Consider the following 243,793-nt stretch of genomic DNA (forward strand, 5'->3'; position numbering starts at 1 on the left):
TAGGTGGAATGATTTTCAGTCCGAAATGGGTGAGGTAGTCTGCCAGTTGGATGAGTAAGCGGTTAATTTTATCACTACCATGCCGAATATTGTTCTAGCTGCAGATCGGTATCATCATTTTAATGTAAACTGTATAGCAAAGAAAATCTCTTCTGCCAAATACGAAGGGGATCAGCCCAGCGGTGAAGAGGATTTCAGAAATTACTCCTCTCTGAGGAACTCCCACATTAACTTTACGGGTAGAAGTTTTGCCACGAGATTTGAGAAGAAGGGTCCTTCCATGAAGGAGAAATATCAAGAACCGGAGAACATCTTTAAAGTGAAAATATTCTTCGCAGAGACGGAGCATAATGGTGACGTCAATCGCATCAAAGGCTACACGGATATCCATATATATATATCACCACTAGTTTGGCATTTTCATCGAAGATAGCCAGAATGTTATTGGCAACTGCCAGTACATTTGTCGTTATCGGTTTATTTTTACTCCCATAGTAGGTTTGTTCTGGTTTGTTAGGCATGAGCTGACTGATGATTGCTGCTAACCTTATGTTTTGAAGGATTTTCAGCATGCAATATGCTTTTCAAATTGGTCTGAATTAGTTGACCTCAGTTTGGGACTGGTTGAAAATTGTATCATTTCGATAATAAATTATTTAATCTACCACATGAAATAATAGTGTCGCGTCTATCAATTCATTAACATATAATAATGAACAATCACGTAGATCTCCTCTTCCAAGTAATTAGAAAGTTCCATCTGTTGTTGTGGAAGTGGGAAATTTGAATTAATTTCTAGACAGATTATTGGAGGTGATGGACAGGTGATACCGGATTTTTTTTTTTTTTTTTTAGTGATACTTCATAAGCTTGATTTCTGGAATCATATGCCACTCCTACTACTGATAGTAATAATAATTATACTTTTGACCACAACGCTGCTTCGAATGTCCGGTTGATTTCGACTCATATCATTGCTTATAAACTCTTATTACCATGCTTTCTGAAACACGAGCTACTTCAGCTACTTCTTTAACAGATGTCCTTTTTCACTCACAAATATTGTTTCTTTGTCCCATTCCCTACAGCGGGTGGAAAACACCTGATTACGAATCGCGTCAATAAGGAATTTTTATGGGTATTTTTCTTCCAGCAAACAGCAAATCGACCACAGAATACATGCAATTTATCGATATATTATATATACGGCACAATATGGCCTAAGTTGCTGATGCGCCTATAACCCTACAACGATAACTAGGTCTGATGTTTATCCTCAAGCTTTCAAAAGTCCCTGCCAATTTGCTATTTTCAAAAATCATGGATATAACATTTTATCCAGGATCTTCTACCCTGCAGTCTTCAAGAATTTGAGTGCATACAGTCATCCTTTTATCCACTAATTTCAATTCGGGTCTATTTTCCTCATATCAACCTTCTCCAATTTGGTCTTGTTTTCGGATTTCACGCGTGTCAATCTGGATCAGTGTCATCAGATCGATTGTCTATTATTAGATATTGCCAAAGACTTTGACTTTGTTCACCCTGAAGTGCTTCGCTATAAGTTAGCGTCTTATGAGATATTACCACCTTTACCTGATTGTATAATTCAATTGTTAAACAACAATTGAATCAAATTCTCAAATGTTGTTCTCGAAGGGTCATCAAATGTTGTTATCCAAGAGGCTTCATTCTTCACTGTTTTATCCACTTACAGAGTGCCACAGAGCTCTGCTCTGGACCCTCTACTCTCCATCTTATATTTCAAGACCTCGCAACAGCGTTCCAAACTTTCGATATCAAATGGCAAATGTTTGATAACGATTTTAATCTACAAGGTCATCATTATTCATAATCCGATTCTCATATTTTACAATCTTGTCTCGAATTCATCTCATAATTGCTCAGAGAAAGCAATATATCTTTAAATAAGTGGAAATTACGTCTGCTTAGGAGTTTAGTACTTTTGAATTGTATTGCTCAGGAAGAGGCCGAAGTTGTTGACCACTTCAGAAATCTTCGTGTTTATGACATGAGCTTCGTCCATCGGCTCATATAAATAACATTGTTCCCAAAGCGTTTCCGCTTCTTTTTCTTATTAAATGCACTACCTCGGCTTTCAATAGAGAGGTTGCTTTTATGATCCTTTTCAAGCAACTAATTGTACCTGTCCGTGACTGTTAGGCCACTATTTGGTCGCCTTCCAGAAATATCTTTCGGACTACTCGAAAGTATTCAAATCAGATTTATTCGTTTCCTTTCTTTCAAGAAACACACCAATTCTATCGCAGAAATTACAACGTTCAGTTCAACAGGACTGAGAGGAATGAAACGTAATCTTCAGTCTTGATGGGTTTTTTTTAGATTTAGTATAAAATTTATTGATTATCTTCCTCTTCTAATTCTTATTCCACAGCATGTACCTAGTGCGAATTCTCGTCTCTCTCTCTCTCTCTCTCTCTCTTTGCCTCTTCTTAGAACGAACTATTCTTCTGCGAGTCTAGTATTTCATGGCATGAAACTAATTAATCTTCTCGTTTACTTATTACATTCTGTTATTGATATATTTTGTTCCATTAAGTTAAACAAGGATATTTTGGCCTGCCATTTTTACGTTATTAACCATATTTCATTTTATTTAGTTCAAAATTGTAAATAGTCTCATATTGTTAATTATTGCGCATTCATGTTAAATTCTTCGTGCTGATTTTTGCTTACAGGTGAACTAGTGTTTATCACTGTAATGCATTATTCCAAACAAATAACCGAAAACCGCATGCTATTAAAAATTAAAAAAAAAAAAAAAAAAAAAAACCCGATCAGAAAGAAACAGCAGCACCCAATAAGGTCGTTTAAGTGAGCAGTTTTTATCGCAGAAAGTTTAAGCAGCTTAAGCGAGCGGGCCTTCATACGAGAGCCTGCTGGCTTAAACGATCTGAAAACCAATACTACATACCCCAAAGTTCGAAGAGCAATTCGAACCTTTAGATATTCCGAAAATGAATGTCGATAAGCCTCAGCTGCCTACTATAAAAGAAGAAACAGGAAATATGGCCACCGATTAAGTACGACTCCTGGAAACGTATGATATAGGAAACAGATATATATTTTTTATTTATTAAACTTGGTGGTCCTAGCCAACTTTCCTGGCAACCTTGCCACCTATATAAAATACCGTACAAAAAATTTATGTAATACTTATAATACATACTGCCACTAGTTAGGTAAAATCTCCCGCACGTGGAGTCGGACCAGGGATCTGCTGTCTGCGTACTGATAATACCCAAAAAGAAATAGAGAAGAAATGTTCATGTTCTGATATATATATTCCTGATTAGTCCGCTAGTAAATTCCCCTAACGCGCATCCCTTTGCACCGATTACATTAACTATTTGCTCCTCCCCTGAAGAGAAGCGACCAGGATTTTCCGCTCTTAACAATAATCTCCTGAGCGGTGAAACCTATGAAAAAAAAAACGAATGAAACTTCTGTCATAACTATCGACTCAAAATTCAAAATGATGGAATTAGAAGGAGTTGTTACTGCTCAGAAGAAAAATCAAGGCGCTGACATTCCTGGTCACAGACTTAGTCAACCTAGCAGAGCTCTAAACTTGATGACCCTCAGTCTTCACTAACGTCCTATCTTCACAGGTACTGATCAAACTGTATAAAATCAAAGCGGCTGCCCAGACAACCGCACAGTTGTAACCATAGACCACACGGTCCAACAACGACAGGGACCAAGAAATCCAAGTTTAGAGTGCTCCGGTAGAAGCACTCTAAACTTGTTTATGTCTCATTCATCATTAACACTTACCCTCAAAGGAAATATAAAATTATACAGAGGGAACCACAGAGCACGTCCAACAAGCCTTACTATCTAACTTAGAGAAACTCAACAAAATTATGGTGTCCACCAAGCACACAGGACCTACGAACATTCCTTCCACCTATTTGTATATTCAATGGAATAAACCAGAGCCAAACAGCTCCCCTTCAATAATGAAAACTGCCCATCATCAACGAAATATAGACCATCCTGTAATTACAACGGTAGAGAAACAAAATAATCCCTCGTCTCTCCCTCTGAGGAAACTGGATGAGATTCCTAGGCTGATCGACTAGGATCTATGCACAAGCCCATCAGGCAATGCTCCCAGTATAAATGAAGACTAATTTCCGGCATAAGGATTACCAAAAGAACTAAGTATAACTGCTAATCATAACCCAAATGGAAATCCCACGGTTCAAGCATTTTTTTTTAAAAGTTATAACATTATGGCAGTGACTACTTATGATAGGATATTCAGTACTAAGCTGGGGACTGCTACCCAAGCGTCTGCTATCAAGCGCTTCCTCAGAAAAGAATTAGATATAAAGGTAGTTGCAAAGAGCGTCAAAACAAGGCATATGTCATATTCTTCTTTTGCTCTAACCTTCTCAAGAACTCATCTAAGCGAGGTTCTCAACCAAGCAATTTGTTTCCCACGCCTTGTGTCAATAAGAAAAGGCGAGACTAATATCAAGACCTCCGCAGTTCCCCGACAGCAATTAATTCGCATTAAACAAATGAATGCAACCGAAACATCATTAATATCCTTTCTTCAGAACGCAAGGAGCCTTACTAACAAGCTTCATACTTCGCAATCTCTACTTTCCAAGAAGACATTGATTTCATCTACATTACAGAAAGGTGGGTCCATGAAGGCAAAACAACGTGAGTTATTCTTCTCAATACCACCCATTACCTCTGTTTAAAAAAACCACAGAATGTACAATAATGGCATTTAAAGGAATGAAATTTTACAGTAGTAAAACATTATAAAGCAATAGTTGCACTTTTAACAAGAATGGCAAACAAACTGAAATCTATCTCGTGTACCTGCCGCCAGGATACATTCTTTCGGTAAGCGAGGACCTTATCTCATGTATAATTTCACACCTTTACCCGAAACCCAAACAAACATTTTAAGAGATTTTAACAGGCCTTGATTTTAAGATTTTAACACGCCTTGATTTTAAAATATTTTAACAATAACAAAAGATTTTAACAGATTTTAAGTTTTGAAGAAAGCAAAGGAAGACATGAATAAAAGCATGCCAATCTTTGGATTTATCCCCTCTGGATTAGTCCCAAGACTCTGGATGCCTCTGTACTTGTCTACCGACCAGAGGAATCCAGACTTATAAAGGCGTGTACCACAACTTCAAACGAATTAAAGTCATTTCCTATAACCCGCAAATTCAAGTCGAACCACCTAGCAACGGCATGAAACAAAATCTAACAAACAGCCTCAGATGCAACGAGTTAACCCGCAGACCCAGTGCTAATGATAACTGTTTTCACAACCGGATTTCCTGTGAAGCCAGACGTTATCCTCACATACGATTGGAATAACCTCTGCTCCAATCTAGAAGAATAGCTGATCAATGCCCTCTCGAACGAATTAGAGAACACGACCCAATCGGTTCGTCTAAGAATAATCAATCGAAATCAATTGGTGCTTAACTCGGAGGTAAACACGCCTTCAATCTTAAACAAAACTTACAGAAACAAGTCTTACATAATTTGGAAAAATAACCAATTTCCCTTCAGTGGCACATCCTTTACCAGAGAAACAAATAACATATTTCCTGTACACAAGGAAGGAGGCTTCTCTTGAATTCATCAAAGAAGACTCGGGCAGATCAATGATATCGTCACTTCGGATGATCCGGCAAATGTATGATCTGTCACCTGTGATACTCAAAACGTTCTGATAAAAGTGCAAAATTCACTATGATATCCGGGGTTAAAGCTGAACCCGCAGAAAGCAGCCCAAATGACCTTCAAAAAAGGAGGTCAAAATGAAATTACACTCACTATCTATTGAATTACCATCGAAAAGGTGGCCATATTACAGATAGGGTCAGGTCCTCGCTTGAGAATATTGAGATTTCACGAGAAGTGACAAGTAAAGCGATTAACAGCCTGAACAACAAACCTATAACTGGGCCTGATGGAGTCGCTATTTTGAAAATATGAGGTCGATGTGATTGATCCACTAAAAGCATTTTAAGCGGATTCTCTAGACCAGGATCATATCGACAATTTGGAATGTATATACAGTATTTCCATAAACCAAGTGGAAGGCCGCACCTACAAGCCTTTATTCCTCGAAGGTATACACAGTTAAATCACTTGATAACCAGCTGGGCAATCCAAAATGCGCTCAACTCTTGAAAAATAATTAGATATCTTATCAAATATCTTAAACCTAAAGTTGCTTGTCACTTGGGTTGATCCGTCAAATGTATGGTGTCCGTCGCCTATGATACTCAAAGCATCGTGGAAGAACTGAAAGTTGATCTTTGATGTCAGGAGCTAAAGCTGAATACCCTGTCCCACTGAGAAAGCAGCTCAGATCATCACAAAAAAAGGAAAAAAATTGAAATTACATTCAATCACCATCGGAAAAGTCTCCCCTCAACAGATTTGAGGCTGAGATAGAATGAAGAGCTGACCTTCAAGGACCACTTCAATATGGCCAAACAAAAGAAATGCTCGCAGTTGTCTGGGTAATCGGGCGACAACTGATCAGACTAAGGATTCGGAAATTCCTTTTATAATAATTGCGAAGAAATCTGACATATATGTATATATTTGAGCAAATTTATTATAACGCTACCGTGTGCTTAATTTTTATATACCTTAGTATCATCAACCAATGACTAATGCCGTACTGTGTAAAAGCGAGCTGTAAATTATTTTTATTAGGCCTGAAGGCATTCAATAAATAAGAGCACGAAATGAGACAAAATGAAATGCCAAATAAAAGCATGAAATTAACACTTATTTATGTATGCTACATACATTGTGCTGCCACTTTATTAGGTACACCTACCTAGTAGCGTGTTGAGCCTCCTTTAGCCTTCAAAACAGCCTGAATTCGTCTAGGCATGGATTGAACAAGATGCTGAAATCGTTGCGCAGGAATGGAGTACCATGCAGACATGAATGTGTCACGCGGTTCCTTGAGATTCGACGGAGGTGTAGGACTGCAGCGAACAGTCCTTTCCAGCTCATCCCAAAGATGTTCAGTCGGATTGAGATCCGCAGACTGAGCGGGCCACTGCAGCAAAGAAAAGTCATTGTCGTGTTCCTGGAACCATTTCATAGTGGTACGGGCTTTGTGCACCGGCGCATTATCCTGCTGGAAGTAACCATCTGACTGAGGATAAACTGTCAACATGAACGGATGTACTTAGTCAGCAACGATGTTTAGGTACAATGTGGCATTCAGACGTGAATCTATGGGTATCAATGGACCCAACGTGTGCCAAGAAAACATTCCCCACACCATAACACTGCCCCCAGCACCTTGCACAGTAGTCGTCAGACATGACGGATCTATGTATTCGTGTTGTTTTCGCCAAATTCTGAGCCTTCCATCAACATGATGCACCAGGAACTTCGACTCGTCAGACCAAGCAATTGTTTTCCAATCCTCGATAGTGCTGGTGTTGCTGTGCCCACAGGAAGCGTGCTCCCTTGACCTTTACTGATAACAAAAGGTACACGCTGTGGCCTTCGGCTGTTGTAGCCCATTTGCGACAAAGTGCGACTAGTGGTCCGTTGTGATATTTTGTTCTGCGCACCAAGGTTGTATTCTGACGTGTTGTGCGACATTGTGGCCCGTCTGTTTGCTTGCACAATTCTAGCCATCCTCCTATGACCTCTCCCATCAACAAATGATTTTTTTCCACAGGAGTACCGTTGAGAGGATGTTTTCTGTTCGTTGCACCATTCTCGATACACCCTTGAAACTGTGGTGCGTGAAAAGTTCAGGAGAACTACCGTTTCAGAGATGCTTTGTCCAGCACGTCTTGCAACTACTACCATGCAACGTTCGAAGTCCGTTAGATCACTCCTTTTCCCCATTCTTGCTCCGGTTTGTACGCTTAACTGATACTAGAAAGGTTGTTCTGCTACATTTATATCCACAACTGTAGTCATGTGACTTGCAACGTTGTGGGACAAACCATTTGTGTGCACAGTAGGGGTGTATATAATAAAATGGCAGCACAGCGTATCTTTGCTTAATAAAAACAATTCACAGCTTTTACATAGTACTGCATTAATTACCGGTTGAAGATACTTGGATATATAAAATAAAATACATAACAGCATTCTAATAAAATTGCGCAAATGTATATTGCGATCATGTAAATAATAAAAATTATTATACTAATATGTCTGCAAGTATACATAAAATTACAATAGTATGTAAGATACGGATTTAAGATAAAGGATTTGAACAGTATTTAAAGTAAAATTATGTACAATAAAAGCTATAAAATATACAATGCTATAATTTAGCCATAATGCCAAATTAATAGAATAAACGTGTATTATGCATACAGAGTTACATTGGCCTTGCATACATTGGCCTTTAGGCCAATAAGGAAGATAAGATACTCCAGCCTAAAAGTTTGGAATCATAGCGTATGACAACAGTTTTAGTTATTTATTTCTTTTAAATTAGTTATGAAAATGTAAGGTTTGATATAAATAAATAACACACTACAAATTATTTTAAGATTTTTTTATTAAATATTAAAAAATTTACAGCAAAAAATATTGAAATGATTAAATGAACAACTATTGAGTTTTCTTAAAATATCCTTTACGAAATATTATTACAGTGTTGCAGACATTGTATTCTGGCAGTAAGTTTTACAATGTTGTCTTGACTAACATTATTCGAAGCAATCTGCAAGGTTTCCCATAAATTTTATGAAGATGGGTAGACTTTACGGAATTGACGGTCTAGATGATCCCATAAAGGTTTTATTGGGTTTAAGTCAGGCGATTCGGGTGGCCACGCCATAATTTGCAATAACCTTCAGTTGTTTAATTTCTAGAAACTCCTTGCACAGCTTAGACAGCTTAGAGCTGTGCTTCGGCCATTGTCTTCTGGTTTAATAAAATTTATTCCACAAAGTCGAAGTCCCGAGGATATTGCATTATATTACATTCAGGAATGCTTTTATAACCTTCTTTTCTTAAAATTTATTCAATTTTGATGACGATGCCCACTCCAGAAAAAACGGAAGCAACTCCAGATCATGATAGAACAACCACCATGCTTGATTTCAGGAACTAAAAAGTGTGGCACCATTTTCAATTCGTTTGATCGTCTCACATAAACTCTGAGCTTAGATCCAAAAATTTCGAATAAAAATCAAAAATTTTGAATTTTATACGTAATAGGAAATATTTCATTAAAAATTGGTAAACAAGTTGGTCCTATTTTAATAAAAAAAACTTTGAAAATTAAGAAAACTGAAACGTGACTTCAAACTTTTAGGCGGGAGTATATATATATATAAAATAAATAACTGAAATATTTTATTTCTATTAACAAAACAACAAAAATATATTTCAATTACCGTACTGTAGTAGTCAGTTCGGTCTACCCACGCTGCATTAACTAATAGCTAAAACTGACCTTCCACCCTCTCCCCCTTGAGAAGTGAACTGACAAATTTGTAAATGTTTCTACCCTGTATTATTACTGGTGTTTCTCTTTATTTTTAATTTTTGTTTAGAACTGACTCAAATTTAGACCTGCCCATGTGGATTCACCACATTCTTTGTATAGCCAATCCACCCTTCCCTTCCCATAAGCTTTATCTCGGTAATTTAGGGTGACCAACCGTCCCAAATTTCAAGGGAGTTACACAATTTTTGCACTCGTTCGGGGCGACTGAGTATCCCATCTGTCCCGCTTTTCCCAAATTTATTTAAGCTACATCTTCATTTAATAATTTTATTATTATTAGTTCCGTGATATAAATGAAAAATAGTGGTGGCACTGTAGTCAGTCTGTTGTTAGAATGACATTGAGAAAAGTTTGTGAATTTATTAACATTAAAAGCGATGTTACGTGTAAATTGTAAACTTCAGTTACAGTTTTAAATTGTTGGAAATTTTTGGACATGGTAAAAATATTTAACGAAAATGGAGCAGTTAACAATTTTGCAAGCAGGGTAAAGGGGGAAGGGAAGGGATAGTTGTCGCACAATTATAAAAATTAAATAAAATCAGAAATAGAAATATTACATAAAATTTTAATATTATATATAATTTATAAACTTTTATTGGTGTTTACGTTATTTAAAATTAAATTTAAATTTAAAAACGTGTTTAACTTTTGGCCATCTTTCTGCCTTGATGCGTGGGTGTGATGTCACAGTATTGGTGGAAGAGATGGCTCATCATTTTCACATTTTTCAGATTTTTGTATATATTAACCTTACAAATTGTTCTTTCTGCAATATTGAACTTTCTTCCTGCATCCCTAGTTTTTATTTTGTCTTCAGTTAGCTTGCATTGAACTTTTACAGGAGTGTCTCTTACGCGTCCTGTTATATACGGTTCACAGGAGTTCGTCTTGCTCGTATTTTTCTAAAGCCGAGGATCATATAATAAAAACTACGCGAAAAAAAAAAAAAAACACACACACACACAGAATAATTGGATATTCAGATGGCAAAGCTCCAAGGAAACAATTCCATGATTTAGTCGATTTAAAAATCTATTCTTCTATTAAACTATAACGTTACTCCAGTAATTATAGTCCGAAATTTAATAACCCTTACTCATTTTATTGCTGGAATATTGAATGCACCTCTAATTGAAAACATAAGTTGGAATAACAAAATAGGTTGAGCAGGAAACGAATTAGAAGCAGTGATACGGGGAAGACAAAACGAATCATTACTCAGAAATCATCCGTTTCGAGTGAGGAACTTCTCAGACGGGCTACCCTACCTTTGAGGGCCTTCCCTCAAAACGTTTTGGGGCACAATATATAACGTGGTACATATACTAAGTATAGATGCTTTATTAGGTATACCTATCTAATAGAGTAGGGGTCCTATTGAGCCCTTAGAACAGCATGTATTCGTCGTGGTATCATGCTGGTTCACGTTGACTGAATTTCCTCCCACAACTGTTGCAATTTTGTAACGAGAGAGAGAGAGAGAGAGACTTAACAGCATTCATTCTCACGTTCCCGGAACTAGTTCCGTGCAATTCTGGTCTTATGACATGGCGCATTATCCTGTTGGAAGAACCCATTGGCAGATGGATATACAACAGCCATGAAGAGACAAGCTTGGTTGGCACCAGTTTCCTGATAACCTGTTGTCATCACTGGTATCATGGACCCAATGCGCACTTCGAAAGCACTCTTCATACCACTACATTGCCAACGCCAGCCTGCATTTGACACTTGTCAGGATGGATTCACGCATGCTGTTTTCGCCATATTCTGATCTCAAAATCATGAAACCTACCAACAGCAGGAACCGGGATTCGTCAGACCAGACAACGTTTTTTCCAATCCTCCACTGTCGGTGTTCTTGAGGCCACTGTAAAGCTATCTTCTCTTTTTTTATTTATTTATTTATTTTTTTTTCTGACGGGTGTTGAACCCGGTTTGGTTGTCGGCTACGATATGCATCCATGACAAGATATGACGAATTGTAGGTTGTTAAATGCCTTTTTGGCTACCACTGTTGTACTGGGTTGTTATTTGACTGATTGTAGCCTTTATGTTATCCTGTAGAAACCTTGTTAGCTTCCTCCCCCCACCCCTCGCATCACCGAGGTACTCATTGGTTCGTTTGACACCGACTATCATGTCACGTTTAAAGTCAATTAAATCTTTCGTCTTGCTCAGCCACCCGCTGAACTTCGCACATATACCGGTACATCCCTAAGTGTCTGCCCAACTGCTTTATGTCACATGGTACGAAAATGTGATGCTGTTACTGAAAGAGTGCTCTATTTAACGTAGATTTACTAATAAGGTTGCCACTCTGTATAGATCCAATGAAATTCTGTTTGGATGCAAGTTATAGAGCTGAACGTGAAGCAGATACTTAAACTGAAAGATTGCAATCTTTAAATGTGTACTACATAAAGGTGGCATCTTGATGAACGTCGTCCGATTCTGCGTGAGAGTTAAAAGTGAGAAAATGCCAAAGACCGAAGTAAGATGGCGCCTAAATAGAACTATGAATTAATCTATATCTGAGCATTCATAAATTAGAACGTTGATGTTTTAAAATAATTATGTGAGTTAAGATGTCTATCAGATATGCTAAATATATATATATATAGACAGTGCTTTTTTTGGGACGGTACAGCGTACCAGCACCTATATTAACAGTGACGTGTGACATTTGGATGCAGTGCACTTCGAAATTTATAATATTCCGTACATTTTTTTCACGTTTACCTACTATTCAAATAAGCTTAAAATTATTTAACTAAATTTGCATTTTTTACTGTCTATTGTTAAAATATTTTCTATATAAAAAATATTATAACCATTTTATATATAAAATATAAAAATATATAACCATTTTTATAATTCTAAATTACTCAATCGGACCTCTGTTTAACGAAGTCCTTTTATAGTGAATTATTTGAATTCCCCTTGGAAGTTACATTTAAAATAGTTTCCCTTGAGTGAAGAAAATTTTCATACAGCGAACGGATTAGGAGAGAATTAACTCGGTATGCACTGTTCGCATTTCTGGCCTTCAGGCAATTTAGGCAAATAGCGCTGCTGAGCAAATTAAGAGAGCTAAAGGGATTACCATTCTCCAACTTAGTGGTACCTGGTAAAACCTATCCGACCACCTGTCCCATAAATGGAGAAGTCGCGCTAGTCAAGAGTGAGCAGATCAAGGTGTATTCCTAATGGGCTCTGGCCAACCTTCTACTGCAGTGGTGTCCAACATTTTCGAGTACAGGGGCCATATTCAAAAAAATTCAGTGCGTTAATGTTCTTTAGTGCGTTACATTATCCATATCTTGATGCACGTAAAAGAAAATTGAAAATATTCGAAAACTTTATTAAGTACAATACACAATTACATTTACTGAACAAAACATTTAATGAGAAAAGTTTTTGATAATTAACAAATTTTAACGCTGTTTTGGTTCACTTTTCTAGCGGGCAGTAAATAATAAATAAATTTTCTGTTTATACTCCGGGACGACCAAACGGTCAGAGGAGTTCGCAAGATAGATTGAATACAAGAAACAGCACCGTATTCAGCAGTCACGGGCTTGAACCCCGGTCACTCAAGGCACGTGCTTATGTACCCGCGCGCCTGACCACTAGGCTACGGTAGCCTAATTTAGGTTGGACACCTCTGTGAATCAACTGTAAGCGCCCCATTCGAGAATTAGAAAAGTGATTTTCTTTTAACCCGACAAATAATCATCTGTTTCGCAGAAGTGCTTTATCCACATTTTCCGTAAATTTTCCCTATCTCTGTTTACATGGTCACAGTACCTGAATATCCGAATGACACTGACACTTTGAATAGTTTCAAAAAAAAAAAAAAAAAGAAAAGAAAAGAAAAAAAAAATTCAAATTTGAGAACTAGTGACAATACCGATGACGAGAGAAGGAAAACGAGGACAACGAAGGTATTAATCCTTCTAAACACGAATTGTTGGCATTTGGTGAAAATGAAGTTAGAAAATTGTTAATTAGGTTACAGTTAAATGAAAGAGATGAAATTCTTGGATACCTAATTGATAAGAAGGTTTCGGAAGAATTGAAGTATTTGATGAACGCTCTGAATACGATACCAAGGCGCCTCCGTAGCCAGGTGGGCAGGAGCAGCAGCGCGTAGCACACGCTTCTTGATTAGACCGGGGTTCGAGCCCATGACCACTAAATACAGAGTACGCGGAAAGGTCAGGGAATGACAACCGCATATCCCCGGAGCAATATGGCCTTAGTTGCTAATGCTCCTAAAAACCAAATAACAAACAAACAAACAAACGATACCAATGTCAAGTGAAAGAGGATTTTCACAAATGAATCTGATCGCCAGCCCAACCAGCGCTTCGTTGATGACAAAAACAGTTTCTTCACTACTGTTTCTTAAAACTGTAGGCCCACCGCTGACCCGCTTCGATCCAGCAAAATATTGTTAATATTAATATCAATTTATTTCCGAAGAAATGTCCCTTTACAGCTTAAAGGACACGAGTTACATACAGAGATTAAATATAAATGACAGACAGATGCATTGTATACAGAGCCTAGATACAATACACGGCCTGTACATACAGATACAACAGAGCGTGGAGTGCGGCATCTCAAACAGTCCACCTAGAGCATGAAGAGGGCATACATGTCTGCAAGAATGGAAGCTCTATAGGTTCTGTCCTTGCAGAGCTTCTCAACGTCTATGGCTAATCTATTCAATATATTTTTTTTTTTTTTTTTTTGGTAGTTGTTGGCGCATCGGCTTCTGTGGCCATAGTGCACCTCCCAAGGTTTTTCCAGTACTTTGATCCAAGCCCGAGGCGGGATTCGAACCCGCTACTTTTGGGTTGCCAGGCAGGCGCTTTACCCACCTGGCTAGTCCGGTCGGCATTCAATATTTGGAAGGAGTTATGTGGAAACATGTTGTCCAGGGAGGACATGCTACGCAGCTTCGATCTGTATGGGGATGTGTTGGTCTGGCATCTTCTCCTGTCTGACGATGATATCCCATATATCAGGTGAGCTCAGTTTTCTGGATAGAAGCTGAGAGAGGGTAAGAAGGTTCCTAGAGATGATGTGATACCTCCAAGGAAGCGTATTAAGATTGGTGACCAGAACAGATTTTGAGATTGTAAGTGTTAGCCTGGCAACCCTATTTAGCCATTTCAAAATCCAGCGTTCCAGGGAAAGGAACCTGGATTAGTATGATGAGGGTACTGAGGACCATATAGTTGAGGCATATAAAGGAATTGGGATTATGCATCGAAGAATGTATTTGATGATAAGGTGCGGGTTATGGAAGTTGGATATCTGCTGTTTAACTGCCCATAAAGCCGAATATGCTTTCATTCGAGTGGCATTAAAGTGGGGCAAAAAGTGAGGTCTTTGTCCCAGGTGACACCCAAATCCTTATGTTGGGTGACTTTTTTAACTGGGGAGTTCACTATAATGATATTCACATTGTTGGTATTTTTCTTCTTGGTGATATAGGATTGTGAAGTTTTCTCTTTGTTAATGGAGAGCCCAATCGCATGAAGGTAATTTTCCGGTTCATGTAGCTGTCGGTTGGAGCTCACAGCAATAGACTGGAGAGACTGGGGTCATTTTGTGATGATGAAGAACTGAATATCATCTGTGTAAGTGGTAAAATTAGCATGATTTGCTAGGAAGGGTTCTAAAGATGTGGTGAAGAGGGCGGCAGAGAGAACTCCCCCTTGGGGGTGCCCTCTGGAGCAGAGAATGCGGTGATTATGGTTCTGATTTCTGATGCATTGGGTCCGGGACTGAAAGAGTTTCCTAAGGAGAACTAGAATGTGGCCAATGTTGGATTTTGAAGTAGTTGCACGGTATGGCACATAATGCATGGGTGGACAGATTGTCAAAGGCCGTCTTAATGTCGAGGAACACAATATCCAGTTGCTCTTCGTTGCTTAAGGTACCTTCAGTTCTGAACAGTGTGTCCATGAGGTTGGTGATCGTGGATCGTCCAGGTAGTACACTATGGAGGTATGGAGGTTTGTGGGCGAACATGTGACGGGTGAGAGCAGGGAGTATGGCTTTTTCCAAGATTTTGAGGTAGGTACATCCTACGGAAATTGGTCTGTAGTCGTTAGGCGATTTTGGGTTAGACATTTTTGCAACGGGAGAAACATAATATGTGTTCCAGATGGTAGGGTAAACTCCTGTTTCCAGGATGGAGTTGAATACATCAAGCACTAGGTCTATGATATATAAACTGCATAGTTTAATCATGAAAACAGGGAATCCATCCGGACCAGTGGTAGCCTTGTTGGGAGGACTGTTGATGACCTCAGTAAGGCGTTCCTTCGTGACCTTTGATATGTCAATTCGTCACTGCTTCGGAAACGTCATTCAGCAAGCAACTGACACACAAAGAGGAAGAAAAGAAGTCGGCATAGAGTGTCGGATGAGAACTTAATAAAAATTTGGAATTTTCTACAAAAACTTTTATTATGAAATTATTTTTACTTATATTATTATTTTTTACTTATTTTACTCACATTTTACTTATTTTTTTATATACTTAAATTTATGCTTAATAAACTGTGTTCATATACTTAATTTGTTGTCCTTATCCCAAAAACATTACTACTAAAGTAACCATATCAGGAAAAAAAACATTCTAGAGTTCTTTTTCATATCCTATTAATTTTCAATTTTTCCTGATAGCAAAGAATGAGCACCGGCACCTATTTTTTTTTACAAAAAAAAAAGCACTGTATATAGATATATAGATATATATACACCGATGAGCCAAAACATTATGACCACCTACCCAACATGGTGTTGGTCCTCCATGCAGTAAAAACAGCTCGTACCCGGCGAGGCATGGACGCTACGAGGTTTCTAAATGTGTCTTGTGGTATCTGGTACCAACATGTAACCAGCAGATCCTTTACCTGCTCTAATGTTCGTGGTTGAGAGACCGCAGATCGGAGTTGCTGTTCCAACAAAAACCACACATGCTCGATTGGATTGATGTCTGGGGAATTTGGAGGCCAGGGCAATACCTGGAAGTCTTCCTCATGTTCCGCGAATCAGCCTCGAACAATCCGGGAGGTGTGGCATGGCGCAATATCCTGCTGAAAGACGGCACGGCCAGAGGGAAAGACCGTTGCCATGAAAGGGTGTACCTGGTCAGCAATGATGTTTAAGTAGGTGGTAGACGTCAGAGTGCCCAACACATTGATGACTGGACCCAGGGTATACCAGCAGAACATCGCCCAAAGCATGACACCGCCGTCACCAGCTTGTTTTCATCCCACTGTGCATCCAGGCGCCATCACTTCCCTATGTAAACGATACACACCTCACCCGGCCGTCCACATTGTGCAACAGGAAACGTGATTCATCGGACCAGACGACCTTCTTCCAATTACTCAAGTCCAGTTTCGATGCTAGCGTGCACATTGTAGGCGTTGTCGCTGGTGAAGGTTAGCATGGGCACTCGGAGCGGCCTGCAGCTACACAGCCCCATTTTCAGCAGAGTTTGATGTACTGTGTGTTGTGACACATTACTCCCGTCAACAGCATTCCAATTACCAGCGAGTTGTGCCACAGTCACCCTTCTGTTGCCATGTGCCATCCGGGAGAGCCTTTGCTCACCTCGGGCATCGATAAGCCGTGGTTTTCCAACACCTCGCCGGCGGTTCGTGGGTTACCCCCTCTTCGGACCACTTTCGGTAGGTACTACCACGGCTGACCGTGAGCATCCCACCAGCCGTGCCGTTTCGGATATGCTCTGACCTAGTCGTCTGGCCATTACAATTGGCCTTTGCCAAACTCGCTTAAGTCCGCTGCCTTTCCCATCTGAAGAACAAGAGTAACACTGATTATCGGAGCTCAGTATCAGGTGTTTTTTATACCGTGTCTCGACCCGAGTACGCGCTGTAGTTTACCTACAGTTGCTTCGATTTGCATAACGACCAGCTGGTCATAATATTTTGGCTCATCGGTGTATACTGCTTATGTAAAATTTAAATGTTAATTATATGAATTGCACAAATTGAGAGTTCTCTCGGTATAGTAATAATGTGGTAGCATACAGTTGGTTGGTTATTGTAGGATTTTAGACGTACCAGAAACTTAGGCCATATTACTCTGTATTGTGCCTGCAAATTGTGTGTATTCTGTGGTCGATTCCTGTTTGTTGAACGACAAGCCAAATTTCCGGAAGAAAAACCATGCTATCCTCGCCTGAGACCAACTAACTCAGCCACGTTGCGAAAAAGACCATAACAATTCTGCCTGTCATCGACGGAATTCGAACTCGTGTCTTTTCCATCCGGCGTGGGGAGGACGGCGATTCTACCAATTGTGCTACCCACAAGGGCGCTGTACATTAATACTAGGTGTATGGATATTGTAGGGGCCACTCACATACGGTATACGAATATTGAGTACAATGTGTACAGATAGGACAATAATCATGCTCTTGGCTAAGAAGTAAAGTACATATAATTTATTTATTTAAGAAGCGCATCTGGTTGGATGAATGGCTAATGGAACGTTGAATCAGTTTGGTGTGACATTAGCACTGGGAAAACAAAAATAACAAATAGGAGTGTGTTATAGTTCTAATGTGATTAGTAGAATAGAACTAACAATTGTACAGACAAATAGAGTGTGTGTCAGTAAATCAAAATGTCTTATAATGGGGATTTTAACTTTTCAGATATTGACTGGAACTTATAGGGTGGGTTAGCAACAGTAGCAAGACTTTTCTGGATTTATTGGGTGACCGTTTCCTGTACCAGCATGTTAGAAGGCAACAAGAGAAAACGATATTCTTGATATGATTGTCAGCAGTGACCCTTCAAGCATTAAGAATCTCCATATGAGGGAATTACTAGGCGACTATGATGTATTGATGTGGGATTAGCTTAAAGCCACAAGTCTGTCTTAAACAGCTAAAGCTTCTAGTTGAAGAAAATCATTTTGTTTGGTGCATAAAGTGCGAGAAGGAAAATAAACTGTTAGCAAAAATCTTACTCCTCCCATGAAGGGGTACATTTTTGGGGTTGATGGTTATTTCAACCATCAACCCCGAAAGGCTTTCGAGAAACCAACTTTTTGCTGATCGCCCAAGTAGCACAGTTAGCAGAATTTCCGTCTTCTCCATTCCTGGTGGAAAAGACCACAGTTCGCATCCCGTGGACGACACGATAAATTTTTATGTGCCTTTTTCACAACGTAGCTGAGTTAGTTGTCCTCAGGAAAGGGTAGCATGGTTTTTCTCCCGGAAACTTGGGCTTTTCGTCCAGCAAACAAATAAATCGACTACAGAACGCAAACAATGTACAGATATAATATATACTGCGCAATACAGCCTAATTCACCTTAAACCCTATGACAAATAATGTTTATGATGACTGCATCAAAATGTTAGAAGCTTTGGCTATTTAAGACAGATTAATAATTTCACAAAAACTTAGACATTTACTCAGACTCTGCTTAAATATACACTGCCCTACCATTAATATTCGGACACCTGCTTTTAGACAAAAAAAAAGAGCTTTTATTGTCGTGTCATTTAATATTTTGTGCTGAAACCTTTTGCTTTTATGACGGCCTTCAATCTTCGCGGCATACTAACCAGCTTTTTATAAATGTCAGGTGATATGTTCCTCCACTCGGCCTTTAACGCAGCCACCAGTTCGGCCTTGTTCTTTGGGCGATTTTGACGTGCACGTACCCGACGATCCAATACATCCCAAAGATGCTCGATAGGGTTCAGATCAGTACTCTCGGCTGGTCAATCCAACTTTTTCACACCCATGTCCTCAAAGCACTCCGTTACGATCCGAGCAGTATGGCATGGCGCGTTGTCTTGCTGATACAGGTATGGACCTTCTCCGAAGTATTGCCATAATGTTGGAAGTGCATAAATGTCCAGGATGTCCTGGTACTTCACAGCATTCATGGTTTTGTCGATAACGACTAAGGGGTCCAAGCCAAACCACGAAAGGAGCCCCATACCATGACACTGCCACCACCAAAATTCATTGTTGGGAGGATACAATCAGGAAGGAACTGTTCCCCTGGCATTCGCCACACCTAGCAATGGCCATCAGACTGGTAGAGTGCAGAATCAGGGAAGTGCTCATATAATTTACTATGCTTTTTATACCAACTAAGATATATTTTTTAGATCGAAATGGACGTCAGAATGAACTGATGAGACTAGTTGTAGAGAGAGCTAAAATACATGGGACGATCATAAGTTATTAGGGGATACAGAAACCTACAGTAATTATAAACTAGTCTCCAATTCAAACACTAAGGCAAGCTGAGGTAGAATACGAAAAGACTTTGGTTTACAATGAGAAAAAAAAGTAGAAAGTAGGAAAAATTCTTCGTTTATGTTAACGCTAAAAAGATAGGGATGATCCATATTAGTGTACTGGGTTTGAATGGTATAACTATTGACGAATCTATTCAGATTGCTGGTAAACTGAATAAATACAGAATGGGAATACCAGAAGTATACCGAGTTATAACTGGAAGCTAAATTATTTAGTGATAGCTGAGAAGAAAGTGGAAGAAACTGTTGAAGTTAAAAGTAAATAAAGCACTTGGAGTTGACGGAATCTATCCAGTTATATTAAAAGAAGCAGAAAAAGAGGTAAGCAAGCCTTTAGTAATAATTACGAGAGCATCTTTGGGTTTAAAGAAGGTCCCTATATGCTGCAAATGTGCAACTGTCTCCACTATTCATAAAAGGGATCAAAATGCGAAGTTGGTAATTACGGACCTGTAATTACGACGCCTGTTCCAAGGAAAACCATGGAGTCAATGGTTAAAGGAGTGTAATAGAATCATGTTGATAGGAAAACAGATTGTTACTTCATCATAGTAGCTATGATATAGTAAAAAAAAGGAACTCAATGCAAAAAAGTAATTTTTACATCATATAGAAGGGTCGGACAGATGTGGATATATATATATAAAATAAATTTTTATATATGTATAATTTTTTTTTTTTTTTGGTGATACTGTATAAACTTGATTCCTTGCATCATTTGCCGTTTCTCCCTTCTCTCTTCCCTACTACATACAAACCATTTAAAAACACAGTCTTCTATTCCAAAACCATTCAACCGACTGCTTTTACGCAACTTTATTACAATCTTCAAGCTCAAATAACGTGCTACGTCATCTCTCTCTCTCGTCCTTCCCCACCAACCATCGTTATTGCTATTCTCTCGATGTTATTAATACAGTCTAGCATTAGTTTGAAATGCAACTAACTCGTACCGTAAAAATATCATGTTCAGAAATTAATTCCCCTTATGGTAATTTAATGACGCCACTTATTTATTTGTTATATGTTTAAAGCTTTAAATAGTTGTTATTAGTATTAATATTAGCTATAAGGTGCAAGGAAGTCCCAGGCTCTTGTCCATTTTCCTTTTTTTCAATATGATTTTTAGAATGTTCCTGTTGTATTAACTTGCGAATAAGTGAATGCCGGACAGCATTGCTTTAAAAAAAATTTATATTTGCTGCAGCTATCTACCCAGTAGCAAAGAGGCTGTGAATTAAATAATTAAACATCATTGAACTGCATTACATAAAAATAATAACGTTTACAAGGCTCCTAATAATGTTTTATAATGTTCAACATTTATATAAAAAACTTATTTTGAAGATTTTTTGTAGAAAGTTGGAAAATATTGTATTTTCTATTTTATTACGTCAAATTTGACCACCAGCGACACTCGTGTGCTTATGAATTTGTCTTTCGCCAAGCCGAAATAACGTATTTATATCGTAATAATCTAAAATTGTAATGTACTTAAAGAGCATGATTGTGGCTCTTCGACAATTCATGATATAGGAGATCAGTTGTTGATAGGTTTCAATTATTATTATTATTATTATTATCCATGTGGTTCAAGGAAGACTGAGGCTTATGCTGCACCAGCCAAAAAAATTCCCGAGTTACCCTGAGAGAGAGAGAGAGAGAGAGAGAGAGAGAGAGAGAGAGAGAGAGAGAGAGGAATCACCTTTCTACTTCCTTCATTCTTCTCCAGGAAAGAGAAGAATGATGGTATCCAGCTCAGGATCCTGGGTGTGCCAAGCTCATATTCATCAGATGTGGGCCCCCCTGGGGTGAATAAAAAGTGTTTTCAAATTAAGCCAAAGGAAATAAAGTGTATGTACTGGTGGGACTAAGAAGTTTAATTTCACATTACGAAATTTCACTGCAGTGTAGAAGCCTTTAACATTAGTTCTGGTTGGATGAGTGTTACTCTTATAGTTAGGCATCTATACAAATAACGTTCATTCGATCTGCACTCTCCAATCCCCATGTCGGATAATCGGAATGTTTGTAGAAAGCACAACCGGTGGCAAGTCTCAGTGATAAGAAGTAAGAAAAGTATTATTTTCAAATCAAGCCAAAGTAAATAAAGTATACATTGACGTGGCTAAGAAGTTTAACTTCATATTAAGAATTTCATTGCGGACTCGTATAAGAGGAACGTTCACGCAACCTATACTTCACAATCCCCCATAAATTCCAGATCTCTGGGCTTATCATATTACATTATATTATATTATTTATGAGGGCAATTTTTTTATTATCATTTCGTCCCTTTCATGCGTTTTCAGAATAAACTAATTTCTAGATTTATAACAGTTGTAACGCGCAGAGTCCACTATCAAACACATGACCCCTTTTACCCCCTCTGGGCCGCCTCTACAAAAGTCATGCTTTCTGCAGTTTTATAAACATCCAAATTCTCAACGTAAAATAATCTTTGTATTAATTACCAAACATAATTACTAAATTCATTGAATCCATGACTGCTACAAAGGAAACCAAATTATTATTCATAATATTAACGTTGTTCCACATAAGAACTGACTCCTCAAAATTATCAATGAAAACTCGGTAAGCTCAAATTTACAATACAACTTTTATCATTTTTTATTAACTGAAAACTTTTAAAATACGACATGCGTAGTTTATTTGGAAGTACTTCAAGCAGTAAACGTAAACCAGTGTAATGTAATGTCTGTCTTAATTCCATGAATGCTGAACATTTGTTTAAAATATTTCGAGGCATAATCAAATGGCTCATCCACACGCTGTATATAATGTTTCATAACACGTGGACCATACTCTCAGGGTCGATTCAGGACCTGAAAAAATTGAAAAGTTCATATAAACATAAAGGGTTACAAAGCTATGGCTATTTGAGTTTTTTAAAAAAACATGGCTATGGAGTTTTCAGTGATAAAAAAATTAATATATCAGAATAAACACAAGGTTTGTAAAAAATTTAATTTTCGTGATATGAAAAGATTGCAGTATTACCATCATAATAATTGATTAATAAGTTTTCTTTCTTATTATAGGTAAGCTGTTCAATTTAAAATCACATCACAGACTTGTGAAAATATTATTTTTGATATTAGGCTAAGGCGGATCGGTGTAAAATCGTACCCTGTACATTTTCATTTTTCCATATGTCCTTTGCGATACTTTTTTTTTTCTGTAGCCTTAGTTGATAGTTGTTCTTTTAAGTCCCTGATGAAATCTGTGATGGTTTTTCACATATAAATCTTCGCTTTTACTTTTCAGGCTATTGATAACCTGTCTTTCAATGTTTCGCTCGCTGCGTGATTATGATTAGCTTCCTCTTGTAAAAAGCGAAGATAATCTAAAAGAACGATGGTTGATTACCATTAATTTCATCGTTGATTTTTGATACGGTGTTCTTGAGAATGGCATGTATGAGTGCCAATTAAAGTCCAAAGAATACAACTATCTAATATTGTAGTAGAAGGATTAGGATAAAAATTTCGGCCCGGCGCAGTTGTGCCTACATATATTTGATCCCCATGTTTGTTTTTTTTTTTGTTTTTTTTTTTAAATGCAAGAATTATAGCAGGTGAAATTGGCGACCTATGCCACTCCATTTCCTTCATATACAAAACTGATAAGCACAGCACAGCACAGATGCGCCGACATTGGACAATAGAAAATACCGGTACTATAATGCGCTCCACCCACAGAACTATGCTATTGTCCGCTACCCGCGCCTGCAGCACGGTGAGCACACACGCACTACAGATTATCTCAGGAGCTCTCCCCCTCGATCTTGAGGTGGTAAAAAGAGGAATGCTCCATGAGCTCACCAGAGGTACAGCTTGCACACACCAGGATTTCAATGTAAACCACGCTGCAGAAAAAAGAAGGCTCCAGACTCACCTGCTGCAGGTGTGGCAGGCGCGCTGGGATGCTTCCACAAAGGAACAAATCACCAAAAAATTCCTCCCCAAAGTTGACAGATTTCGGCCGAAGACGCCGATCTGGTATTCACCATACTTATTCGCGACTTACCTATTAACAGGACATGGTGCCATCAAGGCCAAGTTGACCTCAGTCGGAATTACAGACGATCCCAATTGTACTTGCGGCGAGCAAGAAACCTGGCAGCACCTTATGTATGACTGCCACCAATATGATGACCTCCGCTGCCAAATGGTCACAAGAATACAATACTGTCCCAAAGACCAAGAACAACGTCTCTTAGAAGGCAAGGAGACATACATCGCCTTTTCTGAATATTCATAGAAACTATTCGCGAGACGCCGAACCCTGCAACCCCAACAAGCGAACCAAACAACCTAACCAAGAGGAAGAGGAGAAACCCGACACGGGGATCTGGACAACAACAAATCTGAGGCAAGGAACAACCACAAACAAAAGGCTCAACTGATCTAACTACGATCAGAATCCCAGCCACAACAAGAGACTGACTAACTGGACACTCTACAACGACGCACAACTCTATACTTAACTGAAGGCAACGTGGACGTGGAACCATGCCACATGAATGACCATAATCCTAGGATCGGACTGCTACACACTAAGCCCGGACTACGCAGCTTGATGCTAATAGCCTTATTGGCGACCTGAATCGAGCACTCTAGCCCGTTTCACTTTAAACCACACTCTCCGGCGGGGAGGGGGAAGACAGCCTCCTGGCTCCCCTTCCCCTGCCGACCTCTCTTCTCCTGGTGGGGCATGGGCATTCCCACTGATCATCTGGGTACATCTTCTCTATCGTCCCCATTCTTCTGGCTTTACCCCCCAGTCTTCCACCTCCCCTCCCCCATTCTATCTGCACGCAAACGAATGCCCCATACATCAAATTTACAGTTTCGCTCAATCTCGGCCTATTCATTTCAAGCGACATCCCAACACAATCGATAATTTTTATTTATTTATTTTTAAAAAAATTTAATTTAATTTTTTAAATTTTTATTTTTATTTTATTTTTTTATTATTAATTTTTTAGGTCCTAGCCGCCGAAATCTCAGGAAAGTCGGCGGCAGGACCTGCCAGAGTACCTACTGAAAATACTGGTGTACATGGTCTGCCTCCACGGGGCTAAGTGCGGGCAACTGGGCCTCAGTCCAGCGGCTAAATGGCGAGAGGAACAACGGTACATGACATTACACATTTACAATATCCATACACTTTTAAATCTCTGGCCTTTCTAGTGAACTGATTCACCTACAATGAAAGCAACGCGGAGATGAGGGAAATCCCTGGTGCCGTTTGACATCAACATACTTTACACTTTACCCTATAAACTTTACATACTTTACACTTTACGCGTATAAAAACTAAAAACAAGTGAACATAAAAACTCTTATCAGCTCTAATTTCTTATTATTTGCAAGAGTAATTAAAAATAAAATATACACGTACATAAAATCTTCAACTTATATTTTGAAATACAATTTGTTCTGTGCATGGCATTAAGTGGAAATTAATAATTAAATTTCTAAAGGTAAAAAAACATATATTCCACTTATACATGTATTCGAAAATTAAATGGCTTATTGATTGTTACCCAGAGGGATTTCCTATAAAAAGATACCTTCATTTTGCTAAAATGAAATTTTAGCAAAATTTATTAAATTAATTAAATTTAATAATTTAATCAGTGCTGAGTTGCAGAACCCGTTGATAAAAAAATCTTGGGTTTGGCGAACCTTTATTTAATGTTGGATTCAGACATTTTTACTGGGGAGGAGAGAAATAAAAACAGAAATTGTGTTTGTTTTTTCGATCGCCAAGATTTTTTTTTTTCTCCTCCTAAAATCAGCGAACGCTTTGATCAAAAAACAGCAGCTAATCATTGAATTTTATCCTTTTGATGTCAACAAAGTCTTTGCTTCAATTTACTCTTGGAGGGAGGAAACGTCCCCTGCTGGATAAACACCACTGAATTGTAGGCAGATAAACATTTTCTTTCAACATTGCAAATAAAATCTTCTTTTCCAATGTTATTCACGTTTTGTTAAAAGCCTTGTATAGTATCGCCATCTAGTGGCAGATATTTTGACAATGAACGCAAAACAGACAGCTTTCAATTTAATAACTTAAAAATAAAAACAAAATTATATATATTTATATACAAACACACAGTTATAATGAATAAATAACGATTTCCTTAAGCGCATGTGTAAGCGAAAATGAGAATATTTCAACTGCATTTATATGATAGCTTCCTGTATTAAAGTATAAGAGATTGTACAAGGACGCCTCTACCCACGTGGTTGCTAGGGAACAAAAACATCGAGAGCCTGGAATGTCGTAAATATTCAATTGCAAATAGTTCCAGAGAGAAAAAAACTTTTGTTATCTTTAGAAAGGATAAAAATAGTATATAAATATTTTAGGTAACTGAAATAAATTATTTCCTGCATTTCTTGGCATTTGTATGACTCAGTGACTGATGTCGTCAAGCTACGTCACTGCAACCATTGCCTTTGAACACGCCGCTGGTATTTCATTCATTGCAGTACACGGTGGTGGCAGTCAACGTTCAGTGGCCTTTGTTACTAGCTGTTTTTTAGTTGTTCCGAGGTGATTATCTGTCGATTTGTTCCTTAAATTTTGTGATAAGAAAGATACAAAGCAGCACTGCCGTTACATTGAGGTAAATAACTTCCATCAATAACTTTAACTGTCACGATTGTTTTATAAAGCCATAAGAAGGGAGACAGTGGCAAGAGAATGAATGGGCCAGCACTTGCTGGATTAGAATTGCATCCTGTGTGTATGTGTGTGTATGTGCAGTTGACCGGAAGTTATTGTGAAGACATCGGTAAAGTTACTACGTCTTATATTTTATTATTTCGTATTCTGAAGTTGTTGGAACCTATAGAATAAAAAAAAATTGAATTTCTTAACATTTTCTTTTTGATATAATTTTAATGGCAATTGTAGGTAACGTCAACTGCAACTCAAAATGACACTAATATAAGAATTAATGGTTATAATCATTTATCACAGGTGAACATATTAAAAAATGGAAACTTTTAATTGATATGCATAAATTTATGCGTATTAATTTAATGTTTTTACCAAATTGATAAAATTTCGCTTTTTGTCTATAAATATGCCGCCATTTAATAATAATTACTGTGATGAGTTGTAATTATTATAATGGTTTAATTACTTGTTAAGCCTATTGATTGACACATTTTGACGTAACAAACATAGTAATGGTATAGGGTAAACAAGATTCCGGTTCAAAAAAATATAATCTTTACGTATTGTCCATACATATAAAGAAGACCCAGATAACTGTGAAACACTGTTTAAAAGTAATTGAAATTAATGTGTACAGATTAAATGAGTTTTTTCAATATTGGTGAACTTTTAATATTTTTTTTATCATTTTGTTGATTTTCATATAATTTTTCTTTCTTTGTATTGTGATCTATTAATTTCTTTGAAACTTGATAGTTAATACTGATGTTCTACTTCTCTTTCTTGTAATAATTTGTTCTTAAATAATTCAACATAGAAACAAGCTCCCTTTATTTCTCAATCCCTGATTTTTCCATATAATTTGTATGCATATTAATTGGAGTACATTAGTAGGGATCAGATACACCTATTTTAGTCAACTGTTTTTTCCCCCCACTATCTATGCACACCTTGTAATTATAAGGTACATGTATATATATATATATAGTGGTTTTGTGTTACGATCGTCATAAAATGAATCAATAGCAAAAATAAAAAAATAAATAAATAAAATAAAACTGGATCTGTAAGAAAATACTCGCTGGTTTCAGTAACAGGAGTCATAAAAAGTGTGTGCATCGGTCTTTTTTTATAGGTTTATATTCGAATAAAATTTATTAGGGTAATTTTCTCTCACAAAGTTTCAGTCTATTTTAATTGCTACATATCGGGATGTATATTTGAATAATGAAACGCAGTTTAGTGTTAATGGGAGAAAATGATTTGTATCTGGCTATTATGGTAACACTTTTATTATTCAGACTTTTAATGTCATTACAACTTTTTGTTAATGTCCTGTATGGAGCTCACAGGTTTTATATTATAGTAACTAGTCCTTATTAATAAAGTTATGCTTGTATATATCTGCTTTAAGTAGACATAATAAGTATTATTTGCGCTTCCTGCTGCAAGCCATTCCCGTTTATGCTCCTTTCTCTGAGTAAAACCCTCGAGGTGTTACTGGTCCGTGCTTCGCGTCTGTCCCGACCTTCTGGTTTTTAAGCCCTACGTGGTCCACATTCCTCAGTGATGGCGGTAGGTGTAAGAGACAAGACTTACCCGGAGGACGTGAACTCTTACTTTTCCCTAATCTGATAGGGAAAACGACCCATTCTTGGAAAATGTGCAAACCCACCCCTCGTTGCTATATAGAAACGATTCCTTGTAGAGAAAGGGCTTGCGATGGTGGAGGGGCCCATCAAGGGTACACCAGCGCGGACGAAACAAGGGGGAGAAGGCGTTGAAAAGGGTTTGTGACCAACTTTTCTTTAATGTCAGAAGGGAGAGAGAGATAGGGCAGCGACTTTTAAACATTTCCTTCAGCTGCACCAATTACTGAAAACATAAACGCTCTTGTGAATTTAGTGGTGGATATTTTATCTTACTCTGTGTGCTTTCTTCAGAAAATTCAAACTAAGACCCTAAATATCTTTTGAGTGTTTTCAGAAATGTTCATATATGCATTTATTTATAATTCTACATATATGCGCCTCTGTCTCAAGATGCTTTTAAAAGGAATTTTGTGTGCGAATCTTATATAAGTAAGGAAAGACGCGACATATATCCTCTTGGGAAAAAAATATTAAAATAAAAAATGTAAGGGCAATTTAAGGTTATCTGGCCCATCAACTTTCAAGATTATTTAAACGATTATTAAGTTTATTTATAATATATTCTTCAAAGTCTTCTCAATGGTAATTTCAAGTTGTCCATGAACCGATTTTAGGTTCACAGACAACTGCTGATGATATTTTCATAGTTTTACACCAAAGTTCATTGATTCAAAAGTATCAATTAGAGCATTATCTTTTCTGCCACTATTATATGTTATGGCTAGATTCCTCAAACTATCTCCCCAAATGTCCAAGTTATGCCGCCAATCCACCGATTTGTTCTATTATGAAAAGAATAATATATTTCTGTTCGTTTAAAATAAATGTTATTTTGTATTTTCGATTCCCTATTACGCCCTCTCTTTCAGATATTCTTACAATCAATTATTATTATTAAATTATTAAAATAATAAAAATATTACATAAAATTATTCTTTGCGACTTATATATGAAGGTTGGCAATTTCATTATGTCAAAGAAATAAGAACTGCCTTTCTTAAATGATAAAATATCTTTTATGATAACATGATTTGTTAAAGATGATCTGTAGTGATTTTAATTAGTTATAATCACTATTACAATATTCACACCTTAATAATACTCAGTCGAAAAATGCACAAATAATATTTTTTTATTTGCGTGTTTTTTTCCCTTATTCTCTTCGATACCAGTGGCTTAACCACATAACAAGTCTGATGACATTTGACATAATCGAAAACGACGTTAACAAGTAGTATTGAGGTTGTACAATTTTATCTCTCATTTAATTATGTATTAATTTGCGTAATCAGCTCTTAAAATTTGATTTCTTTATAGCACTTCAACTTACCTTGCATTTTTGTTTGCTAAGTATTACTTTCCCGTTTCATATTTCATAATTTTATGTGGAACTTCTTTTGTGTTGACTGCCTGAAATAGATTAACGTTATTTTTCTCTGCAAAATGTTCAAAACCGTTCACTTCCTGGTGATTTCAATATCATATTTAAATTCATTTTTTTAAAGAACATATATACTTATAGAGGAAAGAGCTTATTATGAACTAATAATTTATATAAAATCTCGGAGAAGATATTAAAATAGCTGCTGAGGAAAGTGATGTTCCAATGGTGGTTGGTAATACATACTGTTATACCAAAAAAAAAAAAAAAAAACTAATGTGAGTGCAGCAACCCGTTGGGAATATTAATGAGTTCATTAGAACTCTCTTGGACTGGGAAAGCACTGACGTCTCCTCAATCTGTAAAGGAGGTACGAAAGAAGTGATGGGTACTAGGTACCCATCACTATCAGTGTGTTCGACTTTTGTGATGGGGTAAGATCGTGGAGTCTGTGGCTAAGGATCGATATAGGAACCATCTCGATAAGACTGATATCCAGATCGCAGGTGAAGGGGTCTGATCTGACTCTAGGTAAATTACCATAACGAAATCATAGGTTAAATACATGAGTCAGCTTCAACATATTTACGATGGCTTTAAAGCTTTTTATTCTGCTCCGCATGAAAATTGGGATTTCTGGTGCCTTCGTTGGGTCAGTGGCTAGCTAGGAGACAGAGGGCAGTCAGAACATTTTTAAGGGCACACGAGTGTAGCAAATGTAGTCCTACAGCGATCAATGCTGGAGGTCCCTTCCAGTTTCAAAATACAGTGTGGAGATATTTTCAGATTCACATTTATGAGGATATATTCTTTATTTTTGATCCTATCCTCTAATAGGCTATTCAAGTTTAGCTGAAAAGATATAACGCTGTATAGTTTGTTACTAAGTACTGTACTGTATTTCCTGGTGACACGGACAACATTGTACAGGAGATGCTGTCAAAGTTTGGTGGCGATTGAAGGTTGGTTAATGAAAAGAACTAAGCCGTTACTCCTAAAAGTCTTGATCATTTCAGATGGGGGTCTGCTGAAAAACAGCAACTGAAGTTAATTCTTCGATATGTAAGGTTTTGCATCTGGGGACAGAAATCCAGGATTTACTTATAAGCTAGGAGAACAGGAGTTAAAAGTGATTCAGGAACAAAAAGATTTAGGGATAACGATACAAGGAGATATGAAAGTTACCATCCGTTGCAAACGGGCAGCTAGAAAGGCTATGATTTGCAGGACCTTTTCAAGTGGTGAGAAGAATGTCAGTGTCCCTTTGTGTAAGACGATGGCTAGACCGCATTTGGAATATGGATTCAGGCCTGAAGGCAGCACTTAAAATAGAAAGAAAACTTCTACAGAGGGTTCGAATAATGGCGCCCACTTCTGCGAGGAATGCAATGGGTATCCATATGAACAGCGGTTAAGATGAACAGAAGAAATGGTCCACCGCGTTACCAAACTTTATCTCTTTGTTATATATGTACCTCTTTGTGTAACGAGGCCATCTGGAGTACTGTAATAGTAACAGTAGTAACAATCCTTATAAATAGGAGACACCTGTCTCTTGTTTATAAGGGTTGGTATACCAATCATAGATGCGATATGCCGATATCTCGTGGCTTTATTAGTACAAAATTTTATTTTATTTTATTCAAAAATATACATTACAGAGTAAACTCCAATAAAAATGTATATGTACAGTATTATAAAAGACAAATTAAATAATGGTACATTTAAAAGAATGATATAGATATATATGTCTGTATATAAGTATACAAACAACCAATTATTGATAGTGTTTAGATGATGATTAAAGAAGGCAAAAAGGGCGGTCCATTATTTTATTTATACAAGAATTAAAGATAAACCCGAATTGCCACGTTGAAGTTTTACAGTGTGAATAAAATTTGGGTAATTTATGGAAGGATCTAGTTGCAAGTTGTTCAGCAAAATTAAAGCACTGAGTAATGGACTGTTTTTACCATAGTAAGTGCTGTATTTGATTGAGAAGAGAGTGTGATTGAAATGAAGTGAAACAGAATAAGTTATTTTTATACGCAACCCGTATCTAAGAATTTATGTTGAAAAGCTTATAAACAAATTTAAGTTTGATCAGAGTTCGCCTGTTTAATAAATAAGATAAGGAAAATTCTTGGAGGAACATACAATATTTCTTGTAGAAAAATTTAGCACCATCTAATTTTAGTAGTTTTTTTTTTTTTTAATATTTTCCAACCCTTGAGCAAATATTTTGCTGTTTTGGGCCCATATAGGGATAGCACATTCAAAAATCGGCAAGACTTTTGCGACAAATAAATGTCTAGCAAACACTGCATTACTGAACTTATAAGTGAATCTCTTATAAGAGATTTATAAGGTACTTTTTACCTTATACACCTTAAAAGTTTCCAAAATGTAAGGAACAAAAGAGATGTTGGAGGAAAAAAACACCCCTAAATCCTTGTGATAGGATTCGCGTGTAATGAACTGATTATTTATTTCCTAAAGATGAAAAATCTCTTTCTTTATTGAGTCCGCATATGTTACCTTATTATATTTTGATACATTGATCAAAATATAATACGCTGACATTGAAAGTCAGGTTATTGTCGGATATCCATTGTGAAAATTTGTTGAGTGCCTGGTGAGTAGGACGCACTGCAGACCGAAGATGAAATGGAATAATGCTAGCCAGAATAAACATTCTTTTTATGCATTTTTTCTCAAATTATTCATCAAATAGAAGCATAACACAAACCCGACACTCGAAAATAGACTAATTGATAGTGATATAAAAAGGAAGTTCAAATCTTACATCGAGAAAATCTCTAGAAATCATTGGGATCGTTTTTTTTTTTTGTGCTACTTAAAATACCACGCGTATATTAAACAGCTAAAGCAACATGCTCGAAACAGCTAAAGCAACATGTTGCTTTAGCTGTTTCGAGTTCTAAATACTGTATATTTTTCAGATTATTTTGCCTCACCTCTCCCAACCGCTAAAATCAAAATTCGGCGCTATGGCTACCTTGCGGGTGTCCGAAATTTGTCAAAAAATAACGTTCACTAACCAAACGTACAGTCGGAATTGAGATATTCGGCAAGCAGGAAACTGGCAACAGACTGTATATTGTCTGAGGATGGGTTCCTGCAAAGTTCCCAAAACGTTATCTTAGTGTATAGTGATTTAGTTACTAGCTAACTGTCTTAATATTCACGTGGTATGAGAGTAGTCATTACAGAAATCTAGACTCCATGGAAAACAACCACGTAACTTCCTTCTCCAAATATATTAAAATAACATTTTTCCCCCCTTCTCAGTTTAATTTAAAGCTTAAAACAGGATAAGAATGCCTTAATCCGGTAGTTCAATAACGGGTGGATTTCGGCGAATCCAAGAGAGTTATCAAGCATTGGTTTCAATTGCCGGTGCTTGATCTGTCAGAAATTAATCTAAAAGCTCCACATACAATAAGTTTTTGCTTTTCTTTTCGTCTCTCTCTCTCTCTCTCTTTTAATAGTTTAGTATCTCCGTCAATATCCCTGTTCAAGCGACTGTGCCCATTCATAAGAGGTAACTAAAGGTCATTAACGTTACTTTTAGATGAAGGAAGGACAATTAGTGCTGTTACTGCCAAAACTGATAATGGTTGAGGGAAAATATGAAACGGTCGCTTTTGTCATCTTGCTAAATGAACTAGTTGAGAAAAAGTAAATTAGGAGGAACAAAGAATAATTACCGGTCGCGGGTTGGTTGTGTTGGCGATATTAGATATTCCCGGTGGCATTATAGCCAGAGAATGACATCATTCATTAGTTATTCGCCACGGGTGAAACGGTTCCTTTGTCTGGAGGCAGGGAAGCTATTACATCCATATCTAATAAAGGATGCTAACAATCGGCTCGAGGCATTCTGTATTGTTTTCTTATATTTGATGATTTAGCCAAGTTAAGAAGAGGAAACGAAATCGGGATTTGCTAATATGAAATCAGTGGATAGATCTCTCTTCATTCAAAGTTTGTTATTCAAGTGGTGGACTTAGTTAAATAAATCATATTTTATGAATCTCTCGAACATGGAGCCTAATGTAATTCGTCTTAAAATTGTATGGGAAGAACTGCGTTTCATTATATCATTTTGTATAAGATTATATATTAACTGTAATCCCCAAAACGAAAGGTCATTGAAACTTAAACAGTTGTAGTATTTGATTGGAAAAACTAGACTTGCATTTTTGTGGGTGCGTTTTTCAGGAAATTCATACGGAATGTTGATCCAGTAAACTTAAATAGAGAAAATGAATGAATGAGGATGAAAAGTGGAAAAAAATTCTTTGGAAGTTTGGAATTGAACGAAACCAATTCAAGTAACTAATGATGAATGTGACCGGATTTTTTGGCTGGTTTGCTACGTGTGCCCAGCTTAGGGGTGGGCCACTGGTAAATGTGGGACGCCAAACAGCAAGATTCTGTTTATAACCATATATTTCGCAACTTCTCGTAAAAAAATAAGTAATGTTGTAGAAGGAAACGGTCATAATTAGTACTGTTAGTTGATGTACTTTTGATGTTTCATATATGAAACATCGAAGCGACCAGCTTCATAGTTGCACAAGGGCACCATCTTAGAAGTTGGTTAAAAGGCCCGATTAAAAATAATATTAGAATATTGTAGTGGGGGTCATATTGCTTGGAGAGCCTTGCATAACCCACAGAACGACTTTTGAAACACGGTGAAAGCATCAGTTCGGATGTTCATGAAAACCGAGCATCGATGGGACAGGAAACGATGCAGAGGGAAAGAGAGATTTATTAGTGTACGAGTATTCAAAATTACGCTTGTAAAGTTTGTATTTAACATATAATACCACTTCGCTATCATTTTGTTGAATGAGAACCAACTGTTTGACAAATACCCTCCACTCTCCAGTACACTTCTTCCAACCAAACCATCGCCAATGCTGTCCCCCCCCCTCATTTTTATTACTGAATCACTTATGCACGGTAAATTGCACCTCGTGTACATTATAAAGAAAAAGAGTTCTATTAGGATTTGGTCCTGATTCATGATTTTTCATTTCTCAATCTGAATTCAGAATTAGAACACCGCTGAAAAAGAATACAAATGAAAAACCGACAGCGTACAATATTACACACGTTTGAGTTGATCGTAAGTTCGCGCTCACATGACACTTAATTACGGTAATGTCCTTGTTGATTGGTTAGTTGTTGTAGGATTTTAGATGCATCGGCAACTTACACCGTATATAAAGTAATACGTCTGTAAATTGCGTATGTTCTGTGGTCGATTTGCTGTTCGCTGGACGAAAAACATTAGTTTCCGCGAGAAGAAACCACGCTATCCTCTTCTGAGACTGACTAACTCAGCCACGTTATGGCTGAGTTAGTCAAGCCACAAAGACCCGAAAAATTCTTCGCATCATTAACGGGATTCGAACTCAAGTCTTTTCCATCTGGTGTGTGGAGGACAGTGATTATAGCAACTGTGATACCTACGAGGGCAATAAGGGTCTTGTATTCTCTGTCTTGTAAACTGCTCTTACCCAGGTGGCCATACCGAAGTATAAACAGAAATTTTGATTGTACTGGGGTAGTGTAACCTGAAGTGTTTTTGAAATCTGGTTTTGATCAGCGTAATGCAGTTTATCGTATTTAATTTATTATTCAGCATTCGTTCATTCATTCATTCATTCATTGACAAATCAAGAATCCTTTCTTTTTCTAATGAAAAGTTATAGCTAAGCCGGAAGTTCTTTCGTTTGCTTATTCAAACAAAAGCTTTTCTTCTTTCTTTCTTTCTTTATCTTATTGACCAATATAAACTTCCTGCTGTTATTCTCTATAATACTTGTAAATATCCATACTGTGTTTGATGGAAAACGCAGACAATGCACTCTATCATATTTCAGAGAATTGTTTTTCGATTATAAAACAACATACGCTATCGACGCACGAAATTACGAAGTTATTTTCTCGAGATCTCAACTGAAACTTCTCGGTTCGTCTAATATAAATGAATGTTCGTGCAACCCTTCGAACATTACAAGTTTACCGCATTTAATGCGAACTAACTTGTAAATAATACACACACACACACACACACACACAGTTCGCGTGTTCGAATATTATTTCAGATACTGTATTCAAATATTACTTCAATAATAAATATTGTTATAATATTTTATTTTGTTAAAAAATGTCCTACTCTTTTTTCTTTCTTTTTTTTTTAAACAGTAATCTCGGAAAAGGATTAATGTCCGTACCTACTTCCCTTATTTTATTTACGCTCTAATTAAGTAGAAATTTCATGTCAAAAGGAAGGGGCAGATATAGACTAGTTGCGAACTACTGGCGTCCTGGGCGAATGGTGCAACGGTCCCCCTCCACATCAATAGGGATGTGTAGGGTAAGGTTTTTGTAAACTAGGAAACATTTTGCTGAGTGGCTGAGTAAATTGTGGTTTTTGTTGCTAATCAAAACTGCATAGTTGGGTCATCTTGACCCTATGTCCCAGCGCTGATCGAAGAAATTCATATTTTTCATATTAAGTTTGTAAATTTAATTTTTTTTTTTTTTGGCCTAGATGACTTCCTAATAAGCTTAAATGGACGGCACCTCCCCCCCATCCCGAACTTGGCGCCCTAGGAAACCGCCTGGGTGCCATCGACGGGTCGCTCGTTGTCAAAAGGTAAATTTGAGTCCCCATATAACTGTACTCAGGCCTCGAGGTTTCCCATCGCTACGCCTTGCTGCTAACAGCAAGATAGGTACACCACACGCCAGTAACGTGGTATTCACTGAATGTCCTGCAGTTTCTGAATACGAGTATGTGGTCGATAGAGAGGATGAATTATTTGCTCTCACCCTTTATCCGATCTCAGCCACTACACTGTGTTATACGAGGGTGTCGTCTCAGCTCATTAGATTTTTGGTGGTGTTGGCTGAGAGCAAATACTATAATAAATAAATAAATAATTTTTTCTGTTTATACTCAAAACGACCACATGGTCAGAGGAGTTCACAAGATGGAGACGAAGGCAATTGTATTTCTTTAAAGCGGCATAACAATTAAAAAATGAAAAATATCAGCCCCAGTGGCAAACTACCATACCATTACCGCGGCCGACAGTTGGTACAGTAATAATGTTAAAGAGCACGGGATGGACCTGTCAAAATATTTCGTGGGAGAAAATAATTTATAATTTTGCTTCTGATCGAAACATCTGCAGTTACCCAAGGTGTAGTAGTAGTACTCGTTGGTATTCATTTAGCACGTGTCAACAACTGAATCTTATGGAGGTAATCACTACCATCCTGTATCATATGAGGAGTTGAACTCGTACAGCTTTTTTTTTTTTTTTGCAAATGAATATAAACTATGCAACTTAAGCCATTTTATGTGCAAATAACCACCTAATTTTAATAAAAAAAAACAAACAAACAAACCAGTAACTGTAAAATCGGCCGCTAGTATCTGGATGATAATGTATATGACTTATCTAAGTTGACAGTACATAAATTTGGAGTATACACATTATTACTGTACCCTTTCAAAATCGACCATGTGGTAGGCAATGGCATACCATATTATCTGATGCCACAAAAACCATAACAAAACCAACTCCAAAAACTGCTGTGAAAGGAAGACCTGCAACTAGGTGGAAGGATGGGATCAGTGAACTTTTGGGCGTGACATTTTTCGATGCTGCTCATATATCACATGATCAATGCAGTTGGAGGAATTTGTTGGTGGCCACAACAGATCCTCAGGGAACTATGTGACTGGAAGAAGAAGAAGCTGACAGTAGTGAATTCAGGTGTTTCTTTGGAGAAGGCAGAGAATGAGGGGCGCTGCCTTGACGTAGAGAAAACGAACTTTTTTTTCTCTCTCATTTTAATCAAATGTCTTTAGGAGGAGTTTAAGCCCGGCTGCTCCCCCTCTCTAAACAGGACGCACTTGGCTCGTTCCACCTTTTGAGAGCTTCAAAATGATTTTGGTAATTATGGATTTACCAAAGTTGACAATACTTAATTCCCCCCTCCAATTCGGCTTCTTCCTTTATATCTTAAACCTTTTATTACAGCTGCATTTACCTCCTAGTGTTTTACAAGAAGAAACACCCATAAAATGTAACACAGATTTGAAAAAGAAAAGAAAGAGATCGGTACTTGAACGAATCATCTTCATACTTCTCAAACTATGTAAATTTTAAATTAAATTGAAAATATGAGAATGCAAAACATCCGTACTGGAGTTATAAGCATCACTGTAAACAAGGTTATTTCTCTCTAAAATTTGAAGGTAAAGACATTTTATTACATTTATAGTGCAAAGAAATGCAAAAATAACATAATAGAAGGTATCTGATAAACTTAAAGTACTGCTTATTTGTTTAATTATAAATTCAGTTTCAAACGGATTATTAGAAGCAAGATTGAATTTCAGAAAGGGAATACCCAGGGAGAAAGAAATTTCCCTTTGGTACACAAAAATTTTTGTTATTAAAAGAAATGCTGCTATCCTTTCCTCCTCCTCCCTCCTGTAAATGTCAATACGAGTATGATTTCTGCAACATCTAATGCTTCATTTCAAAAAGTTCAATGAAAATGAAAAATCTTACTTCCGATTGTATCTCCATGTAGCGATCAGTTCAAACACTCCAGGTCTCTTGTTCATTGTTGTACCATACCACACATCCGTCTACTTTCGCAAATATGAACATAATTTCGGAATTCTCAGCTTACATAGAGTTGAGTAGTCACATCTTTTATTATAAGAATATCTTTGCGAGTCTTTTAAGAATTACCCAAAGTACTATATTATATTAATTTTGGGTCCATTTTATTTGAAGTGAAATTTTTTTGGCTTGTAATCAGCAGTAGCGCGGACCACCTATGGTTACCAACCAGTATTGAAACGGACGACTACTCCACATTATTTTGAAGTGTTAATAGTAATTACTATTTTACCATACTGCATGAAAATATATGATAAATTAATAATCTAGTATTTCGTGGTGACCGTAACAGCACATATGAGTGATTTTTAAAATAATGCATGTGATTTAGAATTTGACAGCACCTGCTGCAGGCCCTGATATAATTTCTTGGGGACTTGATCAAGCCCACCCGTTTACCATCACTGGTTTAACTCATTCAAAACAATGAGTACTCAATCTTGGCGTTATAAAACTCATTCATTTAATTAGTAAACAGTGTACTATAGTAACAAGATTCTCAGATTAACATTAGTGGTGTTCTTTCTAATTGTTTTTGATATTCATTAAATCAGCAGCACGAGTATAATTATGAGATTCTTTAAAAATTAGATTTTTTTTTCTCTAGCTGTATTTAATATATATACGGCAACAAAACTAAGCCGAAAGGTCTTCGAAGTTAAAAAAAAAAAAAAAAAAAAGAAAAGAAAAGAAAAAAAGTTATACTTCGGGACGGTATTACATGCTCAGAAGAGTTTCCGGTATTACTTAAGAATTTTCACACCAATTTCAGTACTAGAATTGGGCCATACCGGCATTCCGGAAGCTCTTATTATTAATTCGTTCGCATCGTTTCATCCAAAGCGCAATCTAGTGTGTAGCACAATATTAACACAAGGTTGGCGAGACACTATTAATTTCTCTCTTTTTTTTTTAACATCTCCATTATTTTTGTCACTAATATTACAATAATTGGTTTCTAATTAAATAAACACTCAATTTGTTATATATGTATGTATATATATATATATATTTATTTTATTTTTTTTTTATTTCCGTAAGTCAGTAATCTTGCGAGATTAACAGTTCCGCTGCGAACATTTCCGATCAGTAGTTGTTCTTTTACGATGTCATGTGCGATAGCAGCGCCACCGACGGAAAATTGCTATCATTAATAATATCGTCTGCAAACTTTCATCTGCGTTGTTACTACTAATATGTTCTTCTTACTGCGCTGATTGCATTTATAGATTTCTATTTAAAAGTAGTTATGAAGTGAATTATAATTATGCTCAAGAAGTTATTTTGTAATAACACATAGTGAAAAAAAGTAACTTAAAAGTACGAAATACGTGGCGTCTTAGAATTTTTTTTTTTTTTCTTTTTTATTCCAATATTGTGCATCTGTCTACATTTGATGCTTTTCGTATATTACAATCAATTAATATCGCTGTGTTCTGAGAGTTGAAAGGGTAAGTATTTTTATTTGGCAACGTTAAATGATATAAATTAAGAAGCGATATTAAAATAGGTTGCTAAATATAATCGGCGAATTGTTGCTTTGAGTATATTATTAGCAAATATAGTTCGGAAGGAAAAATTGGTAAATGATTAAATATTTCTGTGACTTTTGCTTTAAAAATCCTTGCATAACGAATAGATTTATAAACTGTGTAATTAATTTGCCTCAAAATCGACGATGATCTAAATTGAAAATTCTTATTAAAATTGATCTTCTCTTCCAGAAACTAAAATTACTGTCAGAGTCAATTTTATGCCCTGAAGACTTTTAAATTAACTTAAGATTATCAAAGATTATTCGTATCTGCAATTCTTGATCATTTTAGAGCGTGAATTTGAAAAGGTTGCAGTAGTGATTTCAGATTGATTTCTTTTTATACTTCCATATAGCCACGTGTTTGTCAAAAAGCTCACAATCTTCATTGTGTATGGTATCTGATATAAAATCATGTAATAGCACCGCAGTAAACTGGTACAAGAAAGCGAATTCGTATATCAACGAAAAAATAGGAATGTCTCTTATTTTGAATATTGAACTGATGTGACGAATACTGAAATCCTTTTGCGAATTTAACATACATGGAAAATATAGCGATTTTGGGGTATTTCGAAAGGGTTTTAATGTACGTTTTTTTTTTTTTTTTTACATGCATCTTTGTTAAGGTCCCTTTAATGTATGAAATATTCGAAAGGTATTTAATAAGCCTTTTAATTAGCTCGTTACCGTAAAAATTTCATCTGGGTCTTTCATATACGCTCCAGAATCCAACGTTAGATAAATCCTGAATGAATTTTAATGAACTTGTTAAAACTTTCAAGTAACGGTAACAATTTGTTACTTTACATGTAACCAATACTAATTTTATACTTGCTAAGGTACCCACAACGTTCTCAACTGTATAGAACGGGCACGGGAGGTCAAAATGGCAAGAGAAGTCATGGAAGTCTACAAGCAAGGCCAAGGATGGCACTCGTGCTTTTCTTGACCTTGGACTTTGAAAAAAATAAAATAAATAAATAAGAGGAATAAATAATAATACCAAAATATTCAAAATGGTTTTTTTTAATAATGTTATTTTAAGGTAGTTTTTAACGTGTGTCAATGAATATTTTATACATGTAAGTCTTGTACGGGTGTCATCATTAACTGTTTTCGGTTTTGTTTCCCTTAGAAACTGTTTGTCCCTGTCAAAAAAAAAAAAGAAAAATGTCTTTTCGTGAAAAATTTCTGTGTGATACAATATGTACGTATTTAAATTTACCTTTGGAAGGTTACAGTATCCTTGTTTTATTTTGGCATACCCTGAATGGGCAAAACAGTATAGCTTTCTTTCTTATACTTCCAGTTAATGTACAAAAATGTAAAGTTAAGTATATGCATACAGAGTGGGTTAAACATTCTTTATTAATCATGGGCCCTTGAATTTTTTTTTTTTTTTTTTTTGATCTTATCGCGACATTACTCGACATTTGATTATTTCCTTGCTGCATCGTTCTAAGTTCAAGGTTGTCGTTTCTGCTGTCTTTCTTAGATCATACTGAAATATGAAACTTCATGAGTCAAAAAATTTCTGATAGATATTGTAACTTTTAGTTCTGGAGTTTCTGAGTCTCTGATATATGTGAGTATTATATATATCTTAATCATCATTTTCTCCAAGACTTTCTTGTCCGTTTATTTTCGAAAAATATTTCAACTGTACGGAAAGATAAATGGACGAAAGATCTCATTTATTCTTATTTTATTTTTTAAGACTTACGGTATTTTCTCTATTCATCTTAATAAGGTTTTCTTCACTCTTGGTTCTAGTGGGTTAAGTCATAATCAGTAACGAAGATGATGACCAATTTCCTTCGTTACATTATGATATGGTATTTCTAATGTCGGTCGTTATTGACTCAGTTTATCAATCTGTATTGCCTTGCAGTTTTTTTCTTGAAAAATTAATTTTTCATCTAAAGGATGTGATATATGTGCTTTTAACTTAAATCGTCATATGCTTTAGGTGAAATGATTCTGAAGTTCAATCCGAAGATATTTCGGAATAAATTGAGGTTATTTATTAAAAGAACCCTTTATAGATCAGTGAGATATATCTGAAAATTCTAAAAATCACACTCAGCAGGAATTTTATTTTTATATTTCAGGACAGCTATACGAATGGACTGGAAGAGACATGAGATTTTTACCCTTTTTAAGTTAACTTTGATTTACCTTTTAGTATCTCTCATGTTTGAGGGTTAAATCGTCAGCTCGGTTGTTGATACTTCATTGATGGAAGGAGTGTTCTTTCCAGCTGAATTGATGTCAACAACCACCTCAAAGGTCGTCTTAATAGATATGATAAATGTCTCGGACCTGAGAATTAGTGTTTCGGGTACCATTATTTGAAAATTCTCAGTAATTTTCCTCACCCTACCTAGAGTGTGTAGGATCCATGTATGCAGATACCTTCGGATTCGAACATTTATCAAACCAGCACCTTTTGAGATAACCTTACAATTTGACAGATCAAAGCAATGTAAAAAATAGTATTTTGTCTTGGCAAATAAAGTTTGTTTAAGAGAAATATTCTTTATTAAAACTTATTAAGACTACGTAATTACTGGTATTTGTTACTTAGAATTGTCAATTGGTTTTATCTATAATTTTCTATTTTCGCTGTAAGGGATGTTATCATCATTACTATGGAGGCAGACAACGCTTTAACGGTGGCCGTACCTTTAAAATAGCTAATGTTGTTGCAAACAAGTATTTAACAATCACCTTGTTGCACAAAACTTGTAACGCATGTCATTTATACTATCTTTACAGGGCCGGCTTGAGGCATAAGTCGGTATGGGCGAATGATACTGACAACTGCGTCCTAGTGGTGGACGCTGATCAAATTTCACCTTTTATAAATACTGTGCTTTTTTTTTTTTTTTTTTTTAAATTAACTGTAATTAGTGACACTAATTTACCACTTGCAAAGATAAAGCTGTTTTATTGAAAATATTGCAATTTAATTGAATTTACCTCGATATTATTTTTTACTATGCCATCTCATAGACAAACCGCTGTGTTATGTAGTGTCAGTGTAGTGGTGTTTGTGTTGTTATGATCGACCTCCTATTAGACTCCCTTGAATTGATGTGGAATCCAGGAATCAGTTTAAAAGACCTGGCTACGAGATGCAATGACCGCTCGAAAACGTAATCAAACTGTTTCTGTTGGATGTATTCAATTAAATTGCAACGTTTTCAATAAAACAGCTTTTGCCTACATAGTAAAAATACCCCGGACCTGTACTGCTTTCAACATCACTACTAGACAGATTACAGTCTTCTAATAGTATAATAGTTATAGAATATCTGTGGAATCCCACTGTTTGCGCCTTGACGAGTATGACTATTGACAGAAGCTCAAAGTGCGCGTGAACGTTCAGCAAAATGAGATAGAATAAGAAAGTGAATGAAAACTTATCTGACACTACGGAAACGAGATAAAAACATCTTCCAGTGACACAAGCATTTGTATTTATTTTAGTTTCATTTACAACAAAATAGTAATGCCTTTTCGAAGCATCTATTTGAAAGTATTTGAAAATTTAGGTACAAAAATTGCTAATCGCACTTATTTTCACAGATTATGGATATTACGAGCGATCACGAGCTATTACTTCCATTTCTGTCGACATATAAATAAAACAGCTCGTGATCTTCATTAAATCCAGGCGAAGATCACGTTGGCAGATATCAGCATTGCTCGCTGACGTTAACTTAAATGATGTAAATTTTCCTTTAACGTTTTTGATGACGAATGTATGACTAAGAAACAATTACTAATCGCCTATTTCCGTAACTTGATCCCATGCACTAAGCGGCCACCCAAATTCGTACCGTGGGTAAATGAGGGCAGCGCGAACTATGACGACTATATGATGCAAGGAAGCAGACCTTTTCTGCATGTACCGAAAAATAAAATCTCCGATCACTAACATTTTCCACTTTCCTAAAAAAGTGGCCATTAAGTTGCGCTTTGAATTTTACAAAACCCTTCACCTCGGCCAGCTTGGCAGATAATTCCAAATTGTCTACGACGAAGGTAAACTTCATGATACAGGAGTACAGATATAAAACCCTAAGGTTTTATATAATTATGCCTTAATTATCCACATTTTGGATTATTTATTTCATTTTTCCACGTTTTGTCTTAACTATCCATATGTTCCAAGATTGCGGATTATGGTTTCAAGTCATTATCAGCATAATTTTTCAAGAATACTGCCAATTATCAAAACCATACCTTGGATTTGATTCGAAATCATATCCGTACCTTGGATTTGATAATTTCGATTTGATGAACCTTGGATTTAATATTTCGTTTTCATAGCTTGGAAGCCATTCCCAGATCTCGCCTCTGTAATTGATGCTTTTTAAACTCTGCGATTTCTCCTAGTATCTGTATCAAAAAGTACGCATTTTGACTTTTCTTTCTTATAATTTTATTTATCTTCGAACTCCATCCTTCAACAATGTTATTTGTTCAGCGTTGAAGTTTCAAAATCGATTTTTGTTGTGGCTTGATTCAATGAGCGAGAAGAGTTCTTTAAAAAACTGAACCATCGCTCGTAACAGCTTTTTGTCTTTTCAAGAAGCAAGAGTTATAGACTTGAACAACATCGATTATATTTTTTCCGACTGTCTCACGTATAAATTTTGCACTCGCGCAAATAGCTTTCTAAATGTAAACAATAAGTTCTACAAAATCAATATTTAATACAAAAAATAAATGATAACCAGTGATTACTTATATTTTGTATGAAATATTGGTTTTTAAGATTCCTCTTGGCTTCTGTTATGAGGTTATACAATAATATACGTTTACGGTTAATAAACAAATACTGTATTATTAAATTTAAAGTGGGAAAAACGCAAAAAAAAAAAAAAAAAAAATGCGGCACGAGATAATTAGTTCTGCTAATTTTTGTACAAATTTGGAAATGTTTCAATAGAAAAGAAAATGCAAAAGGATTTCTTGGTTCCATACCTCCCTCGACTTGTTCATCCTCCAATTAAAGAATGTCCTTCACAGGTTTTTATATAAGGAAAAAAAGGCTATATTTAAGATAGTAGTTTGCCAAAATTAATGGAATAGTTTTCAAACTTTGGGCATTAAGAATAATGCTCTAAAATGGACAAAAAAGAAACAATATAAATCCCTACTTACCAAAATCTGATCTGGTAGAATCATCTTTAATACGTTTTCCATTACAAGAAATTTTTATGCTGTGCAGTACCATGTTGATCATTAGAGTCAGTCTGTTGGATTGCCCCTTGTTCCGAAACTTGACAAGAAATGACCCTTACCATGTTTACAGGCGTTAAAAGTGTATATAATTTAATGACCGGAGAAATTAATTGTTCACGCACAGCCTGAGGGAAGGAAGATTGTTATCAAGGCGATCGTAATCTTCTCCTCTCTCTCTCTCTCTTTGGAAAGCCCAGTAAAAAAAAAAACAAACTGCAGTCTAGATTTTGAAAATTTAATTTTAATTAAAGCGTGGGAAAAATGCTCCGTTATTCTTTCATATGTCTCAGGATTTTTTAAAGACAGAAAGTAATTTTTTTTGCAGGATTACACAGTCCTTAAATTGCACTCTGCAAACAGTGCAATTTAAAAACTTTTTTTTATTCTACTTTTTTGGACAGTCCGACAGGACTGTCCAAAAAGTAGCTCTCATTTTCATGTTCTTTAATGAAGGGGCTACAATCTATTAATATAACTGTGGAGATATATCAGTTAGATTCCGTCTATAATAGAGGGGCTGCAAAGTCCTTTCAGTATAGGCCGTGGTTCGCTGATCGCAGGCGGAGGGAGTAGGGATTTTCCCCGTGACTTATTCCGGATATTTCAGCCCACACAGCATGCAAATTGGCCCGTGAACACACGCTTGTGCTGACGTAAATATACAACGGTGTAATGTGGTTTAATTTGCTGTTGTGCCTAAAACCCTAGAAGAAACTGCAGAGACAACCAGTTATAAAAGAACAACTTAAATATTTACTGTATAGGCCTGACTTTGGTACATTCTGCAGTTTGGACTTTTTAAATTAAAAGGCACCAAAACTTTATATTACTCCTGGTCAGTGCCAAATTTAGGCATACATCAAATGGCTGTAGGACGTTTGAACAAATGCAGTGCTTGAAAGTACAGTTTGATCACTTAGAAAAGAACTAGGCGCAACAGGACCAAGGTTCGGCGAGTTCCCAACTCTAAATCGAAAATGTTCATTTACATATACAGTATATTGTGTGAACATTTTGAAGAGCGAGTCAGTGAATTGTACCAGCTAAACTGCAGTTTGAGCTTAGGATCTCAGAATAATAAAATCCACGACTGAGCATGAATTCGCGAGACATATGGATTCTGCATGCCTAGAAATAGTGATGTTCAAGAAGTAAACTCTTCTTTACCATGGGGAATATTTGTATCAGATATAAACAAGAAACTTTAATAAAAACAGGTCATCTTTGTATATCTTTAAGAAATTTGGAATTGCAGATCGTGATATATTTCGTCCATTGAGTAATTTGCGGAAAATTTCAAGAACCAGTAATTAGTTCTCAAATCCTCCTGCATTCGATTTCTATATAGATCCTCTTTATTTATTTTCCAAAGTGAAGAGATGCGACACCTCACATAACACAAGTTTGATTTACCTCTTATTTGGAGAATGAAAGAAATAGTTTTGCAAGTGTGGATTCCTGCTGGAACAGCAAGGGTGAATGCCTTTCGGTCATTAATCTTCCAAAATAATGGATAGAAAACTGACCTTGCAGTAAAGCACCTTTCTCTGAAAGTGGGGATCTAGCCTTGGGAGTGTAAACCCAACGCCGTTTCCCCACTACGTTCTTGGCATGCCACTCTCCGGCTCTTTTCGTGGGAAAAAGCTGTTGACATAAATATCTAGACCGGAGGGTTATGGGTGACCTCGAAACTGTGGTCCAGCGGAAGTAGAACTAAGTTAATCACAATGTGTCGGACACCGTTCAAACACTACAGGTTACGCTCTTTGGGGAAGTCCAAGTGGGAGAAGGACAGACGTAACAGAGTCTTTTGTTTACTACTAATAATCTGTCTAAAAAGGATTATTCATAGTTTGAGTATACTAGCGTGCGTATATGTGTGTATGTGTAGAACAGTGTTCTTCACAAGAAAACAAAGGAAGAACTTTGTACTTCTAGCAGTTCATTAACTTATTTTCTTGAGATCTTTATAAACAGATCGTAGCTTAGGGCAGCGACGTGCAAACTTTTCCAGCTGCGCATTCCTGGAAGTGCTTTGCCCCTTACCCTCTTAATCCTATTTATTTTACTTTATTCCTCCCACTGTCTGGAGTCTGTACAATAGCAGTTTTGTTAATAATTAAATTACAGTACAGTTAGTCAAACAGATATATTAAGACTAATTGCGTAAAATGTTAATTGTGCTAATTATCAAAATATTAAATGCCTACATTGTGTTAGAGAATTAGATAGCGCAGTTGACTAGTCCTGTTATTTAAGTGGTGCTCATATTTTATAAAAATTCTACCGTTCTGCGAAATACAGATTAAGAAAGTATTAAGAAAATGGCTTAGAGGTCAAGACTGACAGTTATAAAAATGAAATATAAATATTTTTGCAGATAATGTTCGTTTATTAGGGACTCTGGTCCTGTTATGCATGTCTTTAATTAAATACCTATAATAATATGGCTGTTAAATAGGATGTATGAATTTGATTTAAAATTAGGGAGAAGTTTCATGATTAAATTTAATTAACATTTAATTAAAAATAAATGAACATATCTGATTCCCAAAAAAAAAAAAAAGATCGGCTGAAATTATACTTTTCAAATGGATAAGGATAAAATAAGATAAAAACTTACTAGCTGCTTTATGATGTATTTCGCAATAAAAAGTGTTTTTTTATTTTTTATTTTTTTTGAAATACTACATCGATATACAGAATATAATTTTAATAAATGTCTATTTAAAGAGGTTAACGTATCATTCTCCAGTTCAATAAAATAAAACTAAAGAAGGTAAACTATAGTAATTTTCATAAACCGCCATAACCACAAAAAGCAGATGCCACGAGTTCCCATTTTCAGGGGAAACGCACTTTGAGGAGCTCTGCGATCGTTCAAGTTTCTTTTTTCTGTCAATATGCCGGATTCAAGTTCAACTGAAACGAGCCAAAGTAACTTGATTTTTCTGTGATACAAGGGTGTCTTTTTTATTTTAGCCGACACACGAAACATCCGCTTATCCTTCTAGCAGTTCGTACATGATATCTTGGGAGTGGTGATTTCTTTGTAATTCGAAGGCCAACAACCTTTTATGTTTTTATATATTTATTTTTATTTCTTTTTTTCCCTACTCTTTGAGCACGTTGCTTTTTTTTTTTTTTTTATCCCTTTGCTTTCAGCAATTCTGGGGATTGCCTTTACTAGGTTCTCATTAACTACTTCATAAATAAATCATAATTATAAAAAATTATAATTCTAGTAATTATGTAAGCTCCTTATTTTTTTATATGAAATTAATTAAACCGTCTTTAGTTCTTTTATTGGAATTTGAAAAGGTATATAAAATATGGCCTGTGGCCCTCTGGCGGAAATGTGGAAAGTAATCAACAAATATTTTACAATATTTGTTGTAAAAGCTCCAGAAACTAGTCATTACTGATGTTTTGTCTGAACTTTCACTTTCTTCAAAGTGTACATCATTTTCATTGCCATCAAGGGAGTAATTTGCTCTTTCCACATTTTGTGAAAAACTTAGCAACTGTGTCAAATTTCACAGTTACTAAGGGCGAAAAAAATTCCCACGAATTTTTAACCCATTCGCACACTTGTAAAAATGGAGGTTTTTGTACCTCCTTTGGTCAACTCATTTATGAGTCCTTTAAACGGTTTGTTAATTGAAATGCCCACTGGCTGCAGGTTGGCTAAGGCCTGTTGGAATAACAGTGGTTAATTCAGTACGTGCCCGTTTTGTTGCCCTGATACAATTTGAAGTAATGCACACTAAAATAACTGCTTTTTTCAGAAGGCCATCTGTTTTCTTTTTTAATATAAACCTACGAATATTACACAGAACCAAAAATAGGTAGCCAGAAAGAAGAGTATTTGCATTATTTACAGTACAATAGACAGATTTTACGTAGCTTTTCTATAGTTAAGGATAGCTCTATACGAGTATGTTGCTGGGACATATATTTGCATACCGTATTTTTTAATTTTGTATTTATTGTCTTCAGTTGTGCTTCGATGCATGTGGAGTTAGAAATATATTAATATTTAAACTATTTATAACCTTTAATATTCTAATTGGTCCTAGCACATGCCGTAGCCTAGTGGTCAGGCGCGCGGGTGCATAAGTACACGTGCCTTGAGTGACCGGGATTCAAGTCCGTGACTGCTGAATACGGTGCTGTTTCTTGTATTCTGTGTATCTTGTAAACTCCTCTGACCGTTTTGTCGTTCCCGGAGTATAAACAGAAAAATTATTATTAATGCAAAGAGCTTTGATTTTTCCTTGAAATTAGAACCAATCAGGTGCAATAGATAGCATAGTAATTAAAACGTATGGAGGAAGGTTGTTCCATAAAACGTAAACTGAATGAATAAAATGAGGAAGAAGAAAAGTTGGTTCTGTGAGGCTGAAGTTGGACAGTAAAGGGATTTTGACTAGTTGCGGCACGTGTTCGAACTGCTTTGGAAGAGAGCGGTAATTATAGAAGTCAATTCAGAAGAACAGTGTATGGAAGTATCTATAGAAAAGACATGCAGCAGAAACCGAATGTATATGAGACGGAGAGTGGAGAGACTCTGTTAGAGAGAGTCATTAATTAACCTCACTGCCTTCTTTTGAATGGAATCTAGAAGCCTGAGAGAGGTTTTGGTGGCACCACCCCAGATGTGGGAACAATATTCCCAATATTCCGTGGGAGGGCAGATTCGCTATTTGTACAGAGTGAACAGCTGTTTGGAAGAAAAGGAACGCCAAGAGCGAAACAGAAATCCCAGTTTTTAGATGCAGAGGAAGCATGGTTAGGATTGTCTGCGTGGTTTATTTACCTCCCAGGTATTCTGGGAGGTAAATGAACGATCTTTGCGAGGTCATTAGTAATTGCAAAAGCCTCAGCATCTCGACAAATTGGGTCCGTTTGACTAGAAAATGGAAGCCAGCTAGAGTTGTGAACATTAAAATCAGTAAGGAAAGTTACCGCAGTGTTAGAAAAGTTGGACTATAGAAAGTCAAGTTTCAAAGAGAGGAAGTCAAAGATTTCCAAGTGATTAGTGGAGTTGGGAGAATAATAGATGCAAAAGATGAATTTGTCATAATGTGGTAAAGAGATTTTAAGCCAGAGAAAATCGAAAAGAGAAGATTCCAAATTACTGTCTCTAACAGGGACTATCAGAATAATTCCTCTTAATCACTGTGGGGAGGATAGTGATTATACCAATTGTGAGCATGTACTCTGAAATATAAGCAATGTTGAGTCTCATCTCTGTGTTCGTTATTACCTTAAAAGACGTGACTGATGCAGAATGGCCGAAGACATGGAGAGAGAGAGAGAGGTGATTTATTCTGGAAAGCAAACGTGGTTTAGGCCGCTTTGAGCCGCATAGTGGAAGTACTGCTTTGAGTGATGCAAATCATCGACTGGTTAGTATTACCTCTGGTTTCTGAATCATTGCCATTCCGCTCTAGGATGTGAACGCCCTACCTCGAATCTTGCTTACGTTGGTTCACACCTGGATGATCACCCCCGTTATATTAACAATTCATAGTGTTTTTGAACCTTGCCTGGAGATATACCTGGGGTTACTAACAGTCCGCCGACCTATGACCTATAATGGTTGCGTCAGGCGCCGTTCTCGGAAGGTTTATTTCACACAAGTGATAATACTTTATTTTATATCTCGGATTTCCTGAGATTTTAAAGACAATACAGACACTGTTCGTTTGCCAACAATCCTCTGCACTACAGTATAACAGCATGGGAGATCGTGCAATCGCATGGAACTCCATATCTGACCACTAGGATGCAGTTGCGCTTAATACATATACATTTGAAAAATGTTCTGTTTATAGACCGGCACGACCACATAAATCGGAGGAGTCATTTTGACAACAGTATAAGCATTAACCGTGTTTAGAAGTCACGTGTACTCCAACCAATGTCAACTCAAACGCATGTGCTGCTGTCTCGTGCCCTGGCCATTAGTCTATTAACTTACTCATTGTACATGTAGGTTGTATACGTAGCATTGAGCAATTTTGCTACATGCAGAATTAGGCTGTGCTGTTCATGTACAAGTAAAGGTTATAATGATTTGTGCACCAACATCAGGCCATAACGATGAAGAGGTTGAAAAAATGTAGACCGAAATTGAGTCTTCTAGATGATCAGAAAACCCACTACACTATCATTATGGGGGACTTCAATGCTAAGGTTGGAAAGAGACAAAACAGTGCAGAAAGGGGAACTATAGGTAATTTTGGAATTGGTGAAAGAAATGAAAGAGGTGAAAAACTTGTGAGATTTGCAGAATCTCGAGGATTGTCAGTAATGAACACTTTTTTCAAGAAAAGGATGAACAGAAAGTGGACATGGAAGAGCCCAAATGGACTAACAACTAATGAAATTGACTTCATCCTCACTAACAGAAGATATCGTGAATAATGTTACTGTCCTGAACAAGGTAAATGTTGGAAATGATCACAGAATGGTAAGATGCACACTTGATATAGATTTAAGAAGAGAAAGGAAAAAAACTGACGCGAGTAAATAATACGAAGGTCTTTGAGATAACAGAAGAGGAGAAAAAGCAGTACGTACTGGAACTTAAGAACAGGTTTGAGCTTCTGCAGACTGTTCAGGACCAATATATCGACGAGGAATACTACAACTTTCTGAAAGCAATAAAGCCCAAGAAACCTATAGGTAAAAAGAAATCCAAAGAAGAAAAAATTAGTCAAGAAATACTTGTCATGATGAACCGAAGACGACAATTGAAGAGCAAGGTAAACACTGACAAGGATAAAATTGAGTATACTGAGTTATGCAAAGCCATTAGAAAGTGACTCAGAGAGAACATAAGAAGGTTTAACGCAAGAAAAGTAGAACAAGCGTGAAGGGATTTAGACAGAAAGACAAATGATACTGAAACTGAAGAATATCGATGGTGTACTTATAAATAGCAGAGAAGGCATAAATCAAATAGCAGAAGACTACTATAGAGAATTATACAAGGAGCGAGTGATTTATGCCAGCAGTGGGGAAGATGGATCACAAATTAGTAACGCATATGACATGCCCGATATCATTCCTGATGAAGTAGAACATGCGTTGAAGAAAATGAAGAACCAGAAAGCCCCGGTGGAAGATGTAGTTACTGTAGAGTTATTAAAATTTGGAGGAAGAGACTTGACACAGAAACTGGCAAGACTCTTCACAAAATGCATTAGAAAAGGTGTGACACCTAAGGAATAGAATAATGCAATCATAGTTTTGCTGCATAAGAAAGGAGATAAATCAGAAATTGGAAATTATAGACCAATTAGCTTGCTATCCCACATCTACAAGTTGTTCACAAGGGTCATCATTCCTAACAGATTAGAAAGAATACTTTCAACCGAAAGAGCAAGCTGGCTTTAGGACAGGATTCTCAACTATGGATCACCCTCACGTAATATCACAGCTAATGGAAAAAGCAAATGAATAGAAAACACCATTATGCCTGGCATTTGACTCCATACAGCATAAGGCAATGTTTTGGGCACTGGAAAGCCAACGCATAGACATCCATACATTATGATTTTGAAGAAAATATATGAGAATGCTACCTCCTTTATTAGACTAGACAAAGACAATAGCAAATTTAAAATTGAGAAAGGAGTTCGACAAGGAGACACAATATCTCCGAAGTTGTTTATTGCTGCCCTTGAAGAAGCTCTCAGAAGATTACACTGCTCGCAGAAAGGAATCAATGTGAATGGACAGTACCTAAACCATTTATGATTTGCAGATGATATTGTGGTCATAAGCCACGATCCGAAAGAATTAGAGGAAAATCTGAATCAGTTATGCACAGTCAGTAAGGATTTTGGACTAAAGATGAATATGGCTAAAACAAAAGTAATGATGAACAAGTATGCAACAGAAAGGGATATAATTATTGAAGGACCAGTAATTGAAAAGGTGGAGTCATGTACTTATCTGGGACAAGTCATTAGCTGTAATAATGATAAATGGCTGGAAATCAAGAGAAGAATAAATTTTGGGTGGATAGCATTCAGGAAATATAGTCACATACTGCGGAGCAATATCCCAATTTGTCTGAAACGTAAAGTAATGAACCAATGTATACTCCCTACCATGACTTATGGAAGTGAAACTTGGGCACTCACCAAAAGAATGGAAGAGAAGCTGAGAACTACAAAGCGAAGAATGGAACGAATTATATTGGGAATCAGACTGTTAGATAAGAAGAGAAACACATGGATTAGGTAGCAAACTCAAGTAAAGGACATTCTTATCAAAACTAAAGAACTAAAATGGTCCTGGGCAGGACACATAGCTCGAAGACATGATGACAGATGGACTAAGAAAATAACAGAATGGTACCCAAGAGGAGCTAGAAGAAAACCTGGAAGACAACGGCAGAGATGGACAAATGAAATTCGCGAGTTCGTGGGTAGTAAATGGATGGTCTTTGTACAAAACAGAAGGAACTGGAAAGTTGCTGGAGAGGCCTTCATCCTGCAGTGGATTGAAAATGGCTGATGATGTTTATGTACATTGTCTTATGGCTTTGGTAGTAGGAAACTTTTATTCTGAATTTATTTTGTTAGCTTACTTTAAGCAGAGCTGTCTACCTTTAAACGATTGAGGAGCTGCATTGTACCTTTGGTACCTACACGCGGAGTGGCATCATAAAAATATTTTCAGTATAACCATACAAATATCGGTCCTGCAATGATTAAATTTAAAACGTACGAATAAGAATTAGACAAAGTTCATAGCCATGTATTTAAATTTGGTATACTGTATTGTTACAATATCAATATTAGAAAAATATATTAATTTTGCTTCTGACATGAAGTTATTTATTATTAAATTACAATATTTACTAAGCACGTTTTGTAATGTTCTCGACAAGGTTTGCCGCATTTTTTTAAGCAAAGCGTTAGCACTTTTTGGGTAAAGGAAGAAACTCTAGCAGAACGTGCAAAACTAACTGGGGGAATCACGAAATCTGTTGGTCGTCAGTGGGACATCCCTACTTTATGGGTTTTTTTGCACTTTTATCTCATGTGCGCTCTACCTTTCTTTGCTGTAGAAAGTCTGCGAGTAACATGCAATATTCTCGAATTCCTCAATGTTTATATCTCCTCCGTTCAATTTTTGTTTTAAATATGCTGCATGTACACTATATTGCCTAAAGTAACTGCACAACTGCATGTTTCAAAAGAACCTTTTATTGTTAAATATTCAATAATGTATCAACTCACCTTTGGCCTTAATTACACACTGTGTAGACTCCGAACTAATTTTTGATAACAGAAAAGGGTTATTTTGATGCATTTCTCCTTCAACACAGCAATTAAATTCAGCTACTGATTGTGGGCGTGTTAGCCTGGCCGAAGCCAACCTTCTGTTTGTTTCACCCCAGGTCACCGCAGGCTGTGCACTATGACATGGTGCACTGTCATTCTGAAACAGAAAAGAGGCCTCCCCATACTGCTAGCACACTTTTGGAAGAGTGTAGTTATTCAGAATGTCAGAACCCCACTTTGACACCACCTCGGCCATACTTCGAAGTTGCAAGGATACACGCATATAAATAACGTTTTCCAGGCATCCAGATGGCCCTCTCTAATCCGAAAATCTATTGTCCGGCACCACCCATTTATTGGCTATGTTTAGGAAAATGAGAGAATTCGAAGAACCATTCGCCACACCAATGCGGCAGAGCTGATTGTGTTGATATTACTCAAGTAATATCATTTCAGATACATAAGTTTTTACCGAGCTTAAAGACAGCGAGAAATTAATTTGGTCTTTGGATTGTGAAATCACTATTCGTCAATCAGATTAGCGACTGGGTGACAATAGGTGAAAGATTTCTCATTTTGAGTTTCATGATTCGTACACGAAGCATTAGGTCAAGATTTATTAAACGTGTTTGTTTAGTGAAGGTTTTAGAACTTATAGATTGTTTACAAATGACAATATCGACACTGCAGCTTTCATCCACATTCGTTTCCTGTTATGTAGCCTAAAGGAAAATTAAGTAGATCAGAGGACTGTAGCCTTTCAGAATGCATACAGGCCTTATCTATTGTGGAAAGGTCGCGTTGTCAAAGACGCTTAATATTGGGATTGAAAGCACTGTACGCAGTATGGAACACTGTATTTTAAAGCGTCTATAATTTTATTTTTTCTGCACTGTTCACTTTGTTCTGCCCGTTACCTCTGTCGAAAGAAAATGTGCAATAAGCTATATAGTATAAAATGCAATATTTTTCGCCGAGTTTGGTTATAATATGACCACCTGAAGTTCCAAATATTGCAAGACCTTACAAGGATCCCAAGGTTGCGAGATTAGGAAGGTTCGAATGTACCGCGATTCGTCACTCCGTAACAAACAGACCGACTGGAAAGGCCTTTTCTAAGTCGGCCTTGTTAACACAGCTTTCCAACGTCCAGGGACCAATTATGATGGGCTGTGCAACAGACAGGTCGACACTACATTGTGTGTTTGTTTTTATCCCACAACCTTTTCGTAAAATCCGATGTCATGCAGTTCCTTGAACTAATATCCGTTTCTGTGGCCCCATGAATTCCTGGTTGACAGTATTCTGTGACAATCTCACTGTTTTGAGCGCCTTCGGTTTCTTTGCTTCAGTATGTGTGGTCTACCCGGACGTTTTCATTTGGTGATTGCGTTGGCCGCCGTTAATCTAAAAAAAAAAAAAAAATTCCTGTTTACACTCCGACATAACCACCAGGTCAGAAGTCCTCAATAAATCACGAATACACTCGTTAATCGTATTTAGTAATCACGAGCTTGAACCACGATCCACTCAAAGAGCGTATGCTACTGCACTCTCGCTCTGACCACTCGGCTATGTCAGGCCCAGAAAGTCGCAGTTTTTCCGCAATAGCTAGGCGTTAGGTTAGTCTTGTGTGTGTGTTAAGCGCTAAAGTAATTAACAGCTGAGGTGTCAGTATATTGTGCCTGTAAATTGCGCGTGTTCTGTGATCCTGTTTGCTGGATGGAAAAACTGAGCTGACGGGAGATAACCATGCAACCCGCGCCTGAGAACGACCATCTCAGCCATGTTGTGAAGAAAGTCCGTAAAAAGTCGCGTCATTAACAGCTTTCTAACTCCGACTTTTTACACTGAGGTTTGGGAAGATAGTGATTATATTCGCGAGGGTGCAATATCATGAACAGATTGATTGCTAATATGGCATTCGATAATTATTCTCCGTTGGAAGTCTCCAAGCTGAACCCCCTCGATGTATTAATCTGCTGTATTTCGTTGATCTGTTTATTTCTAGCGCAAATGCAGTTACTTTTATACGTATTCTTGATATTTGGATGCATGGTATTGTTCATTTGCTCAAATCCCAGGTGTCTTTGGATATTTTTGTCAATGTATCGTATATTTGATCACAGCTCTTTGCACCTGACTTTGAACTGCATAATAGCACATTGATCCTATTTCGACGGTAGTGGAATCTAATGTTATGCTACAATTTAATCTCCTACAAGGTATGCAGTAGAATACCTTCTATAAAACACTTCATATAATTGAATGATGCCGTGACCTACCTATGTCGGATATAAGGCATAGGATCGTGCAAATTTTCGCCGCGCTTTGAATGAATTGTTGTTGAACCTGCTTTATAGTTTTTGAATTAAGGTATTGTATTCTATTGAATAAGGACTTTTTCCTTTGAGAGCGACATTAGGTGGTATTTATTAAAGAATTATTGTTTAAATAGAAACACTAGTAAATCACTTTTATGTAGATTTGATTGTGCAGAAAATTAGGTAATCCCAATAATGTACCTGCATGTATACCATTAGTGCCTGCTTGAACTACTGTATTATTAAACGTCTGCAAAGTGTTATGCAGGATTTTGTGTTGGGTATGAACTTTTTGGTTGTTGTTGGGTATGGGTACAAATTCACACTATTGGAATTTCTGTAACCTATTTTTTTTAGCACAAAATTTTACGAACTGTGATCAAAAAGTTGGAGACTGACTTTGTATCTTGCAATTGAGGCATCGTAGTGAGTTTCAACTTGTTACAACAGGGATCGGCAACCTGCGGCTCTTTAACTTTGAAATGGAGTTAGAGGATTTAAAAATAAAGGACATGTGGAGTGCAAGACTAAAACGCCTCTCCAATTGACTAAAACAATTCTATGACGATTGCACTATGTTATTCGGAGAAAATTGCCGTAAATATAAACTTCGGGTAATTGGCGCTTGCACTATGACAACACCCCACACACTTGGCGCTTTACATTCAAGAGTTTCTCACAAAGCACTTCATCTCTCTGGTCCGGTATCTGCCTTACGACTAGGATATAGTTCCTTGTGACTTTTTTTATTTTCCAAGCTTAAAGTTCTCTTTGAAAGGTCACAGATTTACAACGACCGAAGAAGTTATTCAGAAAGCGACACAGGAACTATTAGCAATTCCAATAGAAGCATATCAGGAATACTCGCAGAAGTTGCAGGAGATATTGGAATCAGCATATGTAGTGACTATATATGGAGACTACTTCGAAGGAGATCCATCAGAACAGCTGGTAATCTTCATTTCCAAAATACTAATTTAATCCACGAACTTTTTGATGAACTTCATGTTTTTAATTCACCTGATTTATCGTCATTTCTTCTTTTAACGCAGTAATACTTTACATCTTTCGGACATTGTTCGGCATTACCTACAGGGCGAATGTTTCTTTCCATACAGTAAGGGGTGCATATATGAATAATATTATGATAAAGACCAATCCCCAATAGTTAAGATAAAGAATTCCATCAAGTCGTAAGAAAAGCACACACATTTATATAAATATTTATTACGATAGAGACCACTGCTATAAAATATTCACAAACTGGTCCACACCATAGCAGAGTTCAGATAAGAATGAAATAAACAACTGTTTCTTACTGTACTTTTTTTTTTTTTGTTTTTTTTTTTAATTAGCGATCCCAAACATGAAAGGTTACTGCAACCCGTAATACCATGGATAGGTTGATAGTTGGAAAAAAAAAAAAAAAAAAGAAAGCTTGTTGATATTGGACTTGAATTTTTGTAGGTTTTAATTTCCAGGAAATCCATACGGAAGAAGTTTGTTCAGTTGAATTAGATGCTGCCGGCTATTTGCGTGTTCTGACTGGTTTATAAGTAAGGGAGTGGAATTATAGATGCTAATTCAGAAGCACATTTTCCATTGAAATATCTGTACCAATGGAATGTAGCAGAAACTGGAACTGGGGGAAGAGAGCTGAGTAAATATTGCAGGAGATAGAGAGTGAGACCATTGGTTAATCCGATTGCTTAGTTTTAGGAGAACAGCTACAAATGAATTATAACATACTTTTTGAGAAAGGTGCTGTTTATTTGAAGTGGAAACCCGAAGTAGTTCTTGTTGACTCTTCACAGTGGGAGCCATGCATTTTGTAGTGACTGTGATTTTGATTTTAACTATGGATAAAAATAATAATGATTTTTATAGGTCCTCCGGTAATAGTATAATGGTTTCGATGGTTGCCACTCTTGCAAAAGACTTGGGTTCGAATGCTATCAGGATGGGAGAAATTTTTTAAGGTATCTTTATCTAGGGTTAGTTAGTCGATTTCAGGCAGAAGGAAAATAGTAATTGAGATATTCCAGGTATTTTTTCAGACTGTAGAATCTGAAAATAGGCCTGTGAACAGAAACTTGTATAATAAACACAAATCATATAAAATTTTTGTGCCATAAGGACTGGCGTACTGTGACCTCAATAGCCAATGAATTTATGCCCTCCGATTCACTTAATGCTGCGAAAATTTCATTTATTTGACTGTCCCGTCTTGAAGCTTTATAAAGTAATTCTATCGAATCAGATCCCTTCTTAGACACTTAGTTTCCAAGCTCTGAATTCCGCATATTCGAAGTCGCTTTTGATATGGACGCACTTTTTTGCTAGTCCTACTAGGTGGCTGTCGGATCGTTTCAAGACGCTTGACGTCTTTTTAGGCATGGCCCCCTTACATGGAAAGAATTCCAAGTGCTTTCTCACTGGTGTCTCGTACTAAGCCTTAGTACCTAAGGCATAGTGTTTAGGGTAAGGCGACACCTGTGGACTTCCAGAACTGCACTATCTGTACTCTTGTGAAGTATACAGGACTCTGTAAATGCCAGAAATGTATGTGGCATGTTGTGTGTGTGTAGTATTGGTTGGGTTCTGTTGTTTCTCTGGCTTCTTGGCCGCAGGGCAACTAATGGGACCCTACGTTGCCCGCCACCACCATTGGGAGGTGAACTAGGCTGCCCATCATACTCTGGCTGGCCTCTGCCAGGGTAGCTTGAGCTTCCTGACAGAGGCCACAAAAAAAAAAAAAAAAAATGTAAAAAAGAGTTCACAGGGAATAAGAGAGGAGGAGGTCAGACTGTGGGGTGAAAGAAAGTTGGACTAATAGTGAAGACAGTCTACCATGGATTTAGGCGAAGTAGGGGTAGGGAAGGGGATTAAAAGTCGCAGGAGCAGATGCCCCTGTGTATTGATCTAGCACCCAGTTGAGTGCCAGCAGTGATCCCGTACCCTAAATTGGGTGCCAGCACGAATCCTACACATAAAGGGTTTGCAGTATTGTTTGTGTAGCACGATTTACAAATATCCTACCCCCGAAGGGGTTAGAAGGGAATGTGGAGTATTCTGTACTGTTCTAGCAGCGGTGAGCTTGGCGCGCCTTGTGGTGAAGACAGCCTGGGAAAATTGTGTGAACGCAATATATTTATCTCCGTCATTTAGTAGACCTTGCTCCCGATTGCGGGGAGTTCCTCGGATTACTGTAAACAGTTGTAACTGGTGGTTTTCATAGAAAGGACACTCATACATAACGTGGGCCCATGACTCCTCATCTCCACAATCGCAAAAGGGATGTGATTCGATACCCAGAGAGTTGAGTTTTTGCTGGAATGATCCGTGTCCTGTTAATAAAAAAGGTTGCTTGCAATCCAGGTGAGTACTAGGGAGGAAAGGTGCAGCTGACTGCATTATAACTTCCCTATGACTACAAGCAGTTGTTCGATAAATCATGGACAAGGCACCAGGGTCTTCATTTTCGCGTGTATGCACTGCGCTGAGAACTCTGTTCCCTTCGAATTGAGAGGATGTATTACCAATACTTAAAGGTGGCTATACGAGTGAAGTGGCTAACTACCGACTGGGTAGTCTGACTTCAATGGTAAGGAAAATCATTAAGGCAATGATGAAGAGAGCATTACAGGATCATTTAAAAAGGAATGAAATTCTGAAGGAAACACAGAAGGAAAAGGGAAAATCATGTTTGACTAACTTGCTTACCGCTTTTAAAAGAGTCACTCATGAGCTGGACATAGGAAATAATTTCGACATTGTTTACTTAGATTTAAGCAAAGCATTTGATTCAAATCCACATCAGCAGTTACTGTGTAAGCTGGAACATTTTGAATCACTGGGAAAATCATTAAATGGATTGAAGGATGGCTGCAGGGCAGGGGGTTGTGATTATCTGTTATCAGATTGGGCTAAAGTAAGAAGGAAAGTTCCATAAGAATCGGTACTGGCACTACTCTTGTTTTTGATTTTTTGAATGGCATTGACGAAGGAATAGAGAGGGCGTGATGTCAAAATTTGCAGATGGTATCAAGATCGGTAGAGTGGTTAATGATCAGCGCCAAACAGCAAAGTTTCTTCAGGACGACTGATATAGATGTCAGAGATGATCGGAATGTAGTAAATAAATTTTAAATTTTCTGTTTATACTCCGGGACGACCAAACGGTCAGAGGAGTTTACAAGATACACAGAATACAAGAAACAGTACCGTATTCAGCAGTAGCTATCTTCTAATATAGCGAAATGCAAGATCGTACAACAGCAGTTCCAAAACTTGCACAGTTGGTGGAGTTGAACTAAAAACAGTAGAGGAGAAAGATTTGGGAGTTACTATACGGTCAGAGATGAAGTTCTCCGAGCAGTGTAAACAGGTGGCAAGGAGACCCCTGTTGTTCTATGATTCATCGAACATTGCTTGTAGTTCATAATTACATTCTATAAGGCAATTGTAAGACTGCATTTGGAATACTGTGTCCAAGCATGGAGATCTTATCTGAGGAAAAAAAAAAAAAAAAATGACAATGGCCTTCTCGAAAGGGTCCAAAGATAGACAACGAGCCTGGTGAGATCGGTGGAAGGGAAAAAGGGAAGTGAGGAAACCCTTCGAATATGTAGGCTGCAGAGCTTGGAAACTAGACACCATAGAGTGGATCGTTTGAGGTGTATAAGGCTCTGAGATGTGAAAATAAATAAACGAGGGTGAAATTTTCATTGTTATGATTCCAGAACTAGGGAGAGCAGTTAGGTTTATGCAAGAAAGCCCTGGCTAAAAAAACTTCCTGGATTGCAGAAAGTCTTTTTAGACATGGCTTCCTTGCACCATACTGCTAATACTAATATGTGCTTGGATCTTAGCGCGAGGTGCCTCCGTAGCCAGGTGGGCAGGAGCAGCAGTGCGTAGCACACGCTTCCTGATTAGACCGGGGTTAGTATTAGTATTAGTAATGGCCGCATGGTGCAAGAAAGCCTATGGCTTATGCTGCACCAGCCAAAAAAAAAAAAAAAAAAAACCCGAATAAAACAATGATAATAAAAATAAATAAATAATAATAATTAATAAAAGGAAAGGAAATTAAACCTATCATCCTATGTGCTTCCCTCACCCGAAGGTACTATCCAGATGACCTTTGAATTTCCCCAAACTGTCAGCGTCCACCACCCATGTAGGCAACTTATTCCAGTAATTTATAACTCGCTGGCTAAAATAAAACTTCCTGCAATTCAATCTAAACATTTCCCCCGGTAACTTGAATTTATGTCCCTTAGTTCTAGCATCATTTATAATCTTGAAAATTTCGTCCTCATTCATTTTACTGATGCCTCTCAGAGCCAACACCTCAATCAAATCTCCTCTAAGGTGTCTAGTTTCCAAACTCTGCAACCCACATATTCGAAGTCTTTCTTCATAAGGACGCCCTTTTGCGGATCTCACCAGGCGAGTTGCCCGTCTTTGCACTCTTTCAAGAAGCTCGATGTCTTTTTTTAGGTGCGGTCTCCATACTTGAACACAGTATTCCAAGTGTGGGCTAACAAAAGCCTTATAAAATGGGATTATCACGTCCCTATCTCTACTTGCAAAAGTTCGATAGATCATCGATAAGACACCATGGGCCTTCCTAGCAACCTGTTTACAATGCTCAGAGAATTTCATGTCTGACCGTATAGTAACACCCAAGTCCCTTTCCTCCAGTACTGGGTTTAGTTGAACTCCACCAAGTGAATAAGTTATTTTGGGATTACTGTTTCCCAGTTGTAATACCTTACACTTTGTTGGATTAAAGCATAGCTGCCATTTTTCTGACCATTCCTGAAGTCTATCTAGGTCTCTCTGAAGTAGCTCAGCTTGACAGTGATCATTAACTACTCTACCAATTTTAACATCATCTGCAAATTTAGACATCACGCCCTCTATCCCTTCATCGATGTCGTTTATGAAAATTAAAAACAACAGTGGTCCTAATACTGATCCTTGGGGAATCTCACTTCTTACATCAACCCAATATGAGGAATAGCCATTTATCATAACCCTCTGCCTCCTGCTCTGAAGCCATCCTTCTATCCATCTAAGGATTTTCCCAGTGATTCCAACCTGTTCCAGCTTATAAAGCAACCGCTCATGTGGGACTGAGTCAAAAGCTTTGCTGAAATCTAAATAAACAATGTCGAAATTATTCCCTAAATCCAGCTCGTGAGTGACCCTTTCGAAATAGCGAACCAGATTTGTTAAACATGATTTTCCCTTTACAAAACCATGCTGAGAATCCTTGAGAATTAATGATCCTGAATTCCACCCTTGATCATTGCCTCCATGATTTTCCCTACCACTGAAGTCAGACTGACAGGTCGATAATTTCTCACTTCACTCGTAGAGCCACCTTTATATATGGGAGATACATTGGCACTTTTCCAATCCAAGGGAATCTCGCCAGAGTCTAGCGATGCTCGCATAATTAGCCTCAATGGTTCAGTGCACTCACTTGCCGCCTCCCTTAAGATTATAGGGTATATTCCATCAACTCCAGGAGCCTTTTTTCATTAAATTTTTTTCATTAAATAATCTAGCCCGTGAGCCACCAAATACGGAGGATGCGGAAAGGTCAGGGAATGATCACCGGAGCAATATAGCCTTAGTTGCTAATGCTCCTAAAAAACCAAACAACAACAACTTAGCCCGAAATTCCTTTCTTTATTTACCTTTTTTTTTTATTTATTTATTTAGCCCTCTTAGGGTATACGTTATTTTGAATGTTATTTCTTCCTTCAAGAGATCTGGATAGGTAGGCTTCATTGATAAGTGGCAACTACTAACGCTTGTTGATAATCACTCTTCTGATCTTCACACCTGATTTTGTGGCTAAATGCCCTTTATTTCTTCGTCAGTATTATTTAAGAAAATCAGAAACGGGAGGTATCAGTACCAATCCCTATTGGATCTCACTCTACTTAGCCCACACCCTAGCCTATTTTGAAGGGCGACCGTTAATTATAACCCATTCCTCCTGTTGTACAGCCATCTCTTGAACCATTAAAGAATTTTGTCCTTGATCCCTGTATGTGTTCTGGTATATATAACATTCTCTCGTTTGAGACCGAACAAAATAAACAATGGGCATAAATATAAAATGTTAGGGCAGCGGACCCCAACCTTTTTGTGCGTACAGGCATATTTGAGAGTGAGAGAGTGGCGGGCACCAAATTAATTTTGCCCAGAAAGTAGCATAATTAGTGCAGAAAAGAACTCCACGTATAATAAACCAAACAAGTGCGAGAGGAAACAGCAACATGGTAGTGCAGCCCACATTCAACGCATGTGTTATATTCCCTCACTAGTTGCTTAGTGTACGTTACGTGATGCTAAGATCCCACAAGGAAGTATGATTTAGCATATAGATTAAAAAAAAAAAAAAAAAGTAATATTAGGGCCACCCAAGAATTACGTCAACAACCTATGTGGATTCTGTGGTCGGTTTGTCTCTCCAACTGGACAAAAACCCGAGTTTCCGCTTGGGAGGTGGGAGGAAGATATCTAGCTATCCTCGCCTGAGAACAATTAACTCAGCCACGAAGTAAAAAAAAAGCCCATAAAAGTTCCTCGCTTTTCTACCCCGTGTGGTGAGGGCGATGAGTGTGACCACCGTGCTACCGCGAAACTTGAGCACACGGATAGCTTGCGAGTTTATGATCATATGTACGTTCCTTACTCATGTACAGCCTTCATTAATCGTTGACTTCTTCCCCTGGGCACCCAAAAAACCTTGGGGTACGCCATGGTGCCTGCTGAACTGCGGTGGGGACGTAACAGACCAAAACACTATATCTCAAGGAATTTCGGATAGCCCGTTGGAATAAATTACTTATCAAAGTGGCCAGATCACAAAGTTTGTAAAGTGTAAAGCTCAATTGGATGTTAATTTTTGGGGGATGCAAAAAGTATGGCTCTCGCTATAGTACAGTGGTTATAATCACCGTCCTTCCGAATGATGAGGAAGGTGATTATAACTGCGTGATTCGCATCATCGTCATTGATGCAAGGAATTTATGGACTTTTTTCAAAACTGGCTGAATTAATCGCCCTCAGCGAGGGTTGTATGTTTTTATTATTATTATCATCATTATTATTCTGTAAACAGCTTTTTTTTTTTTTATTGTTGTTGTTGTTGTTGAGCAAACAGATATAATATACTGATGCCTCATAGCCGTAGTTGAATTGATGCTTATACACAACCGCAAAAAAGTACAAGTGATTGTGAGTTTTTTTTTTTTTTTTTTGAGGGGAGGGTAAAGATATTGATGTCAAAGTTGGTTTTTTTTTCATCCAATTCATCATGCCACTACCATAATAGTTAAGAGGTTTCTTAAACAAGAATTTGCTTTTACAAAACCGCGCTGTGTTCGCTTGGACTCTATTTCTACCTAGTTGGCCCTGTATTGCGTCCTTATCCTTTCTTTCATGTTTTTGTACTAATGGAATCAGGCTTACTGGCCTGCAGTTCCCCCTATTTCGTTCTTATAACAACCTTAATAGATTGGCGATACAGTGGCGCTTCTCCAATCAAAGGAATCGCCCCTAAATCTAATGAAGTCCTCATGGTTTACCTTAATTGTTTGATGCACTTCCTGGCGGCTTTCCTCAAAATAATCGATTGGGGTTGATGAATCAAACAAGATCCACCATCGATTATGTGAAAAGTACTCATGTTGACCGATAGGTGTCAGCAATTGTTTGATCATCTTGGAACCTATAATAAGAAAATGGGAGCACGAGCAACAACCGCCATGTTTTTTCTAAACGTTTCTCCATTTTATTGCTGTCGGTGGAGATTTTCCAAAAAATAGCAGTACGATTCAAAATAAACATTTATAAATTTACATTGTTTTTAAAACTGCATATGTAACTTTATAAGAATGTATTTAATACATGTTTTCTGAAGAAATTTTAAAAATACTATACTTAGAACCTATCATTTGTGGTCAGGGAGGATCATTTTGTCCTTTCATGTGTTTTTGCGGTCGGCAGAATAAGAGAAGATAATTGCTAATCAATCTAATTATAACAGGTCATCAGAAAGGAAATGGATCCAAAGAATAATTTTGACACTTACATTCCATTACAGCTTTTGATACTGTTCCGCACGAACATTTGTTTTATGAATTGGAGCACAGCATTTAAATTAAGGATACGATTTCCCCTCCTTTCAAATCCGAGAATAAAATTACTAAAACATAAAGAATATGGAAGATAACGATATGCCATTATATATTTGGGAAGAGAATTAAATAATTGAAATTCTGAGGGCATATACCAAATAAGGCCCTGATGTGCCTTATTTGCCCTTTTATGAAAGAAAATTTATATTTTGGGATATGTTCTGACCTGATTGTTCGAATATGAACAAAGGGAGTTTTTTTTTCCTTTGCAATGAATCTGCAAAGAACAGATCAGAGCGCTCCAGGGAGCAACTCTTAAGTGTTATTGACGCCATAAACGGTCGTATAGCAATAAGAACTGTAGCGAAGTTCTAATTCTCTGGTGGGCTCTGAGGAATCACCTAAAAAATGGAAATGACGAAAAAATAAGTGGAAGACTTAGCATTTTATCTAAAGGCGTTCTGGACCTTATTTGTAGCTTCATAGTATATAAGGTCCATTTGGCTACTTTAAGAAAATTGTAACCCACAACTTCATTACTGTAAATTGATTCCAACTAATGGTTTTTTTAGAGTTAATGTACTGTGCGACAACAAAATGTTATTTAACTTTCCAGGTGTGTCATTCAAAATTCAACTACTGCCATCAAACGTTATATAAGTGCTCAATCTGATGTGCTCCTTTCATCTCTGTATTTTCATGCATGGACGCCATGCATGAACTACTCCCTTAACCGCTTTTTGAACCTTTAAGCCAGTGATTTTATTGAAGTGAACGAAATGTTGATGACATCTTTACTCTTTCACACACTCACGCACGGGAACATATTTTGATATTGAAAACGATGGTTGTAGAATAGATGTATGGAAATTTTCCTTCAGCAGGAAAATTAATTATTGAAATAAACTTCCTTCCAGTGTTCAGGAAGTGAACAATTTAAATAAATTTAAAGGATAGGAAAAATTATTAGAATGAACGGACAAGCGAAATGAGTAGAAAGGTCTTTTTTTTATTATTATTATTTTTTAAATCTTTGGCTGATACTATATAAGACTACATTATTTAGTCAATATTAATACTAACACTATTTTTTATACTCATCCTTTTCCAGCCTAATCATTTCCGTTATATTACTTGTATTACGGATCGACTTAGTATAATCATTACGAGTATATGCTTCAGAGGTTGTTTCATCACTCTGCAATTGTCCCATGCTATCTTTTTTTGGCTCTGCCAAACTAGTCATTTTATTCTTCATCCACCCTTACATCATCCTTGTGTTGTGTTTTCGTTATGGTATATACGCATTAGTCTTCACAGCTTCTGGTGTGTAGGATATAATTTTCCAGTTCATACGATTTTAAGTGTATTATGTCTATACACGTGTGTGTTTTCGCTGCTGATTTATGTGATGGATGGACTTAGAGTAACTCATTGGGAAAACTATAGCATTATCAATTATAATTGATAATGCCAATAGTTTGAACTTGTTCTAAAAAGTATACAGGCAACTCTCGGTTTAGGAACGAGTTCCGTTCCAAGACGTTGTTCGTTATACATTTTGTTCGGTATGTGTATCTTGCATTCCTGAGCTTTTACGATACGTACCGTATAAATTAGCAGCCATTTTAAAGCATTAAAACCATGTACTAAACATCGAATGGTCTATACATTATGTTTTATTATAATGTATGTATGCGCTATGGTTTATCGTATACGATACGTAACGTAAAATAAAATAAAACAAGAATAAAAACACAACATATCGTACTTGTTAATTTTAATTAAAAACAAAGAGTTACAAAATAGAAATAAAGAAAATGAGTATTATGTTAGTACTCATTTTCTTTATTTCTATTTTGTAACTCTTTGTTTATACATATGTACATACATATGTATTCAACTTTTACTCATCAATATCTTCATCTGAGTTCAATATTTTCCACACTAGGTGCAGATGGGAGGACGTCTGATAATGAAGAAACAGCTGAGTTTTCCATTTTTTTTTAAAATATGTTTTTATAGAAGATTGCAGAGTTAGTTTCTTTTTTTTTCTTCAAAAATCTCACTGTAGCATTCTAGACAGTCATAAATGCTTCTTTTCACTTTTGCAATTCTTTCCATATTTGCGTCTTCTTTTTCAATGATTGCCAACCCCTCGGAAATTGATTTAAAAGCTTAACCATTTTCTACCTTGTAAGTATTCTGGGAGGCTGTAGAATATCAGATTCTTCTGTTACTTCAGAATTTAGATGTGTTTCTATTTCAATTATTTTACCGCTAGTCTAAAAGCTCTTTCACGTCAGTCACATCAAGGTCGAGGTCCATTTTATTGCCCAGTTCAACAATTTCCTGATAATTATTGTAACAAATACATTTTTTAAAAGTTTATTTATTTAAATCTTACAGTTATGTTCACTATACGTTTGGCTTTTCGTTTTATAAGGAACTCTATCTATTGGCGACTTTAAGAAATTTTGAATGATTCTGACGTTTGTTATAGCGAATGTTCGTAAATCGAATGTTCGTAAACCGAGAGTTGCCTGTACATTAAGTTTACACTTCAAAATATAAAATAAGAACATAACGTGGTAGGAGACCCACTCTGTTATCTGTATACCCGGTTTATTCCCCAAAGCAGATTAGAAGTAATCGAAGTAACTTTTTAGTACTTAACTGAAGTGAGAGTGCAAAGAAAAGGAATCTCGAAACGAAAAAGTAATCCTCTAGAGGAGAGGGGGAAGAAGAAGAAGAAAAGGGTTTTATATCTAGTTTTGTAATGAAATCCATTTTACTTATAAAAAAGACCTCGCCTTTTAAATAATTTGTTTCTCACATATAGCCTAAGGAAAGATTCACTGCTAACAGATGGTTTTCGCAGTTTATGGGTCGTTGATTCCTGTTTATGGGCATCTGTTTTGAAACTGCTGATTAAGGAAACATCTGCTGACACAGAAAAGTAGCTGCAAGGTATAATTTGCACTTAAGACAGTGAATAAAACTTTTCTAGATCTTCTATGATTGTAGTATATGTATTTGTGCTTGTGCCTTTTAATCGTTTAGGAGAAATTCTTATAAATGCCAAGCGTTTAACCTTCTGAGTGAGAGAATATGAAAAAAAAAAAAAAAAAAAAAGAATTAAATGAACATATCGTGATGGGTTGGACAGTTTAGATTATGTGCCGAGGCAACTAAGACCATGAGGCGTAAGTATATTGTGTGTAAATTCGATGATTTGTAAGTTGAGAGACCTGAGTTTCTGCGTAGGTGGCGGAGGAGAACTATACGCAACCCTCGTTTGGGACCAACCGACGTGGCCACATTATTAACGATAAAAGTCCTTCCATGCCTACTGGACATATTTGTCTAACTTCGGCCTGCAGCGGGAATCGAATCCTGGTCTTTTCACATCTTTGAGAATAAATTGGTTTCGCCACATTTAGAGAGGGCTGGGTTGGAATCTCGTAAGCTGACACGCCTGCCACCTCTTCCCCACTAGATATTATAGACGATAAGAGATCACATCTAGTAAAAATATGATCTGGTGCACAGTGATCAAAGTATCCGTTGCTCCAAAAGTAATCCCCCCCCTCCAGCAAACAGCCAGTCAAGCTGGTTTAAAAAGAGTAGAAACGCTGTTCACTAATACCACCCGCACAACATCTCCAATGGAAAATTTTACGAAACGGACTGCTCGTTAATGAAATCTGATTTTTAATAATCAGTTATGTACATGACATTACCGATGTGTATAAAGGTCCGAACGCTGTTCTGGTCCATTCTGAGTCATGGTTACAAAACAGTTAAAGAATGGATACAGAACTAACATGCGCTATACTTAATAACTTACTCCACCCTTTCAGTTGCTTTGTTTACCATTGTAATTTACCTAAATAATGCATCACAACAATCCATGTTATCATCAGCAGAACTATGGAGGGGATTTCCAGTTTAATGGGAGGTTATTAGCAGAGAAGGAAGAGAGTAAGCGAAAGAACAGAACCTTGAACTTTGACATTAGCTGAGAAGTTAGAAAACCATCTATGATCTCACACACTGAGAGTTCAGAAAAAGGAAACCTAATTGCAAAAAAGTGGGTGAAAACCTTAAGATGGAAACTTGCTTAGAAGACCATACTGGACATGATCGAAAGCCTTAAAAGCATCGAGTGCAACTGCTCGAGTTTCTAAATTTTCCGTTGAATTTTTAGCTAGCCAAGATATCACAAGAGGATCGATACCGACGAAATGCATTTTGGTAGGGGCGTTGATAAGAATGGAAGTTTCAGACATCTTAAGAGTTTGCTGTTGATGGAATAATTCAATATTTTAGAAAGAGCTGAAAATAGAAAATTCCTATTTCCAATTATTGTCCCATTGAACAATAATTGGAAATAGGAATTTTCAGTCTGCAACAGTTGGTCGACACCGTTATCCCTCTGATTTATCGTCATGTTTCGATATTAGGAATTTTCAGGTGGTAGATGACTTTCATCATCCGGTGAAATACCACCACTTTGCTTATTGGAGGCTTAAAGTGGTGAAACTCATGTGTAGTCTCTAGGGCAAAGTTTCCGGCATCCCCCCCCCTCTCCCCATACTTCTCCTTCAACCCATGCACGGTACTAAGTACTATAGGTTTTGATACCTTTCGTGTTTGGGGTTTTCATAAAAAAAAAAAAAAAAAAAACGTGATGTGCCATCATTAAGGAAACAGAGCACTATTACACCATGCGATTTTTGAATTAACATGATGGGTGGAGATGATCCATCATACTGGCCGTTTCTTTTTCTCGGATGTTGAAAGACTCCTTATGGTGTGTTTAATACTTACATCTTTTAATAGTGAAAGCTGAAAGACCTGATAAATCTGCAGCTAGAGCAGTTATTTCATTATGCGATTTACCGGATGATTTTCCAATTTACAATTACATTCCAAGAGATACCCTTGGCAGAACTGTTAAGCGGCCGTAGTGAACCAGTTAGTTCTGTGAAGAATATACAGAAAGTCTCTGCCAAGGTATACAAATGCATGCAATTTACAAGCATCGTGAATTGCAAATTCTATCCTCAGAGTATAAACATTATCTTTATGCAAAGCTTGCCGGCTAAAAGCCAGAACAATGTGGCCAATAAGCGATGGCGCAGGATACTTAAAAACCTAATAACAGAACTTTAAAATTTCAGTCAACCACACGGACTCTCCGGGTTGTCTCCTAGCTACTTCATTAAACTCACGTTTTAGTTGATGAAAGCTTAAATTTAATGCAGAAAGGATTATATATCCTTTATATATATATAAACCTTTTTAAAAAAAATCGATTTATTAGTATAAATAAAATCACTGTTTTCCACATCTATTATACAATAAGCAGTGTCAATCACTGTCCTATCGACTGAATACCTTGCGTACGAGTTGTCTTGGTGACTAGTTGTCCGGTTTCAGTTTTTATGAAACGGCTATTTATTATGCATAAGCAACTGTGGTCAACATATGCTGAGTTTCCTATTAATCTTGCCAGTCAGTTTTGGACTAAAGAGTTCTAGTAATCTATTTGGCAAGCGTAGCCTATTGCACATCTTTGATTGAATTCAGCATTAAGGGTTCCCTTTTTCGTTGGGGATGCAGCTCAGTTAATGCAAAAAAAAATAAGAATAAATAACTAATTATTCAGATTATTTTTAACGGCATTCAAACTTGCTCTCATATCCGTATGTGTTGTTATTAGAGGAGTGTTCAAGGGCCGATCTGCATGTTTTCGAGTTAACACCTGGAATAACTCGCAAACATGCTCGATTGAAGAAGACTTCAATCGATGCGAAACATGCAAACAACTACATCCTCGATTGAAAAGGATTTCAGAAATTCCGCCGGTTGGACGGTAATCGAACTATTATTTCTCCAAACGAGTGACAGAAGATAATTAATGTGTCGACTAAGCTGCCCTGGCAGCTTAGTCGACACATTAATTATCGTCTGTCAAAAACCTTCACTCGTCACTTGCGCACATATATTTACAAATCAACACCGAATTTCCATACACATAGACCTCCTAATTTCAGAACTTGGAATTTGCCATTCTCCCCCCCCCCCGGCCATCAAAGTGTGAGAATCCCTGGCTAGTATTATTTTCTAAACTTATTTAGTATGAAAATTGAAGGGGGGGGGGTGCGAATAAAAATATACATGTAGTTATATTAGCATTAATGTATTTCCACCCAAAGCTCATGACTAATCCAATTTAAAATTTTATACTCTTCTTATATGCAAGTCGACCTTAATTGCAGCAACTTTTTAGTCTTCTGTAATTAGCGGATCTCAGGCTGAGAGATCGGGTAATTGAATAACTGAATACAGAATCATACATTGCCACAACTTAATACAGCGCAAGTAGGTAATTCTGATTAGGGGTAATTCTCTAGGCTCCGCGAGATCCGACGCAACGCTGTTTTGCAGAGGGCCTCCCACCTCTCCATTGTATTTTTTAAAGGTATTCCGACTAGCTTTGTAATGTTTAGTAGCTACACTTAAGCCAAAAAGTTTCGCAAAATTGCAAGATACGATCTCTCTGTCAGTCAGGTTCAGTCTCCCATTAATGATGCTTGACATTCGTATGTTATTCTTGTAATATTACAATTTTAAATTTTTAGTGGTTATTCTTAAAATAAATTAAATAAAAATGATTAAATAAGAGTTTTGCATTCGTGGGAATACCATTTAATATATATTTATTCAGGTAAAAAAGAAAGTTGTATTTGAAAAAATTTAACAAATGTTGAGTATTGCAATTAACATTGATTACATATCAGAAGAAAGAGGAGAAGGGACTAGTGAGTGTGCCGCATGGACAGGATGAGACTGTTGCTAGGTCCCTGTGGTTCTCAAACTACTGAGATCTATGAACCCCTTCAAAAATCAAAAAACAGTTTGCGGACCCCTATATATATATATATATATATATATGTTTCTCTGTGTGTGTGTATATAACGTAACTCTCAAAATCTCCAAAAACAAAGAAATCTGTGGAGAAGTGTACAATACAGAAAGAATAAACGGAGCAGAATCTGAGGACTGGAGCTCTACGGTACATGCTATAGTGTCAAGTCTGTTTCCTAAAGATATTCCAGAGTTGGATACATTGGAGCAAGGCCAGATACGTCTTGAAAATAGTATGTATACGGGTTCAACTGATATTGAGTGTTTTAATCTGTTGGAGTTGGGTTCTGCCATAGCTAGACTAAACAGCAAGAAATGCCCCGGAATTGACCTTGTTATCATCAAGTTTTTCAACTTATACCCACAAGAAAAAGTTGAACAAATGCCTCCTGGAAGGATACTTTCCAAATCAGTGGAAGTTAGCATTACTCAAGATTCTTCACAAGACAGGGAAAAACACATCCGATCCCCATGCTTCAGGCCAATTTCCTTACTTGCTAATCTGGGAAAGTTATTCGAACATCTTCTGGCTCCCAGAATACTACAGAAATTTGAGGAAACCAATTATGCTCAAGCTGCCAGTTTGGCTTCAAAAAAGGGAGGTCCACTGACGATGCCATTCTTACATTGACTAACTTTATCCAGAATTCATCTTCTAAATATGTTTTGGCAATTTTTGTGGACTTTGAGGGCGCTTTTGACGCCCTGGGGTCTTTAAGGCTGGCTAAATGTGATAATTATGTGTACAGGGTACTGAGATCATACTTTAATGAGAGATACATCATGGTCAAGGCAAAGCATCCGTCTTATAAGGCCCAGGTTTCGAGAGGATGCCCCCAGGGGTCGGTGTTGGGGCCTCTCCTCTGGAATGCCGTATTAGATCAGTGGCTCACGAGAACACACAAGGATTCTCTAAAGGTGGCCTACGCCGATGACGTCGTGATTGTCATAGAAGGAAGGTCACGTAGGGTATTAGAGGACAAAATTCAACCCATCTTAGATGATTTGGTGGCATGGGCTGAAATCAACAAGCCCAAGATATCTCCGAGTAAAACAAATTTCATGACATTTAAAAACCACTTTAATTATGGAAGACCACCAAGAATTCAACTGAATGGTTCACAGATACCTTATGTTCCTCAAAACAAATATCTTGGCATAATCCGCGATGATAAATTAACCTTTTTCCCCCATGTCACCAAACTGAAGGAAAAAATTAGAAATTTTACTGCTTCAGTCATAAGAATCTTCAAAAGAGACTGGGATTTGAATAAAAAGACCATGAAACTATATTATAAAGCAATATTTCTGCCTATAGTTTCGTACGGAGCAGGTATCTGGCACCAGAACATCGTTAAGTTGAAAATCAATAATAAGCTACTATCAATTCAAAGAACAGTGCTTCTGGCACTAAATAATGCCCCTCGTACAGTATCGAACAATGCCCTCCAAATCCTTGGAGGAGAACTGCCTTTAGATTTATTCATCTTATATCATGGCATGATTCATAAACATAAGAAAGGACTGCATGTATCTATTATGTGAATTACAACAGACCCAGTTAGTAACTTGAAGACAGAACGGAAAAGATTATGGAGTGAAATGGTCGTATTTGGCAAAGTAGATGGAATGAGTCTGTGCATGGTGAAGTCACAAAGAAGTATATTGAAAATGTTGAGTTTGCTTCTACTCAACCTTCTGTTTCATGGTTTGCACCAAGCATGTTTACGACATATTTATTAACAGGCCATGGATCTTTGAGGGCCAAACTTTTCGACATAGATTTGGAGCCGGATCTTTTTTGCACCTGTGGTCAAATGGAGGACTGGATCCATGTTTTACTATTTTGTCCGCAATATACAGACCATCGAGTATTGCTACTTAATCAGGTTCCAGATCTAGCTGAGGACAATGTAAAAATACTAGTTGAGAACAAAACAAACTTTGAGACTTTCCAGAGCTTTGCAGAATCGGTCTTTAAGAAAAGACTTGAACTAAGAACTCAAATCCAAAATCGAATGTAAATCTGACAGCTGAGAAGTTAATATGTATGTTTGTATCCCATTAAATATAAATAGAATGACTTGTTGTAAGATATGTAAATTTAATTGTATTGCTAGGATTTAGAGTTAAAATTCTATTATCTTGTACAAATGTAAATATTTACTTTGCTAAGTTTATTAGAGTTATCCAAATTGGCTTGATTCTGCTGTGGCCTGGATATTTCCCCCCCCCCCCCCGTTTTTTTTTTTTTTTTTTTTGTTGGTTTTTAGGTTTGGGCAACCTGGGTGCGGGATTTGTGCACAAGGCACTAAAGGTAATAGTAGACCCAGGCTTGGCTGCTTGTGCCTGGGGGCGGGCTGTGGCTGTAGGTGTTGGCTGCTCCCTGGTGGCAAGGCGGACGTACACAAGCGATAAAAAGCTTTGCAGAGTTTCTGCACCAACACAGACGTGCAAGGTGGAGATGGGCTAAGGCCTAGGAACCACCCTTGATACAGGTAAAACACACACACACACACACACACACACACACGTGTTCATATATAATATAGTATTTTATATATGTATAATGAGAATGCTAATGAATATAAAATTGTATATATATCTTCTTTGTAAGTTTTTTGTATATAATTTGTAAATAATTGTGTGTACAAATAAATGGAAAAATGTGTGTATATACACCAATGAGCCAAAACATTATGACCACCTACCTAATATGATGTGGTCCTCCACGTGCAGCCAAAACAGCTCGTATCCGGCAAGGCATGGACGCTACAAGATTTCTAAATGTGTCTTGTGGTATCTGGTACCAACACGTAATCAGCATATTCTTTAACTCCAGTAAGGTCTGTGGTTGAGACTCCACAGATCGGAGTTGCTGTTCCAACACAAACCACAGATGCTCGATGGGATTGATGTCTGGGGAATTTGGAGGCCAGGGCAATAACTGGAAGTCTTCCTCATGTTCCACGAACCAGTCTTGAATAATCCGGGTGGTGTGGCATGGCGCATTATCCTGCTGAAAGACGGCACCGCCAGAAGGGAAGACCGTTGCCATGAAAGGTTGAACCTGGTCAGCAATGATGTTTAGGTACAAAGTACAAGTACAAAGTTTGTTGAGGGTCAAATGGCACCAGGAGTTTCTCCCAGACATAGAGTGCCTGGCACATGGATGACTGTAACCAGGCTATCCCAGTAGAACTGTCCAAAGCATGACATCCAGACACTGGCTTGGTTTCGTCCCACGGTGCATCCAGGTGCCATCACTTCCCCAGGTAAACGGTGCACTGGTACCCAGCCATCCACATTGTGCAAGAGGAAACGTGATTCATCGGACCAAACGACCTTCTTCCAATCACTCAGGGTCCAGTTTCGATGCTCATATGCCCATTGTAGGTGCTGTCGCCGGGTTAGCATGGGCACTCGGAGTGGCCTGCGACTACACAGCCCCAATTTCAGCAGGGTTCCATGTATTGTGTGTTGTGGCACATTACTCTCGTCACCAGCATTCCAATTACCGGCTAGTTGCGCCACAGTCACCGTTCTGATGCGACGTGCCATCCAGGAGCGCCTTCGCTCACCTCGAGCATCGATGAGTCGTGGTCGTCCAACACCTTGCTGGCGGTTCGTGGTTAGTACCTACCACTTTCGGTACCTACCACTTTCGGTAGGTACTAACCACGGCTGACCGTGAACCGTGCCGTTTCGGATATGCTCTGGCCCAGTCGTCTGGCCATTACAATTTGGCCGTTGTCAAACTCGCTTAAGTTCGCTGCCTTTCCCATCTGAAGAACAAGAGTAACACTGATTAACGGAGCTCCGTATCAGGTGTTTTTTTATACCGTGTCCCGACCCGCGCACGCGCCGTAGTTCACCTGCAGTTGCTTAGATTTGCTTAACGACTCGCTGGTCATAATGTTTTGGCTTATCGGTGTATGTATGAACACTGAGTTTCATGAAAGAAAATTCAAAGTTTTATGTTTAAAACAACTCAACTTTTCTTATTTTTTCATCATAAATATATAATGATAACTTTATTTATCATCAATTTCTATACATAAAACGAATAATTTGACCAGTTTCGTAGGATTCGTCTCGCGGAACCCCCTGGAACTGGTATACGGACCCCAATTTGGGAAACGCTAGTTACTACGAAAGGGAAAAGGGCTGGGAACCATTGGTTTAAGTTGTTAATTGAGAACCATTGGTTTAAGTGTGCGGATAGGATGTGCGTAATGTGGTATTTCTGCCGTAACTCTCAGAATTTGTGTTTTCATTACCTCTGTTCGTTCAAGTGAATATATGCAACGAACTGAACAGTGGTCCAGATGCCGAGGCTTTTGCAATTACAGTACTAATGACCTCGCACAGAGTATTCAGTTACCTACCAGAATACAGACAACCCTAACCACACAGCCAACACGCTTGACCTTTTTCGTAGAAACAACCCTTCTAAGTACGTATACGATCGAGGTGAGTGGTCCTCTAGGCACCTCAATCACAACTTGGTGATGGTCTTTTCTCCAATTGAGCCTTTCAATGGACAAATTCAGTGGAAAAGTTTGAAGCTCAAGGCTTTGATCGCGTTTGCCATAAAGATCTTTTAAATAAACTTTCACCTTATGGTTGGCTAACATTTTTGTAATTGATCATCCAGTTTTCTCCCTGGTCGTTACCTTTCGTTTTTGGGGTGTTCATTAAAAAAAAAACAAAAAAAACTTCCGAGATCATCATTTGAAAAAACGATCAAGTTAAGGAATATGCAGTATTGCTTGTAATATTTGTGTTATTTGCACTAACAACTACAATATCTGCAATATGTATTTGCATATGCAATTGCATATAATCCGAAGTCTAATGATCACCATACGGTTCTGATAGTTGTAGCTGTACTACCGAGGTAGGAGGGAAACAATGTTAAGAAATTCTCAGGGTTACGCAGCCTTACTGGGGAAAACTGCCACACCCAGACCATATCGCAATAACATCTCCACACCATGACACCATTGCCAGCAGCTCCGAAAGCGGGAACCACACAGGGGAGCCGGGATACATTACGGAGTTTTCGTTGAATGTTTACCCAGAGCGGGGCAAAAGCAATAGGAGCTTAACAGGCAGCCAACGTTATGGACTTCCCATAACGTTGGCTGCTTGTTATGGCAGCCAACCGCTGAAATTGGTAGGTTTACATTAGAAACCAGCAGTAATTGTCGACATTTTATCTTTGCGGCGTTGATGTATCAGTGGACTCCCTTGGTTACCGAACAGAAAGATAGGGCGCGGGTCAAAAGTTCGTTGTTGATTTTTCCCTTTGCGTATTAACTGCAGCGGGGGTTTGTCTATGGGTCAGGACCAACTGTGGCTTCAATGTTACCATTTCACTGACCTTGCTTATAGATATTTTGAAACTCAATAATTTGTTTTTGTTGGCTAAGGAGAAATCTATACGTTTCTTATTCCAATTCATTCTGTAGCTTCTTCTATATCCCGTTTCTCGAAACACATCTATTAATCAAACCAATTAGTAGTGGTAAGTTGATGTAAGGCAGTCGTGCTTTTCAACTGACTTGGTTTAGTGTGTTACGAAAACCAATTTGAACTATTAGGGATAGCAATGCATACATTACTTTTCACAATAGGGACTAGCCGTGGATGTACTGAAAAAGTATGAGCATTCGGCTGTCCGAGGCATAAATGAAAATTATTGAGAAACTATTTTCATTTGAAATAAGAACTTATTTGTACAAGGCACAAATTCCTCTACAATTCCTGTGTCTTATTTGTACAAGGTACAAATAAGACACAGGTACAAATTTGTACAAGGTACAAATAAGACACAGGTACAAATTTGTACAAGGTACAAATAAGACACAGGAACTATTAGCTCATGAATGGTAAGCAAGAATCACTCATTTTAATTTGCGGCTGGATCACATTCACTAGTTTGTGGGCGTCTGTTATAAATTAAAATGCCTGTCTTCTTATTCGGTTTTCTCTCTCTCTCTCTCTCTCTCTCTCTCTCTCCCTCTCTCTCTCTCTTTTCGGCCAGTAGGATTCAAACTGCTTAGTAAATGAAAAATACTGTAGTCTCAAAGAGGATAGCAATACAAAAACATTTTAACTTCACAACGAGTTGCACTGATATTGCAACGAAAAATGCATTGAAAGTAATGTCTATATGACCACTTAACCTTTAGGTGATGTAATGTTATCTCTAGAAGGTTAATTTGCCCACTAGTTTCAAACCAACTGTCTGAAAGCAGTGCAATACCAGGGTAACTTATTGAAAAGACAAAGTTTGTTCTTTGGGTTTCGGACTACATACCTTATTTGCGCCACTCGCGTTCGCATTAACTCAGCTATAGTTCGCATTAACTAAGGTGGTATTAACTAAAAGGGACTCATGGGAGTCCCTTTTCCGGGAATATTCTAAAAATCGGGGATAGGGAGTAACATCCGGGAGCTATTCCCTGAAACTGGAGACCTCTCGTAATTCCTATTATAAACAGTAGTTAGGGCACAAGGGGAATGACAAAGAGTGACAAGTCTTTCTTGTAATCAAAAAATGAAGATTCCATATACGAAGCTATTTAAAGTGGTTTAATTGCAGTGGACCAATTAGGAACGTACATTGTTTTTGAATTAATGAACAGTAAATGGGGTTTGCAGTTGCCTATTATAGCTTCATTTATGGCGTATCAATGTGTTTGTTGTTCCTCATAATTCTGCTTGTGGACAGTATCGTCAACAAGAATCATCATCATCATCATCAGCCATTTTCAATCCACTGCAGGATGAAGGCCTCTCCAGCAACTTTCCAGTTCCTTCTGTTTTGAGCACTGGCCATCCATTTACTACTCAAAAACTCATGAATTTCATCTATCCATCTCCGCCTTTGTCTTCCAGGTTTTCTTCTAGCTCCTCTTGGGTACCATTCTGTTATTTTCTTAGTCCATCTGTCATCATGTCTTCGAGCTATGTGTCCTGCCCAAGACCATTTTAGTTCTTTAGTTTTGATAAGAATGTCCTTTACTTGAGTTTGCTGCCTAATCCATGTGTTTCTCTTCTTATCTAAGGTGGTATTAACTAAAAGGGACTCATGGGAGTCCCTTTTCCGGGAATATTCTAAAAATCGGGGATAGGGAGTAACATCCGGGAGCTATTCCCTGAAACTGGAGACCTCTCGTAATTCCTATTATAAACAGTAGTTAGGGCACAAGGGGAATGACAAAGAGTGACAAGTCTTTCTTGTAATCAAAAAATGAAGATTCCATATACGAAGCTATTTAAAGTGGTTTAATTGCAGTGGACCAATTAGGAACGTACATTGTTTTTGAATTAATGAACAGTAAATGGGGTTTGCAGTTGCCTATTATAGCTTCATTTATGGCGTATCAATGTGTTTGTTGTTCCTCATAATTCTGCTTGTGGACAGTATCGTCAACAAGAATCATCATCATCATCATCAGCCATTTTCAATCCACTGCAGGATGAAGGCCTCTCCAGCAACTTTCCAGTTCCTTCTGTTTTGAGCACTGGCCATCCATTTACTACTCAAAAACTCATGAATTTCATCTATCCATCTCCGCCTTTGTCTTCCAGGTTTTCTTCTAGCTCCTCTTGGGTACCATTCTGTTATTTTCTTAGTCCATCTGTCATCATGTCTTCGAGCTATGTGTCCTGCCCAAGACCATTTTAGTTCTTTAGTTTTGATAAGAATGTCCTTTACTTGAGTTTGCTGCCTAATCCATGTGTTTCTCTTCTTATCTAACAGTCTGATTCCCGATATAATTCGTTCCATTCTTCGCTGTGTAGTTCTTAGCTTCTCTTCCATTCTTTTGGTGAGTGCCCAAGTTTCACTTCCATAAGTCATGGTGGGGAGTATACATTGATTCATTATTTTACGTTTCAGACAAACTGGGATATTGCTCTTCAGTATGTGACTATATTTCCTGAATGCTATCCATCCAAAATTTATTCTTCTCTTGACTTCCAGCCATTTATCATTATTACAGCTGATAACTTGTCCCAGATAAGTATATGACTCCACCTTTTCAATTACTGCTCCTTCAATCATTATTTCCCTTTCCGTGGCATACTTGTTCATCATTACTTTTGTTTTAGCCATATTCATCTTTAGTCCAAATTCCTTACTAACTAACTGTGCATAACTGATTAAGATTTTCCTCTAATTCTTTGGGATCGTGGCTTATGACCACAATGTCATCTGCAAATCGTAAATGGTTTAGGTACTCTCTGTTCACATTGACTCCTTTCTGCGACCAGTCTAATCATCTGAAAGCTTCCTCAAGGGCAGCAGTAAACAGCTTCGGAGATATTGTGTCTCCTTGTCGAACTCCTTTCTCGATTTTAAATTTCCTACTGCCTTTGTCTAGTCTAATAAAGGATGTAGCACTCTCATATATTTTCTTCAAAATCATAATATATGGAGTATCTATGCCTTGTCTTTCCAGTGCCCGAAACATTGCCTTATGCTGTATGGCGTCAAATGCCTTTTCATAATCCACAAATGCCAGGCATAGTGGTGTTTTATATTCATTTGCTTTCTCCATTAGCTGTGATATTACGTGAAGGTGGTCCATAGTTGAGAATCCTGTCCTAAAGCCAGCTTGCTCTTTCGGTTGATTCTCATCAAGTATTCTTTCTAATCTGTTAGTAATGACCCTTGTGAACAACTTGTAGATATGGGATAACAAGCTAATTGGTCTATAATTTCCAATTTCTGATTTATCTCCTTTCTTATGCAGCAAAACTATGATTGCATTATTCCACTGCTTAGGCATCACACCTTTTCTAATGCACTTTGTGAAGAGCCTTGCCAGTTTTTGTGTTATGTCTCTTCCTCCCAATTTTAACAACTCTACAGTAACTTCATCTTCCCCCGGGGCTTTCCGATTCTTCATTTTCTTCAATGCATGTTCTACCTCATCAGGAATAATATCGGGTATGTCGTATGTGTTGCTACTTTGGTCAACAAGAATAGCAACGATTATTATCTGTTTAGTTGTTTTTAAAGTAAAAATAATTTGAGCCTTCCTTACTTTGATTGAGTGAATTTTGTCACGTTGGCATCGTCTGTTCACTAGCAAATGTCTGTGAAACGCAAAGATTCAGCGATTTAATTACATATTTTTAGTTTTACTGGTTATATTATTGTAATTTTTCGTCATATACTATGTAGGTAAAATTATAACTATAACAATAAATGCATTTTATTTGCAAGAAACTCAATTCTTTATTAATTTTTGAAACATTCTGTTCACTTCTGGTTTTTTTTTTAAATTATTTTAGTGAAATTTCCTCTTAAAATATTAAAATGTCGCAAAATATTCATGCAGTTTCAAAAAAAAAACTTTCTACACCTTAAAGTGTAGAAAGTTTTTTATTGTTTTTTTTTTTTATAGATTGATTTATCTAAACGGTAAGTGCAAGAAATTATCAGAAACAAAATATCTTTATTTAATGCAGAAAACTGGATAAATTGTTACTATCCAAGGCCTCAAATCAAAAAAGCGCCTGATATCTTCTTTCTCGAGGAAGATCCTTCCATGTGAGTTAACTGTTTCTGTTTCCAGGCGAAACCACAACGATTTGTGGTTTCTTAAGTTGCCTCCCACCACGTCCAAGCAAGCCCAATAGGAGAAGTCAAAGGACTTGCATCAGACCAGAGAAGCATGCCGACATTCTAATAAATCTGAATTAGCGATACGGGACCGAGAATTGTTCTGTTGGAATAAAAGGTTACGTAGCTGTTGGGGAAATGACAAAACATCAGCTCTTAAGTACAGTTCCTACATAACCGTGACTTATGAGATTACCTTGAACAAAAAATCCAGTAGTGAACGGCTACTATAAAAGGGATGGTGTCCCACATCACGATCGTTCGATTTGCATGCCTTTGTTGAATACAGGCAGAAACACCTTTCGCCAGGGTGTCGCCATACATGAATCCTTCTGTCATCGCGCCATAAAGAGCACTCTGATTTATTACTGAAGCCAATCTGTCGCCATTCTTCATCCCAGCTAGCTTTCTACACACCACTGGAATCGCTGATCACGTTGAGATGTGGGGAGAAGGGGGTAGATGCAATGTGCAACGTGAATGCAGTACTTCCTTTGCCCCTCGTCTTCCAATGGTACTTTCTTTGTCACTCGTCTTCCAAGTCGTCTGACAACTGAGCCATCTATTTCCTAGCTCGTTCCAAGATGTAGGGGAAACAGCGTTGATGGGAAATTCTAAATTATTAACTGTTTTTGCAGAACGCTATATTACGTACTTCATTGAACTGAATACAGCGTACTACATGTGGGAGCAGTAATCCCAGAATAACATACCATTTAGTAGTACTACATTCCGGCGCCTCCGTAGCCAGGAGCAGTAGTGCGTAGCACATGCTTCTTGATTAGACCGGGGTTCGAGCCCGTAACCACCGAATACGGAGGATGCGGAAGGTCAGGGAATGACCACCGCATATCCCCAGCCCAGATAAAGGGTGAGGGTTGGCGTCAGGAAGGCCATCCGGCCGTAAATATTGCATGCCAAAACAATAAAAACGCTGACCCCATATATAATGGGGAAAAGCGAGGACAAAAAAAAAAAAAAAAAGTACTACACTCCAGGTGGAAGAGAAAAGGCTTTGGAGTGACTGTACAGGCGGACATGAAGTTCTCTAAGCAGTGCAGACAGGTTGATAAGACAGCTCATGGGGTTTTGTTAATGATAGGCAGAAATTTTCCAGCAGATAGAAGGAGGTGATTATTCCATTTTATAAGGCAGTGGTTACGTTACTTCTTGAGTACTGCTTACAGGTGTATAAGCCTCATTAATCTGTTGGAACGGGTGCAGAGAAGAGCAACGAGATTGGGGTATCCTTACGAAAAAAAAAAAGGGCTTTAGTTCTGCAAATTGCAGTGTTGGCCGGCAGTACGCACTTGTGAGATCTAACTGAAGTGTTTAAGGATTTAAATGGAGTGACTAAACTGAATGCTGAGGGCATCCTTACTCTTTGTCAGATGACTCGCAAGAGAACAATTTAAAATTGTAAAGTATGGTTGTAGGATAGATGTGCCGAATTTTGCTTTCAGCCAAATTTTAATTAATTTTTGGAACACAACTTCCATCTGGTTAATTAAAGGAAGGATTACCCAAATTATTAGAAGGGATGGACTGCGGACAGTGTTTTATTGTACATATTTATTTTGTTTGGTTCATGCAGTATAAGCTTGCTTTCTTGTACCATTTGCCGCTCTTAATACTAATTGGTCTTTTCTACATTTTTACGTAACAAAGTATTTTGATATTGAGTAATGATTTGTTTGAATTTATTTAAATTATTGAAGTATATATTCTATGCAAAAAAAATCTTTATTATTGTGTAAAAGTGATTATCACTTCTTAATTCCATAACATGTAAGAAATGTATTGTTTCTATGCCTGCATTGTCGGTGGGCAATCCTGTTATGTGGGAAGCGTATAAACAAATAAAGTAATCCTACTATTTGTTATCATTATCCAATATTCTTTGTTCTGTTATTTAATAATAAATTAATCAGAAAGGTTAATTTTAGTTAATTGATTGAGTTAACCAATATTAATTGGATATCCTACATTTAAACCATTCTTTTCTTTTTCTTTTTTTTATTTAGTATGCAGACGAACTACCCTTAGAACACATACGCAGTTTATAGACACGGTATACAATTGCTTTGGCTGCTCTAAACGATAGCAATTCATTCAAATGTGTCTAGTCAGGTTGCACTAACGCGCAACCTGACTAGACACATTTCATCTAGCACTTAAGTTTGTACCGGACTGAAATGATTGTGGTTCCTTTTCCAAAATTTCGGTGTAGCAAGCGACCATAGAGTCCCAAAAAGAATTCATAATTTTGTCAGCTAATGCTTGAACTTTTATGTTTTTAGACACGAAGATATTTTATTGCAAAATTCCTTGGGGTGTCACTTGCTTTCCAGCTTCCAGTGGTTAATCCAAGGTTCATCTCAGGATACAACTCAACAGTAGTCAGAACGTCATTAACTACATGCTGTTTGAACCGCTTGTTCAAAGATGTCTCTGCTTAAAGGTTATGAACTAAGAAGACATTAGTTTATATACCACTCTCTTATTATTATTTATTCCATTTTTCAGTTATTCTCTTGCGTCTGTCCTTTGTGTATATTTTTTTCGAAAACTATAATCCATTGAAATTCAAGCATAAAGCTTTTTTGGCATTTCTCAACCTATCATTCATCCAGGATGCTAGAGTACCGTGGATTTTGACACCCTTCTATATTATTTGATAAATGGGTTCACCATAAAAATGCCTTCAATATTCTGAGGTAAATTAATGTCATTCTATGTGAGCATTCCCAAAAAGATTTGATTGGTTATACATGCTGGATTCTCAATAAGAGAACGCAGTATCTTTCAAAATGTTTAATGAGAAACTTGGGTATAACGTATAGTGTTGAACTGGACGCTAATTTCACTAAAACGCCTTTTTCTTTTTTTTCCCATTTCTTTTTCACAGTGAAATGTTACTTCCGTGAACGGTAACCACACCGTTGACGTCCACAATGCCAGGTTCGAGCAAGGATGGTGGAGCGACGGCTAGTGGTGAAGATAAGAGTGCGGAAACTGTTGAAGAAATCTCCCTCAGTTTTGGCGACCCAGAAGTGACGATACAAAACACTGCCAAGAACTATGAAGAGGTAGCAATAATTGGCACTGGGGCCTATGGAACTGTGTACAAGGCGCGTGACCTAGCCAATGAAGGTCAGTTTGTGGCTTTGAAAAAAGTTCGCGTTCCGCTCATGGAGGATGGTGTTCCTATGAGTACTTTAAGGGAAATTGTTCTTCTGAAACAACTAGAGGCCTTTGAACATCCTAATATCGTCAGGTAAGCATCTTTTGCTTGATTACCATCATTACTTATATTTCGTGACTGCAAGTAAAGTCATCACTGTTAGTTGCATGTGAGCAACTGGTTTTCACTATATGTATCAATGAGTAGAGGACAATATTTTCAAGATTAAGAGTAGGCCACAGTGCCGGCTCAAGGTAAAACGGCGACCAGAGTGATCTTTATTTTCACCCCCTTGCTAAAAATAATGTATACATGTGTAGCGTGTAGTTCTGGTAGGTCGCTTGAAAGTTTAAGCTAAGCGCACTTGCGATCTATAATTAAGTGTTAATTTTAATGACTTACTGAACACTGCTTGACTGGTTAAATCTGAATTATAGAAAATTATGGGAGATTTTGTTTTAATTTCTGAACGTTAACCTTTTATCAAAACTTGATGGAGACTTTTGCGAGGCTAAATTACATTACGGTGTTGGTAATTTCGCTCTAATTCAAGCTATCTACCAGTCTAATTCGATTGATTTTATTTTGCAGAAGTTAATATTCTTTTGTTCGTATAAAGGATAATCACACAAAAATACTAAGGTGTTCTCTGAATGCAGATTTATACGAATTGTATTATCTGACGTAGTGATAAACTCATTTCACAGCTTCCATAGACCGTAACAGTGCCTTCATATGCTGTCTCGAATTTTCTTTTATTAATTTATTTATATATATATTTTTTTCTAATAGACTAAGGAATTCAAAGGCCATCACTGAGTCTTCTACGTATTGTAATAGGATATTATGATGTGGTTACAAAGGAACTGGATGCAAAAAATAATTTTGATATCATATATTTGGATTTCAGAAAGCTTTTGACACTGTTGCGCATGGAAGACTATTGTACAAATTGGAGCAGAATGGTATTAAGGGTAAGTTGCTACAATGGATAAAAGGATGGTTAAGTGGGAGAAGACAGAGGGTGGTAATCAATGGGTGCTGCTCTTCGTGGACTAATGTTATTAGTGGAGTCCCACAGGGTTCGGTGTTGGGTCCACTCTTGTTTTGTATATTTATCAATGATATTGATGAAGGAAGGTATATCAGGCTTACTGTCGAAGTTTGCAGATGATACAAAGGTTGGTAGGGTTGTTAATGACAGTAATGGCAGTGTGCTACTGCAACAGGATCTAGATAATTTGGGCAGATGGGCTAAGAAGTGGCAACTGAAGTTTAACCTTGACAAATGCAAAGTACTGCATATGGGTAGAAGTAACCCCCAGAGAAACGTACCAACTGTGTGGTACTACACTTAAGGTGGTAGAAAATGAAAAAGACCTGGGAGTAATTGTGCAGTCAGATATGAAGTTTTCTGACCAATGCAGACAGGCTGCCAGGGCAGGTCATGGGGTTTTGTGAATGATATATAGGAATTTTGCTAGCAGGGAAAAGGAGGTGATTGTCCCTCTGTATAAGGCAATGGTCAGGCCACGCCTTGAGTACTGCGTACAGGTCTGGAGGCCTCATTTTAGGAAGGATGTAGATTTGCTTGAGCGTGTACAGAGAAGGGCAACAAGATTGGTGAGGGGAATGAAGGGATTCTCTTACCAAGAGAGGCTTGGTATAAGGTCTGCAAATTGCAGTGGCTGGAGACTAGGCACCTATGCGGTGATCTGATTGAGGTATATAAGGCCTTGAATGGGTTGAGCACGCTGAATTCTGATGGGATCCTTCCACTTGTTCAGATTACGAACCTAAGGGGGCATAAATTCAAATTAAGAAAGGACAGATATAGAATAGATGTGCGGAAATTTGCCTTTAGCCAGCGGGTGGTTAATTGCTGGAACAAACTTCCATCTGTCGTTGTGGAAGTTGATAGGTTGAATAAATTTAAGGAGGAACTGGACAGGCATTTGGAGGGAATGGTGTGATTTTTTTTTTTTGGCTGATGCTGCATAAGCTCATACACTTGCTTTCTTGCATCACATGCCACTACTACTACTACTATATCAGGACAACCTGGACAATTATGCACTTCCAGCATTATGGCAATACTTCGGGGACGACCCATACCTGTATCAGCAAGACAACGCGCCATGCCATACTGCTCGGATCGTACCAGAGTGGTTTGAGGACATGGGTGTGGGAAAGTTGGATTGGCCAGCTCAGAGACTGATCTGAACCCTACGACCATCTTTGGGATGTATTGGATCGTCGGGTACGTGCACGTCGTGATCGTACAAAGAACAAGGCCGAACTGGTAGCTGCGTTAAAGGCCGAGTGGAAGAACATATCACCTGACATTTATAAAAAGCTGGTTGAGAGTATGCCACGAAGATTGAAGGCCGTCATAAAAGCAAAAAGTTTCAGCACAAAATATTAAATGACACAATAAAAGCTCCTTTATTTTTGTCTAAAGGCAGGTGTCCGGATACTAATGGTAAGGCAGTGTATGTAACAACTTTTTTTTTTTTTTTTCATGGCCCAATAATTTCTAACACATTCAATTATTTTTGGTGTCGGAACGTTAGTTAATAATCCATGAATTCTTAAAATAATAATCAACCTAACCAAAATAATCACCAGCAGAATCAACTCGTTTTTTTGTTCCTTAATTAATCTCCAAAGGAAGGACATTTTTCTAAAATATTAACAACCTGTTAACCGGTGCGAATCGGCTGGCTAACACCTCATTGATACTAACCGAAAAAGATCTTGATGTTTTATTAAATTTGTCAGACAAGACTTTCCCTTAACAAACCCATGCTGTGTCTGAATTATTGCTGCAGTCTTGTCTAGATGATCCTGCAATGCATCTTTAACCAGCGACTCCATTATTTTACCCGGAACAGAAGTTAAACTAACTGGTCTGTAATTACTTGTGTCACCCTTCGATTCCCCTTTGTGAATTGGGGATACATTTGCACATCTCCAGTCCGTGGGGATGTGCAAGTCCGTGGGAACCTCCCCTGAGTCCAAGGATGCTCTCATAATTATGGCTAAGGGTTTGCTTAGTTGCTTTGCCGCCTCCTTTAATATAACTGGATAGATCCCATCCACCACAGATGCTTTTCTTATGTCTAACTTCAACAATTTCTCCTCCACTTTGCTCTCAGTTATTACAAAATCATTAAGTATCCTGCTACAATTTGATAACCTTCTGCCATTTTCAAACTTTAATAATTCCTCATGTGTGAAGGTAGATGCAAAATATTGCACAGCATTCATGGTTTTGTTGATAACAACTAATGGGCCCAAGCCAAACCATGAAAGGAGCCCATACATACCATGACACTGCCCCCACCAAACTTCATTGTTGGAAGGAACTGTTCCCCTGGCATTCGCCACATCTAGGAACGGCCATCAGACTGCTAGAGTGCGAACCTCGACTCGTCTGTCCATAGGACTGTTTTCCACTGCTCTACAGTCCAGGGTTCGTGCTCCTTACACCATGTTAATCGGACTGTAGCATTTGTTGAGGTGATCAATTCTGTTGAACTGTTGAGGTAATTCTGTTGAACGTGTCACCTTGCATGCCCACTTTTGCAATTGTTTGTTTGAAGCCCAGTGTGTATATTTATAGCAGGTTCTGTGATGTGTTGCATGCATAGAAACTGTTTCCCCATCCGTGGAGGGGTGTCCAGATATTAATGGTAGGGCAGTGTAGTTGGGAGTTAGGCCAGGGTTTGGGGGTTAAAAGATAAGAAAGTGGAGATTAAGACAATGTTTTCCATTCTTGACGTTTAATGAACATATTTATAAATTTTTATGTTTGTGTTTTTATATTTATTACTGATTTACATTTATTTTGTTTATTGCTGATTTGTATTTGTTTTGTATTTTTAACCGATGTTATTAATGATTAAATGTTATGTAATGTAGATGTATTCGTAAGTCATCTCAACGAAGCGACTCTTAAACTGGCTCTCACCTGTTTACATGTAGCGAAGGATCCATACATCCATACGCATAGCAAATTCGCTACAGAAGGATGGATAGATTGCGCCAAAGTAAGATTGGCTCCAGTTTCCAGTCTCGCGTGTTTTTGTTAGATTTATTCTCAGTGAATAAGATAATTTTGGACATTGTAAACACTCTAGCCCTCGTGGGTATTACAGTTGGTATAACACCGTCCGCCTCACAACGAGTGGAAAAGACCAGAGTTCGAATCCCGTCAATGATTCCAGTAATTTTTATTGATATTTTTCACAGCGTGGCTGAGTTAGTTGGTCTCAAGCAAGGCTAGCATGTTTTTTCCCTCCCGGAAACTCGGGTTTTTCGTCCAGCAAGCAACAACTCTACCAGAGAACACTCAATTTAGAGACATGTTATACGCAGCGCAATATGAACTATGTTTCTGATGCACCTAAAACAACCAACCACAACCGCAACCATCGCCACCACCTAGAGAAAGCGAAGAGTCAAGGAGGCCCGTTGACTGGTTTGGTCGTTTAAGATCAGGTGGAGGCCATTTAAACTCCATTTTTGCTTATGTGTTCAGAGTACCGGTTAGGAAATATGCGCAAAATACTTCACTTGGCTATAATTAAACATAGAAGGAAACACGAAAATAAGGGATGCAGTCAAAGAGAGCAGACGTCTTAATTTGGCTCAGCCGGCTTAACTGAAGGTTAAATATCACGTCTAGTAATTTTTGTTTAAATTTAATTTCTGTAATTTTTAAATCTTATTTCAGTAATTTTATGAAATTAATTTTACAATGATTTGTACATTTAATTATTAATTTTTCAAAAGTATTTCTGCTAAGTTAAATTCTGTCCCATAAAATAAAATTTTATGGGACAAAATTTATTTTAACTTCACTAGTGAATCAAGTTTTGGTAACAGTTTAACTTCTGTAATACTTTGTTAATTTGAATTCTGTAATATATAGTTAATTTAAATTTTGTAATCTTTCTTAAGTTCAAATTTTACCTAAATAATGGGTGCACTTAAATAATTTCTACTTTGAACACATCGTCAAAGGACGTCATGACTCAGACGGAAATGCCTGTAGGCATTTCCGGTTCGAGTCATGAATTCGTCACTTGTATAGCATTAGTAGAGGCATATGATGCAAGAAAGCAAGTTTATGCAGCATCAGCCAAAAAAAAAAAAAAAAAACTTCCACTTCACCCCTCCGTTCGTTCGAAATACCTGTCCAGCTGAGCCTTAAATTTATTTAGGCTATCAACTTCAACAACAAGGGATGGAAGTCTGTTCCACCAACCAACTACCCGCTGGCTATATATAGTTTGAGGCGGCTATTCTATGGGGGCGCCTCCGTAGCCAGGTGGGAAGGAGCAGCAGTGCGCAGCACGCGCTTCTTGATTAGACCGGGGTTCGAGCCCGTCACCACCAAATACGGAGGATGCGGAAAGGTCAAGGAAAGACCACCGCATATTCCTGGAGCAATATGGCCTTAGTTGCTAATGCTCCTAAAAACCAAACAAACAAACCGGCTATTCTATGGTTGATCTAGTAGACACTCTAACATCAACTGACGATCTTTGCACAAGATTTAAAGGAATGTACCAGTCTCAAAGTAAAACGTCGTCTATTACAAGAATTATGAGTCACTGAAGAAACGGGTGCTTGTTTTAGGACAGAGGTTCATAGACTTTTATTCCTTGAGCTCCCTTAAATTTTTTCTTAAATTTCTTGCTCCCCTAAGTTCCAGAAAAGTGCAAATAAACAGATTTAACATAATTTAGCTATGAATATATGAACTTATGAATCTCAAAGCAATAAAACGGGAAAAATAGAAATGGATAACAAAAAAACCGCTTTGTACTTGGATTAGTGGGATGGTTTTCCATATTTCGTTTAAAAAGTGCTTCATATGTAACTGGGAACTCGCCAGGGACTAATCAGGTGGACTAGAACCAGGGCGTACTTGTCAGGAGCAACAATTGATGTTACCAACGGATTGTGAGATTTTAAGAGGATAACGAGAGCATTATTATTTATGTTTAATGATATTAAGCGAACATGACCTGACGATTTGTTGGATAAATATAGGACAGTGCTGAAAAAATGCCGAGAGTTAGGTCAGAATGTGTATGTGTCTGCAATTCTGCCCGGACGCACAATAGGAGGGATTATATGCTGAAAGCCTTGTGGATTAACTCAAGACTTGAAGGACTGTTCAACTCTTTGGAGGGGGGGGGGGTATTTTTATCAGCGTGGCCCGCACTTGTAGGTAGACGGAATCTATTTTGTAGAGATGATATTAATTTGAAAAAAAAAAAGCGATGCAGGGGTTTTCGCCACCATCATTGAGGATAATTTAAGGGTATAGTAAAACTGATAGTTGGGGAAGACGGACAACATAGATACCCTTTTATCTGATCTTAAATGACATGGGTCAAAGTAATGCTTGCGCTCATCAAGAATTCTTGTTTGTTGCCGCAATAGCCGATGTTGGCAAGATGCTCTGAGGGTAGCAACATTTCAAATGAACAGGAAGATAAAGCTAGGGAAATAAGCCTGGATAACTTCAAGGGGTGTGTGTTCCAGGGTAGTAAATTGTAGGGGAATACTTAGTCTTAGCTATGTGTATAGTAATGTCAGGAGTGTAGTCAATAAAATGAGCGAGTTCTAAATCCTGGTGCGGACAACTAATGCTGACATAATAGGGCTAACAGAAACGTTGTGTCACCCAGAAATTGGAGAGAACGAGTTCCACTATGGTACTTACTGCATAATTTATTTAAAGTTGAAATGCACGCGGCATAATTAGATATGGGTTTTAAGTAATTAACTATAGAATATCGGTGTAGATACACCATAGTTTACTCATAAATTTAAACTACGTATGTAGTATAAAAGGCATCGTTTTAATTGTATCGCATATTGTGGCTGCCTTCACAACGAGATATCAGGTATTGCACTACTTTGAATAAGTAACGCTTCTCTAGTAGAGAAGACTACTGTTATTTATTATTTAGTGGATACCAGCACCATTTCAAAGCTGCTGGCCTATCATCGGTGAATGAGCAGGTATAGTAATGCCATCACAGTTGTGAAGTGATTCCACAATATGAGAGATGCCAAATGGTGTACAGATAATGGTGTACAGAATATTTAAAGATGAAATGCACGTGGCATAATTATATATAATAATTATGCCGCGTAATTAACTATATAATATCTACACCGATATTATATAGTTAATTACTGTATAATAATAATAATAATAATAATAATAATGTATTTAGGAAAGAAAGGGAAGAAAAAGAGTGATGGAGCCATGCTTCTTATCAAAAGCTGCCTGAATGCGAAAAGAGCTTTTGATGAATTAGAAGTTACGCTTCAAAAGTATAATGAGAGTGGGAGTAATGTACAGAACAGAGGATTGTGAAGAGTATGGTGAGGAGTTTTTCATGCATGTGAATTAGAAAGAAGAAAATGAATCGGATCGGACTGATTTTGCTGATGAATTAAATGGGTGTTTCGCATCGGTCTCTATTGACGAAAGACCCGGGAGAGATTCTTTTTGATTGGAAAAGTGCCAACGTATCACTAATACATAAAGGCGAAGTGGGTAACTACAGACTGCTTAGATTCATTTCAGTTTTAGGAAAAATATCGGAGGCAGTAATTAAGAGTGCAAACCAGAGACATTTAGATAGAAATGGAATTGTGAAAGACACACAACATGGCTTTGTTAAAGAAAATCATCTTTAACTAACCTCGTAAGCTTTTTTGATAAAGTTACTCATGATCTAGGTGTAGGGATCATAGTTTATTTGGATTTTAGCTAGGCATTTGACTCAGTCCTTCATGAGAGGTTACTGTATAAGCTGGAACATGTTGGGATTACTAGAAAGATTCTAAAGTGATTGAATGGTGGCTGCAGAACAGAAGGTACTGGGTTGTGATTAATGGATATTCTTCAGATTGGTGTAAAGTCAGAAATGGAGTCTCCTAAGGATCGGTTCTTGGACCACTGTTGTTTCTCATTTTCATGAACGACATCTACAGAGGGACAAAGGATTTGATGCCAAAATTTTGCAAACGATGTAAAGTTTGGGAGAGTTGTTAATGATCAGTGCCAAGCAGCGCACCTTCAGGATGACTTGAACAGGCTTCAAGGGTGACCACAAAAGTGGTAGCTGTGTTTTAATACAGCAGAATGAATTAAAACACGAATGTGGGAGTTATGACATGGGGAGATATGAAGTTGTCTGGGTGGTTTAAACAGGCGGCCAGGAAAGCCCATGGTATCATGGATGATTTAATAAGTAGTATCCTATAGAGGTAGGGAAGTTATAATTCCACATTTGGTCGCATTTGGAATTGTGTCCAAGTATGGAGACATTGAGCTTCTTGAAAAGGTCCAAAAACAGGCAAAGACATTTCAGACCTCATCTGAAAAAAAAAAAAAAAAAAAAACATTGAGTTTCTTGAATGCGTCCAAATACGGGAAACTCGCATGGTGAGATCGCAAAATGGCGACTAAACGAGGCAAGTCTTCGATTATGTGGGCTCCAGAGCTTGGCAACCAGGCACCTTAGAGGGGGATCTGACTGCGGTTTATAAGGCTCTGAGAAGGGGTTATTAAATGAATGAGAAGTCATGATGAGTTAGTAAATGAATGAGAGGAGAATTTTCATTGTTATAAAGAATTTTAGAACAAGGGGATATAAATTCAAATTAAAGGGGAAGCAGTTTAGACTAGATTGTGGAATTTCTTTTAGCCAGCGAGTTGTTGAATACTGGAATAAGTTGCCTCATTAGGTAGTTGAGTCTGAAAGTCTGAAGAAATTCAAAAGGTCAACTGGATAGTTATACGTGAAGAGGGGCTGTGCGGTAGCACAGTGGTATTGTCACTGTCCTTCCCACACTGGGTGGAAAAGGCCCAGGTTCGAATCCCGTCGACGATTCGAGGAACTTTAATGGGCTTTTTTTTTCACTCCCTGGCTGAGTTAGTCGGTCTCAGGCGCAGATAGCAAGGTTCCCCCCCCCCAGAAACTGGTTTTTTTTTTTTTTTTTTTTTTTTTCGTCCAGCAAAACAGGCAGATCGACCAGAGAACACGCAATTTACAGATATAATAAATAAACGGGCATATGTAAGATATAAACGGGTGGCCCTAATATAATAATTCGAAATATACTTTAGGAGGGAAGCCTATAATTTTTGTTTTCTTATCTTTACTTTTATGGTTCCCCACGCTTCTGGATACTGGCTGGTGAGGTGGGCAGCTCATAATATGGTGTGCTCCCTATCAGTAGGACTACAGCCCATGCGCAATCCTAAAAATCTCAAGGCTCCAAAGCTCAATCACATATTTACATATTTACAGTGGCAGACTCACTGCCACTGTAAATATGATCATAGGAAGTATGTCAGCTCCCGAAATGTCGGATACTGTTCACTGGAGGATTCCACTCTGTACTCTTCCCGCGATTCCTTCCCTAACTACCAATACAAACATGCCTGATAGATTTCTCCCTGGTCAAATGCTGAAAGTTGCACAGTGACTCGATCTCGACCTTTTTAAATTGGCTACCAACGAGAAGTATTGCCGGAAAATCTTAGTCCAAAGACCTGTTCTTTTGCGCTAACTGAGGCAGTTATATAAATTTGGTACAATTGTAAACAATGTAACTGAAAGAGCTCTAGTAACTTGCTAAATTTGTTAATGCAACATTCCCTGTTAAGAGTGCATTGAAGAGAAAAAATGTTTCAAATTTCCTAACAAATTAACTCTATACTAACTTACTATTTACTAACCATATTAACACCTTACAGGGAGGATGCTGAATATCTTGATTCCAGCTTCCTACTTGCCAGTTAATTCTTCAACCATGTAAATCCCATGGAGCCATATTCCGCCCGTGGAGGGAACTTTGCCTTTATATATGCATACTTTGCTGGTTGTATGTATATCAATGACAATAAAGATTTATTTATATGTATAATACATTTCTTGCATATTCAGAAGATTGTATCTTCTGGTAGTACAACTTGCTACTGACAATTTTGCAAAATATTATATGGTGTGCAATCTGTATTTAGCAAATAACTTTGCTCTGCTGGCGCTTTCTTTTTTTCTAGTAGGGAATTTCAAAATTCGATTTGAAATGTGCCCTATATTGAAAGCACTTTCATTCAGTTATTAGGATGACGTGGTAGTAACGGCGAAGGATGCATAAAATTTCTAAGGTATGTGTCATACATAGCTAATCCCATTAACTATAAATACCGGATGAGGATTATTCAGCTCAAACCTTGAGTGTGCCGTTAATGCGAATATTTTTCTGTCCGTAGTCATCCGTGACCCTTTGACTTCACCCATTCATGTTATTCCTCGAGTGGGCAGTAGGTGGCAGTGTTGGCCTGACTCATTCCAGTAGAGCTGTGTTCACGCGTCTTCTCCCTCCTCCTCCTCCCTGCCCGCCCGCACTCGCGTGTGTGTGTGTGTGTGTGTGTTGTGTATGTGTGGGTGCTTACAACACACACGTGAGCTCCCACGGGTGAGCTGTCAAGGCTGGTGGACAACCGCTTGCTTCCTTCCGCCTGCGGGAGCTAACAGAGCAGGAATGTCTGGGAAAAGGGAAGACGGATTGAAAAAATGCAAAACGAGCACAAAGACCGGAAGCGCTACAATTCTACCTTGCCTGTGTCTGTGTGCAACACAGGTCAGGTAAGAAAGCTCAAGGTCGTTTGACGACGTTTCCTGCGTTCTCTCGCATCTCTTCGTCACTACTCATCTTTGTTGCACCACCACCACCACGATTGTGGTTCCCCCACCTCGTAGGTTACACAGATTAATAATAAAAAAAGACCCGGACTGCGACGAGTTTTTCTAGTGACTGACGAAAGTAGACTGTAGATAGCGGTGGGAACGGACACTGGCCGTCAGATGTCGTTTCCAATTCGGTCTGTATGCGTGGTGCGGGAATATGCTTGGGAAAGGGAGGAAGTCGAGTCTGTGTGGGAGAGGAAAGAGACGGGAAAAAAATAGTCTAAGATGATTTATACAAGATTTTCAACGTACGGCAAATTGTAAACGGCGAGGTGAGCATTTTTTGTAGTCGAAAGGAAATGATTCGGTGTTTTTTGGCCTCCTCTTTTCAATTAAGAATGCGTATTATTCATTCTGAAAGACGTTATCTGATTATTAGGCTGTTTAATATGGCATACCTTTCGAATTGTTGCGCTTAAAATTAAATATTTTAACATTAATGAAAATGCTTTATTTTTCATCTGCTCGAAGCTTGTTGTTAATTTGTTCAGAAACTCCCCGTGAGTTGCCAATAAGTGAAAAATAATTTTTTTTTTACCGATAAATACGATAAGTTTTATTTCCCCCATCCCAAATGAAAATGGCAACTAAATAAAAATAATGCGTCCATTTATATATCAGAAGATTTATATAAGAGGTTAAGTATTTGAGTCAATTCCATGACTTGTATTAAGAGTTTATTCAGTAACTGAAACAGTTCAGAGGTCAATGCGTTATATGGACGAAGTAACTTTTCTTCGCTGACAGTTTCAATTTGTGATTTTAATTAAAAATCTGCTGGGCTCATAACAGACGTCAGTTCTAAAATAATTCACTCTAAAGTCTGAAATATATCTCGTTAATTCAGTACTTGTGGGCAAGGTGGAGGGGGGGGGGTTTCCACCCATAGTAGCAGCTCACCGAACGAAGTAATTATTCTCCATTTGGTGTCTGTTTAGTTTCAATATCATGATGCGCAATCTTGTAATGCCCGTGTATTAGTTTATATATGTCTTACGTTTTCAGTTGGTGGGTGTGCTCCACATTAGCATTCAGCTATAAATTTTAATGTGTTGGACAGAATGGGGTGGGGATATTCTGAATTAGGGAAAACGAAATCAGAATCTTCGGATTTACAACTTGACTTCACACTTTGAGTAGAATAAGTTGTTTGTTGGAGTTGTTTTTAATTAGCGCCAAGGCAACTAAAGCAGCGGGGTATTAGTGTCTATAAACTGATGCCCTGAAGCCAGTTTTTTGTTTGCAGTTAAAAAAAAAATCGAGGAAAACCTTAAACCTTCTAAAGCATTTCAGTTCCACGTGAAAATGTCTCAACGAGTTCCGAGTTCCATTCACGGGATTCTATTATGCTTCACTGCTAAATCAGCAATTAATAGAATTTGCTAAGGTTAAGAATCAAACTGGTTAACGCGAGGGTGCAGTAATACACATTTGAGTTGACTGTGGTCCAAGCTCATGTGACTGCCAAATGCGGTGTCTTGTATTCCCTGTACCTTGTAATCTCCTCTGACCCTATGTAACTGTTCCAGAGTGTAAACAGAAAAATTTCTAGTTTTAGTTAAAAAAAGAAAAGAGGCTTTATTAGACGCTTGGATGTTTCAAAGGCATTTGCAAACTTTCTCCCCAACAGCGACTGAAATTAATTCCTTTATATTTTTAGAGTATATTCTATGCTTCCCTTTAACCCGGAATCTGTGGCTGCATCACGTCAATTAGAAACTGTTAAAGGAAACGTGTGTTAAATGTATCAAAACCGATTAAATGTAAAAAAAAAAATGATAATAATAATAAACAAATAAATGAGATAAAATAAATATATATATAATTTATGAAAGTTTCAAATTAAACGAATAAAGACTCTTTTAGTCATATTATCTAGCTAAGCAGTGGTAGTTAAATTTGCATTATTAACATTAATATTCGATAATTACAGCATGGACATTTAGCAATTTTAACAGTAATCATAAATGATTCAGATCGGTTTAATTGTCATGTTTTAATATATTTATTAAATACTTCGTTTTTAGGGGAAATTTCTTCTCAGTTTTTGCAGCACCGTATATAGAAACTTGAGTTGCAGGATGCAGCTGGACAGTTCAGGGATAAATTTGTACTCGGTACTTTAAATAAGGAAGTAACTTTCGCAATACATGTATTTCGTAATATTAAAAGGTCATTAGCCATATAAAGCGCCAGATCGAATCATATTAAGAGAGTGATTCCAGAAAACTCCATAAAATGAACTATAAAATGAGGCGCGTAGTGGTAGGTACACTATCTTGGAACTTCATCCTAGTGAATGGGCTTGAGGCAAGGGCATCTTTCAGCTTCCTGGCCTTCTATTTATTGCGGCGTTGATAATAATAGAGCGGCGAGAGATTTTTCTCCCCTTCCCACATTCTTCCTTTCCGTCAACGGGTGGTCAAAGCCTTAGCAGGTTACAAAGCTGTCGAGTGTTGCTTTATAACCGAAAGGCGCGGCTGTTGACCAGGTGCCTGACGGAACACATGCCGAAATACCGACCAGCAGTTGACCTTTACTATGGTACTCAAGAGAAGTGGCATTGTCTACCTACAATGTTGTGGTCGTTAAGTTACAGCACATCTTTAGAACCTATAGTATCTATATAAAACCAAGACTGACACTATCAGGAAATAACGCACACCTCTTCCTCGTGAAGCGCTAACAAAAATCCCGTTTAGTTTGCCATTACAGTGTTTCGCAGCGCCATTCCATTGCCACCTATATTTTGTGCTCATAGTAAATCTGACAGATCAGGAGAATTGTTTATTTTTGATGACTGGTGTTCTAAAGGAGCCACTTCCGGAAACTATCTTTAAAACAGCTTTTAGATTGTTGCTTCCGGCATTCAGTTTCGCATGTTGCCGCTTGTTCCCAATGCAAACGACACTCATTTTAGCCAGCATCCATTAATTGCACACTGGCTTTGACAGAATGTCTGTCCTCCCTTGTAGAGGGCTTTTCTTTTCATACATATTTTATTACAAGAAATTTAAATCATTATATGCATTCAAGAGAATGTTCTTTCTCCGACCATTTATAATGTTTCTAGATCCCTTTTCCAACTGGACTATCAGCTACAATGGGGCAGACATCAGTTAATTACCAAAACTAGCTCTGAGTTAAAACTTGCCTTCTTTTAGTTTTAACTCTAAAATTAAGCATTCAGTCCATAATGCGAAAGGCATAATGGGATGAATCCTCAATTAAATAAAGCTTGGAAAGCTGACTCCAAAAACGTTCAGTTGTTTGACTTAATTGTTTTTATTCCTTGTCCAATTGCATCAGTTTATTCAGCAGTGTAGTACAGAACTTAAGCGCAGACTTCTAGTCTTAAAAAATCTCGCCGAAAACATCTCAAACTACACACACACATGCTCCATCCCGTAATCAGCGCCTGTGGTGCATTGGGATCTTCTCCCCACATAGCTGGACAATCCCACATCACCGTCCATAGGGATTGTTTATGCCATAATGCAGTGATGTACTGTTATTTGGCCCAGTGTGACTGTGCTTTACAAAACTAACCAGCCTCGAGCGTTGGTTGACCTGGCTACACATTTATCACTGACTGCTCGTTGTCGATTATTAGCCATTCCTAGTGCATCCTTGATACTATTATGCTTGAAGATCCCACCACAGCAGCAGCTGCTGCGGTGATGCCGACACCTTTTCGCCAAGCCCTCTTACTGCCATTCCTCATTCAAAATAGGCTACGTGGCCTATCCATTTTGCTGTCGCAGCTGTGTGGCAAAGGACTACTAAAGTTTATTGTCAAGTTTATAAACATACAGCTGTAGATTAATGGTAGCACGTGGTAACTTGTTCACTGAGCTTAGAAAAGGGAAATTGTTAACTGGAAGGTCCAAACGCCTTTTATTTTCTCCCTTTCTTTAGGATTTCTTAAGATTATTTGATGGCCATAGGATAATTAATGATCTTCTGAATTTTATTTCGAATTCCTCATTTTTGTTCAGAATATTGTTAGGCTTTTATACTTCTATGATTCTGTATTGTGATCCGAATACCTTCCTTACTCTGACTTAACCTATCAGATAATATTTTTCTTTTAATTTTTTACTTTACCAGAGAGAGTGAGTGAGTGTATGTATGTGTTCATGCCCTCTTTTATTTCAAGTTTTTCTTCTTTATTAAAAAGTTTTTTTAGAAAATCGAGAAGGGAAGTTCCCTTGTAATATCCTGGATACAGTCAACGAGAATCAGAATTCGGCCAAGGCCTCCACATTGTACATCAGCGAGCAATGCGAACCTGCACGTACAACTATCGCAAATAACATTCAAATATTTTGTTGAAATATCCCTGTTATTAACAGAACGTTTATTACTTTTGAGGAGTCCTCGCAGCTGGCACAATCGCTACCACTGCTAATCCACTCTCACACTGTAGAAGAGGTCCGGGTTCGATCCATCGTCTGGATGGGAAAAACTATTAGGAGCTTTTATTTCACACCTTAGCCGCATTAGCCAGGTGACCCGGTGAAGGTTGCAAGATTTTTCATCCCGGACATAAATTAACCACTGATACTCACAATTTTCACGATTTACTGGCATTTTAGCTACTTCGATTCTTATTCTAAAACAATTCAGGCCAAACTTTTAATAAATCGATGAGGAGATATAAAATATAATACAGTAGTAACATTTTCGCTGATTGACAAGGCATAGAGGGTACTCTATTTTTGGCAATACAGGTAACAGCAAATACAGATTGATCGCTGTGATAATAAAGATCACCTGGTTCACCACTAGCACATTCTTCATAAGTCGAGCATTGAATCCATTTTTCGGCAAAAGTTTTCCACAACTGATACACTGTTTAATTTGTTGTTACTGTTGGGAATTCAGATAAAAGAATTGTACTTATTTTGCTTTTTCACATCTAACGAAGCAGATTTTTTTCTGCTTCATCAGATATGATTAGATGTCTTATTGGCTTTCGAGACCTACGAGTTTTTTCGAGATCACTATCTTGTACTGTCATCTTGTTATTAAACGTTAGATTTCAGTAATGTCTTGGTATTACCCAGTTCTCCCCTACTTAATTAATTCTTAATTTTTCCAATAGAAGGCACTCATGGCTGAAATTGTTTACTAATAGTTCTTTAGCCTTATATTTCCATTAACTGCCTATCTTTTGTGGACATTTTAATGCAAGAAACTAATTGGAATAATTCCCTACTAACCACCTTCACCACAATTAAATAATATTGTCGGTTTTGAAGGACAGAAAAGGATACCCCAATAATACAGGGTGGGCCACATTTAAATGAATTGGCCAAACTATTTTCGGTATTTTACTTCTCTGTAAACTGACATATAGTCCGCCCTATGTAATCAGAAAAGTTGCAATATTATGTTAAGCGGGGTTTCTTAGTCCAAATTTGTAATTTTGCACTAAAAAATGTTATATTACCCATGAATTGCCAAACATAATATTAAAACCCTCGATGCGTCCCTGCTCAACTTTTTCTATGTAAAAATATAAATTATTTTGTTCCATCATCGGTTTCCACATTCCACGTTATATTTCCTTGTAAAAAGTAAGCGTTTACGACATTTTGCCACTTACCTATGAGGATGATTTAAGAAGTCTTTTGCACGTGATTAATAGGCTGCGAATACGAGCAATCAGTAGAAACCATATGTCGCTTCAACCTCATCTATCCCCTAATCAACATAATCACCAACACAAAGGTCGACAAACTTCTCTCATCTGGTAGCAGACGATGGGAGAAGTGCGCCAATCCGCAGCACCATAAATGAGGCTCAGGCAACGTAATGATCTATTAACAGTCGAGTGTGGTGGTGTCTGAAGATTCAAAGCGGCGTGTCCAAAGTTACTTCATCTGAATAAACAAAAGTAATTGCATGGTGTTGATTTGCAGAATAAGGAGGGTGTGCCAGTACCTTCCACTTCCAGGCAGTTGTTGATCATTCCGATGACGATGTGATGCTGCATCCTGAAGGTAAATGACACCACCTTCTAGTAGTTCAAGTTACTTCAAACAATCCATTGACAGTTGAAGAACACAATGTGCATCAATTTTGGAGCATCTTGACCGTGTCGTACGATCTACTTCTGTAGTGAGTCGAGGAATGGGTTCCAAAGCCATCCTTCATCAGGTAATGACTCTCGTGTATTTTTGCCAAGATCACATGAAACTTAATAGTCACTGCGTGAAACTGACGCTTTTTTTCATGATCCATAACTTTCCACACGCCGTGTATATACAATAGACCAGCGATGGCGAACCAATGGCGCATATAGGAAAATATACAGGCACGCGGCCTCTAATAAATAGTTTAAGCTCTAAAGAAAGTATTTTTCATTTAATGCCTAGTTTGTCTTGGGGTCTGTTAGCCACATCTATGCACCACGGAAAAATTAGCTATTTATTTATTTATTTATTTTTATTTTTTTTTTGTTTCAGCTTATTTTCGTTACTCAGGTCAGAAAAGGTTAGCCATTGACTGCAAAGCAATACACGCTGCTAGCACTGCAATGCAGGAAGCGTCTACAGTATTCTTTGTAACTCTTACTACTGTCCAGTCGCCGGCTGCTCAAGTCTTTCTCTCTCTCTGTCTCTCATTGATAATGCTTTCAAGGCATTTTCTTTCCCCCTCCCCCCTCCTCAAATTGAGACCTCTTTCGGAGCGTCTTTTGTGGTATTGTGAGAAAAAGTGCTAAAATCTGTTAAACTCCGAAGTTGGCGAGTCATGCCAAGGACAGAATGAACAAAAGGAAATGGAATTTTAGATAAAAATACACATTGGTTGCTGTCTGCTTGTTCCTTTTGGACAAAAATTAATTTTTCGCGTGATTAAAAGTTACAGAATAAGCATAATAGTTTTCGTTGCACATTTTTATCAAATATTTTGAAATATCAAACTTTTAAAAGTGTAATAATTTCCAGGACCCATCATTAAAGAAAATAAATAGTAGAATAAATTTTAAATAAAAAATATAAAAATTGGATAAGCATTATCATCCGCAGACAGAGCATGTTTTTTTAATCAATTGCTGTTTACTGTTGGGACAAAAAATAAAATAAAATAAATATATATATATATATATATAGTAATCCAAATATGAAAGATTAAGGAATCTTAACACTCATAATACAATGGATAGGCAGTAAAGATTGAGAAGAGGAAATGAATTTATGAAATCACGAGGTAGATTCGAATTTTTGAAAATTCTAATTTTCAGGAAATACAATATGAAGGAAGATTGTTTCAGAGAGAGAGAGAGAGAGAGAGAGAGAGAGAGAGAGAGAGAGAGAGAGAGAGAGAGAGAGAGAGAGAGAGAGAGGTTAGTGTAAATGGTATTGGCTAGCTATTTGTATGTGTTTCAATAGGCCTTGTGGAAAGTGGAAATATCGATAGCAAAGATAATTCAGAAATTGAACGTCTGTTTGATAAGAATGTCAAATGAGTCCACTAGAGATTGGTCATTGAGCAATATTAATGAAATAAAGTGAAATTAGAACATATAAGTTATTGATAGATAACACTACTGAAATAGTCCAAAATTGCTGTTGGAAAACAAAAATAATCTTTAATCTCTCGTAATATCACATTGCTACGGCAGACAAAATTCCTAGCATCAAAGAGTTTGAAACACATCATGCACACATTCTGAAAACACTATAGAGTCATGACATTTCTGAAATAACTTAAAGCGTCACAGCATTCTTCGTATTCCTGACGTGCCCCCGAGAGGGGGTTGGGGGAGAGCAATTGGTATAGGAAGCCTTTCCTCGTACGCTCAATTGACGTCATGGGCATTTGTATACGAAGATTCCAGATCAGATTTAAATTTATTTTTATTTGAAACAAATGAATTCCACATATGCTTTGGAAGGTACAGATTTTGCCGAAAGTGGGGCAGGGGAGGCAGATTGGGACATTGAAAATTCAAATAGTAACCTGGACAAGGTTAATAGTAAATACATAACTTGAAATCCGTTTGACCAATGAGAGATGCAGTGCTGTCATTCATGGAATAGTTGGTAAAAGTGCTCTGCATATTAGTACTCTTAAATTCTACATTTCAACAATGGAATGTGATGTTTTAGCACGAGTTGAGACATGACTGTACCCAGGCATCTTAGTCGGAGAAATTTCCCCAGTTAATTTCAATGCCTTGAGGGTGGATACATCCATAAGTTATTGCAGGAATGTTGCCTTATTATAGGATACGCTAAACTCAGTACACCAGATATCAAACTCATTCAGTGGTAGTCACACTGATTTATATGCCTCTACTAGTTATTCGTATGATACAAAGTTTTCAGTAATGCAATTGCACCTGCTGCATTTAATTATATTCTGCTTCAAATCGGGAAGCTTCCCTCATACTTTAAAGGTCTCATATAGACCTTTAAAGGTCTCATACTTTTAAGAAGGGGGCGAGGATGGAATGCAAGTGACCTCATATAGACTAATAAATACTGTAAGTTGGACGTCCTTTTAAAAATAGTAGAAGCTATATCTTTCAGATTAGCTTTAATGATGGTAGTCGTGGATTCATGACAGGTCGCCCAACTGCAACCAGTCCTTTAAACTAGATATGGAGAACGTTTGATAAAAATATTCAATGGATGTCGTTATATACATGAATATCAAAAAGGCATTTGATTCGAAAAAGGCATGGAAACGTGATGGTGTTACTGCAGCCGAGAAAAGTTAGGGCAGATTACAGAACTAGATGGAAATAGACAGGGCGCTCAGAAAAATTATGCTTAAAATAAATTTTAAAATTTCTGTTTATACTCAGGGACGACCACACTGTCAGAGGAGTTCATAAGACAGAGAGAATACAAGAAACAGCACCGTATTTCGCAGTCACGGCTTGAATCCCGGTCATTCAACACACATGTACTTATGCACGTTGCGCTGACCACTCGGCTACGGCTGCCTAAAATCCCACCAGTTTTCATTAAATGCTGTTCGGAGACTAATATTAGTACAAGGATGATACGTAGGGAATAGTGCAGAATCGGAATTTACGGAAGACCTCCAGCACACAAAGCAAACATCACAGCATGCAAGATGTCAGTGTCAAATGTTGGATGCACACCTAATGTAATTGGTCCATGAAACTTTAGAAAGCTGTCTTATGGAGTGACGAATCACGATACACGGTTTTCCGTTTCGATGGTTGAGTTTGGGTTTGGAGAATGCTCGGAAGATTACTTACCAGAGTGTGTTGACCCACCTGTGAAGTTTGACGGAGGTGCTATCCCCTTCTGGAGTTCTTTTTCGTGGTTTGGGCTGGACCATTGGTCGTTGTTCTTGGAACAATGTTCTGGACAAGTTTGCTCCTCCTAAGCAATGGTAGCAGTGTGGGGAGCTCCTTTTCAAGACTATGCACTATGTCATGCCGCACAGGTCTGAAGCCAGTGTGCAGAAGTTTTATTGGCCTGCTCAGAGCTGTGACCTTAACCGTATTGTGAGCACCTTTGGGATGAGTTGGAATGTTGGTTTCGTGTCTGGCAAACACGCCCTCAATCAGCAGCTGAATTGACCGCTGTATTGAAGGATGGCTATGCTAAAATGTACTGCTTTCCTGTTGTCAAATTGGTTCCTAATCAAATATTGTATCAACAATAGGTTCATTGAAATATGCAAATGAATAATAGGCCATTTACCAGTTTGAATAATAGGTTATTTACCAGACTTACGTCTGGTAAATAATCTATTCAAGCCAGAATAGTTTTTATTGGCGCATGCGTAAAAGCCGTCAGTGGCAGTATAATGGCTACGTCACGTACTTCACTTAGCGAATGGCGCAGATATGAATTGTGTTTCGATACCCACCTACAAATAGGAACGATTTTTTTCTCATCGGTATAGGTAAGAATTTCTAAAAGATTTTTCAAGCGGTAGCTGAATTAATCTTCTCGAAAAACGAGTAAACTGGTCTTAGTCGGCAAGATACATCGCCATCTGCCACTCTTTTAGAGAGGTTGGGTTCGATTCCCGTCTACAAGTGGAGGAATTCCTGAAGTCCTCTTCAATCGAGGATGTAGTTAGTCGATCTCAGGCGGAGGGCGTACGGTTTCTCCGTGAGGTAGTTCGGATTTTTCATCCCGTACGGTATGCCCGCGAACACACTCTTCTGCAGATATAATACACCTCCAGTTATGAGCGCACTCTTGTACCAATAATTATTTTTATAGAATACACACAATTTATAAACAGGATATATTTGTCTTATAATCTTAGTTGCCTCAATTTAACCTAAATAATCAGATGTTTTGTTCATTGTAGGAACACAACCCCTGGCTTTAGTTCGCTTTCATCTCTAAAGATGATTTCAAATCGGAGAGTACCACTCTCATTTTTAACCAAGACATTAATTCACTCAACGGTTCCTCCGGTTTTCGGTAATCTTAATTTTTTTTTTTTTTTTTTTTTTTTTGTCTAAGGGTTGCAAGCTGCAGTTTTTTTAACCTGCAGCTTGCGACCCTTAGAAACTTCCTTTTTTCTGCCTACGTAATTGTTATTTGGTTTGCTCTTTTTAATTTTAAAATATTCTGCGATGATTATCTACCCGAAGTATGTGGAAACCGCAGACCAATTGCTTGCTTCAGAGAAGAATTTCTGAAAGAGTTGGCCATTATCAGATGTCCGTTATCCCAGACCTGCTTCACCGAGGGGAAATCAAAAACTTCCGTGAGAGGGGTGATGGGGGAAGAAAGCAGTATTTCTTGTAATATTTAGATTAGATAAACTTGTTAATCGCTCTTGGAGAGAATATTCTTCCTCCTCCCTTCCACCAAGTACCCATTTCATTCGATACTGGTTTTTGGTTCTTGAGAGTAATTACTATAAGTGGTTGCTTTAATTTTTTTTTAAATTTCTTTAGAGAATCTTGCCTTTTCGTCTCTAAGAAAAAATTATGGTAAAAAATTCAGCTGATGGTGGCGGTTTTTTCATCAAGCTTAGAGAGAGAGACCACATTTATGTATTTTTAGTTGCATTAAATTTTTTTATGAATACAATGTAAAAATTGACTTCAGTTTTGCTGTGAATAATTTGAAATGTCGTATTTATAGAAAATTAATTTGGTAATAAGTTTTTTGAAAAAAATCACTTTTTTTCATGAAATTATGGCCATTCATATTAAAAGTAAAATGCGCATTGCACGATCTATTTCAGATTTTTTTTATATTTCGCTTTCCTTTTGCAAGTTTCTTTCCTCTAATTTAAGAGATGTAGTCTGTATGTACAATACATGTGGTCTGTTTGACAGTTTGAAAGAGGATAACAAGAGGTACAAGTTATAGTGCATAAATGCAAATTCAATGTATACAAGTATTACAAGGACTTTTGCCTCCCAGGGCAAAACTGAAAAATACATCCTCCAAATGAACTGTGCCGAAACTCTACAATACCGAGTACAATACCTAACAATTGTCCTCCCTGTGCTCTTTCTGCATCCAGGGCTGTTTTCCCTCCTTGCTCTCCCCAGTAAGCCGCTTTAGGTTACACAGTTTTCTCATCGGCGCCACCGTAGCCAGGTGGGAAGGAGCAGCAGTGCGTAGCACACGCTTCTTGATTAGACCGGGGTTCGAGCCCGTCACCACCAAATACGGAGGATGCGGAAAGGTCGAGGAATGACCACCGCATATCCCGGAGCAATATGGCCTTAGTTGTTAATGCTCCTAAAAACCAAATAACTAACTAACTTTTCTCATCTATTTGATATTACTTGTAACAAAGATGCAGTGTCCTCGTGGCACTGCCCACATTTGATTGAATCGCCATCCTCCTCGCACTGGGTGGAAAAGATCTGGGCTCGAGGACGTGAGGAATTTTTATGGGCCTTTTTCACAACATGGCTGAGTTAGTCGGTCTCGAGGGCAGCATGTTTTTTTTCTCCTGGAAACTTAGGTTTTTCATCCAGCAAACAGAAAATCGACCACAGAACACACGCAATTTACAAAAAGTACGGAGCAACATGGCCTTAGAAGCTAAGGCTCCTAAAACCCAATAACAACAACAAAGATGCAATATTTAAGTTGGTATGCAGATAATTAAAGTTCACTTTGCTTATTGGAGGCTTGAAGTGGCGAAACCCATGTTTAGTCTCTAGAGCAAAGTTTCCGGCATCCCCCTCCCCCCATACTTCTCCTTCAACCCATACACGGTACTAAGTACTATAGGTTTTGATACTTTTCGTGTTTGGGGTTTTCATAAAAAAATATATATATATACTGTGATGCATCTGAAGAGAAATTAAATTAGCGAAAGCATTCATAGTATGGTTGACACACCATGGAGACAGTGCAAATAAGAATTATGCAAAAGTTTTTAAAAAGACTGCCAGGAGTGTGTAGTGCTGATAGTGGATAGCCACAGATAGGTACATCAAGACAAAGAAGGAATTCAAACAATGCAACTTAATTTTGTCTTGTATACTGCTGATAGAAACCTCTCCCTGCCTTTCACTATTGATTTATTATGGGCCAGTAGCAGCTGTGAAATGCCATTCAAGGCATTTTCGGTATTTCTTCCCCGCTTCTGGCGTATAATTTGGTCGTATTACTGTTTCAACTTCTTTTTAAATTAATTTTTTCCCTGGCAATTATTTATACTGTAAGAACAACTGTTGCATATCCTAACATTTTAAGTGCTATCACTGTAATATTGAGGGGTATCACTGAAGTAAAATGTTTATTTTACTTCAGTTTACTTCATAAATGTAGCACTTCGGTAAAATAAACGTTGATTATTTTCACTGGTTTCAGGTAAGACATTAGGTTGGATGTTGGCATCATCGTATGTGTGATGTTTAAGTCCAAGTTGTCAGTGTTACCAAGGTGGAAGATGCTATATGTTCTTGGCACGACCACCAGGTCAGTGGAGTTTACAATAAATCAATTAATAGAAACGTTAATCGTATTTGTTAGTCACGGGCTTGAACCCCGGTCCACCCAAAGAGCGTGTGCTACTGCAGTCGCGCCCCTGACCACTCGGCTACGTCTTTCCATAGCTCCAAAATCAAAAGACCGTGATGCTTACGCCGTAGGGAATCCTCGTTGGTGAAATGTGCCCGGCACTTGCGTGACATGTGAAAGGCATCATCTTGCATAGAAACGGTCACTGCGAAGCTTCCACCGTGTTGGACAGGTTGAATTAGCTAAAGCTGAGTGGTAATGATCAGCATTTACAGGATGTGCTATAGGATCAGTTGAGTTCTCTCTAAAATATAAATAAGTTTCTTCCTAATTTATTTGATGTTTCTTCATTTCACACCGTAAAAGTTGATAGGGACATTATACAGAGTCATCGAAAAAGGTGTCCGTGATTTCATGATAAAATAACAACGCAAATACTTACATCAATTAATTGATTTATTTGTTAATATCTACAGGAATATCTCAAGTTGTACTTCACACCTTAGTATGTTTTAATATGAGCACCGTTCGCTGCTCGGCAAACATCCAAGCGGTAGTCGATCTCTGTTCATGTGTGCTCAGTCATTTCCGGCGTAACGGTTGCTATTGTAGCTGTGATCCTCTCTCTTAAATGGTGCAGATCACGAATCTTTTCTGCGTAGACAGCGTTCTTTAGGTAGCCCCACAAAAAAAAAAAAGAAAGAAAAGAAAGAAAGTCTATTGGTGTTAGGTCAGGTGGTAGCCAAGGCACAGGTCCACCTCTTGCGATCCAACGATCAGCAAACCATTTAGGGCATTCTGCACATTATGGCTGAAATGAGGCGGTGCGCCACCTTGCTGAAAATTCACAGAAACTCATTTCTCTCTTTCTGTCTTCAACTCGAGGGAAAACAAAGCTGAAGCATATCCAAATAAATGTTACCAGTTATTGTCCTTTCAGCAAACATAAATGGGCCTAGCAAAGCGATCGTGCATTAGTCCACCCCACACTTTTATTTTAGGAGTATCACGTACATACAGTACTGGTGAACTTCATTTGGTTGCTGCACACTCACGTGCGCAGCCAAGCTCATAGTTGCGGTGTCAAATAAAACTTAGTGAGTTACCACACTGTTTGCTGCTACAATCACAGCAATCGATCAAATATTTCTGAAGTTAATTAAAAGAGAAATCACGGACACCTTTTTCGATGACCCTGTATATCAAGTGGAGAATTTTCTGATATGCCATACATTTGGGGGAAAGTACTAGTCATATTCAACTTCTGAATAAAATGTGGCCTTTTCAATGTCTGTACCACTAGTCGGGCTTCCCTTTCAAACAAGATGTAGAGTAATAGAGCAAACTTTCTTGCTGCTTGAGTCGTTATTCGGAAATATCGGGTTCCAACCTTTTGTCTACCGAGCCTTATTTAAAATTCGAAATATCTTCTGGAGAGCCACTATAAAATGTTGATAACGAAGTTCACTCTCTCACAGCTGCTATCCAGTATTGTCTATTGACATTATATATCTACTGTTGATGTCATCAACGCTGCGCACGTTCCTGAACTTCAATATCCACACCCTTTTTTTCTCAGAAATTTAACAGATTTTCCTTCTCCGTCTACAAGAAGAAAGTAACCTTTTTAGGGAGCTTGAGATGGCTGCGAGCCATTGTGAACCCTGCGCCACACGTAGCTTACGAGCTACACGTTGGGGATCCATGTTAAGCATTGTAATTAAGCTGAGTTCGGTGTACAACCAGATCCGGTTTAAAGTTTTGTACTATGCTACATAGGATATCACGGAATTCGCAAGATTGAGAGAATACAAGAACATAACCGCATGGATTGGTTACGTGGGCTTGTACCATGATCCAAGACGTTTTAGATCTCATCACAACGAATGTATTATCCCCAAAACATATTGCTCATGGTACGCAGGACGAGAAAAGAAAGAATCGGAAATTTTCTCTGGGATTCAATGTGGTTTGGACTATATTATATTTTACCTGAAATTATTCATGTATAAAGGAGATCGTTTTTAAAATACTGTATCAGGTATATTGCCCCTACTGTCGTACGAAATACCACAATATTAGTTTAAATTCTAATTATTTCGCAAGAATAAAGAACAAATAAAGAAAGAAAGAAAAAAAATTGAGCCATTGAAATGCTTTTAAAATTTATAAAATTACGAAATATATTTTGTAAATTTATTCTCGTCACTCAAATAATGCACGATTTCTAAGCTTAACGTATTAAGCTTTGTGGTGGCATTCTGAACGATCGCTTGGTAACAGCTGCTGTGAAATAGGAACGGTGAACCCAGTGAACGAATAGTACATAAGTTTGTTGATAGTCGCCTGCACGTGACACCACAGGCCGGATGTAGCCGTCAGCTGACCGACGGCAAGGGCTTCCGATACTTCATTAACGTATTCTTGCTGTATGTAGAATTTGAAGGCTGAAAACGATTATTACTAGGGCGTTCTTCCAGCTGCTTGAATCAGTATAGAATGAATGTAGGCGTTGCTTGGAACACGGGAATCTTCGAGGAGAGGAGAGGAAGTCGAAGCAGGTGGCAAATTGAAGACCAACTGACACAGCGTAGTTGGTTGCAATCCTCAGATGTGAAGACATTTCTAATGTTGGTGGGATCCAAGTTTCACTGCTGCCTCTCAGTAGCTACTTGCTATTGTCGATAAGCATCCTGTTACTCTCTGATGCTGGTTTTGAGTTTCACTTATGTGTGTTCACGCACATTGAAAATAGAATATGCAGTTCGGTTATTGGTTATGAGAAATCGCTTAAAAACCATCTTGTATGATTGAGGGTGTAGTAAGAAAAAATATCCAAAGTTCTTTTTATATGCTTTCCCTTTTAGGTGTTTCTCTCTCTTTTTATTTTTTTTATTTTTTTAATCTGGGTGAATAAAGATGTAACTAGGATGCCTGTTACAACTTTCTGCACTCAGAATTCAGAGTAGTTTTGAAAACGAACCCCAAAGAGGTCCCGAAACGTTTACTGCGGTATACTTGAATTTAGTTTGAGGAATTTGTCTTGTGTGTGTTCATTTCCCCATGAAGAAGTTAAGTCTCAAATTGAATTAAAATATTTTTATATTTATAACAAATATTGTTAAGAGTAATTATTTTTATATAAATTGTTGAGAGATGTTTACTTGAAATGAAATTTGATACATGTTTTTAATGACCACAAATTTAATTATAAATAAGTTAGGTTTGTGGAAGGAGGGACGTTTCTTGGTATAGTGTTCCTTCATTTTTATTTATTCATTCACAATACATTGTGTTACTTTTTGAATTAACTTTGTATTGAATATTTGGAAATTAATTTAAGCATAGTTATTGAAATATGAAAGCACACTGTGAATATTCAGTAGTGTGAGAGCAAGTTGAACTGGACTATAGAGTTTTTTTTATTTTAAAGAGTTTAATAGATCGTGAAATTTACCATTCTGGAATTTCCTCTTTGGTGGTACCACTGAATATCAAGAAAAACTTCAATTGGTCATTTCAGGACAGTATTGAATACAAGAGCAGAACGTTACCAAAAATCCTTTAGCAGCAACCTCCGTTAGCATGGTTATCGTTATATGAGAGGAATCTTTATAAAATTATTTTTATTATTATACAAGTATATGATCTTTTGTTGTTTATTATATTGCCATAATCGCCTCCTTATCCTTTCTAGGATTTTAGGAGCATCGGCGACTAAGGCCATATTGCTCCATGTATATTGTCCGTAAAAATGTTTTGAGGTAGATTTTCTGTTTGGTGGACGAAAAACCCGTTTTTTCCGGGAGAAAAAAACCATGCTTCCCTCACCCGAGACCGACTAACACAGCCACAATGTGAAAAAGGCCCATAAAAATTCCTCACGTCATCGACGGGACTCGACCTCAGCTCTTTTCCGTCCGGTGTGGAGAGGACGGTGATTCTACTAACTGTGCTACCCACGAGGGCTCCTTTCCAGTTAGTTGTTATCTTCGTTGAAATATACTTTAACCCAAAAAATAGTAGGTGTGAACACCACTTGTGTTTCTTCATGTTCTGAAGTCGGTTTTTGTTTATGAAGAATCAAGTACAATTCCCAGAAGAAAATCTGGGAATCGGACTGTCAATAACGAAATTGGGGTGGGTGGGGGGAAGTGGGAAACTATATATGAATTACTTTTTGTTCGCTGTTTTACCGCTTCTAGTATTTAAAACAAATAAATCGAAAACAAATCAAAGATAGCAAATTAAAAAAAAATTAAATCAATAGTAACTTGCCAAGCGGCAACAGTGGTAAAGATCTCCTTCAATCATTGGTAGTAAAAAACTTGCGTTAAACGTATTAGTTTCGATATCATCAAAGAAGAAACTTATTCACTGTAACAAGCGACTGTGATATGTTTGAAGTAGTTATGGAGTATCGCATTTCACTTTATGACATTTCTAAATGACGTCTTTAAGTTTAGAAGTTATGCATATGTATTAACCAAGCTAAGTAAATCTTACGTTTTATATTTGAATCTTCTAAAATATTTAAACTTTCAATGTTTTTTGAATCGCATATAAAAAATGGCCATTTGAAAGAAAGATGGAGTATAAAGCAAGTCAGTACATTGTTTTATACAAGAGGAAATGTCAAACAATATCATGTTTCTACTCCTTGCTGTTCTTACGAAAGCACCAGTTTCATTGACCCCAAGATTTGACTAGAGCAGATGTACTCGTAGACGTTAAAGAACACGTAAAAGTTCACTTTTGTAGCATGTGCAAGCCACAAGCAATGAAGCATCTCTTTCGGTAGCCAGGTGGTCTGTCTTGAGTGGGATTTGTACATCACTACAGAACCAGTGGCACGTTCCTTCGTTCGTTCCTTCCTTGTGGCTGCTGATAAATAAAGTGAAAGACTGCATTCACAGCGCTGGGAATATTTGACTTTATTTCATGGCGTTACTTTATCTGACCTCTACCACTGTAACTGTGTCTATGCAGTTCATCCGCGGGCAAAGTGGGGAAACAAGATAGCCGAGTTTGTTTTCTGTGGGTATGCTTGTCATCTTATCTGCGGTCAAAAATTACGGCTCCAGTTGCTATCTAATCGCTCGCTCATTCACTTCTCGACTCGGAAGTGCATCTAAACTTATCAATGGCGCTAGGTAACGGAGTAATCGAGCTGCTGACCCTATCCTTCCTCTTCTCTGGCATTCCAGGCTTCGAGTAGTATTTATAGAACGACAGTGCGATGAAAGAACCGTTTAGAATATTCATAATCACTGTTCAGAGGTCTCATTTTGTAACTGCTGCTGCTGCTGTACCGCATTAGGCAAAGTTCAGCTTTTTGCTGAACAGACGTCATGTCCCGTTGCATTTGTAGTGAGCCTGAAGTCTACTCGCATAGCTTCTGACTCCTGTCTGTCTCTTAACGAGTGTACGAAACAAAGACACTGGTTGCTTGATTTGTTGTTGAGGTGACTATGCGAAACTATCAAATAATACTGCTAAGATTGCTTAAAAGGACGAGGTATTATTAGTACTTTGACATACTGACATTTACTGTATTATGGACGTATAGATATTGGCATCTGATGTACCAAGAATAACAGTGTTCCATTTATCATGAGCATATATAAAAGAATATTGTATGCGTTTATCCTAAGACCATGTAAATATTTATTTCAGTAAAAACAGGTTATGTTAATGCAATTTTTGGCTGTATATTAATTAATTTATGCAGATTACTTGAAAAAAAAATCTTTTCCAAAAGAACTTTTTTATTTTTATTTTTTGGAAAACATCCAAGGACAGCGACCAAAAAAATCATTTTTTGAACTCCCGAGTGTGACTTCTGGAAGCAGTAATTGTTTTCAGTCGGTTTGCAGTATGGTGTGTTAGATCGGATGAGGAGGGGAGAGTTATAACATATGATTAATACTTTCGCAGCAATACTTTCCTGCCATTTGATTTATCGATGATTAACTTCATCGATAAATCAAATAGTGGGAAAGTATTGCTGTGTTTATGGTAGCGATATTCCTTGGCATTCGTACTGATGGTGTTCGCATGCGCTTCGCTGGAACCACAGAGTCTTTTTAGATACTTAAATTGGAAATTACAGTATATGAAAATCTTAAACCTTTTCTTACCAAAAGGCAAGCCATAAATAATACTGCGTTCTTGTCGACATTTCGGAGCCATTGTCATGATAATAACAGCTAAATTTGGATCCGAAACGTTGACAAGAACTCAGTATTATTTAGTATATTGGGCTTGCCTTTTGGTAGGAAATACGTTTGGGTTTTCGTCTGATTTCTACTTTGGGTGTTCAGTAAACTGTTTAAAATTGCATAAATAGTGTGGAGTCAAGTGTCTAATTTTTAATAAATTTTGAGTCTGACCTTAATACAAACAAAACTTCATATGCTTTAAAACTCAACTCTGTTCCGTTTGGACTGCTGCAAGAAGATAAAATATTAAAAGCTAAGATCTAGAAACCTCTTTCCCTTCCGTAAAGGTGTACATTGGCCTGGTGGAATGTTATCCCACGAATGATAAGCTTTCGGATTCCCATCGTTATGGTGACTATAGCATGATGGGAATCTAAAACAATTGAAGACTAATTTAAATGATGTAAGGAATGTTTTGCGTCGGCGTTATTGTTTTATTTCACTTTTGGGGATGTTGATGCGAGATGAAGTCCTCATGACAAAGGACTACTTTCCTTTTTCATGAAGAATTTGTGTAATTTTCCAAATGAACTGATCATTGTCTATTTCGATAAGTGGTCGATTGGAGATGCCTTGGAAGCAGTTTTAGCCGCTGACTTTTTTGTATGATAGGAGAGACCTTGAGTTAAGACAGTGCAAAGTGATACTCTCAGATTTACCAGTAATGGCTTTTCCCGTTACTGGTAGACCTGAGAGCATCGCTTTGCACTATCATAACTTTGTTAAGGGAAACCTGTACATTGTCTGCGTTCCTTATATACCTGTATGACAGTGGTTAATTAACACTCTTGCTTCTGGAATGCTTCTAGATAAGATTCATGGTCTTCTATCACCATATTGAGTGGGCATCACGGTTACTTTCCTAGGTGGGTGTATCGACCATCTTTTCGAGAAAGGGAAAGATTCAGTCCAAGGGAATTCTACCACGAAATCCTTACCGCACAACTCACAAGTCATTTTTTTTACAAAAGAAACTTCATCTGTGGGAAATACTAAACTTACTTAGCATTATACAGCTGAGAACAAGAAATCGAAACATATGGCTGACACACCGCCTAGATCATGAGAGTGATGTGGCAAACCACGGTCATGGAAGACAATGGGTTTGATTCGGCCAACTTGTAAAATCTGAAGATAGTAGATCACAGCAAAAAAAGGGACTTTGTGGAGGTTTTCCCCAATTAAAATAACCCCACAAAAGCAATAAATAGAAACACAGGCAGAATGACATATCTTCTTTCCTGCTTGGCTGTCATTTTCCATAACCAGTTTTTGATTTTACTGGCGCATGAGCAACTAAGGATACAGTGCACCTCCAAAATCAGCATTACAGAAATCAAATGTCGAGAAGCAACGTTCTTGTCACCGCTGTTGCAATCAAAGGTTTGGGTGGTGTACTCGATGAATGCTTATCTTATAATGACCAGATCCAGCATCTTCGCAAAAAAAAAAAAAAAAAAAAACCCGAGAGCCTACTGCAAGTACGAAACTCGACTTTTGATCTCGCACCAAGGAAACTATCAGGTTATATCTACTCTATTTCAATTTGATAATTTGATACGCCGTGAAAGTTTGAACTGAGCCCCCCCCAACCCCCCCAGACCGCTTTGAAGAAACTTTAACGACTGTAATTCTGGGCTATAGAATGTGCCATCATTTGGGCCACGTGCCTGACACCACTTCCGAATCACAGCTCTATAACAACTTCCATTACATTCCAGTCCAGCAGATGGCATCGCAATCGAACTAAACTTCTGCTCCGCAATTCAAGCCCAACATCTGAAAACCATGAACGATCCCAGGAAATGGGATGGTGGTTCCCATCGTCCCAGGCAGAGCTCTTAGGGGTCCTCTAATGCTCTGTTGCAACCCGCAGAAACTCTTATCCTCCGCAAGAGACTTTCCGAATTCCATCATCAGTGCTCCGAATTGTTTCGATATCAACTGTGATCTTTGATCCAATAACTCGACTTACAGAGATGACAAATCTGAATCTTTTCTTTTTTTTTCTTTTTTTTTCAGATGTTTGCACCATATCTATAGCTTAATCGTAGTTTAATCTTGGTCTCTTAGTATTGCCAGGTAATATTAATGGAAGATTATTTCATGAGTGTAAAGTAAAGTGTAAAGTGTGTTTGGTGTCAAGCGGCACCAGGGGTTTCCCCTATCTCCGCATTGCTTGCATTGTGATGGGTGTGCCAGTTTACTGGAAATGCCAGAGATTCAAAAGTGTATGGATATTGTACATGTGTAGTGTCGTGTACCGTTTTTCATCTGGTCATTTAGCCGCTGGACCCCTACTGAGGCCCAACGTTGCCCCACTTTAGTCCCGTGGAGGCAGACCAGGAAACACCAGTCGACTAAGATTTACTCTGGCAGGTCCTGTCACCTAATTTCCTGAGATTTCAGTGGCTAGGACCTTTAAAAAAAAAAAAAAAAATATATATATATATATATATATATAAATATATAACCTTTAAAAAAATATATAAATATATATATATATATACAAATATATATATATATATATACTGTATATGTACATACACATAAAACACACACAGGTGTATATATATATACATATACATGCCACACACAAACATATATACACATATACACACTCTCTATGCGCTTGCATGGCAGGGAGGCGCTAGGAATGGGGGGCCGAGAGTAGTGGGCGAAGGTGATTTTAGATTGTGTGGGGCATTCCGTGCAGGTAGAGTGGGGAGTAGATTGAAGACTGGGGGGAAAGGCAGAGACATGGAGCCGATAGAGAAGACAGCTCCAGTTTACAGTGGGGCAAGCCCATGCCCCACCAGAGAGTAAGAATGGGGGTGGCGCGTGGGGGGGATACGGTGGAACCGTCACCTCCCCAACCCACCGGGGAGGGGTGGAATAGTTGAGACAGGCAAGGGAGCTGGCTCAGGTCGCCAATACGGCGTGCATGCAGAGACTGCGATTTGTTCATGTGGCATTTGGTATAGACTAGTAGGATTGAGCCACTTGTAGGATTTAACTCCTCTTCTCTGATGTCCGTGTGAGCCAAGTTTGGTCGCCTATTTGGAGGTCGCTCTTTGGAAATGGGACCCGTCCAGTTAAATCAGATTTTAGCATCCATAGGATAATGCGTAGAGGGCTGCTCGCCGCTTTTGGTGTATACTCCGTCTGTAGGTCAAGATTGAGTATTCAAGAAGCAAATCCTGGTTCATTTGATGCTGGAGATGTAGGTTCAATAAGTCTGTCAATTCAGTGCAGTTAATGCAGCATTTGTTGAGTAGTCGCTCAAGGGACCCATGTCCCGTCCATGGATATTTGGAAGAGTAGGATTTATTGTCCATTAGGGCGGATTCCGTTGTTGTTTGGGAGAATGGATCTGTCAACCAAAATGCAAGTCCGGGTCGTATATTGTGCACGGAGGCTATGCTTGCTCTTTTGTTTGGAGGTTGCCCTTGGGAGCCATGTCCCGTCGGTGAGTCAATTTGCAGAGAAAAGGAAGTGAGTATGGTTGAGGTGAGTTTCAGTTCTGCCATGATGTCCAGCGTTATCCACTGGGGTAGAATTGGGAGGTTCTTCCCCCATACTCCTCCTGTGACACGTGTTCCGTTTGGTTATAGTTGGTGATGAGTTGGGATATTTAATGGTCCTACCCCAGTAATCTGGTATGGATGGAATTATAAAAGTTTCCACTTGATCATGGGGCTTTCAGATTTGGAGTGTGTGGAGTACTACATTTGTCCTTGTTGTTCGTGATTTGGAGGCAGTGGAAGGGTTAGTCGTCTAGTGTATAGGCTCTGAGCAAATTCAGTTAAGGCTTTGTAGGTTGTCCCATCCTCCAGCAGGTGGTGCTCCTGGTCTTTGGGGTTGCAGCGCACTTGTGTGATCAGCTGGGCACGTAGATCATCATACAGTTCACACTCATGCATCTGGTGATCCCAGGTCTCGGGGGAACCACAGGCACATGCAGGATTGTTTGCGATTCCAAGGAGATGAAGCTTGTGACGGATTGCTCCGTGTCCTGTAAGGAGGTAGGTGACATGCAGTCCGGGGCAAAACCATGTCGGAAATATAGGGTACACTTGCTCCAGATTTGGGAAGGAACTTTCGCGTGACTTCTCCCTTATCAGAGTCTGTCCAGCGCTGTTGCCAGATTGATCGGAGGTAGATTTGAAGCTTGTTCTTCTCGGCTTTCCAATTGCTTGTCGGATCTGTTGTATGGTCCAGATATGTTGTAACCTTTCCCTGTCCAAGCTGCTGCAGCATGCCTGTTCGGGTAGCCTCGAGGTCGAGGGGCAGAGCCCCTGTAATCACTTGCAGTGCGTGGGTCGACACTGTTTTGCATGCACGGGTGAGGGTCAATAAGATCGGTCTATGTATAATTTCAAGCCGTCGGCGATTTACCGCGGTTGAGGCCTTGTGGTACCATGCGCCAGAGGCATATGTGATTGCCGGGATGATTGCTGCTTTATAGAGGGTCGCCAGAGTACGCCTTTTCAACCCCCAGTCTCGCCGTGTAACTCTGGCGAGTATGGCTGCATAATTTTTTATCTTATTCTGCACATACTTTAGGTGTGGAGTGAACGACCGGTTCCTATCCAGGATAACTCCCAAGTATTTCAGTTCAGTAACTAGCTTGATAGTTCTGTCTTGTATTCTAATCTGTGGTGGTCTGGTTGGGGTTAGGTAACCCTTCAGTAGGATGGATTGAGTTTTGGTGGGCGAGATTGTGAGACGGTGCCTTTCCGTCCATTCTCGGAGTTTGGTTAGCGCTGTGTTTGCAAGAATTTCCATTTGGGCTCTTGAGTCTGCGGCTAGCACCAGGGAAAGGTCATCGGCATACGCCAGTGCTTGTACGTCCCCTAGGTCGAGGTGGAGAAACTCGTCCAAGACAAAGTTCCACAGGAGGGGACCCAATACGGAGCCCTGCGGGCATCCCCGGTGTACTTGGCGCTCGACCCTGCAGTATGGCGCCTGAACTAAGACCCTTCTTCCGCTCAGGTAGCTTTTTATGCAGCTGTACAGATTTATCGGCAGATGAGCTGCCCTGAGTCTTGCGAGGACGCTCGGCCACCAAAGGGCATCGAACGCCCCCGCAAAGTCGATAGAGATGAGAAGTAGATATTTCTGTGAACAGTTTTCTGCCATGTTCAGGATGCGCTCCAGTGGGTCCAGGGTGGATTTTCCTGACTTGAAGCCATATTGTCCGTTGGCAGGAAGATTTGCTGTAGAGTAGTGTATTTCGATTCTCTGTTTGAGCAGTTGTTCTAGCACTTTACTGAGCACAGAGAGGAGTGCAATTGGTCGGTAGGATTCTGGTAAATGTGGCTGTTTAGTTGGATTTTTGAGAATTAGTTTCATGCTAGCAACTTTCCAATCTGAGGGGAATGCGCCAGAGTGAAGACAGTGGTTGTACAGTTCCAAGAGCAGGTCCGGGGTAAATTCGGCCACCTTCTTGACCAGTTCTGGCTCAAGCATGTCGAGTCCAGGGGTTCTTTTATTTCTAATTTTGTTTATGGCAATTTGGAGTTCTAGGTGAGTAAAGGGATCCTCTACCTGGGGCGACTGGTAGGCCTCATTGGCTTGGCATATCTGTTGTTGTTCATGGGTGTTGTCTCCTTCTACTGGTTTGAAATTGGCATTTAATATACAGGGTGTTTCAGTTAAACGTTTCAGAACTTCTAAGAGGGGTAGGGTACATCCTGACAACTCGAAATCATATAGCAATGTGGGGTCGGAAATGCTTTCCTGAAGCGGTGTTGTACACAGAAGCACCATAAAGAAAAGAGACCGTAAGTGAGAAATCGTTTTAATAATAATACATGAAAAGAAGCAAAAGGTACATGGATTAAAGTAAGTGTTCGAAGTTTCTTCCACGGGCTACAATGCACGCCTCACATCTCCGACGCATGGACATCCGAACATTCTGGAATACTCCAGGCGAATTTCGAATTTCTTCGACAGCTACTGCGATTCTTGCAACCAGCTCATCAGCATTGTCAACAGGGGTGTCATAAACTAGCGATTTCATATGACCCCAGAAATAAAAATCAAGACATGATAGGTCGGGTGACCGAGCAGGCCAACGCACGGGACCACCACATCCGATCCACTGTTGACCAAATGTGACATCCAGGTAGTTACGAACATCTCCGCTATAATGGGCAGGGGCTCCATCGTGTTGGAACCACATTGTCTGTTGCGTCGATGCAGAAATCTGTTCATCTCTCAAAAGTTGTGGCAATACTTGCTGCAGAAAGATCAAGTAGATAGGTCCGGTTAGACGACACGGTAACAGGTAAGGTCCGATGAGGTGATCTCCCATAATACCGGCCCATACATTGACCGAAAATCGAATCTGTGCTGCACGACGTCGTATTGCATGCGGGTTCTCGACCGCCCAGATATGGTCGTTATGCGTGTTGAAAATTCCTTCCCTTGTGAAGGATGCCTCATCGGAAAACAACACTTCAGCAGGAAAAAGGGGATTTGTAGCACATTTTCCAAGGTACCACTGTGCGAAAGCAATACGAGGTGCATAGTCCTCCGGTTGCTGTGTCTGGACACGCTGCACGCGAAACGGATGCATGTCTTGTTCTCGGAGAATCCTCCAGACGCTGCAATGGGAAACCCCGACTGCGTTTGCTAGACTTCGTGTACTCGTTCTTGGATTCCCCTGTACATGCTGCAGCACATTCTGTTCGACGGCTGGAGTCCGTGCTGTTCTTACCCTGTCCCTGTCAGCTCTTTCAAATGAACCTCTCTCAGCTAACCTCTGGTGCAGTCTTGCAAAGAAATTATGACTGGGAATACGCCTCGTCGGATATCGTTCCGCGTACAAACGCTGTGCGGCTGGCCCACTACAATTTGCAGTCCCATACGCCAAATGCATATCGGCTAACTCTGCGTTCGTGTAATCATCCATCCTACTAACTTGGCGTTCTTGTGCGAAATTAAGATTCCCTGCACTAAAGCTCGGAATTTTCGATTCTGCCCATTGGTATATGATTTCGAGTTGTCAGAATGTATCCTACCCCTCTTAGAAGTTCTGAAACGTTTAACTGAAACACCCTGTATTATTGATGGTGTCCTGCCAGTTGTTGGTCATGGTGCCTTGGGGGGTGATGGTGGAGGGTATCACCTCTCCCCTGGTCAGCTTATTTGTAGTTATTCGGTAAATGATGCTCCATGGGCTCGAGTTGCCCACAGTGGAGACTAGATGCTCCCAGGACAGCTTTTTCCGTTGCCTGATCATTGCAGTGTATGTGTTTCTGGTCTCCCTGTACTGTTGCCTGAGGAACTCTACCTTCATGAGTACAGAGTACAGAGTATTTTTTGGGTCTAACGGCACCAGGGATTTACCCCATCTCCGCGTATGTTCTTTGTATCGAGGACAGTACGCTGTCAAGGCCAGAGGTTTAAAAGTGTGTGGATCATGTATTGTGTAATATGTTGTGCCCCTTGTTCCTCTGGCTTGTTAGCCGCCAGGCCCCAGATGGGACCTGTCGTTTACGTACTCCGCCACGTGGAGGCCAGCCAGGTGTTCCCTTATAGTTTGCTCTGGCAGGTCCTACCACCTATTTTCCTGAGATTTCAGTGGCTAGGACCTATAAAAAAAAAAAAAAAAAAAAAATAGAAAATAAAATAATAATAATAAAAAAAAAAAAATCATTAAAATAATAATTCTTCTTTTCTTTTGGGCACAGATGGTACATTATACGCAACTTAGAGGGGCTATACGGGATAAGCGCTGGAGGTAATAATATTTCCTAATGGGTCAGGCATGAATTTTGGTGTTTTAAATTTGTACGTGTGGGGCAAGCGCTGTTGTAAAGAGAAAGAGATGGGAGGGGAGGTGGAAGACTGGGGGGGTTGGAAATAAGAGGTCTATAGGGAAGATGACCCCTGTTGAAATAGTGGGGCATGCCCATGCCCCACCAGAGGAGAAAGAGGGATGGCAGGATGGGGAGGAGACAGCAGGCCGTCCCCTCCCCCCCTTGCTAGGGAAAGAGGAGTAAAAAGCAGGCTAGACAGAGCCAGGGCACTATATGGCTGTATGGCATCATAAGATGTAATCTTCAAGGTCCAAGTCCAAGTTGCAATCTTCGTCTTTGCATTGGTTCAGTGGTGGTCCAAGTCCAGAAGTCAGGTCCAGTTCGTCACGCTCATGTGTTGTATCTGCCTCAGGTGGTCACTAGTTCAGAGTTTCGCAGTCTTTCATAGGTTAGTGATATGTGGCAGGGATCTTTGTCTTTCAAAGAGTTCGCGGGCAAAGACGGTGAAAGCCCGGTAATTACTACCTTCATGAGTGTAGTAACTTTTCCTCTAGTGTGTTATTGTACTGTATTTAGAACAATGTGGAATGGTCTAATATTTTGCGTATGTGTTATGTTACGCCATATCGCAGCAAAAGGTTCGTTACATTTTCCAGCCATCTGTAATTGGAGTTATGACCTTTAATGTATTTGCTGTTGGCTGGACGAAAACTCCGAGTTTTCTGGAGGAAAAAAACTAAGCCAACCCTCTCCTGAGACTGAATAGAATAACTCAGCCATACCTGACTTACTAAAGCCCATACAAGTTCCTCATATCATTGACGGAATTCGTATCCCGGGCCTTTTCCACACGGTATGGGAGGGTAGTGGTTATAGCTACAGTGCTACCCGAGAGGACTATGATCAAAGAACACTAGTAATTATCAAACAATACATCCAGGTATACATACAGGTTTGCACACAAGTATTATGGAAGAAATCTATACAGTGTATAGGCTTCTCTTAACAAAGTTAAGACAATGCAAGACGCTGCTTCAGGTTGATCCACCCGTCGCCATTTAATAATATGTCATTCAGCTCTCTAGCTAGGAAGTTCTCCATATTTTCACAGTACTACTGTCCGTATATAAGTACTAATGCTGGTCAAACTTAAATATACATCGCCCTACTATTGAAAACCGAACATCTGAATATCTACAAATAACGTTTATTTACAAGAAAACTAATAAAGTGTGCTGAAACCCAGTTTATTCTAAATGCCCTCCAATATTTTTCGCCATTCGGCTTTCAAAGCAGCGACAAGCTCAGCTCAGTTTTTTTTTTTTTGGGGGGGGGGGAAAGAGTATCTCCTTACCCGCACCCGACGATCCCTTTCATCTCAGAGGTTCACTGTAAGATTGACGTCAGCGCTCTGGGCTGTCCTCAACTTTTCAACGTTGTGTCCTGAAGCTAGTCTGTTACCAAGCAAGCAGTATGGCATGGAACGTTGTCCTATTGATACTAGTATGGACTTCCCGATGTGCTATCGTAGCGTAGTAACGCATTATTGTCTAGGACGTCTATATAGACCTCAGCATTCATGGTTTCCCAGACCAAACCATGAAAACAGCCCAGACCATTATGCTGCCTTTGCCAAACTTCGTTGCCGGGACGATGCGGTTAGGTAACGTTCTCTGGGCATTCAACCACCAAGGCACGACCTTCAGACTGGCAGATCATGTAACATAATTCCAAAGCACAACTTTCCATTGGTCTGTGGTCTAAGAACGGGGAGTCTGTGTATGCTGCGACAACGTCGACCTGAATTCTGAGAAGAGGATCCTTTGCAGGCTCTCCTCTCGGTTCCGTCAGCTTCGGGGGTTTTCCGGTTCGTTTTGTGACGGTTTCAGCACCGGTCCACTTCCATTTGCAGATGACATTACCAGTCGTCGCCACTAGAAATCATCAGTGTCGTTGAAATGTCAAATGAAATGTCACGTACAGACCGATTGCTTATGTGGGACCTTATTATTCACGCTGGAAGTTCGTCAACTCCGTTGATCGCAACATTTTGCATTCACAATCGTTCTGCTGTCTCTTCGAAGGCCAACACATAAAAGAGGGGAGCTTTCGGTAGTTTACGAACGATCATAAAAAAACTTTATGATAGCTCATATTTTTATATGAGGTCCGTTTTAATGAAATCATAAAGAGCAGAAGTCATAACATTGATAGTAACAGAGCAGAGTGGCATATTGGGGGTGGGAACGGAGCAAGAAGAGGAAAATCCAGGTGTGCTCTGAGAACATGTGAGCAAGTAATGCTTCATAGATGGACTCCATAATAGGAAGTATACATGTCCATCTGTTACGATTTACATTGGGACATGGTGTAAAAATGTGAAGGGCCTCGAGCCAAGGACGAATATAGTGATAGCGTGGTCAACTATATTAATCTTACGAGGATCGAGTCGACCGTGTTCTCATGCCATTAGTGCTCAGCGAGGGCAGAGCGGCCGAAGTTAGCCTTTCGAATGACTTTGTAATGCTCGGATATCCAGTTGGTTCGAGGTCCTTGATATTTTTACATGAGGTCCGTCTTACATGTCTACATGAGGTCCGTCTTAGTGTAAATTATAAAGCGGCACCAGCAAAATCTCGCTCTGGAATCCATTGTCATATGCAATGATGACCGCTGGCACAGAATCTATGAGGTAATTACTCGTTGATCCTCCAAGTACAGTTTACTTTTCTTCTTCTGAGTACAGTTGACTACACTTCTCTTCCTCTTCTACCTTTCTTTCTTCCTTTTCTAGGGTTGAATGTTTTGTGCCACTCCTGTACTGCTGCCACGTTGTCACGTGGTATGAATTTATGTCTTTTAAGATTAAGAGTTCCGTTGGTGAGTTAACAGAGCACAGACGGCTCTTCTCTTTTATATGCACATTTTATTATTATTATTTAAAATTTTATCTTTATATTACGTGTGTATTTTTATCCTTTTTATTTATATTTATATGGATGTGTTTATTTTATTTCAAATTATTCGGCTTTTACTATTGAAACCAGTTTCATTCTGTTTAAGATACTGTGATAAGAATTTTATTTTATTTTATTTGTTACGATTCCTGACGTTAAAGGTCGTTTTTGCATTTTTCGATGAAGAACACATTTCTTTGAAACACACAAAATTTTAACTTTATTCAATTAATTTTGATTAATAATTTTACTATATTAATTAAATAAATTAAATATAGTTGGAGAAGGGGACGTTGCGTGGTGGTTTTCTGTGGAATATACGTTTCTATAATGACCAATCTTATACCACAAAATATCGATCACATCTGTGGGATAGACTTTGGACTACATTCAGTAAACCGGATAGTACCGGATACTGGATGTAGCGCTAAGGGTATGTTAGAATAAATTTAAATCCGTTTTAACTAAGTAAAAAGTACACTTTACTAAATTTTTAAAAAATAATAAAAGAAAAGAAAAAAAAAAAGAGGCAAAATCAGTGGTGTTGGCCAGAAAGTTGCAATCATAAAAACAGGTACAAGAAGCTCACTCCTATTTTAATTTTCTGGTAATAACACCATGGACAAGAGGTAAAGAACTTAGAACATCCTTCTTGTACTTTTTTTGTACTAACTTTTAATCGCACTATTTGCCACATAAAAATTCCTCGTATTCTTGCACTGAACATATTTACTACTTAAAATGCCAGACAAGCAGTCTGCGAGCAAGAATTTCCGTCTATTTATAAGAACACTACTTAGAATTTTTTTGATCTACAGACTGGTCTGTTTAAATATACCGTTTAGATAAATAGCATAACTTAGGAAAAATCCGGTTATGCTGCAGGCAGTCATTCCCTGTCGAGTATTGAAGGACATTGCACGCTGCCGAAGTCACATACTCAGTGAAGTCTCTATATCCTTGAAGCTTTTTCCGGGGACAGTTTTATTTCGTTTCTTTTGATATTCTAATGACTCCTCACCCCTAGCATCTGAGTGATGTTGTACCATTAGGGATGGGCGTTCGTTCCCTCAGATAATTTATTTCCGGATTAGTGAATAGGACTTCAAATCGCATTCCTTTCGTCGTTATTACCTTGAGTCCTCAGATTTACTATATAAATATATAACAGCATATATGGCATTGCTTCCTTTTAAATGTATTTACATTCGGGTTATTGACCTGAATTAGAAATGTCTTTGTTTAAATGAGTCCGTTGTTGATTTTATTTTAGCAATTACAATCTGATTTGTTACGATCGCTCCAAGAATCTCCAGTTTCTCCGTTTTAGTTTCTAGATAATCAACAAGCCTGTTTTAATAATTTTCTTTTATTGGTTTGAGAATATCAAACATAACAGTAAATTGCAGATTCAGAATATTCTGCACTTGATGAGATTATTTTGCTTGATTATATGTTGTTTTGCAAAGATTTCATGGCCTTCTGTGGTATTCTTCTGTTTGAGCGGTCTACCACCTGCTCCCCAATTAGTGGATTTGGGTAACTTGCATTGAGTGAGCATTGTTGAACAATAGGAGGATTGATTTTTCAGTTTACTGGGTTATCGACTGATTTTTCAGTTGATTAGGTAGATTGAGAATTGCTTACACCAATATTGTAAAGCTTCCATGGTTGACCGGATTTGTCAGTCACCTGTATTTGTGAAATATCTGGGTTCAAATTCCGGAGAAGGCCTTTTAGTTGGTCTCGGTTAGCTGCAGCTTGTTTTATTCAAACAAACAAGACTAGCCTCTGAACGCGTTATGAGTTTGTGTCATTAGTGTTACCTTTCACGATCCATTGGAGTAAAAGAGAGAGTCTGTGTGTAGAATTTTTTGGCATGCTCCATAAACGATTATGGTATACACACTCATTGACACGATATGGTGTTTAGTAGTGTCCCCTCGCAATGGACCATTCGGATCCAAATAGTCGTATGGATACAAATAGTCGTATGAGTCATGTCTGTTATCTAGAGGCTGATCTGTAGATGCTTTTTATGGTATACCCTTTAAATAAATGGGGATGTTGTTGGATTTCGCCGAGATGTCCGTCATATCATCTATATACTTGAGGCAAACGATGAGGCAATCTATATACTTGAGGTAACCTGAGCTTAGAGAATCTATGACAAAATACGAGGGGATATCAAAAAGTTCGTATCCTGACCTAGATAAAACATCAGTAGAAAGATGTATTTTTTAATATAAGTTATCTACATATTATTATTAATATCAATTTATTTCCGAAGAAATGTCCTTTTACAGCTATGCAGCTAGAGGACATGAGTTATATACAGAGAAAAAAACATAAAATACAGACATATGCATTGCATACAGAGCCAGATACAATATACGGCCTTAAACAGCCACTGGTGAAGGTACAAAAACATAAAGTTATAACAAATAAAAGTGCATCCGGATATATCGAAGCGTGGATATTGCGGTATCACAGAGAGTCCACCTAGAGCATGACTAAGGCATACATGTCTGCAAGAATGGAAGATCTGTAGGTTCTGTCCTTGCAAAGTTTCTCAGCGTCTATGGCTAATCTATTAAATATTTGGAAGGAGTTGTGTGGAAACATGTTGTCCAAGGAGGACATGCTACGCAGCTTCGATCTGTATGGGGAGGTGTTGGACTGGCATCTTCTCCTGTCGGACGGTCTGGCGATGATATCCCAAATATCGGGTGACCTCAGTTTTCCGGATAGAAGCTGAGAGAGGGTAAGAAGGTTCCTAGAGATGATGTGATATCTCCAAGGAAGCGTATTAAGATTGGTGATCAGAACAGATTTTGAGATTGTAGGTGTTAGCCCGGCAACCCTATTTAGCCATTTCAAGATCCAAAATTCCAGGGAGAGGAACCTGGCTTGGTATGATGAGGGTGCTGAGGACCATATAGTCGAAGCATATAATGGAATTGGGAAAATACAACGAAGAATGTATTTGATGATAAGGTCCGGGTTATGGAAGTTGGAGATCTCTTGTTTTACTGCCCATAAAGCCGAATATGTTTTCGTTCGAGTGGCATTAAAGTGAGGCAAGAAGGTGAGGTCTTTGTCCCAGATGATACCCAAATCTTTATGTTGGGTGACTTTTTTAACTGGAGAATTCGCAATAATGATGTCCACATCGTTGGTATTTTTCTTCTTGGTGATAGAGAGTTGTGCAGTTTTCTCTTTATTAATGGAGAGCCCAATCGCATGAAGGTAGTTTTCCAGTTCATGTAGCTGTCGGTTGGAGCTCACAGTAATAGACTGGAGAGACTGGGGGCATTTTGTGGTGACGAAGAACTTAATATCATCTGCGTAGGTGGTAAAATTAGTACGGTTTGATAGGAAGGGTTCTAAAGATGCGGCGAAGAGGGCGGCAGAGAGAACGCCCCCTTGGGGGAGCCCTCTGGAGCAGAGAATGTGGTGATTATGGTTTTGATTTCTGATCCATAGGATCCTGGACTGAAGGAGTTTCCTAAGGAGAACTAAGATGTTGCCAGAGATTTTGAAATAGTTGCACAGTATGGTACATAATGCATGGGTGGACAGATTGTCAAAGGCCGCCTTAATGTCGAGAAACACAATATCCAGTTGCTCTTTGTTGCTTAAGGTACTTTCAATTCTGAACAGTGTGTCTAAGAGGTTGGTGATCGTGGAACGTCCAGGTATTACACTATGGAGGTATGGAGGTTTGTGGCCGAACATATGATGGATGAGAGCAGGAAGTATGGCTTTTTCCAAGATTTTGAGAAAAGTGCATCCTACAGAAATTGGTCTGTAGTCATTAGGCAATTTTGGGTTAGACTTTTTTGGAATTGGAGAAACATAATATGTGTTCCAGATAGCAGGGTAAACTCCTGTTACGAGGACGGAATTGAATGCATCAAGCAAGAGATCAATGATATATGCACTGCACAGTTTAACCATGAAAATAGGGAATCCATCCGGGCCAGTGGTAGACTTGTTGGGAAGACTGTTGATGACCTCAGTAAGGTGTTCCTTTGTGATGGCTATTTTATCCAGTGATGTCTGGTTAGCTGGTGGATTAACCCGAATAAAGGGGTTTGGGGCAGATAGGGGCTTAGTTGCGAGCGAGTTAGCCCATGCAAGGAAGGTGTCAGTGGACATGGGAGACTGTTGATTCTTGTTGGTGAAGATTCTTTTCCCATGTTTCATTCTGTGTGCAATCCAGTCATTCTGCGCCTTCCTCCGAATGCGTAGGAAGCGTGCCCGATGTTTTTTATAGAGTTGGTAGTCGGCTAGATCCCGTGTTTTTTGCCATTTCCTGTATAGTTTCTGTTTGATGATGAAGGCGAGTTTTGCGTCGCTGGTAAACCAGTTCTTGGTCCTGGGAGACAGGCGTACAGATTTGGAGGCCCCTTCACAGGCGATGTCTTTTAACAAGTTTGCTAAATTGGTAAGCGTTTGATAAGGATGGTTAGCAGCAATTTTTTCCCAGTCTGTAGCTTTTAGTCTTTGTAGGATGATTTGAGGTTGCATATATTTTAATGAGAAGATCTTGAGTTGGGATTCTTTATGGTCATGTTGTTCAAGTTGTCGGGGAGAACATAGACATTCACTATCAAAGGAAATTGGGAGGTGATCTGATGCAAACTTAAAAATCGGCATTGTGAGAGTAAGATGGTCAAGGTTATGAAAGAAGAGGTCTAGGTTTTGATGTCGTCTTGTAGGTTGCGTATGGGTTAGTCTAAGGCCTAGAGATGAGAAGGAGCGTACGACGTCCTTCAAAGCAGCTTCGTGTCTTGGGGAGGGCATGTTGAAATTCAGTAACTAACATGTGAAATTTCACCCCCCCGTAGGTTATCGTACACCAGAGGTGAAGCCCGGAATTTGAGGAAGGTCGCTATGGTTGACAAAGTGGAGTACGAGCAGTGATCAAGTTCCTGCATTTGCAAAGCAAGAAAGCTCAGGAAATTGACGAAGAAATAAAAGCTTTGTAGGGCCAGAATTGTCCGTCCTATGACACTGTAAAAAAGTGGAAACGAGAATTCCAGTATGGTCGTATAAGTGTCTTTGACGAGCCAAGAAAAGGAAGGCAGACAGTGAGGGCTGCAAAGGTTGAGCAGCTGGTGCTGAGTGACAGACGTGTAACAATTCATTTCATTGCAAATGCAGTGGGAATTAGTTATGGGTCTGACCAGAGCATTTTACATGACCATCTGCACATGTCTAAGGTCTCCGCACGATGGGTTCCAAGATTGCTGACCCCTTTGCAGAAGCAATGTCGAATGCAATGTTCTCGCCAACTATTGGATTTGTGTAATTAATGCGGATGTTGAGAACTTTTTTGATCGGTTGGTGACAAATAACGAATGCTGCGTGTACCAGTATGACCCAGAGACTAAAGACATGTCAAAGCAGTGGAAGTACACCTCCCAAAAAAGCAAAGACCACTCCATCTGCGAAGAAGGTGATGTCGTCCGTGTTTTGGAACAAAAAGGAGTTATCCTGACAGATTACCTACCTCGTGGTTCCACACTTACCGGAGAATACTACAGAAATCTTTTGAAAAAGTTACGCGATGCTTTGAAGGTGAAATGGCGTGAAATGTTAACCAAAGGTGTCCGTCTTCTGTCAGATAATGCACCGGCTCACACGGCCGTTGCCACCACCAACTTTGTTGCCCATTGCGGCTTCGCACTACTGCAGCACCCACCCTATTGTGCTGACGTAGCACCGTCAGACTTCTTGTTTCGAGAAATGAAGAAACCATTGCGTGGGCGACGCTTTGATTCGTCTCAGGAAGTCATCAAAGAAGTGGAATCGTGGTTTCAGGCAAAAAGTGCGGACTTCTTGACCCCCTCGAACATTTTGATCCCCTCGTATATACCACCAAACGATATAACTCTAAGGTCCTGTATAACTTAGCTTCATAGTGATTTCAAATATACTTTAATTTGCATTAATGAAATACTGTAAATATTGAAAGTGAATGCATTTAATTGGTCTTTAATTCAATTATATCATAGAGGTGTTTAATTATCTCTCGTCAATCAGGTGACGGCTTCCTCATTGGTACGATAAACATTGCTTCTACTCGTCAGTCGATAGTTTATAACCGGCAAACTTTAAATTAAAAAAAAAATAATAACAATTAAACATTGTTTATACTTGAGAGACGGCCCCATGTGAACAGAAGAGCTTACACAATAGAGAATGCAAGAACATTATCGTATTTAGCAGCCATGTGTGCTCGAATCACGGGCAACCCAAACGCATGTGCTACTGTATCTGAGCATGAATCATTTTTGGTTACGTTGTGCGTGGCCCTGTACTTCTACATGGCTGCGGTCGCGCTATGGCAGCTTTACGTTCTACCAGGGTTATTTTTTTGCCTGTAGTGTATTCTGGAAAATAATGAAATCGTTACTGTAATTGCAAATTTAACGGAAGTTTCAACTAGTATTAAAAGGATGAAGATAGGAATACAGCAAAGGAGATCGTTTTCAACGTCTGATATGAATTTAAAATCAGTTTTAGAAAGGAAAAAAAAAAATAATAATAATAGCATTCTGACTGGGTATTTCTACCGTGAACAGACAGTTCTTGTTCCGTATCAGATTTCTCTCACATTACTCCTCAGTGGCCTGTGTCTAGATCTGATTATATGGCAACGGTAAACAGCAATGTTATCTTTAGAAGATAAGGTTAGTATCATAAAATAAGCTGAAAGAGATTTGACCAAGCGCGACGAGTGCTGAGAGTTTAACGTAGCTCTTTGGGGTGTACAATTGATTGATAAAAAATTAATAAAAAAAAATATTTATTATTTTTTAAGTAGTTTGGCTTATTGTAATATATCTTACTATAAATCAGTAGTGCTCAACTTTAGTAATACACCCGAATTCTGGACTGAAAGGCTCCCAAATCCCAACTTGTATTTTCTTGAACATTAATTCTCTCACTTAGCTCCTTTGAACTCTAAGACCGGACGCGATCAACTGGTCTTGGTCATCATCCTCACTGAATATTAGTTTTTTCCTGAATTTCTTGTTAGTTAATTTAGCTTTATAAGTTCTAATACAACGCCAGCTTTGACTGTTGTCCTTGTTCGAAGGACAATAGTCAAAGGTAGCGTTGTATTGGAAGAAAATCCTTGGTCGAAGGACAAAATTCATTGTTGTTCCGTTAATGACATTAGGGTGTCGTTGATAATTCATTACCTTTTGTGGTCCAGTATAATGTCCTTTTAAATCACAAAAGTAATGAGACCTAGAATTAATTAATATAATACCAAATCACAAAAGTAATGATACCTAAAAATTACTGTAATATAATAATAATTATATTACGGAATACTGATGATCGCCAGTATGGATTCCGTCAGTGATATTCTGGCTTATGTTACCTATATGTGGACAGATTCAATGGAAAAGTTTGGTGAAACTTAAGCAGTTGTTCTTGACATTTCAAAGACTTTTGATCGTGTTTGGCATAAAGGTCTTATAAATAAACTTCCATCTTATGGTTTGCCGACCAAATAGTCAGAACTCTTCTAAACTGTTATTTTCTAACTGAACTGAAATCATCCAAAAAAATTTTGCTGTTGTTTGTTTGGTTTTTAGGAGCATTAGCAACTAAGGCCATATTGCTCCGGGATATGCGGTGGTCATTCCCTGACCTTTCCGCATTTGGTGGTGACGGGCTCGAACTCTGGTCTAATCAAGAAGCGTGTGCTACGCACTGCTGCTCATTCCCACCTGGCTACGGAGGCGCCTAAAATATTTTGCAGCCATTTTCCAATTTCTGAACCAGCTCTGCTCCTTTACTAAGCCACGACTGACCTAATGAAATTTGCATCTTTCAATATGTATTAAATTCCATACTTCTTTATCAGCAATACGAATTGATTAACTTGGTCCGTTTTTTGATTAAATCTCCTGTAGCATTTTGTAAGAAGTTGCTTATAGCCTCAACAGCAATATTTGAACAACATCTGTGATCAGGGCTGATCCGTTTTTTTTTTGGGGGGGGGGGATAGGAGAAGCGGGTGCAATACACCCGAATTCTGGACAGAAAGGCTCCCAAATCCCAACTTGTATTTTCTTGAACATTAATTCTCTCACTTAGCTCCCTTGAACTCTAGGACCGGTCGCGATCAACTGGTCTTGGTCATCATCCTCACTGAATATTAGTTTTTTCCCTGAATTTCTTGTTACTTCATTTAGCTATATCAGTTCTAATACAACGCCAGCTTTGACTGTTGTCTTTGTTCGAAGGACAATAGTCAAAGGTGGCGTTGTACTGGAAGAAATTTTGTCCTATTGTTTATCCTTGGTCGAAGGACAAAATTCATAGTTGTTCCGTTAATGACATTAGAACATCCATTGATATTAAGCTTTGATAGCGATCAGTGATTAAAATACGACCCATTTTCGGGGTACTGTTGTCTCTTGAAGAATGCTTTATGCTCTGTTTCTATTTGTGGTATTTTTGTGTTATTATTTAAGTAGCGCTCATTCTTTTGGGTTATGGACGTGTCTCTCTTTGGGCGAGGAGTCGCGCATTCACTCTTCCTGGGGTGATTGTTTTTTTAGTTCTCCTCCTGTTATTTTTTAATCTTTTAGTCTTATTTTTTTATGTTTATTTATTTTGTTTTGTTTTGATATAGGGCAGTTAGGTGAATAGAGCAAAATAGCACCTTGCCTTACCTATAACTATTAACAGCATTAATTATCCCAGCATGTCCGAGAGAATATAATCCTAGATTTGAGCTCTGATCCTAGATTTGGTTTTCACTTAAGTAGCCTAAATGTATCAAAAACTTGACGGTGGGAAACCATTAGAGCAGTGATTACAATACCACAAAATGGATTGTATCTAAAGAAACCTATGTGATCCAAGGTATAGGCGAACCCTTCAATTTCAAGAGAGAAGGGACTATAAAAGAATGGGACACTTCTTGGCTTTAATTAACTGGAGAGACTACTGTATGGTATCGGATACAAATATGCTGTGGGAAATATTCAAGTGATTTATTCTCAAAGCCATAACGTTTAAAATTCAAAGCTTATTGCACCTCTGAGAAGTCTCACAAAGGGCTCAAAGATCTTGTTCCTGTTGTTTTTTGTGCAGCCAAATTACCTTCACCAAAATTGTGAAGATTGGTGCAACTGTTCGTCATGATTCCTTTCCCTGATATTATGAGAGACTGGTGCTTATCTAACATTGTTTTCAGAAGAACACGTTGAGAATCGGTTTCTACCTTTTGTGAAGAGAACTACCAACTAGTCTTTGTTTCAGAGCCTGTTGGTTTGAGTCAAAGAAAATGGGCTCTCCTTTGGCAGGGGATGAGAACACAAACAGGGGTTCTTTGCATTGAGTCCTCATTTCTGAATTTGTCTGTAAATAGTTGAATTATTATTTTCTCTTAACTGTTTTCAGTGGCGGATATTTTTTTGCCATATTTCAAAATGTGGGTGCATGCAAGAATAAATCTTAAAATACCATCTTCGCTGCTATTTCATTTTTCTCTTCCGTGAACGGATAAGTTCGCTTTGAGTGCAACTGAACTCCCCCCCCGTCCCATTCATAGAGGCAGAACCCTTTACTGTATGCAGCATATATATGCTGCATACAGTAAAGAAACAGAAATTCTTCCATTTTACTTAATTGAACTTTCTTATTCACCGAGACCGCAATTATGCTAGATCAACATAGTTCCAACATTTGCCCTTCTCACAACTACAATTTATAAGTGGTAATGCTATCAACTGCAGGAAAGTGGATGTCAACAAACCGAAGAAAATGGTGGTTACTATTTCCTGGTGGCTTGTCAAATAATTGTCTAGCAGAAAGTAAATTGATATAATTAGTATAAAAATATAGTAATATTTTTCACAACTGACTTTTAACCATTCATCCATTTGTAAATGATGGAGACCACAGATAATTGTTGCATTAATGTTTCCGCATACAACAGAGAGAGAGAGAACATCTGTTGCATGCGGAAACGAATTATTGAGTTGGCGTACTACAGAACAGCATGTAAGAATGAAGCTTTAACTTTAGCGGCGAACAGCTACGATAATCGTTTCGCTAATGTTTAACCGTAGTTGATATTCCGTTTTCCAATAATTATGTAAATTAGCTTTATGTACGAAACTGCTTTCGCTACCGATTTTTTTCCCCTCCCTTTTCTTTGAATAGTCCACCAGGAAGCGACATTCGACATCTTTAATAGAAATTTCCACACTAAAAAATTGTTCTCTGCTTTGCTGTTTGATTCGACTTTCTTATACCACCGTAATGTTGATTCTGCGTACTCTTCTGGACTAAACGACCCATATCTGTACTTATTGTGTTCTCACGAAAAAGTAATGCAGTGGTGTGTGGTCGGCTACTTACTCTTCTAACTTCAGAAACAGGAAGAAGAACGCTTTATTGAAGTTGCTAATACTATGCCATTGGAGAATTGTGTATATCATTTGTAATTTCGTGACAGTGTATAGCGATAACTGAGTGGTTTTTTTAAATGAAGGTACGCGCACGTGAGACCCGATACACGTCTTGAGAACCAAACGTTTAGTCCCTGAACTTCATAGAGTAGCAAAACGTTTCCAAATCTTTTTCCGGTTTCTTTCTCACATGACATTAAAGGTGAGATAACAAGGTTCTTTGTTACTTTATAAGGGACCTTTGCGGTTAGCGTAGTAGCTACAACCACTATGCTTCCTCGCCGTGTGTAAAAATCTGGATTCGATTCCCGGTGGAGGAACATTTATGTGTTTTCCACATCTTTATTAAATGATCGGTCTGCTATGAGGGTTGCAAGGTTTTCCTCACAAATAGGTTTTTTTCCGTCCCTCAAACGAGAAACTGAGTATTTAATATGCTCAGTGTATAGACACGATCCACTTTCGCCTCATAACCTTACCTGTTTTTTCGCTTATTGCAAATAACCCAACTTTCAAGGGCTTCGTGAAGATTTTTTAATTATTTGATATACTTGTGTTTTTCAAATGTTGGGTGTGAGAAAATTCCAGACAAATAAGTTATGTACGGTGCTCAACTTAGATAAATTTGCACCAGGGCAACTGGAAGACCAGTTGTTTTCGAGGGAGATATAAATAATCCCGTTCCTTTACAACAAAGAGAGTATCGATGCTTAATAATATGCTATGATATAAGTGCTCAAAAATGCAAAAAATTTCTCTTCATTCGCATGTGAAAAATTTCGTTCATCAAGAAAGAGATGATACTTCTCGTACAAATTTTTGATTTTATTTTATTTACATAGCTATGTACATAAACGATGCTATGCACTACTTGTACAATTTATAAAGAAGGAGATTTAAAAAAAATAATAATAAAATACACCAAAACCTATCTGTAAACTACCAAACCCAGTGCAACCAAATTTCTGGCCTTTTTGAATTTTGTTAACTATTGAAGATCTATTGGTTTCTCAAAAACATTGCCTATGCTCTTTCAAGAAACTGCTTTAAGAGATCCATTGATCTAGTCAAGGTTTTCGATAAACGCTTTAAATTATTGGGCAGGATAACTTGAACTTATTTTATTTATTTTTTTATGCGATATCAAGGGTCCCCTTGTACTCAAAACGGCTTTTAAGAACATTGCTACTAAATCAAAATGATCTTGAACATGCAATAAAAGACGTACAGAAGAATACTCAAGAAGGCCAGGTGGCATTCTTCTGTCCGTTTTAGAAATGCGGCATGATATTTTTATATTCTTACCTTTAAAATATATATTCAGCGATTACTGAATTATGACCAACCCATCCATAATGGACTATTCCGCATATCTCGCTGTATAAAAAGCCGGACATCTTACGCTAGAACTTTATCACTTTGCCTTGCACAACCATAATTTGCATCTGGTTGTGCAAGGCAAAGTGATAAAGTGGCAGTTATGGGACGTAGTAAAGATATCACGCAGTTTCAAAAGGGCATGATTGTGGGAGCTCGCGCGTCGGGTGTTTACATATCGGAAACGGCATGTCTTGTAGGTTGTTTACGGCCCACCGTGGTTAAGGTGTACAAAGAATGGTATCGAACGGGTCAAACCACCTCCTGCATACAGGGGAAGGTGGTTTGACCATACAAAGCCCATCACAGTCGGAGGCCAGGAGTTAACAATCACAAAAAGACAAGAAACCTACACTACAAAAAATTAAACAAATAAAACATATTTGCAAAACAACGATAAGCTTATGAATAGTAAATACTACAACGTAACTGTAAATAAGGAGGGGCTCGTATAGAGTAGTGACAGTTTCTGCCCTGAAGGAGCGAATACGCTACTACTCACTATTTAAGGCGGATGAAGAGGCAGCATCTTCAGGATTTCAAATCGATGCTGCTTGTTATGGTGTAGAAATTTCTGTAAGTCACAGCCAACTAGTTTATAAATGACAGACTGTGATAAGGGAGGAATCTGTTCACCAAAGAGAGTCTGTGTTTATTTGCTGTGAGTGACAGCGTGGACCTGAGGCGAGCTGGGAACTTTTCAGGCACGGGTGCTCCAGATGTTGGATTCAGTGACTTTTTTGGTGAACATTGATTGCGAATAGTAGTACGCTTTCATGAATCAAGTATGGAAACCTCTTGATGCTCAACGTTGTGGCCACTTCACTAGTAGCTAAAGGTTGTGGAATATGGAGTTTGAAGGTGACCGTTTCACGAACCAGTACGCGCCAGCGAGAATCCCTAACTTTGGTTGGAACCGCTGAGCTCCAAATCTCTGTTCCTTAGAGTACTGTAGGTGGCATACCTGCTGAGGATTTTCCTATCTCTCGCGTGGAGTAGTTGCTGCTTTGCAAATCAGCATAACCTGCAGAATTTAGTATTTAGCTTCTCGATCTGGTTAAAATGTAAGAGTACTCAAAAATGTCTTCTGTCCAAAGAACAGCTTATGGTCGAATAGGATTCCGAGATCTGAACTGCTAAGCATTACGTTGTGTTTGGTGAGGTTTCAGTGAAAATGTAATCAGCGCTGATTTTTGGGGTTGAATTAAGTTAAAAAAAAATAGCATTCAAATTCCGTAAACTTCTGTGCGATGAAGGTTGCAGAGCAGTCGGGATAACTTGAACTACCATGATGAGTTATGATGTTTTCTCTATTTGAAATGAATTGGACAATCATTGTAATGTACAGAACCCCTGACAACATGCCACCTTGTGGCACTCCTGTAGTTTTATGAGAGATGAAGTGGTCATTAGTTTTTGAGAACTAGCGTTCTCTCTCAAGGAGGGCATAGAGGAACCAAATAATATCATTCTTGACACGATGATGCATCATCAGAAAAAGCAATGACGGAGCGTTCACAGAGTCAAACTCCATGCGAATATCTAAATAGATAATAACCATTTCTTCCTGTTGCTCAAATTCCTGAAGGCTGTTCATGGCAGTCCCATTTATTCTGTAGTCAAGACATTCATGATGGTGGATACGGAGTTTACATCTTTTCGAGGAACTTCGATTTGCTCACGTATGCAAATTCAGGATTGAATGCTTTCTTTGATTGGGTAATATTCCAAAGTGCGACTCTCAAGCAATTTAAGCTAATGTGACATGCCATAAGATGAGCGAACACTTTTATGCAGCTGCAGAAAAAGTTCACTTCCTTGCATATTTAGCCATTCTGTGCTTGGTATCAGAATTTATTTAATGCATTTAAAAAAATAATGCGTTAACTTCTCAGCTGTTCGACAATTTTAAATCTTCTGTTCGAGCCGGCGTTCCCACAATACGACAGCTGCTTACATAAGAATAAGCACAGAAATTAGGCGCGTACTGATATAGGGAGAGAGTAACTTCCAGAAAGCCTGTTAAGATACTAGTTATTTAGGTTGAAACCACATCCAAGATTTCCTGAAATTGTAACTTGGTTCAAGGAGAACAAAGTTGCGGTTAACAACCCAGGGCCAATATGGCCCTAGCAGCCTATGTGTCGTTTAATTTCATCACAACAACTCTCCAAACTAGTTCGAATACATCCAAATATACGAAAGGAAAATTAATTAATTAATGCCTTCCATGAAATCACATCTCAAGACAAACGTGGACTGTTTACTGCTCTGGTTAGCATGTTTAAGTTTCTTCACAAAATTAAGATCCTTCTTAATATAGTATTAGTATGATAAAAAATATATATAATAATAAAAATAATCTGACCGGGATCGCTACTACATACATTTTCATTGTTTATCGTCTTCAGAAACTTTGAATCAATACCACTATTTGGTATGTAGCAACTGAAGTAATCAAATTAAAAACAAAAGTGCACTAACCAAGGTCTCTCAAAACAACACTCCTACAGAAGAAAAATTCCTGAATCTTATGTCTAATTTCTGCTTTCTTACGGCAGCAATTAAATAGTAGCTGAAATCAGTGCAACAGGTAGTCCTTCAACTGAAGGAAGTGCTGCCAGTTTGGTGGGAATGTGCAACCAAACACAAGAATTCGTTTCTAGTTTATTTTAGTTCAACCCACGCAAAAGAAATAAAATAGGCCATCGATGGAGGTGTATTATCACATCATATATATTTTAGGAAATAATATTCATTGACATGTGCATGAGGATCTCTGCCCTGCACCGGTTGTTGTCTGATCGTGGTACATCACAGTCCTCCTCCTTCTCCCTGAATACTTTAGGAAACACTGATTTAAACGTTTCTGTAAAGGAGATAATATTATCTATCACTTTTCGAAGGCAAGTAAATCATTATAGTTGGTAACTTTTACAGATGTAGCTGTAAATTATTATGCGTTATTAATTTTTCGCTGTGAATTAAAATTGATTAGACAAAGAAACTCGAAATTTGATTTATAGGTATTTTATATTTATCTGGGACAGGCACATACGCAATGCAGCGACACGTGTTCTCTGCAACTTGCTGAAATTGATCTTGGGTAATGTCATTAACAGACTTGGTAATGTTCTCCTGTAATTCCTGCAAGTATCTCCACAGGAGAAGTCATGTAATAGGTCGTGATCGTGACAGCCTAAGCCCCTTAAAAATAGATTCCACTGCTGACATTGAAACTCTGGACTTGTGAAGGGTAGCACCATTTTGTTTTAAGTAACTTTCGGCAGTGTGGTGCTCAGAGGGTGCTGTCTCTGTGAAAAAGGTAGGCACCCCCGTGTTGAGGCAACGCAACAGGTCTCAATCTTTTCAGATTGTCGCAGCTCCTCATACAGCACTTGCAGATTTTCAGTTGTTCCATGCGTGTATTTTGGCTGTTGACTGATCCCTTAGGCTTAGATGAAACTATAAGCCTCATCTGTTTAAATGCATAATGCGTTGCAAAAACTAATTTCAATAGACTTCTTTAATGCTCTATTGGGTCGCACAGTTGTAGAATCGCAGTCTTCCCCACACCTGGTAGAAAACACCTGTATTCGAGTCCTGTCGATGACGAGAGGGATTTTGATGGGCCTTTTTCACAACTTGGCTGAGTTAGTCGGTCTCAGGCGACGGTAATGGTTTTTTCTTCCGGAAACTCGGGTTTTTCGCCCAGTAAACAGCAAATCTACCTCAGAACACATGCAATTTACAGACAGTATACACGGAGCAATATAGTCTTAGTCGCTGATGCTCCTAAAACCTTACAAGAAGAACAACAACCGACAAATGTGGAAAGCTTACGGATGCCGGGATTAACTTTTTAAGCAGGTATAGTTTTATTAATACAACTATTGATGCCGACCGGGCTAGCCGGGTGGGTAAAGCGCCTGCCTGGCAACCCAAAGGTCGCGGGTTCGAATCCCGCCTCGGGCTTGGATCAAAGTACTGCAAAAAACCTTGGGAGGTGCACTATGGCCACAGAAGCCGATGCGCCAATAACTACCAAAAAAAAAAAAAACCAACTATTGATAGCTTGGAACAAGGGTGTTATATGATTAACCCTCTTAAAGATTAATAATGATAAAATAAAGTCATATGTTAAAAATTTTATTCAGAGCACCACAATACATACTGTTATGACTAAACGGATACTTTAAACTTCCCACATTTGTAAAGCCTAGCGACTCTTATACCGATTAATACATAATCTGTATATGAGCATTTATTGATTATTATTAATCCTTAAGATGGCTAAATACCTAACGTCCCCGTTCTAAATTATTATAGTGTTTACAATGTATAAAAGTACAGTGTCTGTTTAAAATATTACATAATCGATCTTTCTGTGAATGTCTGAGTTGAGTTGCCTGTTTTCTTAGCCTAGTCTAATCCACTCGTTCATTAAGTAAAATTTGGTTAGATTGCTTCAGATAAAATAATACTTCATGAAATTAATAAAATCGGTGCAAATCGATTGCGCAAGATACGAATGACAGCTGCCAAGTACGCGCAGTCTCACTAATTGTTTTCGATACGATATCTTAACATACTGTTCTCGGAGCGTGGAAATTGCCACCGTTTTCGTTCTTATATTGGTCGATGCGCGACTTCCCTCTGCCTGCTGCCACCAGTACATATTTCAGCACTAGTACATATTTCTTTTCTTTCCTTGCCTCATCTCTTCTCCCCCCTACTCCCAGTTCTTCTGCAACTTTTCTTAATTGAAAATTAAACTTTCCATTGTACTATTGATAAGAGCATATGTCGGGGTTTGCCGAGATACGAAGGCGAGTGTGATTAATAACAATTTTTATAGATTATCGAAACCTTCCTTGAATATATGTTTATTCGCGATATTAGCCTCGAGTTTCGCATCCATATGGGTGAACCATATATCATTCGAAAAATCATGGATGGCTTGTTACGTTCTTGGAGCACGTAAGAAGTCATCCAAAAAGGTGGTTTATGAAAAATTTTTCAGGGGATACATTTCGAACATTTTATAAACATTCCACCACTTAATATATAAGATCATCAGAGATCATTTGATAGGTTTCAGAGAAGAGCCTAGACATTTTATCGCCTGATGCGAGATATGTATATGGAGCCCTATAGTACTAAACCTTCTATACAGGGTGTCTCAAAAATACACGGCATAACTTCAGGAATGAGTTCCTCATGTGTAGACAATAAAAATATTTTACATCAGCATAATTCCGGAAATGCTTGGTTCCCGAGTTATTAACCGGAATGTCTTATCTCCCGCAGGTGATTTCCTTCATCATAAGGTACTGAGAGAATCTGTTGGTTTTCCATTCCGACCATGTACTCAAATCAGGAGCAAGTGGATATGCACTTTATGTACGGTTTGGCGGACGGCAATGCTCTGGAGGCTCGTCGTTTGTACCACGAAAGTTTCCCAGAACGAAGATAGATGTCCAGACAGGAAAACGTTTGAAGGTATCCATCGCCGCCTTTGTGAATATGGGACCTTGACACATCGTGCTTCCGACAGAGGACAACATCCAAAATCTCCTCCTCTACTTCAGGAGTCGTAGATCTTGGTCATCATCTGTCGGCAGCACGAGATGTAAAGGTGCCAATGTTCACAAAAGGCGGCGATAGATACCTTCAAACGTTTTCCTGTCTGGACATCTTCGTTCTGGGAACCTTTCGTGGTACAAACGACGAGCCTCCAGAGCATTGCCGTCCGCCAAACCGTACATAAAGTGCATATCCGCTTGCTCCTGATTTGAGTACATGGTCGGAATGGAAAACCACCAGATTCTCTCAGTACCTTGTGATGAAGTAAATCACCTGCGGGAGGATAAGACATTTCGGTTAATAACTCGGGAACCAAGCATTTCCGGAACTATGTTGATATAAAATATTTTTATTGTCTACATATGAGGAACTCATTCCTGAAGTTATGCCATGTATTTTTGAGACACCCTGTATAGGTACACTACCCCAAGCTTTTTTCCAGAATTCCCAAAATGGAAAGGTACGATGGTAGATTACTATTAATCAGTTTGTTCTTCAAATGCACTTCCGTTAATTTAAAAGAATAGTTAATTTGTTTCAATTATTATTATTTAATTTTTTTCCCTATGACTATATTACTATTATTACTTGGTCAAGAAACTTTTTCACTGTCCTACAGGTGTTCAGGATCGCGGCTTTCTGGAGTTTCCGTGTAAGTGTTCTCTGGGAGGCCCATTGCTGCTAGGGTCTTATGGAAGTCTTTGGCACTGTGCCAGTGTCAAAAATACGGTATAATAATAATACTGTATTACAAGTACGAACTCCAGGCAGTATTAGAGACCCCAACCCACAAGCTGTACTGGGACCGCGCCTTAATAACAGACAAGACAATCCCGCACAACAGACGGAACATAACTCTTGTCGATAAGAAAGAAATGGTTACCTATCCGATTGACATAGCGGTGCCCAAAACTGGCAACCTCCAGAAAACCCATGAGGAAAAAATCAGGAACTACACGATGAACCTAAGACAAGAGATCAAAGATGAGATGCGGCATATGCAACAAGTAACGACCATCCCGATCGTTGTGTCAACCACCGGTATGGTGCCAAAGACCCTGCACAAGAGCCTAGCATCAGTAAGTCTCCAAGATAACACCTGTAGGATAGTCAGAGTTCCTCGACCAATAGTAATACCAGACATAACAACCACTTTGTGTACTTGGTAGCAATAACCGTCACGGGGTGGAACCCCACAGTCAGGGAGAAATAATATAAGAGCAATAATAATAATAATAACCCTTGCTAGCACAAGCTGAGATTGTGCCAAATATCTCATCACGGCAGCATAGCTGATTTTTTTTTTTTTAAAAATAATGATCTTAATATGTTCGTGGTATGATGTGCCAGAGATAAATTGTCTGTAAATTGCGTGTATTCCGTGGTCGATTTTCTGTTTGCTGGACGAAAAACCCGAGTTTCTGGGAGAAAAAAACCACGCTACCCTCGCCTGAGACCGACTAACCCAGCTATTGTGAAAAAAAAAAAGCAATTAAAAATTCTTCAAGTCATCGACGGGACTCGAACTCAGGTCTTTTTCACCCGGTATGTGTTACCTACGAGGGCAACACGTACTACCGTATCCTTGGTTGAAATAAAAACCCAACGAAAACTATTCGCAAGGAATTACTAAGGTCATCCATCATACGGTCCTTGTCTTCAGTGGCGTAACCTGAACTTTCAAATGAGATTTCGAGTTTTTCCAGTTTTCACTAGACAAAAATTTATCTTTTCATAAATCCTAGTCGCATTGAAATCAATTAATTTATTTACATTCAATGCAGTCCCGTTCATTTTTATAATTTTGATTTCCTTCTGTTTGCATTTCAGTATGTATATTGAAATTTATATTGATATTGCTGTTACACAAATCACTTATTTTTAATTTAAAATTATTTTTATATTTAATAAAAGTACAGCAATTTGCTTAATGGCTGAAAACAAATTACCGTACGTTTTCCTGATTAGCGTGTGTAGCGTTCTGACTCCATCATTGGAAGAACTACACATTGCACAGTTTGTTTTGCATAGAAATCAATTCCGAAATCCGTCATGTTATCTGGATAAAAGAGGTCAATTAAATATATATTAATTTCAGCTTTATCTCTTTGACAGTACCGTACATACAATCTTTCATATCGTACAGCGTACTTTCTTACTGCTCTTTAAGAGTTACCAAAGCAGCCATTGCTCTAGTGCTGCCACCTGCCGGTAGATTAATGTAATGCTGTGATTTTACCGTCTTCAGTTTGCACAAGCAACGGTATTAATACTTCCTGTATTACAATTGAAAATATATTTAATATTCTTTTAAGATTTGAGAATATATGAAGCGGTGTGAAAATAAAGGATATCATTTGCTAGCATGTAAGGAGTGGAATCTATTTGAGTACATAAATACAACTACGTATTTAGCAATAATTCTCTGCATTATGTTATCTATTCGTTTCTCTTCTCTTAAAGTATTTTTATGTGTCCTACGCACAGATGCATGAATGAGATGTCAGGTTCGGGTAAAGTAACTTTTATCGTTTTACATAATAATGATAAATAATAATTATAATAATAATTGTTATTTCTAAATTCATATAAAACAAGTGTTTATTATTTTTCTAATTATAGTCAGAAACTATAATGACTTCTTTTAATGCAGTTCTTGGTAAATATGACGGAAGTCTGTTCGTGGTCTCCAGTGTTGATTCCTTTGCTTGGGTGTAAACTATCAAAAGGCAACGTTAACGTTGTTAATAGGCATGAATTCTGTGAGGGCGTAAGGATAAAATTTGCTTTATACAGTATATGCACGAGAAGGAAAATGGCACCAATTACCGCTGTGCTCATAAAAGTACGTGGTTGGGGTAGTGATATTTCCTGATGGCACATGTTTCTCCTTTTAAATAAGTTTAATGTGGAATTCGAAAATATTACGTTTGCAATAATGTCATTCCATTGTTGTGAAACTATTATTTATTTATTTTAAATAAATAAAAAAACAAAACATTGAATATTAATGGATGCAAAGGTTTATGCCATAGTTACAAAGTACACTGAAGGAGGGGTTATATTATTATTATTTTTTTCCCATGTGAAGAGCGTATTCGACTACATACACTAGTGTTGGATTTGGATATCGTAATTAATTATTGTAAGAGTTTTGTAGATGCTGATTGATCCTTCTTTCCTGCCCTCCCGACGATTTTATTAACTCTCTCTCTCTCTCTCTCTCTCTCTCTCTCTCTCTCTCTCTATCCTAATCTAGCATCTATACAATAATAATTTAAGCATCTCTGTGTGTCTTTATATACGGAGTAGACACAGGGCTAACCATTTATAGCACAATCGCTTGTTCAACGTGTGTATCTAGGTAACTATGACAACAGAGAACATGATGTTATTGTATAGACTTAATTTTTAGAAAGGTGGCAGAAGACAGTTTCGTTGTAACAGCAGTTAGTATTCGAGGAGCAATACAGCAGTTAGTATTCGAGGAGCAATACAGCATTTATTGGTAGTAACATGGATTTTACCCATGGAATATTGTCTGTTAGGTGCATTAGTATTAGTAAGACCGAATGGTGCAAGGAAGCGAACTTTTTCTAAATCAGCATTCGAGTAAGCTGTATTTCGAGAATAAGGCTTACTTGAATAACCCACAAAGTTTGGATAAACTGAAAGCAAAACATTAAAAACTGAATTTTCGTCATTAAGTTGCATAAAAGTGTCTTTCATTGAATTCAAACGCTCTGAAGAGAGTAAATGCACGTCCAAACAAGCAAGGTGGATCTTCCAGCTCATACACTGGTGTGCAAAATTTAAGGACCAGTCAGGTTTTCACCTGTAACTTCTCATAGGAGCGGCATGGATATGGGAAAAGCATACCAAAGGAACCTCGTGAGGTACAGAAATGATGAAGGAAACAACACCGACACAACAACGGAAACAAAACTGTACAGAAGGACTTTATTAAAAAATGGCAACATAGCACTGGCTGCCATGATACAGATGCATCACTGCCAAAGATGGAACAAAGGGAAGAGGCGGTCCTCAGTAGGAGATATGGCTACCCCCTAATGTCGATGCAGGCTTTGCACCGCCTGTCCATACTTAGAACGATGTTGTTGATAAGTTCTTGCGGTAACATCGTCCATTTCCGGTGGACGTGGACGTGCCGCTAGGGGTCTCCTCAGAGCATCCCATATGTGTTCGATGGGATTTAGATCGATGGAACGAGCAGACCAATCCAAACGAACAATGTCCTCACTTTCCAAAAGCATATCAACAGCTGCAGTGCGATGGGGTTGTGGTGTTATCATCCATAAACACGAACTCGGGGCCAATGGCACCTCCGAACAGACGCACATGGGGAAGGATTACCTCAGTACAGTAGCGTGCAACGGTTTCAGTACCACCTTCCAGTATCTGGACTTGTATATGTCCATCCAAGATAACGCCTCCCCAAACGAGAACACCTCGACTGCCATATCGATCCCTTTCAGTTTGCGGGGTGATACCGTGTGCCAACCTCTCGCCAGATTAGCTGACATCCAGAATCGCTGCTGAGACTGGATTTGCCGTCATCCGTAAAGAGTACCTTAAGTAAAGATTATGTGGTTGTAACCTTTTAAAATAGTGTTGGTCCTTAAGTTTTGCACACCAGTGTATAACAATTTTAAATTCTATATTTATTGTTTAATAAACTTTTGTTGTAATTGCAGTCTGGGTTTCATTTTAATCGGATAACTCCATATAATTAAAGTTATTCTGACTTGTCCTCAGAGAAAACTAATTGAGTGAAAGCTTCTTCATGTTTCAATGCACACTATAAAGGGCTCACATCTGGTAAGTATGGGCTTGGCACACCCAGGGTCCTGAACTGGATATCATCATTCTTCTCTTTGTTGATGATTTTTTTCTACTTCTCATGGTAACTCAGAAATTTTTTTTTTTTTTGTAGGAGTATAATAATAATAATAATAATAATAATAATAATAATACGACAGGTGTACGAGAGTTAAGAAAAGCGTCCTAAAGCTGAAGGTCGCGGTTAAAATAAGGTGACTAAGATGGCGTCGCCAAACGGAAGTTGCAACTAATGATCATATAATTTGTGATGTGCCCGTCGCGACCCATGTCATATACTGGCCGCAGTATGCAGAGAATTTCCGCCTACCATGAATTATATTATTTATATTATTAGATTTATATAACGGAGTTAACTAAAACCGGTTTGGAAAACTCCAGCTCTTGGGTAATATGGCATTTATGGAATGTGTTAGAAGCCCGTTATGAGTGGAAATAGGTTTCATCTATCCGCGAAACGTTCAATTGTTATTCATTTTTAACTTCCATTCGTGACAACAACAAAAAAAAAATAAATAAATAATTCAATAAAAATTTAAAAAATCGTAGCGTAGAATTTGTTGCACAACTTTCTTTGAACTGTTGCGTACGATACACCAAAAGAAACATGCTGCTTTGTTAGTTCCTTGTGCATTGTTCAATGTGTTCTCTTGTTGTTATTTATATATATAGCGCATTAGCATCTGAAGCCATATGAGGTTCACGGGCCGATTTACGTGTCGTGTGGCTGAAAAATAATGCATTTACAGAACGTATAAGGAGCCCGTTGCGAATGGACTTTAATTTATCTGTCCACGAAACGTTCCATGACTATTCATTTTTAACTTCCCTTCTGGAAAAAAAATCTCTACTCCTCCGCTTTAAATCGACTACCGTTCCAACTGAAGAGGCCGTTAAGAATTCTTCCACTCTCTGATGGAAGAATTCGAATACAAACGAGTGATACTTATTACACTGTTCTAAATTTTGAAAAAAAAAAAAAAAAAAAAAAAAAAAAAACCATTGCTGTTTTCTCAGAAAATGGTGTTTCTGAATCATTTTCTAATGCCGATTTCAAAAATTACTTCCGTTTGTTTCCATTACGTTTGTTTCCATTACGTTTTCTCAAAAATCGCAAAGAAAATTTGATTTTTTACAAATTTTTATTAATTTTGGCAGAATTTGTGCACTGAAATTATAACAAAATGCTACTTTTGCCGGACTTTTATATTTAAACACGTTTAAAACACTATTAAAAATGGCAGTGTGATAAAAAGTCCATTAAACACTCACCTCTCATTTTAAAAATTGATCTACGATGGGTCAGGTTTTCGTTTCTCTTGATTTTCTTGCAGGTCCTTCTACGTTACAGTCCCTAGCATCTAGCAATCGTCAGCTATTGCGTTGACATTCCACTTACCCTGTTCTTCACTAACACTTCCTAGATTTTCTGGGAAATAGTCTCTGTGGGAGTGTAAAAAATGTACCTTAACACTTCTGTTGCAGCCCAGTTTTTTGAAGTTTGCCATCGTATTCTTGTAGTCTGGATCCTTGTTGTTCCCTAAGAAGTTCCCAACAACAGACCCGAAGCTAACCCATGCCTTTTTTCTCTTTTATTCATAGGTTCATCAAAATCTCGATCCCTCGTCAGTTTTCGAATTTGAGGTTCAACAAAAATACTTCACTCCAAAATAAGCACGATTCACATTTTTTTACAGATTCTGCTTGAGGATTACATAACTTCCACAGATATAACAAAATAAGTTCAGCTTGTTTAAACACTTGCGTGAAGACATTTTAGTCACTTTTCAGCACAAGTTTGACACGATAACCTCAAAAATAAACTGAGTCCACACTGCCGCATGGAGCCCTCAAGGTCAAGAAACAAACGACATGAAGGCAGTGTTGCCAACATGTGAAGATTTAGTGTACAAATTCCCAGAAATTCACAAATAACAGCGGACGAAAAGTGGAAAACGTTTACTCGTAATTTACTAGTACTATCATCCTTTCTCTAAAGTAGTGACAGATTCATTTAGGCTTACCATTAGTGTATCTGTGTTATAGTCTGTAAGCTGCCATTTAATGATGTTATCGAACCTGGAAACTTAATGGTCAGTAAAAGTTTTATACACGTGTTCCTAAGATGATTACTTCCCTCCCCCCACAGCAGCGGATTTGTCAATTTGGAAATTGACAAATCCGCTTTTCTACGCTTTGCGTAGAAACACGCACGCTAAATACTTTGGGAATGATATCTTCAGAGGATTTTTTTTTTTTTCCCCTGTAATTAGGGGGAAGAGTGCATCTCCCCTTTCATGAAGAGAAAAGAAACTGTCTCATGCGTGACTGTTTTCTTTCCTCTTTTTGGTTGTTTTAATTTTGCCTCGAAGTTTTACATTTAAATAGTTTTGGTTTCTTGCCTTTCATAAGTGATTCTTTCTCCCACGATTTCTCTATTCTGTATCTCCCCCCCTAAATTCCCCATTGAGGAGTGACTATTCTGCGTGGGGAGGGAAAAGTTTACCATTTCCCTCTTATTAACTTAATGCAGTGATGGCGAACTTTGGCACGCGTGCCACAATCAGAACGCCCAAAAATATATGCTGACACGAATCTCTCACGAAAAAATTTTTCCTTAAATAAAAATATTCTTTTATTTCATGACGAATATTTTCTGGTCTCCAAGCCATAACAAGCCATAACTACATACTTTTGTAGAAAATTATAGGTATAATTGTCTACAAAAGTATGCAGTAACAAAGTTCTTATTATAAACTTTTAAGTACTGTACTGTATTACCTATTTACAGAGTGCAGTCATTTTATTCCGTATGGCACACGAAAATTGTTTTTTGTTTGTTTCGGCTTATTTTGGCACGCAGTCCGGGAAAGGTTCGCCATCACTGATTTTATGTAAATCAGGCCTAAACTCTGACAGCTGTGATGGAGGGAGTCGTGAGTAGTGTATATGAAGGGGGGGGGGGGGTAATGCCGAAGTCATTATGCTGAGGAGCTGGGTTATCTTGCTTTATGTATTAACTCTCTTATAAAAATTTTATGCATACATTCATTCCATATAGAATTATCCAACAAGCGAATTTTAGATGGTGCGAACAGGTTCTGATTCGCGTGGAGGAATATTTTGGTGAAAGCAAACGAAGAATAGCAGTAGCAGAGGGCAGAACACGCAACCGCTTGGAGAGTTTTATGAAAGCATCACCTTTCTATGTATCGCTTTGAAAGATTACAGGGCCTTACTGAATCTGACATTTCCCACAACGAGAATCTTTTTGTACTTTGTTCCCACAAAAGTATACTCGTGGTCTTCTTTTTGTGATCTTGGTTTTATTTTCTGATGAAGTTGACTTCACAAGAAATGGCGTGATCAATTTTCTCAACACTCATGACTGTAGAAGATAGCATGCAGGAGATAATCCGCATGCCATCATCCATTCAAGGCACCAGCAACAATCTAGCATTAATGTACGTATAGCAATTACTGCAGACTTATTAATTGGTCCTTTTGGAAGGTTACCGGGAAAATTCCATTCCGTTTTTAAAAGGCAGACTTACTAGATGAAGCACTTCTTGCTGTCCGACGTCGTATATGTTTATCCCTGTCGCTCCGCCTCCTTTTAAACGAATAGCTAGTGACTAATTGAATGAGTATTTCCCTTATCAATTGATAGGCCGTGGAGGCCACGTTGCGTGGCCTTCTCACCCTGAATCCACTCGATTTTATCTGTGGTCATGAGATCATCTGAAATGTCGTTTACGCAACGTCCATTGACAACACTGAAATGCTTCGCCAACGTGTAAAACAAGGATGCCAGCAAATCCGAACTGTACCTGTAATTTTTTAAGCTCCAGGAAGTCCATGATGAGGTGTGTTCAGTCATATATTCAAATGCAAGGCTATCATTTTGAGAGCACTTCCTTAATGGTAAGGTGGATAATTGTTGGAACACAAAATAGGCTGTACCTCGGAAACAAAGATTTCGAGCGTATGCTTATATAAACATTTTTCGTTGTTTCCGGTCCTGAAAGTATGGCCACATGTATTATGAAACACACACACACACACACACACACACACATATATACGCGCGCGCATATATATGTGTTTGGTTTGTTTTTTTCCCCAAAGTGTTGAGTGACAGTTTCTGTTCTGTTACCATATAATACTAACCACGCTGAGCAGCTCTTTGATCTGGAAATATAAAACATTTTCACATCAACGCTATCGGTCTTGCTTTCCAATATTGTACTGGGTGGTTAGCTGGGCTACTGTGCTGCTGTGTTGTGAGACGAGATACACGAGGCTCACCACGAGTGTCAACCACACGTGGCTGTCCCATGTGTGACCTTTCGTTGGTTGTTCGACCGCAAGTTAAGGTGTACTTAACCATGCTGGCTGTTGTCGAGATACTGGTACCTGCACATCTTGACCCTACAATTATCCCATGTTCGAGGTAGGAAAGATTTCGACTCCGAACCATTGTTCCTCGCAGACACTCAAAAACTGATCGCTACGTGTGAAAACTACACTCTTATATCAGCCATTCCCGACTTTTAGCCTTTGCCAGCGTCACAGAACAGTTCATCCCTACACAAGGGGATATTGCTAATGCAAAGCCAACTCAGCGTATACATAAAAGCTCCTATTGTCTTCAATGTGCCCTTCCTTTCGCATGTAATAACCAACTCTCAGTGATTTTCATGAAAATTTATATTTAGCTCTTTTAGAAAGATTCGTCCAGCCGTCTCGAATTTAATTGAAAGTGGACTAATAGAAATCCGGCAGTTTCTTTGTCCATCTTTCCGCATGTAATAACCCCCGACTCCCAGTAGATGGACTTGAACGAAATTTTATATTTGACTCTTTCAGAACGATTGATTTGCGGAGCCATTCCAAATTTCATTAAAATCATACCAATAGAGATTTGCACCGATTAGAGGAATGGATGGGCAATATGGCGGATGCCCGAACGCCCAGAAACGAAGTGTTCTCAGTTCATTCATAAATGCCTTTGCGCCTGTTTTTTTTTTTTTTTTTGTTTGTTACAAATCACGAATTATGATTATTTGTTAACGCACTGCGCACATCAACTAACTTCTTTTTCTTTTTAATAACAGGTTGGCTGTTTATAATAATGGCTTAGGGTCTGCCAACCTTAATTCGATTGCTGCATCCTCCTTTCTCCAGAAAACGAGGACCTTGGAAGTATACAGTTTTAGCTTATTTAAAATGCTTGTTTTTAAAGTAAATGAGACCAGCATAATATTGCACCTTGTCGATTAATGAAATCACTTTTTTTTTTTTTTTTTTTTCCATTTTTTTGTTTTTTTTAAATGTTTTATATGTACTCATTCTTTACTTCGGTCATATTATTTCTATGACGGGAAGACCAGTGAATTATTACGAGTCAAAACAGCGATTCCCAACGAGTGGTGATATATCGTATATACTGTTGCAAAGTGGTACGAAGAAAATAAAATTATATGACATTCACTAATAATAATAATGATAATAATTATTATAATTATAATAATAATTATGTTGTTGCTCTTATATTATTTCTCCCTGATTGGGGAGAAATAATATAAGAGCAACAACAACAACAACAACAATAATAATAATAATAGCACTCAACCCGCTATCCACCATGTTCAATGGCAGCAAGTATGGATATAACCTCACAAAAGGAAAAAAGAACCTGTACACCCTCACCCACCTGATACGTGGATGACATCAAGATCTACGCGGCAACCGAGAAGCAACTCCAGCAACTACTCCGGATCACCGAAGAATTCAGCAAGGACATCAGGATGTAATTTGGTCTGGACAAATGCAAGACCCACACACTGCACCAGGGAAAATTAGTTGGCCGAAACTACCAGCTGCTGACTGGTAAAGAGATCGAAGCTATGACAGAAGGAGAGACCTACAAATACCTAGGGATGATGCAGGCTGAGCAGTTAGAACATAAAGAAATCAAGAAGTGCCTGACGGAAAAATATCATCAGAGACTCAGAAGCCTGCTGAAATCAAAATTGAATGGAGGGAACACAGTTAAAGCCATAAACACCTATGCAGCTCCAGTACTAACATACACATTCGGGGTCATAGATTGGACTAACACCGAGATATCATGCAAAAGACAAGGACAATGATGACCAAGAGCCGCCAACACCACCCGAAATCAGCAGTGGAGAGACTAACAATACCTCGGAAGGGACCTGATAGAGCAACAGAAAACAGCAATAGTTAACCTGAAGGATTACTTCGAGAACAACAGAGCACCACTCCACCAGGCCATAAGGAAGATAGATAAGTGGTGTACCCCACTCAACCTCAGTGAGGAATCCCCTCCCGCCCAGACAGCACAAGAAACGAAGTTAGAAAGATGGGCAAAGAAGTCACTCCATGGCAGACACTACAATGACCTCCATCAAGATCACATCGATAACATTGCTTCCAATGCATGGCTCACAAGCGGGACGCTCTTCCTCGAGACTGAAGGATTCATGCTGGCCATCCAAGACAATCAATACCAGAAACTATAGAAAATACATCGCAAAGGAGCCCGGAATGTCAGATGACACATGTCGACGATGCCACCTGGCCTCAGAAACGATCTATCACATCACCGCGGGGTGCAAGGCGATCACCCAGACTGAGTACACTCATCGACACGACCAGGTAGCCAGGATAATACATCATAAGCTAGCGAGGAATTACCAGTTGACCAAAGAAAGTGTACCATACTACAAGTACGAACCCCAGGCAGTACTAGAGATCCCAACCCAACCCACAAGCTGTACTGGGACCATGCCATAATAACGGATAAGACCGTCCCGCACAACAGACCGGACATAACCCTTGTGGACAAGATGGAAAAGGCTACTTATCTGATTGACAGAGCGGTGCCTAACACTAGCAATGTCAAGAAAACCCATGAGGAAAAAATTAGGAAGTACATGAACCTGAGACATGAGGTCAAGGAGATGTGGCATATGCAATAAGTAACGACCATTCCGATCATCGTGTCGACCACCGGAATGCTGCCAAAGACCCTACATAGCAGCCTAGCAGCAATAGGTCTCCCAGAGAACACCTACAAGGAACTCCAGAAAGTCGCAATCCTGAACACCTGTAGGATAGTCAGAGTTCCTCGACCAACACTAACACCAGACATTACAACCACCCTGTGTACTTGATAGCAGTACCGGTCACGGAGTGGAGTCCTCCAATCAGGGAGAAATAATATAACAACACCAATAATAATAATATGTAATTAGCAAAGTAAGAAACTAACACGAAGCTATTCTCCAAAGACATGTATAATGGTGTTTGTTAGAATGGAGATCTCTGTTTCGCCCAGCATTTCAAAGAAGAGAACCTTAGCTGCCTTTTGAAAAGCACATCAGCAACTTGTCAGAGTGAAATATGCACAATTCATCACCGGGTATATTACCAAATATGTCTCTCCAGTCGCCTTTTACATATTTGTCAACTGGTCATCAGCTTTTCCAACCCACCTCAGCAATTTTTGGCTGTTACTTTGGTTAAGCAAAGCATTTCACAAGCGATTTACTAATTCAAGAGGGAACCTTTATATGCCGATCACGTGGAAGCTCATTCTAACTAATATTATACCCTTGGTTAAACTTATTGCCAAGTTAGACTCACTGGACATATCCTCAATTGTCACATTCTATTGCACAAAGGATGCTTGCATTCTCACTCAGGCTTATTAGGTTGAACCTTCAGCAGCTATGGATTATACAGAGGATGTGTCTTCTAATACTGACAACCTCTTTGATAGACTTGGAACTTATGAACACAAAGAATTAGTATCTTAGTTTTTAGATTTGATTGGAAAACTGTGCTACAACGAAAGGCAGCGTTTCCCATCTTTAAAAAATACAAGTACATACACTGTGCTGCCACTTTATTAGGTATACCCCTGCTGTGCACACAAATGGTTTGTCTCACAACGTTGCAAGTCACATGACCACAGCTGCGGATATAAATGCAGCAAAACGGCCTTTCTAGTATCAGTTAAGCGTACAAACCAAAGCAAGAATGGGGAAAAGGAGTGACCTAACGGACTTCGAACGTGGCATGGTATTAGGTGCAAGACGTGCTGGACAAAGCATCTCTGAAATGGCAGTTCTCCTGAACTTTTCACGCACCATAGTTTAAAGGTGTATCGAGAATGGTGCAACGAACAGAAACATCCTCTCAACGGCACTCCTGTGGAAGAAAATCATTTGTTGATGGGAGAGGTCATAGGAGGATGGCTAGAATTGTGCAAGCAAACAGATGGGCCACAATGTCGCACATCACGTCAGAATACAACCTTAGTGTGCAGAACAAAATATCACAACAGACCACTAGTCGCACTTTGTCGCAATTGGGCTACAACAGCCGAAGGCCACAGCGCGTACCTTTGTTATCAGTGAAGATCAAGAGAGCACACCTCCTGTGGGCACAGCAACACCAGCACTGAACTATCGAGAATTGGAAAGCAGTTGCTTCTTCTGACGAGTCGAAGTTCCTGGTGCATCATGTTGATGGAAGGCTCAGAATTTGGCGAAAAACAACATGAATCCATGGACCCGTCATATCTAACAACTACTGTGCAAGGTGGTGGGGACAGTGTTATGGTGTGCGGAATATTTTCTTGGCACACGTTGGGTCCAATGATACCCATAGATTCACGTCTGAATGCCACATCGTACCTAAAGATCGTTGCTGACCAAGTGCATCCGTTCATATTGACAGTTTATCCTCAGTGAGATGGTTATGTCTAGCAGGATAATGCGCCGGTGCACAAAGCCCAAATCACTATGGAATGGTTCCAGGAACATGACAATGACTTTTCTTTGCTACAGTAGCCTGCTCAGTCCCTGGATCTCAATCCTATTGAACATCTTTGGGATGAGCTGGAAAGGACTGTTTGCTGCAGGCCTACACCTCCGTCGAATCTCACTGAACTGCGTGACACATTCATGTCTGCATGGTGCTCCATTCCTGCACAACGTTTTCAGCATCTTGTTCAATCCATGCCTAGACGAATTCAGGCTGTTTTGAAGGCTAAATGAGGTTCAATACTCTACTAGGTAGTTATACCCAATAAAGTGGCAGTACAGTGTAGCTTCGTTAAGTGTTCACAACTTTGTTTTCCAAAATTGAGCGGATTGTTTTTGGTGTCTACAATGATCCAAAAAAATAAGACACAGACGTAAGTTTTTTTTTTTTTTTTTTTTTTAAAGCTGAAGAAATGATTTCTTGCAGTACTATTCAGTAGACCTTCAATAATTCCAGACTGTTTCTGAAAATTTTCTGTTTTGCGAGCCTTTTGGTGTGCATGTCTACAAATTGCGTATTTTACGTTATTCATCCAGCAAACAGGCAAGTCTGACTAAATGCTAGTGAAAGAGCGAAAAGGGAATTTGTAATTTCTGAGTGAATCCTCGACCGACTGAACGCAGTCCCGGTTGAAAGGACTCGGTAGGTTCCATTGCGTCATCAGCGGGATTCAAACCCAAACTTTCTAAAATGGGTTGCGTTTAAATATATTGTGGCAATTTTAAATAGTCTCTTTCTATTTGTTATACTAAGAGAACTTTCCACAGCGCCTTTACATGACATTTTGAATTTTCTGTTAATTAGAATTAACATCTACCATTTCATCTACCGGGGACCTTGCAGTGTCTTTCTCCCACTTTTACACTATTTTGAAGATTGGTATCGTAGAGAACTGTGTGTATTTAAACATTCTTTTGTGACATTATAGTGGACTCATAACTCATTTAAAGAGATCTGTATTCGAATTCTGTCAGAGACCAGAGGAAAACAAAATCATGAACTTGAGTCCTTGACTGCTGTATGAACTGGTGCACTATAATCAGAGTAGTCGATGCGCCATGGAGCCCCAAGCAACAAAAAGATTCATAAGAATTAGTGGATTTAAGAAATTCATAGTCCCAAGTTGTATGTATTTATTATTATTTTTTTTCTCACAGAGAACTTAAGGAATAAATAAATGGGGGAAGTTATTATATTACATATTATACTGTAATAACCTTTAATAATTCCAAGCTGTTTCTGAAAATTTTATCTTCCACGAGCCCGTCGGTATGCATATCTGCAAATTACGTATTTTACGTTGATTCATCCATCAAACAGGCAAGTCCGTCTGTTTGCTGATATAAAACTGAGAAGAGAATTTGGAATTTCTCTAATGTACTTCTAAAATAAAAATAAAAAATACTAAATACTTTGTTTTATTTAGAAGTAAATTTACTTCTAAATAAAAATTGACGTGTAGTTCTCTTACATTCTATCCAGTATTTTGGATGTGGAGCTGCTGGAACGAGTACAGAGAAGGGCAACAAGATTGGTGAACGGAACAAAGTGGTGCTCTTACCAAGAAAGGCTTCAGTTCTGCAAATTGCAGCGTCTGGAGACTAGGCACCTGCGAGGTGATCTGATTGAGGTGTTTAAGGATTTGAATGGATTGAGCAAGCTCAATGCTGATGGGATTCTTCCTCTTATTCAGACCACACACATGAGGGGGAGGCACAAATTCAAATTGAGGAAGGACGATTGCGATTACTGAAGAGATGTGCGGAAATTTGCCTTCAGCCAACGGGTGGTTGATTGTTGGAGCAAACTTTTCCATTTATTGTTGTGAAGTTGATGGTTTGAATAAATTCAAGGAAGAAATAGAAAAACTATTGGAGGGAATGAATAGATGAAATGGGAGGTGTTTTTTTTTTTTTTTTTTGCTCTTGTACATGCCACTGCTAATGCTGATTCTAATTCTAATATGTTAGAATTAGAATCAGTTATATTAGAATTATTAGTTATACTATGAATAATCAGTTATATTAGAATTATTAGTTATACTATGAATAATCAGTTATATTAGAATTATAATCGGTTAAACTATGTAGGCTAAAGATTTTGTCTAAAGCCTTGGAAAGGTCAGTATTATTTAATTCTTTACCAGTCCGTAAAACGAATTTGTCGATCTCAAATTTAACGTGTGTTAGAGGCTGGCTGTGGTCCTTGGGTAACGTGATAATGCCAGTATATCGGCTGTCAAAAAACATCTACAATGACGATGTTGACTTTTCTATCCACCTTAGGGCTCTATCGGAGTTTAAAAGAAATTTCTTCTTTTTTATTTGGCTGATATGCATGATTTTCAGATGGCCATTATAACCCGAATTAAATAAGATATCTAACCATAAAGATTACGTTATGAACCTAGTGTTGGTGATCCAAAGATTTTCCTAAGTTTCGTTTGCAACAAAAATCTAGAGTTTGTAAGAGTGTCAATCTTAAGGCCGTTGCCGGAAACCAAACTTACTTGCCATCAGGTGAAAAATCTTAGAGGTTTTTTTTTTTTTTTTACCAGTTTGCCATGGCTTCAAATTCTGTCTTTCCAATTCAGCTGGTACAAGTCATTGCCGATGAATACGGAGGCCCCCTTAACAACTGTAGTGGTTCCGCTGTTAAATAACACCGAAAGAGAACAACACAAAAAAAAAGTATTATCTGTCCGATGAAGCATGCAACGTATGTCCCCTTGGAGCTCCTCTTATTCTCGACGTTTTTTTTTTTTTAATTTAAGAAACTTTTTAGTATTGTGTTAGAGACATGCCCTTCCATTATGTTTGAAGTAACACAACACATTTACTCGCAGGTGAAGTTCCGACTTCCCACTGCGGCAATACAAAGTTCTCTTGTCTATAGTCAACTGTACGAATAAAGTAATAACTGAAAAGGTACAAATTTAAATCGAACTCGCGAGTGAATGTTATAAACCTGTCAGCAGCTGACGGCCATTCATGTTGGTATGCGGACAGGAATTAAAAAATAAAAAAGAAAGCATGCGAGCTCCCGAAGACATCCCCACTAATTGTGGCAAAGTGTGTCCCGAACAGCTCGCGTGCTGCAGCTGTTCGATTGGGTGGTAAATTATAAGCTTCTCGTTTAAAACGTTGGCGAACTGCATAACTGGACGAGTACTTAAAAATACTTTAGATGACTCTATGAAAACCAGTGGTCCATATTCGAGTTTTTCTTCTTCTTTACAACATGCCATAAAGAATGCAATCGAATTTAGAATATTTGTGAAGTTTAAATTGAGCTTTTTTTTCTTCTTTTTTTTTTTTCCGGAGTGGCCTAGAAGGATAGTACTTGATTCTGAAGCAAACCCAAAAAGTTATAAATACGCATGAACAGATACGTTTAAGAAGGTCTCTTTTGATGATCTTAATATGATTTACACTGCTCTACAAAATTAACAGAACAACATTTTTTCATGAATATTTTATTGTGAACAATGACACTGTTCACAATGAAATGGGAGTTCCGTTTTAACCTAAAAACAGATTCCAGACGTTATTTCATCTGGGGACAACGAGGAATGCGTTACCATCCCTCCAACATCAGAGAAAAGGACGCTTACCGTGGGGGCGGAATAATGAACAATGACCGCACCCTTATTCGTGTTTTTGATGGGGGTACCATAACCGCTCAGAGGTACCGAGAACAGATCCTCGAACCCTATGTGCTACTTTTTAGGGGTGCGGTTGGACCAGATTTTCTTTTCATGCACCACAGCGCCAATGCACATAAAGCTCAAGTGGTGGAGGAATATCTTGAAATTGAAGATATCCAACGACTGCCGTGGCCATAAAGGTGTGTGGGACGCCCTTGGGCGTCGCATTGCATGTCGACAGCCAACTCCTCGGTCACGTGGTGAGCTAAGGTCTGCGCTGATGGAAGAATGGGATTTTTTTCCACAGAATCTTATAGATACCCTTATATCGAGCATGGTTCACTACGTGAAGGCTGTTTGGCCGTTGGAGGGGTCATACGCCGTACTGATGTCATGTGACCATATTTTCAAGTATCTTGTGTCGAATTCTGTAATGTGACCTTTTGGTAATTCTTATACAAACCCTATAAGTGTCCCTTATACCTGTTCGAAGTTTCTTGCTGTCTCCTCATTTCATCGTTATTCTGGGGAACACTACCGTACCAAATTTTGTGCAGCCTCATCGCAAGCTGCACGAGCAATTTTGTCGAGCAATGTATTTGGTTTCTATGTACGTATATTAAGTGGCAGCCGGTTGGAATTGGAATTTGAAGCAAAGATTTGCTAATAATCGCCGTATGGTTAAACAGTGTTTATACAGTTTAATAAGGCCGCCGTAGCCTAGTGGTCAGGCGCGCGGATGCATAAGTACACGTGCCTTGAGTGACCGGGGTTCAAGCCCGTGACTGCTGAATACGGTGCTGTTTCTTGTAAACTCCTTTGGTCGTCCCGGAGTATAAACAGAAAAAAAAAAAATTATTTAAAAGAGATGAGAATCAAATTCAGCATCTTTATTATTTTTCAGTGTGTGAGAAAGGTTAATGTTTGTGTTTCAGCCGACGCTTATAAGTGATCTCTTATTAATAAGGTATCACTTAATAGATGTCAACTGAACCAATAAAAGGGCGTTAGACTTTCAAAATTGAAAATTAAAATAACAAGTTAGTTTAAATTAATAATAATGTTTATTAAAAATAATAAGTATCCATAAATGAAATCAGTGAAAATCGCAAGGATATTATCTAATGTAATGATATTTAATAAATTCTCCAAAATATTAAAGGAACAGCAGCTATGAAACATTAATAGCACTAAATGAAACTTGATACATTTTGCTGCTTAGTTAAAATTTGGTATTACGTTATTATCAATGTAGTGTTAAGTCTAATAAAAAATTTCATGCTTCAGACCATGAAAGCTATATGAAGACATTGTACATGTTGAGATAGCCTCATTTTGTACATAGCTATTGAGCAAAGTGGGTTTGCTACTTAGTGCACCGATCTCATATTGTGGAAACACTCGCCACGAGTTTTCTTGGTGTCGCACTACTCTTAACAAAACTGCCCCAACGGAGAAATAAATTGTTTTTTATTTAGTGGCATTTGTTTGAACTTAGTGGGCGGCCACCCACGAAATAAAATACGTCTTTTCACTATCAGAGGCTTGTGGGCTGTGTCTCTTCCATGAAGGTTCATGGCAGTAGTTCTCTACGTGTCATGGGCACCTACCAGTATAGCACTACTTCCGGTAGGTGCAGGATTTGTGCATTACAGCACACATAGAGAATGGTGGATCCAGGTGTTAGTTAATCCCTGGTGGCGAAATGGCCTGACATAATGCTCTTTTTTTCAGGCCTGTCTTGCAGACGTTCTGAGCTTTCTCAGGAGTAAAAGGTGGAGATGGGCTTGTGTCTAGGAGCCACCCTTCATATCAGGACACACACAATCAATGTACAGAAAGACTACAGTATATATAAGAGCATGTATATAAATCTGTATATAAATATTGTATATAAATCTGTATATAAATATTGTATATAAATTGATTAATATTGTATGTAAATTGATTAAGATAACTTGAGAATGTATATACAGTTGTGTGTTAATAAATAAAATAAAATAAATAAAATCTACATGTCATGGAAACACTTATAAGTTTGCTTGTGGCCGTTTGCAGCTCCAAACTCAGATGCTAGAGTTTGATGGTAAGATGAGGTAACGAACCATCTCAAGACGCGTCGGTCGGCTTCTAATGGTTGGTTACCTTATGTATACCTCATACTTATACCTGGTTGTTACCTGGGCTCAGTATGATCTTTGGAATTCCATTTCTTCAGCGCATTGCGAGTTCTTGACCTAGTGAACCTGCGAGTTCTAATTTTTGAGCAGCCGTACGCACAGACATTTATCCCACGTAACATCCGATTTTTACTCTCCTCTGAGTGTTAGCTCTTTATGTGTGCTCTTGGTTTGGCATACATGTTTGAAATGGAATTCCTGACGAACCGCTGATTAACCATATAGGCTAAAATATTTTCTTATTTCCTAGTCGTACACAAAATTCTTAAGCCAAAGGAGTGTCTCATGACTTTAGCATTAGCATTAGTAGAGGCATTTGATGCAAGAAAGCAAGCTTATGCAGCATCAGCCAAAAAAAAAAAAAAAAAAAAAAAAAACCCACTTCCACTTCACCCCTCTGTTCGTTCAAAATACCTGTCCAGCTGAGCCTTAAACTTATTTAGGCTATCAACTTCCACGACAAGGGATGGAAGTCTGTTCCACCAACCAACCACCCGCTGGCTAAAGGCAAATTTCCGCACGTCTATCCTACATCTGTCTTTCCTCAATTTGAATTTATGCCCTCTCAGGTGATTATTCTGAGCTAGAGGAAGAATCGCATCAGCATTGAGCATGCTCAAACCATTCAAGGCTTTATACACCTCTATCAGATCACCTCGCTGATGCCTAGTCTCCAGACACTGTAATTTGCAAAACTTAAGCCTTTCTTCGTAAGAGCACCCCTTTGTTCCATTCAGTAATCTTGTTGCCCTTCTCTGTACTCGTTCCAGCAGCTCTACATCCTTCTTGAAATGAGGCCTCCAGACCTGTATACAGTACTCTAGGTGTGGCCTGACCATTGCCTTATACAAGGGAATAATCACCTCCTTATCCCTGCTGGAAAAATTCCTGTATATCATTGACAATACTCCATGAGCTACTCTTGCAGCCCGTCTGCACTGCTCAGAGAACTTCATATCTGCCTGCACAACCACCCCCAAGTCCCTTTCATTCTCTATCACTGTCAGTGTAGTACCACAGAGTTGATACGTTGCTCTGGGGTTGCTGTTTCCCATGTGTAGTACTTTACATTTGTCAATGTTAAACTTCATTTGCCACCTCTCAGCCCATCTGCTCAACCTTTCCAGATCCTGTTGCAGCAGCACAGTGTCAGTAGTGTCCTTGACAACCCTGCCAACCTTTGTATCGTCTGCAAACTTGGACATTAAGCTTGATATACCATCATCAATATCATTTATAAATACAGAAAACAATAATGGACCCAACACTGAACCCTGAGGGACTCCACTAATAACATTAGTCCACGACGAGCAGTGTCCATTGATTACCACTCTTTGTCTTCTCCCCTCAACCACCCCTTTATCCATAGCAGCAATTTGCCTCCAATGTCACACTGCTCCAATTTGTGTAGCAGTCTTCCATGTGCAACAGTATCAAAAGCCTTTCTAAGATCCAAGTATATAATATCAAAGCTATTCCCTGCATCCAGTTCTTTTGTGACTGCATCATAGTATCCAATCAAATTGGTCAGGCAAGACTTCCCCTTAACAAAACCATGCTGTGTCCGAGCTATAACTGAAGTCTTGTCTAAATGATTCTGCAGTGATTCTTTAACCACTTGGTAGGATTGTGTACATTTTCCAAAATCAGTGCATATCTAAAACGCAGAAAAGACTCCAGGGCATCAGAATTGTCTGAATTCCTGTTTATCGTGTAGGCTAAAAATAAGATGGAAAGGGGGGGGGGGGGGTTACTAACAAAATACTGCTTTTAATATTCAAATTTAGACTTATTAAATAATTATACAGGGATTACCTTGATTTCCTTTACAGGGAAGGCTTCTTATCCAACTCTCCATGTCCAACACATTAAATAATTACAAAAATTGGTAAACTTCATATTAATGTGTTTCATACCGTCAGTACGATTGATGTGCGTCCGTCAGTACGAACGCACATCAATAGCTCGGGATCAACGCTAAGGCCCCAACCCGACCCCAAAGCCATCTACGGCGACGCAACCATCGGCATCGGAAAACATCATGTCAAAATTTAAAATGGTTTAAAAACAAATACGTGATGGCATATTTCTTATTAAGGAGGAAGAAATATGCCATCATGTATTTGGTGGCAACAACTAACAAATACATCGTGCCATCATGTATTTGTTGGCTTCTATGGCCATATTGCATCGGCTTCTGTGGCCATATGGCACCTCCCAAGGTTTTTCATTTTCTACTCTGATCCAAGCCCCAGGCGGGATTCGAACCCGCGACCTCTGGGTTGCTAGGCAGGCACTTTACCCACCCGGCTACCAATTTTGATAATTATTTTATGTGTTGGACCTGGAGAGTTGGATAAGAAGCCTTCCATATAAAAGAAATCAAGGTAATCCCTGTATAATTATTTAATAATTAAAAAGAATATAGGAGATATTGAGCACATAATAGCTCTTATTACACTAAATCAAATTTAGACGTATTTTGGCAGTATCTCGACCTCATGCCAGACGATTATGATAATAGGTGATGTGACATGCCAAAGAAATATGGAGAACCTTCACACATAAGGACCGGATCCATTGCCGAAGTGTTTTTAATGGCAGTATGAAATGTGCAGAAGATTTGAAGATGGAGATTCCATTTGTGATTCCGATTTGCTAGAGCAACACTCTTAGAGGAGGCACTTCGTTCTCTTACACGACGCATAATCTAAGGTCGTGTTGGAAGGCGGAGTACGCATTTAATTAATGTCATTAATCATACGATAACTACATAGCTTAAACGGAAGTGGCAATTTTATTTGCAATTTGTAACTCGTGTTTCTATTTTTATCATCGAGTCTCCAGGTTATATAAGATCTTCTCAGTTTGTCGTAATGAGTGAGAATCATTAATTGCGTATTCTTACACTTCTTTCCTTGATATTGTTTCAATGTCCCGGTCCAGTTACACAGTTTTTTATTACCCAGAAACGAAATGATAACCACATAAAATTTCATTAATTAATTAATCCTCATAAGACGCCGTCATGTTTGCATCGCTGTTTGTATCACTGTTTGCACAACATCCATGGTTGTGTAAATTGTGGATTACTTCGTTCATAAAGACTCATTAGAGCCGCAACCTTTAAAACATCTTTTAGATCTTGACGAGTCGTCATGCTATTTGATCACGGAACTAATAATTTGATTTTCGGTGTTTTTACTTTTTTTTTATTATTATTATTTTATTTATTTATTTTTTTTCATTCACAGGTTTGGCCTAAATCTGAGCGTTTGTAACTATTCTTATTGCTAACATTACATTCATTCGTTGAATTCTTCACGCGCCTTTAAAAACGTGTCTTTTTAAATTCTTTTAAAATAACCTGGGTGAACCGTACAGGAATGGGAATTTCCCCTAAAAACAACAAAGTACCTGCCGGTATAATGCTCCTGCTTTTACCAAGTGCTATTTAGTCCTTGACCTACTTTATCACCCGCTATATCCTTTCGGTCAAATGATGAATGCCATCATTAAGTTAAGAAGCAAAATAATATACACGGAAGTACATAGACTCCAAATTCGTACTCCAAAATACAGTTATAATCGGATGTTTTATCCTTTTGTATATAGTACGCACTTCATACGTGAACCCAATCCACCCACACAAGCGGAAATTTTGCTTTGTTTAAAGAAATGTGATAGTCTCCACATACGTAAAATTTTATCATTATACATGTATACACAGATGAATAATTTATTTAAAAAAAAAGAGGAATAGTTCTTTACTTACCATTTTATCAGCCTTGGAAGATTCAAGATTGATAATTTTGTCTTGAGTATTGTCTTGATGCCTATATGATATAGGCATTTATCTAAAATATACGAATACTGTTCGTGTAGTTTATTGTGAAGATATAGCTGGAAGAAATTTTTGTTTTGATACAGTTTGAATCCAATATATATATTTACATACATCCATGTGATAACTAATTGCCAACCGACCTCGTGACTGCTTCTTTGGCTGATGTTTGAGGGTCTGCGAGGGGTGGGGGGGGATTGGTTTCTATGCTTTTATATGACAGTTTTTCATCCCAATACAGAAAGGACCCGGAATTTAAAAGAATTTTTACATTTTTCATTGATGAGAGTAGAGACCAGCTGGCGGCAGTTTCACTTGCCCTCTTTTATGTGGCCTTGCGGTTGACCTACTATATCAACATACTCGTATACATATCCTTGAAGATATGATGAGTCAAGAAGAAGGGAATTCCTTCCGCTGACTACCACATACTGATGTTTTGCAAGAACTTAGTCAGAACTTAACCGTCTGCATGCATCTACTAATGTGAATGTTTTAAAATGCTTTTGTGGTTGATTATTTTTAACGTTTTAAGTTGTGATTCTCTTCAAAGTTTTCCTATTATTGTTGCTATAATTTAAATCAGCAGAGGTCTCTTGGAACCTCTGCTGATTTAAATTAATGCAGTAAAAAGAAACATCAACATTTATTTTAGAATATGTCAAATAGGCTTCTTAACATCCGCAGTAAATTTATGTAATAATGATGGGGGTGGGAAGAGATATGGCGCGTGTTTCATATATCGATTTATAAATTTGAGATTTCTGTGAAACAGTATTTTGCCATTATGTCCAGTGCATTTCTTCAGTAACACTACGATGATAAATAAACGTCTTATTTAAAAGTGATTGGCTCTTTCTGCTCTGAGTTATTTATCATTGATTAATTTGCTAAACTCCGAAGCATGATTCTATTTCCATTTAGAAAAATGGATCCCCCCCCCATCCAAGAAGGAATAATAATCTCCTTATGTTTTGGGTTACACCAGATTCAAATCTCGAGCATGGTAACAAGAGTGGATTTCAAAACCTGATGCATCATATTTGCAAGGGAAAAAGTATACAAGAAAGGCTATTTCCTAATACTTGTATCATATTTCATTTGGATATATCTCCCTTCTGTTACTACTGTCGCCAATAGTAACAGAACAAAAAATAAGCGAACTTCTGGAAACGATCCAGCTTTTTAAACCCTAAACAGGAAGTCGAATGGCTCCACTAAGCCGTACCGATATAGAGTTCAGATGGAAAGTAGTTGTATCAGTATGGACAATACAATAACTAAAAGGGAATGTCGGCCGCTTTGGATGAATAAGGAAATATAATTTCCTCTATGTTTCTTACTGAGTGCAACAACAATAGTTATTCGAATTACATATCAATGAATGTTCTGTGGAACGGTAAATAGTAAACGGCTTATCCGGATCGGCAAAGCTCCTTCCATCATCCATTAGTCCAGGACATCATTTAATTTGAGCTCCAAGTTAACTGTGGTCATTGTTATATTCAACATAACAGCGACCACAAAAAAAAAAAAAAAAATCCTCCATGTATAGTTATATCCTTCCCTTCCTTCTTGCTGGACTGTGAAGGTTGGGGTTAATGTGCTGAGCTTTTCTATCTCCGTATGTACTCTGCTGATAGAACTACGATAGTTGTCGATTAAAAAAAATATACACCCAACTGAAGTTAAATTTAAAAAAAATATAAGCAAATAAGTAGTTTCTTTTTTTTTTTCTTCTTCTGCTTCTTATTCAAGCAAGAACAGAACTAGAAAGAAATGCTTATTTGCTGATCTTCCGAACTTAAATCACGAGGTTTATGACTATCAGTTTCTGGGTCGCTCATTCACTCGAATAGATGTGGCGCAATATCAAGACAGTAATTACTGTCAAGACAGTCTCTAATTTTCAAAGGAAAAAACGAAATACTGCCCTTCTTTAAATACTGTCACACAGAAAAAAATCGAGCTGGGTAAATTCATGGAAGGCCATTGTCCCAAGGCATTTTACAGATTGCTGTGCATATTGAAATTACATCATATTGAAATACTGCTTTGCATTACCTTATATCGCTAAACACAGAACAAGCTGGGGGTCAGGGCAGGGAACTTTGAGAAATGGTTAGAGTATTATGGCGTTCTCTGAGAAAATAACGAGCATATTCCTTCCAGTAGCAAGTAAATGGTTTTATCATTTGGAGTGGTTGGTCTCGGATAGGACTCACAATACCCGTCAAAATCTTAATACCGGTATTTCGGTATTTTTAATTTATGAAACCGGGATTATTCCAAAAATACCGGTATTTTCGCAATAAATTTTGATGACAATTAGGTGCAATAAAGCAAGGAAAAAACAAGTAATTACTTGAATTCACGTTTTAAATCAAACTTTTATTACAATAATAAATATTCTAGCAAAAGTTATTAAACATACAGTTATTCTAAAAATAAAAAAAATAAGCATCCACACTACCTGTCTGAATAAAGTGAGCTCCTAAGAAACTCAATAGTGTTATCATTTAAACTGGATCTAATTTTAGTACATATTTAATTAGCGGCAGAAAACGTCCTTTTGAATTCTGTGCAGGTTGGTGCTTTGTACTGAGATAGTCGTAGACGAGTTGCAGTTACCCCCCCCCCCCCTTATTCCCTCATCTTCAAAAAATATTTACTTTTTATCAAAAATAAAAAAATATTTCCTTTTTGACATTTTATGGCTCTATATCAGTATTAACGAAAGAAAGGGACTGACGGTTAAGCTTCGTGAGAAACCAAATCTAAGCTGTTGGGGGGTATTTATTTATTTATTAATTTTTATTTCCCTGTACCTTAGTATCGCCATCAGTGGCCATTGATTGATATATGATATTTATTACTTAAAGCGGTCCCAGCCAACCAATGGCAACCCCGCTGTCAGTTACACATAATTTAGCAGTACTCTTATATATATAGGAAACTAGGTGGCAGGACCTGCCAGAGCAACTGTTGTGATACTGGACACACCCGGCTAGCCTCCAAGTGGCGAGGTATGGGCAACGTCAACGTCGGCCCCACTGGGGACCGACGTTGCATCACACTGCACAGACATGGCCCAAACACTTTCAAGTCTCTGGCTTGACAGTGTACTGTCCTCGATACAGCGAACACACGCGGAGATGGGAGAAATCCCAGGTGCCGTCTGACACGAACATACCTTATACCTTATAGCACTCTTATATACTCCCTCTCCTGTTTAAGTACAGGGAGGGAAAAAAACCTGCCATGACCAAAAAAAGATTGATATGAACAAACTGAAAATAATCAAAATACATAAAAAATAAATATACATATAATTAAATTTCAGACAAAGTCCAAACTTCATTGGAAAGATCTGCATCTGTTCAGTCTGTTGGAAAGCCAGCAGCACCAGGAGCTGCCGAGAACAGAAATTCCAGCGCCAGGAGCTGCCGAGAACAGAAATTCCAGCGCCAGGAGCTGCAGAGAACAGAAATTCCAGCGCCAGGAGCTGCAGAGAACAGAAATTCCAGCGCCAGGAGCTGCCGAGAACAGAAATTCCAGCACAGAGCTGTCAGAGAACAGAAATTCCAGCACAGAGCTGTCAGAGAACAGAAATGCCAGCACAAGGAGCTGGAGTTGCAGTGGATATAGCAGACTCAAGCCTCCACAATTTCACAGAACTCTAGGCATACACCATACCGCATTACAAATGCAAGGCTTCCGGATGCAGGAGAGTCTTCCACCTAAGAAATATTGTAGTTGCAAAGGCTTGAAAAGCCAAGTTCTCCTGTTTATGAACTAGAATTGTCTCGCAGCTTTCTGCCATAAGATTGAGATTACTAACCCGAGATACCAACTAACCCGTCAGTGGTCATTGTTATGATTTTCGTAGAGCAGCTCCCCTGAAGCACTGAGCCCCACAAGCTACCTGAGCCGACCGGGCTAACCGGGTGGGTAAAGTACCTGCCTGGCAATCCAAAGGTCGCGGGTTCGAATCCCGCCTCGGGCTTGGATCAAAGTACTGCAAAAACCTTGGGAGGTGCATTATGGCCACAGAAGCCTATGCGCCAACAACTACCAAAAAAAAAAAAAAAGCTACCTGACTGCGTTAAAAAAGAGAATTTGCAGGAGCTGAGGGATATTCTCCCCCACACACGAGTATATATATTATATATATTATATATCGTATATATATTATATGTGAGCTGTCAGTTTCTCAAGAGCAATGACAAAAATATAAAACAAAAGTTATTTATCGTAGAAATCTATTTACAATACATACACTGGTGTCATTTACATCTAATCTATTCATTTTTCTCATTTAATCTGCTAATAAGTGCTATCATTTCCATAAAATTTCTCTCAGTTAACAATCACAACTCTCTTCAAACACTAAACTAATTCAATCTTAATCACTTTCTCAAATTTCTCTTAATCACCAATATCAATTCTCTTCACAACAGCAATCCATAAGTCGCTAACTTAATGCTAACAATTCCATGTAATCTCTCTCTTAATTTAGCAATATCAATTTTCTTTACAACTTCAACCAATAAACCAACTCAATACAAAATATTTCATTAAATTTCTTGTAATTTCTTCAACTTCATCCTTACTTTAAAATAAAAATAATTACAGTTTTATCTAAGCACCCTTTTCAATACAACACAGTTTAGAGGACTTACCTTCCTTCTCTTTCACGGTGAGATTCCTTCGTGCGGGTTTCTTCCCCGGAGTGCGGTGATCTCTCTCTCTCTCTCTCTCTCTCTCTCTCTCTCTCTCTTCTTAGTTGAACTCTGCATCTCTGTTGTATAGTTCTTCCAGTACTGTATATTTCGGGATTTTGAGAACAGTTCTCTGTTAATACTGAAGGAAATTATCACAGCAGTAGTAGAAGCCAGGGTACTATCTGACTGGCTTGTTATTCAACTTCCGGATTACCTTCTAGCACAGGAACATGCCCGGCGGGACCCTTCACTATATAGCTGGACCCGAACTGAACTCAGAACTACCACTGGAAGTCTGCAATCCCTCCGAACAACAACCGCAAACCCCTCTTTTGGTGCGAGCACCTTATTTATTTCCTTCTCATTTATTTATTTATTTATTGAATTGATTGCAAGTTACAATCGCCCCTTGTACTACTTTTTTATAAGCAAGTTTATGAACTCTATCTTGGCAGGTTCTGGGTAAATGGGTGCAAACCCCTCTGGGGTTTGCACCCATTTAATTTAGATAGGGGGAGATTGGTAAACGGATGCAAACCCCTCTGGGGTTTGCATCCGTTTACCAATCTCCCCCTATCTAAATTAAACCTGACCCAATCACAGTGTTATTCTTTAAACTCACTCTTCCTTTGGTGGGAAAAACAGAATATTTTTCCCACACAACGAAACGCTTTCATCTTTTACCTCAAGATCACCTGTTCACAATACCTTTGAATTGCTCCATACCGGCACCCTTTCCCGAAATGCACTAAGTATCGCATCCTCATGTAGCTGAGTAAGAGAAGGATTAAACTATTGTTCAGAAGCTTTTAATTTTAACCCTTCTGCACCTGCCATACCATTGTTCACCATATTCCGTAATTGCACTACCAGGCTTACTTCACTAATGGAAATATTTCCGTAATGATGTTTTTGTTATTCCTTAAGTGCTTTACTTCCACACACGCTATACTTACTAAGAGAAATATATTTGTAAGATTTTGTCGTTTTCAGGTTTCCATTGCATTTGTACTGTGTATGATAATCCCTCATTTGCAAATTCAGCAGTATTAATGGTTTATTGTTGTCGATTTTATAACCTTTATGTGAATAAATCATGGATAATTATTTTTTAAATTAGTACCGAAAAACTGGTATTTTTGTATCAATACTGGGATTTGAATGGAATCTCGGGTGCTACGAGGATAGCACCCGAGACTCTCTCTCTCTCTCTCTCTCTCTCTCTCTCTCTCTCTCTCTCTCTCTCCTGATCGTGGCTCCGATAAAGGGTAGCTAACAAACTAAATGAATATTTTGCATCGACATTCACACATGAGGAGTTATTCAGCGAGGGGAAAGCTAGATAATCTTGTAATAACAGAGAGTAAAGTGGAGGAGAAATTGTTGAAGATAAACACAAGAAAGGCACCTGGGGTGGATGAGATCTATCCAGTTATATTAAAGGGGGCAGCAAAGGAAGTAAGCAAACCCTTAGCCATAATTATGAGAACTTCCTTGGATTCAGGGGAGGTACCCATAGACTGGAGATGTGCAAATGTATCCCCAGTTCACAAAGGGGGATCGAAGGGTGACACGAGTAATTACAGACCAGTTAGTTTAACTTCTGTGCCGGGTAAAATAATGGAGTCACTGATCAAAGATGCATTGCAGGATCATCTAGACAAGACTGCAGCAATAATTCAGACACAGCATGGGTTTGTTAAGGGAAAGGAAAGTCTTGTCTGACAAATTTGATAGGATATTATGATGTGGTTACTAAGGAACTGGATGCAGGGAATAACTTTGATATTATATACTTGGATCTTAGAAAGGCTTTTGATACTGTTGCACATGGAAGACTGCTCCACAAATTGGAGCAGTGTGGTATTGGAGGCAAATTGCTGCTATGGGTAAAGGGGTGGTTGAGGGGGAGAAGACAGAGAGTGGTAATCAATGGACACTACTCATCGTGGACTAATGTTATTAGTGGAGTCCCTCAGGATTCAGTATTGGGTCTCCATTATTGTTTTATGTATTTATAAATAATATTGATGATGGTATATCAAGCTTAATGTCAAAGTTTGCAGACGATACAAAGATTGGCAGGGTTGTTAAGGACACTACTGACGCTGTGCTGCTGCAACAGGATCTGGAAAGGTGAGCAGATGGACTGAGAGGTGGCAAATGAAGTTTAACATTGACAAATGTAAAGTACTACATATGGGAAACAGCAACCCCAGAGCAACGTACCAACTCTGTGGTACTACACTGACAGTGGTAGAGAATGAAAAGGACCTGGGGTAATTATGCAGGCAGATATGAAGTTCTCTGAGCAGTGCAGACGGGCTGCAAGAGTAGCTCATGGTGTCTTGTCAATGATATACAGGAATTTTTCTAGCAGGGATAAGGAGGTAATTATTCCCTTGTATAAGGCAATGGTGAGGCCACACCTTGAGTACTGTATACAGGTCTGGAGGCCTCATTTCAAGAAGGATGTAGAGCTGCTGGAACGAGTACAGAGAAGGGCAACAAGATTAGTGAATGGAACAGAGTTGCTCTTACGAAGAAAAGCTTAAGTTTTGCAAATTACAGTGTCTGGAGACTAGGCACCGGCGAGGTGATCTGATAGAAGTGTATAGAGCCTTGAATGGTTTGAGCATGCTCAATGCTGATGGGATTCTTCCTCTTGCTCAAAATAATCACCTGAGAGGGCATAAATTCAAATTGAGGAAACACAGATGTAGGACAGCTGTGCGGAAATTTGCCTTTAGCCAGCGGGTAGTTGGTTGGTGGAACAGACTTCATCCCTTGTTGTTGAAATTGATAGCCTAAATACATTTAAGGCTCAGCTGGACAGGTATTTCGAACGAACGGAGGGGTGAAGTGGAAGGTTTTTTTTTTTTTTTTGGCTGATGCTGCATAAGCTTGCTTTCTTGCATCATATGCCTCTACTGATGCTAAAAATGCTAATGATTACCGCTGTTGTATTTCGCTGTTATTTGATGGGTGGGCCCAGGGTAGTTTTTTTTTTTTTTTTTTTGATTTGGTAGTTGTTGGCGCATCGGCTTCTGTGGCCATATTGCACCTCCCAAGGTTTTTGCAGTACTTTGATCCAAGCCCGAGGCGGGAATCGAACCCGCGACCTTTGGGTTGCCGGGCAGGTACTTTACCCACTCGGCTAGCCCGGTCGGCGCCCAGGGTAGGATTACCCATTAAGGCAATGAGGCACGTGCCTAGGGGCCCAGGCTTTGGGGCCCCCAAGCCAAGACATTTTCCTATAGTGTTCTAAAATAAATTAATGTTTTCACTAAACATAAAAATTTGATTATTTTAAGCGAAAATTTTTTCAAAACAATTATTACGTTTTAATACGTATATTGAATAACGCGGACTATCTACGCTTTAAATAATGCCGCAATATCAATGGCTGTAATGAGCCAAGAGCGATTAAATGCCTTATCCCTAATTTCCATTGAACACGAGTTTGGGTGGGCCTATCTGTTAGACTGCACAGTTCTTTTCGTCTTCAAACACTCTCTCACATAAACGACCTATCTCTGGCCGCAGGACGCCATTGGCTGAATGTTTTCTGACTGTCGGACCATTTTTGGTACTCTGGGCACCGTTGTGCATGACCATCCCAGCAGGACAACAGTGGTTGTGATATTTGAACTGGCATACGTATTCGGTGCCAAATATCATAGCATACTGAAACTCTTGTCGTGCTGTTGACCTATGCTTCTACTGAATTGTTTACGCACTATCCTTCGGTATATGCCTACCTAGCACGTACATACAGTTAAACATAAAATAATGCATCAAGTAAATATATTCAACGCCTAATTAGACACTGGGAAGCGGTGTGACAAACACGCAATGATTACGTGGCTATGACAGCTTGCAGCCATATTGATCGAAGATTGTGTAAAAAGAATTTTTTGTAATAATAGCTGTAAATAAATATTTATACAATAAATAAATAATATATTATATATACTATATAATATTTAATAGCATATAGTATATAACTAAATAATATTAATAATATCTGTAAATATATTTGGCACTACAAAAAATTAATATCTGGGATAAAATTGGGTTTAAATTTGAGATATACTCAGTTTAAGGGTAAGATATAGTGACGCCTTGTGATTGTAGTTCCTACATGCAAAATCTAAACAAAGATGTGTCGAAACCCATGAAAGCTTCTTGGTCATAAGCCAACAACAAAAAATTAACACTGGGGCTGCTGCTGCTTCGATTTTGCACAAGTATATTGTTGGGACTTATGCGTTAACATCCCTGTTCTCCAAGGACTGAACTCGATTCCCGTCAGAACGGGAAGAGCTTTTTTTAACACCGTGGTGTATTAGTTAGTCTTAGGACAGAATTGCATGATCTATTCCTCGCGATACCAAGATTTTACACCTAGAAAAAACGACATACGCGCAGCTTACAAACAATACTCTGACACCCCATGGGCTCAGTTGCCTTGGCGCTTCATTTATAAATGACCCAACCCAACCATGCTGCTAAGTTTGGGATGATTTACCGAGCTCGTCGTCAAGACGTGTTGTGACTCGCGATTGATTGGCAGCGCACTTCTTTCAGTAGCAACTAGATCCTTTAACTAAGACTGTTGTATATTCTTCAAAACGTAATGCTACATAATGTAAAACGTTTGCATAATAATGTAGATCATTTCTACATCGTGGCCAAAGCCACGCCTAGCGGCTATTCATGGTGTTGAGGTGACCGACAGTTGAGGTGACCGAAATGAAACGCTATTTATGGGGCGGCTTGTAAATGACCACAGACAACCGACATTCCAAGTGAAGGTCTGATTGTGGCGCTCGTGTTAATTACTCAGACAAAAGAAATAAAAAAAAAAAATTCACAAGTTATTTGTCCGAGTTTTAACCACCTACTGGAGAATTGCATCTCTCTCTCTCTCTCTCTCTCTCTCTCTCTCTCTCTCTCACACACACACACACACACACATGCAAAAAACTAGTAGTATTTTCCTCTAAGTGCCTGCTTATTCATTATGCTTTTTGACTGGCAGCAATAGGTTTTTAGCACATGCCCTTGGCGCATTGGATCTCAATGAATAATGGAACGCTAAGTGCAGTCTAATAATTTTGGCGCATATATATTAATGGTTCAAGGAGGAAATTATTTTGTCTGGCGAACGATGGGCATAGTGCATAAGTAAACAAATTGTTGTTATTATTTGGTTTTTAGGAGCATTAGCAACTAAGGCCATATTGTTCGGGGGATATGCGGTGGTCATTCCCTGACCTTTCCGCATCGTCCGTATTTGGTGGTCACGGTCTCGAACCCCAGTCTAATCAAGAAGAGTGTGCTACGCACTACTGCTCCTGCCCACCTGGCTACGGAGGCGCCAAGTAAACAAATAATAATAATAATAATATAATAAATAAAAATACTAACCACACAGTCGAATATAGAGTGGGGCGGGGGGGCAAGCAGCCGGAAACACTGTAATAGTGCACAACTGGTGCAATGAATGGAGATAGCCTAGGTCTTTGCCTCTGTGAGTAAAATAAATGAAGTATTAGTATAAGCAGCGGCAAATTGATGCAAGAAAGCAGCCTATACAGCATCAGCAAAAAAAAAAAAAAAAAAAAACAGAAAAAGTTCCATATTACCCTTCCAACTCCTCTAACAGTTTGTCTAGTTCTTTCTTGAATTTATTCTTCAAACTATTCACTCCTACAACACCAGACGGAAGTTTGTTCCCTCAATTAAGAGCCCACTGACTGAAGCAGACTTTGCACATCTATCTTGCAACGACCCTTCCTCAAAATGAATTTATGCGCCTCATATATGCATAGTCGGGGCAAGAGGAAAGATTCCGACATTGAGCCTACTCAATCCATTCAGAGTCTTAAATACCTCAACAGCTCTCCTCGCAGGTGTCTGGTCTCCAAACGCTGAAATTACAGAACTGAAGCCTTTCCTGGTAAGAGCACCCTTTTTGTTCCCCTCGCTAATCTTGTTGCTCTTTTCTGCACCCGCTCCGACAGATCCACGTCCTTCCGCAAATAGGCTTCTAGATCTGTATGCAGTACTCAATTGAAATAATCAGAAAACTACATACAAACCGAATACAAGCAATTTACAAACACAATACCTTGATACCCTCAGTTGTCTCAGTTGTCTTGGCGCTTCATCCATGAATGATGATGGAATCCTTCATCAGAAAAGAAATTCAGAAAAATAATGGGTTGGGCTGTTTAGGGCAAACATTATGCCAAGATGGCTACGAGGCAGAAGCCCACCTTGGCTGTAAATTGAATCTGTTATATGATTAGTTTCCTTATCTTATTGTACAAAAAACATGCCTTTTCAGGAAGGTGAAAATATCCTATTCCGAGACCAAAAAATAAAAAATAAAATAAAATAATAAAATAAATAAAATAAAAACTAACAATCATATTAGGGTTACCCGAGAAGAAACACTCATACACCCACAATATTGTTACTCTTGTACCGTATGAGACAGACTAACTTGGAAACTTTTATGGGTTTATTTCACGGCGTAAAATAAACCCACAAGTTCTCCTCGTCATTGATGGAATTCAAAATCATGCCATTTCTACGCAGTATAGAATGGTGGGAATTTTTAACCAAGGTACTACACGCGCGAGTCCTCTTCTTAGGCAGGAACTTATAAAAAGTTCCTTAGATTCAAATCCAGACTTTTTGGACACTATAGTTAGAGCTAGTGCTAGGAGAACACATAACAAAAATAAAATGAACTCTATGGTCGCCCCCCCCCCCATGCTGTCGGGATATCCTCTCTTGGTAACATTTCACGGTCAACGCTGGTAGCACTTTAGCTCGAATAAGTAAAAAAAAAAAAAAAAAAACGGCCTCCGTAGCCGAGTGGGCCTCGAATACGCCATTCCAACTTGAAGTGAGTTTTCATCCAAACGAAAATTCCAGAAATGGTTGAGAAGCAGGGCCGGATTTACATATTGCTAAAAGCTACAGGTTAGGGCCTCACATTACAAGGGGCATCTCTCCATTTAAAAAAAAAAAATCATTTTTTAATCGTAACAGGTGACTGTAAGACAGAAGGGCCTCATACATGTTATAGCATAGGGCCGAACAAGCGTTAAATTCGACCTGCTGAGAAGGTTGCTACTTCATTGGCCTTTGAGGTATATTTACAATCAAAAACAAATGAAGCCAATTATTTAACACTTAAAGTAGCTATAAAAGAGTGAGATACAATATGTGCATATGCATTTGAATAACTATCATCTGACAAACACTGAAACACTTATTTAATTTACCGTTTTATTATCGTGTATGATCATATGGTAATCATCCAATAGCGCCCTCATAGCCGAATAAATTTTGTGAGGATTTTGAAGTAAAACATAAAATTAAAATAATTAAATATACAGCTTCTGAAATTGGTGGCCATATAACTATATATAGTTTCCTTCTGAGACTGGCAAGATAGTGCATTCTCCTTAACTAACCGTAGAATTATGAATATGCCATTATTGATTTATATATATTCTGCATTGTTTCCCAAAAACCATAGCAAAATATGGCTATTTTGATTTCCGTGTAGGTGTAAACAGAGGCTGTAGTAATTCGTTTAAACTAACGCAGCGTTGCACGTGGGCGTCCTACTACTTGCTCTGAAAGGCCTGAAACAAGGGTGTGATTTTTCTTTCTTTTCTTTTTTTTTTTTTTCCATGGTACAAGGTTAAAAACACCCTCACAGTCGTTCACTATAGCACATATTCATTACAAATTTAAAAGACCCAATTTGTATCCGGTGAAGTTCCCAGTTTAGCCATCCGTTTCGAGATAGCGGCAGGTTAGTCCCACCGTCACAACTTAACTCTCGGCACCAATCCGGCTTGCTCGGATAGCGATGTTCCCACGTTCCCGAGACCTTCCCTTCCTGCCCCTCAAACGGGCGAGAGGTCAATATTCTTGAACATTTTTCTCGCGGAGCATTCCTGGCATGTCTCCGGCCACTCCACCTCGCCGGCTGTCTGCGTGCGCTAGTTTTACTTGTACCAATCTCATCTGAGGGCTTTGCCTCGGAACCGTCATAACACCGGGACAACCTGTTCAGCTATTAATGCCGACACAACGGTGAATTAAATGTGCAGCTATTTATTACTGTCCATTTAAAATTTAATGACATAAACCGCAATTGTGCACAGAATAAGTACGTGCGTTTCTGCCTGCAAGAAGCGCTGCCTTCCATCTCTTGCACATGCGTCGAAATTTGTCATTTATGAAGTACAGTATCTTATTTTTAGCGAACATGAAGAAGCTATCATCACAATAGGACAAGGCTAACAGACGTGGCGGACTCTTAGTCGTGTTGATTTACTCCATCTCAATATATATTGGGATGGGGGAAAATATATCGAGATTTAAATATATATTTAAATATTTATGTAGAGATTTAAAACATATGAGATGTGGTATTGTCATTTCCAGAAAAAAAAAAAAAAAAAAAATATATATATATATATACACACACACATACTAAAAGTACTGTTCAGAAAAATTCCAGGGTGGGGAGTTGATACATGGTTAGGACGACTATAAAAGGCTGTTAGTAACGATGGAAGCTTACCTGTACGTAGGGGGAAAACACTATCACTCTAAGCAACGAAGAGAGGAAAACCAAAACAGAAATACTAATATGTGAAGCATTGCTTGCAAATTTATAATATAACACAAGATTTTATAATTCATATTGTAGGTCATGTTTTGTATGCATTTATAATAACTTATATCATGTAATTGTAAATTTGCAAGTTGTGCTTTCAGTATCAATAATTTGACGTTTTTTCTTTTTTTTGTAGGGACTCATTTGTTATCCTGTAAAGATTTTTCAGAGCTTGAGGCATATGGCTTTAAAAAACAAAACAACATACCACTGTTTAATTTATTAGTATGAATGATGTAGCTTGTTCATTTACACATTAAACTTTTATGCTGCAAATATTACAGCTGGAATTATATACATAAATCTTTTCTTTTTTTTTAATGCAAACACAAAATAAAGGCATTGGAAAGAAACCATGAATGGATTCCTACAGGTTCAGTACCTGAGAGGATAAGATACTTGTTGATGTTAGACTTGAATTTCTGTAGAATGTAATTTTTGGGAAATACATGTTATGAAAGATTTTGCTGGAGAAGAGAAGTAAAAGGGACAAATAAGGAAGAGGAAAAGTTAGTTCTCTGAGTTTGGAGTTGGACAGTGAATAGATGCTGAGTAGTTTGGAAGAGAGTGACAAATTACAGATGTCAATTCAGACAGTGCCCATGTAGTGGCATAACTAGGGTTGATGGTGCCCCTTGAAAACTGTTCTTTTGGAATTTTTGTATTTTTTAACCATAAAAAGGTGTCCCCCAAATTTGGCACCCAGGGCACGTGACCCACCTGCCTCACCCTAGTTACTCTACTATGCCTATAGAAAAAGGCATTCAGCAGAAAACTGAACATATATGAGACAGAGAGTGGAGAAACTTTATAAGAGATGGGTCATTAGTTAACCTGGCTATCCTCATTTGAATGGAGTCTAGAAGCCTGAGATTTTTGGGGCCCCACCCTGGATGTGAGAATAGTATTTGGGGGCCCTACTGCAAATGTGGGAACTCCAACTAACAAACAGTTGTTTGTTAGTAGGAGTTTAGTTGTTTAGTAGTAAAGCTAAGAGTGAAGGAGAAAAGGACAGTTTTTTAGATTTGTGATGTGCTTATGCCAAGAAAGATTAGAAGTTAGGGTAATCCCTAATAACGATATGTGATCTTGTCTAGAAAGCTGTGTCGGCAAAGGTGAGCATTTGGAAAGTAGACTTTTTTCTGGAGAAAACTTACTGAGTTTTAGAAGGATTGAACTTAACTAAGTTTTCTCAATACCATTAGAGAATTACCTGGAAACTAGCATTTAAGGAATTGGTGGTCAAGATTTGTAGAACTGGAAAGCAGAATATAATGTACTGCCATCACCTGCAGTGAACGGGCAGAGAGAGAGAGAGAGAATAGATCTGGCTACTCAACTTAAAAAAAACATGCCAATCCAAAAGATGGGAGCTTGTTTAGATTGTTATGCCTAACACGATCAAAAGCCTTAGAAATGTCAAGAACAACTTCAGTTTTACAGAACTTTTCTATTGAAATTATCTAAAGATGAGTATTGTAAACCAATATATTACTAATAGATTGACACCGACATTATTCACGTTGATGATTGATAATAAGATGGAAGGTTTCATGATAGTTTAATAAAATTTTTCCAGTTGATGGATTTCTCTATTATTTTGGAAATTAGAGGTAAATGCAACAGGATAATAATTGGAAGGGGCAATTTGTCATCCATTTTAGAAACTGGCTGGATGTGAGCAAATTTCCATGCAGAAGGGAAAATACTGGAATAGGAAAGTGTAAAAAGGTGACGTAGAATAGGAGAAAACTCGGGAGCAGGTTTTGAGACCTGGAGCTTTCTTGGCATCAAGATTATTCAGAATGAGAGCTGTTTAGAAGGCCAGTGGGGCATTAAGTGGAGTGTATTTTGTCTGGTAGGAGGTGATTTACCACAATCATTAATACAATAGTTATAAGAAAAGTAGGATGCTAATGCTAGCATTATTATTAGCTGAGGATGCAAAAGAACTATTCAATAAGCTTTAATCATCATATGATTAAAGCTTATTGAATTAATCTACATTATTTTGATCATAAGGGGAAGGCTATAGCCCTTTAAGCCCATACCTGGGACCTTCCTGTAAGACAAGTGGGAGTATACTTAGAGGTTGCAGCCAATAGATTTGCCAAAAGACCAGAATGCTCAACTGTTGTTTACACAAAATGAAAGTTTTCACTTACACTTAACCTGTTCAGTATTGAGTTTGGATCGATTAATAACTGGTTTTGAATTGTTACAAGCTTTAGTGTTGGCAGAAAATGAAACTGGAGATTTCAGTACAAATTTCAAAATGCTGAATTCTTATTTTGAATAGCCTTAGCATGCATATTTATTGGCAAACCATGGTTTCAATAAAGGACGAGATTTTGAGACACAATAAAGGATTTCATTCCCTCAAGAATAATTTCACTGCCACAATCTGAGTAAACATTAGGATCCAAGAAATTAAAACAGTAATCCAATGAAGGATAAGAGGAATGGAAATCGAGCAGATCATCCCATTTTACATTCTCATAATGCTAACCATGAGAGAGAGAGTGGCTCCACTGGAAAAGTGACCATTGCAAAGTTGTGATTTGAGGTACCTAGAGGACCACTTTTAATGACTGTGTAATTGAAAATGCTGAGGGAAAAGTTCATAACTGTAGGGTGTGTGGTTAAGGTTGTCTGGTATTCTGGTAGGTAAATGAACAAGATGCATAGTCATTAAGAAGCACAAAAGCCTTATCATCTTGGCCAGCTGGATCTGTGTAACTAGAAAACTGAAGATAGCTGGACTTGTGAACATTAAAATTTACAATGAAAATTATCTTACTAGAAAGTTAGATTGGAGAAAATTGAGTTTTTAGAAAAGGAAGTCAGAAAATTCCAAGTGATTAATATAGAGTTGAAAGAATGAGGTAGGCAGCAGACGAATTTGACAGAATGGAGTAGAGAGATTTTAAACCAGAGGAAATCAGAAAGATGGGATTCCACATGAGGAATTCTCTGACAAGGAATATCAGAAAGGATATATTTTTATTATTATTATTAGCCATATGGTGCAAGGAAGCCTGAGGCTTATGCTGCACCAGCCAAAAAAAAAAAAAAAAAAAAAAAAATTCCCCGATTTACCCTGAGAGAGAGAGAGAGAGAGTGAGTGTCCGAAGTAGAAAGGATATAGCACAAGTATCACACTTTTGAAGTGAAAAATCATAGAGTGAATAATGGAGTGTGTTAAAAATGAAATGAACTGACATCAGTTGGTATCTGAGAGTGGTTGAGGCAACTGATAGTTGAGATTGTCAGAAAAAGTATGTAGGGTTGGCAGGTTGTATATGGAAATAGATGACATTGAAATATTGTAACCAGGCCATATTTTTGAAATGAATTGGAACTTCTTGTGAAGTTTAGATCTTTTGCAAATAAGTTTGCTCTATTAGTGTAACTATTCATAATGCATTTATTAAAAAGTAAGAGATTACCTCAATTTTTTTAATAATGCATTTATTAAAAAGTAAGAGATTACCTCAATTTTTTTTAATAATGCATTTATAGATGAAGTGAAAGTAGAGAGATGGAGAATGTTTGTGTGAATTAATGAAATGAATTTTTGGATGTGTTTTATACATAGCAAGAATATACCTAACTCCTTGGCATAATGTGGCCTTGACAGTGCCTCCCATATATACACTACTTGGATTCCTTCCAGTCACTAGCTGGTGATTGGAGGGAGTCCAAATAGATTAGAGGGAGTGAGATTATACAGATGCCTCCTAGAGAGTTATGAATAGGTTCAATCCACTGGACTATTTAATGTCCTCTTTTACAGTGTAGTGGTTTCACCACTTTTTTTGGAGAGGTCTGGGCTCAGTTCCTGTCTGTGACTGGAGGAATTTTTAAAAGCCTCTGCAATTGAAGCTGTAGGTAGCCAATCTCATTTGTAGAGAGTAGGGTTTCTCCATGAGTAATTCTAGACTTTTCAGCCTGCACAACATGCAGATCAGCTCATGATTACACACTTGTACAGATTAGCATTAGCATTAGTAGAGGCATTTGATGCAAGAAAGCAAGCTTATGCAGCATCAGCCAAAAAAAAAAAAAAAAAACCCACTTCCACTTCACCCCTCTGTTCGTTCAAAATATCTGTCCAGCTGAGCCTTAAACTTATTTAGGCTATCAACCTCCACTACAAGGGATGGAAGTCTGTTCCACCAACCAACCACCCGCTGGCTAAAGGCAAATTTCCGCACGTCTATCCTACATCTGTCTTTCCTCAATTTGAATTTATGCCCTCTCAGGTGATTTTTCTGAGCTAGAGGAAGAATCCCATCAGCATTGAGCATGCTCAAACCATTCAAGGCTTTATACACCTCTATCAGATCACCTCGCTGGTGCCTAGTCTCCAGACACTGTAATTTGCAAAACTTAAGCCTTTCTTCGTAAGAGCACCCCTTTGTTCCATTCACTAATCTTGTTGCCCTTCTCTGTACTCGTTCCAGCAGCTCTACATCCTTCTTGAAATGAGGCCTCCAGACCTGTATACAGTACTCTAGGTGTGGCCTGACCATTGCCTTATACAAGGGAATAATCACTTCCTTATCCCTGCTGGAAAAATTCCTGTATATCATTGACAATACTCCATGAGCTACTCTTGCAGCCCGTCTGCACTGCTCAGAGAACTTCATATCTGCCTGCACAACCACCCCCAAGTCCCTTTCATTCTCTACCACTGTCAGTGTAGTACCACAGAGTTGATACGTTGCTCTGGGGTTGCTGTTTCCCATGTGTAGTACTTTACATTTGTCAATGTTAAACTTCATTTGCCACCTCTCAGCCCATCTGCTCAACCTTTCCAGATCCTGTTGCAGTAGCATAGTGTCAGTAGTGTCCTTGACAACCCTGCCAACCTTTGTATCGTCTGCAAACTTGGACATTAAGCTTGATATACCATCATCAATATCATTTATAAATACAGAAAACAATAATGGACCCAACACTGAGCCCTGAGGGACTCCACTAATAACATTAGTCCATGATGAGCAGTGTCCATTGATTACCACTCTCTGTCTTCTCCCCCTCAACCACCCCTTTATCCATAGCAGCAATTTGCCTCCAATGTCACACTGCTCCAATTTGTGTAGCAGTCTTCCATGTGCAACAGTATCAAAAGCCTTTCTAAGATCCAAGTATATAATATCAAAGCTATTCCCTGCATCCAGTTCTTTTGTGACTGCATCATAGTATCCAATCAACTTGGTCAGGCAAGACTTCCCCTTAACAAAACCATGCTGTGTCCAAGCTATAACTGAAGTCTTGTCTAATCTAGATATAACTAATCTAATCTAATCTAGATATAACATATGACAGTTCAATGTGTTCTATATCCCCAGGGGCTCACATCTGGTGAGTATGGACTTGGCATACCGAGGATCCTGAGCTGGATATCATCATTCTTCTCTTTCTTGGTGATTTCCTTCCACTTTTGTCTCTCTCAGGGAGTTTTTTTTTGGCTGGTGCAGCATAAGCCTCAGGCTTCCTTGCACGTATAGTTAATAATAATAATAATAATAATAATGTCACTGATGTGCTGAAATATAAGGAATTTTAAATCTTGACATGATGCCCATCATAACTTCAAAAGATATTACTCATACATACTGCATGATAGAAGAGATGCAGTTGCCAGAGCTTCCTACAATTAGCAAAGTGTATCAGATGTATTGTATCAATAATAGGTGTTAGATGATAACTGTCATCTAGCACCTATTATTGCTTGGTAACCCAGAGGGTCATCCATTCCTCTGTGTAATGTGGATGTCATACCTCAGCCCCTACTTATGTTGGTTCACACCTGGATGGTTACTTCCTGTATTCTTAGGTGCAGTGTTTCAGACATTACACATGGGGTGCAAGGTTTGTTTGTTTGTTTGTTATTTGGTTTTTAGGAGCATTAGCAACTAAGGCCATATTGCTCCGGGATATGCGGTGGTCATTCGCTGACCTTTCCGAATCCTCCGTATTTGGTGGTGACGGGCTCGAACCCCGGTCTAATCAAGAAGCGTGTGCTACGCACTGCTGCTCCTTCCCACCTGGCTACGGAGGCGCCGACGGGGTGCAAGGGATATACTAACAGTACTGTCTTTGTGAAGGTGTTAACAGAGCATTTGGTTGGTTGGTTGCCATAGAACAACCAGATTTCACTGAAATTTAGTCCACTTGACTTACAAATGGTGCCTGAATATCAGTTCCATCTGCATTTTAAACTCCCAGGTAGCAAGTCCTAGCTTACTTATCTGGATGAAAGTTTGTGAAATTTTGAAAAAAAAAAAAAAAGAAAAAAGAAAACTTCATTGGAAAAATTGTAAAGGCATTATGATTTATAACATTCTCAACAACCTATATTAATAAAAATCAATGCCAGATTAGGAATGTCACAGGCTGCAAGCATAGTGTAATTTTGGAACCCCCATATTAAAAGTAAAAAATATGTTGTGTGTGTGTGTGTGTGCGCGTGTGCACATGCTAAACGAAATGGAAACTGGAATACCACAAAAGCATGATCTAATTCTGACTAGAGTTGGTGATGATGTTAAAAGGGATTATAGGAATAAATGGTTGAATTTTCAAATGATTACAATAAATTTTATTTGAGATATTAGTGAAAAATGTTTATATTGTTGAAAATTAATATTGAGTGTGACCTCCACATGTTTGATTACAGGTGCCGACTCTAGCATGTATTCAGTTGAAAACGTGTTGGATGTCATCTTGCTGTATGCCATTCCAGGCCTGTTCGACTTTGGCTTCCAGTTGAAGGACCTAAAATGCAGGTATTGAAGTTGGGCATCTTTCAGTCATGTCCAAAACATGCTCGATTGGTGACAGGTCTGGTAATTTCAGAGGCTATGGGAGGACATTCCTGTATTGAAAAGCAGTCTGTTGACGTTGGCAGTTTATGGACAGTAATTATCCTGTTGGAACATCTCGTTATCTGTATTTGCCAAAAATGGGATGCCTGCTAGAATTTATGACATTTTCAACATAATAATGGGCTGTCATCTGCCCTCCACAAACATGAAGTTTGTTTTCCTGTCATACATAATGGTTCCCCAAATCATTACACTGGACGTTTACAATGCATGTATCTCTCTCCGTTATACCATCTACCCTTTCTCTCTCTCTCTCAAACATCTGACCCTCATTCATCCATCACTCACGTTGCAACTTTAATGGCTCTCATCACTTAGCATTGCTGAATACTATTCCAACCTCTAGTTGACCTGTATACAAAGTCACTGAAGATGCTCTTGGTGATAAGTAGGCACAAGAGGCAAACAGTTCAGCCCCACTTCTAGCAAGGGATTATTACAAACTGTATGAGGGGGTCTAGGGCACAAGAACATCACTTGTAATCCGGGCAGAAATCACCGATCTATTCACCAATCCATTAATTACACCATTCCTGCCTTTTGTTAGTGTTTCTGGATGGTGTTTCTGCCAGGTCTTTGAATGTGTTTGCTTTCCTCTTTCCATTGTGTCCAACATAGATGAAATGTAGACACCTCTCGTCCAACTTCAGCAGTATCACAAAATGACATGCCACCATCATAAGTTATCTGAAAATTATTCTAGGAATGTAATAAAATTTAATCAAAAACTTTCAAGTTTATAATTTTTCTCATGTAAAAAATCCAAAGTAATTTCAACCCTAGAAGTTGTTTACAAGCAACATTATATCTCTTTTAATACTGAATCAAATTCCCTGAAAATTTCATCTTATCTTATCTTCCTTCACGGATTAAGTGATCAGCCTGTTCCGATCTTGAAGAGGTCTGCCCATATTTTCTTCGGTCTTCCTCTGTCTCTTTTTCCTTTTGCTCTATATGTGTAAGCTAATTTAGGGAATCTATTATCTTCCATTATTTCTACATGTTCTTTCCATCTTTGTCTATATTCTATAATTTTTTAATTAATTGAGTAAATCTTTAATTCCTTTCTAATATTTACATTTGGTATTTTATCTAATTTTGTACATCCTTTAACATATCTTAAAAATTTCATTTCTGCAGCTTGTATTATATTAATGTCTCTTTGTTTGAGTATCCAAGTTTCAGAACCATAAAGAAGTGTTGGTATTGCCATTACTTGGTAAAATTTCAATTGTTTCTTTCCTTGTTTTCTTAGCCAGAGTTCTTTTTATTGTTCCACATTTTGAAATTCCACAATTTCTGGTTCATATATTCTTCAACATCATATGTTATATCACATCCTAGATATTTAAAATGTTTTACTTGTTCTAATATTTTATTGTCTATAACTATTTTTGTTCTCACCTTATTTTTCCCCTTAAAAGCCATTGTTATAGTTTTCATTGTTGATATTTTAACTTTATATTCTTCTGTTATTTGGTTTAATTTAAATACTGCTCTTTGTAAATTATCTTCACTTTCTTGAATATCTAGAGTATTTCATAATACTTGTTCATCTGCAAATAACAGTGTATTAATCCTATTCTTTGTATTTAAATTTATACCTGTATTAATTTCTTCTTTCCATTTACATATCATATCCTCGATATATATGTTAAACAATGTTGGTGACAAGCTATATCCCTGTCTAACTCCTTGATTTATTATACTTTCTTCTGTTAATTTATTACCTGTATCTATTACTATTTTTGTTCCTTGATATAAACTGTATTATTTTTGTAAGATGCTTTGGGTATCCTTTATTACTCAATATGTCCCATAGTTTTCATCTGTTTTTTTCATAATCTATAAATGCTAAATGCGTTTCTAAATTAAACTCTTTTCATTTTTCTATTTGTTTTAATATAAATTGTTTTAATATAAGATAATAAATATATTATCTGTACATGATCTTCCTTTTCTGAATACTGCCTGTTCTATTAATATTTCATCAGAGATAATTTTAATTCTATTATTTATTATTTTGCTATACATTTTATATATTGTATAAATGGAGGATTATAGAGGGATTAGTATGCTAATCCCTCTATAATTCTTTGTATCATTTCTATTTCCTTTTTTAAATATCAAAATAATTTTTGCTATCTTCCATTCTTCTGGTATTTTATATTGTTCCCAACATTTATTAAATAAATTTAGTATCCTGTCTTTTAAAAAACTTCCTCCATACTTGATCAGTTCTGCATTTATACCATCCATCCCCGCTGCTTTCCTATTTTTTGTAGCTTTCAATGCCTTTTCCAATTCTTCCTTCGTTATTGGATCTGTCACTAACTGGGTCTAACTGTATCTCTTCTATTTGATATGTTGAGTCTTTCCACAATTCTTCATAATTTTTTTTCCATTGTTCTTCCTTTATTATATTTATTCTTGAAGTGTCTTTCTCTGTGCTATTCAAGTGTTTCATCATGTTATATGTCAAATTTTGTCTTCCATGAACATCATGTTCTATTGTGCTTATAAATCTATCCCATGACTCTGCTTTAGCCTTCCTTATTATATCTTTAGTTTTATTGCATTCTTGTTTATATATTTCTTCATTCTCACTTGCCCTGTTTTGTTTATATTTAAGATATTTATCTTGTACTGCTTTAGCTATTTCTTCATTCCATATCTTTACCCCACCCTCTTCTTATAGTTTTTCCTGAATTGTCCTAGTGTCTCTTTTGCTATCTTTTGAATTATATTTCATATATTATTCCATTCTTCTTCTATTTGTTCTTTCTCCGATGTTTTACTTATTTCGTCTTTAATCCATTTTTCATATAAATTTTGTATACTTTCTTCTTGAAGTAGATATACTTTATAACCCAACTCCTCCTTCCCCTGTTTAATAGCTTTTCTCTTCTTCCATTTAGCCCATAACTCTATTTTTGAAGCCACTAAAAAATGATCTGAATTAATATCATATCCTCTAAACACCTTAGTATCTCGACATTGTTTTGCTAATTTTTGATTTACTATTATATAGTCTATTATTGATTGTGTACCTCTCGCCGACCATGTATATTTATGTATATCACGTTTTGTAAAAAATGTATTTGTTATCTTTAAATTATTAAATGTTGCAAAATCTCTTAATTTATATCCATTTCCATTTACTTTATTTTCTCCCTAACATCCCATAATATTTTTTATTGGCTTATTCCCTACTCAAGCATTATAATCTCCCAAAATAACTACATGGTCCTTTTTTACATTCTTATCTAGTTCTTTTTGTAACTCTAAATAAAATTTATCTGTTTCTTCCTCTTTTCCATCTTCTGGAGCATAAATTCCAATTATACATAAATAACCTCTGTCTAATTTAAATCTTACTGTTATTATTCTATTATTTATAAATGTATAGCTCTGTGTTTTGGTTTTCCATTTCCGATCTATTAATATTGCTACCTGTCCACTAGCTCTTTCCTTTTGATCTACTCCACTGTATATTATTGTATACTAATCATAATCTTTCATACCTTTTAATTTTTTCTTTGTTTCTGTTATTACTGCTATATTTACTTTCTTCTGTTTTAAATGTTTAAGTAGTTAGACTTCTTTATATCCTAATCCTCCTCTTATGTTCCGTGTTACAATATTTAAAATGTCCGTTATTCCTTTTCGTTTCCTTTTCCCAGTCCGAGTCGCATCCCTTTGTCTGTCCGGTTTTCCTCTTTGAGCTTTATGAGTTTTTATTTTTTTTTTCATGGGGAGGGAACCAGCCTCCTGCACAACCCCCAACCTGGAGGACCAGTATGTTACTATTCATTTGATCCCTACCCTTTGACCTGTCTGGCTAGGGTGGCCCTACTGGCAGTCTAGCTATCGCCAGCATAGCTCTCTGGATCATCGGGATACTCAAGCCTCCCCACCGCGACAAGATGGTAACATTTTGGGGAGGAAAAATTTCATTTTTCCTCCCCGAAATGTTATTTTTAAAGTATATTTGCCCAAGTTATATCACATACAACTGTTGTGCCATGTACTGTGCACAATTGAGTTAAACATAATGATTGCATGTGTGTAACTTATTAGGGTTTGTAGTAGTGTAATGGTCTGCTTAAAATTAGTTGGTATTCACAAATTTTATTCCGCTTTATAAAATGAGGACTCACTTAAAAAATGACAGATTTATAAAGAAGGTTCAAAGAAGGCAACTAGATTGGTTAGGAGATAAAGATGAACAAGCATCTTAGAAGTTTATAATTTTGTCTTCTTTTATGTGTTCCAACTCCTAATGGATGTCGGCAACCACTATGGCAAATCTTGCTCAGTATTCAGTCCAATTCTTAATGTTATCGAGCCACGATATATGTCTTCCCCCAGGCTTTCCATTCTCCCCTCAGTAATTAGCTGTGGAATTGCATATCTGTTGTTCCTCATCAGGTGTCCAAGATATGCCGTTTTTCTTTTCTTTATGTCCCTCACAATTCCCAGGGTTTTTCCAATTCTCTGCAGGACACTGTCATTGGTCACTCTTGCTGTCCATGGTATCTTTAGCATTCTTCTGTATGTTCATATTTCAAATGCATCTAGTTTTTTCGAGGTGTTAGTTTTCAGTGTCCATGTCTCGGCACCATACAACAACACTCATCATCTCATCATCTGAATTCTAAAGTGCCAGGTTTCCATTGCACAACAGGTCTCATTTTAAGAAAATATTGCCTAGCCATTTTGGTTCTTGCCTTTATTTCCTTATCTGGTTTGTTTTTATCATTGATTCAACAGCCTGGATATTTGAATTTGTCAACTCTCTCTCTATCAGCCTTCCATTTAACATAGGGGAGGTGTTCGCATTGCCCCATTAAGGACCATAAGCTTAGTCTCGTTGATATTAATCCTGAGGCCCATTCTTTCACTTTCTTCACTCACCTGATTGGGGAGTATCTGTAAGTTCTGCATATCAGTTGTACAAAGTACAGTGTCATCTGCATAGCGAAGGTTGTTAATCACTCTACCATTGCAGATATTCCTTCATTTCTTCTATCTAATGCTCTCTTGAAGATGATGTCCGAATAAATGTTAAATAGGAGGGGGGGAGAGTACACATCCTTGCCTCACTCCACGTTCAATGTTGATGTTTTCTGTCTTTCTGCCGTAAACTACAACAGATATTGTTTGGTTCCTGTAGAGGTGTTGATGTTTTCTGTCTTTCTGCCGTAAACTACAACAGATATTGTTTGGTTCCTGTAGAGGTGTTTGATTATTCGGATGTCCTTTTCGTCAAGGCCGGACTCCTAAGGATCTTGATAAGCTTGGTGTGTTAGACTCACTCACAGGCCTTCTCAAAGTCAATAAAACAAAGATGGGCATCAATCTGTTGTTCTCTGCATACATGACCTGGGCACAAAGTAGTGCTTCTCTTGTACCCAGCCCTTCCCTAAATCTAAACTGCGCATCGTCCATTGACTCCTCACAATTCTTGGAAATCCGATTTTGAATTATTTTTAGGAACACTTTAAGGACAGCTCATCGAGCTGATTTTAGTGTGAAGTCCTGGTGTTGATGTCAACCAGTCCCGAGGGATGTTGCCTATGTTGTAAATTCTGTTAAATAATTCAACAAGAATGTCAGTTTTTTTGTAGTCAAGCAATTTGACTATTTCCTTTTATAATTTTATAATTTATAATAAAATACCTTGATCTGGTTACTTCAGGGTAATTTTATCAAAGTGTTTGAATCCCCTGAAAGAATGAGCAGAATGAATGAGGGTGGTATATTCATGTATGCTGGCAGATGAAACTAAAACTGGGGGAACAAGATTATAGGGAAGAAACAGAAGATTAGATCTCATGAAGTTCACCTTTGGAAGCTTGTTTTTCACCTTGGAATAAGTTGCCACAGGTAGTTGAGGTAGAGTCTGACAAAGTTCCAGGCAGAATTGATAGATATGCTGTTTAGTGATGAACAAATTGATGAGTTTTTTTTTTGGCTAATAAGGAATGTTTTCTTTTTTTTAATCATTTGTCCTATACTAACAATATCAGTAATTATTACTGATAATGGCGCCTCCGTAGCCAGGTGGGAAAGAGCAGCAGTGCGTAGCACACGCTTCTTGATTAGACTGGGGTTCAAGCCCGTCACTACCAAATACGGAGGATGCGGAAAAGTCAGGGAATGACCATCGCATATTCTCGGAGCAATATGGCCTTAGTTGCTAATGCTCCTAAAAACCAAATAACAACAATAACAACATTACTGATAATGTTAATCATGATCATTTTACAAACTGTAGAAGATTTGTGGAAAACTGTAGGAGATAAAAATAAATAAACTAAGGAGCAAATATCTGTAATGCCTTCCTTCAGTGATTTGAGAGCTAGTACATTCCACATTCATAGTTTTTACAGACATTAACATATGACAGTACAATTATATAGAATAAAAAAATATTCCAGGCGTGCAGAGGAAGGCAAAATAGGTGCCATTTAAGGCACCTGTAGAAGGGTGCACAATAAATTTTGACATCAAGCTTTCTGTTCCATCATTGATGTAATTTATAAAAATCAGAAACAACAGTGGTCCAAGAATGGATCCTCGGTAGACACCACTTCTGACTTAGCACCAATCTGAAGAATATCCATGAATCACAACCTTCAGCCTTCGGCCCTGCAGTCACCCAGCAATCCATCATAGAATTTTTCCAGTAATCCGAACATGTTCCAGCTTATACAGTATCTATCCTCTCATGAAGGACTGAGTCAAATGCCTTACTAAAATCCAAATAAAATGTGTCAAAATTGTTCCCTACACTAGCTCTTGACTTTTCATTAACAAAACAATGTTGTGTGTCTTTCAGAATGCTCTATCTATCTAAATGCCCTGGATTGAACTCTTAATCATTGTCTCTAAGATTTTCCCTCCTTCTGAAATCAGACTAACATCTGTATTTACCAGCTTCACTCTTAGAATCACCTTTATGTAATGGTGATACCTAGGCACTTCTCCAATCCAAAGAAATCTCTCCAGTGTCCAAAGGTGCCCTCATTAATTAACTTCAATGGTGCAGTACACTGCCCAGCAGTCTCCCTTTTAAAATTACTGGGTATATGCATCAGCTCCAGGAGCCTTACTTGCTTTTATACTCAAAAGTTTTTTTTAAAAAACAGTCATCTGTAATTTCAAAATCTAATTTCATATGATTCAGCTTTACTCGCATAGTCTCTTCTCACCATTAAGGATCTTTCTTCAGTAAAGACAAATGCAAACTACCTGTTCGATTCATCTGCACCATCAGCTGAGTTGCCTAAGACTTTCCCACACCCAGTGCACAAGAGTCCGATATGATTCACTTTTTTCTTCCTTGTATTCACATACTTGAAAAATTCCATCCCCATCTTGGCTCTCTTAGCTAGTGCTCTCTTAGCTTTCTCATATGCAGCCTTGGCTGTCTAATGTTATCTCTGGCACTATTACAAATCAACCTGTAGCTATTGTAGGCTTCAGTGCTAATCATCAATGTGTAACTGTCCCATGCTATCTTTTTCTTCTCTATTTGACTGGCCAGCTCTGCATTCATCCATTTTGGCATCCTCCTGCAATATTTTCTTAATGGTATGAATGCATTCATGGTGTCTGTGATTTTTGCTTTAAAGGTATTCTGTAATTTAAGTATATTCTTCCTCACTCTGCCATCCACCCAATTAATTGATGCCATATAGTGCCTTAAACTGTCAGTCTCCTCTTTTGAAATCAAACCCATGCTTTTGCCTTTAACTGCTGCAACATCTTTCTTCATCTTCGATGACTTGTGATCACTACCTGTCAATGGCTCCTGTATTTTAAGCCCTGCGATGTCATTTAATTCATGAGTAATGAGGTCAAGAATATTCTCACCCCTACTATTATTTTTGACATGCTGGTACAAGTAATAATCATCTAGTTTATTTAGAAATTTTTTTTCCAAGGTGAGTGCCCTCTGACTTGTTACAATCAATCTGGAGCAAATTGAAGTCAACCACAATAAGACATTCTTGCTTGCCTGCCCATGCCATCTACATGTAAAGACTCTTGTCGTACTCTTCACAATCTTCTGGTCTGCAGGTTACTCTTACCTCTGCCTCCAACTAACTCACACCACAGATTCTATGCTGGTAGACATTAACTTCAGACTCAGCAAAAGCTATTTTGCACTCAGGCTGCTTTTGATAAGAAGCGTGATGCCACTGCTGCTTGTATCTTCCCTATCTTTTCTAAATACAACATACATACCGTAGTGGAACTTGTTATCCCCAATTTCTGGTGGCATCACTTTTCTGTTAGCCCTATTACATCAGCATTAGTTGTCCTAACAGGAGTTCAAATTCAGTCATTTTATTGACAACACTTTTGACATTACTGTAGACACAGTTAAGACTAAGTATTCTATAGTACCCTGACACACGCTTTGAAGTTGTTTAGGCTTGTTTCCCTATTTTATCATTCTACTAATTTGAATTGTTGCTACCCTCAGAACATCTTGCCTACATCGGCTGTTGCGGAAACAAACAAGAATTCTTGAGGCAAGTGCAAGCAAACAAATCTATAGTTATAGAGTGACTATAGATTGACTTGTCCTGTTTACTAAGATTTTATGCCACTGAGTTCCAAAAAAACAAGAAGTTCACACGAAAATGAATAAAAAATAAAAACAAACAAGTACCTGATACGTGTTTGTTTTTATTTTTTTGATTTATCTATTTCAAACACTGATACATGAAAAAAGCATGCATATAAATAAATAAATCAATAAGCCGAAACAGATTTCTTTATTTATATACATGCTTTTTTCACGTATCATGCTTGTTTTTATTTTTTATTAATTTTCATGTCGTAGTAGTAGTAGTGGCATGTGATGCAAGAAAGCAAGTATATGAGCTTATGCAGCATCAGCCAAAAAAAAAAAATCACACCATTCCCTCCAAATGCCTGTCCAGCTCCTCCTTGAATCTATTCAATCTGTCAACTTCCACGACAGATGGAAGTTAATATAACAGATGTGATATGACATTGTGTCATAATTTGATATAGAGGTTTTGGAATAGCATCCGAAAGGAGTTAGACATAGAGAAGCATGATTTCCACTTGGGGTGTGTGTGTGTGGTGGGGTTATTAGGGAATAGGCCATTGTTCTTCATCTCATATTAGTGGATGAACAAGTTGGGGAGAGTGGGGGGTCAACCCCCATGGGGTGAAAAATGATAGTTTATTCTTTAACTTACTTAGTTTCAGCTTGTTAATTCATTTGCATGTTTTTCATATACATTATTTGTATTTTTAAAATTTTTTTAATATATATTTTTTATATATTTATATTTTTAATTAATTTGGTTTTGTTAATTATAATATATATACTATTGATATATGCACAGCACATGATAAATCAGTAAGTATTTTCAAATACTTATAATTCTTTTATTTTTTACAGAATTTAATTAGAGAGAGGTTGTCCTATTTACTGAGATTTTATGCAACTGACTTCAAATCTCTGTGTATGCTCCTGCATTTTAAACACACTAAATCAAACACAGCAACTCTTCACCACCACTGCTTACAGATGTTTTCAGGAATATTGTTTTTGCCCTCTTCCATAGGAAGATGTTACACAAGGTTAAGTCAGTGCTGTTGGAGTGGGTGGCATTCATGCAGGGAAAAGGGGAAACTATTGTTGTGCAACATTCGCAGAGTAATGGAATTCAGTATTACTTCAATGAGGGTGAACTGGTCATATTCTGCCTGTTAGCATTTCAAATTCTTTTGTAGTATTTATCGTCTTGAAAGATAAAAGGGCCAACAACCTTTGTGGATCTCACCCCACACCAAACTATCACCTTTGAATTATCTTGAGTCTTTTCCTCATATGCCATAAACCTCTTTTTTCTTTTTTTTTTCTCTCTATAGTTACATTGCACTTGTTGACAATACCCCATCACAAAACACTGTCCCATCAATCTTTATAATGTTCTACAGCAACTGTAGCTACTCACCATACCAATCCAAAATAAAATTTTTTTGTGAATTCTTTTCTTGTGTCACAGTTGTCTGCAAAAAATTGCTCGTTGTATAGATGGATGGCCACTGTAGCTGAAAGGTCAAACATGCGGATACAGGTATCCCTCATTTTGCTCAGTAGATATGTTTCAGAATATTGGCATGATAAACAAAAATTGCTTTTAACAAGAATATATGTAATAATGATATGTGCTCCCGACAAACTTTTTTGTGTATGTCATAAAAAGTTGTCACTGTTTTCTTATCTGTAGCTCTGCTGCTAAAGTATTATTTTGCGATAACTGTATGTGTACAGGAAATTATAAAAATTGAAAAATTTAATTGAAACTAAAAATATAAAAAATAAAAGTAAACTGTAAAATAGGAGAAAAAATCATTAAAAACTTGCCAAAAAAAAAAAAAAAGAAGAAAGAATTACTGAATGGATTAAACTGAAAACTCATCCTAGTTTATTTGTTATCTTTTCATCTTCAGAACTGATTTCATCCTTTTCAATTCAAGTAAGTCTTGTCATGTCTTATTGCTTCCGTAAAGGCGACTACGAAGGACTGAGACAGTATTTAAATTCTATACAGTGGGACCAACTGATGATGTTACCAACAGCAAATTCAAAATGGGAAGCATTCAAAGAAGTTATCTTGGAAGCTACTAGGCTTTACATACCAACTAAGAAATATTGTTCAAGGTTTAGGCCAAAATGGATGTCAGATGAACTAATGAGGCATATGGCAGAGAAGAAAAATGCATGGGATACTTACAAATTAACACATGACACAGAAGCCTATGATAGATACAAGTTGATATGCAACCAAGTTACAAAGGAGGTTAGGCAGGCGAAGGCAGATTACGAGAAATCTTTGGCAAGGGATGCAAAGAAAAATAGCAAAGAGTTCTTTACTTATGTAAACTCTAGAAGGAAGGGGATGAATCAGATTGGTCCACTTGATATTGATGGGTCAACTGTTGATGATCCTGCTCAGGTAGCTAACAAACTAAATGAATATTTTGCATCGACATTCACACATGAGGAGTTATTCAGCAAGGGGAATGCCAGAGGTGTATTCAACTCTAGCAGTAAGCTACAGAATCTTGAAATAACTGGGAGTAAAGTGGAGGAGAAACTGTTGAAGATAAACACAAGAAAGGCACCCGGGGTGGATGGGATCTATCCAGTTATATTAAAGGAGGCAGCAAAGGAAGTAAGCAAACCCTTAGCCATAATTATGAGAGCTTCCTTGGACTCAGGGGAGGTACCCACAGATTGGAAATGTGCAAATGCGACCCCAATTCACAAAGGGGGATCAAAGGCTGACACAAGTAATTATAGACCTGTGAGCTTAACTTCTGTTCCAGGAAAATTAATGGAGGCACTGGTTAAAGAAGCACTGCAGGATCATTTAGACAAGACTTCAGTTATAGCTCAGACACAGCATGGTTTTGTTAAAGGGAAGTCTTGCCTGACCAATTTGATTGGATACTATGATGCAGTCACAAAAGAACTGGATGCAGGGAATAACTTTGATATTATATACTTGGATCTTAGAAAGGCTTTTGATACTGTTGCACATGGAAGACTACTACACAAATTGGAGCAGTGTGACATTGGAGGCAAATTGCTGCTATGGATAAATGGGTGGTTGAAGGGGAGAAGACAGAGAGTGGTAATCAATGGACACTGCTCATCGTGGACTAATGTTATTAGTGGAGTCCCTCAGGGCTCAGTGTTGGGTCCATTATTGTTTTCTGTATTTATAAATGATATTGATGATGGTATATCAAGCTTAATGTCCAAGTTTGCAGATGATACAAAGGTTGGCAGGGTTGTCAAGGACACTACTGACACTATGCTGCTGCAACAAGATCTGGAAAGGTTGAGCAGATGGGCTGAGAGGTGGCAAATGAAGTTTAACATTGACAAATGTAAAGTACTACACATGGGAAACAGCAACCCCAGAGCAACGTATCAACTCTGTGGTACTACACTGACAGTGGTAGAGAATGAAAGGGACTTGGGGGTGGTTGTGCAGGCAGATATGAAGTTCTCTGAGCAGTGCAGACGGGCTGCAAGAGTAGCTCATGGAGTATTGTCAATGATATACAGGAATTTTTCCAGCAGGGATAAGGAGGTGATTATTCCATTGTATAAGGCAATGGTCAGGCCATTGCCTTAAGGATGTAGAGCTGCTGGAACGAGTACAGAGAAGGGCAACAGGATTAGTGAATGGAACAAAGGGGTGCTCTTACGAAGAAAGGCTTAAGTTTTGCAAATTACAGTGTCTGGAGACTAGGCACCAGCGAGGTGTCTGATAGAGGTGTATAAAGCCTTGAATGGTTTAAGCATGCTCAATGCTGATGGGATTCTTCCTCTAGCTCAGAAAAATCACCTGAGAGGGCATAAATTCAAATTGAGGAAAGACAGATGTAGGATAGACGTGCGGAAATTTGCCTTTAGCCAGTGGGTGGTTGGTTGGTGGAACAGACTGCCATCCCTTGTGGTGGAGGTTGATAGCCTAAATAAGTTTAAGGCTCAGCTGGACAGGTATTTTGAACGAACAGAGGGGTGAAGTGGAAGTGGGGTTTTTTTTTTTTTTTTTGGCTGATGCTGCATAAGCTTGCTTTCTTGCATCAAATGCCTCTACTAATGCTAATGCTAATGCTAATCAGACTTCTCATTTAAGTTGATCAGGTGTCCAGGGACATTGTCAAAAAGCAACAATGCTTTATGTTCAGTATTATTATTTTGTAGTATTTTGTTACATCAGGGTAGACATAAGAAGTAAACTATTCTTTGATAATCTTTATAGTTATCCACCCCTTCTGATTTGCTTACCACATAACAGCAAGAGATGTTTTTAATATCCTTTATTAGTCCTAGATTCTTTCTGTGATGTGTTAGCATGAGCTTCAACTTAAAATCTCCTTCAGCATATGCTCCTAAAAGAATGGTTTAACCTATCCTTTTAGGAGCATATGCTGAAGGTCAATGTAGAAAAGACATCTCTTTTTAGAAAGAGAATGCCCCAGAACTTTTATTTCCCATGTTCTACACTTGGATAATAAAAGTTCTGGGGCATTCTCTTTCTAAAAAGAGATGTCTTTTCTACATTGACCTGATATGGTAAATATCCTCCTTCTACACTCAATATAGATTCATTTTTTAAATCCTCAAAGAGTCTCATGGCTTTCTTTTGAATTATCATTGTGCCTGTTGTTGCTGTGCTTGTTCTTCAGTACAAATTATTAACGAGGTCTTCATTTTCTCCAGTTTTCGCTCAAGTCAGACTGTGCAAGTGTTGCAATTCACCAGCTAATGATGGAATTACCCATGGTAGATTCAGCAAATCCCTTTGAATTAGCAATCTCAATCATATGATCCTCCTTTTATGGCACTTAAGAACTACAAGTTTCATGCATTGAAATTAGCATCAGCATTGGTAGAGGCATATGATGCAAGAAAGCAAGCTTATGCAGCATCAGCCAAAAAAAAAAAACAAAAAAAACTTCCACTTCACCCCTCTGCTCGTTCGAAATACCTGTCCAGCTGAGCCTTAAATTTATTTAGGCTATCAACTTCCACAACAAGGGATGGAAGTCTGTTCCACCAACCAACTACCCGCTGGCTAAAGGCAAATTTCCGCACATCTATCCTACATCTGTCTTTCCTCAATTTGAATTTATGCCCTCTCAGGTGATTATTCTGAGCAAGAGGAAGAATCCCATCAGCATTGAGCATACTCAAACCATTCAAGGCTTTATACACCTCTATCAGATCACCTCGCCGGTGCCTAGTCTCCAGACACTGTAATTTGCAAAACTTAAGCCTTTCTTCGTAAGAGCAACTCTTTGTTCCATTCACTAATCTTGTTGCCCTTCTCTGTACTCGTTCCAGCAGCTCTACATCCTTCTTGAAATGAGGCCTCCAGCCCTGTATACAGTACTCAAGGTGTGGCCTCACCATTGCCTTATACAAGGGAATAATCACCTTCTTATCCCTGCTAGAAAAATTTCTGTATATCATTGATAAGACACCATGAGCTACTCTTTGTAGCCCATCTGCACTGCTCAGAGAACTTCATATCTGCCTGCACAATTACCCCCAGGTCCTTTTCATTCTCTACCACTGTCAGTGTAATACCACAGAGTTGATACGTTGCTCTGGGGTTGCTGAAACTGAAAACCATATGTAGTACTTTACATTTGTCAATGTTAAACTTCATTTGCCACCTCTCAGTCCATCTACTCAACCTTTCCAGATCCTGTTGCAGCAGCATAGCGTCAGTAGTGTCCTTAACAACATTGCCAATCTTTGTATCATCTGCAAACTTGGACATTAAGTTTGATATACCATCATCAATATTATTTATAAATACAGAAAACAATAATGGACCCAACACTGAACCCTGAGGGACTCCACTAATAACATTAGTCCACGACGAGCAGTGTCCATTGATTACCACTCTTTGTCTTCTCCCCCTCAACCACCCCTTTATCTATAGCAGCAATTTGCCTCCAATGCCACACTGCTCCAATTTGTGCAGCAGTCTTCCCTGTGCAACAGTATCAAAAGCCTTTTTAAGATCCAAGTATATAATATCAGTTATTCCCTGCATCCAGCTCTTTTGTGACTGCATCATAGTATCCAATCAAATTGGTCAGGCAAGACTTCCCCTTAACAAAACCATGCTGTGTCCAAGCTGTAACTGAAGTCTTTTCTAGATGATCCTGCAGTGCTTCTTTAACCAGTGCCTCCATTAATTTTCCTGGAACAGAAGTTAAACTCACAGGTCTATAATTACTTGTGTCAGCCTTTGATCCTCCTTTGTGAATTGGGGTTGCATTTGCACATCTCCAGTCAGGTACCTTCCCCGAGTCCAAGGAAGCTCTCATAATTATGGCTAAGGGCTTGCTTACTTCCTTTGTTGCCTCCTTTAATATAACTGGATAGATCCCATCCACCCCAGGTGCCTTTCTTGTGTTTATCTTCAACAATTTCTCCTCCACTTTACTCTCAGTTATCACAAGATTATATAGCTTACTGCCAGAGTTGAATACACCTCTGGCTTTCCCCTTGCTGAATAACTCCTCATGTGTGAATGTCAATGCAAAATATTCATTTAGTTTGTTAGCTACCTGAGCAGGATCATCAACAGTTGAACCATCGATATCAAGTGGACCAATCTGATTCATCCCCTTCCTTCTACAGTTTACATAAGTAAAGAACCCTTTGCTGTTTTTCTTTGCTTCCCTTGCCAAAGATTTCTCGTAATCTGCCTTCGCCTGCCTAACCTCCTTTGTAACTTGGTTACAGATCAACTTATATCTATCATAGGCTTCTGTGTCACGTGTTAATTTATATGTATCCCATGCATTTTTCTTCTCTGCCATATGTCTCATTAGTTTATCTGACATCCATTTAGGCCTAAACCTTGAACAGTATTTCTTAGTTGGTAAACTAAGAAATACTGTTCAAGGTTGTAAACTTGTAAAGCCTAGTAGCTTCCAAAATAAGTTCTTTGAATGCTTCCCATTTTGAATTTGCTGTTGGTAACATCATAAATTGATCCCACTGTATAGAATTTAAATACTGTCTCAGACCATCGCAGTTGCCTTTACGAAAGCAATAACCCTTCCCTTTACCCCTAATGGTAGTTACCTCTTTGAGTAAACCCCACTTCAGCACATTGTGATCACTGCCACCTAGTGGTTCCTCTATCTGCAGATTCTTAATGCATGAAGAATCACTACTGATAATCAAATCAAGGGTATTACTCCCTCTAGTTGCCTCCCGAACATGCTGATGTAGAAAACAGTCATCCAATAAATCCACAAAAGCCTTGCTAGTGTGTGAGTGACCAACCCACAAATTCCAGTCAATATCTGGGAAATTAAAATCCCCCATTATAAGACTCTCTGATTTACTGGCCCACTCTATTTCCCTGTACAGTTTCTTATTATACTCATCAGAGTCATTAGGCCTATAGCACACTCCTACTCTCAATTTTGATCTCCCAATGCTTATGTCACACCAAACTGACTCGACACTGCACTGCACTGTCCAGCGATGTCGACTGGCTTCACTTCCTTGGATTTTATGTTTCTTAACTAATAGGTATTGGATTTTATGTGTTTCTTAGATTTTATGTTCCTTGGATTTTATGTGTTTCTTAACTAATATCATAACCCCTCCTCCCTTCCTATCCTTTCTGTCCTTTCTGTAGACATTGTACTCCCCAAATTCCAGTTCTGCATTCCTTATATCTGTGTGACACCACATCTGTGATATCCCAACAATATCTGCCTTTGATGCTTTGAGCAATACCTCAAATTCATCAAATTTATTTACCAAACTCCTAGCATTGGTGTACATGCAAGTATACATGCACCTGTTCTTTTTCTTAGCTATCCTAACACAACTGATGTGTGGGTTGTGTGAAATGCATTCTAAATTAATACATATCCTCTCAGCAGCATAAGGAGTTGAAGAAAGTGGTCTTTTTGAAGACATAATGATAGATAAACTCCTTTAAAATATGAGTCACAAATAATTTTAAAAAATTTACAGAGCAGTAAAAAGCAATTTTCAATGCATGACACATTAAAAAACTGATATTAGTATTAGTACAGCCACATAGTGCAAGATGACAAGCTTTGCTGCACTGGCCAAAAAAAAAAAAAAAAAAGTAAATAAGAAAATACAAATTGGGCACTTCTCTCCTCATGCAGGTAACTATCCAGTTGACCTTTGAATTTCTTCAAATTGTCAGTCTCAGCTTCCTGCTGAGGCAACTTGTTCCATTAATTAAGCATGATCACAAGCCCACAAAACCATGAGGAGTTCACACAATGCAACCAACCCAAAAATGCACAAAAAATTCCAACATATATATTGTTATTCTTATTTTCCTGTGTTGTGTGGGTATACAGAGAGTATTGTGATGTAGAATTCAATCTTGAGATTTACTAAGCTGCAATTGATTTTGTTAATGCAACAGTAGTTGAAGCAATGTGTAAATTAATGTTAAGGTTGCAGTATTTTTGATCTGATACGGTACAAACTTTGATCTGATATGGTACATATGAAGAAAATGGAGTTGCATGAAACGTTGAGATTTTTGCAAAAAGTTTCTTGGCAGGAAAACTGCGCAAGCAAAAAATTATATTTGCACTAAACAAAAGGTTCCTCTGAAAAACACACAAGGGAAATCATTATTTCACTTTTTATAGTTTGAAAGAGAAGGTTTCCCCCCCGCCCCCCAGAGCTTTATATACTATATATGGGTCCACTTTCACAAGAACCTGCAATTAAACAAAACTGCAAATTGTACATTCCCTTTCCCCATGAGGGTCTTGATCAGCCCCCAAACCCTTTAACAACCATAAAAAAAAAAACAGTCATTGTCACCCTCCCCATCAAAAAAATCTTAGATCCCCTTCTGCTGAAATAATTTGTTTTGTGCAGGGGATTTTCTTTTGTTAATTTGTTGTGATGTTTTTACGAATCCATGAGGTTAACAGTTGTCCTGCTCTGTTCTTGTCGGCAGTAGAACTGGCTGTGATTAACTTGTGGTAGCAGTATTCTATTGTTCATATATTGTCCTGTAGACATTATCCTTCAGATATCCCCACGGAAAATAGTCACTGGAATTCAGATCCAGCAAGTATGCATTGGATGTGTTTCATAACCATACAAGCATGTATGGTTATGAAACACATGTAAGTATGTATGGTTATGAAACACATCCAATCCCATATCATCTTGGATAACTCCATTAAGCTGTTCCTTCAGGAAATGAAGAATGGTAGTCTGTTGAAACTTTTTTGCTAATTTCAAAATTGTCGATCTTTCTGGACCTTTTCTGCAACCAAATCTCACTTTAAACTTATTACACCATTAATTAACTGTATACACTCTATTGCACTGTAACAAAACTGCCAGTTTCATGTCCCCTTTTCATACAAACAATATGCTGCTCAATGGTGTACTCCATGTTGCTTAACAGAACTTTCTCACTAGGGTACATTAATAATCAGTAAAAAAATCCCATATTTTACATTTTTGATGACACCATACTTTCCAATACATTAAAAAATACAGTATAGGCATTCAAAACTGCATATTTTCTTGATGATCCTGTATAACAAAACTGCACAAGAGTGAAGTCTGCTAAATGAGAAATACCTGTATACATCTTTGAGTTGACCATATATATGTATACTTTATGCCATTAACCTATATAGATTTATATTTTAAAATTTCTTTTAGATTACTTGATATTTGCCATGGTCGTCGGCTGGAACAGGAGCAGCAACTGATATTGTATCTAGTATTTGAACATGTAGAGCAAGATCTAGCAACGTTCTTGGAAAAATGCCCTTCCCCTGGACTTGGACCAGATAAAATTAAGGTTACTATCATTCATTATATCATATTTCTTGTTACACAGTGCAGTACATTTATATCTATTGAGTTTTTTTTAACTTTATTGGATGGGAAACAAATTGTATGGTTTCATTGTAATGAAAGGTAGCATAAGAAATGAAGCAAAATTTACAGAGGATATTATCATAAGCACAAAAGGTAGAGGTATAAAATATAATCAATAATTTCAATGTGTATGTTTAAACTTTCCCTCTCTCTCTTTAACACACATGCAAAGAGACAATAATGGTGTTAAGTGCACTAAGACTGTTCAAGATAAGAATGTTGCATATTGAAATTGGCTTGCATCCAAATCTCCAAGCTTGCAACAATTGTAAACTGGTTATAAATCAGTCCAAACTTAATTATGAGTAGGCTAAGAATAGAAAAGTTGCTTCTTGTCCAAATGGTAGTCAAGCATTCTGGTCTCTTGCCAAAGCTATTTGCCACATCTTTTGCCTATCTATACTCTTTCCTCAGAAACTGATGGGGTTCTGTTTCCTCCTCATCTAAAGATAAAACTGATTTACTAGTGTCCTACTTTTCTTCTAACTCTTGTATTAGCAGTCTTGGTAAACCACCTCCTACCATTCCCAACACACTCCACTCAATGCCTTCTGTGGTCTTCCGTAAAAAAGATGCCAGAAGAATTTTAAATAATCTTGTTGTCAAGAAAGCTCCAGGTCCTGATGGTATTTCTCCACTTGTTCTCAAAACCTATACTCTTGAGCTCACTCCTGATCTGTGTCGCCTTTTTACACCTTATTTCTTGATGTTTTTCCTTCTTGGAAATTTCCTCACATCCAATTATCATCTCATTGCACTTACTTCTACTCTTTCTAAAGTAATGGCAGAATTCATTAACTGCCAACTCCTAAGCTATCTAGAAACAGTTCTATCTGATTAATGACCACCAGTATCGATTCCGTTAATGTCGACCCACTGTTGATATGCTGGTTTATGTTGTAACTGGTGATATACTGGCTTATGTAATCAAGCAGTTGTCCTTGATATTTAAAGAACTCTTTTATCATGTTTAGCATAAAGGTCTCCTAAATAAGCTACCATATTATGGATTGCCAACTGATTTTTTAACTAACTAGGTATCCAGTTTTCTCTCTCTGACTGCTCACCATGGTTGATGATAGACAGTTTTTGTCTTCTAACTTCTCTACTAATGCTGGTGTTCCCCAAGATTCAGTTTACTCCCATTCTTTTCCTCTTGTATATTAATGGCCTTCTTCCATTGACTAGAAATCCTATCCATTTGCTGATGATACCACATTGCATTCCACCTTCCAGTTTGAGAAACATTGCTCTGCGCAAACAGCTTCAAATTCTCAAATATCTACTACCAATTCGTTAAATTCTGATCTCCAGAAATTCTCCAACGGGGCAAAGATAACTTAGTTAACTTCAGTCCTTCTGTTTTATAGGGTGCCTCCGTAGCCAGGTGGGCAGGAGCAGCAGTGCATAGCACACGCTTCTTGATTAGACTGGGGTTCAAGCCTGTGACCACCAAATACAGAGGATGCGGAAAGGTCAAGGAATGACCACCGCATATCCCCGGAGCAATATGGCCTTAGTTGCTAGTGCTCCTAAAAACCAAATAACAATAATAACAACAACAACAATCTTCTGTTTATATCTCGCAAAAAGGAGTCTACAGCTCCTATGCTTATTTTCAACGACACTCAGATTTCTAGATAAGATCACATATCTCCATTATGGATTACCCTGACCTCTGATCTCTCTTGATATGAGCACATCACAAACATTGTTTCCTTTGAATCTAAAAAAAAAAAAAAAAACCCTGGGTTTTTCTCTTTCACTCTTGGCATTACTTTTCTTCTAAACAACTACTCACTCTGTATAAATATCAAAGCTGCTCCACCATGGAATACTATTGTGAAGTTACATTTTCTTTGCCCCATCGAAGAATTATCTGGAGGTTGGCTTTCAGGAATTGGCAGTGGATATTTGGGAATTTGAAGTGCTTTGTTGCAAAGCAAGGTTTCTCAAACTGGAAAGTGGAAGGTAATTTGTTATCACTAGCAAAACTATGGACAGGTTTTCCAGTTAATGGAAGAAGGTCATTAGTATATAGGAGAAAAGAATGGGAGAAAGAACAGATCTTTGAAGAACATCAGTTTTAATAGATCAGAAGATAGAGCTCCAACTACCATCACCTGCACGTGCCGACCGGGCTAGCTGGGTGGGTAAAGTGCCTGCCTGGCAACCCAAAGGTCGCGGGTTCGATTCCCGCCTCGGGCTTGGATCAAAAAAGTACTGCAAAAAACCTTGGGAGGTGCATTATGGCCACAGAAGCCTATGCACCAACAACTACTAAAAAAAAAAAAAAAAAAAAACCTGCGTCATGTGATGATAGTCGGCCCTATTTTTAGTAGTCTATTTTTATTTTTTTTATTATTTGAAACATAAACAGCCAAAGGCCTTACAAGTATTTACACATGATATAAATGCATTTTGGCTTAAAGTAGTATTTTTAATTAATTATTATTTTTTTTATTTATTTACTTTTTTTTTTTTTTTTGGCTGGTGCAGCAAAAGCCTTGGGCTTCCTTCCATCATATTGCTAATGTTAATTCATACTGAAATGGATTTAATAGTCATTTTAACATTTAATTTTAAGAGGTGGTAATGCACAATATACAACAGCATGCCCACTGCTGGTTTAATTAAAAAAAAATATAACTAAAATATTTTAATTTAAGGAGGGGGATAGAGAGGGAGTGAGAGAAGAAGGGTGAGGGAAGTATTAAAATTGTATTTGAAAAATATACTAATGTGATATCACACCAACTATGAAAGTCTTACCTATGAATTCCTTGATTTTGGGTAATTATAATCATTATACTTTATTTTAATGGTGTTTTTGGATTTTGAAACATTTTGTGATACTTAACTGAACCCAAATATTTAATTCATCTTTTCCCTTCCCCATAATCATAGATTTCCTTTTAAACAAAACTTGACAAACATTATAATGCATGTTTCATTTTTACTAAAAATTGATATCTTAAATTTTTTTTTTTAGAAATTTTTGCTCTAAAGATTTCCAGATAATGGAAATCCAAAGGTTTTTGGATTTCCATTATCTGGAAATCCAAAAACCTTTGGATTTCCAGATAATTTTATTAATTATTATGAATTATTAAATATTAATACAGTGATGAATTACTATAACTGCTATAAAAATAATGTTGCCTTTTTTTATGATAGTCTGAAATACCAAAGATTGTTGTACCTGTAGGTAGCATTAGTATTGGCAAAATGATACAAGGAAGCAAAGCTTATCTTGCTAATACCAATACTACTACTACAGTACTCAGGCACTGTTGATGTTTAGAAGCTAGAAGAAACTTGTTAACATTGGACTTCAATGTTCAGAGGTTATAATTTGCAGAAAATACATATAAAGAGGATTATTCCAAGGAATGGGAATAGGGAGGAGAAATAGTGAGTAGTTATGGAACCACAAATGAATGGACGGTGATTAAAAGTATGTGTTTTGAATGGTTTATATGAAAATGGCGGAATTATTGATGTTAATTAGAAATTGCCTTGTAAAGGAAAGATATTTTGTAAATTGCCATGTACAAAAGACATGAAACAAAATCTAGCACGAGTAGTATGAACCAGGTAACCCAACTACATTCCTCTGAGGAAAGTAAAAACTTTTTCAGTAAATGGTTTTAAGAAATTTTTGGTGGTGATATAGCATGTGGATTGACAGTGACAGAATCAAGTTTGACTGTTAATGAATCTCTGTTACACTATAAATTAAAGCATAAATTTATCTCTACTTTTTAGGAATAGAGTGAATATTGGCAAATTTCCATGTTAGATAAAAAATGTCAGTAAAATTTAGGTGTATAACACACACACACACACACACACACACACACACACACACACACACACACACACACACACACACACACACACACACACACACACACACATATATATAGCTCTCATTATAGCTCTGGTTCATACTATCAAATATATATATATATATATGTATTTGATAGTTGAAAACATCTGTATTCATCTATAAACATCTGGTTCATACTATCATATTTGATAGTATGAACCAGAGCTATAATGCTCAATACGTTCTACATTGATATCAATATTTGTAAAAGAATAAGAGAAGTTTACCTCAATATGATACGTAGAACACTTTCGTATGATACCCTCCAGAAATTAAAACGAAACCAATTAAAAAATCGAAAATCGTACATTACAGTAAGAAATAATTAACAATAATTAAAAATCAAATGAACACAATTAAAAATTAAGTAAAAAAGTAATTTAATGAAAAAAATTGCAAAACAATTTTCTCTCCCGAAGCTGACAATGCTTTTCGACCGTAATGAAAATTACCGAATAGGGCTGAGCATGGAACTTAAATAAAGATTATTTGTCTTCGTGCATGCTCGTAAAGGACCATGAGTCGGAGATTAGATAAGGCCAGCGAACATTAACAGAATTCTCATGTAATTTGATTTCGATGGTTTCTGCAATTAATCAGTGTCCAACGTATAATTACGTTGGACACTGAGTATTTTGGCCTCGTTAAATAAAAAAGTATGTTTTTCATTAACGTCGTGAAAGGCTAATTCTGACGCTGCTGAACAAGAAGCACAGACTATTACCAAATGCGTGTTGATTAACATGAAAATTCAGAGGCAACTGCATAGAACTCTGATAAGACAAGTTGCAGTCACCGCAAGAAATGTTGTATACTAGGTCATTTATTTGTGTTGCAAATGAGGAAAGGACTGAGCGATTGTTCAGTATAGTGAGTAATTTCTGTATTGGCCTGGCTACAATTTTAAATTCGGTATCTCTAAAGAATCTGTTAAGTTGTTTGTGCCACTGTTCAACATATGGGATAGAAATAAAGTATTTTTTGATATTACTATTGGTGGTTGGTGTATTTTTTTGTATTCTATCCTTAGCTTGTACCCTAATTCTGTATTGTAGAATTTTAAGAATTCTACAATAAGAATTCTTAAATGTTTAAGAATTCGCTGGTTAATATTTGTATTTCTGAGCCCAAAGCAGATTCCGTTGTTTATTGTTTATAAGCATTGAGAAATTGATTAAAGATAATCGATATTTTGTAGGTGAATGGGTGATAGCTGTTATAATGCAGAAGCATACTGGTGTTTGTAGGTTTATGATAGATGTTAAATTGGATTTTATTCGTGTCCTGAGTAAGCGTGAAATTTAGAAAATTTAATGACTTAGTATCTGTATTCTCCCTCTCCAATGTAAATTGGAGTCTAGAATAAATATTAGCATTAGCATTGGCATATGATGCAAGAAAGCAAGCTTATTCAGCATCAGCCAAAAAAAAAAAAAAAAAAAAAAAACACCACTACTCCCATTATAGATATATATAATAGTATTAAGAAAATAAGTAAGAGTAGAGGGTGGAGAGGATTAAACAAAAAAATCTTCACACTTTCTTCATACCATAAAAAAAAATAACATATATATATCTGATTCTGATTGTTATCTGCCTGTTTAACTAGGTCCAAATAATAAATATAAAGGCATTTTATGCTAAACTTTAAATTTAAGAGCAAACAGGCAAATAACAGCTAGCCCGACAGATAGCTTTGAAATGATTATATAGAATATAATACAGAAAAAAAAGAGTGGCAACCATAATTTTCATTTCATTTGTGATTTTTTATTTATTTTGTATATGTGCAAAAGAAAGCTTATGCCAATGTAAGGAGAAAGGAGGTAAGAATAAGTATAGTAATAGTACCTCAGTTTCCCTCGAATTACTCTAATAGATCTTGAGGTATAAAATTTAGGGTTAGAAAGTAAAAAGTGAAAAGCAAAGAAAATAGCTTTTTATAATGCTACTTAGGATATACCAGGAGCGTAAATACCCGACCCTTTAGTAAGGGATCCTGGTATGACTATAAGGGGTTAAAGGAAGGTATTTAATGGACAAATACAGGATTACAATAATGAAGAAATATAGAATAACAATTGTAGATAATAATAAGGAAATAAAAGAAATGACTATTACCAAATGTAGGAATATTTAAATAAATTGACATTTGTAGGAATATTTCCCTACAAATAAATATCCCTACAAATGTAGGGATATTTATATGCTGTTATCTTGCCTATTTGCTGTTAAATTTAAAGTTTAGCATAAAATGCCTTTATGTTTATTATTTGGACCTAGTTAAACAGGCAGATAACAATCAGAAAGAGATAGCCTTGCTAATTATTGTTGGGATATATTGAATGGGGTTAGCCCTTGAAAAAGTTTCATTCAGTGTATCCGAATTTCAATAATTAGCTACATAATCATTATTTTATTTTATTCTTTTTTTTTGTATCTTTATATTATTGCTATTTATTATGTTTATTTCTAGGGTATAGCAGTGTAGACCAGCACAGGATATCTTAGTCTTTATAGGTTCTTTTGGTCTTATGGCCCGCAGAATACTTTTTATGCCTATGTTTTAATGCACTTTGAGTACCTATATAGTGCCAATTATACGCTTACTATAGTAATCATATACTATAGTAATCATATATATATATATATATATATATAGAGAGAGAGAGAGAGAGAGAGAGAGAGAGAGAGAGAGAGAGAGAGAGAGAGAGAGAGAGAGAGAGAGAGAGAGAGAGAGAGAGATGGATGCACATTATGGTATGAAACAGTATCAAGTGATCTCCAACTTTGATATTGTTTAGTGTGGATGTTCATTTATATCATGGAATTAATTTAAATGAACAAATACTATATATTTGTGTGTTCTGTAGAAAAAAAAACAATTATAAGCATTAATTACAGTGAATGTTTATTTTCATTATTTCAGGATATTCTGTTTCAGCTCTTAAATGGTGTTGACTTTTTACACAGTAACCGTATTGTTCATCGTGATCTAAAACCTCAGAATGTCCTAATTACAAATACAGGTCAAGTTAAGCTAGCAGACTTTGGACTTGCCCGGATTTTCGAGTACCAAATGACTTTGACTGCTGTGGTAAGATGTAAATATTTTCATGGGTAATTTTTCTTTCTTTTTATGATTTTGTTCTTTATTTTTCAGATCTTTACTTATAATTTTATTTAATGTTTTAATGTGGACACTTAATTATAGTTAAACCCTTTGAAAAGATTTTATCTAATACGATAATGCTCATTTTTATCTTTTACTAAGTGAATTTGGAAAGATATTTTTAAACTAATATGAACTTTCTTTTTGCTAAATAATTAAATATTAATTTGCAGGAGAAAGAAAGAGAGCAAGGCCATTAATAGCTTTTGTAAATCTGGAATACTTTGAACTACTGATGGACTTATATTGAAGCATGTGGCTTAATCACTTTGAGGAGTGTTTTAAGATAAAGGCTGAATGCCTTGCTATTAAAATGACTGTTGGTGCATTCACTACAGTTTGTCAAAAAATAAAAAGCTAAGTTTCTGAAGTACTTTTATTGAAGTTTATAATGCTGTTTTTAAGTCAGTAGAATTATTCCTGCACAGTTTGAGAATTATAGGATATTCTCTACTAGTTTTAATGATAATTTTATTATTATGATATGTTAAAACAATTTGTTAGAATTACAGTACCTTGTAATTGCTTATGTATTTTTGCTGGCCGTTTGCTTTCTTGGTTGCGTATAATGCTCTTAATTACTGTGTGCATAATAATTTAAATGATTAATTTTTGCATGAATGCACTGAACTTTTTCAATTAATAAAAATAAGAACTTTTTTTTTGAAGTACTTATTGTATTTCTTACCTTAGAAAAATTATAAGTTGACTTAGACCATAGTTTCTTTGTTGCTAAATAACTTCAAGGTAAAAAGATTCATGCATTAACCATGAGTTCTAGCTTGAATTAAAATATTTTAACACCCAAGGAAGTTACGATTCCAAGGAAACTGTCAAAATGTCTAGTTCTTTAATTCAATAAAAGAATGAATTGTACTATCCGCTTCACTATACAAAAAGCTTTTATTTAAAGAAAAATATAAAAATATGTTAAATCCAATGATTATTTATGTGATATTTTTGACAAGTAATGAAATATGATGTAACAGAAGTATGATAAAGATTTATTGCAATTTAGTTAACTACTAAATGATGCATATTAAAGTAAAATTGAAATTCCATCTTAAAGATTATATATACTGTATATATATATATATATATTATTATTATTTTTTTTCATAACACAACTTGTATGTGTAGTAACAAAAATACTTTTCAAAAGAGGTTGTATGTACATAATTACCTCAACTGATGATATCATTTTAGTCAAAGTGATGACATCAATTATGGGATAGCACTAATCTAAATGGTACCTTGAACAAGAAGATGGTGCTCTGATACATCAACACTGGATTTAAATGCCCAGTTCCCACCTTAATTCTAGCCTGAGCTATTTTTAGAATTAATATCAATAATTATGTCTTTGGTTTTTTTTTTTTTTTTTTTATGACTTAGTGAATTAGTATCCTTTGGAAGTACTCATTAAAAAAAGCAAGTATTGATGGATATGAATTATTGAACTTAATGGTAAATTTTAACAACTTGCCCTTTAGGGTCACACACAACATTTTATAAAACTCTTTTGTGTCATATACAACTTGTAATATGTGTTAGCAAAATTCTGTGATATTTTTTCTGTACTAAGAACAAGTTTTGCACCCATGATAATGGAAATATATGATTTCATACAAGCTTCATTTTTTATATATATATATATTTATATGTATATATAGGTTGTCACATTGTGGTATAGATCACCGGAAGTTTTACTTCAGTCTAGTTATGCTACCTCAGTGGATATATGGAGTTGTGGTTGCATCTTTGCAGAGCTGTATAGGAGAAAGTTAGTTTCATATTTATTTTTATTCAATAAACTTTAAAAAAAATTGTTGATGTTATATAATTGCAATATACACTGAAAATTTTATTATTCTAGTTTAGTAGCAGATATAGCATCAGGGTCACTGCTAGCCCGAATGGTTTCCTGATTGAGAAGCTTCTATAAAGTGATGTTAGTGCTAAGAGGTGCTCCTAAGCAGTGCCCAAGGTGATTGCTTGCTCCATTTGCTCCAATGCCATTTCTGCTCTTTGTCTGTAGCTGGGTGGTGTGCAAACTTTTTTTATGCTGTGACCTTCAAATTTACTTGCATAGTTGTAATCCTTACTTCAGGTTTACTGTTATTATATCTGTGTATGCAGAGGTGTGCATATTTTGTGATATATTTAAAGAAAGTGAAGCCACTTTGTTAACAATCCCCTGCTAATGTGTTATCTGACAGATGCCGCTTTTTAAAATTTTTCAGTTTATTTTAAATTCAGAAATGAAATGAAATCCTCCTGTGTATCATTCCCCATCAGTATTCTCTAAATGATTTTGATATACTGTGAATTATGAGAAATCAGTTTTTTGTTTGGCATTTAACAGACCCCAGGCGAGCGAAAGAGATAGTTCAGCTGTCTTTCTTGAACTCAGTTTCCATTTTCACATGGCATCTGTGAGATGTCAACAAGAGTTCTCTAATCTTGTCATAGTGCTTTGGTTTTGCTGGCTAAACATGAACAACTGACAAAAACAGGTGAATGATGTGTTTCAGTTTGGATATGAGTGACCTTGAAAATTCTAAGAAATATAAAAACATTTATTATTTTTAGTAGTATCTCTTGTTATTTTATTTTTCAATATGGTAACTGAGTTTAGCAAATTATAATTAATAGAACACTATTTTAAATTCAGTAAAAAAAGCTAAAAATTTGTTTTTTATAATTAAAACAAAAAAGATGTTTTACAGATGCCAAGATGCTATTTGTTCCATTTAGTGCAAGTGACAGATGGTTAAATAATAAAAGTTAATATAGAAAACTAATATGATTTAAACCTTCTTATTGATACCAGTGAGTATTATAAAAATTTAAAATCCTTTGTTCCTTTGATTCTCAAAGAAATCTCTTTGTACGTAATTTTATGCAACATACGACCTTCTTTTCATTGGCATTTTATCTACAGTTATGCTAACAAAAAGATCTCTCTCTCTCTCTCCCCCTCCCTCCCTCCCTCCCTCCTCCCCCTAAATCTAGTTTGTGACTGTCAGTGCCAGATAATGAAAATCCAAATGAAGAAAAAACAAAAATGTGTCTATATTTTATAAAATAAAACTTATAATTTATTTGTTTATTTCTTGCCTTCTAATAAGAAGTGTAAAACCCCAGTTACAGTGTTTGGTATAAGAACTATTAGTTAAAGTCTGATACTGAATAAACTTGCTTTCTCGAATCATTTTGCCACTACTAATATTAATTCTTGGCTAGCAGAGAAAGAAAGAGATTTTTATTACTATTTCCCACCTTCCAAGAAAATAAAAGTAATGCATGAATGAAAGTAATGCACTATTCCAACTTATGCCCTTTGTGTAAGTTGGAGGGATGTTCCATTCATGGGAAGGTACTATAGGGGATAAAAGGTTGGTTAAGCAAAAGGGGACAATGGGTAGGTACAAACAGAAATTGCTTTCTGACTAGACCATCTTAGGCAAAGTTCCATTGGGTTCCATATTGGATTCTTTGTTGTTGTCTAGGCAATAAACTCATACGCCGACCATTAAATAAAATTTTACTGTAACTAAAGTTTTTACAAATAATATAAAATCAACAACAAATTATTTACAATAAACTACTGGTTGTATATTACGGAATGCTAAAAACTGTAATAAAAGATCATTTACTATAAAATATGCTAAAATATAAAAATTAAAAGCGTTAAAAACCTGAAGCTTTCGAGAGCGTCAGCTCCCTTCTTCAACAGTAATATGACTTTCTGCAACATCTCTTTATATAGCAGGCTCACAGTACCTCCACACGTGGTATTTCTCCATGTGGTTCCATCGACACCTGGGCAGAACCGGAAGCTGGTTTGAAATGGCTCGCGTACGTGGGCCACGTACCCGAGCCACTTCAAACCAGCACTGTCGATGGAACCACTTGGAGAAATACCACGTGTGGAGGTATCGTGAGCCTGCTATATAAAGAGATGTTGCAGAAAGTCATATTACTGTTGAAGAAGGGAGCTGACGCTCTCGAAACCTTCAGGTTTTTAACGGTTTTTAGCGTTTTTAATTTTTATATTTTAGCATATTTTATAGTAAATGATCTTTTATTACAGTTTTTAGCATTCCGTAATATACAACCAGTAGTTTATTGTAAATAATTTGTTTTTGATTTTATATTATTTGTAAAAACTTTAGTTACAGTAAAATTTTATTTAATGGTCGGCGTATGAGTTTATTGCCTAGACATGAATTTTCCTGACCTCAGAGACCTCTTTCAGGATATTCTTTGTTGTTTCTGATATTTGTTAAATGAAGCCATAACTGGCTTGGTGTCAAATTTGCTGATGATGTATATATAGGTTGGGAGGGCAATAAAAAATTGTAGCCAAGGTATGCTGCTTCAAGGTGACCAAGACAAATTATTTAGCTGGTTTGAAATATGGAAATTAAAGGAAAAGCATAGTTGGGTAATTTATTGCCTGGGAAGCCACAAACTACTGAGACAGTTTACTGTAAAAAAGAGTTGGGAGTAATTTTGCAATCTAACATGAAGTTTCTGAACAATATATACAATGCTGGAACAGCACGTGGTATTTTATCTCTGATGTACAAGGAATCTTGAAGGGCAAAGAGGTGCTTATTTCATTATATAATCTCTATGAGCAGCTAGTGTAGGGCCACTTTTATATAGAAGCAACCCTAGACTGAATGCCAGCAACTGATGCCATTGACTAAACTTTTGCAGTGACTGGATGGGTGAAATGGGAAGGGTTTTATTTTATTTTTTTTTTGGCTGATGCTGTACAAGCTTGCTTTCGTACATCATGCTAATGCTGATTTCTTTACTGCTGTATCTTCCACCTTCTTCTTTATTTTTGTATCTCCTACAAAGTTGACTTTGGAAGTCTTAAATGGATTTGGGATCATGCTACTACTATACTTGATTACAGTCAGTGGTATTTCTTTTAAACATTTATATATTTTATTATTACTATTACTACTGCCCCTTGTACAACCCCCTGCTGCTGGAGATATGGTCAGCCCACTTTACTACTTTCAGAAAGGTGTCCAAATACTTCTGAGAGTATAGTGTGTGTGTGTATGTGTGTGTGTGTGTGTGTGTGTGTGTGTGTGTGTGTGTGTGTGTGTGTGTGTGTGTGTGTGTGTGTGTGTGTGTGCAGTGTAGTGTAGTGTAGTGTAGAGGGATAAATGCCAAGCAGTTGTAGACTTGACTGCACCCTCTCCCCCAGTAGGTGAATATCCAAAAAAGTGTCGGTTATATGTACATAGCATTTGGATATAGCCTAAAACTTAGAAAATATTATTTTATACAGAGACTGGATTGTAGCTTATAAAATATTTTGTCTTATTTCAGACCTCTTTTCAGTGGACAGTCAGAGGGTGATCAGCTAGGAAAGATTATAGAGTAAGTTAATTTTATCAAATAACAATAGCTATATATAATATGAATTAAACTGCAGTTAAGCACTTTTAACTGCACACAAGTATGAGTTATATGGCACATATCAAAGATATATCCCATATTCTTGAAAATGGCACATATTATGTAAAACCTAGGTACATTATTCAAATACCATGAAAAATGGCAAATTTTTAGATTATATGAATTTTACATTCATGAATATTGCTATCGGCTTTTATCTTCCTTTCAGGATCTGTATAATTTTCCTTGCAGGAATAAAAATCTCTCATTTTACTTCTGAGTATAATTATTCCTTTAGATATATTCCACATAATACATTACGATCACTACCTGTTAATGGTTATTTAATGGTAAAATTAAATTCTCAATATCATTTGAAGCCTTGATAAAAATGGGGTTATGGTTTTCTTCCATGTGGCATATCCAATTTACAAGAAGAAGAACTCTTTATTGCATACAAAAGGCACACTCCATACACAATACCCTTCATGGCTACAAGCCAGGAGTTTACAGGAGAGGCTAATACAATGTAATAAACAAGGATGAGATAGGAAAGAAAAAAACAATATTATTATTACTAATTATACAAGTGTAGGATTAAGTACTGGAGAAAAAAATGACAAATTTACATATGAAAATATATACACAACAGCGTGTTATCAAGTTAGATTATTCTCCAGGGAGCAGTCCTTTTACTGTGCTGGAGTCATCTGAGTAGGCAGAGAAAGTTGGAACACTGTAGTGATGGACCTCAGGAGCAGGTTCTAATGTCCTGTGACGTCGTCCTGAGAAGGAAGTCGATGGAGTAAGTTCTGCCTATATTTTTTATCGACTGCGAGCTTGTAGAGGTTGTCATCCAAGGAGTGTATGAACTGCAGCATTTGCACAGGTAGGAACCAATCTGGTAACTTTAACTGGTTTGGGGGTGACCTGAAGGACTGAGGGCGCCTCTGCAGCCAGGTGGGAAGGAGCAGCAGTGCATAGCACATGCTTCTTGATTAGACCGGGGTTCGAGCCCGTCACCACCAAATACGGAGGATGTGGAAAGGTCAGGGAATGACCACCGCATATTCCCGGAGCAATATGGCCTTAGTTGCTAATGCTCCTAAAAACCAAATAACAAACAAACAAACCTGAAGGACTGGATTGGCCCGAAGGCTTGGTACTGGGATTCTCCATCCACAGTTAGTCCAGAAATCTGGTTCCAAAATAATGCCAACCATCATTTTTACAGCAAAGACGAGTCTTCTCTCATGGATAATGGCAGGAAGACATCTGATGTTTAGAGCTGCTGCCATCTGGATGGTCCTTGGTACAGGGGGGAACAAATATCTCCTTGATCATTGAGATTTTTGACACAGTAAAAGAGAAGGTGATTTTTTTATGATGTTTTGTTGCATTCTTTGCTGATTCTAATGCTTATACTAATGATTTGTTACCCATCAGGAGACATTTCAGGTTTTATTGAGCAGTCATGTGGGTTAAAATAATCACAATTTATGGTAATAGTTATAGCATAACCTAAGTAATCTTGCTAGCTGGTTTTCATGCTTCAGTTTCATGCAAATGGAATTTTGGAATTCGGTTTCTTATGTTTTTTTTGGAGTATGCACATTTATTATGTTATGTATAAAAGTATTTGTAGAAGTTATAAAAGGCTGTTGTTGTTTGAGATTTAGTGGCACAAGAGTAGCATCAGCTATATTGCACCTGTTCAAGTTTTGTTATTTCCTGTTATTATAAAAGGTATAATAACAGGAAATAACAAACCTGGGACTGCACCTGGGATTTCTCCCATCTCCGCGTGTGTTCGCTGTATCGAGGACAGTACACTGTCAAGCCAGAGACTTGAAAGTGAGTGGGCCATGTTTGTGCAGTGTGATGTGTTGTGCCCATTGTCTGTTCGGCTTATTGGCCGCCAGGCCCCTAGTGGGGCCTGACATTGACCATACCTTGCCACGTGGAGGCTAGCCAGGTGTGTCCAGTTTCACAACAAGTTGCTCTGGCAGGTCCTGCCACCTAGTTTCCTGGGATTTCAGTGGCTAGGACCTTAAAAAAAAAAAAAAAATCAAGTGTTTGACCTTAATGGGATTGCTGTTAGGAAATCGCTGGTTGGGGTTGAACGCTAGAGAGATGTTAAAAGCCCTAATAGGTTGGGCGAAATTTCGATGTTATTAAATTTAGATGTGAGGCTATTCGCTAAATGAAAGATAATAGTGTTAGTTGTCCCCTATTGGGACCCACCGTTGCCCACAGGCACCCAGTAGATTAAAAATGGGGGAGTGTACACTAGAATTTGACTGAAAGATTTACATGAAAGTGGTAGAATTTAGACATTGATTAGAATTTGGCGCCATTATTAAGGGTTGTACTCGGTCGGTTTAGTGAGAGAGGGGGGAAGACTGAAAACTGGGAAACAGATAGAAGAATAGGGACGATAGAGTAGGCATCCCCAAAGAGGTCAGTGCAGACGAGCCCCACCAGGCGAAGTATGGGGGGAGGCAGGGGAGAGAGGTCTCTGTCTCCTCACCTTCCTGCCTTGGGATGGGGTTTTAAAGGGAACCGGGTTAGAGTACCCAGTTCAGATCGCCAAATGGTGTGTCGTCAGCAAAGCTGCAGTATGTCTTTGTTGGTGATGGTTATCATGTCCATGTAGTGTCGAATCTGGTAAGAAGGTCAAGCTGGCTGCCCATCTCGCTCTGGGGGTAGGATATGTTAGCTGACAGTGGGAACCCACCAGTCGAAGGGGTGGGAGAGACACACATTTACTTTATTCATAATCTGCATTCTCACTCTACTTGCATTAATTTTTTTTTTATACTTTTTTTTCTTATATTTTATAATTTTTTTTTTTTCAAGTTTTATGTGTGTTTCAAGTTTTATTTTTTTTTTTTCCCCCTCACACTCATTCATATTTTTCTCACACACCAGGGGGGATGCAATGATGTGTAATGTAAATTTAAATACTAATTAAAACTAGGGTTAGTGTGTATTTAACTGCAGCATTTATGGTTTGTGTTCTTTTTCTCACACACTTACACTTTCATTCATTCTTGTAGCTTTCATTTCATGTATTCGACTCTCACTTTCTGCATTGCACTCTCTGGGCACCTCAATTTACTGTTATTCTTCAGTTGTGGTGCCGGCCACAAGCTTTTTTGCTAGCCACAAGTTTTTTGCAGGCCAGGGGAGAATGCAGTGGATAGTAAATGTTTGTTAGTATATATAAAGTAATGTAGGTTATTCCCAATCTTGGCCAACCACATTTGCTCTTCCACTCATTCCCATTCACTCTCTCTTTCCCTCATGCTAGGTCATTCTTTCTTTCACCAAAACTGCCATTTATTCCCTTTTACCATAATTCCTAGTTCACTCAGTGCCAAACCTATTCATTCTGTCTTTCATTCTCATTCATTCATTCTACATTGCATCCCCTTGCTACCAGCTTACTGATATTTTTCAGCTAATCTGCTTCCCTGGCTGCCTGTACATCTCCCTCCCCTACATGGTTACTTATTTGGTGTGGGACCCATGGTTCCTAGAAACCTGACATGACAAAGAATTGCCATTCTTTGTCATGTCAGGTTTCTGTCAGGGTGCAGAATACTGCTATCCTGACAGTTTTTAAGTCATCGTCTGGGCGTGGTGGGAAACTTGGGCAGTTTTAACTATTGATTATTGTTTAATTGCTGGAGGGCTGAATTGCCATTCTTTGGACTGTTCTGCGCATTTCGAATACTTTCTGTGTGAAAGATGTAAAGGCTTTATAATTTTTCTCTTCTCTGTTCATCACAGATTTTCATCTTCTCTGTTCTTCTCCCCTGGAAAGGGACCATTCTGTGCTATTAACTCTATTCTGGGGATGTCATATATTATACATTCATATAGAATGTGTGCCCAGTCTTCACTCTCACCACAGGTGCAGTTTGGGTCATCAGTCAGCCCTAAGGAGGTTAATTTCGCCTTTAGGGAGCCATGACCTGTCAATATAAATGTTGCAAAAAGTCTAGGGGCATACCACTTAGGTGGCTTTGGGCTAACCATTGACACCTGTGGTAAAAACCATTTGGTAACCAGACCTCTGGTTTCCTGCTCCCACTTTGTTTGCCATAACTCATGGAGCTTTGTAGCTATTCTTTTTCTTTCAGCATTGAATGTGTTCGTTGTATCAAGGGCTATCCCCAGAAATTCTGTGGGTATGCCCTTTTTAAATTTATAATATAAGCCTCTTTTGGCTACTTCCAGGTAAAGTAGGAGAGCTCCGGCCAGCAACTGTAGCGCAGGTATGCTTACTGTGCAACATGCTCTGGTAATAGTGAGTAGTACTGTCCTTTGTATCGATTCTAATTTGTTCAACATTGCATGGTATATGATTGCCAGGGTCTTTCTTTTGAGTCCCCAGTCTGCTCCTGGCAATCATACCTGTATAATTTCTCACTTTCTTCGCCAAGTAGATCAAATGGGGGTAAAAAGTTAATTTTGAATCAAAGACCACTCCGAGATATTTTAGTTCTGTTACCATTTTTATAGTGGTTGTGTTAATTTTTATTTGTGGATGTCTTCTTATGTCCAAATTGCCTTTTAGAAGTATTTGTTTGGTTTTTTTCAGGCGATATTTTGAGCATGTGTATTTGTGCCTGCAGCTGCAAGAGGGCGGCATTTGATCTTTGCTCTACAGCCACTCACATGTTACCTTTTACAAGGAAAATCATGTCATCTGCAAAGGCCAGGCTTTCCACGGGGTCCAGATCCAAGGCCAGAAATTTGCCCAGAACAATGTTCTAGAAGAAAGGGCCAAGGATTGAACCCTGCAGGCAGCCTTTATTCACAGGGCATGTCAATTCCTGGAACATTGTGCGTACTGAGACACTTCTGTCTATAAGATAGCTGTTTATTACCTTATAGAGGTTTTGTGGGGCATTTGCCTGGCGGAGTCTCCTAAGAACACTAGGCCCCCAGAGTGAGTCAAATGTCCCAGCAAAGTCAATGGAGATTGCTAGCATATGTTTTTCCTCTGTGTTTTTAACTGTTGTCAGTAGGTGGTGCATGGCATCCTCCATAAAATTGCCCTGCTTAAAACCATACTGATTGTTGGAATATAAACCTGCTTCTATGTAATATTGAGCTAATCTGCTATATATTAGTCTTTCATATCATAGTACAGGAAGTAGGGCTATTTGTCTATATGATTTTGGATCAGTAGGGAGTTTTTCAGGGTTTTTGAGAATTAATTTTAACACTGCTTTTTTCCATATTTTTGGGAGTATACCTTCTGTTTATTATATAGTGTTATTAATTTGTCTGGTGCTATTTCTGCTAATTTTTTGATAATGTCAACCTCTAAGAGATCAAAACCTGGGCATTTATTGTTTTTGGTTTTAGATAGTGCTATTTCTAAGTCTTGTATAGTAAACAGAGGTTCAATATTGGCATTATCATATTCAGTGTTTTCTTTTATAATGTCTAGCTGGGTGGGGGAATGATCCCCAGTTTCAGACTAAATAATACTGTCTAGGATGTTATTTACAAAATCAGCCCAACTCAGGGTTATGGTTCCATCTGGTTTGACAGTAGTTTCTAAGACATCTCCTCTTCGCAGCTTGTTGGTCACTACTCTGTAGACAATTTCCCAAGGGTTATTGTTTCCAGTAGTTCTCACTAAGTACCTCCAGCACTCCTTTTTCTTGTCTCTTATGAAGTTCTGGTTCTTTGAAAATGTCTCCTCGCCTGGTGTACCCTACTTCTGAGTATAGTCAGTTCAGGGCACCACCAGGAAACTGCCTGCTTCCTCGGTTTTTTCCTTAGGATAGACAGGGTTGCTGTTTTTGTTAAAATGTTTGTCATAGTAAGTGCTTGCTCGTCCAGGCTACAGTTGCCTGATCTAGACCACTCATTTTTCTGTTTTTGCAGCTCAGCTGCTGTATGTTCTGCGAAAATCTGCCAGTTTGCCTTTTTAAGGTTATATCTTTTGATATCCAACAGGAGTGTTGGGTTGTTTGTAATTGCCTGTTTAGTTTAAAGGAAATGGCTGTATGATCTGATGTGGTCCAGGCTGGCTGGACACACCAGTCTGTGATTTTATAATCTATTGAATTGGTGGCAAGAGTAACATCAATGTCACTCTCCCACATGGTACTGCTAAAAGTTGGGAGGTTTGGTTGGTTTAGCACTTGAAAGGGTGAGGTGGCTATATACAGGCGGGCCCCGATTAACGCGATTAATTCATCCCGCGAGCGCATCACGCAAAATGGAAACGCATTAATCGAATATCATAACCAATAGGAAAAATTATAATTGGTCCTTGACCTTCTGGAATGTCCATAAATAATTTAAAAAATACCTTTCAAATAACTTTTTAACTGTATATAATGTAAAAGATAATGAAAATAATTATGGAATTAAATGTTTATTGCATAAAACGGGTTCTTAAACTGTGCGCCACGGAATATTTTAAATTTTCGAGGGAAACACAGCGATACTCGACATCTGTCGGACACCGCGCGAACTACTAGCTTGAGGTAGTTCACAGTTTCAGCATTTCTTATTAAGTTGTTTGGACCTAACTACTAAACGAAACTGTTAGGTATTTCTTTTGGTCTGGGTGCGCCTTGAAAAAATTACTGAGACATTAAAGGTGCTGTGAACCGAGAAACTTTGGGAACCTCAGACATAAAATACACAATGAAGAAATTACTGTTGCGGAAATATTTGAACAGTGTTGACTTTCTCTTTTCATCAATCAATTTCCGATAGCCGACAACAATCTTCTCTGGGCCTTGGCGAAATAAATATTGCAGAGAACATCAAACCTTTTGTTTGAGGTTCTATGCGATACGAAAGATTTCATCTAATTCTTTTACCGTTACCTCCTTCGCGGTAACATTTTCATCTGGCTCATTTAAAATTTTGAATTTTTAAATGCAAGTCTGCATTGACTTTATTAGCAGGAGACAAATACGTCTTCTTCCGATGGTTGATGAAACACACCGAGGCGGGCAGCAGGCAAACGTTTGTTTATTGACCATACGACTTGCGGTAAGCTTAACACGTGATTCAAATCTTTTTCAACTATCGCATAAAAAAAAGATTGCGTTAACTGGAAATTTGCATCGTGTAAAGTGAAAAGTGGTATCATTTTTCAAATAGCGTTAACTGAATATCACGTTAATCGAATTAGCGTTATGCAAGGCCTAGCTGTAGTCTGAAAGTATCTGGCCATTGTGTGTACCTGCTCTGTCTTCCGTGCGGCTATGCCATAAGGCTGATTGGCAGTTGACATCAGCACAAACTATGATATTTGCAGTAGGTAGCAAGTTTGTGATTACTTGTAAGTATTCAATAGTTGGATTTATATCTTCACCTGGTCTGGAATATAGTGAGATAATGTAAAACTGTCCTACAGCACTGGTGATATGGGCACATACTCCCACTGGGGAGCAGAGGTGACCCACCTTTGTGATTGTAAGGTCAGTATTTTTAACTACTATTGCTGTAGAAGGGACACCTGAGGTGTATTCTATTATTTTATAGCCTCTTGGGCATCCCTAAATCCTACCCATATGTGTGTAGGGCTCTTGGAGTACCAAGATATCTATATTATTTTCTTCTAATTTGAGTTTGATCTGATCTACAACAGCTCTTGCTCTTTGAGCATTCAATTGGATGAGATTTAGAGTCCTAATCACATTAATGTTTCAGTCTGGCCCATAGTTGGTCCTAGATTGTATAAGTTTTGCCATTTTTTTTATAACTGGGGCATTTACCATCCCGGATACTATGTGTATAGTCAGTCTTCTGTGCTGCCTTGCAGGTAGCACATTTTGGCTGCTGAGACTTATTTTTGCAATTTTTAGTAAAATAATAAGAGGAGTATACCTCAATATAGTGCGTAGAACCCTTCCGTATGATACCCTCCAGAAATTAAAACGGAAAAAACGAAAAAATCGGCAAACTTACCGGTACATTAGAGTAAAAAATAAATAATTAAATAATCAATTTAACACAATACAAATCAATTTAAAACAATTAAAAATCAAATTAACGCAATTAAAAGAATCAAACGAAAATATTCAAAACGATTTTCCTTCCTAATTCGCATGAACGTGTCTTGACCTATCCGATAATGTTTGCAACTTATTAACGTGTCTGTTTTTTATTTCTGAGGCCTGTGCTTCCCGTCGCAAATCTATGGAGGTCTTCAATATAGACCAATCGTTCGGATGTAGATAATTTTTTAATTTATCGCGAAGCTTCCTAACCTGAGAAAGGTATTTTTGTTTATTCGAATAACGAGATTTTAAGGCAAGCTTGACGATATTACGCGATGTCGCCAGTGTTAGTTGTTTTATGCCTGATATTTTTTGATTTAAATTTACTCTGGCAAACTTCGGAACGATGTTGTTTTGAAGGCAATATTTTAGAAAAGAAATATGGTAACTTTGGGCCGAGTACCTTAGTGTAGATTTAATGTAATTTTGTACCAAGCCATTCAAAAAATATCCCATAGTTGTGTGTATCGATTGTTTTCTGCTGGAGAGACAGGAAGTGAATGAAATAGTCAATAAGAGTTTAAAAGTTAATTAGATAGTATGAATCAGAGCTGTGCTACTCAATATGTTCTACGTTGATAATATTAGTAAAATAATAAGAGGAGTATACCTCAATATAGTGCGTAGAACCCTTCCGTATGATACCCTCCAGAAATTAAAACGGAAAAAACGAAAAAATCGGCAAACTTACCGGTACATTAGAGTAAAAAATAAATAATTAAATAATCAATTTAACACGTTTTAATTGCGTTAATTTGATTTTTAATTGTTTTAAATTGATTTGTATTGTGTTAAATTGATTATTTAATTATTTATTTTTTACTCTAATGTACCGGTAAGTTTGCCGATTTTTTCGTTTTTTCCGTTTTAATTTCTGGAGGGTATCGTACGGAAGGGTTCTACGCACTATATTGAGGTATACTCCTCTTATTATTTTACTAATATTATCAACGTAGAACATATTGAGTAGCACAGCTCTGATTCATACTATCTAATTTTGCAATTTTTGTAATCATGGCCAGCTACTGCACAGTGACCACAAACAGGTTCTTTCTGACTGCAGTCTCTGGCAATGTGACCATATTTATGGCAGTTAAAGCATCTTTGGATAGGGAAGGGTTCCCTAAATCTATGACTGGTCCAGCCAGCATAGATTCTCTGTTCTCCTTGCAATACCTTCCAAATTTTTGGTGTAATTTCTGCAATTATGTTGAGCTGTCCATTCCTTTTGTTTTTTTGTTGCTCTTTTCAGCAGGAACTCAGCAGCAAATTCATCTATTGTCATTTCATTGTTAAAGTTTTTGAAGTAGATATCCATCATGAATTCTTTTTCTATTACTGACACAGGTACATCAAAGATTATAATATTTGGGTTTTTCCCTTTTCGTTTTTAAGGGAGCAAGCCCAGTTTTTCCACCTTAGGATGGTTTTTCTATTTTTCTTAGATCTTTGCTTGCTACCTCGATCAGGACTCCGTTATTCCTGATTTTCCGCATGTTGTTTATCTTTATTTCTCTCAGATGAGGCGTCAACTTTGTTACCACTGTGTCCTTAACTGCCTCACTGGTTTTATGGGTAAAGTCACTTTTTGCTTTCAGAATAATAATGTTGCTTTCCTTGTTTATATTAGGTTGCTTAGTAGCTATTTGTTTTGCCCTAGTTATGTCCTGTTTGCCATTAACCTTTGCACATTGGGCATAGGTTAATGTGTTCATTGGTTAATATAAAAGGTATATGTGTGTAGTATCAGTATCGCAATTGCACATATGTGATTGTACAAAGGTTAGATTGTACCATTTTCATTTTCTGCTGTGAAGATATAACCTAAATTTTGTATGATTTGGATTTGAATTTTATGCAAGGAAAGCCTGCTTTTATATTGAGCCATTTAAGGCTCAACATTGAGTGGAAATTTTATTGAGGTGAATGTCAGTCACACCATTCCAAATAGATGTAGCTATATAACAGTATTTTGGAGGTGTGTATAAAAATACTTGATTATAATTCACCTTTCAGTGACATAGATGAGATCTCATTTAAATAACCAACTTGCATTATTTAGTTTAGGGAAAATAGTAGTAGTAGTAGTAGTAGTAGTGGCATGTGATGCAAGAAAGCAAGTGTGTGAGCTTATGCAGCATCAGCCAAAAAAAAAAAAAAAAAAAAAAAAAAAATCACACCATTACCTACAAATGCCTGTCCAATTCCTCCTTAAATTTATTCAACCTATCAACTTCCACAACGACAGATGGAAGTTTGTTCCAGCAATTAACCACCCGCTCTAAAGGCATATTTCCGCACATCTATTCTACATCTGTCTTTTCTTAATTTGAATTTATGCCCCCTTAGGTTCGTAATCTGAACAAGTGGAAGGATCCCATCAGAATTCAGCATGCTCAACCCATTCAAGGCCTTATACACCTTAAACAGATCACCACGCAGGTGCCTAGTCTCCAGCCACCTGCAATTTGCAGAACTTAAGCCTCTCTTGGTAAGAGGATCCCTTCATTCCCCTCACCAATCTTGTTGCCCTTCTCTGTACACGCTCAAGCAAATTTACATCCTTCCTAAAATGAGGCCTCCAGACCTGTACGTAGTACTCAAGGCATGGCCTGACCATTGCCTTATACAGAGGGACAATCAACTCCTTTTCCCTGCTAGCAAAATTCCTATATATCATTGACAAAACCCCATGACCTGCCCTGGCAGCCTGTCTGCATTGCTCAGAAAACTTCATATCTGACTGCGCAATTACTTCCAGGTCTTTTTCATTTTCTACCTCCTTAAGTGTAGTACCACACAGTTGGTACGTTTCTCTGGGGTTACTTCTACCCCATATGCAGTACTTTGCATTTGTCAAGGTTAAACTTCAGTTGCCACTTCTTAGCCCATCTGCCCAAATTATCTAGATCCTGTTGCAGTAGCACACTGCCATTAACAACCCTGCCAACCTTTGTATCATCTGCAAACTTCGACATTAAGCCTGATATACCTTCATCAATATCATTGATAAATATACAAAACAACATGGGCGCCTCCGTAGCCAGGTGGGAAGGAGCAGTAGTACGTATCACATGCTTCTTGATTAGACTGGGATTCGAGCCCGTCACCACCAAATACGGAAGATGCGGAAAGGTCAGGGAATGACCACCACATATCCCAGAGCAATATGGCCTTAGTTGCTAATGCTCCTAAAAACAACAACAACAAAACAACATAGTGTGCATAGTCAGGTCAGGCGCCACCTGTGGTTTCCCACATCTGCACCATATGCACACTGTGAAGAAATACAGTACTACTGTAGATGCCAGAAAAGTGTTGTGTGTTGAATGTGTAGTTTTGTGTTGGGTTCTGTTGTGTGTCCTGGCATTTGGCCGCAGGGCCCCTGGTGGAACCCCACGTTGCCCGCACACACCACTAGGAGGTAGCTAGGCTGCCCATAATTCTCTGGCTAGTCTCCGTCAGGGTCGCCTCAGCTTCCTGAGTGCAGACCAAGTTAAAAAAAAATAATAAAAAAAAATAAATAAAATAAATAAATACAAATTTAAAAAAAAATACAAATAAAAAATATATAAAAAAATTACAAATAAAAAAATATATAAAAAATTACAAATAAAAAATAAAAAAAATTTAAAAAAAGAATAAAATAAAGTAAATGAATAAATAAATTAATTAAAAAAAAGAAAAAAAAGCGATTAGTTAGAGTGAGGTAGTACAGGGTGTACAGAAGAAGAGGGGAATGAAAGTAAGAGTAAGGGGATATAGGCAAAGGCATCCCCAACCAATCAATGGACACTCAGTCAATCAGGTGAAGGCAAAGAAAGGGGAAGGAATGGGGTCGAAAATGACTGTACAAGGGAGCACAGATAGGATCGCCATTTGCCACCTCTGTCATTGACATTGGGTGGGTGTCCAATCCAGGGGTTTAATTCCATCCAATGGTAGCTTTCAAACTCCAGTCGTCGGATAGTTGTCCGTTTGATGGTGTGGTGGTCAAGTTCATGACTGTCTAGTCTGGATGAAAGTCCATCATGGTCTCAGATCGTCTGTTGTCTTCCTTGGGACCGTTGTGGTGCCGGTACAGGAACTGTAGTTAAGGATTTCCTTCGGCTGAAGAGCTCTTGTGCGAAACGCATAAAAGCTGTATATTCCTCCCTACTATCAAGCAGGTGTGTTTCTTGGTCTTTGGGTATGTAGGTCAAGGAAGTGATGAAGGTGCAGCGGAGATCCTCATACAGGGGGCAGTCGTACATAAGGTGTGACCAACTCTCAGTCCCACCACAGGTGCAAATGTGATCATCGATGATTGCCAGGGCCATCAGTTTGCCTTTTAATGATCCATTCCCAGTTAACAGGTATGTAGCATAAAGGCCAGGTGAAAACCAGGGGGGAAGCCTGGGGAACACCCTGTTAATGTAAGGGAAGAACTTTCTACTGATTTCGCCTTTGTTGGAAGTAGTCCATCTGGCTTGCCACGCCTGCTGCAGATACGTGAGGAGACGCTTTTTTTCTGCTGTTCTGTCGTTTGCAGGGTCTGTTGTGAAGTCGAGGATGGTCTTGGAATTTGCTTTGGAGAGGTGGAAGAGTAGTCCACAGCGGACCACCTCCAGGTCCAGTGGCATGGCGCCTGCTAGGATTTGCAGAGCATGGGTACTGACAGTGCAGCAGGCACAGGTTGTAGTGAGCAGGATGTTTCTTTGCAGAGAGTCGAGGATTCGACTCTCTGCAAAGTATGTTATAATCGAGGTAAATATCACTTTATAGAATAAGGACAGAGTGTGCCTATTGAGTCCCCAGTCCCGTCTGGAGACCCCGGGTGACAAGGGCGGTGTAATTGCGTATCTTTCTTCTTAGGTATTTAAGATGTGGCTGGAAATTTAGTTTGCTGTCAAGTATAACTCCTAGATACTTAAGTTGAGTGGAGAATTTTATGGTCCTGTTGTCGATTTTTATCTGTGGCGGTCTGGCTTCATTGAGACTTCCTTTGAGCGTTATGGTGTTTAGCCCAGTCCTGTAGCTTCTGTAGTGCATTATTTGCCAAAGTCTCCAGTCGTGCCCTAGAATCGGCGGTAAGGGTGATAATAAGATCATCTGCATAGGCCTGAGAGGTGACCTCTCCTAGGTCCATGCCAAGGAATTCATCGAAGACAAGATTCCACAAGAATGGGCCCCCAGAACCGAGCCCTGTGGGCATCCTCTGTAGACCTGTCTGGTGATTTTCATATATGGAGCATTGACAGTGATTGATCTGTTGGAAAGGTAGCTTTTGATTGAGTTATATAGATTTACTGGAAGCTTTGATTGGCGCAGTCTGCCTAGGACGCTCGGCCACCAAAGTGAGTCGAATGCCCCAGCAAAGTCGACAGCGATGATCAGAAAGTATTTCTTTTGGGTAATTCCTACTGCTTCAAGGAGATTTTGGAGTGCATCCACAGTGGAGTGCCCCGTTTTGAATCCAAATTGTCTGTGAGAAGGCATGTTTGCATTGTTGTAGTGTTTGAGAAGTCTGTAGTAGAGTAGTCTTTCATAGAGTTTACTAAGTACCGACAGGAGAGCGATGGGACGGTAGGAGTTCGGGAGTTCAGGTGGTTTCGTCGGGTTCTTTAGGATTAGTTTTACGTTTAATGGATTTTAGGGAGGCAGGCCAACCGGACCTCTCCTAAATCTTCTGTAATAGAGATATTGGATCCATCAGTGTTTTAGGCTGAGTGTCTGATAACACACAGGATACCTGTTCCCCTCTAAGCCCCCTCATTGCCATTACTTGCCCCTAAGTTCCCGTGAGGCATATCCTTAATTCGGAGTGTCATGGACTTAGAGGCCTGGCAGGTGTTAGTTTCTGGCAATTCAAGAGATGATACCAAATTTTTGGGGGGTTTGCAGCATTCCCCTAAAAAAGGAACTCCGAGATTTTGCTGGCAGTTTATTTATGTGCACGATGTTGCTGCAGGAACGGCAAATAAGGTCCACTCTTGTTTTCTACAAAACAAGAGTGGACCCAACACCGAACCCTGTGGGACTCCACTAATAACATTAGTCCATGTTAATCATCAAAAGAAAAATTGCCAGCACGTTCAGCCTATCTTATGTTCAACTTATATGGTTATATTCAACTTGTCTACTAGATTACAAACTGACTTGCTGACCATATAGCAAAAATTCCTGGGTCATGCCATGTTTTTATCCAAATTTTTAATGGGATCATTTTCAGTGCTCCCCTTTCCTTGCAAAATTGACCATAACACTCAAAACACAGTGTGATAAATCTTCATGCTTAGATAAATCTTAAGCTTCTTGCAACATTTTTGTCTTTAGTATGCCACTTTTTTTCCCAATTTTATAGAAAATTTAATGTGTACAAGCCAATGTAAACTTAGTGGATAAATACTGTGACAAGAATAAATGTCTAGGAATTTGCACTGAAATAGGGACTGAGCCTTCTTCATATGTACTTGACAGAAATGACATTGAATAACTACCAATAAAAAAAAGTCTGTCCTGAAACTTTTGGGACATACATTGTATTTTTTGGTACTTATAGATATTTCAATTTGCAAATTCATAATGTTGAATTTAAACTTTCAAATTTTTCTTTCTCTTAGACATTCTTTATAAAATCAGAAATTTTAGTGCCAGAATGAAATATTAGATTATTCAAATCTGTGTTAATTTGAAATCATAAAGCTTTGAATCATTCAAGTAATAAGATTTCTCTGTCTGTGTACAAAGTATAATTCTGCAAGTTTATGTATAGGGTGATTTGAAATACATTCAACTCATAGTATATTTTCAGTTTTATTTCAATTATTATTATAAGCATAATTATAATATAGCTTGCAATAAATGTTGAAAGAGTCCTTCTTACCAAATGTAAGCACAAAACTTCAAACCCTTTTTGTCATTTTTGATGAAACTTTACATAGTGCTGAAACAGTTGCCATCATTGAAATTTTCATTTCTGTATTGATTTTTAATTCTTACAAAATGTGAAGGCTGTCGATCTATACCACTCCTTTTAAGTAGTCTGAAAAGAAAAAATCTGGAGATCATGAATGTTTTTCATTTTATAAACATCCACAGACATCTGGGGATGAGCAGTGCTGCTGCTGTAGCATATAATCACATTCTATATAGTTGTCAATGATAAATTAGCACTTACAATTTGAGTTTTGTGAATTTTAAATTATTCTGTAATATATAGAAAAGCTGATTATGCAGTACAGGCAGTTCCTGCTTTACGAGTTCCCGGGTTTACAAGTTTTTTTTTTTTTTTTTTCTTTTTCAAGTATCAACAAAATCGAAAATATGAACATTAATTGCGAAAAATGAATGTTAAACATTCATAAATACTGCATTTCAGACCACGCACATAGCTATACAATACAGTATACCTCGTTTTATGATATTAATCCGTTCCAGAGACACCATCGTATCGTGAAAATATCGTAATGTGAACCCAATAACACATTATTTTTTGGTAATTCATTTAGTTGGTAATAAGTTGAAATTTTTGCTATATAACTCTCTAAAAGGTCGTTTTCATAAAGTAAATTATATTAGTTACCAATTCAAATCATTAAAATGCACTTCACTTTCATCATTATCCTACATTCTGTTATAAGAACCAATTTTGAACGGCTTTGTGATATTTTTCTAAAGCACATTTCTGGAGGTCACGACCATAAAACAGTAAAAACAATTTGAACTTTCTGGTTTATTGGGCTTTTCTGTTAATGCAATCAATTATAAATGGGTAGTAAACTTGATCTTATTGCATTTGCGATAATCCCGATAGCTGGAATTGTGTGGGTTTTTACGTTATTATGGTGAAATGTGAAATCTTTACTTGTATAATAAACATAAATAAATTTTCAGAATCTTCTCTTCATTCCTTTTTTTTAAAGCTTCGTAAACTTGTTACTCCACACAAATCTTGTTAGTTTCAATTTGTGCATGGCATTAAAACATGCTTATGCATGCTATTGAAATTTATAAATAAAAGAGAAGATTGTCTTCAAAACAAATGCTTCTTGAAGCATTTTGAAGAAGACAACTCCTTGTGCAGCAAAACAACAAGTGCCAAGCCAATAATGAGTGATCAACGAGTGTGCATTTAGTCGATGATGACGAAGAATAAACATTCTTTAACATTTGCAAGTCATAAATAATTTCTTTATTATAATTTGCTTGATTTTACAGGCTGCGTTTTCATTTCTTTGGATAAATCAATCATTGTTTAAACAGACTAATCAGCTAACTAATTTCATTGTTCAGAACTTAACCCCTATTTTTAACATTATGTCTATGGGAAATAAATTCCCACTTTACGAGCACACAGTAGGAACTACATGTACTTTCATGCTTCACTTCTCAAAATGTTTTAACCATAAGTTCTTGATTATATGTGAGCTGACCTAAAATCTATATTTATAATAGGATTATGGGAACGCCATCAAAAGAAGACTGGCCACAAGATGTGTCCCTGCCATGGACATCATTTAGATTCTCTGAAGGAGTCCCACTAGAAACTGTTGTGCCTGAAATATGTCCTGAAGCAAAGGATTTGATGCAAGTAAGCTGGCCTTTGACTCGTGAAGGATCTTTTAAAAAACACACTGTTACATGTGTGTCTTTCAAAATTCAAAGCTATTTGCCTACTGAACTTACCCTGTATATTAAACTTGTTCCATTGTAGCATATGGTATGTGGGTGGCTGTACTACTGTTTATTATTTGTTTAGTATAGTGCAACTTCGATATAATGCAGGAGTCAGAGGAAACACTTCAACAACTGCATTATACATAATTTTTTATATGAGTACACAATTTTTTATATGGGTTCCCCTTCCATTTTAATTCATTTACTAATACACACTTTGAAATGTTCAGTGCTTGTGTTATATACATTCTTTCTGACATAATCATATAATTTAGTTAAAAATAAATCACATAATTTTTAAAAACTTTATCAGATAACCACTGATAATGACAATGTTTCTTTTGGGTATATGATTCTTAAAAAATAATATTGTACCTACATGAAAATATTAAACAGCAGTACTGTATTTATATTGTAAATACTGCATCAACTTAAAAAATGAATTTTGGAAATTGTTAGTTTCTTATTGCAATCTCAGGCCTCTAAAGGCATCATTTGCAGGAAACTGGTTTATAGAACAGTTTATAGAACAGTATATTCAGTAATCAAAGCACACAAATACACATGTAACATCAATAAGAGTGATTTTGCTTTCTTTGAGTGCCTTTGTTAACGAGTGCATTAATTTTGTTACAGCTTACTGGCCCTTACCATTAACATTACTAGAGGCATATGATGCAAGAAAGAAAGATTATACAGCATCAGCCAAAAAAAAATTTCCCCATTTCACTCATCCATTCGCTCCAAAAGTTTGTCCAGTTTTTCCTTGAATTTATTTATGCTTTCAACTTCCACAAAAACCAATGGAAGTTTGTTCCAGCAATCAACCACCTGTCGACTAAAGGCAAATTTCTGCACATCTATTCTACAACCGTCTCTCTTCAGCTTGAATTTATGTCTGAGGGGATAATCTGAGAAGAAGAATCCCATCAGCGTTGAGCTTGTTCAAACTATTCAAGGGTTTTTACACCTCAGTCAGATCACCAAACAGGTGCCTAGTCTCCAGACACCTGAGATTTTCAAATCTCAAGCCTGTCTTGGAAAGAGCAACCCTTTGTTCTCCTCACTAATCTCATTGCCCTTCTCACTACTCATTCCAGCAGCTCTACATCCTTCCTAAAATGAGGCCTCCAGACCTGTATGCAGTACTCAAGGTGTGGCCTGACCATTGCCTCTACAAAGGGATAATTACCTCCTTATCCCTGCTAGCAAAATTCCTGTATATTATTATTGAAAAGGTACCATAAGCTCTTGCAGCTGTGTCTGCACTGCTCAGAAAACTTCATATCTGATTGCACAATTACCCCCCAAGTCTTTTTCATTCTTTACTACCACAAGTGTAGTACTGCACAGTTGGTACATTACTCTGGGGTTGCTGCTACCTATATACAGTACTTTGCATTTGTAAATGTTAAAACTTCAGTTGCCACCTCTCAGCCCATCTGCCCAACTTTTCTAGATCCCATTTCAATAGCATACTGTCATTAACAACCATGCCAACCTTTGTATTGTCTGTAAACTTGAACATCAAGCCTGATCAATATAATTGATAAATATAGGAAACAATAATGGGCCCAACACCCAATGGCAACTCGTGACTCTAATGTATGGGGGTGCTGCTTCTTAAAGTTACATTAAATTGCCTTGGTTATAAGACATGTAGATATAGATGGTAATAATAATAAGCAAGTTAAAAATACTACAAAACATTAACTGGACACTTATCATTAACAGACTTGGGTAATCTCGAAATTTTATTTAAAAATAAAATCCATCCTTCAGTTTTTATTTGTTGAAAATAGACTGTTCAAATTGGCACTGCTCACACTGCAGTTTCTTTGACTCGTTTTATCACCTCAAAAATGGCATATTGGCAGCCTGGCAACTAAGCATTGACTCAACCACTGGGGCCTAAATGTGGAACTGCGTAGCGCACAGTTCCATCTATGGTTAAACTTCAAAGTTTAAAATGATCTCGTGTTTTTATTCATTTATTATTGAAATGATTATTGGAAATAGTGGATGAGTATACTATATGCGGGACCTGTTAATAAAAATATTCATTCCATTGCATTGTTCTTCTCAAAATTTAATATAACTCTGTTTACTATATATTTAGATTTAAAAAGCTGGGGGTACTGCAGTTCTGTAGTGCCTACAAATGAGCCACCCCTGCCAACACTGGGGAACTCCACTAATAACATTAGTCCATGAAGAGCAGTGTCCATTGCTCTTAATGCCATACTGTTTCAATTTGTGCAGCAGTTTTCCACATGCAACAGTATCAAAAGCTTTCCTGAAATCCAAGTATATGATATCAAAATTATTCTTTGCATCCAGTTCCTTTGTGACCACATCATAGTATCCAATCAAATTTGTCAGACAAGACTTCCCCTTAACAAACTCATGCTGTGTCTGAACTATAACTGAAGTCTTGTGTAGATGATCCTGCAATGCTTCTTTAACCAGTGACTACATTATTTTCCCTGGTGCAGAAGTTGAACTAACAGGTCTGTAATTACTCGTGTCATCCTAAGATAACCCATTTGTGAATTTGGGATACATTTGCACACAGCTCCAGTCTGTTTGAGCCATCCCTGAATCCAAGGATGCTCTCATAATTATGGCTAAGTGTTTGCCTACTTCCTTTGCTGCCTCCTTTAATATAACTGGATGGATCCCATCCACACCAGGTCTCTTTCTTATGTTTAACTTCAACAATTTCTCTTCCACTTTGCTCTCAGCTATTACAAAATCATTTAGCTCTCTATTAGAGTTTGATAAACTTCTGGCCTCCACTTCCTCCACAGAGTTCGTCATGAGTGAAAGTAGATACAAAATACTCATTCAGTTTGTCAGCTACCTGAGCAGGATCATCAACAGTCGAACCACTAACATCAAGTGGACCAATCTAATTCATCTCCTTCCTTCTAGAGTTTACATAAGTAAAGAAGTCTTTGCTGTTTTTCTTTACATCCTTTGCCAAAGATTTCTCATAATCTATCTTTGCTTACCTAACCTCCTTTGTGACTTGATTACAGACTAGTTTGTACCTTCCATAGGCTTCTGTGTCACCTGATAATTTATATGCATCCCATGCATTTTTATTCTCTGCCTCAAGTTTAGTTCATCTGACATCCATTTAGGCCTAAACCTTGAACAGTATTTCTTAGTTGGTATAAAAAGCTTGGTAGCTTCCAAGATTAATTCTTTTCTGCTTCCCAATTAAAATTTGCTGTTGGTAACATTGTCGGTTAGATCTATTGTATAGAATTTAAAAACTGTCTGAGACCAATGTAATCTGCTTTACAAAAGCAAAAACTCTCCCCTTTACCCCTAATTACATCTTTAAGTAAATCCCACATCAGTACGCTGTGATCACTGCCACCAACTGCATATTCTTAATGCATGAATAATCACTGCTGATAATCAGATCAAGAGTATCACTCTCTTTGTATGCTACTCTAGAAAACAATCATCTAACAAATCCACAAAAGTCTTGCTAGTGTGCAAGTGACCAACCGAAGTTCTAGTCAATATCTGGAAAGTTAACATCCACCATTATAAGACATTCTGATTTACTGGCCCACTCTATTTTTCTGTACAATCGTTCGTTGTACTCATCAGAGTCATTAGGCTTATAACTCACTCCTGCCCTCATTTTTGCTTTCCCAGTGCTTATGTCAACCAAACTGAAGATTAGAAGTGTGTGTGTGTGTGAGTGAGTCAACAAATGATTATGATTGCCAATTTTGTATAACAAAAATTTTCAGCTTTTCAACTAAAAACAAGCACAGTATTGTTATACCTCGGTTGTTGTTGTTGTTATTTGTTTTTAGGAGCACCAGCAACTAAGGCCATATTGCTCCGAGAATATGTGGTGGTCATTCCCTGACCTTTCCACATCTTCCATATTTGGTGGTGATGGGCTCGAACCCTGGTCTAATCAAGAAGCGTGTGCTACGCATTGCTGCTCCTTCCCACCTGGTTACAGAGGCACCTTATACCTCGGTGTTCCATCTCTATTAAAACCCATATTCCATGGAGAAGGATTGACAGTTAATGTTCTATTAACTAAATCAGGAGGAGAGGCAGGAGCAAAAAGAAGAGAAGATAATTGCATCAACTTCAAAAGACACTTTATATCTTCCTGTTAGTAGCAATAACAAAAAAAAAAAAAAAAAACACCTTGCCTGATGGAATGTGGCAAACTCAATGCCTTGGTAAGAGACTTGGTCTTAGCAAAACATCATGCTGAACTCCTAGATTACAGTTGTAAGAGTGGAATTTCTTCACTCCAGAAATACAAACCAGTGTATTTAGGAACTGTAGCCAAGGCTTTTCTTTTTATTTTATTTTCCTTATTTTTTTGATGTCTAAGAAATTGTATGCATGTTTTTTTTTTTTTTTTTTTTTTTTTTGCATCGGCTTCTGTGGCCATAGTGCACCTCCAAGGTTTTGCAGTACTTTGATCCAAGCCCAAGGCAGGATTCGAACCCGCGACCTTTGGGTTGCCAGGCAGGCACTTTACCCACCTGGCTAGCCTGGTCGGCCGTATGTATGCATGTGTGAACACTGATAGCCTGATGCAAAACTTGGGATTTTTTATTTGTACACTTGTCTAACCTAACATTAGCTTAAAAGCAGTTTTATTACACAATGCCAATAAAAAAGTCTGATCTCCATGGTTCATGCTTGTTGGTATGAAATAAACATAGGGAAGCTTTTCCTTGACAGTGAGTGCCACTAATCACAGACTATGGTTGGCAGATATGTGGTGATTTAAAAGTCATTGCACTAATTCTTGGACTACAGCAGGGAGTTTTCCTAAATACTGTCTTTTCCTTTGACTCTGGGATAGTTGTGCTATTGAAAAACACCAGAAAGTCAAAAAAACAGTGCTGATGGGAAGAATTTGTTCCTGGTAAAGACAGTGTAACATATATACCTTTAGTAGATTTGCAAGGGTGTAAACTCCTTCTTTATGCATAAAGATGGGATTTATTCAAGAACCTTATACTAAAGCATATGACAGTTTCAACTACTTAAGACAATTATTTGCAAAAATAAGTTATGAAAGCTGAAAGAAGGAATATTTTTCAGTGACAAATTAGGAAGCTGTTATGTAATTTCCACTTTGACCAGAAACTAAATAGCATTGAAAGACTGAAGTCTTAATTTACAAAATCTCTAGCTAAGTTTTTTAAGCTTAATTTACAAAATCTATAGTTAAATTTCCTTAATAAAATATATGTTTCCTTCACTCCCATGCCTAATGAAGTTACATTAATTATATGTGAATTTACTTAGTTGCATGTTTCACCAATTCTGTTTCTTTCCCCTTTTCGTAATGCCTTTTGAAACATGTTTTGTATGTTTGCCTAAGCATGTCCCCCCCTCTCCCTGCCTTGTATCTTCCCCCACATTCACAAACTTTCTGATGAATTGTGCTCTTTTTAACAGAGGCATCAGTTATTTTAACTAATTTCCCATCTTATAGGTTTAAAATTACTTTCAAACCATATTTTCTTTTCCAAATTCTTGTTTTTTCCTCAATCCCTTTAACATATAGTGCAGAAATTGCCTTTTTCAAATATACAGTAAGATCCCCATATTGGCGAGGAATACGTTCCAAGACCTACTGTGGATATAAGTGATCCCACACTTGCATGTTGCTGATCCCACATATAACGTGATTTTCTTGTACATACATATGTATAATAAAGTTTAATTAATAAATTAAACACACAGTAAGATATTACCAACATTAAATACGGTAATAATAAAGTATAGCAGACTCTCGATTTACCGGGATTGGATTAACCGGGCCACTTCAAGACTCCAAATTTAAAAAAAAAAAAAAAAAATCAACCAGAAATCATAAAATTCAAGTAATAACTAAAATCAACCAGAAATCATAAAATTCAAGTAATAACTAAAATAGGTATAAACAAATATTTTGCAAGTCGTAAATAAGCGACAAGAACCGGCGTTATAAGTCGTCATTGGGGGATTAGTGTGCCTATTATTTTGCAACTCCCACTGGCTTCACACCTACCACTCAAAACAAAAAAAAAAAAAAAAAAAAAAAGGGAAAAAAAAAGAGACCAAATGTTTAGTTTGATTTAGTGCATCGCATTGATTGTTGTGTTCCGTTGCACTGCAAAAAACAAAATTTTGTTTTGTTATTTATGTCAAGGATGTCGGAATTTATTTATTTTTTCTAGTAACTATATTTTTTTTTGTTTAGAAATCGCGAAAATTATGGGTAAACACAAGAGTTGTGCTTTCAAATTAAACAAAAACTTGAAATTATTCAAAAGTTTGAAAGTGGTGCATCCATTAAATCTCTAATGAACCATTATAATGTTGGTGAACAAACCATATGCAACATTGTAAAAAAATAAAGGGAAGCTATTTGATTTAAAATTGACATTGTAAAAAATAAATGGAAGCATCGTATTGGATACGCGAGTAGTACGTGTTAAGTTTTTTCATTTTTTTCCCTTGGTTAACCACGAGTAACTGAATCAGCGGATACGGGGGCACAACTGTACTTTCATCTCTGACTTGTTTTGTCCATATTCCTGAATTTATCGATAATTTTATCTGTTAGTTTTCCCAATAAATCATTCTTTTGTAACATATTTTTAAAATTTGCTATTTTCATTTTGTGAACCACCTAATTTTAATTTAGTTTCAATAATGCTGTTAGAATTTTAAACCAGTTTTAATACTGTGAGAATGATTGGAAGAGAAAGTTAAGCATTTTTTTTTTTTTTTCTGTATTCTTGAGTATGTACCTAATGCATTGCCTTCTTTTTGAATAAAAAATCCAAAAACAATAGTTGGATGTTGTCCTCTGTTTCTGGTTTGAATTTTGTGCTTTATATTGAAGTTCTGAATTCTGTTTCCAAATCAAGAAAGTATCATCCATGATTCTTACTGAAAGAGTTTAAGACTTTAGTCTTAATTAAAACAAAAATAGATGTTTATTTATAATTTGAATAGAGGACAAAACCATAATATGTTCTTGAAGTGTCTATTTTCTTTCAATGTAAAATTTTTCTGTGCACCTTACAGAGTCCTCTATCTTTTACTCCCTCTTATTCCCTTTTTTCCCCTTCTTAGAGAGAAAAAAAAAAAAAAGAGATGAAGGTTGAAAAAGGGACCACTCACTCACAAAATGCTAAGGAGGAAAATGCCACACTTTTATTTTTTTAATCTCTGGCAGTTACATGATATTATAAAGATTTTGATCCCAAACTTACTCCTGAGTGAATAGAATTGTTATAAAGTGCAAAACAGCAAATATCATTTGAGCCACTGTGATGTCATGTGACTAATAACAGGATTCATACATTAGGAAATAATTAAAATAGTTTTCAGTTATCTTGTATTTATCTTCAAAAGTTTCTTTGGGCATATGGCCCTCCAGTTGAATATCTATTATTGAAATGGATTAATTAAATTATATATTAATTTTAATTACCTCCTTATGGTGCTTTGACTTTTGTTCCATCTTGTAATAGAAACTAGAAATGATAATTATGACCGATAACCAGTGATATACCTCCTCACTAATGTTATTATCACTGCCCCATTAAAAAAAAATGTCTGATTAAATATGATAGAGTAAATCTTCTAAGGCATTCTTTTTTTAAATATGAAGTGTGGCTTTTTAATTTTTGCAATTCATAAAAATTGACTTTTTTTTTTTTTTTTTTTGCAGAAAATGCTTATCTTCAATCCACTGAAAAGGATAAGTGCTAAGGAAGCACTTAGCCATGAATACCTTAAGGAACTTGAAGCTTATCCACCAATTTATGCAAAAGCCAAGAAACCCAAGAAAACTTTAGCATCTGTAGGTACAAAACCTGGAACAAGTGATACAAAACCTGATTCTTAGAAATTTTTTGCCATTTAAATGATTTCTGGTAGAGCCATTGAAGTTTTGTATATGAATAAAGAATTTGTACAGTAAAATAGTTGTAATAATGTTTACAATTAAACATAGTCAAACTTGGGATCACAGGTAATTGTAAAAATAATTCAAAAGTTGGTGCTAAGATGTTTTTTGACTTTTAGCTAGTAGAGGGTTAGTTCAGTCTTTTTGATTAAAATGTTAATAACCAAACAGTTGAACTGGAGGTAAACATTTAGATGTATTGCATCTTGTCAGTCTCTGTAAAGCCTGTATATTTGATAATTAAATTGCATATTTTTATACAATTAAGAGATTTGTATATTTTAATTTTATAATACTTGGTATTATGATTAACTGCTGCTGATATATAAGGGTTGTTTAAATGAAACACAGAAATCATATAAAAATATGCATAAAAATCATATAAAAATACATATAGAAATCAGATGTGACTGTTCTTTAACCAGCCTGTATTTTTAATTTCATCATCTGTGTGAAACCACCTGGGAATTTTTTTTCTATCTCCCGAGGGACCAAAGGGTATGGTAATTACAAGGCTTCACTATTTTT

The 243,793-nt window shown here is 37.8% G+C and overlaps 1 protein-coding gene across 1 annotated transcript; it reads left to right on the forward strand.

The window, feature by feature from the left end:
- Nucleotides 1–85,517: 85,517 nt before the first annotated feature.
- Cdk4 (Cyclin-dependent kinase 4) lies at nucleotides 85,518–243,205 on the forward strand. The gene is made up of 7 exons (XM_090380723.1): nucleotides 85,518–85,840; nucleotides 205,878–206,019; nucleotides 212,921–213,088; nucleotides 214,837–214,946; nucleotides 218,522–218,572; nucleotides 235,075–235,210; nucleotides 243,029–243,205. The coding sequence occupies exons 1-7, from the start codon at nucleotides 85,518–85,520 to the stop codon at nucleotides 243,203–243,205; spliced, it is 1,107 nt and encodes a 368-aa protein (XP_090236849.1).
- The last annotated feature ends 588 nt before the right edge of the window (nucleotides 243,206–243,793 follow it).

This window comes from Mastigoproctus giganteus, chromosome 9 (assembly GCF_048544385.1).
Source record: "Mastigoproctus giganteus isolate SK-2022 chromosome 9, ASM4854438v1, whole genome shotgun sequence".
In the NCBI taxonomy this organism is placed as follows: Eukaryota; Metazoa; Arthropoda; class Arachnida; order Uropygi; family Thelyphonidae; genus Mastigoproctus; species Mastigoproctus giganteus.

What these genes read in the sequence shown, in the direction of transcription:
- Cdk4 (XM_090380723.1), top strand. Translation starts at nt 85,518, where the DNA reads ATGCCAGGTTCGAGCAAGGATGGTGGAGCGACGGCTAGTGGTGAAGAT. An exon ending in GAACATCCTAATATCGTCAG is followed by an intron (nt 85,841 to 205,877) that starts GTAAGCATCTTT and finishes AATTTCTTTTAG; the next exon opens with ATTACTTGATATTTGCCATG. An exon ending in AAATGACTTTGACTGCTGTG is followed by an intron (nt 213,089 to 214,836) that starts GTAAGATGTAAA and finishes ATGTATATATAG; the next exon opens with GTTGTCACATTGTGGTATAG.